This window comes from Sinohyriopsis cumingii, chromosome 13 (genome assembly GCF_028554795.1).
Source record: "Sinohyriopsis cumingii isolate HCF-2022 chromosome 13, ASM2855479v2, whole genome shotgun sequence".
NCBI classification, from domain to species: Eukaryota; Metazoa; Mollusca; class Bivalvia; order Unionida; family Unionidae; genus Sinohyriopsis; species Sinohyriopsis cumingii.
This window is the reverse complement of record NC_142973.1, coordinates 21,293,853-21,520,766: the sequence shown is the minus strand read 5'-3', so window position 1 is coordinate 21,520,766 and position 226,914 is coordinate 21,293,853. Positions and strand designations below refer to the sequence as shown.

General features: G+C 36.5%; 4 protein-coding genes across 6 annotated transcripts; 2 read left to right on the top strand and 2 right to left on the bottom strand.

Annotated features, from left to right (window-relative positions):
- Positions 1-232: 232 nt before the first annotated feature.
- On the bottom strand, positions 233-27,897 carry LOC149785037 (transmembrane emp24 domain-containing protein 1-like). 2 transcript variants are annotated; one of them, XR_016425352.1, is made up of 5 exons: positions 27,710-27,897; positions 17,350-17,447; positions 10,967-11,159; positions 4,447-10,279; positions 233-4,403 (listed from the first exon to the last, which is right to left on the bottom strand). XR_016425352.1 is itself a non-coding variant. In XM_089978743.1 (4 exons), exons 1-4 carry the CDS (start codon positions 27,875-27,877, stop codon positions 10,043-10,045), a joined length of 696 nt encoding a protein of 231 aa, XP_089834869.1. In that variant the 5' UTR covers positions 27,878-27,897; the 3' UTR covers positions 233-10,042. The 2 variants fall into 2 exon arrangements, 1 of the variants encoding a protein (XP_089834869.1); XM_089978743.1 differs by having other exon boundaries at positions 233-10,279.
- Positions 27,898-73,683: 45,786 nt separating this feature from the next.
- Positions 73,684-145,905, top strand: LOC149785036 (uncharacterized). The gene is made up of 15 exons (XM_089978742.1): positions 73,684-74,383; positions 85,164-85,332; positions 91,139-91,203; positions 95,559-95,776; positions 96,394-96,554; positions 99,590-99,698; positions 103,181-103,226; positions 109,031-109,122; positions 112,928-113,137; positions 120,194-120,307; positions 123,850-125,469; positions 126,003-126,119; positions 129,502-129,666; positions 133,280-134,000; positions 136,447-145,905. Exons 1-15 carry the CDS (start codon positions 74,014-74,016, stop codon positions 141,753-141,755), a joined length of 9,486 nt encoding a protein of 3,161 aa, XP_089834868.1. The 5' UTR covers positions 73,684-74,013; the 3' UTR covers positions 141,756-145,905.
- An 11,076-nt stretch (positions 145,906-156,981) lies between these two features.
- On the bottom strand, positions 156,982-186,137 carry LOC149785035 (resistance to inhibitors of cholinesterase protein 3-like). Of its 2 annotated transcripts, none has more exons than XM_089978739.1 (6): positions 185,996-186,137; positions 175,508-175,605; positions 170,701-170,844; positions 166,119-166,308; positions 164,752-164,918; positions 156,982-164,121 (listed from the first exon to the last, which is right to left on the bottom strand). In XM_089978739.1, the coding sequence occupies exons 1-6, from the start codon at positions 186,126-186,128 to the stop codon at positions 163,834-163,836; spliced, it is 1,020 nt and encodes a 339-aa protein (XP_089834865.1). In that variant the 5' UTR covers positions 186,129-186,137; the 3' UTR covers positions 156,982-163,833. The 2 variants fall into 2 exon arrangements, with proteins under 2 accessions (XP_089834865.1, XP_089834867.1); XM_089978741.1 differs by having other exon boundaries at positions 166,236-166,308.
- Positions 186,138-186,865: 728 nt separating this feature from the next.
- On the top strand, positions 186,866-225,695 carry LOC149785034 (CCR4-NOT transcription complex subunit 11-like). Its single transcript, XM_089978738.1, has 12 exons — positions 186,866-186,929; positions 192,008-192,113; positions 193,263-193,397; positions 198,266-198,382; positions 201,225-201,278; positions 205,397-205,512; positions 207,893-208,046; positions 212,666-212,872; positions 215,858-215,937; positions 217,309-217,378; positions 223,671-223,826; positions 225,093-225,695. Exons 1-12 carry the CDS (start codon positions 186,880-186,882, stop codon positions 225,225-225,227), a joined length of 1,380 nt encoding a protein of 459 aa, XP_089834864.1. The 5' UTR covers positions 186,866-186,879; the 3' UTR covers positions 225,228-225,695.
- The last annotated feature ends 1,219 nt before the right edge of the window (positions 225,696-226,914 follow it).

Sequence of the window (226,914 nt, the reverse complement as noted above, 5' to 3'; positions counted from 1 at the left end):
CAACTGGTCTAACTGCCATGTCTATTTACAATATTTGATTACCATAATGTCTGTTTACATTGCCATAATGCCGGTTTAAACTATCTGATCACCATTATGTGCTGCATCAGATGTATTATTTTCCTTAATGTATAAGCTGGCTTTAGTAATTCACAAATATACTCTTTGCAAAAATTCAAATATCCCAACATACACAAGACAATGAACCTAAAAGAAGCACACAAAACGCAAATTTGGTGGCACTGAAATTTATTTTATTAACAAGCAGTCATGATACTCAAGAAATTTCAAATAAATCCCAGGAAATAATTCATAAATATTCTCTAATATAATTAAGTGGTACATAAAATACAATGCATATATTTTTCATTGCTTTATTGTTGAGAGGCAGAATTTTTTTATAACTTGGGATTTGCATAATGCAATAAGTGTTAATTTGCATATTTAATAAACACACCTTTCCAACAACTTTCACTTACATGATTAAACATAAAACTTCTTTCTTTAACTGAAAAGAATTAATGTAACAACCATTTCATATAAACCACTCATACTGACAAGCCACAATAAACATTGTGCTTATTAAGTCACCAACCATTACTTTTCTTTTCAAATATAACAGTTCACATATCTGAATACTGGCATATGGTGCATACAAGTAAACAAAACAACACCAACAACATTTATATCACAAAATTTACTATGAGTTTTGAAGCTGCACCTGTAATTTCAATGGTTGTACTACAATGATTTGTTGGTTATAATGATATATTGCCCTGCTTGCTTGATCACGTAAAATCCATTGGAAGATTTCACATTTTGAAAGTATCATATATACTCACTTGTAAGTTGGATCCAATTGAAAATAAATACAGACCATGATCTGCTGGTGCATTTTGCAACTGCAAAATGCACCAGCAGATCAGGATCTATTGTCGTTGTTCTCCTGATTCGTCTAAACAAACTGCACAGATGCAGATCTGCTGGTACATTATAGGATGGCAAATCTAAGTGTGCAGTTTGCAGTTAGATCTCACCTGTAGGCGAACATATGCGGTATCTTCCAAATAATATTAAATATATCGAATAAATGATTTAAATTGTTCCCAAAATGTATTCATTCTCTGCAATGCTCATCAAAAGATGGTCCTGGGTATCATTTCTGGACCAAATTTCATTGGAGTACTGCAAAAATGCAATGCATAGATTTTATTTATCATCTAGTCTTTTTTTGTTTTAATTTGTTCAGAGCTCACTCTTCATTTGCTTCTGAGACATAATCCAAAGAAGACATGATATAAAAGAATTACAAGCAAATCATATTGTAATGGAGAATAAATATGGCACATCTTTCTGCACTATACAGCTAAATATGGACAATTTCATGTAATAGATTTTGCTGCAAGTTGCTAGAAATTATGATTTTAAAATTCACAGGTATGTCAAGAATATATAGGTACTTAATTCTAGTTCAAGGAAACAACCGAATTTTAAATAAAACATGGTATCATGATCATGCCATCTTATTAAAACGTTTTTAAAATGGCGTTTCTCCCTTACTACTACTATAAACATTACTTATTGATCAGAAATATGACTTTATTTTCCATACCAAGCTGAATACTAGAACAAACTTGAAAACTGTTAGCACCAACTTATGACAAAGCCATCACAAGGCCACTCATTAAAGCAAGAAACTGCATGTTAGTTTTTTTTTAAAATAGCGTTATTTCATTTTGCCTTAAAATATATTTTAAGCATGTGCATCTTCATGACTTTTCTATCAAACATAAATAATGTGACTGCCTTCATCCTGGTTTGTTTATAGTTAGAAACAAAGACTATCATAAAGAAAACAAGCAATAACCTTACCAAGGAAAGATTTGGTAAGAAATTATTCTGAAAGTACTGAATATCTTAAAAGTGATGATAAGAAATACCGCAACAAAAAAGACACCATGGGGGAAAAAAGGGATTCATACTTCTAATGTACTGTTTCTTTAAACCGACAGGAGGAAGAGTTACAATTTATATCAAGCCACAACACAAACAAAACAAATCCATTTTACAATGTAGTATCAACACTAACCTGGCCCTATCACAGCACATGTATTATATTTTTTATTCATCAGTTAATATGACATGTATGAGGTTACATTAGATCGGACATGTGCAACTCCTTAACATCTTGAACATACCCAACTTTTACTGAATATCTGTTGAATGAAACTATCCTCTAATCTTCATGCATATTCCAAACATCTAAACATACACATATGTTCAATGAAATACATTTTTCGAATATGAGAATAATGGAATTTCTTTGGATCATTGGGACATAATAAGGGACATGCCATTTGCATAAATGTATATATTAATGATACATATGAACTATGAAGAAGAAGAAAAAAAACCAATTTCCTGAATAACTCTACCATATCTCGATGTCTATAACAAAAGCATTTAAGAGTGGTATGGACGGTGCATCTGTGAGTAAATGACTATAAATAACTGCATCAGCTTAGCTTGGAGTTGTTGCATGGTGTGTACAGCAACACACTTAGAATGAACTAGAAACATCTTGTTCTCATGCTGTTTTTTTGTTTTAGTTCTTCAATCTACCCTCCATCCCCTGATTAACTCCACTCTTTTTTGCTTTACCACCAGCAGAATGAATTTCACTTCATCAACTATGGTCCACATCTGCAGTTACCCCAACCCTTACATTTCAAGGTATGCTTCAATAAATAAAAGATGTACAAAAAAAGCCACTATAATTGTAACAATGCATGCACATATACACATACAGCTGGAAGAGACCCAGTTTGCATTGAAAAGCTTTGTTATTACATCCCTAGAATCATTTCAATCATATTCAAATACCACATAACAGGTACTTCTCTGAGATCTCTAAATAACTGAAATGATCTCACTGCTTAAAATTCTTACAAAAAGATAACTGTTTATCCAATATATATATATATATATATATATATATATATATATATATATATATATATATATATATATATATATATATATATACACACACACACACACAAACAGGTGATGCTCGATTTATGTCATAGATGTATTCCTGAGGTTGTGGCAGAAATTGAAAGTAAGTTCTTGGGCAAATTAAACTTCCAAGTTTTAAAGTAATGATTATTTAGGCATAATTTTCAAAGAAATTAATATATAAAATACTTCACTGGAAACAATAATAAATCATACAAAAAACTTATAAAAGACTAGATTTGATCTGAAATGTACTTAAGGCTGGCTGAGGTTTGGTAGGCTCTCCACTTGATGTTGAAGGTTCAGATGAGGTGGAGGCTTGAGTGTTGGTAATTCTTTTGCCACATTCAAATCTTGTAAGCACTTCCACTTTAATATCTAAGGAAAGAAACCTTTCAGCCTTCTTTTATTTAGAAATCATTTCAATAAAACACAGAACAATAATTAAAAATCACATAGATGACTTTTTAAACACAATAAAAAAAACATGAGTGATGAGAACGCTGTTACCACAGTAACGACCAAAAGAGCGCACTATGTTCTCTCGGTCAGTGATGTATGTGAACTGCAGCATGTGGTGCCAGCAATGGTGTTAAACCAACACAGTGGCGAAATCTGTTATTTCTTCCTTATAAATGGTGTTAAAATGAATGAATGTAAATCAAGCATAACCTATATGTATGTGTGTGTGTGTGTGTATATATATATATATATATATATATATATATATATATATATATATATATATATATATATATATATATATATATATATATATAAGCATGCACCTGAATAGGATCAACATTCCAAGTGTTTAAGTTAACATATACTTTTCTAATGACTGGCAAAAAAATGTGTAGTTGTTCTCTTTAATTAAAATCAAAGTATTGAAATACATTTATGCTTAGTAATAACTAGTAACTTTGCATTACCAGAAGATGTATTTATACACAACACAGTGAAATATCTACTGTATCAAACAATTTTTAACAAATTTTATCTTTACTTATGTAATACATCCAGCACTATTACCTTCATTTTGAAAGTTGTCATTTTTACATACATAATACAGCCAGTACTTTAACCTTGATTCAAAAGGTTTCATTTTGACATACATACATAATACATCCAGCACAATTACCTTCATTTTTGAAGTTTTCACTGTTATATATATTACCTTGGTTTGAAAGTTTTCATCTTTACATACATAATAAGTCCAGTATTATTACCTTGGTTTGAAAGTTTTCATCTTTACATACATAATAAATCCAGTATTATTACCATGGTTTGAAAGTTTTCATCTTTACATACATAATACATCCAGTATTATTACCTTGGTTTGAAAGTTTTCATCTTTACATACATAATACATCCAGTATTATTACCTTGGTTTCATCTTTACATACATAATACATCCAGTATTATTACCTTGGTTTGATAATAATATAATGATAATAAACATAGATAATACATTTAGTCAAGTCAAACTGCAAACAACAAGGATCCTGATCTGCTATAGCATAATAATCTGCAGACCAGGGTATATGTTGTTTGTTCTACTGATTACTCCTAACAAACTGCACAGACCCACATCTGCCTGCACATTATGTAATGGCAGATCTGGATCTGTACAGTTTTCAGTTGGACTTGTCCATATGCAAATATATATGGTACATACATGCCTCCATCTATCCTGTCCTTTTTTCTTTTGAACCTGTGATAACTTCAAATGTGAATGGGATTGGGGGGAGGGCTTTTTGGCCCATTTTCACAATGATCTCAGAAGAATTCACTTCCAAAGGGGACAAGTCAGTCCTACACATAAATAAAAGATATCTGTACAATGCTATATAAAAGTAATTTCTGCTGGAAACATGATAGAAATACAATATCAGTCATATTTACTGTCAAGCTGTGTCGACTTCATGGCACATGTATCAAGAATTACACAAATTACCCAGCCCATGTGTGGTTCATGGCAACTGTATTGGTTACAAAATGATCCAGCACATGTGTAATTCATTGCAATCGTACTGAGGGTTTAAAAAAATGACCCAGCCCATGTAAATTTCATTGTAACTGTATCAAGGATAACAAAAAATGACTGCCCACATATGGTACAAAGAAAATAAATACTGTCAAGATATAATTCTGTACATTAATCATTTCATATAAGTAATAATCCAATTGACTCTGCTGATGTGTACATAAAGTTTTTAACCAATAACACAAATTACACAAATCTGAGTCAAGCAATACATGTACTCTGTCATGGCAACACAACATACAAATGGTCGATTTTTCAATTCAGTAATTTTTTACTACTTTATGAACCACATAACTGATGCATTTTAAAATTCTGCTACATGAAAAAAAACAAACATTAAAAATCATCTTCACTGAATCAACTGTGAAGCATGTTACACCCTTTTGGTCAAGCACAGCCATTTTTAGCTAGAAAGTAAAAACCATAACACTGAGCTTGATCAAAGATGTGGATAGATGTACAAACATGTAAACAGATGCCGAATTAACTTCTGCCAAGGCAGGCTTGACAAAACTTCTCCTTAGAATGCCATCGTATCCTTAGCTTAGAGTCGCTGCATTTGGCTGAGGAGAAAGAAAGGCATCCATGTCCCTTTTTATTCTAAAAAGTTCTGACAATCAGATGATCTAATATTCACTGATATTCTTAAGTTAGTTAAGATCAAAGTGACTAAAAAAAATGAATGGTCATACAATCTTAGCTCAATCTGTCAGCAAGCAAATGCTTAAGGAATATTTCCACTCTAAAAGTAATGCCATGACATAAACGCATAATGGTGCATCACAAGTCATTTGGTTTATGAAATATTGTCAAACTGCAGCCAAATCTTAACACATTTCTATCACTTCAACCTTGACCCCTAGTTAAAATGGGCAAGGAAGTATGTCATTTAATAACCTGTCAAGCTTCATGATGACTCATGACTAACATGAAAAGAATAAATGAAGGAGTTTACGAACTATACGCATGTTAAAATCTAAAACAAAAACACTGGCAAACTATTGAAAATAATGCTTCCAGATAATGTCGGCCCAACAAAACTGGGGATAACTTCTTTGAATTCAAATCAGACAGACTCTAACTCTTTAAATGCTGATGAGTCTAACTTTTTTTTCCAACTTGTACAGAACATACAGTCTAGTCATTTATACAAGGGCATACAAAGTATAATGACAATATCTCAAAAGGCTCGGGAGAAATTCAGTTTAAAAAAAAACAACTGATGTTCGGATTTACAAGCTGATTGCAGAATAACCCTCCAAACTTCACTTTACTGGTGTATAACAACTTTACACCTGTTCGACAGGACTGTAAATACACATATGATATACTATGATACCATACCAACTACACCAACTGTGTTACTGACCCATATTATATACAATTTAATTATGTTTGCATAGATATATGTAGAACATTGACATGCATTTCTTAATAAATTCTGTGCATGTGGAAAAAAGCATCAACAAATATTTTCAACAACCTGCAACACAAAAAGTGTGCGTGTGTGTGTGTGTGTGTATGAGAGTTGGATTTTTAACGTAGCTTTAACAATTTTTTAGTCATATCGCTATGATGTCTGCAGTGTGGCAGTTTATAGTGTTGCCTAGTACTGGGGCATCATGTCGCAGACATGTAGCATGATGTCCCATCCAGTCACATTATCCTGACACTAGGCTGACCAGTCCTAACACTAACCTCTTAATGCTGAGCGCCAAGTGAGGCAGCTGTTAGTACCATTTTTGTAAGTCTTTGGTATGACTCGGCTGGGGATCGAACCCATGACCTCCCACATCCGAGGCAGACGCTCTAACACAAGGCCACCAGAGTGGTCGAAACACAAAAAGTACCATTCGATATAAAGCATATTCTTATGAATGAAACTTTATTGTCTGAATATCTTGAGTCTGAATATTGGGCAAGTCTGACAAAAGATTTAATTAAATTCAGAAGACTGAATGAAACTCAGATAGAAGAACCAACACAAACTTTTGAATTCCACAAGCCTGAGAAACAAGTTATTGAATCTTACATAAGTGAGCAACACGGCAGTTTTTTTTCTTCAAATCTAGATCACAAGAACATCTTTCAAGTACAGCAAATACATAAATGAAACAAAAACAAATAGAGGTACAAGACTAGAATTAGGTCAATGGCATACACCCATAATTCCATGCTATGCCATTAGGGTTACAGCCTGGCCAATGTTTCAACAATGCATGTGAGTATTGTCTTTTCATGTAAAGATTGTGTAAATATGAATGGGGCGTGGTTGGGGTTTCTAAAGTATAAACAAATGGCAAGTCCTCAGGGCCTGTGTTGGATGCATATGTTTATTATGTTGTCATGACCATGACAGATACAGATGGTTACTAGGTTGAGATATGAACAGTATCAAGATTATGACCTAGGAGCAAGTCCCCTAATCTAGGCACATGCCCCTGGACCTGTATTAGATGAACATCTAAATTTCCGTCTCTTCCTAACATGTATACATGCTTATTTGGTGGGGATCTCAACCGTTTCCAGCTGCAAGTCCCAAACACCAGGGGTACAACCCAAGATCTGTAATGGATGCATGTCTGGTTTCATCTATTCATCTCTTTCAAACCTATATATGGTTATGGAATAAGGATCTCAACTGTTACCAAGTTATGACCCAGAAGCAAGTCCCCTAATTCAGGGTCATGACCGATGGTCTGCATTTTGTTGTATTTCTGATTTTTTCTCCTAATGTTGTTTAAATGTATGTAATTACAGGATATGATCTCAACAGTCTAAATGATAATTGGGGACAGCATTCCCATGTATCTCCTCTGAGACAATACCCATGGGTGTAATAACAAAACCCATGAAATATGTTTTGTCCCTAGCCCCGATGATGACACATGCCAGCTTGACAAGCTCAACCTACACTTCAGAAATTATTAAAGATCTTTACCCCTCCACCCCCCACAGGAATCATCAAAATTCTTAAATCGCTGTGCAGATATACAGAACACCCCTAATTATATCCCAGAGTTTAAAATCTGTATCTTCGGTGGTGTGGTTGTTGCTGTTATAGGGTTTAATGCCATTTTTCAGCAGAAGATAGGCTATACATGGCGGCCAGTATAAATGGTGGAGGAAGAAAACCCGGAAAGAACCACCGGCCCATGAGAAGCTACCAGCAAGCTTTCTCACATTCCCACATTGGCCGAGCCTGAGACTTGAACCCACACAGGCAGAGGTGAGATGGCAGTGATCCATAATGGTGAGACCTTTAGACCACTTGGCCACTTAGGGCCCCCCGGTGGTGTAGTAGGAGGTACACTATATTGCAAACAGACAGAGGTACCGATGGGCATAACAACCATAAACTCACCTTTTATTTTAAAAAGATAGATATTTTTTTTTAAAATTAGATTTCACCTAATAAATCTTTTATACTCTGACCATTAAATTTACAATTCAGACACAAAGTAATATTTGTTACCTTTATAAATGCAGACTTGGTGGTATGGTACACATATTTTTGAACCTTTCTAAACATTTCCTAATTAAGCCATCACAAGCTGTAAAGACTGTATCAAGCTTGGGAAGTCATGACATGTGAAGTAAATCATCATGTCATCATAATGCCATTTCAATTCAAAACAAATTTTGTTTATAAATGAAAAATAATGAAAACAAATGGAAAAGAAGAATCCTCAATAAAACAATACTTGCATTTAAGTTGGATCCAACAAACTGTACAGACCCTAATCTGCCATTGCAAAATGCACCTAAAGATCTGGGTCTATGCAATTTGTTAGAAGTAATCAGTAGAATAAACAACTTACTCCTTGATTTGCAGACACTTTATGTGATGGCAAATCAGGGTGTACACTATATGCAGTTTTACTTGTAAGCGAATATATATGTTACTTTGTAATGTATATTACAAGGATTTAAAAAATCCTGTTATCAACTGGACCTTTAATCTTGGGATGGCTTAATTAAATATGCTCTAAACACATCATCTTGAATGATTAGGTTTATATTATTAATGAAGCCAATACATGTCTTCATATCTGTATAATTGCACTTTTTTTAAAAACAATGTACAGGCAAATTTAATATCAAGAGAAGAAACCAGTGGATATTTAAAGATATAAGCACAATCACATGTTTAACATAGATAGATTTTTTAAAATATTTATTTACATCTTTTTTTCATTTATATAAATTCTTACAATTAAGAATTACTAAGGAGAAAAAAACTGTAAAATAAAAGTAGACTGTAAACAGTACATCAAGAAAAGGGACAGAAAAAGACAGGATAACAACATTTCAGTCACACTGTTGAAAGATTGTTCTGTTTTGTAAATAAATGAAATACTGAGAATAGTGATGGTTTGAAAGGTTGAAATGATACTATTTATATACGATTAAAAAAATAATGTTATTCATGGTCTTTGTTACTATTCTACATATACTGCTCTAAATATGTCATTAGAGAATTCTGATATCGTTTCAAACATTATCTGTGGAGTTATTGTGGTGAACTGCTTTTAAAAGTTTGACTAGTGTTTGAAATCTTACCATCAGTAGAAAGATGTCCATTGTTGCTACTTACTATTCTGTCCAATCATTTACCTAAATTTGAGTTGCTTCCCATCACAAATGCCATATTCCTGAAAGGCCAGTTGATCTATACTTTGTTAGAAACTTTTATACAATCATACAGTTTGTTCCTATTATTAGTAATACAAACTATATTTGGTGTAAGAGAATGGACACTCTGCCACAGGCATGCTGAGATTTCAATTTCTCCAAACCAAACATCAGAGTACATTTATTTACAATATATACCAGGATTAAAAAAGATGTACACTGACATTAATACTGTTGTAAACTTTGGACGAGGTTGCAACTGAGATGATGTTTAGTCTTGTAATAAAATGCATACAACATCATGCATTTGTTCAAATGGCAGGAAATAAAACAGAAACAGAACTATGTTCTGGTTTTCATTGTTTTTGATACATTTGCCTTATCATTAAAAAGTTGTCGAATCAAAATAACTTGTACTAATGCTACAGAGATCATCACAAAAACCTGAATACCAGAAAACCAGTTAACATACTCAAAATTTCCTTCTTGTATATTGCGATCTCTTGCTTCAAACAACTTTAAAGCATTTTGCAACTGCATTGTCTTGTCCAGGTTAGCCTTCATATTGTTTATTATTTTCTGAAAGAGAAAAAGAATTGCTTAAAAGTGAAAGAAATCAAGCCATACAAAAAAAGATAATAAGACTATCTAAATATCCCATAATATTGCTGTCTTCTGATGGAACAATGTATAGAAGAAAAAAAGTAGTAATAATGTACTTTACAAAAGTTTTGATACCATGCTAATTTATGTGGTGGATTGTCCCTTAGACAATAAAAGGGATTCTATATGGGGTTTTTTATATATAGGATATAGGTAAACTTAGGGATTACAAAAGAGTTTTTAAAATTAAAATCCATCTAACTTCAAGACTGCTTCACTGACCCCCTATTTTTAAGTTCAATCACTAACTTCACAAATCTAATATAAAACCCAGATCCAGATTAAACACAGACGAGCTGATTGTCAGAATTTTACTCCAACAATCTTATTTCCATAATTTATGTTTTAATTCTATAAATCTGTATTTTAAGAGTCATTTTCATAAGACTTACGGCAAAATCATAAGAGTTGGCAGGTCTGAAATGGTTTCTGCACAATGATTTTAGTTCTCGACCATGCACCTTCATCAAAATTTGTGGAGGGCTTATTTATTTTGGTAAGAAGGAAGCCTACTGATTTTAGAGTAAAAAAAAGTCAAGGTTAATGAGACAAAGAAGAAAAATGACCATAAAAGCCTAATAAGAAAATTAGTTACTGGCATACCTGAAAATCTTCAACTTTCATGTCCACAAGATCTCCGAGTTCTTCTTTGGCACCAGCCCATTCCCCATCATTATCATCTTCATCCTCGTCATCCTCATCTGTTAAAAGTTCTAGGAACACTAACTTGCTGGAGAAATGGCTGAACGTGTTGTCAAGACATATTTTATAGTCTCCCAATAACTTCACTTGTATTCTACAAAGAACAAGAACAATACAATAAAATTTTGATCCAGAATTTTTGCTAATTTTGTTTAGACTCTGATAAATATGAAGACTGGTGATCACTTATTCAGAACCAATGAATACAAAATGCCTATAATATTAATGGAAAATCATTTTGTCATACATGGCAATGTTGCCCTGACTTTTTGGTTTGGACCTTTTTGATCTCACTTGTGTGTTTCATTTTTGATGGATTTTTATATTAGGCAAGTGTACTCAACATGAAATTTGTGCATAAAAACTGTCCCCTGCACTCTAATATTAAAGAAAGTGTTTAGATAGCTTCATTTAATTCAAGATTCTCATCAAACTTTTAACTGATTTCAGTATTTCCAGCTTCCATCACATTCCAGCCAACTGAAATGTAGGCCAACGGAACTTGAAAACATGTCCATTTGCTTGTGTGAGAATCTGAATTTACTAGAAAAAGATATCAGAGTAAGTAAAGTCTGACATTATGACTTTGATTTGAAGAAAAATGCCAATATGGACTGCCAAGTGTGTTAGATATTCCTGAAATTTTGACTTATCGTTCCACTGTTAATTGACATCGGAACATGCTGCACAGCGTCGTTATATGGGCATTAAGACCTCGACCCGCAAAACATAAATATTAGAGTCAAGGTCTTACACTGCAGAACTAGAGAAATATCATACCTGAAACAACTGTTACACAATTTATAAACTGGTATAGTAAGATCAATCTTAATATGGTAAGAATGTCCAAAGTCACGTGGGTCATGTATACGAATTTACTCATAGTTATGTCAGCTTGAATTCAGTGACAGGTAAGAAAATAATCTTAACAATCTCTGAGTCAACAAGCACAGCACATGTGACAGGCTGTTCCTTTGGTCAGCATAATGAATAGGGATGAACCTACACATCCACAAATCCCAAATACTGACAAATATTATGATTAAAAATGTAAATCAGCATTCATAATCATATTATCATGTCTACATGAGAAAATATGTGTGTGTGTGTTTTTAATTTTTAACATCACTTTAAAACATTTCCAGTCATATCGCTATGAAGTCAGCAGTGTGGCAGTTTAAAGTGATCTCTAGCAATGGGACATCATGTCGCAGACATGTAACACCATGTCCCACCCAGTCACATTATCATGACACCAGGCCGACTAGTCCTAACACTAACCTCTTAATACTAACAGCCAAGTGAGGCAGCTACTAATAACATTTTTTTTATAAGTCTTTGGTATGACTCGGCCGGGGTTCTAAATCAGATCCAATGCAGATGCTTTAACCACTTAAATGGTCCTTAAGAAAATTTGAGACTGACTTAGACTGCAAGATTGAAAGGACAGACCATGACAGAGTATCATGAAATAAAAGACTGACAGATGAATGAAACTGTAGGGATGCATGCAAAAGAAGTATGCAGCAAATGTTAATGCTAAACTGAGGTGCTGATGTATTTACTGTTGTGAGTTTGCAGAGCTATTGTTGCTATGGGTTTAATACCATTTTTTAGCAAATGGTAGGCTATATATGTCGGCATGTATATTGGGTGGAAGAACCTGGGAGAACCCTTGGAAGAACCACTGACCCACAGAAGCTACTGGCAAGCTTTCTCACATGCCTGCATTGGCTAAGCATGAGACTGGAACCCACATGGACACACACACATAATGGCATGTCAGCACAATACAGGTATAGAGCGCTGATTACAAGGTAAGTTCTAAAATGTCAAAACTGTAAAATTTAAGAAACTTCACATATAGCAAGAAAATGGCAGAGAGTTGGGGAGAGCTAAAACTTATTTTATCTATGGGACACAGTTTTACGTGCAAAATAACCTATCCATCTGATATGAATACATCCTCCTACAGCATAAAGAACTGTCAATGAGACAAAGTCCACTCATGCACCTAACACACCCATGCAAGAAAAGTCATGTTTTACAAAATGAAGATTACACCAGGACATCAGACAGGGTGGAAGGAGGACATTCAGCAATAGTGATGGGTAAGTACTGCATAGATACTCTGAAGGGGAGGGTGTAAGGCTATCTAATCCCTGAGAGTTCAGTCCCTCCTTCTGGAGGGGCCTCATGTGTCTCCAAAGATCTTGGTCCTGTAATCTCCTGGGACCTGGGAGTGCTTGTCTGACCTGATGAGGCAATTATCTTGCAGGGAGACAACTGAGTTTCTACAAGACAGAGACCTGAAAAACTGAAGAGTAGAGGGCAGAGATGTTTCCTCTGCATTCAGTATGTGCATCTGAAATCTGCTACATTCCATAATTTACAAAATACACAACTATTATATCTTTGGCACTTTGAACAAGTGAGGCATTCTGAGTGAATGCCCCAAATGCTCTTCTTGTAGCCATATTTCCTCAGAGACAGTCTCAACATTGTTCTCTGAAATATATTCTGAATAGTCTAGCCATCAATATATGTATAATAAGGATTTTTTCTGTCACAGCTAAGTGATTACCATCATATATCCACCATTTTTAACAACCCTCTATATAGACACTAGTAGGGCATGATTGCCTCAGGAGATTATCGACTAATGTTGGTCAACAACCCAGACCTTTGCCAAAGGTACGCAGTCTTCAACTTATTTTCTTCACAGGTTTCTTTAGTACCCAAAGTGCATGCCATCAACAATGTTCAGTTAAAGAAACAAAGCCATTTTCTGAGTCATAACTGCATTTACCCTTTAATGTCTGACCTAAAAATGAATAGGCCTCTTCCTTACCTAAACCCTCCATAAACTTCCGTCAAAGGTATCTGGTCTAGAGGTAAAGCTATTATCCCAAAACTCTATTTCTTCTTTCAGTGACAAGGCCTTGACAAATCAACGTTCTTCAACCTTACTCAGAGTGTAAGCCATCCACAAAGTTTAGTCCTGGCCTGTGATTAAAACTAAAGTTATGATGAAAAATGATTTTGAGTCATTCAGCTGCAGTGACACAAGACTTACATTTTTACCCCAAAATCAATAGGTTGTATCCCATGTAAAAGCCATCCACACAGTCTGGTGCCGGTTTGTATGCAGTACTAATGTTACTGTGCAAAAACCATTTTTCTTTTAGTGAAGTCACGGTAACTCAGTTGGTAGAACATCAGACTCATAATCTGAGGGTTGCAGGAATGATACACACCCAGGCCAGCCTGGGTAAGCTGCCATAGTGAAGGGCACTTAACTCCCATTTCCTTAGCATAATATAGCCAATAATGTGTTAAAAGTGCTATTAAAATCAACAAAACCAAATCAGCTTTCAGTCCCATTGACTTTCACCTTGACCTCAAAATGAATAACCTTCTTCCTTAACCCAAATGTAAGCCATCGACACAGCTCTGACCAGGTCTTCGTGTAGAACTTGTGTTACTGTACAGAAACCATATTTCTTCTTTCAGTGACAGTGATTGTGATCTTTGATCTTTTGACCCAATAACTGAAAGACCTCTTCCTTACCCCAAGCGAATGTAGTGTGATTAAGGGTAAGTCAGCACAATGGTTGCTGTATGGTACAAATAAAAGGTAAAATCTGTAAAATGTCAAAATGAAGAAATGCAAAATACTTCAGGAAGATAAATGCTTGCAAAAAATGTAAACATAAAGTACAATAAGAAATAATATAAGATAAAACACCTAGAGCATGACATAAATTTCTCTTTCAGTGACAACACTGTATTTCTGACCCGTTAGGTGTGATCGGTCTGGCCTGTTGGGTCTTTCTGTTGACTTTGGGGTGAAGTGGGGACCAGTGATATACTAATTAAAGTCATATTGTGATCTACTGTTTATATCCAATATACAAACTAGTTCTGTCCACCTCTCCAAATTCTATACTAATCATCATCTACATTGCTTCTCATTATATTTGTCCACTCAGCATATCTATCTATCTATCACTCCATATGTCTATTAGGTATCCTTTCTCTTAACGGTCCATCTTGTATATCTCTGTCTGGTTCTTATTTACAACTACATCTTATCTCAGCTGTCCCTTTTTCTTTCTCTCTTTCTGCTTTGCATCCTTCTGCCTTCCACTTTCGAGCCCACAATATATCTTGTATCTATCTATATCGTAATCCCACACCCTTTCCCCCCATACAGAATATGATTGGACAAAAATTACCAGATGAATGACAGCTGCCTTCCCCCCAGATCATACCATAACTAAATGGTGCTGAAACATCAGGAATATGACCCAGTTATCCAGATATGTCAAAGCCTTCCTGAAACCCAAAAATCTTACTTGCTATTGATGTGTTCTCATGCCCAACTTAACATTAATTTCTATGATGCTGACCTAGTTACCCAGATTTATCACTGCTTCCCTCACATCTGTCTATGAAATTCCATAATTCACACACCCAGCATATTACTAGTTAGAAACCTGATATTGGTACTGCTATATATTTTACTTTTTCCCACACTAAAATCCCTTTTGTCATATGTACAGTGGAACCCCACTATAATGCGATAATTATGGTCCAAAATATTGGATCGCGTTAATATCGGGGTCATGTTAATGCGGAGTTTTACAGTATTTTACTTTTTTCAGAGAACAACTCATTGGCATATATACGTGTATAGATGTTTAATGTATATCATGAATAGGGTATCAACACTGTTTACTATCGTGTCATTGTGCCATGCAGTTAATCTATAATGGATGTAATTCCATTGAAAAATTGCACACAAATTTACAATATTCAATAATTTTTTCCCAGATCATTGTGTCTGAATTCAATGTCTAATATACAGCATGAACAGAGTATCAACACCGTTTACTTACCGTCTGATATGGTACCATGGGAGCATGCAATTAATCAGTAATATATATAATTCAATTGCAAAAATTGCATACATATTTAAACTATTCAATAATTTTGTCACACATCATTATGTGTCTGAATTCAATGGGAAAAATTAACAGCAAAATTAGGTTAAGAAAGACCTAGCACATGTACGGTTCATTACGTTCCAGGGTCTATGAATGGTGTCTGTACAAATTTAATACTGCTAACATTTTCTCAAATGCGTTTCTGTGTAAATTTATCCATTGCAAATTTCCAATAATTAACGCTTGTATGCCTATTTGTTTGAATGACTACAGAATAATTAACAATCAACACATGCTTTCAGTATGCATATAACTTTTACTTCAGATTCTGTGAATATCAAAAGAAACGTGTGAAAACTACTATACTAATCATTGCGCAAAGTGCAGAGAATGACAAGCATCTGTGAACTTGCTTTTCAATAACAATAAAATATTTTCAAAAAAAATAGGAAACAACGAGTTCATAAAGAAACACCATACCCATGTAAAACCCGAGAACTAAGTGCAGTAGGCCTGCAATGGTCACAAGTCACTTTTATAAATTTGTGTAAGCTGAACGCATGTAAAATTACATACCCGTTCAATATCCAGCTAATAAAGCGGACATTATTTACTGCTCAATTGATTGCATCTAATAACACTGCCAAGCCCAGCAAACATGTTAGCGGCTAACGGTTTTTTATATTTATTAAATTGTGAGAATATCTTATCAACCACTGCATTGTCTGCTGCTTGGTTGTGTATGCAGTTAAAGAAGAAACGTGTCGGCTATTGTTTGAGCAACGATTGTATACTGAATTAAGTGAGGGCAATCACAAGGGCGACTTACTGGCTTTACTCATGGACCAGTAATAAGTAACATTTCCGATAGTGTTTTTTTTTTACATAACACTTCAAGAACCTGGTGATATTATTAAATTTCATAAGCTACGCCATGACTGTATTGCATTAAAATTCATACGCGACCTCTTCCCCAAAATGATAATAAACGTTTTACAGACTATTTCTCGTACTTTAAAAATATATTTTTTCCCCCTACAAGAAAAATGCACATACATGTATTTAAAATTTCAGGAACCATGCCACAATCATATTAAATTCGAATTCATACACGATCTCTTCCCCATAATGATAATAACATTTTTATACACTATTTCATGTAGTTTGATCAAAAAATATTTTTTTTTTAATGTGGGAATGAATATAGGAAATTTCGGGAGCCACACCACGACTGCGTTATATCTGAATTCGCGTTATAGCGAGACACGTTATAGCGGGGGTTGCACTGTACTAAGAATCCCTCTGGTCACATATTCATTCAGATATTTCTATTACCTGTGCACATTATCTGACTTTTTATTCTCGGCAACAAGCATTCTTCCATCAGGTGCCTGAATGTAGAAACTGATGTCTAAGTCACCTCCATCTATGACCTACAACACAAAAAAAGAAAACCAAATTTGAAATAGTTCTGTATCTCAGAGAACAAGTTTTACAATCACATTTTTTATTCTCCGTTTTTAGATTATTCACAAAGTAATGTATGATACAAATAATTTTAATAAAATTGTAATACTGTCAACACAATTTACAAATTTATTAAGTCCAAAGTAATATGAGTTGCAGGTCCTAGAACCAGAAATTATCAATACCAAAAGCCTAATTAAAAGGGCATCTTGCTTTGATGCAGATTTTAGGTTTTAAATTGTGCCGACTGTACAGACCCTTTTTTTAAATTAGTAACTCAATTTATTATAAAATATAGTCTTGAAATGGTGTACAATGGCAAATATATACATTCAAAGACAAATTTTCCTTTAATCATAACGTGATAAGTATTTTACCATACTTATATGAAGTCATTATCGCTATGCATTTTACAAAGTTTTACCAACAATCCTCCTAAACCACCTGTTGGAAATTAACAAATCTCTGCTTATGTGGTCCATATGGTGACCATCTGCAAGACATGTCATACCTGTAGCCCTCATATGGGGTCCTCTTGAGGGGGGTAAAAGGTCAAATTTACAACAATTTAAATTTGGTATGACATTTTCATAAATGTTCTGACTAAATGTCACACATGTACCTACAGCGTGAAGATGAAACATTTATGTGACACATATTGCAATATGGCTCCTGGGTCACACTTGATAAGGTTTGAGTTGGGTGCAAAATGGTGTGAAACGCATGTCAATTTGAAATGGTGAGCCACCGCAGTTGTTCCAGTTAATATCATTATTATTACTTTGTTATTTTCATCATCATCATTATTATTATTATTGGCTGTATGGGAGGATATTTGGTATCTCCTGCCTATCCATGTATTCATCTGTGTGTAAGCCTATCTAGTCCTAAACTCCTGGGTGGAAATCTACCAAACTTAACACAAGTTGCCCATTTGAGAACCGTCTGCAACTTGAAAGAGGGATATAATTTTTGGGTTCCTACCCTCCAATCCTTGGGAGAGGGTCCAGAGTCAAAATGTACAAGAATTGCAACTAAAGTACCAATTTGAATATTTCTTGACCAAATTTTATACATAAATTCGTAGCAGAATGAGGCATTACCCAGATGTTTAATAACTCACACTTTGCTGATTAGGAGCGATTTTCCCAGTCAGTCATGATATCATGCTAAAGCATCATATTCATATATGCATTACTTATCTTATTCAGTCAAAGACAACTATTTTGAGGAAAGAAACAAACATATATGTGGTAGAAAATTTTAAATATCATATTTAAAATAACCAAGATTGCCAATTCACTGAAAACAATTACCATAAAATAACAATGTACGCAATTTTCCCACGTGAAGCATATCTGTTATGGGTACTTTTTCACATTATCAGGCTTTAATGTAAAACCCTTTTCATTTTACCTCTGTCATTGCGCAAGTACTACCATGTACAAAGGAGTCATTGAGCATAACATTTTCATCATTTTAAAGTTTAGTCTTGGATATATCATGCATTTTAGGTCAGTGTCCTTTGCTGTATAGTCATTTTGCAAAACCTTAAAATTTCCATCTACGGGAACAGAATTAGTTCTTTGTACCTAATGGCAACAAATACATGTTCTTTCTCACCAATTTTATTGGCCAATTAAGTTGATTTTGTTTTCAACAAAAAATTATTTTTTTCACTTCTAGCACCAATTTTTCACTTCTAGTACCAATTTTTCAACACACTGTGTTAAAAAAAGTATCTTTAAGGCTATATAATGCAACTGGGAGCAGCTGTCAATAACACTTTTCAAAAAATTCTACTGTCATAAAATGGAATACATAAATGTATGAGTAACACTTTCTGACTTTTGAAAGCTGAATAAATGATTGTAATTATTATAGGTAAGGATAAAAAATGTATAGCATTCAGAATAAAGACAGTTGATCAATAATGCATTTTTCTCTGTATGTCAAACAGGGTACAAATACTTGGAAAAACCTGACTGCTAAAAGAGGTTACACGATCATTATATGTTAGGTTTGGTATCTTGCTTCTGTAACTTTGCCATTATTATTTGACCATCTTTTCTAATTTTTCCCTATATCACCCATTTTTTTCGATTGTTGGCCTGATTTTATTACAAGTGGAAATCACTCTGCCTTAGGTAAAATTATGCAAATGGTTAAGAAAACAGCTTCCTTTTATAACGAACAGCATTTTTATCCCCGAGATTTAAATAATGCCAAAAAAGGACAACTTGGTTTCTCAAAGGTTGTGAAAACTGAAGTGTACATTTGCCAGAGATTCCCTCTTAGGAAGAAAGGCAAATGCTACAAATATTATGTAAGCACATTCAATGTTGTTAATTTGTTGAATTGCACAAATTTCATGAGATTATCTCCCTTTGTTAGAGTCCTGTTGAAATGTGTGTCATAATTCATTTAGTTTAAGCCATACACTATACACACACATAGCAGCCAAAATACTTCTTTTGTAAAAGCTGGTTTTAGTTAATATACAGTCTATTATTTTCAAGGTATTGAACAAGCCTATGTGAAATGAACTATTAAAATCCAAGATTATTTTACAAGGTACAGAACCAGAATATGTGTATGGGAATATTAAATACCATATTAATAAGAATTAAGGTCTTGGAGGCCAAAAACAAATGTGTATTTCTGGCAGGCTGACTGTCCCCATTTTTCATTGCCAATCAAGGCACTATTTTTTTTACCAATGGTGTAAAAACAAAAACATATTTTTAAAAATCATCCCAAAATTGGTTTGCTCATCTAACTGAGCAAGTTTAGAGAAGGACTTCAAGTGCTTAGTACATAATATATACTAATCAGTATAATATGGTTTTTTAAAATTAAAAAAAAATACTTACCAACCCTAATTTTAAAACCAGCGCAATAGGAAACAATATTTTTGGGCCCAACTGGCTCAAAACAGTTACCCAAAAATTTAACATATTTATTTTGCAATAGCGATTAGATTAAAATTTTGCCTTTCGCTAGAGTCATACCAGGCAGTCAAAGACCTCTACATGAGGGTGTTCCTTGAATTGTCTCAGGCAATCAAATGCCTTTTCCTTTCTTATCCATTTATGAGATGCTATGTGGCCTACAACAGCTTTTTTCGAAGCTAATATGGATCAAGTTCAGATGGCTCCTAATGCACCTGCATTTGCAACCACAGATGCCACAGATGCTAACAATGCTGGAATAATTTTATGGTCACTGCAATGTTCTATTTTTTGACTAAGTCAAATCAGTCAATATGTGTTTGGGTCAACCACATGTGGATAACTCCTGTCAACTTTTCAAGAAAAAAGTTTCAATTTCAACCCATAATTGTTCTCATTGTGCTCTTTATTTCTGCAAGCTGCTATGGCCAACTTTGTTGTTGTTGTTGTTGTGGGGTTTAACGCCATTTTTCAGCACAAGATAGGCTATGCATGGCGGCCAGTATTAATGGTAGAGGAAGAACTCAGGAAAACCCCAGGAAGAACCACCGACCCACAAGAAGCTACTGGCAAGCTTTCTCACTTATCCACAATGGCCGAATCCTAGACTCGAACCCATGCAGACAGAGGTGAGATGGCAGTGAACTGTAATGGAGAGCGCTTTATACCACTCTGCCACTCAGGGCCCCATGGCCAACTTTAACTTCATGATAGGACATTATTATTGGAAAATGCAACAGGTTTTAATTACTATGTTACGAGTTTTCTTTATGTCTATCAAGGACCCTCATTTGACCACATACACCCTTTAACAAAAGACACTTACTGGACAAAATCAAAGCAATATATATTTAATTGGGAAAAGTGGGGCAATCAGCCAGATATGTAACACATCTATGAAAGTACATGTCAACCATGTACTATGTAAACTGTTCCCATGAAAAGTAATAAATTGGGTAAAATGTAAGAAAGTAATGATGGGAAATATGCAGGCTGGTGTCAATTACTTGATGATGGATCATGCATGACCCTAGTGTGTAATATTCAAGTGTAACTTGATTGTCATGAAAGTAGAACCTCTTCATTGGGATCCTGATGAATGTTTAACCTGAGAGAAACTTAAGACTGACCTAACTTATCAATTATCAATGCACTATGGGCTTGGTTATCAACCCGGGTTGAAATGCCAAGAACATGTTTTGGTGTGCCAAGACCACACTGTCTTGCTCCAGTCTGAGGTGTGCAAGACAAATGAAAAAAAAAAATCATTCTGTGGTCAGTGAGAGGATTAGTGCAGTAATACATAATGGTAATGCTGAAAACCCTACCAAAAGTTACAACTACATCATGCCAGATTAATACAACATAGTGTTTGGCACTAAAAATAACCTTGCAAATATCTCTGGAAAAAACAAATATATGACTGAGAGAGATTGCACATGAAAACATAAATGAGCCTCCATCAAGTTGTTGTCGTGGCTGTAAAAATCCAATCTTAAAATTGTTTGGGGCCAATTACAGCAATAATTGATCAATCTCCTATTTCCGATATTTGCATTGGTATTGGTATATGGTATAATTGGATGAGTCCTTACAAAACAAGCATGGCCATGTTAACCTTGTTACAATGCAACTCTGTCAACAATGTAATCATTATCATTGTCAACTTGCCCTCAATTTTCAAAAAGACCTCACATGAGAGAATATACAGATGTGTCCTGCAATTGTGATTTTATTTTTTTAATGGCCCAAAGTTCCTAGCTAGATAGTGAAATTCTTAGTGCTGCAATCTGCCCTCAAAGGCACACACATATCTCACATAGTATCAGCTATATCTTAGACTTTTGCTACTGTTCTTTTTATATTACTGGTTTCATCTAACTCCTTTTGCAAGAGAACTATAATCTGCTGCCCATTACCATATTTGGAATCACTAACTCAGATAAATGTTTCTGAGCAGCTTCATTGAGAATTTTATTAATCAGAGTTGGTACTGATGATTCTAATCATCAGAGCTGGTACTGTTGATGCTAATTATCAGAACTGGTACCGTTGATGCTAATTATCAGAACTGGTACTGTTGATGGTAATTATCAGAGCTGGTACTGTTGATGCTAATTATCAGAGCTGGTACTGTTGATGCTAATTATCAGAGCTGGTACTGTTGATGCTAATCATCAGAGCTGGTACTGTTGATGCTAATTATCAGAGCTGGTACTGTTGATGCTAATTATCAGAGCTGGTACTGTTGATTCTAATCATCAGAGCTGGTACTGTTGATGCTAATCATCAGAGTCAATCTCAAATCGACTGCACCACCTGTAATCCCAGAAAATTGAACAAATTCACAGCAATGTCTTTCTTGCTATAAACAACTTGTATTGCAGTTTTTTGCAACCGGTGCAGCCTTCAAGGTCAGGGCCATGAGCATGTCCAAATATGACTGTCATTATATTTAAACATCAGGTTGACCACTTGCACAGTTTTATTAAGGTCTCACTGCCTGTCCTGATCCACATGGGTAAATCTGTCAACCAACCATTATGACATGCAACAGGGTTGGCATCAATATCAGACCACCTGGCTCCACAGTTGGCGAAAAATTAAACAGTATGTTACACTCTTTGGGTCAACTAAGAACTGTCCTCAACAACGAATGTCTAATGTTATCTATATATTGTAAAGATTCAATCAAGATGACATATGAAAATTTTACAATCTTTGCCAGTCATCAAAGAAATCCTTCATCAAGCCTCATCTCTGAATGAGTCCATGTTGTACATACCTGGGTTAAGTTTTTACCATGGCCCAAGTTTAGCCATCATATGGTAAGAACACCAACAAGATATTTGTGTCAAGACCCTGAACTGCCATGATCAGATGTAGTGATGTTAAAGCATCCTCAAGTGTGCAATCATCCCCCATTGTGATTGGCAAAGAAAAGCAACAAAATCTAGTATCAATGATAAGATTGTAATCATCAAGTTGACACTCTGGGTTGTGTTTGCTAAAACACAATGCATCACTGCACTGATTCTGCAAAAACAAAATCAGTGTCTTCAATACATTCATGCAACAGGTGAAATGTCCCCAGGCCCAAGATCAGTAGCTAGGCCTAGTTTTGATATCAATTACGTTGACAAACAAACTCTTGCCCATTCACAATCATTATGTTTTGATAGCTGATTGACCATTAACCCTTTTCCAAGTAAGGTAGCAACTATCAATTTCCTGCATGATATCATTTGATGATGAAACATACAAACATGTGTTTTAAGATCAGAATCAGTGATATGGATATATATTAACTGCCTCTTGTACACTATTTCGTTATAAAAAATTGTTTGAAACTGTAAGTGAATCAGTAGACCTTACAGGAAATAATGGCAGACTTCGCTAAGTCTGGGATGTAACAGTTTATTAGATTGTCTGTTTTCTTAAATCATTGGGCAAATATTTTCAGAAAAATATACAAATCATTGAAAGCAAAGACAAGGTATTATTTTATTAAAGACTTAACTTTAAACTGCAAATTATGTAGGTCAGAAATGTATAGAACAATGCTATGTTGTGGAATTTGCAAGATGCGCTTTAAGGTTTAAGCTATTTTCCCACTTGACACGTATTTGCGAAAATGCGGGGAAAAAAAACAGCAAATCATACACTATTTAACCATGGCCTAAAATTACTACAAGGACATAAACAAATAAATAAGCCACAAATTTGCAATCCTGTCAATGGACTGTTGTAATGAAGATATATTAAAGTGAGTGATTACATTACAAAAACCTCTCCATCTAAAAATAGATGCACTCATGTCTGTGTTGATTCTGTAGGAATGAAGGGACTGCAACTTCTGATGGTGGGACTCCTATTTTTATCAAAATGGAAGTCCTGGACTCCTAGTTCTAAAATCCTAGCAAGACCTCTGCTTAATATACTGCATGGTAAGAATGTCAAAAGTACAATTCACGTGGGTCATGTATGCAAATTTACTCGTTTTGAATTAAATATAAAATGCTTTTTAAAATTTAACACTGATTTTATTGAACCAGAGTCTATTCAATCCTGATTATAGAATGCTCTGCACTTTAAACAAGAAACTTCCAGCTGAAATTTATCTATCGCTATGATCTTTTACAATGGTGGTCATGTACTAAACTTGGGTCAAAATAAGAACTCATCGAGTGGAAGAGTCATAATCGAGGGTTGTACGAATCTGTGTATCAATATGCGTAGTTTTCATTGTGACATCACAGTGCACGACATCCAATACAGATTGTACTGGATCACACCTTTAGGTTCATTATGTCCAAAAATATCCATGTACTTTAACACTGATTTTGCTTTGTGCACCACTAGGGACGTCAAAATAATGTCCTTCCAAAGGAATATGGATGTACATGAATCCAAATGAAGTGAATACTTGCCACTTAAAGATATGTAGGATCAAATTCTAAAAAATGACACACATTACTGAAATAGTCTGTGTTGAATGCCTACATACATGACCAATGTGACTTGTACTATAAATCAGTCTGTAAAATGTCTGAAAAACCTGGTCCAAATCAGCCTGATGTACCCTTCCCTGCCTCAACTTCTCTCTCTCTCATTAACAACCACAGGGTTCATTACAAAGAAAATTAGGAGTAACTGTCCATGAATCAAGGGATGAGGGATGTAACCTGTGTTATATTGTTACAGGTTAATCCCCCCCATCCCTTGATTCATGGATGGATACTCCTAATTTTCTTTCTAACGAAGCCTAGTCCTACATGCAAGACCTCAACGCTGATATTTATGTTTTGGGCATCTGGTTCTGACAGTCTAACTAACGGTGCTGTGCAGCACATTTTGATAACGAAAGTCAAATTTTCAGAAATATCTCACACAACTGGCAACCAATAATGTAGCTTTTCTACAAAGTAGTCATAATGTTTTAGTCAGACTTTACTTACTCTGATGTATTTTCTGTAATAAATTCAAATTCTCACAAAAGAAATGGACCTGATTTCAAGTTTTGTTGGCCTTTATTTCAGTTGGCTGGAAGCGTTAAAAGCCAGGAATGCCGAAATTGGGTTAAGTTGAAATATTATTCCTTAATGAAATGAATAAAAATATATTATGCCTATTGGAACTGTAAGCAGCATTTCGTTTCATTCAGGAAACATACCCCCCACATGAACCTACTTCCGCATACCTTGACTACTGTTGCATTACAACAAATTCAAATGTATGTCAACAGAACATGAAAATGAGTCCATTTGCTAGTGTCAGATTTTGATTCCACCAGGATAAAAACAGTACAGTAAGTATAATAATTACAAATCAATTTGTGGATATGGGTAGTCCTACAACGTAAGACACATCACCCGATATTTTCGTTTTGGGGGGTGTGATGGGTCTTACTGCCTAACTAACAGCTGTGTAGCGTGTTTTGATGCCGACTAACAGTCTAACGAAAGTCAAATTTTCACACACAACTGGCAACCAATAAGCAATGTTTCATTTCGTTCAAGAAATATATCAACCACATGAACCTACTTAAACATACTTCGATTACCATCGCACTGAAACAAATTCAAATATATGTCAATGGAAAATGAAAATGCATCTATTTGCTAGTGTCATATTTTCATTCCGCCAGAATAAAGACAGCACAGTAAGTATACTAATTACGCATTAATTAGTGTTAGTGTCGATATAGGCAAAGGGTTTCGACATGAGCTTGAGAAAAAGAAGAAGAAAAAACAATAATCAGAAAGAAAAAAATCATACAGTGGCGAAAGTACCTTAGATTAAGCCACATGACCCATTCTGACATAGGACCCTCTCTATCATAATATATGAGAGAGAAGGTGCATAACTTCCAAATATTCGTTCCACCTATGCCCCTCGATTTCCTTCTGCTATTTCCGTCTTTAAAGGCACATGACCATACTATATGGCTTGTTTTACTCCTGAGATATTTTGCTATTCATTAAGCCATCATTGACTTTTTTTTGCGTTGTAACAAACTGCAGTTGCGGGCTCCAAAACGTGCGATTTTCGTGAATTTTGTCTCTTGGGATAAGTGTTTGCACATGCAAAAACTGGTGAAAAGAGCTACATGTACCATGTTTGCGGCTCTATGATGCATCCCTTCTTAAATTACAGAACAGTGGTAGATGCAAAAGTAAGTTTTTACTTTCCATTACGTCGATTCAACTTTAGGAATCATGTTCCAAGCAAGAATTAGACATTGTCTTTTTCACTGCAAGTACATCGTATTCATGCGACTCTATTTTCAAAATAGCTAAACTATGTGGCACACACGTCAATGCTGAAATATAATTGGCTCAAAAGGTTATACTTATTATCGCATGAGCTCAGACTTGTTGTTGTTGTTCTAGGGTTAACACCATTTTTCAGCACAAGATAGGCTATACATGGCAGCCAGTATAACTGGTGGAGGAAGAACCCTTGAAAACCCAGGGAAGAACCACCGACGCACGAGAAGCTACTGGCAGGCTTTCCCACATACCCACGCTAGCCGAGCCTTGAACTCGAACCCATGCAGACAGAGGTAAGATGGCAGTGATCCGTAACAGTGAGCGCTTTCGACCACTCGGCCACTTGGGGCCCCACTCAGACTTGTATCAACAGTAAAAATTCGCGAAAATCGCACGCTTTGGAGCCCATAACTTCAGTTTGGTACAACGCAGAAAATTCAATGATGGCTTGATGAATAGAAATATATTTCAGGAGTATAACAAGCCATATAGTATGGTCGTGTGCCTTTAAAGACGGAAATAGCAGAAGGAAATCGAGAGTCATGGGTGGAGCGAAGTATTTAGAAGTTACGTACCTTCTCTCATATATTATGAGGGTCCTATGACATTGTCAGAACGGGTCATGGGGGTAATCTAAGGTATTTTTGTCACTCTGTATGATTGTTTTCCTTCAAATTATTGTTGTTGTTTTTTCAACATCAAGCTCGCGTCGAGCACCTGTGGATATATGCGGCCTAGTGTGTGAGATATTCATGAAACTTTGACACTCATTCCAATGTCAACCGACATCGGAACACGCTATACAAGACCGTTATTTGGTTAGTAAGACGTAGCACTAAAACATAAATAACATGTGATATGTTGTACAATGTAGGACTATAACAAAGCCCTGTGTTAACAACCAAGTCCAAACCTCGGGTCAGATTCTGCTGATTTTCACTCTATTCACTACGGTAGGTACTTGACAAGCAGTAACGGAAAAGGGCGGTGTGTGAGGCATAGTACCTGATATTCCACTTCCAACTCAGTTTCTGACTTAAATGGTTGATAGAAACACTCCTGCTTCCCAGCACCCACATCTACCGTTAAATCTGTCTCCAATGCACTAATGTGCAAAACAAAAAACAGTAAAAACATACAGATTACACTCGAGACCTGCAGTATCCGTCGCATCGTGTAACGTACGGGTAGGAAATGACGTTCAACCGGTGAAGGGAAACGAACCATCTCCATGCAATATATATCCGTCCACTTAATACACAAGTTCAAACAGACAACTAAACTCTCAGGCGCTTGTTCATAATCACACTGAGAAAATAAGTATAACCCCATGAATCTGACATTTTATCAATAAAATACAACGAAATTTGTGACAACACAAAATGACCTTATTATCTATCTATCTATCTATCCGTCGACGCAGTCATGCTTGTCTTTTAAGCAACGGGTGGTGCTTATCAAGATAAAGTAAAGACGGAAGTGATAGGACAGTCAGAAGAGTAGTGATAAGAAAGGCATAAATAAGTAAAAGAGTATCAGTGTACATTTTCGTCCCTTCGTACTCAGACCAATCCGGCTACCATAGCAGTGATGAGATAATGAACCTGAACCAGCATAGCCCTGAGAATCACTAGGTCTGACTTGTAGCTGACTAGTTCGTTAGAATGTCATCTTGGAAAGCTCCTCCCTGAGAGATACCAAGTCAGGAGCTTCTGCAATTATTGATGGTAATTTGTTCCAAGTCTCTATTGTACATGGCAAGAAGCTGAACTTGAAACAATTCGTCTGTCTTTAATTGGAACTTTTTCCTGTGGTTTGCCCTAGTTTGTCCATATGCCAGGATCAGGTATTTGTCCGCTGGTATGTCCACTAAGTTGTTCGCAATCTTGTACAACATGGTCAGGTGGGCCTTGGTTCGCCTGGATTCGACTGATTCCCAGTGGAGATGGTTCAACATTGCACTGACACTGCTAGTGTTACGATATTTATTTGTGGTGAATCTAGCAGCTCTCCTCGGAACCATCTCTATCTTAATTATTAAATCTTTATTATGTGGGTTCCACACAGTCGAGCAGTACTCAAGACTGCTGCGTTTAACATTGTTCTCTTTAACACTTTACAACTTTTAAATTCGGCATTAGCTTACTTTTAATTTGACCGAAAAAGAAATAAGTTTGTATCGTATGAAATTAAATGGCATTCATCTACAATCTTACAAGCTGTACAACGCCTTTCTTCTCTGGCATTTGAAGATATCGTCCCTTCTATATTGATAGGTCGGTCTTGATCACTTCATCGATTTGTTTAATTTCTTCGCAGATAATGGTATTGCATATGTATGACACGCTTTTAATTTATATTTATTGAAATTAAACGGTGTATAACGCACTGTACTTAAATACAAAACATCGTTTTTGCTATTAATCCCCTACATAAATAATTGAAGGTTAGGATGTGTCAGTAACAAACTTTAGTATCGGTAGTAATGCCAACAAAAGCTACAATCGAGGTCCATTGATACGAACATATTAACATTACGGCCGCCATTTTAAAAGAATGACCTCTAGCGACAAGGAAAAGATAATGTGAAAAAACACAGCAACTGATCAACACACCGCCTTGCTAGTCAACACTCAGTTCTGCTGATAAACAGGCAACCAACACCCACACCTGCTGACCCAACTCTCTTCTACTGACAATGACTTTCCTTTACTCATCAACATCCACACTTACTGGCACGCACTCCCATGTAAATTAAATGTTGAGGTGCAAATTAGCATTCTACCGACATTGAACAAAATGGAGAAATGAACAAACGCACACTTAATGAAAGACACTGGCTTACTTTCACAATACAATGTCAGACCAGACAAACATTTCATATGAGACACTATTCCAATTCTGCAATGAGCTGTTTGTGAAAAAGACAGCGAGGCACTGATGTATTATCAAGCAAAGTCAGAATTTATCAGAAAAGATTATTTTCTCAAACGAGAAGATTGTTACAACATAATTTATTCGGCTACTTTGCAGATTTATCGAGAAAGCAGTTGGTGAAAACAGGAAGACATTGCTACACTGTTAAACAAAGCCAGATTTTGCGTAAAATAAGGTTTTTATATTGAAGGTTGTTATATTTTATGATTGTTTTTTTAAAACAGTAACCAACATGCGTTATTCCAACACATTTCTTCACATTAAACAATGCCAGAAAGTAGTATATGGGGTCACCCTAGCGTCAAGTGGACTTACCATGCAAAAACAGTCGATTCACTCTGGCGTCAAGGGGAATTTAACATGGGAAATTTTAACATGGATGGAACTGTAGAGCGTCAAGGGGAATTGAACATGGAAATTGAACAGGACCGGTACTTTAACGTCAATGGGACTTTAACGTTAAAATATGGGGTTTGCACTTTGTCGTAAATGGAAATTGAACATGGGAATGTCACCTGGATGTCAATGGGAATTGAACTTTGGGTGACGTCATGAGGTTCATAGGGTCAAAACATTTTATAGGGATTTTAATGTATTTGTAAGGACAAAGGGTAGATAGGGACAAACATACAAATACACATTTAAACACACAGAAAAGACGACAGAAATGTTCTAAAACAAACCTCACAGAGAGAATAATGGCTCAAAAAAGAAAAGTCTATTGTATGGGTTCAAAACATTTATTCAAGTATATACATGGGCTCTCTGGCCTGTGCTTTGGTCTAAGCACTATCCATTTAATGCATAAACATTTCTACATCAAACAAACCTATTTACTAGTTATTTAGTTCTTGGCTCTAGTAAACCTGTTTACATTTAATGTTCATTTATAAGAAAAAGCTAACACAAAACAAGTAACATGCAATCAAATAGGACAAAGTTCATGTTTCTCTCTCTCTATTCGTCTCACACGTTGTTAAAAATCTGGTCAGCTAGCACTTGTGTCCCAGCGTAGATATTTCCCATCACTTAATCCGTTTCATTCATAAATCGGCTGTTATATCCATCGTGCTAGGTACACTTATCAGTAAGCAGATCAAGTGCAGTCATCGTCTTCTTCCCATGGAGGTACAATGTATACCATATGAATGGTTACTTTTCCTTCGTTGATGTCAAATTTTCCTCTCATCGACTGCACGTCTTCAATAGCCCTAAAAAGTTTGGACGAAGTTATTTCTGCAGGTGTGCTAAATCCGAGACATACAGGTGAGTTCAAACTGTCGCGATACATAGATAGGCTCAAACGACCTCGATCTTTGACTTGGCAATGACATTTGAGTTCCTCTAACAGTGAATCAAGTAGGTCCGTAATGAAACCTGCTACTTCCTCGGCTGAAATGTCAGACGAAGTCTCTAAATTTCACCGTGTAGGTGTAAGTTGTCGTTCTAAATTTTCTTGAGGTCGCTGTCTGAGTCATTTGGATGCTAAAATACTCCTGTAGGTCTACTGAATCATTTCCCTTCTTGGACGCACTTTGCTGTGACGGTATGGTAGTGAAAGAGGTCAGTGATGTTTGTTCCTTCTCTTTTTTCATCTGCGTAGAGTGATTCATCTTTCTCGTTGCTTGTCCTCGCAATGAAGTGTCGTTCTTGGAAGTCGTCCCTTTTTATACTGGGTGATATCAGTATGTCCATAAGGTAAAGTTTTGTGGTCTGGAAGTTTCACTAGCTGCACGTAGTTTGTCATGGCGTTAGTACATAAATAACTAAGATGTGTTACTGCATTGGTGATGTGATAGTGAGGCAAAGAATCACACCCGAGTTTCTCGTTGGACTTGAGTCTTACGCTCTATACTTGCTGTTTGAAGGGATTCATTTTTTCTCAGTTGGTCTTAGTAGTGACAATGAACTGTTGGTCTTGGACGTTGTCCTTTTTTATATGCTGACCAATATTGATGTGACCGTACGGCAAAGTAAAGTGGTTGGGAAGTCGCACTCGCTTCTGGTACACGATTTGATAGACTTTTTCCAAGGGTCGACTGACGATGTGGTGAGTGGGTAAACGTACAATCTTGTTCGGCTGGTAGGTGGTCACTTTAAAGTTTGCATCCTCTCCAGACTGCAATGCTTCTTTCAATACGCCAAAGTTGACCACACGACTGGTACGATAATTCAGAGTCAATCCTTTCACTTTACACTCCGTGTGCACTTCTCCTTGTGGGTCCCGGTATTCGTAGCCGTAATTTTTAGGACCGCCACTCGCGAAACTTAGAATCTTGTCGTCAGGATGTTCGTCTGACCAGGCTCCTAAACGGTCTCCTTCGATGTTAGGGTGTTGCTGACCCGGTCGATCGATGTAGATGCAACTGTCCGTGTCAAAGTACAGGACGCGATCCCCTAACAGTTCTAAAGCTTCGTACAATTTTAAGCGAGCATGAGCTGTCACGTAAGCCGCAATGATGACATTTCCAAAAGGGTCGTCTTGTACAAAGTCCAGATCTTCTTCGTAATTGACCAAGATTAAATCCTCTCGAACGACGTCCACGTGTTTCATGTATTTGGTTTTGTCGTGAATCATCTGGAAGTAGCGGGAAGGTTCTGTCAAATATTCCGTCTTGGGTAAACACGGTCGTTGTGCCATTTTACCCCACAAGCAATTTAACATCACTTTGGCAAACGATCGCCTGCCTTCGTTTTTCTCGATGTGGTCTAAAGTGATGCCTTCTTGTTCCCGGTATTCCTCTTTGAATTGTATTTGGTCTTCGGGAGTGTGACACCAGGAAGGATAGCCGCTGGCTTCTTGCTTCAGTTTCAAAAAGGCATCCACGTAGTCTGCGAAAATGCCTTTCTGAGTAGGGTCACCCTTGTGGTATTGTTGTGTCTTGGGAAAGTGGCAAATTTCGTACACTTCTAACAGTTGGTATCCCATGTCCAGAGCTTTGAACAATTCTACGCTGACCCAGGTTCCCGTCAAGGCCCGTTCTTCCTGGGTGTGCTGACAAGGCTGATCTTGGTTGCACGTTTCGGCACAAGTACGGCACAAGGGAAACATCAGTTTGCCTTGACAATGGTGAGGTAAGACGGGATGGTATAGGTTCGTGGGAGGCAAAACTTTGCACTTGATCAAGCCTTCGTATTGTCGAATGTTGACCAGGTCGATGTGTTCCGTCAGCAATTGCGGGTGCCCTGTAGGAAAGTGACAATATTTGCACACGTAGGGATACAGCGAACACACATCCAAGTATTTGATTTCTTCTCCTTTCTCTTCGTCGGCTTGGTACAGCAAACAGGTGGCATTGGTCCTTCCTCCGTACAAACTATCCCTCGGGTTCAGGGGGTCCATCAGCTTGTAACTTTCCACGACACGTTTAAACTCGGGATCGATTTTCAAACGGTGATCGTATTCGTGTTCCCACATTTCCACCACTTGGTATCCTTGCTGTTCTAACTTCAAGCCTCGCTGACAAGTGTCCTGGTACAGGTCTTCCATGGTCCGTTGTAAAAACTGATTTTTAGTGTCACGGTCAGGGTAGCAGACGGGACATCCGTGAAATAAGCAACCGTTAAACTCATACACGATCTTGGGGTTTTTTAAGTCCCAGCCATCGACCGAATACGTTCCGATGGTCCTTTCGCCTCCTCCGTTGCGGGCATGCTGAATCCATTTGCCTTCCTTTTCGCACAAGTAATGTAACCAGCGTAGGGCTTTGACCGAGTATTGACGCTTGACATAGTTGGTCGTTTGAGGACTGATGACAGCCACGGTCTTTTGAGGCATGAATCGTTGGCGGTACACTAAGGAACACGCTTTGGCAATGGTGCAAGCTTCTTTCAAAGGATCGACCCCTCCGTGTTCCATGAACAGTTCTCGAAATTTTCCACAGCAACGTCGTAAAATGTCCACGTCGGAACGACAATACTTTAACATTTCTTCCTGAAAGTCGAAGGGGTCAGAGGCATGAGCCTGGTACCAAGCGTAGAAATCTTCTCGTTGTTCGGTTCGCATGTTGTCGGGGTCGTAATAGTGAGCCTCAGGCAAATGGGGTAGAACGGCATGTTGATTGGCTTCCGTATTGAAAAAGTGTGGAAAGTACCCTTTAGCCATTTCTGTCATTCCAAACGTTTTAGGCATTCGACTCAAAGGCATGGCCAAGTAACTCATCGAATCTTTAAACTGCACTTGTCCCACTTGCATGAAAATGATTTTGGCTCCGTTCAAAGTGACTTTAGGACGTTCGGTGCCATGTTCCGTATAGTACCTCAAAAGAAACTGTCCATCGTATCCGGAGAAATTGTGAGCCATCACTGTGGCATGGCGATGACAATCTCGGTAACGTTCGATGTCCTCTTGGCTCCATGTCTTGTCGATGGGGTCTAAGACCCATTTGGCAAAATCGTCTAGCGTCTTTGGTCCTCGAAAGATTTTTTCACGCCCTCCAGGAATTTTGCTGCAGTGAGGGCAATAACTGAAGATAGGTTCTTGAATACACTTCTCGCACGCTCGATGAGCCACGCAGAAATTAGGAATGTGAATGCCAGTCTCTTGCATGCATTCGAAATCGAAAAAGATGAAATTGACTTTCTTCTTGTGACCGTCCTCTTTCTCTGGTGGGGGTTGGTATTTTTGCACGTAACATTGGTGTTCCAAGTCCACAATGTGGTGACAAATGTGACATTTTTTCTTTCCTGAACATACGTGTGCCTTGACACTATTGGTACGTATGCCTTGTCCACACGCGGGGCACATTCTCAGCAGTTGACAAGCGCATTTCTTCTGTGAACCTTGCGTCTTCAAATGTTGTTGGTAACAGGTAGGGCTGACAAACGTGCGCAGACAAGTTGAACAAGGCACTGGTTCTTCGCTCAGACAGGGTTGAGAGGCAAAACATCCTGAGCATTTCCATCCACAATGTTTGTGTTGCTCTCGATTATTATAACCACAGTCACATTTCTCACAATAATAAACATATCCCAGGAATCCAGTGATACTGGTAATGGTATCGAAATGTTCATCGTGATGATAAAGGTGAAGGTATTTTCCGTCCTTAAAATGTTGGCCTCGAAACAACAGAGGCCCGCGCATTTCTTGAGGGTGCACTTTCAAGGTGTAGCGTGGAGCTAGGGCATCTTGCAATTTTTGCATCTCAGGAATGCCACAGGGTGTGTCTTTGGACAGTCCGGCTTGTTGTAACAGGAGTTCTGCTTCATTTCGTTGTTTGGCTCGGTCGGATTGTTGAATAGTTTTCCAGGTTCTTTTCCATTCTACCGTGTCGTTCTTGTTGGCATAGGTTCGTCCCACCACGATGGCACGGGCTAAACACATCTGGTCATGAGGGTTGTTAATTCGGACGAGACTTGTTTTGGTGTTGCGAAGGACGTCCACCAATAAGACCTTTTTGCGTCCTGTCCCTTGAGGAAGAGAGACGTGAGCCATTTTCAGTGTGGCTTTACCATCGGTGATGTCAAACTTGTCATTGGATTGTTGCACCTGTTGTATCTTGTCCATGACTTTGGAAGGAGTCAGTTCTGCGGGTCTGCTAAACTCGATCCAAACAGGGGATTTCAAGCTGTCGTGTTGTATGGATAGTGTCAAGCGATCGTCTTCTTTGGGTTGACATTGTCGCTTGAGTGCGGTGAGCAAAGAATCCCACATCTCGGTGATGAACCCTTCTGCTTTCTCCAACGGTACGTCGGACTTGAAATCTTTAAACTTCACCGTGTAGGTGTAAGCCGTGGTTCTAAATTTTCTAGAGGAGCGCTTTTCCGTCTCTCGAATGTGATAGTACTTTTCAGGGTTGACTGGTGAACTTTGGTTTGGAGTAGACTCTCTCTGTCTGGTCGCAGACGTGGAAGGTGTTGGTTCAGGTTCGCTCATGTCTTCTATTTGAGCGAACACTTCTTTTCGTGTGTGAGGCGATACGTCACTTCGCTGCCTCTTACGTTCTTCTTCTCTCTCACTGAAATCGTGCGATCGTTTCATCTCGATTGCTGATTCAGAAATGATTTAACCAAGTTCATTCTTTCCATATATACCCTCTCTACCTCTCGTTGTGACAATGACTTGGTATATTTCACAAGGCAAGTGAAAGCCAAGCATATAGGAACCCAACGACAGCGTTGCGTCTTAAACACCTCATGCATCTTGACGACCCTTCGATTCAAACCCTACCACGAAAGAAAATAGTTGCAAGAAAAATAAAACAGACAGTTGGTGTCTTCAAGAGAGCTAGAGACGGCACTGTGTCGCTGGGACACGTACGTACGTACTCCAGAAAACTACGCTACTCGACAACGTGAGTGTGCTTGTCAAAATGTTTGAATAAGACTAAAAATGCTTGTCAGTTTCAAAACGCGAACCAGTACTGTGGCCGTTTAATATTTGATGTGGCAAGAAGAAATGGTACAATACGCAACAAAGGGTTTGTACGTTTACACTCCAATCTGTCTGTACTGCAATGGTAACAGCGCTCTTGCGTTGGCATTATTTTGCCACACTACCTTTTAAATAAAACAATGCATCACTCATCATAAACGATTTCATTGGCTATACTTATTTTCTTACCGCTTTCGCTTCGAATTGACTTCAGTACCTTTTCGCACAGCGACAAGATCGGACGTGTTTTTTTATTCTGCGTCTGGTCGCTACACTACTTGCCCTGAATTTACAACCAAACAATGTGTTACACATTGTAATTGACTTCATTGGCTAACCGATATTTTACACTTCTGTCTCTGTTGATGTGAGTGTGCTTGTCAAAATGTTTGAGTAAGATTAAAAATGTTTGTTAGTTTCAAAACGCGAACCAGTACTGTGGCCGTTTAATATTTGATGTGGCAAGAAGAAATGGTACAATACGCAACAAAGGGTTTGTATGTTTACACTCCAATCTGTCTGTACTGCAATGGTAACAGCGCTCTTGCGTTGGCATTATTTTGCCACACTACCTTAAAAAAAAAACCCAATGCATCACTCATCATAAACGATTTCATTGGCTAAACTTATTTTCTTACCGCTTTCGCTTCGAATTGACTTCAGTACCTTTTTGCACAGCGACAAGATCGGACGTGTTTTTTTTATTCTGCGGCTGGTCGCTACACTACTGTCAACAAGCCCTGAATTTACAACCAAACAATGTGTTACACATTGTAAGTGACTTCATTGGCTAACCGATATTTTACAATTCTGTCTCTATTGATGTGAGTGTGCTTGTCGAAATGTTTGAGTAAGATTAAAAATGTTTGTCAGTTTCAAAACGCGAACCAGTACTGTGGCCGTTTAATATTTGACGTGGCAAGAAGAAATGGTACAATACGCAACAAAGGGTTTGTACGTTTACACTCCAATCTGTCTGCACTGCAATGGTAATAGCACACTTGCGTTGGTATTATTTTGCCACACTACCTTTAATAAAACCCCAATGCATCACTCATCATAAACGATTTCATTGGCTATACTTATTTTCTTACCGCTTTCGCTTCGAATTGACTTCAGTACCTTTTCGCACAGCGACAAGATCGGACGTGTTTTTTTATTCTGCGGCTGGTCGCTACTCTACTTGCCCTGAATTTACAATCAAACAGTGTGTTACACATTGTAAGTGACTTCATTGGTCAGTCGATATTTTCCACCGCCTTAGCTTCAAATTGGTTTCACATGTTATTCGCACCGTGAGATGATCAGACACGTTTTTCTGTACCTGACCATTAGTCACTTCACAAACAATAAAACTAAAACACAAATGATCACGCCATGAGCGGCTCATGGAAATTATGTTAGTCATGTTACGAAATATAGCACGACTTGTTTGGAAATACTTTTCTGTGGTCACTCTTTAATTACATGCGTCTTCAGTTCACTCTTGTGACATTTTTTGTAAAGGGTGTATTTTTTCTATGGATGTGACTGTGTTATGTTCTATATGTTCTTTTATGTTTTCAGTGATTTTACTTTATATCTGTATTTTAATTTAGATGTATAGACTATGTAGTCTGAAATAAAGAATTCTTATCTTATCTTATGTAAATGGAATTATGTGTTTCTTTGAAACTTTCATAAGGAAAATGTGCCATAAAAACAAACGTACGTGTCGTCATATTTTTAAAGTAGGAATACATGATCTCTCTCTCTCTCTCTCTCATTGTAGTTTTGATTTATACCCTAATGGAATATGTTCCCGTTTGAAGATACCTCTCCAAAATTGTGATCAGTAGTCACCATAATTACGTGAACTGTTCGTCATGTCATTTTTTTCAAAAGTTTACACTCTAAAAAATTGTAGAACGATTTTTTTTCTTCCATCAGTAAATCTTTGTATGAAATAAAAGCTTGAGTTTGCACAATTCTGGTATCTTAACTTTATGCGGTTTTGGAACTGCAATATGTCACGCAATTTTTTTCTTTTAACGTTAGATTTACAGTTTTTCAGAAAAAAGACAATCACACGGCTTTTTTAAGAATGAAACAAATGACATTGCACTGTATAACCCTGCCTATGGTTAACTCTGAATTCTAAAGTCAAAACATGGGTTCAGGAAAAAATGTAACAATGTTCGTCCTATCCTCAGTGTAAACTGAGACTGGCATTCACATTCCTAATTTCTGCGTGGCTCATCGAGCGTGCGAGAAGTGTATTCAAGAACCTATCTTCAGTTATTGCCCTCACTGCAGCAAAATTCCTGGAGGGCGTGAAAAAATCTTTCGTTTGGAATGACAGAAATGGCTAAAGGGTACTTTCCACACTTTTTCAATACGGAAGCCAATCAACATGCCGTTCTACCCCATTTGCCTGAGGCTCACTATTACGACCCCGACAACATGCGAACCGAACAACGAGAAGATTTCTACGCTTGGTACCAGGCTCATGCCTCTGACCCCTTCGACTTTCAGGAAGAAATGTTAAAGTATTGTCGTTCCGACGTGGACATTTTACGACGTTGCTGTGGAAAATTTCGAGAACTGTTCATGGAACACGGAGGGGTCGATCCTTTGAAAGAAGCTTGCACCATTGCCAAAGCGTGTTCCTTAGTGTACCGCCAACGATTCATGCCTCAAAAGACCGTGGCTGTCATCAGTCCTCAAACGACCAACTATGTCAAGCGTCAATACTCGGTCAAAGCCCTACGCTGGTTACATTACTTGTGCGAAAAGGAAGGCAAATGGATTCAGCATGCCCGCAACGGAGGAGGCGAAAGGACCATCGGAACGTATTCGGTCGATGGCTGGGACTTAAAAAACCCCAAGATCGTGTATGAGTTTAACGGTTGCTTATTTCACGGATGTCCCGTCTGCTACCCTGACCGTGACACTAAAAATCAGTTTTTACAACGGACCATGGAAGACCTGTACCAGGACACTTGTCAGCGAGGCTTGAAGTTAGAACAGCAAGGATACCAAGTGGTGGAAATGTGGGAACACGAATACGATCACCGTTTGAAAATCGATCCCGAGTTTAAACGTGTCGTGGAAAGTTACAAGCTGATGGACCCCCTGAACCCGAGGGATAGTTTGTACGGAGGAAGGACCAATGCCACCTGTTTGCTGTACCAAGCCGACGAAGAGAAAGGAGAAGAAATCAAATACTTGGATGTGTGTTCGCTGTATCCCTACGTGTGCAAATATTGTCACTTTCCTACAGGGCACCCGCAATTGCTGACGGAACACATCGACCTGGTCAACATTCGACAATACGAAGGCTTGATCAAGTGCAAAGTTTTGCCTCCCACGAACCTATACCATCCCGTCTTACCTCACCATTGTCAAGGCAAACTGATGTTTCCCTTGTGCCGTACTTGTGCCGAAACGTGCAACCAAGATCAGCCTTGTCAGCACACCCAGGAAGAACGGGCCTTGACGGGAACCTGGGTCAGCGTAGAATTGTTCAAAGCTCTGGACATGGGATACCAACTGTTAGAAGTGTACGAAATTTGCCACTTTCCCAAGACACAACAATACCACAAGGGTGACCCTACTCAGAAAGGCATTTTCGCAGACTACGTGGATGCCTTTTTGAAACTGAAGCAAGAAGCCAGCGGCTATCCTTCCTGGTGTCACACTCCCGAAGACCAAATACAATTCAAAGAGGAATACCGGGAACAAGAAGGCATCACTTTAGACCACATCGAGAAAAACGAAGGCAGGCGATCGTTTGCCAAAGTGATGTTAAATTGCTTGTGGGGTAAAATGGCACAACGACCGTGTTTACCCAAGACGGAATATTTGACAGAACCTTCCCGCTACTTCCAGATGATTCACGACAAAACCAAATACATGAAACACGTGGACGTCGTTCGAGAGGATTTAATCTTGGTCAATTACGAAGAAGATCTGGACTTTGTACAAGACGACCCTTTTGGAAATGTCATCATTGCGGCTTACGTGACAGCTCATGCTCGCTTAAAATTGTACGAAGCTTTAGAACTGTTAGGGGATCGCGTCCTGTACTTTGACACGGACAGTTGCATCTACATCGATCGACCGGGTCAGCAACACCCTAACATCGAAGGAGACCGTTTAGGAGCCTGGTCAGACGAACATCCTGACGACAAGATTCTAAGTTTCGCGAGTGGCGGTCCTAAAAATTACGGCTACGAATACCGGGACCCACAAGGAGAAGTGCACACGGAGTGTAAAGTGAAAGGATTGACTCTGAATTATCGTACCAGTCGTGTGGTCAACTTTGGCGTATTGAAAGAAGCATTGCAGTCTGGAGAGGATGCAAACTTTAAAGTGACCACCTACCAGCCGAACAAGATTGTACGTTTACCCACTCACCACATCGTCAGTCGACCCTTGGAAAAAGTCTATCAAATCGTGTACCAGAAGCGAGTGCGACTTCCCAACCACTTTACTTTGCCGTACGGTCACATCAATATTGGTCAGCATATAAAAAAGGACAACGTCCAAGACCAACAGTTCATTGTCACTACTAAGACCAACTGAGAAAAAATGAATCCCTTCAAACAGCAAGTATAGAGCGTAAGACTCAAGTCCAACGAGAAACTCGGGTGTGATTCTTTGCCTCACTATCACATCACCAATGCAGTAACACATCTTAGTTATTTATGTACTAACGCCATGACAAACTACGTGCAGCTAGTGAAACTTCCAGACCACAAAACTTTACCTTATGGACATACTGATATCACCCAGTATAAAAAGGGACGACTTCCAAGAACGACACTTCATTGCGAGGACAAGCAACGAGAAAGATGAATCACTCTACGCAGATGAAAAAAGAGAAGGAACAAACATCACTGACCTCTTTCACTACCATACCGTCACAGCAAAGTGCGTCCAAGAAGGGAAATGATTCAGTAGACCTACAGGAGTATTTTAGCATCCAAATGACTCAGACAGCGACCTCAAGAAAATTTAGAACGACAACTTACACCTACACGGTGAAATTTAGAGACTTCGTCTGACATTTCAGCCGAGGAAGTAGCAGGTTTCATTACGGACCTACTTGATTCACTGTTAGAGGAACTCAAATGTCATTGCCAAGTCAAAGATCGAGGTCGTTTGAGCCTATCTATGTATCGCGACAGTTTGAACTCACCTGTATGTCTCGGATTTAGCACACCTGCAGAAATAACTTCGTCCAAACTTTTTAGGGCTATTGAAGACGTGCAGTCGATGAGAGGAAAATTTGACATCAACGAAGGAAAAGTAACCATTCATATGGTATACATTGTACCTCCATGGGAAGAAGACGATGACTGCACTTGATCTGCTTACTGATAAGTGTACCTAGCACGATGGATATAACAGCCGATTTATGAATGAAACGGATTAAGTGATGGGAAATATCTACGCTGGGACACAAGTGCTAGCTGACCAGATTTTTAACAACGTGTGAGACGAATAGAGAGAGAGAAACATGAACTTTGTCCTATTTGATTGCATGTTACTTGTTTTGTGTTAGCTTTTTCTTATAAATGAACATTAAATGTAAACAGGTTTACTAGAGCCAAGAACTAAATAACTAGTAAATAGGTTTGTTTGATGTAGAAATGTTTATGCATTAAATGGATAGTGCTTAGACCAAAGCACAGGCCAGAGAGCCCATGTATATACTTGAATAAATGTTTTGAACCCATACAATAGACTTTTCTTTTTTGAGCCATTATTCTCTCTGTGAGGTTTGTTTTAGAACATTTCTGTCGTCTTTTCTGTGTGTTTAAATGTGTATTTGTATGTTTGTCCCTATCTACCCTTTGTCCTTACAAATACATTAAAATCCCTATAAAATGTTTTGACCCTATGAACCTCATGACGTCACCCAAAGTTCAATTCCCATTGACATCCAGGTGACATTCCCATGTTCAATTTCCATTTACGACAAAGTGCAAACCCCATATTTTAACGTTAAAGTCCCATTGACGTTAAAGTACCGGTCCTGTTCAATTTCCATGTTCAATTCCCCTTGACGCTCTACAGTTCCATCCATGTTAAAATTTCCCATGTTAAATTCCCCTTGACGCCAGAGTGAATCGACTGTTTTTGCATGGTAAGTCCACTTGACGCTAGGGTGACCCCATATACTACTCCAGAATATGGTGTAAGATAAGGTTTTCATTCACTTTATAAGAGTTACATTCTCTTGGGGGTGTTGCTGTTGTGTTTTGTGCTTTTTGTTGCAGTTGTTGTGCTTCTTTAAAAGAAATGGAAAATATATTGTTCATTGTTTTGCTACTAGACTTATTTATCGAAAGAAAAAAAAAAAACATTTTGTTTCTTCACTTTGTCATTGCGGAAGAGATTTTGAAGGTCGCACTGTAAGTACCTTATAATTATTGTCACATCTAACCTGCGTGCAAATTAGTTTTGAAAAAAAATACAACGGTTGCACACACTTGTGCTTATATTGTCAGGTTCAAACGTGAAACCTTATTTAAACAAAAAGATTGTAAAAGTGTTTTCAATATTAATTTCTTGAAAGGATGAGCTCTAGGACTAGACGTTATAATCTGCCAAGCATGCAAAAGTGCGTGCTGGCCTGTTCCTCCGCCCCACCCCAACCTTACAAAAAGGTCTAAGAAAAGATCGAATGAAAGAAGCTAAAGAACATTAAATGTATTTCCTTTTTCTTCAAACCCCCTCTCAAAAAGAAACACATAAAAAAGAAGCCTTACTAAATCATTCATGGAGAAGAAAATGAAGATGGAGGATTAGGACAGTCTCTCGCCTTCATGTGCAGCATATTAAGATGACAAATACAAATGCAGAAATATTAAACATGAATGTATTTACAATAGTGACACGATGGGTAATAAGACCTGACTTCCAATTAACTGGGGTAGTTTTAGTTAGCCAATGATGGACACTGCGTTTGAGCTAAAGAAAATAAATCTCATGATGATCGCTGAACAACATTTCTATTTATGTTTTTGTAATCTGAAATTACTGAGTTGAGTGGATAAGGAATTTCTTCCTATAAGTCTATGATACTGTCCTCGATAGGGTGTAAAACATACGAATCAAAATTTTACACACTAATGCCGTTGGGTAAGTAGACTTCCACCCAAGGAGTTCCCGGTCGACGATTGTCGTCCGTGTTGATGACATAACCTCAAACATCTTTAGGTTTTTGTTACGGAAGTTCATCTTGAGTCACAAACCACTGGATTCAATAGAGCTGTATACAAACTGTGGATCAAGATGCAATGAAATTCTCGGGTATTAATTTTCTTTATCACAGGTAGTGATAAGCAATGATTTCACTCTTTAATTTGTTTGTCGAGTAAGTCGAATAATGAAAATGATTGGTACTCTTCTGCAGGAGAGGCTCGATACGTGTTATCTCCAGGTCAATGAAGATTTCGAATTGGCTCTCAATTCTTCATACCACTCTTTCAAATTTTTCTCTCCTTTCATCTTCTTGCGGGATAGTGCAAACTTAAGCTACTCGTTGAGTTGGTCTGATTTTATGTCCCTCTTCACTTCTTTGGTCTGGAGCGAAATCAAATCCACCAAATTCCGTAGTCGTCGTACTAAATACCGTGGGAACTATTCGTCCATAATTGTCATGTACATTAAAACACAGTCAAACAATATCTCAGTTAAATCTTCTGGGCAAAATTAGGTCGAAAAGGTCATCCACAACATTCATCAAATGCTTGCTATGCAAGCACAGGTCCAAATGCAAGCAATCCATCTCATCTAAATTTTCAGTGTTTGATTTCTTTTGCAAGTTGTTAAACATTTCATTATGAGGGTTACCATCCATTGTCAGCTCTGTGTCATTGAATGCAGCCAATATGCATCGTTTACATACCACTTCCAAACTGACGCGGGTCAGAGGACGGATGTGGGGCGCTAAGCTGGCGCCCCTGCCCCACCCCACCTAAAATGAGCGCGAAACAACCAGAATTTAAGTAAATTTTCTTTACAGCCAGATAGATACAAGTCAGCCTCGGACACGCTTAAAATATACGCGCTTCACTTGGTTCCATCCCATAGACCCGTTGCCTACATTATTAAACACAAACACACGCGCGCGCATGTTCTTTAATATGCCCCTGATGCGTACACTTGGTATCGTATCTTTAAATCGTGAGATTCTCTCGGTTAGCTCGGTGAGAGTGTCCATGCTGCCAGTGACAGGTACAAATCCACTTCACCGAACAAAGAATGAATGAAATTACTAACTGGAGTTACTGTAATTCAGACTGATGTAATCTTCGATTTTCCCTTTGATTCCAGACTCATTGTGAGCTGAAGCACAGGTGCTCGACGCGAGCTTGATGTTGACAAGAAAAACAAAACACAGTAATCTAAAGGACAAAATATACAGAGTGACAAAAATACCTTAGATTACCCCCATGACCTGTTCTGACATATGACCCTCTCTATCATAATATATAAGAGAGAAGGTAGTGAACTTCAAATACTTCGTTCCACCCATGACACTCTATTTCCTTCTGCTATTTCCGTTTTTAAAGGCACACGACCATACTATCACGACCATACCATATGGCTTGTTTTACTCCTGAGATATTTTTCTATTCGTCAAGCCATTATTGACTTTTCTGCGTTGTACCAAACTGAAATTACAGGCTCCGAAACATGCGATTTTCGCGAATTTTTACTCTGAGACAAGTGCGTGCACATGTGAAAACCGGTGACAAGAGCTACATGTACCATGTTTACGACTCTACGATGCGTCCCTTCTTGAATCACAGAACAGTGGTAGATGGAAAAGTATGTTTTTAGCTTCCATTAACTCGATTAATCTTTAGGAATCTTGTTCCATGCAAGAATTTTACATTTTATTCTTCACTGCACAGACATCGCATACATGCGACTCTATTTTCAGAATAGGTAAACTATGCGGCATACACGTCAACGCCTTAATATGATTGGCTCAAAAGATTATACTTATTATCACATGAGCTCAGACTTGTCTCAGAGTAAAAATTCGCGAAAGTCGCACGTTTCGAATTTTAGCGGACTTGTATCTTTCATTTTGTCTCTCTTTTCGCCTGTCTTTGAGGTTCATTTTCTTGAACGTTGTTGACATTCTGCAACACAGTATTGTTTCTCTTGACTAATATTAGAGATATACAAAATTTTATCTATATCTGATTAGTCAGACGTCTTGTTGTGGGTGTAGCTGATAAGAAGTGTGATCTGTTGCGACTGTTTCATCTTCATACCTAAATGGATAATCTGTATATGGGAAGAGAGACGTACCCTAGTCAAGTCAAATTTAAATCAATAATTGTCATAAAACGATCACATCTTTCCAAAGAGAAACCAGATCCCAAGCGTCGACGGCGTTCTGTGTTGCCTCATACACTCAGACAAATATCAGCAGAAGTTTTGAAGAGCACGTGAGCGATCCTGATACACTGTCATCTACCTATTCCGTAAGACAGAGGGAGTCAAAATCAGCAAGGAAAGAATCCGTTTTGGATGCCCCCGAAGAATATTTTCACATTGGAGTCACTCACAAAGTGATGACCATAACGTTTAGACAAATGCTTACACTTGCAAGAGTTCAAGTCCTGGCAGAAAAAGTAAACAGCTTCATTACAGACTTTGTCGAGTCGATTTAGAGGAATTTAAGCCGCCTTGAAATCTCCTGTGTAGAGTTTAGATCAACTGCAGAATTAACATCTTCCAAAATCTTGCACAAAATGCAACACGTTCAACCATCGAACTATGAGTTTAACATGACCGATAAAAAAAAGCCACTCTTCGCATGAGGGGCCCCGAGTGGCCGAGTGGTGTAAAGCGCTGTCCGTTACGGATCACTGCAATCTCACCTCTGTCTGCGTGGGTTCGAGTCTCGGATTCGGCCAATGTGGGTATGTGAAAAAGCTTGCCAGTAGCTTCTCGAGGGTCGGTGGTTCTTTCCGGGGTTTTCCCGGGTTCTTCCTCCACCATTAATATTGGCCGCTATGTATAGCCTATCGTGTGCTGAAAAGTGGCATTAAACCCTACAACAACAACAACAACAACAACAACACTTTTCACATCAAAGCTGTTCACCTCGGGCAAACGCAAAACGTTTCATTCGTAATGTTCAGATTGTCAAGGGTCATATCACCAAACTGTAAACGGGCAGAGCGAAATAACGAAGAGACGCAGAAATCCATTTGGAACAAGCAGAAATTTTGAAAGAGACCATGTCTGTAGTGACTGAAATGCATACATTTCAAGACTTCATTATATGTTGAAAGTGTACCCTCAGTTGGGGAGAGAGGTGCAGGTTCGCTGCAAGAAAGACAAGCCGTGAGTTCTGGCGAACGAACATTATTGAAATAATTGATATATAAAATTACATTCTAGATATATAAATACATCTACATAACTTTACATTTTAGATATAAGAAATGCATATGAAATTACAATATACTTTCAAGCTTACCAACTTCATACAATTCTAAAATTTCTGTCGTTTAGAATATAATGTAAATAATTGAATATTGAATAAATTAACGATAGCAAAAGCGTGTAAAAATTAAATATTTCAGGCTAATACAGCAATCAATTTGTAGAAATGTATTTCACTAAATTTTACTGAAAAAAAAAACAAAATATTATGCCTATTACTTAAAAAATATTTTATTTATAAATTAATTACTACTGAGCATGAAGATGGTAGTGAACTCGTCAGTAGTAAGGTGGGATACATTAGCGTCAATGGGAATTAGCATTACAGAGATCCCTGGGACAGATTAGCGTCAAGAGAAATTTAACATGGAGAAAAATCGTGGGTCAGATTAGCGACAAGGGAAATTAACATGGAGAAAAATCGTGGAACGGTTTAGCGTCAAAGGAATTTAAACAGGGTGGGACTTTATAGCGTCAAGGAGAATTGAATATGGGATTATTTTTTTTTAAAATTTTTTTAAAAAGGGGTAGGCAATGGAAAGGCTATCTCTTTTCGAGAAATATGGCTGACCCTGAAAAGGGCCTTTGGGTTTTCTTCTTCTTCTGCTTCTAATTTCTTCTTTTTCTCCACCAAGTTCTTATTTTATCTCCAACACTCTTTCTCTTCTTCTCTTTCTTTTTCTCCTGCTCTTCTTTCTTCTTCTCTTCCTCCTCTTCTTTCTTCCTCTTCTCATTTTCTTCTTCTTTTTCAATCTTTTCGTTCCATTTGCTTATTCTTATTCTTTCCTCTTCATCCTCCTTCTCCTCCTTTATCTCTTTCATGACACCACTAATCTTGTCCTTTACCTTTTTTAAGTTATTAATTTCCATCTTTACACGATGGGGACTATAGGAATAATGGTCTTCAACCAGTCTTATCAACATCTGCTCCATCATTCCTAAGTTGTCTAAAACGTCTTGTAATGTTTGTATTTTGTCCATTTGGTTAGAAGCCATCTTCTTTTTTTATTCTTTGCAGAATGGTTTGAACGACGAATACTGTGGGTTCTTATACTTAAAGCGCGTACGTGAAGGAAAACATCCCCCTAAAACGTAAAATTGATCTTACCTAGATCATGACCAAACAACGCGCGGACGTGAAGGAAAACATCCCCTACTTTTTCATTTCATATAATAAAACCCAAACTATACTTTCTCATTTCATATAATAAAAACCCAAACTATACTCTCCACATACGCTAAGAAACAATAAACAAAATCCATAATCTACTATCCTCACAATCGTACGTGAGCGCTTACAAAACCCAAACTATACTCTCCACATACGCTAAGAAACAATAAACAAATCCATAATCTACTATCCACACAATTGTACGTGAGCGGGTACAAACACAAACACACAAACACATACGCTAAGAACAATAAACAAATCCATAATCTACTATCCACACAATCGTACGTGAGCGCTTACAAAACCCTAACTATACTCTCCACATACGCTAAGAAACAATAAACAAAATCCATAATCTACTATCCACACAATCGTACGTGAGCGCTTACAGAACCCTAACTATACTCTTCACCTACGCTAAGAAACAATAAAGAAACCCATAATCTACTATTCCCACAAACATACCTTAGCTCTTACAAGCACCAACACACAAACACATACCCTCACACTATCTTAAAAAAGAGTTAGTGTTTATATTCACACTACTCTACCTACACATTGGCAAATTGATGGTTATTTCTTTTCTAGAGTATTGGGTAGCCCTGAAAAGGGCTGTTTTTTTTTGTTTGGAACTTCATGGACACCTGGTTAATGGTGGCACCTTCCAGGCCTGGCGCTGCATACACATCTTGTCCCCCAGTTACTTTTTACCTTTTTGGGGGAGAGAGCAGAGGCAGGATATGTCGCTTCAGAATCCCAATTTTCGCTCTCTGGGATTCTGAAATTTTTTCTTGTTCTCTCCTTTTCCTCCTTCTCCTCTTCTTTGTATCTTCTCTCCTCCTCTTTGTATCTTCTTTCCTCTTCTTCTTTATATCTTCTCTCCTCCTCTTCTTTGTTTCTTCTTTCCTCCTCCTCTCTTATCCTTCCCTCCTCCACAATGGCTTCCGCGGCCAGTTCATTTAATATGCGCCTGGCATATTCCAGATGCACATGAAGTTCCAACAGTTTCTCCAGTCTCGTGTTCATTTTTGGTGTTGATCAATCAACAAGGGTAGCTGGACTGCCGAACGAGTTTCAATTTATAGTGAAAGCACGGACGTGATGGAAAACATCCCCCTAAAAACATAAAATTGATCTTACCTAGATCATAACCAAAAAAAACAACAACGCGCGGACCTAAAAGAAACACTCACTCACTTTTTTATGCTACCCATCACTATTTTAAAATTTTTTATAAATCACTTCAATAGACTATCCACATACGCAAAGCAATCCAATCTAACCCCAAATTTACACCTCAAACACCAAAAAAAAAAAAAGACATCATTTTAATCTACTATCCATACCAACTTACTTAACCACTTACAAACACAAACACACAAACACATACCCTCACATTTTTTTTAAAAAAGAGTTAGTGTTTATTTTCACACTACTCTACCTACACACATTGGCAAATCGATTGTTATTTCTTTTCTAGAGTATTGGGTAGCCCTGAAAAGGGCTGTTTTTTTTTTTTCGTTTTGCTATGACATTCTTTTTAGTTTCTAAGAATGCGATGTCCTCTGAGGATAGACTTTCTGGCGATAGGTCTGCTTCTTCGGAAAGAGAAGAAGAACTCTTTGGTGTCGATACGACAATCGACAAAGCCTCTGTCAGCTTCAGGTTGCTGCTGCTGCTCTTGTTGTTGTTGTTGCTGCTGTCTCTGAAGTCTGTACTTCTCTGTCCATTCTTCTTTTTCCCTGTTCTTTTCTTCTCTGAAGAGCTCTTCTATCAGGTCTTCAGTGATTTTTAACATTCTCACATTCTCTATTTCTTCTGGCTTCGGTATCAGACTGTGTCTGACCCTATGCAAATTCACGTAGGCTTCGTTGAGTTTAGCTAGTTTGGAGCACATCTTCTTAGGAGGATGAGTCGACAATGGATGGTTAGACTGGAAACAACCCGGTTCTTAAAGTCAAAGCGCGGACGTGAAGGAAAACATCCCCCACACGGTTTTTGAGTCGCAACGTTTAGTGAGTGTCATGAGAGGGATAGTAAGAGATGAAAGAGCATCAATCCAACATTCTTATAGCTAAACAAAAGACAAAGGCATTTTTTCAAAACACAACAATTTTTATTAAAAAATCATTTAACACTAAACAACAACTCTAACATTTTTTAACAATAATCCAACAATATAACATCAAACAATTTTTTCAAAACACAACATTTTTTATTCAAAAATCACTTAACACTAAACAACAACTCTAACATTTTTTAACAACAATGCAACACTAAAAGTTTCTCCACTAGGTAAAGAGGGATAACAGTCTTCCATGGTTTCTAGTAATCTAGGATGACTTCTCTCAAACTGTTGATTTCTATGGTATTATCGAATTCTGCATACAGGATGACGTTCACCGTTTCATCAGGGTCTCGGTCTTTAAACTGAATTTCCACACGAATCTGGCCGGATTTTATAGGGTGGAAATGTCCCTCGTCGCTGCCTTGGTCTGGAGTGAAATCGAAAGCCCACAAAGCGTAGCCTCCTGCATAATCCTCGTACGTAATACCGTGACTGGTATTGGTTCCTAACTGTCCGGTGGCTTCGTACAGGGACAAGTACGATCTCAAGTAATTCTTCTTGGTAAAGTCAGGTTCGAAAGGTCGGGTACACAAGGTCTTGCCATCGCGACTGACTTCGATTTTGGACACGCCAAAGTGTTGAAAGTAGAAAGGATTTTTTTCGGCAGCTCCGTTGAAGGCTGTATTCTCGACGATACCAACGATCAAACGTTTGGGTAACTGTCCTTGGAACAGATGATCTTCGATCATGGATCGCTGTCCCTTGGGAATGGTGAAGGTTTTCACTTCCACGCGTCGTATGGGATACTTGGCAGTCGTTCTGCTCAACGTCTGACTGATGTCGTTTCCCACTTTAGGTAACACTTCCACACGGCGTACGTAGAGTCTGGCTTCTAGGATTTTGGTTTTGTAACCGTCACTATCAGCCATCAAATGGAAAGCGGCACTGCTACGATTCAGTCTCAGGTGGACATCCACCCCGTTCAGCAAATACTTTTCTTGCAACCACATGTCCAAATGCAAACGATCCATCAGTTCTAAACTTGTGTCGGCTCCCGTGATTCTCTTTCTTCGTTCTACAAATCCATCATTGTTGTCTTTCTTTTCATCAGTTTCCAATATTTCAAACTTGGTAGGTTCGTCAGCTTCCCATACCACACAGGCATTGAGATGAGTGTTCTTGGCATCTATTCCGTACGTCAAGAGATTTTCCAGGTAGGCACGATAAGGGTAAGTATCCATGCTGCTACTGACCAGTTTGTTATTCAAGTACAAGTCCACTCCACTGAACAAGGAATGCATGAAATTGTTGACGGGAGCTACTGCTTCATCGTCTATAGGACCTCCAGTCTTATCTAGAATTTTGACTTTCAGGTACAAGTAACTGCTATTCAGATCGATGTAATCTTCGGGCTCTCCTTTGATTTCAAACTCGATGGGAGCGGAATCGGTCAGTGAGGAGACGGGGTGAAATTCCACCCACTGTGATTCTTGCATCGTCATCATCGTGGGGGGCATGGCAAACAGATCCAGTTCCGTCTTGGAACAAGCGCAAGATTCTCGGTGCATCATTTTTTTGTCTCTTTTTTCTCAATAATCGAAAACGTCTAAGTCTCGAACGGTTCTTCTTTTCTTGGCCTTTCTCGCTTGAAGTCTGGTGAAAGGGTGTTTTCTTCGTCGTCTCTTTCTGCCTTGTCCTTGCTGAGTGCCTGACTCGGTAGCGTGCAGGGCATTTATAGGTGTTTCTCGTTGACCTAAAATGTCTTTGCCCGTTTGCAGCAAGACATTTTTGCCTGCCCTCATGAAGGCTTCTTTAGGGTTTTGTTTGTCGATGATGACATTTTGGAGAAATTCTTTGCCTTGCGTCAGTGCCGCATCTTTCAAGGCGTGCAATCCGCGTGTCACCATCGATTTCAACACCGGGGCCACCGAACGAAAGGCCGATTTTAACATGTCTCCTAAACCGTGTCCTCGCTGTCGAGCAACCCCTTGGTACACTGGATACATGACTTACTTACGAGTCGTGAGAGAACCGTTTTCGAAAATGGAGTTTCACCGTGACTTTTCCTTTGGTGAATGGAATATTTTGTCCCAGATCTCCTTTTATAGCAATGTTGACCGTGTCCAAATACGACTTGCTGACAGGTAAATAGTGAGGATGTACAAATTCGCGGTGGACGTGGTAAGTGTTTCCACCTTCCTCGTCAGCGTCCGTGGCAGAATCCACTTTGAAAGGAATGACACGCAGTAACGGTACGGAGGTGTGTCCCACCACGTTCTACTCCACCACATCGGAATACACAAACATCAAATTCAGTCCTTGGTTCAGTTCTACCGGGGCACGAAATAACTTGCTAAAAGACTCGTTGTCGTAAACGATGGGTAATTCGTTTTTCTTGAGCATGGTCTTTCTCATGTCCATGTCTCCGCCCAACATGTCAAACAATTCAGGACAAAATAAAATGGACAGGATTTTACTTCGTTCAAATTTCATCAAGAAGCGACGAGCTGCTTTGTGGTACTCCATGGTGACACTTTTGTTGACATGCTCCAAAGCTTTCAGAAACACGACATTAAACCTGGAGGTTATGGTGCTGACCAAATGTTGACCACTAAAATAATAGCCTGGGAGAATGAACAAGTCATAGGTGGTGTACTTTTGTGTACGGGTTTTCTTGTCATATTTGACATTGCTATCCATCCACTGTTGCATTTGCTCGTCATGAACTTCCACATCAAAAAAATTTTGATTGGGAAGGACATTGAGGACTTGGGTCGGGTGAATCATTTCTACTAAAGCCACTTCCCAATGGGCTTCGTGATCTAACTGGATGGCTTGAGGTAATTTGGCCGTGTAACAGCACAACGTGTTCTTGGGAAACACCTCCATGGAACTGTCACTGGGTAAAGTTAAGTAAAATTGGTTTTGGTGACTCATAATTCCAGAGTTCTGTGGCTGTCCGAGGGGTTACTGGACGTCAGAGGCGTGTCTCCGTCTAAAATGGGGTTCTGGTTGTGATTGAAGTGGTGACTGGCACTGACACTGGACACAAGGTTCCCGGGGTTCCCGTTCGAGGTGAATTTCAGGGAGGGATTAGGAAGCAGGTAACCGATGCAACTGCTCAATAAAATGGTCCACAATTGTTTGTCTCCTTGTTGCAAACTCAAATTGGCGATGGCTGCCCCGATGACACAATACACCACGAAGATTTGGCAGAAAAAGACGATTTGCGTTTTAGGCACACGTTCTCCACACCACACCCACAAGGGTTGTTTTTGTAAATCTTGCACAGAAGAACTAGGTGAAGGAGGAGTGGTCGACGTAGCTGCGTCTGCTGTGTGAAAGGGCATGATGGTCACTTCTTTTTATAGTCGATGACTTGCGAAGCGTCGATCCAAGAATCAAAACTGGGTGGATATCCTTTCCAACGTACTTTGACTTCTTTGACACGTCGTTTGCCCACTTTACGGGTTCTGCGTTCGAGAATGCTTTCGATGTCGTACACGTCGTCTTCTTTTTTGGTGACACGTTGTAACTCGGGCAAATAAAACGTTCCTTTGAGCACTTCTCCGTTCATGTCTTCCAATTTATAGACGGCAGGATGACGGCCATGCACTCGTCCAGTGACGCGAAACAATTCGGTCGTCCAGTTAGGTAAGTAACCTTTGTCGAAAGTGCGTTTGGTTTTGCCAATGCGCACCCAATCTCCTACGGCCAACTCTCCACTTTTCTTGGGGACAGCCCTCGTCGGGGACGTACCAAACAGACGCTCAAACACCAGCACTTCGTTGTCGGGAGTCACGTCTTGCGGGGCACGTCCGATGCTTCGATGGTAAGATTGGTTGTACGCTTGCACCAGGTACGGTAAGATGTCGATGTACTTCAGAGTGTGGTGATGCGTAAAATATTTCCACATGCGTTCTTTCAAAGTGCGTTGAAAACGTTCCACGATGCTGGCTTTGGTTTCGGGATTCTCGGTGGTAAAAAAATCAATGTCACGTTTCTTTAATTCTTTTTGGAAAGCTTGGTTCAGAAATTCGGTGCCTTTGTCCGTTTGCCATCGAAGAGGGTGACGACCGCTTTGTTTCAACACCCGTTGCAAGGCTCGCACTAACTCGCTGCTCGATTTGGAAGTCAAGGGTACGACCCAAGCAAATTTGGAAAAGACGTCGATGACACAAAACAAATATTTGTAGCCACGATTGTAGCTGGCCAAATGAGAGACATCGGCTAAATCGGCTTGCCATTGATGATCGATGCCTTCCACTCGAGTGCGACTTCTGGCAAACTTGCGTCAAATGGGTTTGTGTAAAGTGTAGGTAGCTTGTTCTTGTAACCATCGTTGCACTTGAGGTAAACGGAGACTTTTCAGTCGAGTTTTGGCAGCACGATACAATTTTTGAACTCCTGCGTAACCTGCAGGATGGGAGAGATCGTAGTAAATGCTGGCTAAGACTTTTTCCATTTTTATTTTTTGTGTTAATAAGACACCCACTCTTGGAGGATGCTACTCTTTTTCTCTTGGGGTATTTTCTTGGATTGCAATGCTTTGCGTGTGCGGCCAGCAATAGGTGTCGAAGAGGAGAAGGATGTCTGAGCGGGGGATATTGGTTCTTGTTTCACTTCTGTCTTCACTTCTGTCTTCACTTTCTTTTTCTCTTGTGAGGAAGAAGGGGTGGCCATCATCTTTTTAATCCATCCAATTCTGGAGGTAGGTGGTGTTGTTAACTTGCGTACTTTTTCTGGTGGAGTTTGAAACCCTTCCTCTTCTTCTCCTTTTTCTGTCTTGGTCACGGGTACTGGTGGTACTGGTACTGGTACTGGTGATGGTGCTGGACTTTTCATCAAGGTCTTAAAATCTTTCAGAGTGGGTAGAGCTGTTTCGTCTAAAGCTTTCTGGTGAAAGAGTTGCAGTCGTTGCAAGAGTTGACCGTACTTTTGCGATTTTTCTGTTTCGGACAAATCTTGGCGATCCATCAAGGACTGCAATTCGTGTTGTAACTGGGACATCTCGCTCAAATGGGGATTGGGAGGTAAATGCGGGGTGTGTTGTTCTTGCCACCGATGGTATTCCATCCATCGTTTGTAAGGCACTAAAGCTAGTTTTCGTCCTTCCATGGGGTTGTCAAGGGTCGATTCTGAGATCTTGGAACTTCCGAGGCCTTTTTATCTTGCTCCCACCAGTCCTCCCAACATGGTTCCCAAGACTCCTTTCAGTATGGGGCCTAACAAGAGAGGTAAAATACCTCCACGTTGCACTAACATCTTCTTTTTTTGACGAATGGAAATTTTCTTTTGAACCATTTGGCGAAGAACGTGACGATGTTTGCCTAAGCATTGTTTCTGGTGTTTGGACAAAGGGATCGTGCCTTTCAAAACGTTCAAACAACATTCGCACACGGTATCGATGACCTCTTTGGAGGCTGTTTGAATGAGTTTTTTTCGTAGGGGTGGAGAAGCTTTGGACAGGACAGATAACATGTCCCCATGTTTGGCTAAACGTGGTGGCAGTCCTTTCCTTTTCTTTCCTTGGGGTTTTCTGGAGGGTGACATCTTTGAGTCTTCAGGAGCACCAAAAAACACTGATACCCGACTTGGTCACAGGCCTTTTTTATACTGGAACGCGTCGCCACTGATTGTCTTTACGTCGTATTAGTTTGAGGACAGGCATGACACGTCGTGCAGGGGTACGTAACGGACTAAATCGAGCCAGTTCTTGCTTGGACAAATCCAGTAAACTTTGTAACATGCCCGATCTTTCTTGAACTTTGATTTTGGGAGAAGGTACTTTGTGAGCAGCAGCCACTGCCACTAAATTGGAAGGTCCTGCCACTGGGGAAGTTCTTTTGGGGGTCATCAACGGAGAAGTTCTTGGTGTGATCAACGTCTCCAAGTACTCTTCAGTTCTGGGTGTCATTAACGGAGAAGTGGACAAACGTGAAGCTGACGGAGACGCAGTCACCGCCGTGGCAGGTCGTGGTTTGCGAGTGTAAGGTTGCGTCCTGGCCGAAGTGCCTCTCTTGCGACTAGTTTTCTGTGGACTTTTCTTTTTCTGGGGGCTTCTTTTCTTTTTCCGGGGTGGTGGTGGTGTCTGGTCAGAGGAGGGTCCTGCCACTGGAGAAGTTCTCCTTGGGGACCTGGTCTTTTTCTTCTTGGGGCTTCGTTGGACTTTTGTCTTGGGTATAACTTTGGGGGCATTAGGATCCCATCTTAAGAGTGAGCGAATGATGACCCCTCCTAGAGTACCGCTCCCTCCAGGTTTCAAAATGATTTGTTTTTTTGTTTGAGTGTCGATGCGGGGATCGGCCAGTTGGACCAAAGCGACTTTGTTTCGATCAAAAAAGCGTTTGGTTTGATGAGGAATCTGAATGATTCCTTGGAGTAATTGACGTGCCGTCACCGTGAACCATCGTAAGACTTCTTTGAGACTAGCTTCTAAGACACGAGCTCGTGTTTGTGGATTTTTTTCTCGACTGATGCCATACAAGGCACGAATCAATTTGACGGGAAGATACGACTGAAGGGACGTCATGTTCGCACTGTGTGAGACAGACGAAAAAGGGTCTGAGGTTTTTATAGATTTTTGTATGGGGAGTGAAATGAAGTCGAGGACGGAGACGTGTACAGGACAGGCCCTCCGTCTTGGCACCAGTGGTGAAACAAGTGGGTACGAAATCGCAAATCCTCGGGAGTCGTAGGTTTCAAATCGACGAGTAAATAGGCGTGTGGCGTTTGATTGGCATCGTCGTACGCCTGAGTCAGCCAAGGCGTTCCTAACTGTTTGGCTAAGACTTGCACTTGCGATTTATCTCGAGGGCTTTTAAACAAGACCACGTAATGCGCATTGAGACTGATGGTGCGATGGGCTTTACTTTGTTGAAACAAATTTTGGGTGATGTAAACGACACTGGCATTACGGTGATGCCCTTTGCGCGTGAACCACAGTTTAATTTCTTCTTCGTCTTCTCCTAACATGTCGTCGAAAATGACCAAATGGGTTTGACGGGAGTCAGAGACGATGCCGTCGTCTTCTTTAGGAATGCCTTCCACAAACACGATGGAATCGCCTTGACTTTCTCGCAAGAGGCTGTACGCCGATTGCCACTCTTTGTAACACCACACGATCCGTTGAGGGGGCCGATCGATCAAATGATGTTTACGTTCGATCAAACGTTTGACGAATTCGGTTTTGCCAGAACCGCTAGGTCCAGTAATGAGCATGTTAAAGGGATGGCGAAGATACAAAGCCTCCCAACTGGCACGATCTAAGTGTTCGTCGATGACTTTGACAGTAGAGGAAGAGGGAGCAGAGACAGTAGAGGTAGCCATGGTGTGAGGAATGTCACTTGTGACACGAAAAAACAAACAAGACAAGAGTTTATATACTTTTTCAGAACACGTTTATTGAATGTTTTTTTCAAACATGAATACGAAAGACAAAAATACATAAAAGCCAAAGGATTAAGTACAAGAATAAAAGGCACATGAACGTGGAATAAAAAACAAGTGTCTGTACAACAACCACATGTTTTGGGTAAAGTTCTAACCAGTTCTATAGTAGGGGGTAAGGTCACACAAGTGTTCTCCCGAAAGGGTCTTTCAGGCCTGTCCACGACAGTCCTGTCCTGGGTGACGGGTTCTTCTGGCACCGTCACTAACACAGGTTGAAAAGTAACTTTTTTCCTTGAATAACTCTCGTGCATACTGGGCCACCTCTTGTGTCCAAGCCACAAAACCCTGGTCTCGGTGATGTCCAACATTTGACTCCTAACCAATCTGGTTTCTTCTTCGTCAACGACATGGTAAGTTACAATGAACTATTGGTCTTGGACGTTGTCCCTTTTTATATGCTGACCAATATCGATGTGACCGTACGGCAACGTAAAGTGATTGGGAAGTCTCACTCGCTTCTGGTACACGATTTGATAGATTTTTTCCAGGGGCCGACTGACGATGTGGTGAGTGGGTAAACGTACAATCTTGTTCGGTTGATAAGTGGTCACTTTAAAGTTTCCATCCTCTCCCGATTGCAAGGCTTCTTTCAATACCCCAAAGTTGACCACTCGACTGGTACGATGATTCAGAGTCAGTCCTTTCACTTTGCACGTTGTGTGCACTTCTCCTTGTTTGTCCCGGTATTCGTAGCCGTAATTTTTTGGACCACCACTGACGAAACTTAGAATCTTGTCGTCGGGATGCTCGTCTGTCCAGGCTCCTAAACGGTCTCCTTCGATGTCAGGGTGCTGTTGACTCGGGTGATGGATGTAAATGCAACTGTCCGTGTCAAAGTACAGGACGCGTTCTTCTAACAGTTCTAAAGCTTCGTACAATTTTAAGCGAGCATGAGCTGTCACGTAAGCCGCAATGATGACATTTCCAAAAGGGTCGTCTTGTACAAAGTCCATATCTTCTTCGCAATTGACCAAGATCAAATCCTCTCGAACGACGTCCACGTGTTTCATGTATTTGGTTTTGTCGTGAATCGTCTGGAAGTAGCGGGAAGGTTCTGTCAAATATTCCGTCTTAGGTAAACACGGTCGTTGTGCCATTTTACCCCACAAGCAATTTAACATCACTTTGGCAAACGATCGCCTGCCTTCGTTTTTATCAATGTGGTCTAAAGAGATGCCTTCTTGTTCGTAGTATTTCTCTTTGAATTGTATTTGGTCTTCGGGAGTGTGACACCAGGAAGGATAGCCGCTGGCTTCTTGTTTCAGTTTCAAAAAGGCATCCACGTAGTCGGCGAAAATGCCTTTCTGAGTAGGGTCACCCTTGTGGTACTGTTGTGTCTTGGGAAAGTGGCAAATTTCGTACACTTCTAACAGTTGGTATCCCATGTCCAGAGCTTTGAACAATTCCACGCTGACCCAGGTTCCCGTCAAGGCACGTTCTTCCTGGCTGTGATGGCAAGGTTGGTCCTGGTTGCACGTTTCGGCACAAGTACGGCTCAAGGGAAACATCAGTTTGCCTTGACAATGGTGAGGTAAGACGGGATGGTATAGGTTCGTGGGAGGCAAAACTTTGCACTTGATCAAGCCTTCGTATTGTCGAATGTTTTTCAGGTCGATGTGTTCCGTCAGCAATTGCGGGTGCCCTACAGGAAAGCGACAATATTTGCACACGTAGGGATACAACGAACACACGTCCAAGTATTTGATTTCTTCTCCTTTCTCTTCGTCGGCTTGGTACAGCAAACAGGTGGCATTGGTCCTTCCTCCGTACAAACTATCCCTCGGGTTCAGCGGGTCCATGAACTGGTAACTTTCCACGAGGTGTTTAAACTCGGGATCGGTTTTCATACGGTGATCGTACTCGTGTTCCCACATTTCCACCACTTGGTATCCTTCCTGTTCTAACTTTAGGCGTCGCTGACAAGTGTCCTGGTACAGGTCTTCCATGGTCCGTTGTAAAAACTGATTTTTAGTGTCACGGTCAGGGTAGCAGACGGGACATCCGTGAAATAAGCAACCGTTAAACTCGTACACGATCTTGGGGTTTTCTAAGTCCCAGCCATCGACCGAATACGTTCCGATGGTCTTTTCGCCTCCTCCGTTGCGGGCATGCTGAATCCATTTGTCTTCCTTGTCGCACAAGTAATGTAACCAGCGTAGGGCTTTGACCGAGTATTGACGTTTGACAAAGTGGGTCGTTTGAGGACTGATGACAGCCACGGTGTTTTCAGGCATGAATCGTTGGCGGTACACTAAGGAACACGCTTTGGCAATGGTGCAAGATTCTTTCAAAGGATCGACCCCTCCGTGTTCCATGAACAGTTCTCGAAATTTTCCACAGCAACGTCGTAAAATGTCCACGTCGGAACGACAATACTTTAACATTTCTTCCTGAAAGTCGAAGGGGTCCGAGGCGTGAGCCTGGTACCAAGCGTAGAAATCTTCTCGTTGTTCGGTACGCATGTTGTCGGGGTCGTAATAGTGAGCCTCAGGCAAATGGGGTAGAACGGCATGTTGATTGGCTTCCGTATTGAAAAAGTGTGGAAAGTACCCTTTAGCCATTTCTGTCATTCCAAACGTTTTAGGCATTCGGCTCAAAGGCATGGCCAAGTAACTCATCGAATCTTTAAACTGTACTTGTCCCACTTGCATGAAAATGATTTTGGCTCCGTTCAAAGTGACTTTAGGACGTTCGGTGCCTTGTTCCGTATAGTATCTGAGAAGAAACTGTCCATCGTATCCGGAGAAATTGTGAGCCATCACCGTGGCATGACGATGACAATCTCCGTAACGTTCGATGTCCTCTTGGCTCCACGTCTTGTCGATGGGGTCTAAGACCCATTGGGCAAAATCGGCTAACGTGTTCGGTCCCCGAAAGATTTTTTCACGTCCTCCAGGAATCTTGCTGCAGTGAGGGCAATGACTGAAGATAGGTTCTTGAATGCACTTCTCGCACGCTCGATGAGCCACGCAGAAATTAGGAATGTGAATGCCGGTCTCTTGCATGCATTCGAAATCGAAAAAGATGAAATTGCCTTTCTTCTTGTGACCGTCCTCTTTCTCTGGTGGGGGTTGGTATTTTTGCACGTAGCATTGGTGTTCCAAGTCCACGATGTGGTGACAAATGTGACATTTTTTCTTTCCTCGACATACGTGTGCCTTGGCATTATTGGTAAGTATGCCTTTTCCACAGGTAGGGCACAATCTCAGGAGTTGACAAGCACATTTCTTCTGTGAACCTTGTGTTTTCAAATGTTGTTGGTAACAGGTAGGACTGACAAACGTGCGCAAACAAGTCGAACAAGGCGCTGGTCCTTCGCTCAGACAGGGTGGAGAGGCCAAACATCCTGGGCATTTCATTCCACAATGCTTGTGTTGCTCTCGATTGTTATAACCATAGTCACATTTCTCACAATAATAACCGTATCCCAGGAATCCAGTGATACTGGTAATGGTATCGAAATGATCATCGTGATGATAGACATGAATGTATTTTCCGTCCTTAAAATCTTGGCCTCGAAACAACAGAGTTCCACGCATTTCTTGAGGGTGCACTTTCAAGGTGTAGCGTGGAGCTAGGGCATCTTGCAATTTTTGCATCTCAGGAATGCCACAGGGTGTGTCTTTGGACAGTCCGGCTTGTTGTAACAGGAGTTCTGCTTCATTTCGTTGTTTGGCTCGGTCGGATTGTTGAATAGTTTTCCAGGTTCTTTTCCATTCTACCGTGTCGTTCTTGTTGGCATAGGTTCGTCCCACCACGATGGCACGGGCTAAACACATTTGGTCTTGAGGGTTGTTAATTCGGACGAGACTCTTTTTGGTGTTGCGAAGGTCGTCCACCAATAACATCTTTTTTCGTCCAGTCCCTTGAGGAGGAGAGACGTGGGCCATTTTCAGTGTGGCTTTACCATCGGTGATGTCAAACTGGTCATTAGATTGTTGCACCTGTTGTATCTTGTCCATGACTTTGGAAGGGGTCAGTTCTGCGGGTCTGCTAAACTCGATCCAAACAGGGGATTTCAAACCGTCGTGATCTATGGATAGTGTCAAGCGATCGTCTTCTTTGGCTTGACATTGTCGCTTGAGTGTGGTGAGCAAAGAATCCCACATCTCGGTGATAAACCCTTCTGCTTTCTCCAAGGGTACGTCGGCCTTGAAATCTTTAAACTTCACCGTGTAGGTGTAAGCCGTGGTTCTAAATTTTCTAGAGGAGCGCTTTTCCGTCTCTCGAATAGAATAGTACTTTTCAGGGTTGACTAAGGGTGGTGAACTTGGTTTAGAGGGTTCGGATTCTGGTTCACTCATGTCCTCTTCAAAATCACTGGCATGAATTTGTGCCAAGATTTCAGCCCTGGTACGAGGCGATAGATCACGTTTCTGCCTCTTACTTTCTTCTTCTTCTTCTTTCTTCTCGAATGAATGGGATCGTTTCATCTTGAGTGCAAAACGTCAAATGACTCAAGTTCAAACACCATAGACTAATTTATAGTCATGGCAAACCAGCGTATATAAAAAGGGTGTGTCTTGTCCTTTCACTATTCATTTCACTCTCAAACCGAGGAGAACGATGGAAGATACTACCCAGATGGAACGTTTCGTCAGAGCTTTGCGAGGGGTCATTAGAAAATTCTCTTCAGACCAGCCGACGGACTACTCTCCTTCCTTTCGAGATAAGAGTCAGGATACTTGCTATATCTGTCAGAAGAAAGGGCATTGGTCTTCAGAGTGTCCAGACCGTCAAAAAAGAAAAAAAAAACAGGGGCTAAAAAAGACAAAAGTCAAGATACCTGTTATTATTGTAAAGAAAAAGGACATTGGTCTCCAGATTGCCCAAAAAAGAAACAAGAGGAGTCAGAAGAAAAGAAGGATTCTTCAGAAGAAGAGAGGGATTCTTCGGAAGAAGAGAGGGATTCTTCGAAAGAAGAGAGGGATTCTTCAGAGGAAGAAAGAAGACAATTCTATTTAAAAGAAGCAAAGAAACAGGAGAAGAAAAGAAGAAGGGAAGAAAATGAGGAAAAAACGGTGAAGAAATTCAAAAAAACAGAGAGACTAAACAAGGAGAAAGAAGAAGTCAATGAACTTTTAATTAAAGTGTTCTGTGGTGAATTGTGAATTGGATTGTAAAAAATGGATAAAAGAATACATGAATGATATAAGGTAAGTGTCTTTGAGTTTTGATTTTAAAATAAGAAGCTACACTCACGCACTCATACACAGACACGTACTATAAGGGTAAAATGGGTGGGGTTTATTTTTGAGTTATTGGCAAATTGAAATTGTATTTCTTTTCGAGAAATGTGGGTGGCCCTGAAAAGGGCCTTTTTATTTTGGTGTAGGGCTGAGTTTAACCAATCAACTTTAACTGCCTTAAGCCTTTGCCACGGCCAAGGCCTACTTCTGATGATTGGGTTGAAATCACTAAGGGTGGTACGACAGGCTTAGTCACAGGGTTGGCGTGTTTAGCTCGGGAAGGTCGTATTCTCTTCGGTCGTGATAAAGAAGTCTGATACATTTGTTTCAGACTTCTTAACTCCGCTAAAATGTCCAACAGTACCGTAGCCGTTTGATTTTCACCCTCTTGTTTCTTTGCTGCTACTTCTTCTTGATGTTGTTGCTGTTGTTTTTTTCTTACCTCTTCTTGTTGCTGTTGCTGTTGCTGTAGGAGAAAAGCTTGTTCCGCTTCCTTTTGTCGTTGCATAAATTTCTCCAATTCTTCTTTCTGTCTCTGTCTAAAATTCTCCACTTGCGGTAATGAAGAAGGTAACTAAGGTTCCGGAACAAATTCTTGCGAGGTAAGAAAATCCACAAAATCCCAATGTACCTCTTCTGAAAGTAAGTCCGGGTTCCCTTGGGCAGTCTCCCCTGCTGGTGCACCCCAATGGATCGTTTTCTGAGTTTCCGTCATGTTGAATCACTGTCGCATAGATTGACTGCACACAAGCGCTAGCGAATCTATATAGACCAACTGACGTCACAGACTACTCTCTTCGGATTGGATGCGGGCTGACTGAATTTTGTAACGCGTGTTTGGATTGGTGAATGAACTCAATCCGTTTCAATCCTGCCTCTACCTATAAATAAGCGCAGTTCAGTGCATTGATTCACTTGTTCTCGTCGCTTCAAGATGTGGACCGATGTGCAATCTTCTACGCTTGTGTCTTCCATGATGTTCCGGACGGACATACCCATGTATGTCCGATCCAAGTGGACCGTTGTCCACAGGACAAACACCAGCCTGTGGGTACGTAGGATCTACGTAGAAAGACAAGGATGCCTGAAAAGAGTGCTGATTTACGGACCAACAGTGAGACGTTGCCTAAGGACAAGAAGAAGACCAATGCGGTACCATTTATGTTAATGAATACATTAACATAAACCCAAAGGCCCTTTTCAGGGCCAGCCATATTTCTCGAAAAGAGATAGCCTTTCCATTGCCTACCCCTTTTTAAAAAAATTTAAAAAAAAAAAAAATCCCGTATTCAATTCCCCTTGACGCTATAAAGTCCGACCCTGTTTAAATTCCTTTGACGCTAAACCGTCCAACGATTTTTCTCCATGTTAATTTCCCTTGTCGCTAATCTGACCCACGATTTTTCTCCATGTTAAATTTCCCTTGACGCTAATCTGTCCCAGGGGTCTCTGTAATGCTAATTCCCATTGACGCTAATGTATCCCACCTTACTACTCTCGTCGTTTACAATAATCAATAACATGATTACAAGTAAATATAAATTCTTAAAACAATTGAACTTTTCAATGCATTATAATAGAGAATAATAAAATAGTATTAAAACAATACAAAAATGTTGCAAACACGTGGATCTCAGATAGAACTGCTACACAAAACATATCACCTTAACATTTTAAAACATAACAAATCCCTATACCCTGGAAAACATCGTACAAATACGGACATTTGCATACAAGCAAGAAAGACGATCCATGAGTTCTGGCGAACGAATTAATTTACGCAAAGCGATTTGGGCGAATACCAAATAAGGACATACGTTTTCCTGACTATACACTTTCTCAGCTTCCACCGGGGAACTCCGGGGTTCTAGACCTTTTCTGATGTCTATTCTTTGGGTTTGTATACGTCATTACATTAAAATCTGCTGAAACAGCTTTTTATGAAACACATGAACTTTTAACTGATACCGAAAGAAGAAAGGAATTTGCTTGCATAACTAACATTGTACTAATGTTACTGAGTCTAAATTTCCTGACTTAGAATATAAGAAGAAATGCATTATACAATGCAAGGGATTTTACAATTCCCACATAAAAGAACAAGCTTTAGTGAAATAATCCATATTTGCATTACAAGAATAAAAACTTGCTTTTAATATAATTTACTTCAAAATTCATTTATGACGGAGATTTGCATCAAGGACCTAATTCTCCAGACGGGAAGTACATTCACATTTATCATCAACCAAATCATTTCGAGGGTATTACGAGTATCACATGATTTCTCAGATATAGTTACTATTGTGACGAATGTGTTCAGATATTTAACACTTAAGAGTCGGGAGTAACATATTCATTGATAAGAGAGAGAGATGGAGGGGGGGGGGGAATCGCGGTGGATTACTGTATAGGCCTTTCATTCCTGAGGGACATAAAAAGTAGTCAGAAAAAGTAGTCAGTACTCTACTTGCAAGCAAATATTTGTCAGTCCGAAATGTTACGAGCGACATTGCATGAAACAATTTCACCAACAGAAAGGCGCTTGCGAATTATTGACAATGTGTTCCACTAGTGTATACCATGTCGTTTTTATGGCGAAGTCGTCGGCTTTGATCATCATTGTTATAATCAAAGATATGGCAACGAACTCAATAAATTACTGAATGACGAAGGGAATAAGAGAAAGTATTTTATCTTTCTTTTTTTAAAACTTTTAATGCTCTCAAGAGAGTGAAATTAACTTTCGTAACCTTCGTTGTGCCTCATCGCTCTTACAATAAATCTATCAAATGACCTTTATTTCATCGTTGTCGTTATTGCCTTATAATTTCCAGGGGATGTGAAACGATATTTCTTCTCCCTCATACTGTTTTTGCTTTTATTGAGTGGCGACCGCACTGACGCCACTTGGGGCGAAGAGGTGTTGCACGGTTTCGAGAACAGTCATAGATATGCAGCAAGATTTCTGGGAATACGACCGACAATTTTCTTTAAACATTACTCAAAGCAATTAACCAGTTTTGAGACAGTGACTATGAATGGAGCCATAATCATTTGAACAAACAATTTAAAGATTCCATGAGTGTTTTGGACTTGCCTTTGGGTAGAATTACTGAAATGTTTGGCATGGCAGTAATTGTTAAAGGCAATTTTTCTTCTTTTTTCGATACCGAATCTATCGAACGCAGTTCTTCCGTAATTATCTGAAGTCGACTACTTTAATCCCCAGCGAACAGCACAATGAGAAACTTCCTACGCATACTAAAGTCCACCACAAAATAGTTCTGCGATAAAACTTGCCAACGACGCCATTCTTTGGAAACTCAAAGACGCCAAGTGAGAACATGACTAGAATCGGGGTTTCAAAGCAGATTCAGAATTTCGACGCAAAGTCTAAGACTTCAGTGTGGTTTACATCGAGCCTTTTAATCCACACGACAGTTTGTTTTTGGAGGACGAACTAATGATATGCGCTTGCTGCACTAAGTCGAAGAATCTCATCGAGGACAAATCAGATAAATTGGTGTCTGTTTGTTGTATCGTTGGGTGTGTAAATATTTCCCCACAGATCGTCCTGAAATTTGACTCGCAATCAGTGTGATGCTGAACAAAGAGACATTGGCGATGCAGCACACCATTGCCGCTCTGACGATTTAATCGTAGCTGAATGTAGTCAAACGCATCTTGTTATCAAATGCGTATTGACTGTTGGATTTAAAACTTCTATCACTCACTATATTTTTTAGATTTCGTACGGATTTGTTTAACGAATGGTGTGAATAATAAACTATTTATCGTTGCCTTCTTTGGTTTCAACTATCTAAAAACAAACTATGCAAACATCATTCACTTCATTTTTCTGGCAGTATTGTGTTGGGATTGAAATACAGAAGCTTGAATAGACAAAACCAAGACCCCAAAAGACAGAAAAACGAACGCGTTACAACAAGTACTCAATCTAAATTATCTCCAGAGAAGAAGAAACGAATGTAAACTAAAAAATAACCATAGAAAGAAAGAGAGGTATTGCTGGTAGAACTCATACATACTAAGGACACCTCGATCAATGACAGTCTCTCCTTCCTTCTCTACTTTGTTTCCATTGTTATTTATGATGCTAGCGAAACCTGTTTTACATTTTGATTTTTAAAAAAAAAACGGAGACATCAAACATCATCTCCACCCACCAACGTATTCTACAGGGTTAGTCGCTGTTGCCACCGAGGATACGCTGGTATCCCCTAAGACAAAAGCACCAAATAGAACGGGTATCTTGCAAAGTTGACTGGATTTATCCAAACAAGAACTGGCACGATTTAGTCCGTTGACAACACTTCGTCGTCCGTTGCAGCCCAAATGTATAATAGTACGACATGCCGACAAGAAGGGGAGACGAATTCCACTATAATAGAAGCGTTGAACATGATTCACTTCAGTTTTTCTCTAAAGAAGGTTGTCTTCCTCTCAAAGTTCACACCATTGTCCAACAAAACCCTTCTATATAAGGAATAAAAGACAGGCTATCCCCTCCAATTTATCTAAACATTGGGATGCCTTGATAGTACTTACAAAGTCAATGCGCAGATGCAAAAACGAAATCATTCAAAAAAGCACCCAAAGAAATGAACGATACAGCAGATTTATGTTGTTTGAACATTTTGAAAAGACGTTTCTTTGACCAAGATACAGAAAAATCAAATTAGGAAGGCATATCCACGTTCTTCGCCAAATAGTGAAAAATAAAATGAGTCAGTCAGGACAAAAATGCTCCCGTTCGTTGATGAGAATCTCAACAAATGCTGATAGAACTGTTGTTAAAAGTCGCTGCGCCAATGTTAAGATCGGTTGCTGGACCTCTTTGAGGAGGAGTGATATGAGGTGAAGATAAAAGAAAAAAATATAACATATGTACACTTGGATCTTATTGAAGGAAACATGTTAACTTGAGTTCCTTACAAACGGTGGATTAAACTCGTTGGTACGAACAATGGATGCTTCACTGATATCGTAAACCTATTATCACCTGGATGTCATACTTAAAACATAGCTATAATCGTAGATGAATCAAACAGAATTGTCACAAGCAGAAACATCGCAACATTATAGACAATTTTTGCAACGTATCCAACCGCTTCTTCGGAAAGATTTAGACGTTACAGCTAAGGTGACGCTCTACAATTTCGTATTTTGCATTATGTTTCATTTTTAAAGAAAATACATTTCCGCTGAGAAATTCAAATATTTATCATGCAGCCGAAACCAAGCTGAAAGGTTTACTTCTGTAAGATGTTCGACAATGGTTCTAAAACTAATCGACGCACACGTTATAGAAACCCATTCGCTGAAACTTTTAAAGAAACAACAAAAAGTAGCATGAATGGCAAGCTGATTGTGTTATTGTTTCTCATTTAGCTTGGTACAATCGAGGTTATAAATATTTGTTTTGTGTCATTTGTTTGTTTTCAAAGTCACCGAAAATCTTAACTATATCTTTCAAAAAGAATGGACAAACGACCATTCATTTTATCACCAATAAATTTTTGAAACTCACACCAGTGACGTGGAACTTTTCACTTTCAAATACTTCGATATATCGACACATCTAGCCAAAGCTTACTGAACCTAGTAACATCACAGCATCGAATGCGCTCCGGAAGAAGTGCCCCCTTGAAAAGAAGCGGCCGTGTTTGATCGATTGTTTGGAACGTCGAAAACCAGATAAAAGAAAGAAGTGTTTGATACTGCAGATTGGTTTTGCGATGGAGAAACAAAACACTTTTGACAAAGGCTTTGTGTCCATCCTATCTCTTTGTTTCTGCCAGATATGTTTGGTGTATTGTTTTCATTTGAGTAGCGATTGGAAATTTGTACGAAGCAGATAAACAGCCGTGGGCTATTTTTGTCAGTAATTACTTTGGCTATCTTCTTTCCAATCCTTTGTTGACGTATATCTAAGTTAACCACGCCAACACCAGTCACGGCTCTTCCATTCACATCAACAGTCTTCTGCAACTTTCCTTGAAAGAAAAACTTTGACATCGAGTGACTTCGAATATAAAAACCATCGAACTACGAATAATCGATTTTCTCTAACATTTACTAGTGACAGTTCTATGGATTTTTTTCCCCAACAGTACATTATGCTGTTTTATGGCCACGTTACCTTTATCCAAATAACTTGATTGCCAAGTGACTTTGGTAGATATCTTTCATTCCCTCAAGTCTGGAATATAACCTGGGAGATACTCACTTTCGAACAAATCCCAGAACAGCTGGACAACAATGATCATGGCCATTACAAAACCAAAAGGAAACACCAGATAATTCCCAACTAAATGATATTATTTTAATGCTTGACATATTGTTGAAAATACTTTAGATTTTCAACGATCAGTTTGTCAGAGAACTAGATAAACGTTACCGACTTGTACTGATCGAGTACCATCCCCGTTCTCGTTGTCTCAGATTGAATATTTCTTACGCCAAACCGCTGTCCAGTATATTTTCTCCCAGTTTGTTTGCTCTTCTGTGTGGAAACACATCTCTCGTTCTTACCAAAACGTCAACAACAACAATCGATCCTTCGAGTAGCTTAGCTACATTATCGAATTGAACAAAATGCTGAATTTGATATTTGTGTACGCTGGTGTCGTCGAGTAACATGTATTGTGAAATACCGGTACTACATTCTAGAGAGTCTTTCCTTTGAAAGACGATTCTGACAAAGCTGTTTACGTTGAAAAGGGGGGTGGGGATTGTGCATCTGAATTAGACTCCTGTCAGTCAATTGTATATTGGCAGTGTAAGTATTAGTGTAAAGAGAGATTGCGAACACAATATTCTATTCCAGATACTTGAGTGACCATTGCCTAAATGCATTGACTTCTTCGAGGACGAGACGCATGGAAGCCAGCTTGGAACAGAGTACCAATACTTTTTCTTCATCAGCTTACTTGTGTTATGTATCTTTACTGTGCCTTGTGTGTTGAATTTTGTCCATGACTTATATAGTATGTATATATTAAATTTGTATTGTTCAATTTACTTTTATCCATCGTTGAGGGTAGGAGTTGGACCTGCCTAATTTTTTTATATAAATTTAATTTATAAACAACATATTAAATAATTAATTATAGTCTCTGATTTTATACAATATTTTAAGATCGCTATTTAATGGAAGTAAGCATGTTTGCAAATGTATAATTCAAGGTATAGCTTTTATTTCAAATATTAAGAATGTTATAGAAGCAGATTGTTTACGAATTTGATTCGACAATGACCATCATTCTGGTTCTGTTATTGTATCTTATATATATATATATATATATATATATATATATATATATATATATATATATATATATATATATATATATATATATATATATATATATATATATATTACTTTAGAATTACTCATTCCATATTTTAACATCAGTCTTAGTGGAATAAAGATAATTTGTGCTTCAGTTAATATTTGAGAGGATTTTCTAATTTAACTATTGAATGAAATTGCAAATGCTCATTACCATTTTGGGACTAAATCACTACATTTGTGATTATTATGAATTCAGTAGGAGACGTTTTGGATTATATCAAGTCTGTCAATACACCAGTTCTGTTCCTGATTATTGGTACTTCAGCACTTCCAAGGTTGGAATTCATTCGGAACACCACTGAAATTCATTGGGAATGCTCAATACTTTTGGACTTTTGACAACGTTTAGGACTATTTGGGATTGAATTCAAATTACTGTAAGTTATTTTAAAAAATTTACTTTGTATTCCAGGAAAATAAATTATTTGCAGAATTTTGCAAACTTGTTGGTTTTCTCTTGTTTCTATTACTAGTTTAAGAACACGGAGGCGTAACACTTGTCAAATCTTTTTAAGGAAAACGTCATGGTGAACTCATTGCTTATCATTATCTGTGAAGAATGAATACCTAGGAACTTCAGTATCTTTCATTCTGTGAGAAGAAATGCTGTATCAGCTGAATAATGTGAGATTACTAGGATCGGATTCTATGTCAGTCTTGGTTTCCTCTTAGAACATAAACTGACTTGTTTTTGGAATGATTTCATTGGAAACTATGAAACAATAGAAAGCTGGTTTTATTAACGTTATGGCAATCATTTTTATGTATCACATAAACGTTGCGTTCATCGATGGTACATTGTACTAGATCGCTGGAAGTCTAGTCTAATTCCACAAAGTTTTGTCGATACGTTAATGTTTAAAATTTGGTTGCACATGAAGAAGAAGAAGAAATAAAAGAAGAAGAAGAAAAAAAAAAAAAACACTAGCCGTAATCATCACTCTTCATTCTTTACTGATGTTCGAGTTAGCTTGGGTTATTAAAAATATTCCTTTCTGAAGAAAATTGAGTTGTCTGTTTTTCAGAAAGATTTTTCTTTTAGATTTGCACTTTCAGTTTCTCTTTGTGGATCTTTGAATTTGTATAAAGAGATGTTTACTTTTATGAGCGAAGTGAGTTCCAGTATTTATGGAAGACTTCTGGAAGCCACCTTCCATTCAAACAAGGTCTAAAATTTCCTGTACCAGGATCAAGATATGGATGTCTTTCTCTAAAGGAGATTGGTAAAAAGAACACTTATACACTACAAGATTGGAAATTAGCTCATACGGATGTGGCAGAAGAGGAAAAAAGCGAGAAGATGGAGTGGGGTGGGGGGAATAGACAAGGCAGAAAGAATGTCGACTATCACAAGAGCGGGAGACGATCCAGGAAGACGGCTGGGACAAGGAAATGGAGATGGAACTGCATCAACACATTTATTGTCGGCAAGAGCAACCCCGTGTCTCTGAAGTGGAGGACTGAGAACGTGAGGTTAACAAGCCTCACTTTGAACTCTCTGTTTCTATAGATCCCTGGCGTAGAAAAAAGTCAGAAAAGAGATGTGCTGCCTTTGGAACCTGACACCGGAGGTACGACCATTAATGGCGGTAATGGCGAGTGCTGCTGAAAAAAGGCAACCCCCAAACAAACAAACAAACAAAGGACCCTTTCTGGTAAAACCAATAAATATACTACTTGATAAAGGCCAAATTGTTTATTTTCGTATGTCTATTCACAACTAATTCTTAAATCTCACCTCCAGCGTGACAGTATATTTATTGCCGAGCAGCAAGTGTGGAGTACTGGATAGTAGATAACCATTGTTTCCAGATAGGTCCATCCGGAATGTTAAATTCCATTGTACCAAGTTCGTTTTCCCACGTTACATATTCTTTGATCGAGAATTCTTTCCATATTGTACAAGTCGTATTTTTTGGTCACTCTAACTCGGACAAGTAAAAGGTTCCTTTTAAGGTTTATCAGTTCATATCGTCCAATTTATAATCGGGCGGGTGGCGCCCACACAACTGTCCTGTGACACGAAACAATTCTATCATCCAGCCAGGAAAACAACCTTTGTCAAAAGTGCCATTCGTTTTACTGATGCGAACCCAGTCACTCTGTCCCTTCTTGAAGGATGTCTCAGACGTCCCAGACAATCCACAAAACACAGCCACTTCGTTTTGACGAATCACTTCTTCTGGGGCACATTCAGTACTGCAATGGTACGATTGTTAGTAAGTTTTTCACCTGTCGAGGTATTGGACAGTATGTTGATATGTAAAGAATTTACACGTACGTTCAAGGTTATCTGACAACGTTCCACGACACTGGCCTGTGTTTAATTATTATCAGTCATGAAAATAATCATTTCATATAGATATAATCTCCAAGTAAGTACCGCAAAGCTCAGTACTAGGACCTCTCATATTTAATGTATTTAGTAACAATGTTTCACTTCACAGAACTACAACTTTGTATAATGACGCTAATGACAACTCCATAGCGTATACGCATCCATCGTCGCTAGCTAAGGTTCTGGTGTGATAACCCTATCTACAGACAGAGTTATTATAACAGAACCTTGGGTAGCGAAGATTATATCCTTCAAGATGAAAATAATTTAGTATTTGTTTTACAAAGTGTGGGCATGATACTGACTAAATGGTTCGCAGCCAAGGTCATACAAGCCGACCCTCAAATATTTTTTTGAAAAGACATGCAAAAAATATCCAGTTTCAACAAGAGAAGATCGTGAAGTACCTTGTGTGGATTGTGTAAAACACCTTCCAGTAGATATTGTATACAAATTTATATCGAAGATCTGCCATAAAAACGGCAAGTGTGTGTTTATATATATATATATATATATATATATATATATATATATATAAAACTTCTATTGTCTTTTAATATGTCATTACTTTTGACAGTGTAGTGGTGTAATGTTTTACACGTAAATATATAGCATGTGTTCTTGTCTGTTAAATTATGAAATATTTTTATTATGTCGTGCCGGTAAAATGTCTCGTCCAGAGCAAGTGTTCGAAGTATTTTACCCAGACAACGAACGTTAAATACAATTTATTGTATCTTGTCTTACTTCAGTTTAACCACATCCATATTAACCTAAATGTTTATGTTTGATATCAATCTCAATGGTTTATTATTATTATTATTATTATTACTTAGCTAAAGAAAATGTCTCTTGCTATTCAAGAGATAAATATAGCACTATAAGCAAAATCTGCAATGCGTCTGGTATGGAGTGCTGCCTCCACTGTTGTTCGTTATAAGTTTTAGTCTTTGGAATCATAGAAATAATATTGACTTTGTAATATAAAGCCTTTATATAAACGACACGGATTACACCAATTGCAATGGGTAGCATTCGGGTCATCGTTATACTTGCAGCTGTTAGAAAGTATCCGTAGGATACTTAGTTCGAGAGATGTTTACGACGTTTACATCGTCTCTTCCAAAGCCTCATTGATCTTTGTCAAGGGACGCATACATCTAAACACAGTTTTTAATAACAAAGCGCATACATAATTAGGTTCAAGATTTAGGTCAATGCTATGATTGTTCATGTACAGTTGATATAACAACATAGAGAATAACTAATTATAAAAGAAAAATATTATTTAAAAAATTCTCAAATTTTACATTTTCTATTTTATGTAGCTTCAATTGCTAACAACATATTTCTGCGGTGCAGTGTTTTAGCTATTGACTGCTATTTTGCATATATTCTTTCGCCAGCAAATTTCATAAAATTAGTTCCACGGTAAAATTTAACAATTTTCGTTATTCATCGTTGTTTTTTAGGTGTTAATTAGCAGCATTTCAGAAAAATTATTTTTAATGGCAAAATCTGATTTTAGTCACAGTAACTTGTCTTCTTGAGATGTATATGCGCATAGATATATTTGACGTGTGGTTCCTGTGATGAGGCCGAACTATATGCCATGAATCCCAAATGACTATTATGCAGGTGTGATGTTGGTATTTTTATTTTTAGTGTTTTCTGAAGTTTCATTGGTACTTCTGTCAGCACTACACGCTAAGTTAAAACTTGAAAATATTCATATTTTACTTTAGCATATAAAATCATAAAATATGCTCGGTTGTTGCACAGAATGTTTGTGAAATGGTACACTTGACCGATAATAGCAGCTTTTTCACTTTTTTCACTTTTTTTTCTTAATTTGGAAATTAATCAAGATGTGATTTAAAACAACAGTGACCGTTTTGATTTGATCATACGGCAGCTTTTCTGTATAATTGGTTAAAGTATGGACGAAGGGTACCGCATTGGTGATTTTGACAATGCGTCCGTCCCTAATCTTCTAAAAGTTGCAGAAGTTGGAGAAGCTGTTGACGAGTTTCCAAAGCAACAGTCAGAAATGGAAACTTCCAGTTATACCGATGCTTCGGCGGAAGCGGCAGATGATAATAGCGACGATAATTCAGATGACGAATCAATATCAAACACGGGAGAACCTTTGAACTATGAATTACAACAAGGCTACAGAATTCTGAAGGAGTTGATGGCAGATTCCAATAAAGCTGTCAACTGGCCCTTCTTGGACCCTGTTGATGGGAAAGCACTTGACAGTAAAGATTACTATGAAAGAATCAAGAATCCCATGTGGCTGAGAAAGAGTAAGTTTATTTTTAATTTTTAAAAAATTTATATATATATTCATTTCTTTTCATTTTTATTTGAAGAGTCAAGAACTTTTGACTTTTTTTTGATTGTATATATATTTGCTAGTTCATTTTATATTTTTAATACAGTAATCAGTTGGATTACCAGAATGTTAATTTCTAAACCATTGTTGAAGTTATACATGTAAATGAGGTCAGCTCCCATCATAACATTTTTTATATATCTCTATCGCGTTTAATAAATATCTAACTTTTGTGTATTTTCCTCCAGTATCTTGGGGTACATTGCCATGCAACTATCCCAAAAGTTTCGCTACAGAAACACAGTGCTCTATATGTATATATAGTATATATTATCCATGTCATGTGCATTTCAATAATATTTGATCATGTGCTTTTAAAGTTTGAAAGTAATACATTGTTACATTTCAAACAAGCACCAATCAAACTTAAGTGTGTAATATGTATTGATCCATAGATATTGAAAGGTATATTGAATAATAGGTCAAATCCCTTATTTCCTTCAGAGTTAGGGATATCATTTCTTGGCTTATTTGTTACTTTTTGTTTTGTTGTTACTTTTCACCTTCTGACTTGTTCCCAACCTAGCTGAGGGGTATTGAAGATTATTTACTTCCAAATACATTATTTTCTTTTTATGCTACCTTCATTGTATTGGCTCAAACTTTAATTATATGTCAATATTTTGGACTGGCCATGTAAACACTGTTCATTTGAGAATCAGATGTATTTTCATAGACATTGACATTAGGATTTAAAAAAAAAAAATGTAAAGCACACTTGGCAAATACTAATTGGAAAATGACAAGTGTAAAACAGAAAGCGTATTTGTCAATTTATTGCATTCTTAAGATTTGTGAGAAGCAGAGTTTTATGGTTTATACATGGATGTACATTTGCCAGATTAACACTAATTTCTAAAAGAGATCAATCAAAATTTTTCCAAATATGCAGAGATTTTGTATCCTTTTTACAAGCCTTAGTTTTGTCATCATTAAATTCTACTGCCTCACACCCAAATGTATTTTGAAAATTTAACTTTTTTTGAATGAAGAAGGTAAGTTTCTCCCATAAAAATGTTCAGTTTTAGATGGACCCTGGAATCGGCTAGGGACTTTAAAACAGTTTGATAAGAGTGACCATTTTTTTCACCTGTATTTGTCTTTGGTACGTGGCTTCCTTACCACTTGGCAAGGCATCGAGGACCATCAGTTTCCAAAGTATATCAAATTATAATAGCAGCAAAAACTTGCAGGTTTGAGGGATTATTATATTTCCAGCATTTGTGATGTCTTCTGTATAATATTTACTTTCCATCCTCACTCTTGCACAGGTAATGATATTTCCCACAAAAAGATTTTTTTTGGATCTAAATGTAAACTGACTGAGTTAATATATGAATGAATAGAGTGATAATAAAAAAGTAAAAATATACAGGTTGACATACTTAACAATCTGATCAGAATCAGACCTCCACTGTCCTACATGAAGATCTGACAGCGACAGCTTAGGGATCATGTTCTTGTGACCTATGTTATTAGCATGATCAGTAATTTTATATGCCAATCAGATGAAGTTTTATATCTTCGTGTTTGGGGGACTGAGTAGTGTGGCTGAAGAACACCAGTGTCTGCCAAACGATTTGATTCACTTTATAATTTTGAAAGCTGCATTTCCAACATGACCCCCAAGTGGTTACTTTCAAATCTTAACACAGGACAGTGGAGATTACATTTTAATCATATTGAACATATTTATAACCATGATTACTAGTGGTGAAACGATACACCACTGCCACATATCAATATGATTCACTAAGGGCTGCCTATGATACGATACATGAGTGTTACACATAACTAAATTGTCTTTTGATCTTTTGAAGGTCTGTCAGTGGTAGTGTGGTGCCATTTTTTTGTGTCGACATATTGGGTATATTTCCACCAGGCAGATTATAGAGAGACAATGACTTGTCATCAGTTCATATGCCATTTTCGTCTTTGACAAGATATAAAAATACTTCCAAATAGACTATCTGTTAACTGTCAGTGGTTTTTATTCAGCCCTTTTGGTCATTTCAGAATTCTGCAGTTGAACAGATATAGGACTCATCCTGGTCACTGTGCTCTTTATTCTGCATTGCATGGTTGTTGTTTTAAAGATCTTATTACTAATTTCATGTCATCACTTAAATTTGGAAGGAATTACAGTGTTATCATCAAAACAGAAGAAGAAATAGTGCAAATTTCTTGTGCAAGGAAAATCTTATCTGGGATATCGGAGATGACTAACAATAAAATCCATCACATTGTACTTCTTGCAATGCAAAACAGCTGCCACAGTGACAGGCTCTTGTTTCTGTAAAATAGGAAATTATTCACAATACCCACTCCCCTTCTACAAAACTGACAAGGTGGCTATAATTCCTGGAGTTTGGGATCTGCCCCCCTGTGCTGATTCTGTGCTGTTTTAATCCTGCTGGCATGTTTAATTGCTGAGTAATTATATCATTGTACAAGGAGACATTCCAAACTTATTCCACATTACAATTTATGTACACTACAGATCATTTAATAGACTCTTCTGTGTGAAGTTTCTAAGTTGCTTTGTATCTGTTTTTGATCGAGTTTGAATGCCTGTACTTCTGGTATGTCATGAAGTGAACAATCTAGTTAATTTTGTTTGGTGGTTATTTTTCTTTGGATTTGAACAAACAATAACCACCAATCAGAATTGCATTTAACATATTTCACTGCATGACATACTATAGTGAAGCCTTTAAATTCAGTGCAAGTAGACAAGATGTGCTGCAACAGATTAACTTCAGATAAAAGTGGTTATTAAATTCAGTGAAGTTTCTAAATCATCCATGGTGAACAAATCCAGCAGGCCTTCTTCTGTTGGTATATTATTGGTGGCTAAACATGCAGATCTATGGGATAAATAATGGTGTGGAATTGGGGGAGGCAAATTTTGAGCCAGTTGAGTTAGTCATCTTGTGTTAATTTATAGAAGGTGAGTGGATATATCAATAGTTGTTATTTTTCACTGACAGAAATGAGCACATGTGTTTTTTTCAGCTTTCTTCAATGAATTCTCAATTTGAAGAAAGAAAAGCAAAGGACTAGTAATTATTCACAGCAGCTGAAGGTTAATGTAACTTGCATAGGGTATTGTTTTGTGTTGATTCTTTACCTCGTGTATCAGTGTTGGTATTAATATGGAAAAGTATCATTATATCAATTAATCCATTAACCCTTGTCATTACCTCAAAGTGTATTGTATGTTGCGCATCTAATACAGATTCCCAAAATAATAATGCATAATAATAATAATGAGGACTTTGTATAGCGCCTAATCTTTAGAAGCTCTAAGCGCTTTACAACATTAGACAACACCTATAAGATAAAAAACATATAATAATATTATTACAAAAACAAACACCATGAAATTAGAAAAACATTAAAAAATAAAAAACATGCTGAGAATATTTCAGGTAGGAAACATTATTAGGTCTTTAAGTTTGTTCTTGCAGTCGAAAAAAGTGAGTTTTGAGAGCCCTCTTGAATGTGATCACTGTGTCTTTGTGTCAAAGTTCAGTGGGCAATTCATTCCACGTTGCTGGGCCCTGGTATGCAAAAGAACGCTGTCCATATGACTTTGTTTTCATAGTGGGAATAATGAGTATACGATTGTCAGAAGAGGAGCATAAGTATCTTGCTGGTGTGTACACATGGGTGAGATCGGATATGTATGTTGGACTAGAGTCTGACAGTGAAACGTAGCACAGAGAACAAATTTTGTGTTTGATTCTGGATTGAATGGATAGCCAGTGTAGGGTACAGAGCAGCGGGGAGGTGTGCTCTGATCGTGGTACTCTAAGCATGATCTGAGCAACTGCTTTTTGAAGTTTCTGGAGTAGATATTGAGATGAACCAGACAGAATTGAGTTACAATGTCCAGTCTTGAAAGTGCTAATGAACACACAAGTGTTTTAGTGGCATCAACTGAAAGATATTTGCGAATTGAGCTGATGTTTCTCAGCTCAAGATATGCAGCCTTGCATATTTTCAAGACATGTTGGTGCAATGTGAGTGTACTGCCCAGAGTAACACCTAGGTTTCGTACTGATTGTGTGAATTTAATGTTGGTGTTGCTGATATTTATTGTTTGAGGTAAAGGATGTAAATGAGAAAGTCTTTGTGTTGTGATCAGAATGGCCTCAGTTTTATCATCATTCATCTGCATGTCATCCATGATTTCACATCAGAAATGCACCTCTCTACACCTTGGATGGTAGCATCAACTTCAGTTGGGTGGCTAGATTTGTATATTTGGGTGTCATCAGCGTACAATTGGTGAGACACTGGATGATGATCTATGACACTTGAGAGCGACTGAGTGTACAGAATGAAGAGAACAGGTCCAAGAACAGACCCCTGTGGAACACCACTACATAGATCAACTGGGCTGGAGTGTATTCCATTTGCAGATACAATTTGTGTCCTGTTGACCAAGTAGGACTTGAACCACAGTAAGGCTGTATCTTGAATGCCAAATACATGCTGGAGACGGTGAAGTAATATATCATGGTCTATTGTGTCAAATGCTGCAGACAAATCAAGGACTGTAATCTTTCTGCTATCCAACGCAGAGAGAATGTCATTAACTACTTTTAGAAGAGTAGTTTCAGTACTGTGGCAAGGGTGATATGCAGATTGTACATTGCTAAAAAGACTGTTTGAATTTAGATGAGATACAAGCTGGGATAGAACAATCTTTTCTAAGATTTTTTATATGAATGGGAGATTAGAATTTGGGCGGTAGTTCTTTAAATAGTTATGGTCTAGTGTTGGTTTCTTCAGCAGAGGCTTTACAATGGCAGTTTTGAAAAATGATGGGAATTCCCCGGATGAGAGAGAGGTATTAATAACATCAGTTAGTGAAGGCAATACTGGATCTAAGCACTCAAGCAGCAGTGATGTTGGAATTGGATCAAGTTCACATGACTTTGTGCACTCTTCATCAGGATTGTGCATACGAAATCCATAGAGACAGGTTCGAATGCTGCTAATGGTTGCCGCTCAAATTCTGTATCGCAACTGTATGGTGACGACGAGTCAGTTGAAATTGTGGTGTCAAGCTTATCTCTAATGGTTTGTACTTTGTCACGGAAGAAATTTGCAAACATGTCCGGAAGGTCGACTGGAGAGAAGGTAGTTGGAAGTGGTGTTGATTTGTTCCTTGACATTGGCTTGTTAGTAATTTCGAAGAGCTCTTTGTAGCTCGAACTTTCCATGATCTTAGTAGTGTAGTGGGCTGATTTTGCTGCATGGACTATATTTGTGACATTCTTCTTAGCGACTTCATAGATTTGCTTATGAATAGTGAGTCTGGTGGAAAGCCAGGGCCTCTCAGCTTTATGGTGGTCTCTTTTAGCAGTGCGAAGCTGGTCCCTAACACTTATACCATGGAGAACACTTTTGAATTGATACTCTGCACTTGGTAGCTGGGGCATGTTTGTCAAGCAATGAACGCAGACATTTGAAAACAAATGTAAACAGAATTTTATTGGTCTTGCATTTGATTTAAGCTTGTGTTATTAAGCTGTGTTATTTTATTAAACTTTACCGACACTATTTGGAGCTAATTTATAAACAATTCTGCCATTTTTAGTTTTTAATATTTAGAATGTAGGCAATTTACTTAACACTTATAGTGCTTGTTGACACGTAAATTGGATGAAATATCTAAAACAATCTTAAAAAGGAAAAGATTGTAATATTAGAGAACTTACCCCCTCCCCAAGTTGCATGCTTTTGCACTGGTTTTAAAAGTAGGGTAGGAAGGTAATTTTTTTAAGAACATTATATATGTTTAATGTGATTTTTTAAAACATGTTTGGAAAAGTGCTTGTTTTGGCAATGAGAAACAGCATCAGTCTGCTAACAATAAACTTTTTTTGGGCCTTACTATTATTATATCAAATTATGTAATACTTTGTATGTATGTTCTAAGGTACAGTTATTAGTATTAATATTATTATACACTGACATCTCGTGTTTAATAACAGACTTGTTATTTGTGACCTTTACGTTCTCATTTAATATTGTCACAGAATTAGGCAAAGAAATAACTTGGTTTTGTCTTAAAACAATTCAACTATTTCTCGTTGTACATGCGTATATGTTTTTCCAGGTAAGCGACTGTATTAACATGTACCTAGCCAACAGAGATTATTTGTGACGAGGTAACATGACTAACATGATATGCACGGGTATTCTACCCTGACTTGTACTCACTTCTATGGGTTTAAGTAAGACCAATTTCTAAAACCACACTGGTCGTTTTTGGATCACGTCAAGGAGTATACACTCTCCATTGTTCTCCAGCCATAGGGGTAAGTGTTAAATTTACATTTTTATTTGATATGCGAAGCTTATTCGGTTTGTAATGTCTTATCACGTAATAATGTATTTATTACAACGCAGATTTAAAGTATTATCATATATCTAGAGATTATACAGAAACTATTATTATGTCCAATTTGGTTTTATTGTAGCTGACTGTGTTTGTAGCTGACTGTGTTTGAAGCTGATTCTGACTGTTATTGTAGCTGACTGTTGTAACTGTCGCTGTGATTGTGTCTATGAAGTGTGATTGTCAATGTGACTGAATATGACTAGAGCGGTCTGAAGCTGTCCGAAGCCATCTAAAGTTGCTTAGAGCTATCTGGAGTTTCCAGAACATCTAATGCTACGTGCTGTTGATACATATGTATGTATGTACGTATGTCTGTGCCACGGACGTAGATGTAGCAAAATTGAAAAAGTGCTGTATGCTGTCTGTACATGTAACGTATGACTGTACTCGTGGATTCATAAAGGGTGCGAGCAGTCGATAAGAGTGTGGACCAACCCAAGGAATTGTGCGACTGTACAAGGGGTCTAGAAGTATAAGTTTTGGATCAATTGTTGTTCCATTGCATTTTTTTATGTCCATAAGATTATTTTGAATCTTCGTTATGTTCGTAAGATTATTTTGAATCTTAGTTGTGTTCTTAAGATTATTTTGAATCTTAATAGAATTCATATTCAAGATTATGTGAATCTTTTATTGTGTAAAATACAGTTTGAAGCGTATGTGCAGTCCATGAGGTTTCTTGGATCTGTACTTCATTTTGATTTAATATTTTTGGTCTATTTTCGATGTATGAATGTTGTGTAGAGTGATTTGAGTAAATCATATGTTGAGAGCGTGAGAGATTCATTGTATTTTTACATCATATATTTATCTTTATTAATTCATTCATAAATTTCCATCTTTCTCACACTGTGTTTGTCTTATTCATTTAGTCCAAAGACCCACTCGGTTTTTATTCTGCAACAAATATGTGTTTGAAATAATATCCTTGTGGGCACTGCCTGAAAAAAAGCTTCAACAAGGCTTGATGCTGAATGTGAACAGAGGAACCTTTTTTAAAAATGAGTTTGTACTATTTTAACTATTAAAATACATATGCCTTAAATTAATTGTTCTTCTTTCTGTGTGATATCTCAATGCAAACAAATGTCAGCTTTGAGAGAAAACATTGGCTAAAATTATATACAATGTTTGTAGTGATGTCTAGCACTGGGGCATCATGCCGCAGACATGTATATGATGTCCCACCCAGTCACATTATCCTGAGACCAGACCGACCAGTCCTAACATTAACCTCTTAATGCTGAGTGCCAAGTGAGGCAGCTGTTATTACCATTTTTGTAAGTCTCTGGTATGACTAACCATTAGGCCACTGGATCGGTTGGTTAGGGTCATGTAAACGTTTGCATTAACGTTATGGTTAAAGGTTGTAATTTACTTCTATTTTCTAAATCTCTGCAAGACACATGGTACTAATTGTACGGAAATATGGGAGCCAGTATGGAAATGGGGACAAGATAAAATATAGTATATATGGGTTTAGCTGGCCAGGATTGGTTGATAATGAAAGATAGATTTTAGTAAAAAGAATCTTTTGAGACCTTTCCTATATGTAGCTGCAAAAATATAGACATATTTTTATAGATGGAATTTCAGTCCTTTAACAGTCTTGAGTTTGGGACACTCATTACTGAAATTAGCACCTGACTTTTTGGTGGGGAATTGAAAGCACATGGTCAAATACATGTATATCCAGAAAATGCTGCAGCTCATATCCTTTTTTCTACACAGAAGCTGTAATCCAGGATGCATCTGTACTGATACTTATAGGTTTGATCATGCGCACTCAGAAATTTAAAGTTACTGAATATGTAATATCGTGGTGTTTGCATAGGTTAACAATAGCAGCTGAATTAGTACCATGAATCCTTCATGGATTATGTTCATGCCATGTTTGAATTATCATTATGGTTGTTGTTGTTGTTGAGTTTAATTATAGTGGCGTGCGCACAATTGTGCATGTGCCACTTTTTTCTGACTGCACCGCAGCCTGCTAGTTGTTCCTGGGGAAGGGGATGGTGCCAAATCCCCTAGGCTTTTATGGATTCAAGGAACCCTGATAGTTTGGCCTCAATCTGTGGGTCCATAAAGGTCCCTTACAGTTGAATGGTTGGCTGTCATTAATGGGAAGGAGAGCTCGGGAACGGTCCTGCTTGCTTTACATCGCTGGTTTCTTGTTGCATTTGCCTGGTGTTTCTTGCGATTTTTTTTGGTTGATTTTTTTTTAATTTTTGTTTTTCTTCTTCAAAATGTTCTATTATGGTAGAATATTCATCCTGCATTACAATTTCTCAGACTTTTGATATTGGGGTCAAGGTCACATGTCTTAAAGCAATGGTTTAATTGTAGGCTTGATATGCAAGTACAAGTCTTCTTGCTTAAATGTAACAGTGGAGTTATACTAGCCCACTTAAAATTGATGAACTGGCCCAGAGCTTTTCATCTGGTACTGTGTTTTTGGGAATGTAATATCGATAACCAGAGTTGAGATTTCCTTGGCAGCTATGTTAAGTATGTGTCTATCCATTACATTTCGGGATTTGTCTAACTCTCATGGCTGTTAATGCCATGGAAAATGTGTTCCATTTGATCTGAGAGCAGAGTTTGGTGCTCAGGGGTAAAAGTTAAGATGTAAATGGGGAAGAGTTTTGATAAATTAAGCCATATACTAAGCAGCCTAGCTAATCCTTTAAATCCTGCAGCATGTGCACCTGAGTATGATTAATGTGATGTAGTTGGCCTAAGTTTTGATCTTGAAGCAAGATTTTCTTTGGTTTGCAGACAGAGTTGTTTTATTTGAATATAAAAGTAAAAGAAGTGAACTTTTTTGGATCTGACTTCACTGCATCTTCATTTGAAACCTACATTTACTCCTAGAACATCATGCAATATATGGTCATCATATGATCTTGATTGTGTTCATGTTACAAGGAAGAGGCCATATTACCCCAAAAATGTGACCTTTGACTTTTTATCTTGCCTCCTCCATGGTTAGCATCTGACCCCTTTGTTATCATCTACACATTCTCCTAAACACACCAAACATGATCACTCTTCCTCAGTCAGTGTAGATAAAGTTCAGGTTACATGTACAAAGAAAACAGTGACAGATGGATGGAATGACCGGTAGATGCACTTAGGATATGAGCTTTTGCAGATATGATAAATGTAATTTCAGCTTCAGAATATACCAATTTTGATGGCTTGTTATGTCCCTGTACCACCAGCACACACAACCCCACACTCTCATGTTGACCAAGTGGACCATGACTGTGTTACATCTCTTGTCTTCCAGCATTTATATGTACTACATATTTAAAATATATGAAAATGTCACTGTAATTAAAATGTTTGTAGGCTTGAGCTTTCACATCACCCCCACACCCAACCACCATCCTCCAGACCTGGGAGAGTGTATCAGAAATAATATTTGTCTTGCATATAGCAATTGTGTAGACAAGATATGTGAATTTTAACTCTGCAGTTTTCATGTATTCACAGACGGTTTGACAAATGGGCAGTTGGAGGAAAAAAAGGACAAATGGGTTACAGTATCCTTGATCCTAAAGCAGGCAGATAATCAGTCTTGAATATTTTTCATTACTGTTATTTTTCATTCATTAATTAATTTCAGACTTCATAGTTTGTTTATATTCAGTTTGTGCCATTACTGAATTAATACTATCGAGGTCCTTGTCCATTACATATTTAATTAATGCAAGTACCTCACAGAATGTTTATAGCTGTTTTCAGTTTAACTGTGTTGCTTTTTTATTTTACCTCATATTATTGAAAGTCATGCTTTTGCTGATGGGAACTTGCCAAAAATAAAATTATAGTGCTTCCCCACCTCCCCAGTTGCTGTAAAAAGACTTTGAATGGACCAATTAATTTGGTACCCTTTCTGTCCGCCAAACTAATTATTGTAAAAATGATATATAAGATATATAAATAATGATCAGATGTGAAATGTTTGTCAGTCAGAATAATTCAGTTAGTAATTTCAGTTATCAACTGCCTATAGTAAAGGTGATTAGTATTAATCTGAACTTGGTTTCTGCTTGTCTAGAAAAATTGTAATCTAAGCTTTTTCTTTGAAATGTGCAGGCATAGTAAAGTTTGCTTGTGCTAGTTGTTCTCTTATTCAAGTTTTATTTCTAGGAAAATAAATTCTATTTAACAATGTTCCAAAAGTCAACAAGTGCATCAGTGAACATGTAATGAAATTTAGACCAATGCCAGTAATACATTTTAATCCTTTCTAATGTTTCAGTGGAGAGTAAATTTCAAAACAGAGAGTATGCTAGTATCACTGAGTTTGTGATAGACTTTCGGCTGATGTTGGAGAACTGTTACAGGTACAATGGCCCTGACCACTACATATCCAGAAGAGGGCAAAAGTTTGAGACTATGCTGGAACAAAAACTGGCCCTTCTTTCTAGGTATGAATTTTCTGACCTTTTCATTGCTCTCTACCAGTATATGCCTGTCTGTCTGTAAATCCTAAATCCATGTTTGCATACTGCTGAGACCAATTGATCCTCCTTGTGCATCTATGTGTGTGTTTGTGCATGTAAGTACATTAAATAAACCAGGGTTAATTGTAATAATTTGTCATTGATTACTGAAAACAGACTGATAATATGCTTTGCTTTGAGTGGTGTGCAAGATATCCATGAAGGTATCTTCTGATAAAACATGAACTTATGTTGATGTACCCTGAAAATTGTTCCATTTTGATGGCTGCAATGAGTCTGAAATGCTGGACCATGTCAGACTTCAGAATGTCTTTAATGTGGAACTAATTGATAGTCAATAAAACAGCAAGTTGCTGATTTCCAGCAACACTTAAATATTGACATTGGACTACATGTACATTACCTCATCAATCACAGCCAGGTTCTTAATCATTATTCATCCCATTTGACCATATTATCTGTTGAAGTGTTTTACCTACCAGAAACATGATCACCACATATCTGTCAGAGGTGTTATGTATATCTGTATTATGTGTATTATCATTCGTGATTATAATTTGTAAGGGTTATTTAGTTAATGACATTTTAAGTACTAATTTCCTTTATGAATGAGTTTGTATTCTTAGGAGATGAGTCATGTATCAAGTGCTCAGATTCATTCATAAGTTCCAGTGTTGAATCCAGGTAAACATCACATGCTATGAATGGAGGTCATGAGTTTTATAAAAAGGATAAACTGACCTAATGCTTGATTAGCTAGTGTAACCCATGTGACCCTTGTTTACCTGTTTGATGTGCAATGTGAATGAGTCATTGGACCATCTTTATGTTTTAGTAATTATGACTTAGCATTTTATATAAGAGAATTATTGCATAGAATTAAACATTCTTTCTGGTGTCACAAGTCACGGAAGAGTTATATTAAGAAGAATTCATTTATCTTATGATCATTCATTGGAATTTTAGTGCTCAAACTATTCAGTTTAATTGAAATAATAGCTGTATGTAATTACTGTGAATTCATTTAAGGACATTATGATTTATAGCATAGCAGAAATGCTGTTAATTCATTGTTATGAATTGAAGGTCATAAACTAAGTAACAGAAATAAGTAAAACCACAAGGTTTGTAAAACTTAACAAACAATTCAATTATGAGTTATAAAATGAAAATATAAGAGTAACTTACAGCATGATGAATTAAGTCCCAAATAATCCTAACAGGCTCTACTAAGTCCAAAAGAATCAAATGTTCTGAATGAATTCCAGATCCTCAAATGTACTGGTCTGCCAACAGTCCTGATTATCAAAATGGTATTGTTGAGAACTCCTTTCTAGTTCAATGAGCACTTTGTAATTCCAGCAAATAATCTAAACAAATGTCTCCTCTCAGATTATATCTAAATACAACAGTACACACATCTGTAGTCTGATTTTGACACAAGAACATTGTGATAAGAATCCAAAATAGGAATGAATTTCTCAGTTCATCATTATATACATCTCCATGAGAATATTACAACTTGCTGTGTCATAATATATCCACATGACAGATCTTACTACTCAATCTGATATTTCACAATACTTATTCATGTGACTTACATTGCAGTTCTCAACCACCTGACTTTAACTAGCCAACCATAATTAACTCCAAAATCATAAATAGGTTTATTATTAGAAACTTAACATCTGTTTATAGATCCTATGCAGATATGTGTGCCAGTCATTTAAAAATATAGGCATACATAACATCATTTAAAAACATTCTGGGATTATAGTGATTCTTCTGTTCTATGGATACATCAATATGTTACTGACCATCATTTGGATTACCTTTGGAACTCATTTGGATTACCTTTGGAACTCATTTGGATTACATGATAAACTATTTAGGACTTTATGATTTTATTCACCATACCATATTGTAGTTTTACTTTTTTCCTTTGTATTTTGGGAAATAAATTATATTTTTCAATTATGCAAAACTGGTTGCTTTTGCTCTTTCTTGGGACTTTTTTGAAGACTGTTGAGTTGTAACAGAGCAAATCAGTCCATCCCAGACGTTGGCAGAAACATAGTTATGGATCATGTTGCACAGGGAAAATCCTGTGTGCGAATTGTCAGTACCACTACTCTTACTCCTTTTTTTATCTAAAGATAACTACAACTTGTAAAAATTGTACTTCACATACATATAATTGTAGAATGTCTCATGGAAGATTGGTCAGTTGACCAGATGAGTTTCTCTTTAAATAAAGTCATTATTATGACAATTACTCCAGAAGCAAGAGAAGGAAATACCAAAGATATAACATGAGAAGGCCAGAATGTTTGTGGAAGGTATAACTCCATTTAACACTACCAACAAATTCACATAAATGTGGCTTGGGTGGAGAAGAAACCTTCCACAAATTCTGTCTATACCCAGACGTATTACCTGGCAACAGGGTATGATCATCCTAAACTCTTAATAGCAGCCATATAACTGTAAAGGAAGCAGATAATGAATGTAACAGTATGATAAATAAGGAACCTAATATTATTCATGGAAAAATGGTTAAGTCAAGTCCACAAAAAGAAGCAAATTACCAATCCATGTGGTAATGCCAGCACAAAACTGAACAAAGAGCAAATTAAAGAATCACTTAGACTTCTTAAAGAATCTAACTATACTGTCAAGCTCTTCAATAAATTTGGAAGTCTAGACAGTACAGAAGCTGTAGAGCTCAAGATAGCACCCCACTGAAACCTTGACACGTTAATTCATTGGAATTTCCAAGATTTAAAGGCAAATGTTTATGATCAAATAGGTCTGCAGCCTAAAAAATATGACCTAATAGATGCCTACTGGATGAGACCTTTTTTAACAAAAAAACAATGGAGTTGCTCTAACAAATTTCCAACTTAAAACAGCTTTGCAAGAAATACTGACAAGTCCATCATCATAAATAATCCTGCAAAGCCAGAATAATTTCAGTACTGCATTACAGTTGGTAGACATTTGTATGTCCAAACATAAAGCTTGTACACTTTGCATAACAAAACATACGGCAACAAAACGTGAGCATCAATTTTCTCCAGCGCATGTCCCTGATACAATTGTGCATAAAGGGAAATACTGATTACAGTATACATACATTTATAGAACTTAACTTTAAATTGGCACTATACAGCCAGAATAGTGCTGACTTGCCATTAATTACTGCATACAAAACACACTTTTATTGTATTGTATTCTAAGGGATGGCACTGACATTAATAAAGTTGTCACCAACAAAATCACCAACCTCAATATTTTGTTGCCATTATCATAATACAGTATTACCCATTTATTTAATCTCGATTACCAAGGTAATATTGTCGACTTAGGCAGATCTTGAGATTATTGTGTAGAGGACTACACAAATGTTCACATAGAGTGAACTTTATAAGAGGTAACCTGTCCTCATTGAGTGGGAGTGACACAGAGTGTGTATTGACAATTTACAACTGTAGAAGAATCCATAATGCGCAAAGTACTGTAATGTGTATGAAAAATCCATCAATTTGAGTATATATCATTCACATCCTGTTAGAAAACACAAATAACTCGTATGTGAAAAAAAAGTTAGTCCTTGTTTGATCAATCTAACATTGTCAACAAACACCTGTCACTAAATATATTCATTTTTGTCAGTAGCACATGGCTTTATAGTTGTTTACATGTTACATGTTCATCATCTTCACTAGCCAATGTTCTGATAACCATATCTACACCTTGGTGGATTGAACAGCTATATTGGTGCTTTGTCCTAGCGACATCTATTGGATTTCATGCGTTGCCTCCCTTAGAATGTAATGCCAACTAACCAATAGCTTGGTGCATTGTACTTCGGCCAAAAACGATGGTGGCAATTGACGTAAAAAGGATATTTTGTAAGTTTAACATTGAAAGTATGACTGTGTACAAGAGCAAAGCCATTACAGATGTATTTGAGTGAAAGGTATTTGTGCAAACATGGACTGGCACTGGAAAATTGTTTATTTATCAGTCCATTCAAGTTGTGTGCTCCCCTTGTCTTGATCACATATGATCAAATTTGAACAACTTAATTTTCATTGGATGCAGTGGCTTGCTGCCGCATCCAATGAAATTCACAGACCCGAAGCATGATATGCCAAGGTGTAGATAGGGTTATCAGAACCTTGGCTAGCAAAGATGCATGTACATGGCCTAGAATTTGGTCAGCTGGAGACAGCTATCATCTTGCTGAGGCTACCAAGGGGATGAAGCTGTTAATAGGGAAATGAAAACACATGAACAAATAAAAATGTTTAACAAACATCTTTGCAACCAGATATATATGGTTGCATAAGATTTGAATTTTAATTTGCTTTGTAAGCACCTTTGGTAATGCTCATATGCAGAAACTTTCATGGCACAATAAAAGTGTTCCAGTCACTTTGGAAAGGGCAACAATCAATTAGATTCCATTGCTTTTATTTAAATTTGTTGCTGACTTCCTTTGATGAAAGGTATTTTCTTCTTATTAAAGATTGTAGTTGCTTGTTTTGATGAAGGTGCATATGTTATTGAAGTCACCGCTAAATGCAAGCTTTTGAGGACCAAACAGATGCCATTTTGTTGTTGTAGCGTTTGACGCTATTTTTCAGCATAAGATATGCTATACATGGCGGCCAGTACATTTTCTAAATGGTGGAGGAAGAACCCGGGAAAACCCCAGAAAGAACCACCGACCCATAAGAAGCTAATAGCAAGCTTTCTCACATACCCACATTGGCCAAACCTGAGACTCGAACACATACATACAGAGGTGAGGATGGCAATGATCCGTAACAATGAGCACTTGGCCACTTGGGGCCCTGCCAGTTTGTTATTGTATCAGTAGTATCAAGCAATTGTAGGACATTGATTGAGACTGATTTTTTTTCTTCTTCTTTCTTATGCTTAGTATTTATACAGAACAATTGCTGCTTCTTTGAAGTTTCAGCAAAACTATATTTTTGGGGTACATTTTTTTAAAAAAAATTAAAAAATAAGGTCATTTGGTTGATTGTAGCTGTTCCTTTTCCTGCCATCAGAGGTTGATTATATTTAATCTGGTAGCATGACTATCTGAGGGTATCACAGCATACACTGCCCAGGCCAGGTGTCTGCATAAGTGGAGTATGATGTTAAAATGCGCTGTTAAGATGCATTTGTCAATATGAACAAAGAATTTGTTTATGTAACAACAGATAGATTCCAGTGCATGTTATATCCAATTTTGTGGCTTCCTTTCATGGTGCCTTTGAATTTTTCCACCCCAAACCCAAGATTGCGTATACAAGTTTAAACAGCCCCAAAAAAAGGTCACCAAAACAATCACCAGATGGCATATTTTGTCACCAATAAATAAAAACAGTTGCAATCTGTGACATATGTGAAGCCTATGTCCATTCCTGGTATACAGAAATGCTTTGAATTTGGGTTCATGGCTGTCATGTTAAGATTTTTCATTACCATTATTCAACGGTTGCTATAATTTTCAGCTAATTGTCACATTTGAATATTGGAATTAATATTTTTACAGAGATAGTGAAACAAGATATCAAATCTCAAGTCACCAGAATGTTTTACGTTGAAGATAGTTTCTGGATTCCATGTGTTTATTTGTTTGGTGATTGTGCAGCAAATTTAGATATTTTTACATTCTTGCTGTGTTTATCAAAGAATATTTACCTTTTAGCTATCACATTTAAATTATTCTTTAACATTTTTTTTTCTTTAGAGAGCTGCGAGCCAAAACAAGTATAGCAGCCACATCTGGTCATATGGAAGAGGATGTGAACATGGGTTTGTTTGAACTACTTTTTCTGTAACTTCTTCATTCATTTCAAATGGAAGAGAATCATTATTTTTGTAAATGGTGTAGAATTCAAAAAGAATTCTTCAGTCAGATTTTTATGTACAAGTTGCATGAAATTATACCATTATAGTTGAGCCTGCCTTGATAGTCATTGTGGTATTAATTGGGCAGACATTAATTTGGTTTTCTTCCTGTCCATATGTGGGGGGGGGGTGTAATGGAAACTTTGCTTTATTGCACAAAAACCATTTGACAGAGACAAATGAAATTTGGTGTACATATTTCTATACATATGCAGATCATCTGACAAGATCTTAACACCAATTGAATGGTTAAGAGATTTTAAAAAGTGTTTCTAACATGGATTTTGACTTTTTGGTGAAACTTTGTAGTACCTTGTGCAGAAACTGTTTGACCTTGGCAGGTGAGGTTCAGTATGCTTATTCATGTAGATATATATACGACTTGATTCAATTTTATGCTGTTTACATGCTTTTTGCAAGCTTTCTTTAGGTACTACATAATGTAGTAAGCAGAACCCTGTAGTAATAACAACTGACCAGTTGCTGTCCAGCAATCCATATCTGTCTATCCATAAACAGTTTGGTTTTTGCAAGATAACTTTGCTGAGAATTATTGAATTTAAACCAAATTTAATATATAGCTTTACACTGATATGACCTTGAAAGAGTTTGATTTTAATCCAGCTTTGTCTTAAGTGGAAGAGTTATGGTCCTTATTGCATGTTCTCCTGACTTTTTCCCCAGTTTCATGTCACCAAAAATTGTTGGATTTGTACCAGATTTAGTACTTAGATATATGTTGATGAGATCATGAAAGGATGTGATTTTCAGGATTTTATATGAGCATTTACATATCACCTAACTTTGCTTTAAGTATCATATCTTTACCAAGGTTTGCTTGATTTCAACCTTATTTGGCATGTAGGTTTTATTGGAATGAGTTTTTCCAGGATTTCATCATATCATTTACAGGAATTATACCCCAATAATGCTGATACTTTTTTGAATTTGCTTTCTTTGGCATAACTTTTTTAAACGAGGGATTGCAACCAAATTAGACAGGTCTTTATGTTGATGAGACTTAGATTGATATTGATTTCCAATATTCCACCACATTAACAGGATTTATGCCTCCTGTTTGCCCAGATTACCATCCTTCTAGCTTTCCTTTTTTGGTGCATAACTTTACCAATGATTCTTGAAATTCATGGTCACTAATTGCTCTTTCTCTTAACTTTGTTTCCCAACACAAATTCATCAGTTTAAGGCAGCATAGCAGGACCTCCCTTTTTCTTTGCACCATGAAATTCACCAAATTAAAAATTTGGAGCCTCTTTTCATCCATAGGAGCCATTTTATGCCATAATGCAGGGACTTTTAAATATGTGCATAATATTATATCGGCCCTATTTTTAATCTATATAAACATGACAATAAAACAGTTTTTACATGTTTTTATTACATTTCACAGCACAAGAATAATTATTAATAAATATAACAGTACCATTTTATGGACATGAAGTTCATTGTATAGCATATGAAGAATAAGAATGTTTATAACTGATAATACAAAATACTGCTTATCCTTTATGAACAATGTCACTGACAATTCATTGTATCATTTATATCTACCTCATTTTTTTCACAGACCATTTCTTAAATGCCCTCCTGAAATCAAAATTCTCAACACTGGGCCCATCATTAGAAATTCTCATTAGATTTTTCAGAGTAGATATACTCTTTGTTTTTCAGAGCTAGATTAGCCATATTCTTTGTGCTTGATACAGACTTGTTTTATAAAGTAAAGTTTTCATTTTTCATGGATATAAGTGATTCTGGCCTTTTACAGTGGACGGCTGACATCCTTGTAACAATATCCTGTGTTGCTCAGTTAAGTTCAGACCACAAAAACATAAAAAGTAAATAATCCCTAAAACACTAACCAGTCCCAAGTGTGTCTCACACTCACTGTTTGCAATAAACATAAATTAACAACACGTGCAAATGACACTGAATCTTTTTGCAAACCTGTTCAGAAATAGGGTATATCACCCGGTCATTCGTTATTTCCTACTTTTCACATTTAATTCTTCTCAGAGCCAAATGACATCTTGCACTTAGCTGCAATCATGTTCGAATAATGTCTTATTCATCATCTACCGACATGATCCACTGACTGTCACAGATAGTGAAAACAGGTATTAAGTGGCCCAAGTTGATTATATCATTGAAAAATAAAAAATTTACTATATAAAAATTTGTCACCAGCAACTTTTTCCAGTCAGTAAAAAAGATAGCGCCAATTACAAAATTCTTTTGCATTTGGCGACAAATCTGAAACCTAGCCGAGGCCCAGCATAGCATATTTTACGGAATGGAGCCCTTAGCAATGCACCCATTGCCGATAGCTCTGGTTTGCAGATTTTTGAAACTTTTCTGTAGTGGAGGAGGTTTGAGGGCACATGTTTCACTGTTGCAAACACAGATCTAGTTTTATATCTGCACCTTGTAAATACTGACATCTATATATAACAAGCACAACCTTGTTGGCTAAGGATTTTTAAGTCCCACCACAACAGTGGTTTGGATATCTGGTTTTACACTAATCCCTCCATCAGTCTATAACATCTTGGTTCAGTTTTATGTTCAGGGGATTTCAGGCACTTTAATTGTGGGGCATCTGTGTTCCATGAACATATTTCTGGGTCAGAAGGGATGGTGAGACTGATTGAACGTTCATGTCTTTTCATGCATATGTTGGTGTATGCCCAGTTTTGACTAGCCGGCTGGCAGCAATAGCTTTGTCCTATATTTTTTCACTGGTAACATCCGCAGCAACAATATTAAGAACCTGTGTTGTAGATTTATGTTAAGGATGTCGGCTTGTGCAAAATCAAAACTTCCTTAAATTAAAATATCATTAATATGATGTCATTTGTTACTTGAGTGGCACTTATTACCACTGGGTGATACCTTGGCCAATGTGGTTGTGTGAGAAAGCATGCCAGTAACTTCCCTTGTGTCAGTGGTTCTTACTGGGGTTTTCCTGGTTTCTTCCTCCAACAGTTATACTGGTTGCCATATATAGCATATCATGCACTGACAAAAATGGCATTAAACCCAAAACAGCAACAACAAAAGGATGAGATTGGATGCAAATTAATATGGTTGTGACTTCTTTTGCCTATTAAATAATGAACAAATAAATAATTATTCAGTATCAGTAATTGTAACAAAGGTCCTTGATAGAAAATGATAAAGTCAGCAAAAACTATGCTACACCAATCTTCATTAATTTTTGACTCTGCGACAGTTAGCCACACATGCTTACTTTTGCAGAAAATGAATGTGATGTCATAAACTATCATAATGAAAATTTGATTAACCAAAATTTACTTTTTTCAGTATTGGTATCTGTTAAGAATAGTCTTTATGGGCAATTATTCACAGGGATTCTTGGCTCCATACTTTTCTATGTAATCACTTTTACATGGGGATAGATATTCTTCTAAGAGAATCACAAGAAAATGCATACCTACCTATTGAATTTTAAGTGATTGTTTGAACCATTGCTTATGTCAGAGTATCACTTTTTCAGAAAGTTAAATACTCTGACATTTCACAATCCATAAAGAGCTTTGTAAGTCAAATGAAGTGAATTTACAATATAGAACAGTCTGCACATAAAAAGTCTCATTCTGTGAAACACTTTGTAAGTCAAATGAAGTGAATTTACAATATAGAACAGTCTGCACATAAAAAGTCTCATTCTGTGAAACACTTTTGCACTATCAAAGAAAGACATAAAATTGGAAGAAATTATAGAAAGTTTGAGATAGTAGAGGCAAAATTTTAGAATTTTGTGTGGTCTCTCCCCTTCCTCAATGTTGGGACTGCATTGCAGTGTTGGAACATGAAATTTTGATAGCTGAGAACTGAGGATACAGTTATTGGTGGAGGTATTCTGTTTTTGAATTGTAGAATTGTCCCTGACTAGAAAATGTCCCAGTACAATGCGTATCTTATCACACTAGTATGGTAGTGAATCTCATTATTTTGTGTGAATTTAATTTAAAAAGTTGCTACTTAATTAATCCAACCTGATTATTGTTTATGAGTGATTTTTTTTTACATTTGTGAAAAATGCACTATTGGTGATTGTGTTATATCTTTCTTAGAACCTACCCTTATTATATGTCGGGCTTGTCTATAATATGGTAAACTTTTATGGCTTCCATAAACATCATTACAGAGGAATCATTGTTCACATAAGGTAAAGTACATGTAGCATCTAAAAAGTTTTCCTTTCTGACTTCCAGGTTTGAGAAGAAGGTCCAGAGCTGTTGTTGCTCATGATTCAACAGCTTTACTCAATATGCTGCGGGAGGAGGAAGCTCAGAGAGAGCGAGAGTCACGTCGTCAGCAGATCCAGGTGCGGAAAGCAGAGAAGGAAGCATATTTGCAGGAGCTACTAGAATGGGAGGAAAAACAACTGTTCCAAGGAAAACTGAAAGAGCAGATGAAAGCAATGTGGGAGGTTGGTTGATGTAAAAAAATTGTGTGAACGATTAAGATTTTAACTGCAGTTTTAATTTTAGCTTGGTTTCAGAAAATAAAAGAGTATTGTCATTTGCCTAATGAAATTTAAAACTGAAAAGAAATATTTCATCATGTTTGAGGGAAATTGTTATGTATTTTTACTATGCCCCCACCATGAATTTTGCAGGGGAATAAAGTGTTAGGCTTTTCCTGTATGCATATTATATAATCTGTATATCCAGCAATTGTTGTGTGTATGCATGCTTCAAAATCTTTCCATCAGATGTCTTGAAACTTGGCAATGACATGGAGTCAGCATATTTATATTATTCTGTCACCATGTTCTGCCATGTTTTTCCACATTTATGTTCCATTTGGTGTTAAAGGTATATACTATACGTATATATGAAAATTCTTGTTTGTGCAGTTAATCTCACAACTTTTGATGAATTGCCCATAAACTTGGCAGACATGTTTTAAATGAAGGCACCATGCAGTTACACAAGATCACAGACAGTCTTAAGCACAACTGTTTTATGTATTGCATGATAAATTGTGTTGATGCATTTTTATGAAAGAGACAAATATGCATTAAAAATGATGGTTCTCTTGCAGATTCCTCAGATAAGTCTTTTCTTGTTTTTGTGCCAAACTCCTCTGAACCTTGGTGAGATTCCTCACTTTGAACTGGAGCGCTGTTTCATGATGCCAAGAGAAAGTTCAACCATGCAGCAGATCATGACTTCCCTACTTAGTACACCATTCCAGAGAACAAGGTACTGCAATCATTTATTTTGTTTTTGTGTCAGGTTGGGAAGTTTGAGCCTGGGTATCACCTGAATAATGGTGTCACTGTCATGGTTAAGATAAGATACAGTTAAGTTTTTGATGTACAGGAATGGTACATTACAGCACAGCCAGACATAATGTTCCAGAAACCCATGTTTTACCAAGCAGATTATTAATGAATTGCTACTACATGTTTCAGAATTATTTTTACTCATTTGCTGAGAAATTCATATGTGAAAAGTTAATTTTCAGTTCAGTTAATTTACAGACAAAAAGGTTGCATAAGTAGAGGGGATAATTGATTTATATGTGTGTCAAAATAGTTCATTAATTTACATGTTGTCATAACATAACACCAGTTATGTAGGATCTCATTAGCACATCTAGTCCCCCAGTTTTGAGTGTATTGCCAGGAAACTTGGTAAATAGTATAGTTGTACCTTGTAGATGTACATAGTTTGTCAGCACATAAAGTCTTAAGAAATTTGGGAAATGGATAGAATTGAAATTGCATTCAATTACAGCTTGTCACTTCTAACTTGGTTTTAAAACTGCCTGTATGGTCACCTTGTCTTAATAACCAATCCATTTTTTACCCTGGCATATTTCTCACATAAAGTTAATTTATATAACAGTAACCTGTATTTTGTTATCAGCAGCTTGGGTTTTCCTAATCAGGTAATGGTTTCTCACTGCTTTTAGCATCACTTTAGCATATAGACAGTGGCCACTCTGTATGCAAATTAAGCTTTCTGATTCATGAGGAAGATATTGTTTAGATAAAATCTTATTATGTGAATCAATGTGTAAATATCTCTTTTCTTGCTTGTGCGTGCCATAATCCAGTCACACTGTCAGTATAACTCAGATGTGTCAATATGTAGAATTTATAGGTGAATTGAAGCAATTCATTTGCTGGATTGTGGAAAAAGTAGTCCTATTGTCATGGCAGAAATATGAGTTGCCTTTTATGGCAATGTGTCCTGTATAATTTTGTTTCATTTGCATTTAATGTAAAGATCTTTCTGATTAGAAAACAATCTTTGATGAGCGATACATTTTGTATCCCTTTTCAAATAGGTCAAGGTTCATTCAATATATACAGTTTTCTCTAATGGCAGGCAAAGTTTCAGTTCATGTATCACTAGCAATAGCCACATTAAGTTTTGCTTCATTTCCTATTCATCACAAAGCTTTAATATAAGCCAACAGCCTTTTGATACAGGCAAGTTTAGCAACTTGTTACTCCATATTTTGATTTTGAAAGTGAGAACAGTTTTTTCTAAGCTTGATTATCCATTAAGCTGGCTACAAGAAAGAGTCAGTCTTTTTCACTGTCATTTGTAAGCTATCATTTAGTAGTGAAATTAGATTTTTTTGTTATGGTGCATGTTGCCATCATATTAATGCTCAACATTTCCCTCCAGTTTATTGTATAAATATTGATTATCATTAAGACAAGAGACATGGGTGTATATGGTAGTTTTAGTTGAAAGGATTTTAAGCAGTCAGATATGGTAATGTTAGAAACAAATACTACCTAGTTCACATTTGATACTGTAAAAGATTCTGACCCATATGGGTTGGAGTCTGTATTTTGTCTTAACTGTTGTTTCTATAAACTATTGCCCTGGTGTAAAGCTACCAATTTGTTCTCTGTAAAGGGCAGTTGTCTTGAGCCCTAGCTTGGGTGAACATTAAAAATTGGCTGGGAATATACTTTGTGTTGGATGCTGTTGTTTGCAACTTTTGTACCCTGTAACATTGTAACAAAAGAAGCTACGGTATGATTTAAATTTATAGGATAGATTAAAGTCAGATTAATGATAGAATTTGATGCATGTTATTTGTTCAGAAATGAAGTTTGAATGGTGAATCAGCATACTGACTTAACTGTGTAGAAAGACCAGATTGGCCATTTCCCATAGGTATCTGCTATTGGCAGTTTTGACTGTACATTAGGAATCATCTCCCAGTATTTTAGCAGAATTTGACCTTAATGTGCACTGTGATATGATATGTACCATTAGGTATGGTTATGGCTTGGGCAATCAGGTATTGTTTTGACATGTATCATTAGGAATGGTTAGGACATGTATCATTAGGTATGGTTGACATGTACTATTAGGTAGGGTTATAACATATATGACATTTAGTTTGATTATGACATGCATCACCGGGTATGGTTGTAACATGTACCATTAGGTATGGTTATGACATGTACCATTAGGTGTGATTTTACATATTTAGCACAAATAGAACTTGATAATTGATTTTCTTTCTTATGGAAGTCTTCAACTTCACAGAGTTGGTGTAATGAATTCAAACCACATTTTATATAGATGCATGATTTCCATCATAAATATCCAGTTGAACTTTTATTTCAAAACCTTTATTATCCAATATATTGGGTGTAAGTCAGTTGACCTAGATCCATGATTCTGAATTACCTTTCTGACCTCCATGACATAGGTTGTATTGTTTTTATCTTAAAGATTAAAGATACTAATGCTTTCTATCCGTATAAGCAAAGTGTGCAACTCTGTCACACCAACTTGAATAGAGACCACTCCAGTGGCCTAGTGGTTAGAGCATTCATCTCGGATGCAGGAGGTTGTGGGTTTGATCCCCTGCCGAGTAATACCAGAGACTTAACAAAAATGGTACTAACAGCTGCCTCGCTTGGCGCTCAGCATTAAGAGGTTGGTGTTAGGACTGGTTGGCTTGGTGTCAGGATAATGTGACTTGGTGGGACATCATGCTACATGTCTGCGGCATGATGCCTCAGTGCTGGACATAACTATAAACTGTCACAGTGCAGACATTGTAGCGATATGACTGAAAAATTGTTAAAAATCCAAATCACACACACACACACTTTCTATTGCTGTAGGTTGGTAAGTTATCCTTGGAATGTTACTTAGGTTGTGAAACATAAAGTTAAAACATGTCAACATTTCATAACAAAACATTGTGGTTCTGGAGCAAATGATTTTCATGCAAAGTTTTTTTTCTTTGTTAGATTGAACTTGAAGAACTTGATGCCCTACTATGTATGGGAAGAAAAATTGAGGACAAAATTGCAGCCATGGTACAAGCTTTTGGAGGACAGCAATGGAAATACACCAGAGGTTTGTAACTTAGATGTGTAATGGAAACTCTACTTAGTCATTGATATCTATGGTCTTAACAGATTTGATTCCAAACAAGCCGTTGGAAAATACAAATAAGCATTGATTAGCCACATGCATTCATAGATGTGGATTTTGTCCAGATGAATAATAAGAATGTGTGGGACAAAATTTGGGACAAGACAACATTCCATTGGTACAAATGAGTAAAATGTCTGGATAACTTGTATACATAAAATTGGCATTTGCTGTACACATAGTTAACATGTAGGCAATACTTAACAGTTGCATAGAAAATAAATAGAAAACTGTATACATGTTCATATGTGCAGATATTGATTCATTCTTCATGATAAGAATTTTTTGCTATATCAGTCATAAATGTCTGTGAAGCTTGTATGATTAATGAGCTGTCTTTTACAGATCACTTAGGGGCCCCGAGTGGCCGAGTGGTCTAAAGCGCTCACTGTTATGGATCACTGCCATCTCACCTCTGCGTCGGTTCGAGTCTCGGATTCGGCTAATGTGGTTATGTGAGAAAGCTTGCCAGTAGCTTCTCGTGGGTCGGTGGTTCTTTCCGGGGGTTTTCCGGGTTCTTCCTCCACCATTAATACTGGCCGGCATGTATAGCCTATCTTGTGCTGAAAAATGGCGTTAAGCCCTACAACAACAACAACAGATCACTTAACCTTTTATGTTTTTATAAAATCACTGTAACAAAGAGCATAACAAAGGGCAAGGTCTAAAAGAAAAACATTTTGCTTAATTTTAGTACTAGACCACATACCTTGACCAAAATAAAAGAAAAACTTTTTGCTTAATTTTAGTACTATACCACATACCTTGACCAAAGTTGGTAATAATACTAATAAGAAAACAATAGTTTCTGACCAAAGAACAAAGTTTTTAAGGGTCATTGGTTAGTTATCTTTAGAGTCACCCATGCCCTGCTGGTGTCATCATAGATTATTAAACATGAGGTGGGCACATAATATGCTCATCATAGTACTGTTACTAATTGTCAGATGACTTCATGTCAGTCATACTGGTTGGCTTACCAGCCTTTGCTGTATATCATGCATCATCCATTAACAAATGCCATTTTAAACTTCTTCTCAAAAACCACTAGACCAGTTTCTACCAGATTTAGTAGAGAGAATCCTGGCATGATTGGGTTTTAAATTTAAGCAAATAATGTTGATCCACCGTCTAATATGGCCACTATTACTAAAACCAGAACAAATCTTTAGACAACTTGAAAATTGCTTGAAAATAATCCTAGTGTGAAGGGCTTTTAGTTGTATATAATAAATAAATGATAGCTGTCAGTACTAAAAATAGAAAAATCATTATATGGTTTATTCACAAAAACTGCTCATCAGAGTTTGAACAAATTTGATTGAAAACATTACGGAATGAAGTGCTTTTCATTTTATACAAAATAATGCCACTTAGCTATCAAATATGCCCATTATTACTCAAAACGGCATTGCTTTTTATTTTGTACAAAATGATGCCACTCTGCTATCAAATATGCCCATTATTATTAAAAACAGCATTGCTTTTCATTTTTGTACAAAATGATGCTATTCAGCTATCAGATATGCCCATTATTACTGAAAGCAACAGAAACTTAAACAACTCCTTTTCAAGAACCACTTTATAGAATTTGCCTTAGTTTGATACAAAGCATCTTTGCATTAAGAACTCTCAGGTTTTTACAGATGACATCATATGGCCACCATTACTAAAAAATAGAAAAATTGTTAAGCAACTTTTTTTTCTTGAAAATTGTTTAACAGGTTTTTACTAAATTTGATAACATCCTGGCATTAAGTGCATTTTTTTACAATTACAAATGTTGTCAGTCTGGCTTCAAATATGCTGTTGTAACTAAAAAATAGCAAAACCTTTTAATAACTTCTTTTCAGAACTAGAATTTGACTAAGGTTGACAGATGATCTTGTCATGAAGGACTTTTAGATTTGCACAAGTAATGCTGATGTGCCATCAACTATGACAGCTGTTCAAAAGTCATTCAAACAGAATTTGACAAATCTGCATCAGGGACTTTCAGGTTTTTACAAATCACCATCAAATATGGCTGCCATTACTAAAAGTATAGGGGCCCCGAGTGGCCGAGTGGTCTAAAGCGCTGTCCGTTACGGATCACTGCCATCTCACCTCTGACTGCGTGGGTTCGAGTCTCGGATTCTGCCAATGTGGGTATGTGAGAAAGCTTGCCAGTAGCTTCTCGTGGGTTGGTGGTTCTTTCCGGGGTTTTCCTGGGTTCTTCCTCCACCATTGATACTGGCCGCCATGTATAGCCTATCGTGTGCTGAAAAATGGCGTTAAACCCTACAACAACAACAACAACAACTAAAAGTATAAAAGCCTCTAAATGACTTCTAAAAGAGTACACAGCAGAAACGGACCAAATGAGACTGAAAGCAGCATGGCATAAAGTACTTTGTACAAGTGATACTGTTCCACTTTTAAATATTGCTGCCATTACTTAAAGTGGAGAAACATACAGTTCACAAAAAATATTCAACAGATTTTTTTCCAGCTTGGACATCATGGTAGTTTGAAGGTCTTTCAGATTTTTACTTTTGATGCTGGTCCTGCATCAGATATATCCAATGTTACTAGAACCAAAAAAATGTTTAAACATCTTTTTCCAAAATCATTGCTCAACATAACTTAACCAAAATCTATTTTAAAAAAATCAGTCTGTGTGTGTCAGATTGAAATATCATAATTATAAGATCTCTGTATCATTTAGATTTGGCATGAATGTAGGTATGTAGGCTATAAGATTATGCCAGAGCTTTCTTGCCCTTTAAATAGAAACTTGCGTAAAATTACAGAAATAGAAAGTTTTGAAATTGAGAATGGGGTCAGGTTTTGTGCTAAGAATATTTCATCACATGGTTGAAATTGAGAATTGGGTCAGGTTTTGTGCTTAGAAAATTTCATCACTATGGGCAGTGGTATAAAGGCCTTTGCCATCAGATAAGGGTGAAGATACCCCAAAAATAGGAAAGTCTTGGATTGATTATTTTGATTACAACATCAGTGAAAGAAATTTGTACAGAAAGCATCTTTCTGACCCAGATTTGTTGGTCAACTGCTCTTGAATTTGGCAATGAGGACAATGTCAGCCATTTGAGCATCTCGTTTTTAACTTTTTTAACATTTGCTTCAAACTACATTTGCAACATTTAAAACTGTGTATGTATACTGATTTTCACAATGTTTTACATCAGAATATGCATGGTGCAGTGACCCAAGTAGGTGATTTAGTGCTGAGGCAGTTGGAATTAAATTTGTTGCACATGCACACACCACAGTAGCTGACTCAAGTTGATCTGATGGTGGTGTTCAAACCTGCTTCCTCTCATTCATGAATTCAGCACACTAACCACTGAGCAACCATTTTGCTTTTTATCTAACAGTTTATGTAATGATTTTAATTGCAGGTTGCCTACAAACTTGGTTTGGATGAAAAGTTCTTTCAAGTTGTTGGTAAGTTTTGAGTAGTGATTCTAATTGTCATAATTGTTACTTGTTTTTCTGAATAAAAATCAGCTCATTCTAGTATGAATTTAGATCCTGCATATATATAGTATGTCTTGCAGCAGTAACACCATTTAGGATGAAAACTTTAGATGCTGATTTATCATATAGTTGGTACCCTTTACTTATAGTATATGCACTTCAGTATTTTTATATATGCCATTATGTTAACTTATAATTTTCTGTGAATCTGATTGGCCCAAATAAGCCCAAATTTATGCAGTTTGTTCATTATTGATTGGCTTTGACCATGGGAATTTTCTTTGCTCCACCTTCTGTAATCTTCTAGCCACTACTGAAACTTGGTGAATACTCTTTTTCATTATTGATTGGCTGTGACCATGGGAATTTTCCTTGGCCCCACCTTCTGAACTCTTGGTAACATTGAAATTTGTTGCATAATTTCCAACTTTTGCTCAATACGGTTTGCAAAAATTGGACACTATTCAACTTTTGTTTCATAAATTTAATATTTGATCATCACCCATTTGAGATTGTGTATTGGGGTTCAATTATAGATCTGCATAACTGTCTAAGAAATTTGATTAATCCTTTGCTTTTGGGCTGTATGGATGGAAGAAAGATATGGAGTCACAAGAAATGTTATTAAAAAGTACATTGATTTTTGTAATACTGACAGTCCTTCATTGATCTATGCATGTATGTAAATATAGATACAGTGCGACCCTGCTATAATGCGCCCCGTGATAACGCAAATTTAGATATAATGTGGTTGTGGTATTGCTTCCAAAATTTCATATTTTCATTCGCACATGAAAAAAAAATATTCTTCAAAGTACATGAAATAGTGTATCAGAAATTATTATCATTTTGGGAAAGAGATCATGTATGAATTTGAATATAATATGATTGTGGCATGGTTCCTGAAATTTTTAATACATGTACGTGTATGTTTCTTGTACCCAGAAAAATATAATGTTTTTAAAGTATGAGAAATACCGCATATACTTGCGTATAAGCCCGTTCACATATAAGCCGACCCCCCAAACTGAATAGGTATAAACATTAAAAAGTGCATGACCCGCATATGAGCCGACTTACAACTCCAAGGCATCTTAAGATGCACGAGGTAAGTTCTAAATGCATTTATTTTATCTCGAGGTTGGTTTGCAGGATTAGAAAAAAGAAATGGTATAATCTTGTTTGAAAAGTAATTTAATTTTCTGTTTTCTTATTGTTTCTGCCTAATTTAGATTTGTGTATAATTTGATTGAATGATGACAAGAATATAGCAATCATGAGTTCTGTAACACTACCTCTCCCTTTTGACTCGATTATTGTTTGTTTATGCCTATTTGCATTGGACATTTTATATCAATGCACTGGTAATTACGTTTTTACTTTGCTTTTAAATTGTAAATACCTAATTAAAATGTACTCCCAGTATGACAACACAACGAACAAACAATATGGTTCGATTCAATGCTCGCAAGTAGGTTACTGAACATATTTACATAATGGCACCACCGCATGTACATTGTAGGTTTGATTATGCGCTGAATTAAGTACATCCTTTGGAGTTGAATCATGGGCACCATTGCGCTCAACTTTTATGATATCTCCAAAATACAATAATAAAGGTTCGGGGTCTCTCCGTGCCTATCTCCGATTTCATAATATCTTCCGATTTTTGCAGAGAACTCCTGATTATTACATTATGTCTTCGATTTTCATTCTTCCAAGCAAGAAAAGTCCTACATGTGCTGTTGGATCACCTGTGAATTATTGTTGTGACAAAATAATTATTATTAGTATAAAGAGTTCGCTTCTTCACTAAATAGAATGTTAAGTTTAAACATTATTCACGTACATTAATTATTTTTTTTACTTCTGCAATAATACAATAATAAAAAAATAAACCAGAACAAAAAATCAACCACAGCAATAAAATCGTCCACAATTAATTTCAATCGCAAGAATGATCACTATGAATGCTGTAACTCCATATGCTATATCGCCATTCCCACGAAAGAAACTTATACGAGTGAACATTTGTCATTTTTGTACTGTATATACCAATCGTAAACTGGTATAGTTACCGGTCAATATTCCCTCTTATCACAAGCCAGTTTCAGGGTTTCAGTAATTAACTGGCTTGTCGCAAAACGAACGACAAATTCACAGGCTATCAACATAGGAGATGCTGAAATATCAAGCTTTCCATTGTGTAGAAAGTTATGTTTGTTCAGCTAAAACACAAAACTAAAATTGATTGATGTTAATCTTAGTTGATCTCTATGAGAATTTTAGCCTTTATTATTTCTACTCTTTGTGAAGATGTAAATTATGATGGTTATGTGCCTTGTACAAATAAACATGCATACATTTTTAAAAAATATTACCTCAATTTGTAGATCGCTTATATCATTGAAAATGAGTAACTCGTGAGCACATGATTCAACGTAAATGAAACAGCTATTAAGGACTAGCTGAAATGTTCTCTGGAAGAGTGCAATTTGGTTGAAACAATGAATAAAGCAAAATCTGCATCTATGTTTGGGAATAAGTAAGGATTTAAGTGATGCTTTGCACTGTGTAAGTACTGTACATTATAGTTCAGCATGAACTCCCTGGTAAACTCAACTGGCACTCAACTGGCCCATTAATTATGAAGTATGTATTTACTTTTATTTAACTTCGTGTTGGAGAAATCAGAAAATATGCACTTGCAAAAATAATAACAAAATCAACCATAGTACTTTATAACAGTTTAATAACAGTTGGGTTACCAAAAGTTTTTTTTTTTACATGCCTAGATTTACAGGTATTACAGTAGTCAACAAAAAGACCTAAAACCTGTCAAGTTTACACATTGGCCTGCAGATAAGCTGAGCCCCCCCCCCCTTCCAGGCCTTTATTTTTTTCCTAAATTATGCGGCTTGTACATGAGTATATATGGTAGTGTGTAAAATGTTTATTATCATTTGTGGGGGAAGAGTTCGCATATGAATTTGAATATAATACGATTGTGGCATGGCTTCTGAAATTTAACAATTTCACCAGGTTCTTGAAGTGTTATGCCAAAATAAACATTATGGAAAATGTTGCTTATTTCTGATCCATGAGTAAAGCCAGTAAGTTGTCTTTGTGATTGTCTTCAACTAATTCTGTATACAGTCATTGCTCAAAGAATAACCAACATGTGTTTCTTTTTTAACTGCATACACAACCAAACAGCAGACAGTGTGGTGGTTGATAAAAGATTCTCACAATTTAATAAACATCAAAAAACGAAAGCCGCCAACTTGTTTGCTGGGCTTGGCGATGTTATTAGACGCAATCAGTTGACCAGTAAATAATGTCCACTTTATTAGTGGGAAATTGAAAGGGTATGAAATTGTATATGCATTCAGCTTAAAAGTCTTTGTAAAAGTAGTTTTCACATGTTTCTTTTGATATTCACAAAATCTGAAGTAAATGTTATATGCATGCTGAAAGCACTTGTTGTTTGTTAATTATTCTGGCTGTAGTCATTCAGATGAATAGGCGCACAAGTGTTAATTATTGGGAATTTACAGTGGATAAAGGTACACGGAAACGCATATGAGAAAATGTTTGCAGTATGAAATTTGTACAGACACCGTACATAAACCTTGGAGTGGAATGAACCATACATGTGCTTCTTCTTTCATAATATAATTTCGCTGTTAATTTTTCCCATTGACTTCAGACATATAATGATCTGTGACAAAATTACTGAATAGTTTAAATATGTATGCAATTTTTACAATGGGATTACATGTATTATGGATTAACTGTATGCCATGACAGTAAAATATCAGACAGGAAGCAAATGGTGTTAATACTCTGTTCATGCTGTATATTAGACATTGACTTCAGGCACAATGATCTGTGTCAAAATTATTGAATATTTTAAATCTGCATGCAACTTTTTTGCATTATGGATGAATTGCATGCCATGATGGCACGATAGTAAATTGTGTTGATACCCTATTCATGGTATACATTAGACATGAATAAACGTATATGTGCCAATGTGTTTTTCTCTGAAAAAAAAGTAAAATACTGTAAAAACCCACATTAACGCTACCCTGCTATTAATGCAATCTAATTTTTGGGACCCCATTTATCGTGTCATAGTGGGGTTCCACTGTATTTGGATAATATTAGCAAGTTTTCATACACAGTCTTAAAACCTTGGAATATGATTGAGGCTAGTTTGTATACATTTATCATGGTCTTTGATGTACAATTTGCCTCTTTATACACCGCTAGTGGTTGAAGTTGGGGTCATATCATAGGAGGGAACAAATGATTTACTAAATCATTGGGGCCAGTTCAACTTTGATGCAGATTGCTAATTAATTATTTGATTTCACAGTATCTTAAAATTGTGTTCTGTTTATGCCCAACCAGTGCTATAGTGTGTTACCCTTCTCTCTCCCACTGTCTATCAACTTAGTTGTTCATTTAGGTTTTGTCAGGCACTGGTGTGAGGCATTCATGTTCCATGAACAAATTTTAAAAAAAATTATGTCAAGCACATATAAGTGGAAAACAAGATATAGGAGACACTTTTCTGATGGCATTATCTACAGTTAACATTTTGGTTTAAGGTTTTTATGTGAGTTTGGACTTGACATGCAGGCATAGGCCTTCTTATTGTAGACTACTCATATATATCAGTTAGGTTGTAAGTAGAAAGTTTTTTTCTTAACCATTATCTACATTCCTGAGCAATAACTTTTTTAAAAAAAATTAAAATTGAAAGAACTTGTGTCATTACTTTTGTCTGATTGCCTGTTTTTCACTTGTTCAGTTATTGGTGAGTGACATTTTTCCAATTTTGTCTCACCTGCATAAACATAGTATGACATGTATCACTTTCCAGGGGGGCCCCGAGTGGCCGAGTGGTCTAAAGCGCTCTCCGTTTCGGATCACTGCCATCTCACCTCTGTCTGTGTGGGTTCGAGTCCAAGGCTAGGCTAGTGTGGGTACGTGGGAAAGCCTGCCAGTAGCTTCTCGTGGGTCGGTGGTTCTTCCCTGGGTTTTTCAGGGTTCTTCCTCCACCATTAATACTGGCCGCCATGTATAGCCTATCGTGTGCTGAAAAATGGCGTTAAACACTACAACAACAACAACAACATCACTTTCCAAGTACTACATCAACATTAATATTTTATGTGAAAGTTTTGTATTAAAAGTTTTTGCAAGACTGGGAAGGGATAAACACTAAGTTTCTTAGTACACTTGCTTGGTATTCCTTATTGTAACCCAAATATGCATCTCACATTGTAATTTTGTATTTTATATACAAGAGGATTAAATGAAGTTCTAAGATGAATAGAGGAGAGGCCTGTTTCATTTGTCATCAATTTTGTTCTTATAATTCTTCTTGAAAGTTGAAATATTTAACAATTTATCAGGAACATTCTTCCCCAGACTCTAAAGATTTTGTCAGTATTCATTTAAGAGTGAAACCATTTCTTATTGCTGTAAGTTATGGATAAGTTGTAAAGAACATGGTTAAGTCTTTTGTTTATGATGTGTTGCACTGTAATTTTTTCAGCTTACATTTTTTGTTCATTAAAATGGTTGCATGGTAAATATGGTGTGTGTGTGTTCCAGTGTAACATTTTGAATGTTTTAAAGATAAATATACAAGAGTTCTAACTTATATTAATAATTAAAATTTATCAAAGTATTTGCAGGTCTGTAAATGATTTATAGAGAAAAAATTTGACTGTCTCTTTTCATTCTGACTAAAACAGGTAACAGAAATCCTCTTGAGAAAAAGAAGTACCATCAGTTGAGTTTTTATCGCAGAGTTTGGATTGTCAAAGGCCTTTGTGACCACATTGTGGTAAGACTTATCTCTGTTTTTGATTAGTTTGAGATTTCTTAAATATTTAATGGAACTGATGTCAGATGAAAGTCAGTTTTTGAATGGAAGGATTTTTTTTAGTTTGAATGCTCAATTAACACCAGCAGCTAATTTTTAGGTCAGCATGCCATAAGGTCAAGTGTGCTTATTGTACTACCCCTTTTCTGTTATACAGCAACATCGGGTTACATCAATTGCCATTTTCAACTTTTTCTCAGAACCTGCTAGACCAATTTCAACCAAACATGGCACAGAGCATCCTGGCACACAGGCCTTTCAGGTTTGTACAGATGTGACCATGACCAACAAACAGAAACACCTTTAAACAACTTTATTTCCAACAATGCTAAGTGGAATTTTATCAGATTTGACAAAATCCTGGTTTAATGACCTTTCAATCTTAAACAAATGATGCTGATCCATTATCAATATGGCCACTGTTACACAAAAAGATTTAATAAAGCATTTAAATTATTTCTTATCCAGAACTGCTGTATAGAATTAGACCAACTTGACAGAAAGAATCCTATCATGAAAACCTTTCATTTTGATACATATGACGGCAATCCACAAACAAAGATGGCCACTCTTACTACACACAGACCAAAAATTCAAACAACTCATCCAGAACTGCTGAATAGAATTTGAGCAAGCTTGACAGAAAGCATCCTGGCTTGATGACTTTCAAGTTTGTACAAATGATGTCAGTCTGTCAAAGAATCGTAGATATAGTAACTGTTACTTAAAACAAAAACCTTTAAATAACTTTTTCTCCAAAACTACTAAACAGAATTTGAGCAAACTTTGCAGAAAGCATTCTGAGTTTTTTTTTATAACTGATTTTGATCTGCCATCAAACATGGCCACAGAGACTAAAACTAGAAAACAATTTAACACAGAAAATATCTTACTGACTTTGTGTCAGCTATCTTGCATTTGGCAATTTAGACAGATGAAAAATTGTTGAGTGATATCAGACCCACTTGGCTCTCTTGTTGATGGACAACACTGCCAAGAATCACTGGACCTGGGCAATGTTGTATTGTGATAGTTGTGTTTGATATAATATGTACATGCAAATAAATGAGTCCATTTATGCAAAACAAGCATTGGTTGTGTCATTGCATGAATCCATTGTACAGTATGCAAATATTCCTGATAAATAAATGAAATCTTGTCATCTTCTTTCTGCCTTTTCAATGTTAATTAAATATTTATCAGAAAAATTAAAGTTATTTAAATTGCCGAACTAGACCTACTGGGCTTGTGTCAAAAAGTGAAGAGAGTACCTTAATTTAAGACCCTATACATCAGTTGTATTTGTTCTCATTGAGTGCACTTTTAGATACATGTACTTTGCAATTCTCACTTGTTGCAGTCCCCTCAAGACAAATATAAAATATTACTCAGGCATAATGAACTAAACAGCATATGCTTTGTCATTTTCCTGCTGAAATGTAAATGTGTATTAAGCAGAACTACCAGGGGCCAGGTCGACATGGTATCTGGTTTGGGGTAAGTCTGAAATGTAAATGTGTATTAAGTAGAATTACCAGGGGCCTGGTCGACATGGTATCTGGGTTGGGGTAAGTCTGAAAGGTAAATGTGTATTAAGTAGAATTACCAGGGGCCTGGTCGACATGGTATCTGGTTTGGGGTAAGTCTGAAATGTAGATGTGTATTAAGTAGAATTACCAGGGGCCTGGTCGACATGGTATCTGGTTTGGGTTAAGTCTGAAATGTAAATGTGTATTAAGTAGAATTACCAGGGGCCAGGTCGACATGGTATCTGGTTTGGGGTAAGTCTGAAATGTAAATGTGTACTGAGTAGAATTACCAGGGGCCTGGTCGACATGGTATCTGGTTTGGGGTAAGTCTGAAATGTAAATGTAAATTAAGTAGAATTACCAGGGGCCAGGTCGACATGGTATCTGGTTTGGGGTAAGTCTGAAATGTAAATGTGTATTAAGTAGAATTACCGGGGGCCAGGTCGACATGGTATCTGGGTTGGGGTAAGTCTGAAATGTAAATGTGTACTGAGTAGAATTACCAAGGATCAAGTCGTCATGGTATCTGGTTTGGGGTAAGTCTGAAATTTAAATGTGTATTAAGTAAAATTACAAGGGGCCAGGTCAGCATGGTATCTGGGTTGGGGTAAGTCTGAAATGTAAATGTGTATTAAGTAGAATTACCAGGGGTCAAGTCGACATGGTATCTTGCTTGGGGTAAGTGTACAGATACAGACAGTATTTTTAACAATTTTATTCTTTTATCTCTCACCTATCCATTTCCATTTTCATTCTGGAGCAAAACTCTTGGTACCAGACATTTTAACTGTGCCAAGGGTGTAGATGACTCCATCTTGTTTACTTTTTTAAACCCAACCCTCCATATCTATATGGGGGATATAGCTGTTATTATGTTTATCTATCTGTAAGTCCATAAACATTTTTATTTTCAGAGAACAACTCAAAGTTATTTTAACCAAACTTAGTACTTTTGTGAAGCTAGTTGTGTAGAAGTATCTTTGTAATGCTTGTAATTTTGGAATTTTCTTCATTAACTATTTCTTTTGTTACTGTGGAAACATAATTGCACTACTAGTATTAAGTAGTATAAAAACTAAAAGTGATGTGCCATAGTTTACTGGTATAAGTAGTTCAGTCCTCTTTTGTCAGGCATGTCATGGGAGATATAAAAGTGACCCATTGTGAGTGAGGAAACTTAAGAACGAGTGATATTCTAGAAAGGTTCTTTCTTAAACATGCAGATGAAGTTATACGATTTGTGATATCATATTTTAATTTGTTTCCATGAACCAAGAATTGAAATAAACAGAATAAATTGCGTAGCAGTGATAAAACTAAATTGGACCTATGATATGGGATCAGTGACCATAATCACCGGTCTGGTAGCTAGTGGTTAGAGTGTCCACCTCGGATGCGTTAGGTTGCAGGTTCGTACCCTTGCTGAGTCATACCAAAGGCATAAAAATGGTACTAAAGGCTGCCTCGATTGGTGATCAGCATTAAGAGGTTAGTGTTAGGACTGGTCAGCCAGGTGTCAGGATAATGTGACTGGGTGGGACATAATGCTTCATGTCTGTGGCTTGACGCCCCAGTGCTAGATATCACTATAAACTGCCACACTGCAGACATCTTAGTGACACGACTGAAAAATTGTTAAAGCTGCATTAGAAATCTAAATCACACACACACACTCAATGACCATAAATACATTACAAGATTAGCATCATCAGTATACTGTGCAGTGTTGTCATGAGGAACCACTATAAAAATTGAGAGTGCTGGTGTATGTGTCACTTTTAGTTTGGAATTTACTTTAGTTGGTGACCATGGAACATATCATCTCAGGATCTTGTTTAAGTCTGATAGAAATAAATGTATCATTTGATGTTTCATTCAAGTGGTTTAGAATCAAGATGTTTGGATACATTGTTCTGATAGACTAATTATTTAGATTGTTGATACTGTTTAAACTATCTTTAAAAATCTGTAAGCAGACGAAAAGAGGAGAGCTCTCCAATTTCTGTACATGTAATGCAGATATTAATTACTCATATCCAAAAATAATCTTTTAGACAAACAATTAATGGCTACATGTCATATGTGGAGTAATGGATTTTAAAATATGAAGAAAATACTTTCACAGAAGCATGATGAACCCTCACAAAGAAGAATATAAATTGTTTACAATGTAAAAGGTAATTAATATTTTAGTGGAGTATTAGTCTAGACTATTTAGTTTCATATTGCTTACACAGGAAACACAGGAGTCTCTGAGGGAAATGATAGAATCTCATGCCTTGGAAGATCAGCGAGATTATCACCTTGGAGTGGATGCTGATGGTTACACATATCATCATTTTCCACAGTTTTGTGGTGCTGATCTCCGAATATATCGACAGGCTCCGATAAAATATCCAAAATATGAAGTCAAGTTGGCGAAAGAGGAAATGCCTAAGAAAAGAAAGGTTTGTCATGTTTTTAAAAATTGCTTATGGCAAACTCGAAAAAGAGGTTATCAGTGCTTATTATGTCACCTTTCTCTATTTTGTACATGAAGTTTAGTCTTGTCTGTTAGGGTCCCAATTGCTATGTAATAGCTTTTTTATTTGCTATTAATTCATTTATTTTCACTGATTTAAATTTTCTTAGTTTTTTTTGTAAAATGACATTTCAGTCATTACTGTAAATACTCGTGTATAAGCCTGTTCGCGTATAAGCCGACCCCCCTCAAACTGAACAGGTATAAACACTAAAAAGTGAATGACCCGCGTATAAGCCGACCCACAACTCCGAGACATCTCAAGATGTACGAGGTAAGTTCTAAATGCATTTATTTAGGCAAACATATTTTAAAAAAATTACATGTATACTTATCTTATTTAATTTTCTGTTTTCTAATTGTTTCTGCCTAATTTAGATTTGTGTATAATCTGATCGAACAATGACAAGAATGTTGCAATTGCAAGTTGCTGTAACACTACCTCTCCCTTTTGACTCGATTATTTTTTGTTTATGCATTATTGCGTTGGACATTTTATATCAGTGCACCGGTACTTACATTTTTACTTTGCTTTGAAATCGCAAATACCTAACTCATTAAAATGTAATTACAGTATGACAACACAATGAACAACAATATGGTTCAATTCAAAGCTCGCAGTTAGGCTACTGAACGTATTTATATAATGGCACCACCGCATGTACATTGTAGGTTTGGTTGTGCGCTGAATTAAGCACATCCCATGGGGTCAAATCATGGGTACCATTGCACTAAACTTTAATGATGTAAGCAACCTTACACCGTATCTGTCAACTTTCACGCCAGGAGGAAAAGAAAAAAATAATCCCGATTATTGGGGTTGCTCCACGCCTACCTCCAGATTTCATATCTTTTGATTTTTGCAGAGAACTCCCGATTATTACATCATGTCTTCGATTTTCATTTCTTCCAAACAAGAAAAGTCCTACATGTTGTATCACCTGTGAATTATTGTTGTGGCAGAATAATTGCTTTACTAGAAAGTATTCACTTCTTCACTAAATAGAATATTAAGTTTAAACATTATTCACGTAAATTAATGATTTTTTAAAATTCAACAACAATACAAAAGAAAAAAAAACCAGAACAAAAAGAATCGCCCACAATTAATTTCAAGCCCAAGAGTGATCACTATCAATGCTGTAACTCCATATGCTATAGTGCCATTCCCACGAAAGAAACTTATACGAGTGAACACGTCATTTTTATACCGTATATACCATTGTTAATTACCATTGTTAAATTAAAAGAAGGAATTAAAATACTTACCACGCAGCAAATTTGTCATTAAAAAACTAATTCAGAATACATGTTTTATAATAAACAATACTAAATGCTTTACGAGTTGATAATAAGGGAACAAGGTCGAATGTTCAAAGAGGGGAAAATAGTTGCCACATGTAAGGTACCATGAAGCTGGCTATTTTGGTACCAGTAGTTCAACAAAATTGGGAATCTTTATTTGCCAATCAATTGCTTGTGCTTGCGTAACACACAATAGTGTTTCTTTGAATTGCGATGGTGGGCCAGTCGTTTTCACAACATAGTTGCATCCATAAGGATTAACTCTTAATTAGTCACGCTAGCTTTCTTGCTTGTTTATTTAAGACTAATCTTTAGCTATTGTGCAGTTTGACCACAGCTGACCAGAATATGAAAATAGGGCACGACCTGGGGTAAAATAGGTTGCGTCACAGGGAGAAATGGCGAGTCTTTTTGTGAATTTCATGCATATTGGACCAGATCAATCACTATTTAGTGAAAACAAGGCTTTAAAAATGCCACGAAAAACCTCCCAATTTTAGGTCCCAATCACTTTTTTTTATTCAGTCTCCCTGCTTGGCTGTTGAAAAGTTCATAGGTATGCCTTACACCCTGTTTTACAAAGTTACGGTAATCGTGCTAATATTATGGAATGAAAGGGAATTACACATCAATGTATTGGTATAGTTGCCGGTCAAAATTCCCTCTTAACACAAGCCAGTTTCAGGGTTTTAATGATTAACTGGCCTGTGCTGATGTCGCAAAATGAAATAAAAATTCGCCGACTATCAACATGGGAGACACTGAAACATCAAGCTTTCCATTGTGTGGAAAGTTATGATGTTTGTTCAGCCAAAGCACAAAACTAAAATTGATTGATGTTGATCTTAGTTGATCTATATGAGAATTTTAGCCTTTATTATTACCACTCTTCCAGAACATGTTGTTGTTGTTGTTGTAGGGTTTAATGCCATTTTTCAGCACACGATAGGCTATACATGGTGGCCAGTATTAATGGCAGAGGAAGAACTCAGGGAAATCCCCAGAAAGAACCACCAACCCACGAGAAGCTACTGGCAGGCTTTCTCACATACCCACATTGGCCAAATCTGAGACTCGAACCCACGCAGACAGAGGTGAGATGGCTGTGATACGTAACGGAGAGTGCTTTAGACCACTTGACCACTCGGGGCCCCTCCTGAACATGTAAATTATGCTGGTTATGTGCCTTGTACAATTAAACGTGCATACTTCTTTTAAAATATTACCTCAATTTGTAGGATCGCTTATATCATTGAAAATGAGTAACTCGTGAGTGCGTGATTCAACGTAAATAAAACAACTATTAAGGACTAGCTGAAATGTTATCTGGAAGAATGCAATTTGGTCGAAACAATGAATCAAGCCAAATATGCATATAATCTGTTTGGGAATAAGTAAGGATTTAAGTGATGCTATGCACGCTTTGTACTTTGTAAGTACTGTACATTATAGTTCAGCCTGGTCTCCCATGTAAACTCAACTGGCCCACTAATTATTAAGTCTGTATTTACCTTTATTTAATTTCGTGTTGGAGAAATCCGAAAATATGCACATGCAAAAATAATAACAAAATCAGTCATAGTACTTTATAACAGTTTAATAAATTTCGGGTTACCGAAAGTTGTTTTTTTTTACATGCCTATGTCTTAGGACATGGATAAATTACTGTTTCATGTCCCAGGGATTTACAGCCATTACAGTAGTCAACAAAAAGATCTAAAAACTGTCAAGTTTAGACATTGGCCTGTGGATAAGCTGACCACCCCCTTCTTCCAGGCCTTAAAGTTTTCCTAAATTATTTGGCTTATACGCGAGTATATATGGTATTAAATGTTTTGGATTTGGGGATGGGATCCTGTTATTTTCACAGGAGGATCATTTTTAACTGAGTCCATGAAAATTGGGTACCCTCAGAAAAGGAAAGAATTCACATTTTCTGTTTGTCCACTTTTACTTTGTATGTTCACATCTCTTTTAACACATTAACCCCTGCCGACGAGTTTACGTGGCAGGAGGTAGTAGCCTACTGCCGAGCTCTGTAGTGTCAAGATCATGTATGATACACTAAAGTGGGTGGTATTATAGAAAGATAGATGTAGCTCTACAATGATACCAAATAATCTGGAAGTTCTAGTTGCACTACAAAATACAAAAGGAAAAACCTCATTTTTTGGACCTGATTTTTTTCCACCCAAAATTTGCCCATGGTCGGAACCAGATTTTGTGTCCAGAGTTTAGACTTTTTGGTCTCAGATCAAAGGCAGACCAGTATGAACTGCAAACAGACAGATGAATCTTTGCAAAAAGTAGCATAAGATGGGCATTTGGAATAAAGAGTGGCCTTGATATAATTGGGTCCATTAAGCAAAAAAAAAAAAAAAACTTTTACCCTTCTGCTCATGCATGAGCCAAATAGCCAATAAAAAATGATGTTTCTAACACAACTAGGCATTAGGTTATTGAAAATCACCAGGAAGTTGATGTTTTCTACTCAAATTTCAGGCGAAAATGACAAAAAAACTCCAGGGGTTAATGTGTTAATGGGTGCATTTTGATGACGTCTCCAAATTTGAATATTCCTTGCGTATTTAATCACTTGTTCATCGACATTGTACATAAATTACAAATTTAGCCATTCCTTGACGATTTGTAAAAGTATCCAAAAATCCTTGTTAACAACCACAATTCTGCAACCCTTGTGCGTAACTGGATGCTAAATCTAGGTTTCATCTTTTCAGGTCAGAGTTATTCCCCCTTTTCTATCATTATTAAGTTTCCACTACACTGAATCTTTGTAACCATCATAGCTTAGGAACCATTCAGCATAGTTTGGTACAATGTTGCATTGTCTCCTAGACTAGTTGTGACTTGGGTAAATTTTGTCTTGTCAGCTCTTTTTGGGATATAGTTGGCCATATAGTTGACAATGAATTTGGTATCTTACCATGGAATATTGCTTGTAATTGGCATAGCTCAGAAAACATTCAAAATATTCTGATGGTTTGGTTTGGTTTGGTTTGAAAACTATAGACATACTTTTATGGGTTTATTGTAATTAGAAGAGTAATGGTGACCTAATTGCTTGTTTTCTTTACTTGAACATCTGCATGAGAACTTCAAATGTTTTTGGATTTTAGAAAAATTTGGCATGTGGCTTCAGATTGATGAGACCTTGAATAAATTTTATTTTCCAGTGTTCTGTTTTATCATTTACAGGAGCTGTGGAACCTACATACTTTGATTTCTGCAGTGCAACTTTACTAAGCTTTAATAAATTTCAGTCAAGTTTGGCATGCACCTTTTTATGGATAACAACTTGAATAAGTTTGATTTCTAGCATTTCAAAAAATTGTTTACAGGACTTGTGTACCATAATCATCCATCCTCCTGCCTTTAGTTTCAGCATCATTACTTAAACAAGCTTTATTGGTTTCAGCTAAATTTGGAATGCAACTTTATTTTGATGAGCCCTTGAATGAGTCTAATTTCAAGTTTTCTACATTATCATTTTTAAGGGTAGCCCATCTCTTAAGTTTGCAATCTGCTGCATAACGTTACTAAGATATGTTGGATTTGAAGATGTTCCTTTCCTTTGATGAGACCTTGAATGAGATTGATAACCAACATTCCACATCATCATTGAGAAGATTTAGAAACCCTCAATGCCCATCTTTTCCAGATTTTGACTTTCTGACAGAAGTTCTTATATTGAAAGCCCTGCCAAGCAAATTTGTTGTGAGTCTGGCTCTGTTTGATGTGCCTATCATCAATAGCTCTAGTATTTTATAAGTTATGCAAATAGTCATGTGAGTGCACATTGTTACCATAATTTAGCTGCATGTCCTGGATTCCATCATTACATCTTTTTATTGTACTCTGCATAACTATTACAAGAATCCAAGCTACACCACTTGTATATATGTTAATTTCAACAATAGACTGTATGTATTACTTTTCATTGAATAGCAACACTTTGGGGACTTGGTTTCTTGGGTTGTGGAATGTCGGACTTTGTGATCAGGCTTTGAAGATATCAGTTGGTATTAACTATTTATGAAAAAGTATATATGAATTTAGCAAACATAAGTGACTTTCCCATGTTAATGCACTAAAATGTTATGAAATAAAGTATCAACAATAGCTTAAGTGGTCCTGAGAGAAAAAATGAACCTTTGTATGGTGCAAACTGAGCTTTTTTTATGACCAAACACTAGTTGTTGAAATTCAGAAATTTTGCCACTAAATGGTAGTTCTATTCCAAGATTTTGAAATTCATGTGATTGTGGGGGATATCTGTGTTCAGCTTTTCTAGTCATCAGACTTTTCTTTACTTGCCAGAAGTATTGCTTGAACTCTGGGATACCTTCATAAAACTTGGCATACATTTACATCATGACTGGACAATGTATCCTGTAAAAAGATCTCTCATCTGCATATTATTCTCTATCTTCATTTATATTACAAATTGTATCTTCTGCCTCTCACACTTTTGTCTGGTTAATATTTCCAGAATCATTTGAGATGTTTTCATGAGTTATCTCTGCATTTTTTAATACAAATTGTATTTACAATTCATATCTTGCTGGGAGTATTCAGAAAGTACATGCTTCTCTGACAGATCAGGTTTAGTCCTGTAAATTATTATCAGACTGCTTTCATAGTGTCATTGATAACTTGAAAAAATATGTTGATGTACATCCAAATTTCAGATTGTTTAAATTTGCTTTAAAAATAGGAAAAATAGGCTTCCATTTCCTTGGAATGATAGAAATAGAAGTATGTTAAAAGTGCCCCCCCCACCGTAGGATTGTGTTAGGGTTTTATATAAAAATATATAAAATTACTGTTTCATGATTAATGTATAAAATTACTGTTTCATGATTAATTTGTATGAGATGCAAATATGTATTTGGTTTGCTAAGTAAGAAAATCAAGATCATTGCATATTTTGAAAGAAGTTGATAGACACTGATTCTTTCTTACATAGTAGTAGATGAAATACAAATTTCTGTGAATACTTTTGGCTTGAAATTTCTGGTCATAGTGGAAGCCATGTACTAATTAGATCATATTTTCACGTTTTTGCAACAGAACACAGGATTTCTTTTTCATATTGCACTGAATGTTGATATTCCAAGAGGTTTTTTAAATACACATCTCTGAGAGTCACTGACTTTCCTCAAGGTATGTGAGAAAGCCTGCCAGTATCTTCTTGTGCGTGGTTCTTCCCTGGGTTTTCCAGGGTTCTTCCTCCACCAGTTATATTGGCCGCCATGTATAGCCAATCATGTGCTGAAAAGTGGCATTAAACCCTAGAACAACAACAACAACTTTCCTCAAGAGTCAAAGATAATATTTGATTATCTGTCACTTATAATATTAATTTTATTCTATTATAATATGCACTTGTGTAGAATAGGTACCTACACGAGAGCTTATAGTTGAGTATGTGTTTCAAAACATAGTCACATTCTAAATTGTGCTAAAATTAAGATATACCCATCTTGTATTTTCCTAATTCATTGAAAAAGTAAGATATTGTACCACATTTGTTTTATATATAATTTAACTTTTGCACTTTTGAAACGATCCCAATTTGACAGGTTTTATTGCAAACCCCACCCCAATGCTGCCTAATGTTATGTTTATGAGCATTTTAATTAAATCTTTTTCTTAGAACCCTGTGCTTTACAATCCAACTGCAAAGAAGCTTAAAAAAAAGAGAAGGGTGATTGAAACACCAGCACCAGTGTTACAGCCAAGCAGACAGAGACCAAGCAGGTTACGACAGGTAAATAGAGGATCTTGCATGAGGATTGTTTAGATAAGAAATGTGTGAGATAAATTGGATAATATTGTGGCTTAGTTAATTGTGTTTCATAAATTTGTTATATCTTATTAAAGTCAGTTTGAGATTCTTCTTTAAATTACAAAAAAATCAGCTACAGGTACTACAGACGTAACCAGACTTATTCTTCTAAAAAAAAGTAAATAAACATAAACAGTTGTAAGAAGAAGCTTTCCTTGCATCATAAACTTACATAACCAATGCACTTTCAGTATACTGTTTAGCAGGTAAACTTTACAATTTATGAACTTACATTTTAAAACAATGATTTTTGTACCTATGATTTTTTTACTATGCCTAGTTTCACTATACATCTCGTAATTTCTTACTCAGATTGAGATTTTGCAATATCGTTTTTATTTCATGGTAGGTTACAATAATAGTTTTCCACTCTACTGGTCATAGACCACGAGAGTTTATAGGATGGACTGTTGTCTGACATCTCTTGTATTTCCATCCATTAGCACAAGTTTCTTACTGCTACTTCTAGCATGAGTACTCTATGTTGTGAGATACCCACTTTTTTTGACATTTCTGGTAGTAGAGATCAACTGGACGAGGAATTATATCATAATCATCTTTCATCTGATTTTTGTCCGCTCGCTAGTAATTGATGTATTTGCATAAACTGGCATTTGTTTTTGGGTGGTAAGTAAAATTCCTCTTCTTTTCACTCAGAATTAAATCCTTCAGAACACTCACATTTTCTGTAGTAATCCCTGTTTTCAGACTAGAACAACTGTGTATCTATCGACCGTCGACCCTTTTTAAATTTCTGATGCATGCATCACTCTGCTACCACAAATGTTCAGTAGGCAGGGAGGTACAGTATCTACAGTCGATCAAATGATGGCCAATTCCTTTTTTACAAGTGTACCTAGATAAAATAGTTTGCTGAAATTTCAAAGAAAACAGATTACCTTTGAAGCACTGTTATGAAAACATACTAAGCAAAGGGAAAAAAATCAGTCCCAATCATGCAGTACAGTTATTTGATGTTGCCGCCACAATAAGAAAGGGTCATCTGTTTGGTTCTCCAAAGCTGTCCTTTAGCAGTGACTTCAATAATGCATGCACCCTTCATCAAAGAAAGCTGACTACAATCTTCAATAAAAACAAAGAACTTTTCTTCAGATGCTGTCAGTACTGAACATAAATAAAAGCAATGAAATCTGATGGATTGTTTAATTTTCCAACATGACAGGAACACGTTTACTATGCCATGAAAGTTTTCTTTTTGCAGGAAACAGTTTATGCTTACGAACGCTACCAATTGTGGCTGAAAAAGCAAACTAACTTTTACCGACTTGGGAAGTACTGAAAAGTAAATGTGCTTCATCACTTGTTACATGATTGTACTATTTTTTTTCTCCCACTGAATTCAGACCTATATGACCTGTGACAAAATTACTGAATATTTAAAATCTTGTGCGTGCATAATTTCTATGGAATTACTTGTAGATTCAATGTATGTGATGAGATTCGTGGGTGAGAACACAGTGTTGATACTCTGTTCATGCTGTACATTAGATATGTACATATAAACAGTATACATGTACATGTACCAATGCGTGGGTCTCTGAATAAATTAAAATATTATACATGCCTTCTCTGTTTTCACTACAGGTGTATTTCTCATTTAATATGCATCAATTTAAGATGGTAACTGTGCCAATGAAGCACGTATTTTTGCATCATCTTCATACATGACACGGTAGGGTTCTATGGCTCCCAGCTAACATGTTATAGTGAGGCCACACTGTACTTACCATACTTTTATCGAAATCTGCAAACTTTGTGTTTGAAGTGAAGTATGTGATTTATAAATGGGGTGCAGATTACATGGGTCACTATAACTAGTGCTCATATACCTTTTGCATATTAATACTGTTTTGCTTATTTATGTGCCGGAAACCATCTAGAACCAGTCTAATGGGTACTGGAACTGTTCCAGTAAATGTTGCAACTGGTGCAGTGGTAGATGGCCGCTCAGTGCAGCTGGGGTTAATGTGATTACACAAGCTGTTAGTTGATTTCTTTATCGATGTAATTTGTATACATATATAGGCCAAAAGCAGGAATTTCTTTATAGGTATAAGTAATAATGGGTTCAAATGTGGTCTTGTTGGTTTTTGAGTTGTTGATTAAAAACTGACCATCCTTTAGCTGAGTTGATAAAAAGGAAAGCCTGGCTAACAATTTCAGTAAGACCAGTTAAGTATTTTTTAATGGTCTTGTTTAAGTGATGTTGCATTGTTCAGGATGTTTCAAGTTAAAAGTTGAATGAAAAATAATTCAGCTGTCCCTTGCTCAAGCTTATGCTAGTGTAATGAAACACTGGTTAAACATACTGCGTGTGTGTGTTTTGGATTTTTAACATAGCTTTAACAATTTTTCAGTCATATCGCTACGATGTCTGCAGTGTGACAGTTTATAGTGATGTCTAGCACTGGGGCATCATGCCGCAGACATGTGGCATGATGTTCCACCAAGTCACATTATCCTGACACCAGGCTGACCCGTCCTAACACTAACCTCTTAATGCTGAACGCCAAGCAAGGCAGCTGTTAGTACCATTTTTGTAAGTCTTTCCTGTGACTTGGCCAGGGATTGAACCCATGAACTTCCTCATACGAGGTGGACACTCTAACCACTAGGCCACCAGAGCGGTAAACATACTAAGTGGCACCTATGAACAACAAAAGCGTAAATAGAAACTGCATTAATCAAGGCATGCTTTAGATACTAATGAACATGAAAACCATTGATCCACTGGTTAAGAAGGACATCGTTAGAGCAATTAGACAATGACTGAAAAAAGACCTAAACATTGCTTTACATGAAATGTTTTTTGAGGTCCAAATAAACACACAAGTCAGTTTAATATGAGTTATTTTTGTCTTTTCATATTTGAAGTGTAGTATCACAGTGTTTTGTGACAAAAAGTACTACAAAAAGGTTTTGGACACGCTGAAATTGGATTCCAGGCATGTGGAATTTAAGACAGGGCTGGTGCATTTTTTTCTTTAGTCACCAGCCTTTGGCCTGTGTCTAAAACCTTTTTTCTTTCTTTGAGCACTGCAACAAAAAGAATAGATGCATAAATTAGTTCTGTGCATTCAGTAGATCACAAATTGATACTGTCACATGCCTTAGCATTTCTCTCTACAAGACTGGAATATGAAATGAATGCTAAGGGAATGGTGAAGGTAGATGTCTTTGATGGAAATGATATAAGCTTTAATTGTGTAGAAAATTCATATCACTCTTAGGAATATATATAGGTGCCCTTTTAAGTTAAAAGTTACAGGTTGTGAGGATTGCATGGGCAATCAAATAGCTAGGATTCAAGAATTATATTTTCATATTGCATGACTTAATTGAATTCTGTATATTCAATTTAAGAGCTGGGTTAGTTTTCTCATTTCCATACAGTTGTGTATGTATTATCAGTAGTAGGAGTTAAATTACTTTATATCTTTTAGACTATCAAAGCAGTAGTACCTCTGCAGCTGAATATTGAACAAGAGGGGGATGATGAAGGGGAGAAAGATGAGGAGGAGGGGCAGTCCTCTAGTAGCAATGAAGAAGTGGATGAAGATACAGAGGAAAGTCGCTTGTCTGGTGCAGAGACTCTAGAAGACCATCTTAGTCACTGCAGTGATAGCACCATTCCATATGGAGATAAGAGTGATACAAACAGTCTTGCAGGCAGTTCACAAAACTGTTCACGTGAATCCAGTCCCCCAAGAAGTAGACAAAGCCTGAATATTTCACCTTATAGTAGCAGAAAACGAGTCAGATTAAAACTTGAATTTCAAAATAATTCCTTGGTAAATAGCAGAGATGAACTGCATGATGAAAGCTTGCATAAACACATGTCAGGGGAAGAGAGTATATTGTCTCAAGAGACCAAGGATGACAGTTACTTGGATAATAATTCCAAATTTAGTGAGAACAGTGAGGGCAAGAAAATCTGTGATAATAGCAGCAACTTTGAAGTTCATTCAAAGGAGGGTGTTTACTTTGATGGAAAGGAATTAAAATGCAAGACCGAACCAGGCTTGGAATTTGAAATAAATTCAAATAATAACTCTGCCTTACAAAATGATAGTGATGCACATAGGGCTTTTGATTGGATGGATTTTAAAGATGTATTTAGTGCTAAAAGAACCATAACTCCAAATGTTGTTAGCTGCAATTTTCAGAATTCTCAGGGAAATCCAGAATTATTTGAGCAGTCTTCAGATTCCATGAATTTTCAAATTGGTAATAATTTATCAGACTCTGGTTTTCTAGATCTTGATAAATCTGTTGATTCTGGCGTGGATAATCATGTAACAGATGAAATAAAGGGGACAAAAGAAATTAGTGATGGAGGGAAATTTGGATTGAATGTCAAAGAACAGGCAAGTGGAACAAAATTTGTCTCTTTAGTTCCTAATAGTATGTGTAAAGTCATTAAATCTGAAAGTACAATGACATTATGCAGAGATGATATCAGTTATAAAAGTACTGTATTGGATGTAAATATTGAGTCAGGGAGGATGATTAAAAATGCAGAGTCAAATGAACATGAAGATCTTGATTCCAGGATCTCAGATGATACTGAAAAATCTCAGGTTTCAAATAACTTTATAAACATTGCTGAAATAAGGGTGAAAGAGGAACCATTGGATTTCCAGACAAATAGTGTAGTTGGACTTGAACATAATTACCAGTTGCCATTAGATAGAGGGAACTCTAGTTTCTTTAAATATACCCATGGGGATGGTGATTCTATTTATAAAAATGCTAATCAGGGCTTGGAAAGCTTCTCCTTGCCTGAAGTAGATTTTTCTCAAAACGGATTAATACTTAGTAGTGACATGGCATCTGTGGAAAGTTCTTTGGGTTGCACAAAGACTGTCACTTTAAAAAAGGAAAATGTGGCAGAAGAGCTTTTAGCACAGAGTCAAATGAAAGACAAGCAGGAGGATGACCTGGAGGAACAGTGCTCAACACAAATAGATACTGACAAGAAGGGGTATAACAGCAATTCAAGGAAAAAATATTTGGTGAAAAAGGAGGTGGAAGAAGAAGAGGAGGAGGAGGAGTCAGAAATGGTAAGTGGAAACCACACTTCTGTATTATGTCACTTTTGAAGAAAAACAATGGAATTAAATTTGGAGGTTTTGTGTGGTTTTAATAGTGTTTCATTTGCATGGTGTGGTCATAATAAACACATGCATTGACTTGGCAATCAGTCACATATGAAAGAAGGATCCATTTGCCTGTGCAATTATTTTATTTGTGCTAGTAGTTTGTGGCATAGTAATTTAGCCCTTGGCGTGCCTCTGTAGATTATGATAAGAATATGCTGTAATTAAAAATTAAAATAAGCATACAAAACAGCTTTTGAGAAAGAGTAAAAAAATACTCGAGTTTAACCAGTAAGTTACCTTTTCGAGGAAACGATGAGAGGTGAGACATAGTCCTCCTTTTCGCATGCTAAATGTACCAGGAGCCATTTTAGTATTTATATCAACATGCTTAGTTTTATATTTAAAATCCATTACACAAAATAGAAACATATTCAAAAGGTAACCATTAATAATTGTGGACACCTCCAAAAGTAATGCTAACTTACCTGCTGCAGGTGCCAGATTTGAGGGAATTTGAGTTGATAGTGGACAGTGTGGAGAGATTGAGAGAACTGACACAGAGATTTGAGGAGCCTGAGCCAATGGTCATAAAGAAGGGTAAAAAAGAACAGGTACTTCACAGTGTATTGTATCATTGTTGTCTTTCTTGTATTTTGCTATTGCCAGACATGTATCAGCAAATGGTAAAGACTTATGCATTACTTTTCTGGTGGCAGGGGCCACGTCATCATTATCATCGTTATTAAGATTCTGTGTTGAAATTTTGTGTTCAAGCTTTTTTACAAGTCAGAATTTCTTAGATGCAAGAAGTGGGAAATGACAACCAGATGCAAACCATATCAGATTTTGAAGAATTATTGGGAAAAATGTTTATGTTGACAAAGGGGTAGGTACTGTAAGAGTCAATTTTTGGCTCATAATTAGATCCAGATGAAACTTGTATACATAAAACATGTTCCCCCCCCCCCTTTCATTAACTATGTATTTGATTTGTATTCAGGACTGCTTTCAACAAAGGAAATTAAACAATTAATTTGCCTTTTGTTTTCTTCTTCATTGTGGTACCTATGTTTGTGGATTATAGATATGTAGGCTAAAAAGCTCTTACCATGTATTAAATGACATGAAATTAAGGATGGTCCATTATAAATATTCTGCTATACACCAAAGCATTCTCTCTTTATGAAGTTTGTATTTCCGTACCCTTGTACTTCAAATATAAAAGGTCATATGGCATAGAATTTCAAATTAAAAGTGGTAACATTTGTCTTCTTGTAGGCATTAAACATAGAACTGAACCTTGAAAGGACAAACACCACTTTTATATTAATGTTAGAATAAACAATTAAACAGAAAAATGGGCAAAATTTCTGGTGTGAAAAATGTGCATTAATATGGAATTCATGCATAAGAAAAATGTATACATTCACACATGCATGTATGCAGCTGAACATGTGCACACACACAGGCATATGCACACACACGTATACCAGGGACATTATAATTTTTTTAAAAAGTTGTTTACTCAAGGATAAGGAGACTTTTCTAACCGGTGGGTCCTCAGTTGAACTGTTCATTTATTATTTGATTTCAAAATCAAGACACATCGAGACTTAGACAAAATGCCATTTTCAAACATTGTACAAGTATTTTGTGGTTAAACAGCAAATTGATGAAGATTGTAATAAAATTCAGAAGAGTGCTGAAGTTGCTAGGTCTGATAATTTGGATTGAACAGTGTAAGAAATTGTGTGGTGTTGGCTTAGTGTTTGGAATACAGCCTTTGCTTGAATTAGCAAAATTCAGTCGCACTCTACTGGATCAACAAGAGTTATATGTCAGTTGTCTAAAGAATTTGAAAAATTAAACTCAATGACAGCTACTGATTATTCTCATCTGGACATTTAGCCATACAGGTATACCCAATATGCTTATGGGGACTGCAACTTTTGCTGGTGGGACTCATATTTTTACCAGAATAGGAGTCCAGGACTTCTACTTTGAAAATTCTATTGGGACTGCTGGATGTCATGAGAAGGAAAGACAGAAAGACAGAAGTAGTGCAAGGGGAAGAAAATTAATTAAAACACGGAAGACAAAAATAGACAAAAACCGGTATAAATAGAAAACATTTAAATCTGTAGGAGGCTGAAACAGCAGATTCATGATTTACTGGTATTTAGAAGTAGTAATGCACTTTACATCGACACCAAGTGGAGTCCTTAAAATCATGACAGATTATTGTATATAGACATTCATACATTTATACATTTATTGTAGCTGAAACGTTTACATGTATTAATAGCTTCAATATTAGCACATAATGGATATTTTATAACCAAATTTGAGTCCTGAGCATGCGCATAAGATGTAAAATAATTTTTTAAAGATCGGTTGTGATTTTAAGTTTATCAAAATGTCGATACATTTTTGGCCATGGTAGTATCGATCAGCATTTCGAAAATGTGTGCATTTTTGGGCCAAAAACAGGCCTTTCAGTACCTACCCCATCCAAACAATTTGGATTTTATGGGATAAAATTGTGAAAACAAGTTTTTGTGTGCACATGGGGATGGAAAAGTGCTAAAATAAACCAATATGATAGATTACTACATAGACTGCATAGTTTTTAATGTAAAATACAGTGCAGTGAACATAAAATTAGTTGATAAGACTAAATTTGTGAAAAATGGCAGCAGAAATGAAGAGGACAAAAAGATGTAATTAAGTTGTAAATGAAACTTTAATTTAAGCTTGTAGTTTTGTAAAAGCTCCCAGATTTGCAGGAATTAATACACTATTTTGTTCATTATGGACTTTTATTACGACTGATGTGCACAAGTATTTATAAACTCGTAGGAAGATGCAGTATAATTTTCTTTTACCGAACATGTCCATTCTGAACAGGCATTGTAGGTTCTGAAAAGTTGATGCTAAGATTCCATGGATTGGTATCTTGGCAAGAATATAATCCTTGTTGTTATTTTAATACTTTACTTTTCAAAATAGGAAATCTTACACCCATCTCTCTGCATAAATGTTGCCAGACTTCATCCACTTTGTGTTAGAGTCATCAGAGCTTGGGGAAAGATATTTTGATGATATTTTGTGTTTGTATGTGCAGTTCTTACATGTCCACCATAAGGCAAAGTATATTATGTTATGAAGTTTTTAGTCCATTGTCAGTTATGAATTTTATTACTTCATTGTAACTCAAGTTGTCCAACATCAACAGTTATCAAACGTTATGGATTCCTTGCGCTTTGAGAAAAAAAGAACAATATTGGACTGAAAAGGTCAAAGGACAACATCACTCTGACAGAAGGAAGAAAAATGGCTTCTTCACAATAACTCAAGTTCTCCTTCATTTTTTGCACTTGGCATAAGAAAGAACCCAGTTGATATTGGATTCAAAGGTCAAGGTCACTGACTGAAAGAAGTAAAATGGTTTACACACTTTAACAAAAAGAAGATAAATGGTTTCTACACAATAACATTAGACTGCTCCGGTGGTCTAAGTGGTTATAGCTTCCACCTAGGATGCGGTAGGTCATGGGTTCCAACCCCAGCCAAGTCAAACCAAAGACATAAAAATGGTACTAGCAGCTGCCTTGATTGGCACTCAGCATTAAGAGGTTAGAATTAAGACTGGTCAGCCTCGTGTGATGATAATGTGACTGGGTGGGACATGATGCTCCATGTCTGTGGCATGATGCCCCAGTACTGGACATCACTATAAACTGCCACACTGCAGACATTGTAGCAATATGACTGAAAAATTTTTAATTCTACTTCCATATTTTCATAGCTGAAGGTGTTCTTATTAAAACTGCTGTCCAGTTCATTCAGTCATTCATTCAAGATAATGTAGATCTTAACTGAATAATGGGCATGTATTTTCAAATGTTTCATTAAATGATATAGATAGTATTTGATATTTTGAGAAAAGACTTTAGATTAAATTATCTAATCCAGGAATACTTTTACCCACAGATTATTAAGCCACCTCCACGAAAGAGGTGTGTAGTGGAGCTTCACAAACGCCTTTCATTCCTGTTGTCTGAACTGGAACCATGGGAGAGTAAATTGGCTAAGGCTACTGAAAAAGCACGAGCTAAGATGCAGAAGGAATATGAAGAATTTCAGGAAGAGCCAGAGGTATGTACAATATGAGCCTGGTGTTAAAGAATACAAGCATCTCAATGGGACACACACACAAGTGTAATCAATATCTGGAAGAAAACACACAATAATAGAGCAAATTACCTGTAATCAGCACACAAAACTTAATAGGGATTCACACATATGATTTAGACATAATAAGATAGATATGGTACAGGAATTCTTGTATATCATTAGTTCTCTTGTCAACTATTATTCTTCAGCCAGAACTCTTTGATGGCCTGAGCAGTTAGAGCATCTGCCTCAGATGCAGGAGGTCATGGGTTTGAACCCCAGCCTAATTGATACATGTTATTTGTCATGTACTCCAAGTATGGCCTTGATTTCACTTTATGAATCTTACTCTGAGAAAGAATTTGTTTAAAAATAAAAAAAGATGTATAGTTCAACTCTAACTGGTTCTGAATCAAGGTCAGGAACTAGGTCAGCATTAGATACAAAGTTTCTATTATTAGTTGTTTACAAAAAAAACAGTCAGGTCAAACAGAACTGAACTAAATTGTTGGACAATGTCGGATCCTGTAAATAAAGTTACAATACAGTAGCATGTAATGGAATAAAAATGTTGTTGAAAAACTAACAAACAAACAATTAAATTAAATCAAACATAAATTAAATAAAATATACATAACGATAATAAGTTAGATCTGGTACAGGAATTCTTGTATATTGTTAGTTCCCTTGTCAACCATTATTCTTCAGCCAGAACTCTCTGATGGCCTGAGCAGTTGAAGCATCTGCCTCAGATGCAGTTGGTCACGGGTTTGAACCCCAACCGAGTCATGCCAAAGACTTATAAAATGGTACTAGCAGCTGCCTTACTTGTTACTCAGCATTAAGAGGTTACTGTTAGGACTGGTTGGCCTGATGTCTGGATAATGTGAATGGGTGGGATATGATGCTACATGTCTGCGGGATGATGCCCCAGTGCTAAACATCACTATAAACTGCCACACTGCAGACATCATAGCGATATGACTGAAAAATTGTTAAAGCTATGTTAAAAATTCTAAACACACACACATTCATTCTGTGGCCTACTTGCTTGCCTCTTTGATCTTGTTGTCACATTCATAGAAAATCTCCATAAGCCTTTTGTTTAAAGTTTCTTTTTTATTTGCTTGTATTTCTTAAAATCTTGTTGGCGTTTCTTCATACTTGGGATGAGTCATTATGAAGCTGAGACATTTCATTCGGTGACAAACTTGCTCACCACTTTGATCATGGGGTCACAGTCACACATTTTAAAACAATGCTTTGATCCTGGGCTCCACATGCAGACTAAGGCTTTCTTGTTATATATATATATATATATATATATATATATATATATATATATATATATATATATATATATATGTTGATGACTTAATTGGATTTTCAGGTCATTAAAGCAGTTTTTATCTCTACAAGTCACAGACCAGAAGAGCTTATGGGATGGTGTGTTGTCCATCATCTGTCACTTGATGTCCATCTGTTAGAATTTGTTTGATATTGTTACTCCTCCTAAACTGCTTTGATGATCGCCATGAAACTTGTGTACTCATTCATCCCAAGATCTAGATGGTTTTAAGGAAAAATAGTGCCAATTTCATTTCCAGTATGGCTGCCATGGCAGCAGTTATGAAAACCTTATTACCGTTACTCATCTGGAGCAGAAATTCATAGCAGTATTTGGTTTTAACCATAAGACTTCTTACAATATTTTGTTGGTCTTAAAGGTAAATGGTTTCACTTGGACATCCAATATGACCACCACAGTGGCCATCTCGAACATCTTGTTATCACTACTCCTACTAACAGAAAGTCACATTGTTATCACTACTCTATTAACAGAATGTCATATTGACATGGAGTTTTCACCTAAGGACTTCTTGTGCTGTTTAACTGATCCTGAATGAAAATGCTGAGCGGACATCCAGTGTGGCACCAAAGAGACTGCCTTGAAAATCTTGTTACTATTCATAGATGGAAAGTCAAATCAAAATTGTGTTTTCAATAGATGATTTATTATGATATCCAGTTTGTACTAAATAAAAATGGTGCCAATCTGACATCCACTATGGCCATCATGGTTGCAGTCTTGAAAATCTAGTTATAGCTACTTCTCCTTAATGGGCATATTTGCAAAATGTTTCACTAGAATCTAAAACAAGTTGGTCCTGAATGAAAATATTGCCAATCTGACCTAAAATATGGCTTCAACTGCAAACATATAAAAAAATCTTGCACTTAATTCTTCTTCATGGATGGTCATATCAATAGTTGGTTTTCACCTTAAGTCTTCTAATAGTGTCTGGTTTATTCTTCATGAAAATGGTACTGATCTTGCATTATAAATTGCTGCTACATTGGCTAATTTGGAGAAAAAAATTGGCAAAGAATATCTTGTTCAAGAATATCGGAAATGGTTTCAGTGCTTAACACATTAACCTCTAGCAACGACTTAACGGGGCAGGAGGTCGTAGCCTACTGCCGAGCTCTGTAGCATCATGGTCATGCATGATACACTAAAGTGGTGGTATTGTAGAAAGGTAGACAGATGTAGCTCTACAATGGTACCAAATAATCTGGAATATCAAGTTGCACTGCAAAGTACAGATAGAAAAACCTCATTTTTTGGACCCGATTTTTTTCTACCCAAAATTCGCCTGTGGTCGGAATCAGATTTTTGTTTGAATTTTAGACTTTTTGGTCTCAGATCTAAAGCAGACTTGTATGAACTGCAAACAGACAGATGAGCCTTTTGCAAAAAGTAGGATGGGCATTTGTAATAAAGAGTGGTCTCGATACAAAAATAATGGCTCCATTTAGCAAAAAAAAATTAAAAAATTTCTGCTCATGCGCAAGTCAAATAGTCAATGAAAAACGATGTTTCTAACACAACTAGGCAGTATGTTATTGAAAGATCACCGGGGATTTGGTGTTTTCAGATCTGTTCAGAAATAGCTTTCAAAATGTGTTTCCTACTCGATTTTCAGGCGAAAATGACAAACACCTCCCTGGGTTAATGTGTTAACAGTAAACAAGAAAAGAAAAATGATCTTGAATTCCCGGAAATTGTTTTTGGACATGAGTCAATTCCTTCAAGGGACTCGCATATTTTATGCACTTTTTGGACTTGGACTTTGCTGAAAAGCATGTTAACTGGACTTGAGAAAAATCACTTGATCTGTAGAAATGAAATTAATCAGGCATGTTTGTAAGCATATGTACATTTCTTGGCTATATTTTAAAGCCACAAAAGCAGTTAAAATTTTTTTTTTAATGATTTTTATGAAAACCATATTATCATCATAAGATTTTATTAAACCTTTATGTAGACAAATGAAATCTGATGGGCATATTTGTGTCCGTATGTTAATTTTCCAATTTTGTTTGCTTCATAATTTCTTATAACTGTCAGATTGACTTTTTTAGTCGCAGTGAAAGCATGCGAGTTTTTGTAAAAGCACAAATCTAGTTTCTTGTTAATGGCTGCTATATTTTTTCTCTGGACAGCTGTTCTATTTCCTTGGCCCTAAGTAGTCTTTAAGGCTCTTCAATTTTATGGCAATTTAGTTCAAGAAAATAATTTCTGCATTTTCAGGAGAAAGGTTGGGACCTTGAGCGAGAGGAAATGGAGGAGGAGAATTCTGGATCCTCCATGGAGAATACAGAGACTGAGGAGGATGAGGAAGAAGAAGATGAAGACGGCTCTCAAGAGGAGGGACTTGTATCAAAGGGAGATGACTCTAACATGGAAACTGACATCAGTTCCAGAGGTCGCATCAGAAAGAGAAGAATTATTCCAAACAATGTGGAGGATCAGATTGCACCAAAGAAAGCAAAGATCATAAGTAAATCTGAACAAAATGCTGAGTCTGTGTATATTCCAGAAATTCTGCAGAGACCTGAAAATTCCCCGACTCCTGGAAAAGTGATATTAAATTGTTCCAATCTACTCCAGACATTAAAAGGAGTTCCCATCACTAACATGGTGGGTGGGCATATTGTACTAACATCTCAAGGTGGACAGACTGTCCTAGCTACAATAAATCCAGAAAATGCTCCTGGTCTGAGGCTGTTACAGACTAGTTCAGTAATGCCCAGTCAGCATATTAAGGTAAAAACTGAATTGTCAACATCTTCTTCAAGTTCCCCTTTAGCAGGATCAAATCAGTTGCAGTCCAACTCAGTTCTCAGCTCCAAACATCCCACTATCCAGATGCTGCTGTCCAAGACATCTCCTGGTCAGGGTATAGTGCATACAATGGAACAGGTATCATCTGCAGCTGCAGCAACCAGACATGGGACCCTCACAGCCAAAAGTAAGTCTGCACAGGTGCAGCGCTGTTATATTTGTTATATGCCTGACAAAAGGCATAGTGTATTATGTTGTGTCCTTGTCCATCCATCCATCTGTTTCCAATTTGGTTTCTGTACAATAACTGAAGTTCTCCTCCATCTGTAGTTACCAAACGTTATGGATGGTTTGCACTTGGGATAAGAAAGAAACTTATCAGTTTTGGGTCAAAGTTCTTAGTCACTTTTTCTGAAAAAGAAATTAGTTTTTGCACAATAACTCAAGATCTCCATATCTATAGTTAGTGAACTTTGTCAACGGCTTGCATTTCATATGGTAAAGAACCTTATCAATTTTGGGATAGAAAGATAAAACGTTGAGGACACTGACTGAAAGAATAAAAGTGGGTTCTGCATAGTAACATCAGTTCTTGATAACATAACCAAACTTTGTGGATGGCTTATACTTGAGGTAAAGTCAAAATGTCACAGGTCATGGCTACTGTGACCGAAAGAAGAAAAATGGTTTCCACACAGTACCATTAGTAATACATCACAGACCTAGACCAAAATTTGTGGATGGCTTACACATATGGTAAGGAATTGATTTTGGGCCCAAAGGTTGATGGCCAAGGTCACTGTATCGAGGACTTTTAAACATGTTGCTGGCATTTAATATACCATTTAGAGTACTCTTTTTATGTTGCCTGATAAGCATAGATGATAGATAACCATTTCTGAAATGTGAAATATCCCTTTTGCAAAGATTCATTTTGAGGACTACTGCATGAGATCAGAAGAATTGTTCATTGTGATCTACTTTTCATGCACAAACTGCATTGCAATTCAGCTATTTTATCAATGATTCTGTGATCATGTTCATGCATTTAGTTCAACTTTTCTTTTTCACACTTTTGGATTTACAGTTACTGTTAAGTGTATTTATTTTGAGGACTGATTCACTGTTGTCAAGGGGGCCCCGAGTGGCCGAGTGGTCTAAAGCGCTCTTCGTTACGGATCACTGCCATCTCACCTCTGTCTGCGGCGGTTCGAGTCTAAGATTCAGCCAATGTGGGCATGTGAGAAAGCCTGCCAGTAGCTTCTCGTGGGTCGGTGGTTCTTTCCGGGGTTTTCCGGGTTCTTCCTCCACCATTAATACTGGCCGCCATGTATAGCCTATCGTGCTGAAAAATGGCGTTAAACCCCACAACAACAACAACTGTTGTCAAGGAGTACCAATTTTCATGGATGTTGCAGTGCTGTAAGCCATAAATTGAAAGACCCAGCAGACAGAAGACAATAGGATTCTTTGAACATTGAACATATTCTATAGCTCAACATTTGGGTCAAGTGAAATTCTTGGTCATGCTAGTGAAATTTTCTGAGGGGCATGGCTTGGACAAGTCAGTTTTTTTATGTGTGAGAAAGCTAGGCAACTACAGTTTGTTAACTCGGATTCATGGCTAGTATGTAAAATAATCTCTCTTAGCTTGAAATCAATTGCTTTTACACAATTGTACATGCCAATGCTTTCCATAGAAGTTATCGGGAGGTCACTCTGCTGCCACCACACTCAAAATATCATGTGTTAACCTATGATACAGTCCATGGAGTCACATGGTGCTGACACCCTGTAGTATATATTTCTTAGTCTTATCTGATGGTAAAGTTCAAAGAGGTCAGAGAGATGCTGGCACCACTCATCTGATGGTGTCATACCTTATAATGACTGCATTGGTGACTGTAAACAACAATCCTGAGTTTTGCATGTAGGAATAAAGGTTAAAATAAGTTAAAATAACGATTGTCTGCACTTGCTCATCCAACTTTTGCTTGATCTTTGTATACAGTTTGACATTGATAGGAGAACATGTTGAATTTACTAATGTGGTGTTACATGAAAGTAATAGTGCAGAAGTGGGAAAGTCCATGTGTTGGGGGGGTGCAATTATGAAAGCAAAGATGGCAACTGTGCATGCATTTGATAGGTCTTTAAACTTCATATGCTTCAAGCTTCTTATTATGAACAATTTTTGGTCCATCTTCATTGAAAATATAGAAATAATTAATTGGAAATTGTGTTGCATTTGGTTCTGTGTTTCCATACACTAATGTATGTTTTACAAGACTCTTGTATAAAAAGGAAAGACTTATGTTTGCACCATCCAAATTAGATCAGGCATTGCAACTAGCAATTCTTCCTCATTTATAATGCATGCATGAGGCAAGATAAAATATCACAGTGTTTTGTATTCAGTATTAGAATTTGATGAACAAATATTTGAAATAGTTATTTGTCAGTGGATTGTCAGTATTCGATCTTGCAGATATGATAAAGAACATGTGGACAAATTGAAGGTTATAGCCCAGAGTCACAGGGAGTGCAAGATTTGAGATTGTGAAACTTTAGATTTCCAATGTGTATTTTGTAGCAAAAACCCACCAGATATTGAATATATAATTTCTTTTTAGGTCTTCTTGGGACTGCTAACCTCCAGATTCGACCAAAGCCACCAGAGACTGTTACATCAACTGCAGGAGTATCATCTCAGACCCCACAAAGTACAGTTCAGAAAACCCATCTTGTTCTTCATTCTCCACCAATGCAGAAGGCAAAGAACAACTTCTACATGGCCAATGTGAACAGTCTGCCACTCAGTGTTCTCAAACAGCTCATGAAAACCAAAGGTGTCAAAGTCCAGTATGGTCCCAATCAGCAGGGTGTAGTGTTCATCCCAACTTCCCTCTTTTCTTCAGCTCATCAGACTGCTGCAAGTACAGTCACGACAAACCAGAGTACAGAACCTCCCACAGTTTCATTGAGTGCTGGAGGTCAAGCAGCTGTTGTCAGTCCTTGCTTTGGTGGTCAGACTTCAGGCAACATTTCAGTTATGTCTCCACAGCCAGCTTCTTCCAGTTGCCCGCTTATGACCAGTACAACAGCTACTCAGCTTTCTGGCAGAACTAGTGCCAGTAGTGTAGGTTTGAATACAGGTTATATTTTGCTCCCAGCTTCATCCTCTGTTACTGTTGTAAATCCTGTTATTAGGGCAGTCTCATCTGAGTCCTCAGGCATGTTGCCAGAAAAGTCCAGTCTTCCAGGAGGTCTCCAAAGTGATATGATATCAGGACCTTCACTGAGTGCAAACCCTTCAGCAATTAGCACCAGCACACAGATTCTTACAACAGCTGCTTTAAATAGTTCAGGCAAACAAGTGCCCAAAGTTATAAGAATTTCATCCCCAGGCACAAATGAAGGCAAATCAAAGGACCCACCAAGTTCTGATGGGACAAGTGTCTCCAGTTCAACTTTAACCAATGCTGAAGGTTCAGCACCAGTTGTTGTAACATTATATGAGAAAGATTTAGTGAAGCAGCCTTGTAAATATGCAACCAATCTTACAGTCAAACATCTTCTACTGAAGAGGAGATCTTTTGATGACAAAGAGAAACCTGGAACACAACAGATATTGACTACATCTGCTACAACCATAACAGGGTCACTTTCTACTCCAACACTGATATCTACAAAGAGGCCACTTCTGTCACCATCCAGTGCCACAACAGTTCAGTCAACTTGTGTTCTGACAACTATTTCTCCAGCTAAGCTCAACACTCTTCTTATGCAAACAAATGCTGCAGGTGCAAAGACCATTCCACCTTTAATAAAACTGCCCAGTAAAGCTGTCTTGGACTCTGCAGTTCAAGCTGTTGTTACCAGTGTGAATACCTCCTTGCCCACAGCAAACATTAAAGTGCCTTCACCTGTAACTTTGCCTTCCATGCAGCCCAGAAGAAATGTGACAAAGACAATACAAAGCATGAAATATCCCATTCCAGTAACTCCTAAAGTAGAGTCCAAGTCTCCCTTAAAGCCTACTGCAGCTGGAATTGAGCAGAGTGTTGGCAGTGGACAAGTATCTCTTCAGACAGGAGGAACATTGACCACCACTCGGACCCTGCTTCCAACCAGTGTTGGGTTGCTCCAGATGGCACAGCAGCCAAAGAACATATCCACACCACAAGTGCAGTATTCTCCACAGGTGCTGATAAATTCCCAAGGGATCCTACAAGGAGTTTTGACCCCTCAGGGACTCATGGTTCCCCAGACTCCCCAGCTCCAGATACAGGGTGTAACCCAACCTGGGGCTGCACATCTGTTAGCTCAGATAGGCATGCAGTCTATGAACACTAGTAGTATTAGTAGTAGCCCCAGTGGAATTTCTTTAAGTTCTGGTGGCAGGTCCGGACAGAGCCCAGTTAGGCTGCTTCCTAATAGCTTGATTCCAAACAGCTCAAACATCCTTCAGCATAGTCAACTGGGAACTTCGAAACCATCAGATGTCAAAACGACTAGTATAATTATCCCACAGGTTGTGAACCCTTCTGTATTCCGGCAGTCAGTGACAGGAGCATCAGTGAAATGTTCTAAGGCTACTACAGTGCCATTATCAGAATCTTCAGTAAAGTTTCCCATATCACAAAGGAATACTTCAGATACATTAATCACAGGAAAAAGCATTGTGAAAAAAGAGAACCAAACTTTTGAAATTATGTCACAGGCAGTTGCAGTTACCAGAGGGACTGGAATTAAAGAGGTCTCTGGACCTGTGACTTCAAAGGCTGTTTGTGTGAAATCCCAAAATTCTGTTGGATCAAATATAGGACACAATGCTTCAGTTGTATATACAAACACAAAGACTATGCCTATTCTTTCCTCCAGTGTGGCAAATCAGCAAACTGTGCTGGCCTTAAAATCTCCTCAGACAAGTGGAGGAAATACAGTGATTATTCCTCAGCAGAATGTAATGCAAGCTTCAGTTTCTCCAATGGTCAACATCCCCCAAGGGTTTATTCTTCAGGGAAGTGCCACAGGAATTCCATTGGCCAGCCAAGTTCTTCAGCCAATTCCATCAGTAAACCTTGCTGCAACAATATTACAGCAGCCTACTGTGAATCTACTGCATTCTCCTGTCAGTCCAGTACCAGTACTAAATCAGCAGATCCTCACAGCAGTTCAGCAGATGCAGCATGTTCTTCATCCAAGTCAGCAAGTTGTGAGTCAAGAAGCTTTGATGAAACCACCCCCAGTGACAAAAGTTCTCATTCCTCCTAACCTGATTTCAGCTGCACAGAAAGATGACCAGCAGGTTACAAGCATAACTTCAGTTGCTCAAAGTAGCATTAAAACTGAACAACAGCTTGCTGGCAAAGCATGTGTAGTTTCTGATTCTAAAACTTTACCAATACCTTCACTACTAGTTCAAGGTCAAAATACAACTCATTCTCCACCTGTGCCAATTCAGACAACAGCCTCAAAGTTAATAAAGCAACTTAGCAATTCTAGCTTGCAAAGTAAACTCAACCAATCTAATATTCCATCACAGTCTTTACCGGAAGTGAAACCAGTGCTTTTATCACAGCAGCTGAATACTGCTACTGTTTCCAGTCCAGCCAAAATTACCCCGTCTAATCTCATAGCACCCAAGTCAGGAAAACTTGGTTCCAAAGCAGGGCAAACATTTGTCCTTTCCTCACCTCAAAAGACCAGTGTGCTTAGGCAAAATTCCCTTGTTACTTCTCCTAGTAAAGGACCTATCTTTCCATTATTTACACCAACAACGGTTACTGTAAATTTTGGTTCTGTGATAAGAAATACCAGTTCCACAGATAAATCTGCCAGCAGTCTTGGCAACATCTCAGCACCAAAACAGATCCTTCTTTTGCCCAAAAACACTGTAGCAAAAGGCACTTCCTCTCCCAGTGTGTCACCTGGAGACTCAGCTGTGTCCTCTTCTATTATGAATGCCCAGGAGTCTGCTAACACCACAGTAAGTTCTATTTCTGTGATAGACGGAACATCAGCAAGCATTAAGACTAATATGAGCATTGATGATCCTAAAGAGAAAGCTCAGAAAATCACCCTGTTTAGCATAGGAGGGCAGTTGGTAACAGGCCAAGGTGTACCTGTCACTTTGGACAATGGAGTTCTTAAATTAATGCCAAAAGCCAAGGTGCAGATCAACAACCAAACCTTAACTCCGAAGCAGATTCAGGACACACTGGCCAAGATAGGCAAAATGACAATACCAAGTTTTGCTGGCCAGAAGGTGAAAGCAAATCAAGGGGAGGGTTCTGAGGTCTCACCTGAAGGGATCACTTTTAGCCCTGGTGTAGGTATGTTCAAGAGTTGTGTGAAAACTGAGACAAACATAGTTGCTCAGGATGCAAATGTTCTGCAAGACATGGAGGAACCAGCAGCCTCGCAAAATTTTAAAATGGTGGATACTGATACCAAACCAGTTTTACAGAGTCCTCTAAAAAAAGAACATTTGGCTCCTCACATCACCAAAGGAAATGTATTTGTGACACAAAATATGCCAAATGCAGCTCAAAAGACAAATTCAGTTGTGCGAAGTAGTGAAGTAAATCCTAAAGGCATAATTAGTGATGTACAAGGGTTAAAACAAGGAGATGGTGCATTTGTTCAAAGTGCTTCAAAGTTGATTGAAGGACCTAGTTATTTTGTCCAAGGAAATGTTCCTCAAGCCCAAAGTTCTGCTACAATTTTAATGCAAGGACCTGGTGCTGGAGATGGAATAGCTCACTTAATTCAGGGAACAGCAAACATTCCGCAACAAACACCAATATTGCTACCAACATACATTGTCTCTGGGAATGCTAAGGTAGGAATGGAAACAATTCAGAAATTTTCAAGCAAAGAGCAAGGAATGAAAAAACTTGGGCAAAATAAAAATCTATTGGTTCCAGGTGGTTCCAAACAATCACAGTATGGTAATATTGTGGCACAAACAACCACAGTGCAAATTCAGCCAACTACTAATTCATCAAAAGAGGAATTGGGTTCAGCACAAACTGTAGAATCTTCAGCAGAAAGAGGATCCCAGCAGGCAGGTAATGTAAGTTCAGGTTCAAATTTACAAATTGACAGTGACCAATCTGTTAAGCATGCTAAACAAGTTCACAGTCAGGTGACACCTGTCCAGCCAAAAGCTAAGTCAGCAGTAATGAAGTTGAAAAGTGGGGTTACTGAAGCAGTAAACTCAAAATCTGATGCCACAACTGTTCAGCCCACTCATCAAGGAACAACAGGTGCAGAAAACATCAAACAGACCACTACCACAAAAAGTTCAGTGGGACATTCTACAGATGCAGCATTTTTTACTGAATTTAAACATTCTGGCAATGTCCACTTTGTTTTAAAGCCCATGAGCTCTTCTTCAGGGTATATTGTCTGCCCAAGAATCAAAAACATTTCTCAGTGCTCCAAGGCTCAGACTAAATCACTTCCAGACAGTTCATCCTCCCTGACAGGAATAGTGCTTGAGAAAAGTACAGAACAAGACAAAACTGTCAACAATTCACATTCAATGAAAACAGGTGAATCAAACACAAATCCTAAACAGACACTTCTTGCACTAAAATTGCCTGCCACTACTTCCATTTCTACAGATTTTGTCCAATCTGCAGACTCAGCAAGCACCCAAGCCTCATCAACAGAAATTCAGCCTCAGACTGTAGACAGAGAAACAGAGGATGTGTTAACTATTGATTTAGGCAAAGGTGATGCAAGCAACATTGAAAAATCCAGGTCTCTCTTGATCCCAGGCATCAGAAGGAAGTCAGAAACTATTGTACAACAGATTCCTATTAAAGAAACATCAGATGCACTGAACATTAACAGTGATGTACAGGAGAAAAATGAACAGGAGGCAGCTTTGAATCTTCTGAGTCTAGCTAACCAGGCCAGTAACAGGTGACATCTCTCCAGTGATAAACTGAGGCAGTTGGTGTGAGTAGGAATATGATTGCCTTGAAATATTTGGAAGAGACGGGGTCAATTTGTCAGCAGATATGAAGTTTTGTGGAATAAAATGTTGCTAAAAATTTGTAAAGTGATAGATGAAATCATCATTCATCATGGATCTGTTATGGGAAAAAACAGAAGTTAACCAAAATTCCATTTTGAAACCATATGTAAGGTACAGGAAGTAAAGTTTTATGTGCAATTATATTGTCACTTATTAAATTAACTGTAAATTTCATGTTTGTACAGATGGTTTTTAAGGTCAGTGTTCTGCACATGCATTGAAATCTCAAGGTTTCTTGCTGTAACTTTTTTAATGTATGAAAGTGATTTTGTGGAACAGAAATCACATAATTTTTATTCTTTTGATAGTCCAAGTTTACATTTTATTTTTGGTTTATTAGTTATAAATTTTGCCATATTGGTTCACTGCAGATTGAATGCTTAAGATTTAAAGTTTACACATTCTGTGAATACTGTATATATTTACATATGAGTCAGATCTGGCTGAAAACTGCATAGACACAGATCTGCTGTCACCTAATATGTTGGGAAATCTGGGTTTATTCAGTTTGTTAGTAATAATCAGTAGAACAAACAGTATAGATCCAGGTTTGCTGGCACATTGTGTGATGGATGATTATTGCCTATGTTGTTTGCAATTAGACAGAACTTGTATTTGAGTATATACAGTGTATGGTTTATTTTATTTATGTGTATGCACTATATACAGGTATACAGCCTCTTGAAATTTGTCCATTGTTTAATAGATAGTACCCAGGTCAGCATGTGACATTCCTGGCTCCGCATACTTGTAACTTTTTACACATGAAATTCAAGCAGAGCAAGTCCCAAAATTTGTATAGTGTATGACTGTAATTAGGATAAAGATAGAATATGATTTCAGAAATCTCATAACTTGTATTCCTCACCAGAGTGCTGATTTTGACAATGTCTGTGCTGCAAGTATCATATTAGAGTTGATTTTTTTTTATAACTTGAGCATGAGAGGTTATGAGATGCAGTGTCTGTTAATGAAACTGGCCAGTAACAATTTACATTTTAGGTCCGTGGCTGGTATTTTGCATTGCTGCAGTAGCAGGTATACTTCCTCCATTTTCATGAAAGAACTTGTGGCATTATCACCCATGTACAATTATCCCATCATAAAACTTTACTCATGGGTCCAAGTAATGAATGATACTCTATACTTGGAACTATTTGCTCTAAATTCAAAGCTGTAACCTTTTCATTGGTCCAAATATTTTCCAGTAAGATTTGGATTTTTAGCAGTGGCTGTCATGCTTGAGAAATAACTGCATGTATGTATATTGCATGCATTTAATTGATGAATTATCTTGCCAGTAGGGGCCCTGAGTGGCTGAGTGGTCTAAAGTGCTCTCTGTTATGGATCACTGCCATCTTACCTCTGTCTGTGTGGGTTCGAGTCTAGGATTCGACCAATGTGGGTATGTGAGAAAGTTTGTCAGTAGCTTCTCGTGGGTCGGTGGTTCTTCCTCCACCATTAATACTGGCCGCCATGCATAGCCAATCATGTGCTGAAAAATGACGTTAAACCCATGAACAACAACAACAACAAAAATCTTGCCAATACCTGGTTTGCAAAATGTGTATTTGACACTGTATGTACCTTCTTGTCTTGGTCTTTGTCTGGATTCTAGTAAATAACTAAATAGCCAGGTCTATCTGGTTGAAGTGGAGTGAAAGCTGTTTCTATGCAAACACAAAAAAATAATGGTACAGAAGCTTGTGCAACCTGTATTTGTGAACCAGGCTGTTTGAAATGACTGTGCAGTTTTAAGTCATTTGTATTCTTATTTCATGTTCCCTATGATAAAAGTTATAGGAACCACAATGATATCACCTGATCATTAAGTACAGAAGGCCAGTCACAAAACACTTCTCCCCTGGCAGGGCTGAGCAAATCCCATAGCCTGACATCCCGGACTAGTCATTTTTGAAGTCGGGCAAGACAGATTTTCCAAGTTGCTAGTCCGAGACAAGTGCTTTTCTTAAAAAGTCGGGCTTTTCCTTATTTTTGTGCTTTAATCACTATATCTACCAATCATACCCTCTGGGTGTACTGAATACTTGTTTCTACCACTCTTCGTGTATACATTTACATCCTGTTACCACTTTACTGAGGGGCCCCGAGTGGCCGAGTTGTCTAAAGCGCTCTTCGTTACGGATCACTGATATCTCACCTCTGTCTGCGGCAGTTCGAGTCTAAGATTCAGCCAATGTGGGCATGTGAGAAAGCTTGCCAGGAGCTTCTCGTGGGTCAGTGGTTTTTTCCGGGGTTTTCTGGGTTCTTCCTCCACCATTAATACTGGTCGCCATGTATAGCCTATTGTGTGCTGAAAAATGGTGTTAAACCCCACAACAACAACAACAACCGCTTTACTGCTTATTGGACTAAGCAACCAAATTATCGGCAAATCAAAACATGTCAAACAAAAGAAAACCAGTATGATCAATTAGCAGTGTTGTAAGCAGTTTTGTTGCAATGAGTTTAGTCAATCTAGATCATAACAAGCGGCTCACTATGATTTTCATCCAGCGAGTCAGTGTAATTAAATTAATGAAAGGTACTTTACCGACATCAGTGTTGGTTTCCTTTATGAACTGATTAAATGACAGTAACGATTCTTTAATTTATAATTGATTATACAGATGATGCACTTCCACATGTGATATTGTGTTTGAAGCGAAACAATTACGCTAATTAATGAGCTGTTTCAGTTCGTATTTAAAAGAGAAAATTGATGTCATGATCACTTTAGAAGTAGTTGTCAAACAAGCTAATAGTTACTCTGTGGATAAAATGAGTTTGCTAAATTATTTTCGCAAGGAAGCTAATAACGGCAATTCGGAGAAGGTAAATTTGTTTGAAAATGGAGGGATGAAACGTACATGGACATATTTTCAAATCCATCTGCTAAAACATATATACATGAACCTGAAGAAGCCAAATGTATAACAACCAGTGTTTTTGAAAAATTAAATTCTTTTAAGAAATAATTATGTTGTATATTATTTTTTTTTCTTCTATGGATTAAGTACATATGTCTCATCATCAAATCTCGGCAAGAGATTACCATTTTGGGACCAGTGAAAAGTAAGGTGGGACTAGTGAAGAGAAAGGTGGAACTAGTGAATTTTCTGAAACCACTTGTCCTGGACTAGTGGTTTTAAAAAAAATTTGCTATGCCCTGTCTGGTCACACTTTCAGTGATATAACAATTATTGCAATTGCTCAAAACCCCAACTGGAGTTCCCAAACCAGGAAAGAAATGGAATCTTACTGGATATGCCACCTTAGAACACTGAAACCAAGCATTTTTAACCAAGAAGACTTGAAAAAGACAACCATGCACACAAAAAATTATCTTTTGTAGCCGACACATTTTCTTTTAAATAATTCTCATAATTTGCTTAATAGCCTATGACTGCTATAACAATGAAATATCCAGAATATAATTTTCGCTTACATAAATTTTCATAAAATAACATGTCATTATGGCTCGTCATTTTCTAGATCAATACAGATATTTTCCAGTATCAGTAACACGCTGAAATAAACTAGTTGAAACATAATAAATTGAAAGGTTTAATTCCTGTACAAACAGCCATGTAAAGTTTCACAAACATAACCTTTTTTCTGTTTTATTTGTCTTGTCTATATTTTGTATTTGCCTTTCAAAAAGACTCATTAAAGAGTCAAAAGCACTCAGGCTAGTTAGATACTAGTTTCACACTGTTTGTTGTCAGTTTATTGCATTTAGCTTAATCAATCCCTGACACACATGATCCCTTGCTGGATCCAGTGCACGTGAAAGGATTGTTATTTGCCATATGATTTGTATTCTTTATACATTGTGCATGTGTGTGTGTGTGCATTTGTGTGTGTGTGTGTAATTCACTGAACAGTTTTAAAGATATGCTTGATTAATTTCATGCACAATTACTGCTTTCAGTGGCAGAGAGCTTACAAATATGATGATACTGTGTGCATCAGCAATTTACTTAAGTAAATGCAGAATTTTCTACATATTTTACCTTTAATAAATTGTTTCATCACAGGCAGTTCATTTTTCTTTTTAAGTTGCAGTTTTGGGATAATTCTTTATATTTGAAGTCGGTGTTCTGACATACATAGATTTCCTGTCTTGCATGCATAGGAAGAAGATGGCTTCATTAAAATGTCATTCACAGATGGGGTATCGTATTATTGTCTTTGCTACAAAGCTGGAATTTGAAGCATGTTTTATAAGGTTGGTGAGAAAAATAGAGAAACCAACTTTGAGGGACTAAGATTCATGCTTGCTACAAGATTCTCAAGTTTGTCAGCTTGGATTGGTTTTCTTATACAAACTGCTAGAGCCAGATCTTCCTTTTCTGAGCTTGTTATTAATCTGGAAGCCATATTTCTGATCTTTTTTTGATGAAACTTGGAATCTGGGCTTACACTGTATGATCAAGATGTGCATGGATTTAATAATGAATAAGAGCCATATTAATGAAGTGATATTTCGTCTGATTGGCAGAACTTGTTACCATTCAAGAGAGACTGTTTCTGATTCAGTTCTGATAAAATTTAGTAAATAAACTTAAATCTTCAAAATCTCAGATGATCATTATTATGCATATTAATGAGATGATTTTGCATCTGATTGGCTGAGCTTTTGAAGACTTTAGTGGCTATTTGTGATCCAGTCTTTTATCAGACTCTGTTAATCATGATATCCAATGAGTTTTATTCTGAGTGAGATCTATGCATGGTAACAAGATGTTCTTGCATCTGGGTGACTTAGCTTCCCACCACTTGAGAAACTATTTCTTGTCAGATTTTGATCAAACTTGGTAAATAGGCTAATATCAGACAGTTGGATGAGTTTGATTATTGGCAAAATCTAGGCATGTTAAAGAGGTAATCTTGTGTCTAATTCATTGAGCTTGATTAGACCAAATTTGTAATAGATTTTCCTCCATCTTTGCAAATATCATTGTCTTTAGTAGGTTCTATAATAAATTATATCTGGATTAATTTGATTATTTTGCATCTGACTGGTGAAATTGTTACCTCTCTAAATCTAGAGACTATATTTTGCATTCAGTTTAGAGAAACCTTGATAAATAGGTTTATGTCATAGTGATCTTGGACGAGTTCACTTGTAAGTCTTTTGTCCTGTATATATTAATTATACCTTTATGTTTGGAAATAATTTTTATCATACTTGAGAATTGTAGGTTTTAAAATCAACATGATACAAAAGTTTGAGAGATATCAATACATAAATCCACTTAGTGTTAAATAAGTGAGGTGAATGATATCCATCTTTGCTAGCCAAGGTTCCAATGTGATATCCCTATCTACATCTTGGCATGTTGAGCAGATATTTCTGTGCTTTGGTTCTGTGAATTTTATTGGATGTGGTGGCAAGTCACCGCATCCAATAAAAATTAAGTCATTCAGATTTGAACACTGTTCCTGCTTGATCAAGAGAAGGGGAGCACACAACTTGAATGGACTGATATAAAAGCAATTTTCCAGTGCCAGTCTGTGTTTCCACAAATACCTTTCACTCAAATACACCTGTAATGGCTTCTCTCTGTTACATAGTCATACATTTGATAGTAAGCCTCCAGGGTATCCTCTTTAGGTCAATTTCCCCTATTATTTTCAGCTGATGTACAATGCACCATGCTATTGGTTAGTTGGAATGTATATACTAAGGGAAGCAACTCATGAAATCCAATAGATGTCGCTAGGACAAAGCACCAATATATCTGTTACAGGTATCTGTTTTAGGCCAATTTCCCCATCTATTTTTGGCCGATGTATAATGCACCATGCTATTGGTTAGTTGGTATTACATACTAAGGGAAGCAACTCATGAAATCCAATAGATGTCACTAGGACAAAGTACCAGTATATCTGTTACATCCTTCAAGGTGTAGATCGGGTTATTGTATCGGAATCTTGGCAAGCGAAAATGAATGATATCATGGGACTCGTGTTCATATAGACAATCATGCCCTCTCACCACTCCACAAATATAAATATCAATGAAAGCTTCAGGAAACAGGAAAACTCACTGTATCTAAATCTTTACCATTGAATTTTATTTCTATCCCAACACCACATATACCCAGACAGTAAAAATATTAACAATCATGGAAGCTCAGCTGTACAAATTACCATGATAAAAAACCATAGAGCTGATATTTTCAGTTGTGCATATCAGAAGTACTGGTACATTATTCTGATAATGTATGTACTTAGTTATATTGATGTACCTTGATTGATGGCAGAGCTATAATAATTTTTTTTATATATATCATGTAGATATACCGATACCTTTGCACATAATGTACAGTTGTGTATATATGGTTTGAAGGAGTTGGAATTAAATTTCCAGTTGAAAAAAATCTGATTTTCTGTTTTTATTTTCAGTATGATTAGTTGGATACAAATAAATAGGTAATGGCAAGTATTATTTTGTATTGTTTACACAAGTTATAAATAGCTTAAGTACAGATAGATGCTAGGACAGATGAGTTATGCAACAATCAAAGAAATTCAATCTGTTTAGCTATACTACTGTACACACTGATGATAAGTACAGGTGAGTGCTATGATGACTGTGAACCCCAATTTTCTAATGAACCAATCAAAATTTGAGTTCATAGGTATGTCAGACTATTGCCTGGTTATGCAGGATTTCTTAATATACCCAGCATAGATTAGACGCCTTAGAAAAGTGGTATTTAAGATAACAGTAACCAGTGAACTTAGTGACCACACATCTTTTTCTATGATTCAGTTATCATTGCTAAAATAGACATTAAGGCCCAACATAGAGTAAAATATGACTAGTACTTATAGAAAAAAATGATTGTATTGTTACTTTGAAGTGAATTTGTATATTTTATCAAGCTTGTCACAAAATCACTTTAAAATATCAAATTTGTAATGAAGCTAACAAACAAAGAAGCAAGCAAGCAAACAGACTTGCAAGTACACACTTTCATCTGCTGCCAGTGGTCATGCCCATAAAAGGATCGTAGGTTTTACATTTTACACAGGCACAATCATGGTTTTAAATCATTTTTTCAAATTTCATTTTTTTATGCATCTGACATAAGCAGAACGTGTAATGATGTCAGCTTGTTACCAATTTTGTTTCTGCACAGTAACTCAAGTTGTCCACAATCAACAGTTACCAAAATTTAGTAGATGACTTGCTCCTTGGGTAAGGAAGACCCTATTTATTTTGAGGTCAAAATGTCAAAGGTCAGTCACCATGACAGAAAGAAGAAAAATGGTTTCTTCATTAAATATGCTACCTAATCATAATACCATAGGGAGCTGCTACTACCTTGCAAATCCAGCCTTCCCAGATAAAACTTTGGCTAAAAAGAACTAAAAGTTATCTGCCTACCATGGTGGTGGTTGGGCAGAGTGATTTCCCCTTGATATAGGGATTGGCAGCAAAACCCAAGAATATTTCAGTTGCTACTTCCACTCGAGGCATGAAGCATGCTCTCACCATGAGAGACCTTGCAGAAGCCAGAATCAACACTGATACAAAATGGAGGATTTCTCACTTCTCAAGGAAAGTATACTTCATCAATATTTCTAACTTTTCTCTCTATCTGCCTCGACAAGATTCTGCCTATACAATTTTATCCACACTTTGTCGTGTTTACACATTGTACTTTTATTATGTTAGCATGCAAGTCCCTGAGACCTGTTGAAAAATAGAATAACTGGCTACATTTTCTCAGCTAATATGTGTAGTGTCTGGATACCATACTTCGTTGCTTTTACCTGTATGAATCATCTTTGAACCTCTCACAGGTAGTGTCGTGAATTATTTTGGTCAAATTCATTTGCTAGTCCAGGTAATGCCAAGGCATAGCTTTGCACCAACTTTCTACTCAATAATAAGAGACACATACAGAGCTACAACAGGTTTATACATTCTGATCTATTTGTCTTACAGATTAGATGATGGGAAAAATGCAGAAATGCACGACTTATGAAGATACTACAAGCCTACATGCTGACATGTCCATAGGGGGTAATTTTTGGCATCTAAGGGAAATAAATCAACAAAGTATCTCCAGTTACAAAAGGCTGGAAATCTCCACAATCACAGATCGCCTCAGTATCTATGTCACCACCACAGGACTACTCATTGCTGTGTATACATTTAGACCTTACCTTCTCAAGGTGCCACTCTACAGCGCTTGATGATAAACAATGAGCAAACAAACAAAACAAAGTACCCTATTACTCCACTGATACATGGACTGGTCATGTGGATCAAGCATCCTGTAACCTTTTCCAACATTATAACAGACAGTTAATGAGACAAGATTAACCCACATATGGCCTCACTGCACTCTCCATTTATGATGCGGAGCTTAGTACCTCAGCCTCTGACAGATGCCACACCTCATTTCTTCAACCCTTGGTCAATAAAAGGAACTCTTTAATTGGTGACCATTTTGAAATCTACATTTCTACATCAGGGCACTCCACGAGTTTTTTCAGCAGCAGAAATCGATACTCTCTGCCAGCTCCATCTTGGGCAACTCAAGAGACATCAACCTCACCTCACACAAGTAAAGACAGTGATGCTTGCTCTCAGGCTCCTTCTTCACTTCCCATTCTCACTATGTTGCATGAAGACTCATCCCCTCCACTGAAGAAGTTTTCCACCTTTTACCTCCAGAGCTGCCCACTTCCTCCTACCTTATCAACCACCTGGACCATTGCTCCAGCATCTGTTGATCTTACCACAAAAAGAATCCAACTTCAAATAACTTTTACAGTCTGGCAGAATCACATTTTGAACTGTTTACATCAACCATTTTTTTTCTCACAAATTGCTTTCACCTAATTTTTGTCAGCAGTTCTATTATTTCTGTACACCAGCTTTGACTTGGATGTCACAGCTTTGGGTATGACTAAATCATACTCTTTATATGGAATGAACATTTTTCAATGACACTCAACAATTGGCCTGCAGTGTGGTAGCTGTGGTCTCTGAGTTGGACTTTGTATCAATGGCTGCCTTCCAACAGGTGGAACAGAGTTAATCTCTTTCTCAGGATTCCATGGTACATGTATTGGAGTTGGTCTCTGGAGTGGGCAGTCATGAACAGCTGCTAAACATACTTTAGTCAATGCTTTCACAGCAGCTGTGAATTTACTATGGCGGAATGAGATGCACTACTCTACATCTTCACCTTTCTTAGGATTACCATATGCCATGCTATGATCACAACCATTATCCTCGAATCTACTTTTTAATGGGTAGATCAATGAAATATACAAAAGAGCCACTAAGAAGACAAATTTACCCACCCCTCAATTGCAACACCAGTACAGGGACATTTTGGGAAACCAAGAAAAGGAACCAAGGGAAACAACTCAAGCACAGACCTCTGACAAGTTGTCCTGTTGTAGTTCCTCATGTTGTAAACCACCTAGGCAGAGATAAGACAGAAGTACCAATCATTTATGCCAAAGTTACTCTCCACAACTGCCTCCATCTCTCAAAAAATTACATCATCTCCACACTGCCTTTCCTTCAGATCATGGTAGGAGGAAAGTTTAGATTTGATCATTGGACCTGATAAGTGATTTTCATGTTTTTATTTTCAAACACCACCTCTTTCCACAGTTCTATCAGCTGCAGCATTTCAACAGACCCATTAAAAGTTGCCACCTTGCATTGAGAAGTAAACAACCTTCTGGAGAAAAGGGTGGTAAGTCATTCAATATATAAATTCTTGGGGATTTTATTGCAGATTTTTCTTGGTCCCAAAGACAAATGGCATTCTACACCCTGTCATTGACCCTAAGTGCCCTCAATCAATTCATTCATGCTCCTTGGTTCTCGATGTAACCACCATGATGCATTTTGGATGCTTTTCAAGATGGAGACTTTGTAATCAGCTTGGACTCGAAGCCACACATCTTCTCATCCCTATTCACAAGGCTTCCATGAAGTTTCTTCATTTACTCAACACCAACATTGCTTATCAATTCTGAGCACTCTCATTCGGACTCAACATAAAGTTACCTGGTCATATTGCAAAAACATCAGGTAAGTTATATATTAGAACATGATATGAGAACCCTTGTCACGCTGCTTGCAGTCTGGGTTTCCTCATCATCAAGGACCAATCCAACCTAGTACAATCTCAACAATTTGTTCATCAAGGTATGGAACTCAACACATTTAAAAAGAATACATCTCCCTCAGGAAAACCATTGAATTCAGGACCATTGTGGCTTCATTACTCTTGAGGGAATCTCTCTCCACATGGTAATTATTTTGCCTTCTAGGTTTGCTCAATACAGCAGTGGATCTCATCATCCTAATGTCACCTTTGTATGTGCCCATTGCAAATGATTCTTTTATCCCAGTGGAGGCTTAAAGTTTGCCCACTGAATCAACCACTCCCTAGATGAACAAATATGTGGTACCATCTGCAGACCTGGATGACCTCACTTGACTCAGCAGTGGGTATATCAGCAAATACAAATGCCAGAGATCACAATCTGCATGGATGTAAGTACAGAAAGCTGGGGGGCACACCTGCTATGGTCTTTTCAGCAAGCCAGTGGATTGTGGTCTAGTCTCCCCAGGATGGGCATCTACATATCAATATCCTTGAGATGAAGGCCATGTTGAAAGCCTTTCACTGGTGGCAGGAATTTTTAACTGGAAGGAGAGTCCTCATTCTGTTCAACAGCTCTATGTTGTTGGTGACTTGTCTCAAACGGCAAGGAGGAACCAAGTCTCCATACCTTTGCATACTACAGTTGTAGTGTGAACGTCTAAAGTGATGTTGTTAACAACAAATCCACAGCCTAGTTCATCATAGTCCTGGACTTCTGCAGACTGATTTTAATATATGAAACAAGAATCAGAAATAGGAATGAATCCAAAATAGGAATTAATCTGATTGCTAAGTTCTCTCCTTATATACACATGCAAGAGTCTGTTATGACTATATGTCACAATATACAAAACACGACCGATCTTACTATTCAATCTAATATTTAAAAGTACCTATACATGTGACCTAACCCATCCAAAGGGAAATACCATAATTCTTCTAAGAAGTCAACTGAACTACCTGTTCAATGGGAACAACCCCAAACTCGTAAACAGGTGTTACAATTGATATTATTATTAATGGTCAAATGGTCGCAAACACTTATGTCAACAACTATTTATAGATCCTATGCAATCGATGCTCTTAAAATCTTAAAATGGAATTTTATACAATGTACAAAATTTTAACTAATATCTTGGCTAAAGATTACAATTTCTAGTCATGAATAAAAAGTACACCATATAGACACAATCATGTATCTAGAGTTACAACAGTATATATATATATATATATATATATATACTTAACAATCACCAAACTCCAAATTGCAATCAAATGAATTAGACAACCTCATTCACAGATGCCTGCCCAGTTTGTTCTTCATGGGGATTTCAATGCCCCAAACATTTTATAGGAATCAAAGTACAAGAATGACGACAGATGCAAGCTGTAGAAGATTTCATTTCCAGACAATCTGTGCATATAACACCAAGTTGCCAACATATTTACATCTGGAAACCAGTGCATGTATGTCTAAAGATTTGACCATTTCTTCTCTTCCTCTGCTTTTGGATTACGATTGTGAGGTCTCTGATGACCTTTACAAAAATGACCACTTCCCAGTCTCTCTAAAGAACATTAACTCTACCACTGATGAACCAATTCCACACTGGAAATTAAAGGCTAACTGGGCCAAGTTTTAAAACTAGACTTAAAAGAGATACCTTTTGAAACATCAATGAGCCTGTTCAACATTTTACATCTATTGCAGAAGAATCTCATCTATCTCTAAAATAACCCCCAAACCATGGTTCACTAAAGACTGCAAAGAAGATATTTGACAAGACTAAGAAACAGAGAAAATTTATCAATCCAACGCCTGAAAATGTAAGTAGGTACAGCATATTCGAACATAAAGATCACTGTGAAATAACAAAATTTAAGACAGCATCTTGGAAAAACTGTTTCTGCCTTAAACGTTTGTACTTCTATAAAGAAAATATGGGACACAATCCACAAAAGAAATGGTATAAATAACATCCAACATAAAAAATTAGAAAAAAAAAACTTAACTCCAAACGTGGCATAGGGAATGTACTTGTTGATAGTTTTTATAAACATTCATCAACATCCAGTTATTCAGCCGATTTTCATAGGCTGAGAAGTCAAAAAGAGAATATACTGTAAAATTCCCATCAAAGAATTCAGAAAGTTATAATCAACTGTTTTCACTTTGGAGACTTGTGGAAGATTTGTACGAAGCCCATGGGCGGGGGTCTACTGATAATGTACGTACGCATAGGAAACTGGGGTGGGTGGGGTGAAACCTCAATAATAATTTGTCTAATACGTAACCTGTTCCATTTGAATTTTAGTGGACACTAGACAAACTGTTTAAATTTATGCAGCTTATTTCTTTGATGCAACCAGACAATGTCGGTGGACTGTTTTGTTGTTGTTGTTGTAGGGTTTAATGCCATTTTTCAGCACATGACAGGCCATACATGGCGGCCAGTATTAATGGTGGAGGAAGAACCCGGGAAAACCCCAGAAAGAACCACCGACCCACAAGAAGCTGCTGGCAAGCTTTCTCACATACCCACATTAGCCGAATCCGAGACTTGAACCTACGCAGACAGAGGTGAGATGGCAATGATCCATAACAGAGAGCGCTTTAGACCACTCAGCCACTTGGGGCCCCATGTGGACTGTTTTTTTTTAAAACATGTTAATATTATTAATCCTTTATAGTTTCTGCATGGATTAAATACAGGCTGTTCTATAGAATTGGAGAGGGTGCATCAAGTGTACGTACACAGGTGGGGTGGTGCAAGAAAGTTTGCATGTGTACAGGGAGAGGGGAGGGGTCAAGCTTTGCCAGAATTTTGCATACATACTAAATGGATGGACCCTTACTAGTGTTTGAAACACCTATCAGAACCCTTGTCAATTGCTCTTTTGAAAATTTTCAATGATTTATGGACTACTGGTAATATACCAAAAACTTGGAAAGAGGCTATATTAATACCTGTTCTCAAACTAGGTAAGGATAACACAAACTCTATCAACTACCTCCCATTACCTTGATAAGCTGTATGTGTAAAATGAATGAATGAATGTTATTGCAAGACTTTAGTATTTGAAGACTAGACTTAGGATTTAATATCTCCTTTCCAAAGTGGCTTCCATTATAGCTGTAGTACCAACAATCATCCAGTTAGATGTAAATCATTTATTTTGATGCTTTTAGCAAGAAATAAAGTTAGTAGTTGCTTTCTTTGATTTAGAAAAGGAATATGATACAGTGTGGAGTGATAGAATGATGAATGACCTTGCCTTTGTCTTACAGGCCATCTACCCACTTTTATATGTAATTTTTTTATATAAAAGGACATTCAAGGTATGAGTGGGCTCCACCCTCTCTAATATGTACAAACAAGAGATGGGTGAGCTGCTGGGAAGTGTTTTATGTTGAACACTATTCAGCATCAAAATTAATATCTTACCATGTGTTTGGCTTTTGGTGTGGACTGCTCTCTATTTATCAGTGATTTCCCAATATGTTATTGATTGAAACATACATACAATTGAAATACAATTGCAACAATATACATAAACATGATTCACAAGTGGGCCATGCATTTCTATCAGCTACAAAGACAACATGATGGTCCTAAACTGACACTGGATGGAACACCTATACCGGTTGTTTGAGGACACAGCTTTTAGGTATTGTTTTCAACATAAACTCAGCTTCATTCCATACATTAAGAAATTGAAAGCTAAATATTTTAAAGCCCTTGATATACTCCAGTAGTAGTGCACACTGACTAGGGTGCTGATAGAAGAGTTCTTAACCTATATAGAACCTTTATTAGATCCCAACTGGACTATGGCTGCTTATGGTTCAGACACAAGTCATATTTAACGATTCTTGACCCAATTCACCATCAAGCAATATGACTGGCTTACGGAGAATTTTGGACATCCGCATTTGAAAGCATATTTTGCTGAAGCGAATAAGCCACTTCTGTCACATTTCGAAGCAACATTTTCTTTCCAATATACCCTAAAATTAAGATCCGACACTTTAAAACCTGCTTTTGCATCCATTTCTTCCAAGTACTTTAACTAACAACTGTACTGTTAATCACTTTAGTTTATCTTATATTATGTAATTACCCTTTATACACACCTTTTACAACCCCATTGATCAGGTCACTTCATCTGTTGTCATCACATCATGTTATGGTTTTATATTTTTATCGCTTGTTGGTAATAAACCTTTGTGATAAATTCTTTTAATGGTATAACATTTTTTCTGGCATCATATAGCCTTACAGTGCTTGTGTGCCATAAAATCCACCTATCAAAATTACTGACTAAAAAACAAAATGTTTTCTGCACAATAATGTTAGATCTACATCACAGATCTGGACTAAACCTACAGTTGTTAGGGTCAAAAAGTCAAGATTCAAGGTCACTGTGCAAGAATAAAAATGGTTTCTGCCAAATGATTTTAGTTTACATATATAGCAGACTATTAAATATAGGCATATAGTATTTCATTCATTGTACTCATTACCATTTTGTATGAAAACTTACACTGACAGAAATACAACGCACCTTTGATTAACTTATGAAACAATGAGATGCTCATCTCTTTTAGCAAAAGTAATCCTGAGAACAATTGATTGGACTAATATTCATTGCAATTTCTCTTTCCTTTCATACCATTTGGGGATTTTACAATTACTGACCACCAGATTGGAAAGTGTTAAACATAAGTGGTTTTTATAGTTAAGCAATATGCAAGGCAATATAGAAGTAATATCAAGGAAGATTGCAGGAGAAATCATTAGTTCATACCAAGTGGGATATAATTTATTAACATGTATGTGCATCTCACTGAATTATATGTGCTTTAAGTCCAATGAAATGAACAATTTTAAATTTGATAATGTCCTTGTAACAATTATCCTTTGTATTTCTGACACAAAGAAAAGTTAAAACAATTCACTTTCTAACTTTATTGTCAAACTCAACTAAATAAAAAGAAACACAGAAATCAGCTTAGAGCACACATTAATATGGAATAATGAACAGATGACAGCCTAAACATCTGTACCGCACATGTATACTGAAAAATTGTATAAATGATCCACATTATTATGAAGTAAACTGTAATTTTTAGTACAAGCGTGACAAATAAAACCCTTATGTTAATAGTCTTATTCGACCAGAGTCTCATCTGACTCCAAAAAATAAAAATCAAACAAAACCAAAAGTCTGGAAAAGACAATACAGCCAAAACAAGACTTACATTCTTGTTTGTATTTTGGATTGTGTGTATAAAACTTGTACAGGCAGAACAGGTTTTTTTTGCTTCAGCACCAGATTCACAAATCAGTATGTAATGAAAAATCTCAGTGTCAACTATACTAGCAATCAGCTGATGTATAAGTTTAATATCCCAAAATAGAAAGAAGAAAACTGCATGCCTATGATAGAGTATGCTACAGTTACTGTTCCCAAATCAAAGTATTTACAAGACTGATGGCATGGTGGGTTTAAGTGGATATTAATTTACTCAAAATCAATGAAAGTACACAACTCCAGAGATACTGATATCCTGGTTCTTTTGATTACTCTAAACATACTGCTCTAAATAATCTTCAGATTTTTTCAAAATTTTCTTTTCTTCATGTTGATAAAGAATTTCTACTAAAATCTCAAACATCATTTGAGAAATTATTTTCTCTTAAAAGCATTTTCTACTGTTGTTTCATGTATTACCATCACTGGAATCATGGCCAAGGTTTAATCCAATTAGAATGTCACAGCCATTTCTGTCAAGTCAAGAAATACTTTGGATGTAATTGTTATAATGTAAATTTGACGAGTTTGATCTCCAACCAGTGGAGTGCACCACATACTGTTACAGAAAAGGCAGACAATGTTCCGATTGGGATGTTGTCTCCTTCTGCCACCATAGTGTGCCATGTGACCAAACATAGTTCCAAATATGGTTCTCAGTGAAAATGAATTAAATCTGAGGTTTCCTTCTTGATTAGACTGAAAAGGTCAAGGAAGTTCTGACTGGGTCTAATCATGTGAAAATTTGAGTTGACTCCCTTGAGCTATTTACCAGAAAGATCAGTGGATATATGCTTTGTTATTAATTTTAGTAAGACCAAAACATTTGTTACTATTATTAGTAATACAAACTGTTGTTTTTGTTTTTCAGCACATGATAGATTTTTACAGGCAGCCATTATATTCAGTGGAGGAAGAACCATACACTCAATGGAAGCTTTCTCACATTTCCAAACTGGTTGGGCCAAAACTCAAACTCACAAGGACAAAGGTGAGGTGTGAGTGATCTGTAAAGGCGAGTGCTTTAGATCACTTGACCATCAGTGGCTCCTTTGTGTTAAATGAAAATGGATATTATACTATAGGCATGGATGAACTGAAGTCTTTTCAAGTAAAAAAAAACAATCACACACTACAAAGACTCCTCAATATAAAAAACGTCAGTATAACACAGTCCCTCATATAAAGCTGGTATGATACTGGATCAACTATTTAAGCTGAATACAGGTATGATTCTTCAGTATAAGGTAACCTTAGTACACTTTTAGTATTAGGGCTCACTGTAGCTGTTTCTTCAGCATGATTTAGCCAGTAAAGTGCAGATAGTACAAAGAATCGCACCTTAGAGTAGACCAAGATCTACCATCACAAAATTACTGGCACTAAACTCACTTACTCAAACAGTGCATATCCTAGATCTGATAGTGTGCTATGCAGTGAGAGATTTGCATATATGCTGTCTGAAGATGGGTCCGCATCACACACAAGAAAATACAATAGGCACTATTACTGTAATAAATACTGCATATATATAACCATTTTAAAAGTAAGATAAATGTTTCTCTCCACTTTCCATAAGTGTGCAGAATTGAGACTAAATCATGTGATAAACCTTGTGTATATATCAAAGAAGGTTCATATTTAAGTGAAAATCTGTAGGATGTAAGTTCTAATTTATCCCCAAAGTATTACTGTCTGCAAAAATGTCCTCATTCTGATTTCACTGACAGAAAATTGGTTCACGAATTGATATTAGACTCTTTCATTCATCTCAGATTTTTTGTCAGATCTACTGCATGGAAAAAAAATGTTGAAGGACTAGAGCCCATCCAAAATCTAAATATGTTGTACAAGTTGCAAAAAGATGAGTATTATGTATCAAATACATTTCTCAAAGATAATTTCAAATTTAAGAACAAAAAATACAAAATGAAAGTATGTTAAAATACTTATGTATCTATTTACATCATCATAAAACTTATTTCCATCACAGCAATAGTAAAGAGATTCAAATCTGAATTTACAGTAAACTCCCAATTTACATGTGTTTGACTTGCCTGCGCTCATGTTTATGTGAATATTAATGCCACAGCAAAGAGTTACAATCCAAGACAGGTGCCATTTATGTATAAATGTATATGAATATGCACCATGGGTTCAAAAGCAGGAAGCACAACTTTTTTATGTGTTCAACTGGGATCAAGATTTGGCTCCCAATAAAGTATCAGGAATTTTTTTAAAAATGTGAGGTTTTGCAGGAACACAATATACATGTACATGTAAATTACAAAAGAACACTGTACTATTAAAGATCACAAGAGTTTCAATTTATTTCCCTGTTGATGTTCATATGGAAATCTCAGTGAGTAAATCTATATATTTTCGTGTGTGTGTGTGTTTGAGATGTTCCCTTAACTGAATGATATAATAAAAAAATGTGTAAAAGAACACTACCAGCATCTGAAGTTATTAATCAGTGCAGATATTTCCCCATTGATGAAAATCAAAGTATGTAAATCTATATATTTCTGCACATGTGTGTCTGTGTGTGTGATGCTTGTTAACTGAATGATATAATAAAAAACATAAAAGAATGCTACGAGTATTTGAAGTTATTATGCATAGAAAATTATATATATATATATCGATCACAACATTAAGATTAAATTGGAACAAAAACCATAAAAGATTATAACCCTGTTTACTTATCTAGATACTACAGTCTTGGTCAGACTAAACCAAATAAATTATATTTATCACTTCTGTCTTACTCCACAAGTCAGTGACCGCATAGTTTAGTATGACACATCAGTCACTAATCTCAATTTCTTCTAGTGAATAAGTTTTTTGAAAGTCCATCCAGATATCTCTCTATATACTTCATCTTACACATGGCACATCTGTGGACAGATTAGGGTTAATCCTGCTGTGAAACAACAACATGGACAAAGCAGAAATTTGCTCTCTGATGTTTTACAATACACAAGCATATCCAAGTCTGTATCATTCACCAACAGTAAAAATATAAAAAAACAGCATCAATCCCATTCTGCTGGCATATTATTTTGTGGATCTGAGTCGATGCTGTTTTGATGTAACAACACTGAAAAAGGAAAAATTATATGAACTCGACCACAAGAGTTGTCATAGCCTAAATTATTGCAAGATCACTGTAATACTATTTTTAGTGTGTATAACAAACACTGATATATAATATACCCACACAATCCCCCCAATTTCCGACTCTAATTAAGAGGAAAAACTTAGTTATTTCGTATAATGCATATGTGTCACAATACTCTTCAAAACTGGTAATTTTACTGTTTTTGTAGTGCAACATTAGTTGGCCATTTTGGATGTGTAATGATCATCAATTATTACATGATGTTTGAACTGTTAATAAACCAGTGCTTGAGAGTTTATTTTGTTTTCCCTGTGACCAGTAATCTTTTCTAAAGATGTCATGAAAGAAAGAATGGAAAAAGTTACTGTATTAAAGGATATCTTTCCAACATTTTGGTTTGCTAGGTTGATGTAGTTCTTTCTATTACATCAAATTCCCACTTTGTTGTTGGCACTCAAGAAAAGTCACCATATGTTTTCTGTCACTCTTATCCACTCTCTAATGAAGATTCTCACTGTGACACTTTTACCATATGCTTGTGCAACAGGCAGTTTAAATTTCAACATTCACATTATTTATTGTCGTATATACTTCAATTAGTTTAAATCCCAAGAATGATCATTCAGAATGCTGTTTGGCTGGGAAATTTGTCTTTGTTTGTCTGTAAAATATGTGCTCTTGATAAAAATATGAAATGGGTAAAACAAGTGTGCTTTATATACACCAAAAATATAGTATAAAGTTTCCACACTGTTGGATACACTTTCACAAATGGCAATTTCATGTTTTAAAAATTCTGATACTAACTCCAACAAACTGAAAGTTGTAGGTTATAATGTAGTAACCAACATAAAATTACATGTATGGAAGCAAGCAGTAATTAAGCAAAATGGCTGAAACTGCTTAATGGTCAAATCTGAAATAAATTAGTTATTAAATCATTTAGAATATTAATAATTACATAAATAATATATTTTCTGCCAAATGCATTCAAATCAAGACATGAATGGAAAAATGATAAATCCATAGTATCCATCAATAATGCAATCAACAGATCTGACTTTATGTACTGCATAGACATTATACAGAGTAATGCAAGTTATATAACCTACTCCATGTTGATACAACCATCTGCTAGGATGAGTGGTGACAAGATTTTCAATATGGCCACCATGGCAGCCATATTAGATGTCCAAATACATGTCTGATAACATGACGGACACACACCATTTTCAGTTAGGACCAATTAAACATTATAAGAAGACTTTTAGTGAAAACCTTGCTGCTCATATAATTAGATTCAGATCTTAAAGTTTGTCTAAAATAAGTTGTAATCTTGAAATTAAAACAAACCTTTTATTAATTTGCAAGTTAAAAAAGTCAAGTATTGGAACTGTACTAATGGTGATGTGAGAAATTACTCATCACATTAGAAAAGAATGGAATAGCAGTCCTGTATTTGAAGATTTGAGAATATTCAGTGTGGATTACTTTCATAATTGAAATATTACTGTTGACGCCTGTAAAACAGGTATTTGTGACAATAAAACCAAACAAAATCAAGAAATATGTGATTGTTATCCACTTCTGACACATTCAGAAACAGTTGTATAGAAATGGGAAACTAGTTGTTCATCGGGACATTTCAAATCATGCCATAATGTGACAATAGTGTCAACACTGCCCACAGTGAAATGTGTATTTTAGAATTTACTTCCTGAAATTACAATAAGATAACCAATGAAATGGCATATTATATTAGCACAGGTTTAACAGCAAAGATTTAAAACAATTGGACACACAAAAACAAATATCACAGAATTACAACTACTTAAAAGCTGAAGAATATAAATAAATAAGACAGAGAAAATAGTAAACAGAAAATAAAAAAATACTCAGCCATAGTTCTATAGCATAAATCAATCACATGACCTCAAGCATTCGCTTTCTTAAATGCAAATGCTACTGACTTAATTTCATATTTAGTATAAAAAATAATAAGCATAATTATAAGACTGATAAAAAGGAAAGCTTGAGCAAACTGCTGGTTACAGGACAACCACTAACAGCATGAATGTATTAATGGAAGTATCTGTGCACAGAATCAGAAAATCAGCATCACAGATTGTACAGATGAAAACTAAACTAAAAATAACGTTTAAACTTTCAGACACAAATATAGCTGTATATACACATAATAATAATAAAAAAGATATTAATGCAATTCACTACATAAAATTAGTATCAATTACAACTGCAAACATAACAGTCATAAAAGCATTATTTCTTATCAGGCTGGTTTATTTCACATTTTTAGAATTAAAATCTATCTAAAGGTTGGCTGTCAGTTTTGCCCACAAATGAAGGCTAGTTTTTTTCAAATGAAACTGGGAATACCAACAGTTTAAAGTGAAATTTATAAAATGTCACTTATCAGGACACCGAATATAAGACACTTGTTTCCCCTACAAAATTTCTTCTTTATCTATACTAAAGGTTGTTGCAAAAAGAATTTGGTATTACATCATGAACTGTCTAATTTGTAATGGACTGATGAAAATGAAATTTCAGATGTAATTCTTTTAGGCGCCCTATGCTGCAGAAGATATGTATTATCACCATGCTAGCATATGTATCCATAATAATCAGTAACACAAACTATCATAAAGATTCTTATATGAAGATATGTTTTTGATAACCTTTAGAACCCTTGAACCAAATGTTGCTTATACAGAATACTTTGATGAATATGCCAAGAATGCTCATTGCCTTGGTTTGGTTAATTATTTCTTTTTACCAGTTACATCCTCCACAAATTCTGCAACTGTAAGGTTGATTTGTTGCAAAAAATAACCATACATTTAGATAAAAACAAATTTGTCCTTATGGCTGTTCCATTTAAACACAGTGTACCCAGTGAGAGTATTTTTTAAAAAAATATATGCCAAGATACTCTGGTTATTCACAATGTTCATGTGAAAATGATTCAAAATTTGAAACTGCATCTATGGGTGACTACTTCACAATGAAAGTGCCTTCCCTGGGACCCAAATGCCATTATCATTTAAAAGTTTTATCTGTACGTATAATTGTTTATATTTAGTCCTGAAACTAATGAATATGATCCTTCCATGTTTTTAATTTGAACAGAATACCTGTCAGGGAATATGTCATACATTTAGTCTTGAATTGCAAAAGATGAGACCAAATACAAAGCAATAGTTCCTGAAAAGCAGAAACATATGCAAGGAAACCAGTGCTTCAAGAAGCATCAAATTTTGTACAATGAAAGGTACTGAATGGGACTCTGTTAACTGAATGGATTTCTTCAGATGAAAATTGAACATGTCTGCAAAAAATACAATATTCAAGAACTGGAGTCTGCTGGTTGATGCTTTCTCCTTCTAACACTTGAATCCTCATGGTCCTCAGAGTCATCTTTCTCCTTTAACAAAACCTCATTCTTCTCAATTTGCCTGTCCTCATCCTTCTCATTTTCCTCTACCATGTTTAAATTCTGATCCAGTTCTTCTGGCTGTATTATCTCCACCTGGGAACTTGATCCCTCACTTCCATTCTCCTTGTCAGGCTTGTTCACCATCTCATAACTTTCTGTACTTGAAGCAGATCCATTTGAATCATCTCCAGTACCAAGCTAGAAGTAAAAGTAATCCATATATGTATAGGAGTCCAAACATGAATCTTCACTTTAACTTCCTCAAAAATAAATAAAAAAGTCAAATGAATCTATTACTCAGAAAATTTTGCATCACTGCTGTTACTGGTGACTGTTGTGACAAATCTGATATTGTCAACTGTAACAAAATTATATGACACGTAAAATTACACGTTTATATGAAATCTTGTTCAGATTTTGTATTAATAAATAGTCAAGGTATTTAATAATACTTTGTATTCATTCACACTGATGTAAACTTTAAATGAATTAAAGCCCCCAAAATGCCTGGTATAATCATTGTGCCAAAATTTCATGAGCTACATTTTTTTTAAAAATCCGATCAAGTACCAGAATTTACATTCCTTACAGAACCAAACTTTACACCCCACTCCAGATGCAATAATTCCACTATAGTTTGGATGGAGTAGTTGTAACTAATCACAAATAGAGTATAAGGATAAACAAAGATACATCTATTTTAGTTAAAATATTTTCCAAAATATCAGGGATATATCAACTGAGAATGTTTATTATATTTGGAACTTGGGTATGGACTATTTTAGAGAGTACCATCAAAAGTTCAAAAGATGCTTGTTCTCAATTTACCTTTGCATCCGTTTTCTCCTTGGTCTCCATTTCCTCACTTGGTTGGCCTTCTGGATCTGCAACCTTTTTGACCTTCTGTTGCACAGCCTGCATGGCCTGTAGAATCTTTGTCATCTGGGCCTCAGTTTCCGCTAGCCGCTCTTGCAGCTGAAGCATTTCGTCATCTTCTAAAAGGAAGAAATGTCCACAAAACACTTTATGAGGAAATTTCCATTGTTTTACATTTTGATGTATATATGATTTTTGGAAAATTCAGCTTGTTTAATTTCTGCCAAATTCCTTTATTCCCTAAATTTCTGTGTATTTAAATTTTAAAAATTTTGTAGCCACAAAAGAGAAAGAAAAAAAATTGCAGAAATTTATATACACAGTACCTATGCTCCACCTATTCACAGATATCAAAATATACAACTGTTTACTGCTACTGTTATCTTCAAACTTGACTCTTTTGTTAAGTTGTCAATACTTTTGTGACATTCACAACATTAAAAAAAATCTATGTAATTAACTGGCAATAAATCTGCTCACAGAATACCTTTGAAAAACAAGACTATTTTGTAAGTTGGAAATCTTTAGTAGAGCAGCATCATTCTGAACACTTTTTATGTTATTCACCTCCTTGATCCTTCCATACTCACTCCTTTCTTTACTACAAGGAGTGGATCCACATACCAAGACCACCAAATCCCAAAATGTTAAGTTTCTATTTAAAAGTTGTTGGAGAAGTTATGGATCTTTACAAATGCATACTTTGACAAATGTATACAAACAGGCAGAATCGCAATGTAACCTTATTTTCCTGAAATAGTAAACAAATTTCAAATATGCTAATGCTCAATTGCTATAAGTTCATAAATATTTTTTTTAAATTTACACCATGAAAGTGCTTCTGAAACATTCATTACAGTATCCCAGCTAGAACTGAACAAGTGGCTCTATGGGCCTGAGATGGCTTTCCTGGCTGACATGTGCTTAACAGGCAAATGCAAAGTCAGTAGGTCAGGTTCTATTTAAATGTATCCAATGATATTTTGTTTGATGTGAGCTAAAGAAAACTCAACAGATACATAGGACTAACATTTACAAGGATAACAGATAAAGGAACAATTTAATGTAAAGACAGTAGTTACTTCACAACATCATATTTTAAGTGGTGAAGATGGAATACAGGCTATTAACACTGAGATATATTAGAACAGATTTAAGTCTACAGAGACTGCTAATAAAGACTATTAACACCAGGATATTTTAGAAAAGAGTTAAGTCTACAGAGACTCTAATGCAGACTATCAACACCAGGATATTTTAGAATTCAGTTAAGTATACAGAGATTATTTTGTTAAAACATGTTAAAGTAGGTCTCTTACTCAAATTACAGTCACCAGCTTTGTTTAGAAACTGATCCAGTCCTTCTTGTGCTCTTTGCAAATCTGAACTAAGTAATGATCCTGTACTCTTGCGTTGCTGACCATTTGATACTCTACCTTCAGTTTCTCGATAACCATGTGTAGGACTATACTGGTCTGATGTCTTGTTGTCCTTCTTTTTACCAAACACCTGAAAATCAATGATGCAGTCATAATTGTCATCAACATCATCATAAACACTATTATCACCACCACCATCATGGCCACCATCATAATGATAATCAACATCCTCTTAAGCATCATCATCTTTATCACCACTACCGCACCATCATCATCAAAATCATAATGCAGGAATATTCCAGATAAGCCATTTTTAAAGTCAGACCCCACTATGTAGACAGCAGATAAAATTAGGTCAGGCCATAGGTTGCATATGCATGCCCTAAAGTGTCATCAAAACTGTCTCTGTTACCATCATAATTGACTAAAATAATATTAGGTTATACCCTTTTAATACCAAATCAAAACAAAATTTCTCAATAATAACATAAAGGCTACTGAAAAGCGTAACTATAAAAATTGAGGGCATGGTTGAAAAAGTGCAGTTTCGCAAGTTAAAAGCTCTGTCTCTTACTATTTTTTATCTATGAGGGCGATTTATTAAAAGAGGTTTAGACCTGCTGTCTTCATTCCTAGCATAATATTTCATTATTCTGACCCATTCAAGCTTGCCTACAGCACCTTTGGTTTTTTGTAATGAGCATTAAATAGTATATGTAGTAGAGAAAATTACTATATTGAATAAAATGATGACAGTGATGAATAATGGTTTCAACTCACTCATCTCTGGGACAAGTTCCTTTAAAATATTCTCCTGAAATCTGATAATACTTTAAAGTTATGATTACATCCCCATACCGTACAAATCCAGCCATCCCAAACTAAGAAAGATATCAATCATGTCTTTTAGCTTGTTTTAGAATACAAATTTACAAGAGCCATCTGCTTGCTAAGACAGAAGCCAAATGAGAGTGGTCTTCCATTGGATAGAGGAATTGATGCAAAATCCATCAACTGACTGAAAATCTTCTCTAACATATATGCTATGGGATGAATGATGTTGGCCAGGGAAAAGTTACACTTATATGCTATGCTGGTGAAGACTCATGAGCCAATATGCATACAAAAATTATCTGGTCTTAGGTTAGTTCCATATAGGCTGAATGGATAACACAACTGATCCTACATCACAGAGCCTATGAGGAAACATTTTCCCATCTTTTTTTAAATGCTAAGAAAATGCTAAAACACCCTCTTCTGATCAGCTCAGTCCACTTTAAGAACTACTTCAAAGTCCTAAATGGGTCCTGCAGCTGCTCTTGAGAATAAAGGTCCAAAGAAGATGGTGGTTTCAAGTCAAAAGTCTAGATTTCCCATGAGCAGGAGCCTGTTCTTGACAATGAAACCAGGGGCTTTCATGAGAAAGACTAAGCTATCATGATGGAATGGCAGACAGATTCAGTTGACTGGCAAGGCATGTATCTCTTTTATTCTGCCTTCTGTAATTAATTTGACTAGTAATCAGGTTTTTTTTCTAAATCTGTGTCATGGTGGCTCTTAATATTGGTTCAATATGTGTTTGGTTCAGCCATATCAGGACCCACTGAAGATTCCATTGTAGGCAAGGGCCAAAGCCTTTAGTTGAAACTGGTCAAAATTGGTAAGAAGGTTAGAGACGTTCTGTTTCTGACTCATGTCCTCCACTCCATGATAATGAAATGTGTCTGAGCTCGAGGAACTGTAGCCCTAGATTGTGATTGGAACAAACTTCTCAAAAAGCCAAAGATGAAGTTATCAAGTTCAGGTACTGATGCCCTTAAATGAGAGATATGTGCCTGCTTGCAATACTGAGAGAAGACTATCCATTTCCCTTTTTAAGCTTTCTTTTCAACAGTCCTTCTTTGATATCAACCAAGCTTAACATGTTTGGGTTTAGACTGAAAACCTATATGTACAGTTGTTTTAGCAGGCAAGAAGGCATGATTTTCCTGGGAATCTTGGCTACTATTGATTCAAGATTTTTCCCACTTGAAAAGAGTAACCAGAATCAGTTTTTGGCACCTGGATTTCCTTGCTTTCTGCAAGCCTTTTGGGATCAGAGGACAAGGAGAAACATGTATCAAGACATTGTCAGAAAGGGCATCAGCAGCTCAGACTTTTTGATATGGGGCTGGAGAGATGCAAGTCAGGAGCTTGGAGTTAGACCTTGTTGCAAAGGGGTCCATAAGATGCTGACTCCATTCAATGTGGATTAACTGATTCCACTGGGACAGTGTATTCACTAGATATTAAACTGACATGGGATGTGGTGGACTTGATGCACAATTGTTAATGATGACACCCTTTCTCCCTTACCTTGAGATGTAATTGATGATAGCTGAACTGAAGGAAGATGTCTGTGTTTGCCTTCAAACTTGCAAGAGGAAGTTGTAAGGAAGTAATGGCTGAGCTAGCAATGCAGATAGATTGTGATGATGAATGTAGACATAGTCCATCGATGCTGGGACATAGTGATCTCCTGTTATTTACTCTGAGTATCATCAAAAGTATCAGTCAGGTACTTGGGTTTAGGGAATAGGAAGTTGTTATACATGGTCCTGGGTTGCAATGGATATGAAAAGGGTGACTGAACACTACTGTGCATGTCTGTGATGCTTCAATATGTCAGGCAAACGATGATGTGCAATTTTATGTGGTTTCACCAAATCCAGTACCAATTACACTAGATGCCTGCAATAGAACCACAGCTACAATTAGTATGACATGGTGCTGGGTACTGTCTCTGTGTTGAGTCTGGGACTGGGCCCTGACTGTGTTAGATGACTGGCTAAGACTGAGTTGCAGCTGGAGTGAACATGGTGGTGATGGCATCTATATTCATGTGCATGTGTTTCTTGGCTCTCTTACTTAGATCAGCTACTTGCCCTAGATGGTGGACAATATTATATAGTGAAATTTAGAAGGAAACAGAGTTAAATTCCTTGCAATGAGAAAACTTTGCAGGAATCACTCAAACTGGTAAAAAGGCATGAAGTGGAATACCTTTGTGAGGCTTCATATAAGAGTATTTTGACCAGGCAAAAATGTTAATAGTAACTCAAGACTGATGGGATTTGGTGCCAATCCCTTATTCACAGGGGGTCTGTTCTTGGAACTGTTCTCTTGATTCTATACACTCAGCCGTTCTCAAGTGTTATTGATCATCCAGTGTCTCACCAATTGTATGCTGACGGCACCCAAATATACAAATCTAGCCACCCAACTGAAGTTGATGCTACGATCAAAGGTGTAGAGAGGTGCATTTCTGATGTGAAATCATGGATGACATGTAACAAGCTGCAGATGAATGATGATAAAACTGAGGCCATTCTGATCACAACAAAAAGACTTTCTCATTCACATCCTTTACATCAAACAACAAATATCAGCAACACCAACATTACATTCACACAGTGAGTATGAAACCTACGTGTTACTCTGGACAGTACTCTCACAATGCACCATTTCATGAACATATGCAAGGCTGCACATCTTGAGCTGAGATGCATCAGCCCCAGTTGCACATATCTTTTAGTTGATGCCACTAAAACACTTGTGTGTTCATTAGTACTTTCAAGACTGGACTATTGTAACTCAATTCTGTCTGGTTCATCTCAATATTTACTCCAGAAACTTCAAAAGACAGCTGCTCAGATCATACTTAGAGTACCACAATCAGAGCACACCTCCCCGCTGCTCTGTACCCTACACTGGCTATCCATCTGATCCAGAATCAAACACAAAATTTGTTCTCTGTGCTACGTTTCACTGTCGGACTCTAGTCCAACATACCTATCCGACCTCACCCATGTGTACACACCAGCAAGATACTTATGCTCCTCTTCTGACAATCGTATACTCATTATTCCCACTATGAAAACGAAGTCATATGGACAACGTTCTTTTGCATACCATGGCCCAGCAATGTGGAATGAATTGCCCACTGAACTTATACACAAAGACACAGTGATCCCATTCAAGAGTGCTCTTAAAACCCACTTATTTGGATTGCAAGAACAAACTTAAAGACCTAGTAATGTTTCCTACCTTAAATATTTTCAGCATGTTTTTTATGTTTTCTAATTTCATGGCATTTGTTTTTTGTAATCATATCATTATATCTGTTTTTTATGTTATAGGTGTTGTCTAATGTTGTAAAGCGCTTAGAGCTTCTAAAGATTAGGTGCTATATGAAGTCCTCATTATTATTATTATTATCCAAAAAGAGAACATTCCTGACTTGAAGCAGATGACATTTCTGCACTTTCGATGCTTAAACCAGACCAAAGATGTGATAAACCTCTTTTTTGGTGGGGGGACATGCGGAATCGCAAAGTAGGATGTACTCGAAACATATTAAGCTTAGGTAAAGTATCAAACAAAATATACAATACAAATCTGTCTGCCATACTTATATGAATAAAAATAAAGTAATCACTGTTTTCACTGTTTACATCTTACACAATAAAAAACTTTTATTTACCTTGAAAAGTGTGTACATCAGGTACAACACTATGCCTACAGCATACATTGGCAAGACGATTCCCATCATCCCACCTCGCCCACTCTTGGCCTGTTTACTCTGCATTTCTGCTGCTGCAGCTCTCAAACCTGGGTGGGGGCCAGGCTAATAACATAATGATTAAATTAGTAAATCATGACCAGAAACTGAAGGGGAAATAAAATGCATAAATTAAATCCTCCTGAAAGCACATATCCTTATATCCAGGCATTTGTAATCATGAGGAACAAACAGACTTGATGAAACAAAAACTATTCCTTCAAGCACAAGAGCTAATTAAACACTATGTATATACACTAAATGCAGTACAGTAGTAACCCATGCTTCAACAATGTCTGAACAAAACCAGTGAATAAACTTAATGTCGATCAGGTCTCCTGGTATACAAAAAGGTTTCTCATGAAAATAATCCCAAGAATCCAGTGTTCTAAGAGCCACATAATTAGGACTTATCTTTCAGACACATTATTTTCAGCTACACTCTGACACATAAAATGTTACTACAGCATGATGATTGCACTGAGTAATTAGCAGTCACATGCTTTGATCACACATCAAATGATGACATTATCCACATAACATGATCATCGAAATGTGCCGATGATGCAACGTTATGCATGGAAGTTTAATTAAAAAGTCATATAAATACTTTTCAAATAACTGCTTGGCTTAGTGTTGGTGGCTGCATTGGTTCCATTTGATTAAGAATACTAGGATGAAAACACAGCATAAGATATTGATCATGACAAATGAATGCATTGGTTCAACAGTATGTGCTTCACTGCTTATTTGTATTTTCACAACAACCTTGACCTTACAGATCTTCTTGAATTCCACAAAACAGCATGGTTATGGTGAGAGAGCATCTCAAAGGTCGTGAACTACTGTCACTCAGTGCATACTTAAAAATCACAGTGTGAAGTCATTTTCACTTTCCTAACTGAAAAAGCAAAGGCAACTAATATCTCCCACTTCACCTGGTAGCATGACCCTTAATACACTGACCTGTATTACAGTCTATTACAATATATAAATTTTGGCAATAGCCACTGATTGATGGTCTCTGCTTCCTACATTCCTGTCTAAAAATTTAATTACTGTACAAGTTTTGCAATTTACTTAAAAGTTTTTCAACCAGTAAATCAAGTTTGAAGTTCAAAATAATACACTGAAGTATCATTTATTTTCGTTGCGATCAATTTTCATGGTTTTGCACAAAAAAGGCATTTTCGTTGGTACTTAAATTCTTGGTTTTGCCTGTCAAAATCTGTATGTTAGTAGGTATTTAATTTCAGGGTTTAACCTCTACAAATACCCAAAATAAAGAATACAAAAAAATAAAACTATGCCGACACAAACAAGTGCTTTAATGTTTAAAACAATAGTACCACCTGTACAAACACAAATCAAAGACCTGGCAAATTCCATACTTGCACCGTGTTTTCGACCAAGTGACTAACACGAGTCGAAGCTGACGCAGCCAGCAACACTAAAACAATACTTCCATCTCTATGAGCACAAATAAAACACCCGTCAAGATTAATCACTTTTGCCATGTTTTCGTTTGAATGCTCAACATCAAAGCTGACGCAGCCAAGAACACTAGGCCACTCAGTTATTAAAGTACAATTGAAAGATCTGTTACTTAAACCACCGTCCATTAAGTTTCACCATCAGTACTTCCTGACAATCATGGCATTAACACAGTGGCATAAGAGTGGAAAATTCAACTTAGACCCCCCCCCCCAGTTCCTGGACTTCCTACCCCGTCAGAAGCTGCGATCACAGCGCAGGCGCTTGCTAAACCAGTCAGCTAAATGTTTGTGCCTGCCTCCTGTACAAGACTGATTTCATCCACTAGACTTGACAGTAAATGAAGAGTACAAAGAAGAATTAAAGTCACAATTCCACGTGTGGTATGCTAAACAGCTCATGGACGTCATTACGGAAAAAGATGTCACTGGTGACAATCAGTGCACAGTGCATGTATTAACAAACCTTGAAACCTCATTAATCAAGCCAGTTCACGCTGAATGGATAATTGCAGCTCACGTGACACTGAGTTAAAGATCGGACCTAATTATCAGTGGTTTTGATAAACTGGACTTTTTTAATTCAGCAATTTGGGGATTATTTTCCTAAGAAGAATTTGTGAGTAACATGAGACTTGACTGACATGATGTTAATACAGTGGCTTTGTCTGTGAAGTGTGAGCTTTAATACTCTGTTGTAATTAGTACATATACATAGTGTTTCATTAATAATAATGTTTCAAGAAACAGTTATAGTATTTTACAGGATTGTTGTTCTTTTGGATTAAAAATGAATGGATAAAATGAAATGTGCTTTCAGAAGGATTTAAATGTTTCAATAACAATTGTACTAAAATGAAGGATCGATCTGAATAAGTATCAAATTTAATTTTCATATATGGTACTGTTATTTTTGAATTATTTTTTCTTTCAATTCCTTCTATTTTCTCTCTATCCTTACATACCTCACATATCGATTTAAGGCAGTGAGTGAAAAATTACAGCTATTGGATACCTTACCGAATGTGTGCACTGAAACAATATAAAATGATTTATAATTCTTGTTTCAAAAGGTTAATATCAAAAATAAAACAAACACATGTAAAAGCTAATATTTAATTACCAGATTACAGTATTCACCTTGATTTATCAAATACGAGTAGCTGTGTTAACCTCTAGGAATGAAACACTGTAAGAAACAGGGGGTGGGGTGGCGGTTGTCATCATCCTACATGGCTCATTTTTAGTTGGGGATGATACTACAGTACTGTGTATACAAAAGAATTAAACTGTTAATCAATATGAATTTCAGTGATAAAATCTCCAACTAAATAGCTAAAATCCAAGAGCTACTCAGTCATTGTATAATATACTCTTGGTTCAGAAAGTTGTTTCCTGGGATATATGATGAATACTCCTTCATTATACAGTAAAACCTGTCTTGAATGACCTCAGTTATGAATTACCTCCTGTCATTTACGACTACAATCATAATGCACAGATTGCTTTTATTATATAAACACACTGTCATGAGTTACCACCTGCTGAAAGCAACTAGTGATATTGGCAAAATACGAATTTTGACACTGCTGTGAACAACCACATCATAAAAACAGAGATGAACACCACTGACCTTTATTTAGTCCTTTCAGACTAGGATTGCTAAGACTGTTCTAAAAAAGAAATGAATGGGTAATGGTTTCTGAAATTTTATCGGCAATGCAAGTAGTATAGATTGTAAACCAGGCTAAAGTACATCCAGCATTATGAACGACCATATTGCGACAACAGAGAAAACACCACTGACCTTTATTTAATCCTTTGGGATCATGACATGCTTGAAAAGTAAAGATTGTTCTGATCAAGAGAAAAGGAGGAAAGGTAAAGGAGTCTGGCTACTGGTTTATAAATTTGGCAGGGTCAAGCATTTAGTGACTTTTATTCTAGGCTGTAAACCTGGCTCAAGGATACATCATGAACTAGCACTGTAGTGCAGAAATCTAGGTAGTAGTTGCATGCATTGTCTTTGGAATTAATTCGTATGGCTTGGGGGTGAATGAGGCGTTTGTCTATTAAATCAGCAAGTGAGGAAAGTTCCCTAGATTTGATTGATACTCAGAAAGAACCATGTTATTTGTTGCTTTTATTTTACACTGATTACATTCCATACACCATGCTGTCATCTGGTCCTTTGTTTTACAGACTTAATCCCTTTATGTTATCTGTGAATGAAAGCATTGGCTTTTGTCTCTGAATAGAATATTCTGTTTGTGGATGAGTTAATTATATCTTTTCATTTCATTCACTGGTATATGTACAATGAACATATGTATATTATTTCCCCAAAGCATATCAAAACTGTCTTTACAGTCATTGTTACCACTGAATACTGAAACATTAACACCTAGCACCTTAACAGCAATGGTAGAACCTCCAACTAAAAAGAGACAAACTCTCAAACTCATGGAAAGAATTAACGTAATTGAAAGAAGTGAAAAAGAAAGTTGCAAAATAGCCGTTTAAATGTTGGTAACACAAACTCAGTTTTTGTTGCAAAGGACAAGGAGTAAATTAGAAATGATTTCATGTGCTAATACATGTACATGTGATCTTGAAATATGAATGAAATTAATGTTTAACAGATGTATATCTTAACTGCTATATAATTTTTTTTCAGATGAATGCATGCAATATTTTCACAAGAACTATGAATAAAGACTAGAATAGTGATTTTGGTTATTTTTTCTTCTTAAATAGTGCTGAAATTCAACCCTGGAAACTGGCCTTTTTGTACAGATCTGTTATGAGACCACCTGTCTTGAGAGACCATTTTTTTTTGTTGGCAGAAGGGGTGGTCTCCCAAGACAGGTTTTACTGCAATGCCATCTATTATTACACTATTCATGTTATACGGCTGGCATGATCATAAAACCCATTTCATTATGTAGTGGTGAAATTATGTGCATAATGTATTCCATTATAAGGCAGTCTCACTATAAGGATATATACTCCATTGTTCCCATGGACAGTGTTGTTTGTTGCAGGTTTAATGCCATTTTCAGTACATGGTAGGCTATATATGGCAGTCAGTTTATCTAGTGGAGGAAGCACCAAGAAAACCATGGAAATAACCACTGACCCATGGGAAGCTACCAACAAGTTTTCTCACATGCACTGTTATAATGAAGGAGACTCAGTACAGTATCTGGAAATGATTTTAGTCACAATGTACATACTTTCATGTGTCGCTTTATATCCTCATGATCTCCGGGATGTGCTGGAGGCTTATCATGTTGTCCACCATGAGGTATAAATGGTCTTCGACCATTTGAAGCTGCAAAATAACAATAAAAGAAAAATACTTAATATCATAAATTGCGAGGCACATGTCAAATCATTCAGTAGAAAACTGAATTTAACATCAAGAAAATATATTATGATGAAATGTAGTGCAGTGATAAACCACAATTTAAACTGCACAATCTTTAAATGGTCTCACAGCAAAAAAGGGATTTTTAAATTACACTTGATTATCACATACTTCTTGAATGACAACACATGAAACAGAGTTTCATTAGCTATCTCTCACTTAAAAATTTCCATTGTCTCCTAACCAAAATCAGTGCTTGAACTTGGATCCCATGGTAGTATTTCGGGATTCCACCCTGGAAGATGTTTTCATTTTAATGACTTTGCTGAATATAGCTAACCTTATCATCAGTTGGATCCTGCTTAGACCAATCCCCTTATCGATATGGCTAAATCAACCTTCTCCACTGTCTCTTTGACTTGTGCAGCAATCTTTAGTTTCTTTACAACGAAAGCATCCTTGTGAACCTAGCCTGTCATTAAGTCACTTATAGCAGGCCTAACAATTCCATACATCCTAAACCTTGCCACATCACCAATAAATTTAGTTTGAAAAGGGATGGAACTGATTGGGTTAATGGAGGTCAAAGGGTAAAATGTATGCATATTCTTTTACACTAGTACATGGAATAAAGTAAATTTGCATTGTCATAAATTATTTAATAATTTCATTACAAATGAATTAAAACATTTTCACTATATATTTTGTTCAGTTAATGCAGTAATTTTTACACTGACTTCACTTGTGTTCTAAGACTTATAATTCACAATAATTAAGGTGCTATGTAAATTTAATTTGTAATTGTTAGTTTTTTTCTACATGATTATAAGTTATAACTGTATTTTGTACTTGACCTTGTCCAAAATCAAGTTCATCTGATACCTAACCAATAACTTCTAATTCTGTAAACAAATAATCAGTATGGGTTAAGTATTATGATCAACGGAAGTAAACATATTTATTAGGGTCTGGATCATGGTTACTGGAATTCCCCCATAAAAATACCTAGTCTACCCGATGTTTACCACATTCTATTTTGTAATATTAGTAACAGATTTTATTTTGTAAACGTCTTGGAATGTTCTAGAATGAAAAATTCCATAAAGTCATAGTATTTTCAGAAAATGCTAATTGTGACCTAAGTCAAGTAGAGGGCTTTATAAGCTTGTTTATCTAGAAATTATTTGTTTGTGCTGTAATATCCTGAAACAGAATCGTTTGTATTATTGTGTTCAGTATTTGAATTGGGCTAGAGTTATTTATTCAAATTATTCACTCGAACTACAAAAAATACAATAACATTCTTGCACAGAGACATTCACTTGGAATTATAGTGAATTTAAACAAATCTATCTTGGATTATATTTTTGTGATCATCAACAGACTGTTACCACATCAACACATTTCAGGTTTGTTTTACTTGAGTACATTTGAATCTACAGGCAAATCTAAACAATCATTGTTTCATCTTCCTTGGAATAGCTCTGGAATTTAATCAGAACTTTATCTATTAGGACTGGTGATATATCTTTTTGGACTACTATAAGATCTTTTTAAATTTTCATTTTGCATTCTAGGGAAATAAATTATTTGTTGAATTTTACAAAACTTGTTGGATTTCATTGTTTTCTATTACTTAGTTATGATCACAGAATTGTAATAAAGATCAATGCACACAATACTGCCACAAGGTATAATGTGTAAGCAAAAGCAAAAAACGCATAATTATCTTATTTTCATGGATAACATCAATGTTAAAGTACTGCTGTTATATATATTTGATTTAATTTGTGTTTGATTTGATGCGATTTGATTGTTTGTGGGTTCTGGAATCTTTTTTTTCTTCTTTACATGTCAGTGTAATGTAATTTTGTTTACTAGGAATTTGATATTTTCCAGAAGATTCAGTTTGACCTGAATCTTTCCACAAATACCTATAAATAGAAACAGTTTTTATTTTTTACTTAGTTCCTGGCCTTGACTGAGGGTCAAGTAAACAACTTTTATTCTCAGAATAAAATTATTGGTTCTTGTCAAGGACATACAGGGCTATGTGATTTTTATTTGCAAAGATGATCACATGATCCTCTATTTTGCAATTAGGCATTTCCAAAATTGCAAAATACTTAGTATTAATAGCGATATTTAGATCTCTCTCTCAGAGTTTTGGGACTTTTAAGCACTTGATGTGAAGTTGTTTTCTTCTGTTGTGACTAGTTTTAAGGTTTTGAGTTTTATTTTAATTTTTCAGATTCTAAAAGATTAATTCATTTCTCTGAAAATATTTTGTGCTCATACAGAATTCTTGAACAAAGACATTTCTTAAAAAATTTATTTGGATTTCCAAAATAGGAGGATTAATTATTATGTTTCTACAAGGAACTGTAGACTTAAACATAAAACAGGTTACAGCATGCATCATCGTCTTCCATCTTGGATTCTTCGTCGGGATTCAAACTTGAATTCATTGGAACATTTTATTAACAAGACTTTGAAAATACTATTCGTGGATTATTCTAGGATTTGATTCTTGAATCCCTAGGTTATTTTTTTCCATTTTTCCAGTATTTTTCCAGGGAAATAAATTATTATATTTTTCAAAGCTTGTTGTTTTCATGCTTTCTTGTGTTACTGTTTATTTGGACCTTAACACGTAACATAAGACTGTTTTGTAGAGAACATCATACATGATGAATGAAAATAAGAAAAATAATTGCACCAATTTTCATATTTGTTATAAGATAGCACTCTACAGTTTTGTATTTGGATAGGGTTAGATTTTTAAAGAAAACGAATTTCCCCAATTTTCCTCACTGGTTATACTGGCTATTTAAAAGAGACCTTGTATAAATTAGGCACTGTTAAAAGAACTTTTCAGTTCCTTTATTTTGGTGTATGATTGATGGGTGTAATTTGGGTTATTGAGCATACATGTTGACATTTACTTTAAATGTTCACCTATAAAAAAACTGCTAGATCCACTTGGTTATTTTCACTTCCTGGACTTCTGAGGTAAATTGTATAAAAAAGCAAATAACTTAAGATAGTATACTTCAGATTACTTTGATTTTTGAGCACATGGGAGCAGTTACTTTGGTTAACTATGCTTTGATAATGTATAATTTCCACAAGTATAATATCCAAATAAATTTCAGCCATAGTACATGAAAGTAACATAGGTATGCCAGCATACTTCCCATTATGCATGTCGCAAATGCAAACAACTTCACTTTACACCTGTCACTCTCAGTATATAAATTTGCATATTTTTTTTTAAGTGGTCAGATGAATGTTAGTAAGATGCTTGAATTCCATCACTGAAATTAAACTACATCTGCCCAAGACTAATGGCAAGGAAAGTAACTAGTATACACAATTTCTTGTGCATTCTATTTTCATTTAGTAGTCTAAGCATGAAAATATGAGGTGTATTTTCTAGGCAATTTGCCTTTGATTTTTTTAAAATACCATAATGGGAAAAATAGTATGTTTTGGCACTGGGAATAGAGCAGAATATTGGCCCCAAATCAGATGTACAAAAATCACCAAATTTTTAAGACTTCTTCCGTTCCCTAGATTCACACCATCTAAAAAGCTTGGTCCTCACTGTGATGCAACTAATGTTTTAACATGGAAACTATTAGTCACCTTTTCTATGACCTTTGACATTTTGACGTAAAAATCAACAAACTTCAACCTTAGCTTAAGCACAAGCTATCATTAATGTCTGGTAAATGCAGATGGTAGAGGACCTATGTTATTATGTGTGTGTGTGTGTGTGTGTGTAATTTGGATTTTTAATGCAGATTTAACAATTTTTCAGTCACATTGCTACGATGTCTGCAGTCTGGCAGTTTATAGTGATGTAGCATGATGTCCCACCCAGTCACATTATCCTGACTCTAGGCCAACCAGTCCTAACACTAACGAATGTCTAGCACTGGGGCATCATGCCGCAGACATGTAGCATGATGTCTCACCCAGTCACATTATCCTGACACCAGGCTGACCAGTACTACACTAACCTCTTAATGCTGAGCGCCAAGCGAGGCAGCTGTTAGTACCATTTTTTTGTAAGTCTTTGGTATTGGCCCGGGGATCAAATGCATGACCTCCTGCATCCAAGGCAGATGCTCTAACCACTAGGCCACCTGAGCAGTCACCTATGTTATTGTGCAAAAACCATTTATCTTCTTTTAGTCATAGTGACATGTGACCCCCAACATCAATATGACTCTTCTTTGACCAAGTTCAAGCCATCGACAGTGTCTGATGACTATGAACTGTGAACAACTTCAGTTACTGTTTGGAAACAAAACTGGTGATAGACAGAGCAATGGACAACCATAATATGATCTGCTTCATGGGAAACACAAAAATATAATTTAAATATCAATCTAAAGAAGGTATTTAACTCCATGTTGAAAACAAAAAGAGTATTAGAAAATGTGAAGTATACATTAAAAAAACAAAAACAAAAACTACTGGTATCAAAGTAAAGATCACACAGAGCTTGTGTAACCTTTTGTTGGTGAGCTAATAAGACACATGTACAAAAGTTTAATCAATACTAAATTTGTGAAGCAGTGGAGTAAAATTCTTAAAAAATGTTGCACAATAAAATAAACTAATTGCTAATTATAAAAACTTGCATAAAAGAAGTCAATTTCTTATTAACAAATAACTTTGCATACAAGATCCAATTTACTGAAAGGCAGCAACATATAAAATGTTTGAGGACTTGATGCAAGTCAAGCCTTGTTTATCTATTTATATTTTCTGATACAGGCTCTAACACAACAATGGTATAGAACACTCCTTGTAAGCTTCCTCCATCCTACACTAGCATGAACCATCAAGGGACACAAGTCCTACTGCACTAAAAAAACCAGCCTCACTTTTAAGTCCATGTTGACTGGCCTCTCAGAGGGGTTCTATTGTCGTTTCTTACATTTATTTTCATTGGCTGTTTAAAATTAACATCCAATATAAACTCTTGGTACATTAAACTCATAGTACACATTAAGTTCCAAAAACCTGCTGGAATCGAGGATTCCAACTGTTTTCAAAATTTCAGAAACTTGGTTTCCATAGTACTAGCTTCTGCTCTGCTTTAATTTTATCATAGCTTTGAAGTGTAATTAATTAACAATACATATCTTCAAGGATTTTATGTGTAATTACCATAAAGTGTTTGAACTTACTTTGATTTCAATTGTGGTGTCATGCGTGTGCAAGCCGGAAGTTGATACTTAATATGCAAGTGAAATCCCACTGAATGGAATACTGTTCGCTCATTTGTTAAAAGAAAATGACATCCTGCATTTGTTTATAACCTTTTTACAGTTGGCCACTGAGAAGTCAGTATTCCATTCAGTGTGTTTTTCTTGCATATTAAGTGTGTGTGATCATGGCCATATCGAGCATTAGCATGGGAAAATGGTCTGGCATTCCTTAAAGGTATGATAGTAAGCCCAACTTCGGATACGCATACAAAGTCGAATGACTGAGCTAAACATCGGTACCAAATTTATTAAGCTACATGAAATGTAGCTTGAAATATAAGCATTTACTCTTAAATAGGTCGTGCAAGAAACGAGAAAAGTGTCCTCCCTTGTTAAAAATTGCTGTAATAATAATACCGTATTTACCGTATGTTTTCGGACACTGTTATTTTGTGGAAAATATAATATTTAAATGCCTTGTAAGTTTTCGGACATTGTTCTGCTATAATTTTTTTCTACAATTTATGTTTTCAGACACAATCTAGGAAGATCTGCTGCTTTGTTTTATTGTAAAATTCACAGCGTGTTTACCGTTAATTTAACTGATACAAAATTCGCTTCATTTGGTAGCCAAATATTTATTGTGATTATGAACTTCCATGAACTAATATAATTTAAATTTTTTAATCGTATGTATGTATGTATGTATGTATATATGTACGTACGTATGTATGTATGTATGTATGTATGCAGATAGATAAACATTGGTATATTAAGCCATACACAATAAGTAGCAATATCAAAGAATGAAAAGAAATATGATTTAATGCTGTAATATATTTAAATATATTATTCAATATCAAGTAACTTGTCCATAGCCTTTTGTAGGTCCCTGGGCAAAAAGCCCTCAAATTCTGTATCACTATCATCATCCATATTGTTTAATTGTTTGTCATTTCTGATCAGCGCGCTTTCATTTCCGCTCTGATTGACACTGATGCTGCACACCTTGAAAGATTTAATTATCATTGTGCGCTTTTCCTTCCATTTGTCCATGGCATTTACAACCCAGACCAATACAGTCTGTTTGCTGGCTGTCTTGATCTGTCCGTTGTTGCTTTCATTAGATGATGTTAATGCATTCGTAGCATCCCTGATGTATTCCATCCAGCTGCGGCGGAGGTAGCTCTTGACAAGTTTATTGATGCTCACATTAAGTGGTTGCAATTTGGATGTGCAGCCTCCAGGTATTATTGCTGGCACAACGTTTCCACGCTGCAACTGTTTCTTCATGTCATCAGTGATGTGAGCCCGGAATGAGTCCATAACTAATAGTGATCGCTCTCTTCTGGTGAATGGCAAATAAATTTCTTCAATCCATCGCAGCATTAGCGTTTCGTCCATCCATGCTTTCTCTTGAACTGATAATCCACCCTTTTGGTGCCTTTAGATCTACCTGTCTCTTTCCCTTGAAAATAATCACTGGAAGTAATATGTTGCCAGAACCTGCAACGGCTAAAACGACAGTAATGTGTCTCTTCTCCACGCCAGTTGTACGAATCAGAATGCAATTTGGTTCCTTCTTTGTCCACCGTTTTCCCTGGCATAAGATCAAAGTACATCGGTGTCTCATCCATGTTAATAATAAACTTAATTGTCAAACTTGTCCTCCTCAAGTCTATCCATCACAAATTTGTGGAACGAAGCAATCTTTTCTTCCAAATCCTTGGGTAAACATTGGGCAAGAGAGGTCCTGCTTCTGAGCACAAAGTCATGTCTTTTCATGAAACTCTCTCCCCATGAACGACTGGCATGGAATTTGCTCTCCAGAAATTCTGTTGAGACAAGCTCCTTGGCATATATACATATTCCCTCAACAATGACTGGAATTTGTAAGTCACGCTGAGTGAGCACCCACTGAGCTATCTTATCATCCATAGCTTGTTCATATGAAATGGGTCGTCCATACTTAGGCAAATATCCATTCAAGTTCAGATTGGCAGAAAAGTCAATTTTCATCCAGGTACTCACTGTGGATTTCGGAATCTTGAATTTTTCTGCTGTAGGTCTAATTCCCAGACATTTTGCATTGTTAACGATATCCTGCTTTTGCTTTAATGTATAATGTTTATAGTGACCAAATACAGAACCAGGTGGAGCACTCTCGGGTTCAAGATAATCAATCGGACTCATCATCTAGAGCAGCTTTCTTCGTAGGCGGTTCTTTTTGTGATGCATCCTCAGAATCATTAATTCAAGGTCGCTTCTGTGGACGGTCTACTGACCTCTTTGGAGACGATTTCGGCAAGGGAGAGTCCCTCCACGAACTAGGCAGTGCCTCCTCATTTGTTGCATAACGTATGATAAACTTATCTATCAAAATTATTACAGTACTAACAATATTATGTTTCACAACGACAGCTATCCAGTATATAAACTTTTGATAGTGGTGGGTATTTTATTTCTACTTTATATTTTAATAGCTTGATTGGCTAAAAAAAATACGATTGGTTGTCAGTGTAGACATTATTACACACGAAACCACTTCAAACAGGTGTGACAGTTATGGCTTTGATTAGAAACCATGACCCCTGCTTTATATCATTAAACAATACATCGGAGAGTCTGTATGGATTAGTAAAATTCATTGGCATTGTGCTACAAAACAAACCCCTTATCCCTGAGGCATTATATACCAAGGTTTAAACATAGTTACTGTTTTATTGGTAGTAAACCTCTTTGTAGACGATAAATATTGATTGTGGGTGCTAAATGTTCGGTACATCATGTGATCTTTTAATGAAATCCAGATGGCTGCATTTTATTTCCGAACACACCTGTCAAAGAAATCCCACAAGTTTTATTATTAACAATTATCACCTAGACACCTTGAAATCTCCGACATACCGGTACATCAAAACAATCTTTGAGCAGTCGATCGTTTTGAGTCAGCGAGCTCTACTCATTTTGAAGCTACCCTCGGCTAGGTGGGGAAAAAAAAAAGAGAGAAACAAACAAATAGATCACCTTTATTTTAAAAAAAATACCAACATATTAATCACGCCGACTCGTATATTGCAACTTGCTTGTTATTTTTACCCTTCCTACGTGTGCATACAACACTCACCCTATATGGAGCCTCTCACCCTTGGTGCTCTAAGATTAGCCATCATACATGTACTGGTATTTCTACTCTCGATACTAAAATGTTTCTGTCATAAATATCTTAAAAATTATAATTCCAAAATCTTTTTATTTAGTTTGCATTACTATCTTAATTACACAGAGATTAACTTGCGCGCATTGGTAATGTAGATTTTAATGGTCACTGATTAGCAGAGGGTTAAACTGTGGATTGCAAGATTATATAGTAATATGGCAGTTCTTTTGGAAAATACGCACACAATCGTGGCTCTAATACATGTATGGCTGTGTTTTCTAGTGGATGGACATGTATCACTCAGACAAAATAGGCAAGTAATGCCTGTTTTTCATTCATTATCCTTTCCGTGGTGCTTGACAAAATACTTGTTTTACTTCATGGCAGCACATCGTCATGTGAGCTAACGGTAACTTCGTTACAGACATTGGGGGGGTTATAAATCTATCTTCAACTGTATGTTTTCGGACACCTAATTAAAGAATTTGATACGTATTCGGACGACAATAAAAGTAATTATTTGTTGCAGTCCGAAAACATACGGTAAATAGGGTATATTAAAAAAGGTAGAAAATCTATTTGTAGTCCATATTTTAAAAAAAAAAGGATTTTATAAACAGCTAAATAATCTTCATGAATGTGCCCAATTTGGTTTTGATATCTTTACAAATAAAAAAACGCTGGGTACGGTACTATTTTAGCAGAAAAATAATTCATTTTTAAACGGGCCACACAATTCACCCAAAACCTGCCCCAAACCACCCCAAACATTATGTAAATCAAATGAAACATAACCAAAACCACAAGAAAACTTTGGAAAGAGTACTATCTTGTTGAAACAGATGGCAAATTATGCCGCACTTAGTATTTACAATGGATGGAAATGACAAAAGGGAGACAAATGTTACTGGATTCATCCCCATTGCTGGTTATCAAGTCAAAGGCGGACCCAGTCAGTACATTCCAAATGTAAACAGCCTCATTGTGAAGTTGTTGTTGTTGTAGGGTTTAATGCCATTTTTCAGCACAAGATAGGTGATACATGGCAGCCAGTATTAAAGATGGAGGAAGAACCTGGGAAAACACTGGGAAGAACCACTGACCCACGAGAAGGTACTGGCAAGCTTTCTCACATACCCACATTAGCCGAATCCGAGACTCGAACACATGCAGACAGAGGTGAGATGGCAGTGATCCATAAAGGAGAGCGCTTTAGACCACTTGGGGCCCCTTCATTGTGAAGTAAATAATGGAGCATCAGTGTGCTATACATATCAATGAGGATGACAACAATAACATATGCTTGATATTATAAATATGCTTACATGTATTTGTTACTGTCTTTATTAACAATTTGTTGTTGTTAAGGCCTATAGCAATATATTATATTTCTTCTTGACATTTTAAATAAAAATAATAAATTTATATTTTTTTATTCCATTCCACGCTAATGTAATGTACTTTTGTTTACTGTATTTTATTTTGTCCAGAATAGATTTCAGTTCTGACTGGTGATGAATATAGTAACATTTGTGTCTCTTGTTTCAATGTTTACTTCCGATCTAAAAAATAAATGCAGCCTATTTTGTCGTCTGTTTCTATAAAATAATACTGTTTCCAATGTTTTCTTGTGGTTTTGAGTATAATTATTTTAATTTGCATCAGGTTTGTAGTGGATTTGGGTGAATCGTGCGGCCGTTAGACCTTGACGAACACAACATAAAGCGTCAGGTCTTACATGTGGGACTAGCTGCAGCACTGTTTCATTTATATAAGCATACACGCGCAGCTAAGAGAGTCCCATAAATGGCTTATATAGTATTGGAAGATGCATTGATACATGGATCAAAATTGATTGCATTCTCATTCTGACGATGAAAACAAGCCTCGTTCCCGTTTCGTGCTCTGAGGTTCAGTCATGACATTGGCAATTTTAACATGCATTTTATGCCCACTAGACTGCAATTACCCTGTTCATTTGGCTGAATACTATAGCCCAGCATACTCAAAACAACTGGATGCAATAACTTGGGGTAGAGATAGGAAAAACATCCAATGACAATTATACCAACAGCAACGATTCGGATATTAGCAATCTCCATTTTGTACACAAAGTGGGAATCTCGTGAAATACCGTTCCAATCACATGCGTTCGCCATTGTGGTGGTACTTGCTAGTTTCGTAATTTGCAAATTTAAAAGAAAAGGAATTTCCAGTGTGTCCTCGCTGGTTAAACTAGCTATTTAGAAAGGATCTTGTATACCTTAGGTATAATTCAAAAAACCTTTAATTCCCTTTATTTTGGTATATGATTTATGGGTGTAATATGGGTTATAGAGTATGCAGCTTGGCCTTACTTCAAATATGCATCTTTCAAAAACTGCTAGCTCCGCTTCGTCGTTTTCACTTCCTGGACTTAAGAAGTAAATTGTGAAGGATAAAAAAGAGCCGACACCTTTTTTTTTTATAACTATTATACATTTTATATATTTGGCAATTCATTCATTGCACTCTCAGAAGATAGCTTTGTCTAGTCTGTCAAAATTAATTTACCTATTTTAATAACTGCTAAAGATTGTGTACTTTAGACTAATTGAGGCTGATTTTTAAGCACAAGGGAGCAGTCATTTTAGTTAGCGGTATGCTTAGATCATTTACAATTTACACAAGTACAATATCCAATGAAAGTTTAGCCATAGTAGATGAAAATAATATAGAGATCTATTAACATTCTCTCCACTGTGCAAATGTAAACAACTTCACCTAACACCCACCACTTTCTCAGAAGTGAATAATATCTGCAGAGCGCCCCCTGTACGTTAAGAAAACATGACGAGATTGTACGAGATAAACATGGGTTCCAATATGGCGCTCTCCTTGAAGGAGTTGGCATCGTTACTTAGGTGAATATTCCTTGATGAAGCCAGGGCATTTATAATTTTGTAGGATGTAATATAAAGAGATGCTACATATGTAGCTACTGGTATATTATACCGAGTAAGAAATGCGGGCTTTTAACCAGAGCAACTGATGTTTCTACTGACGGGGCTCCAAAAATGGGGAAGGGTGCCAATCGTATAGAAGCGGTACCCTTTTGTTAGAAAGTTTTCACTAGTACAGTAAATGGCTATAATGCTGTAGCGGTTAAATTAATATCATAACCTTAAAAAAAAAAAAAAAAATTGACAGAATCTTGGAAGATATATGGTTACTGCATTCAACGTGTGTAACACAGTTGCTCGACGCGAGCTTAATGTTGAGAGAAAAAAATAATAATCTGAAGGGGAAAAAATCATACAGAGTGACAAAAATACCTCAGATTACCTCCATGACCCGTTCGGATATAGGAACATGTGTATCATACTATATAAGAGAGAAGGTAAGTAACTTCCAAATACTTCGTTCCACCCATGACCCTCGATTTCATTCTATTTACGTCTTTAAAGGCACACGACAATACTCTATGGCTTGTTTTACTCCTGTGATATTTTTCTATTCATCAAGCCATCACTGACTTCTCTGCATTGCACCAAACTGAAGTTACAGTCTCTGAAATGTGTGAAGTTACAGGCTGCATAACGTACAAAATATAATTGGCTCAAAAAGGTTATACTTAAATAACATGCATCAGAGAAATAAATATTTTCAGTCATTATCTAACATATTTCTGGAAATTTTAATTTGAAGTATTGCAATCATTATTATTTTAGTGATTGTACATTAGATAATGGAGAAAATATTTTTACTCTGATTTATCATATTTCGCCATTGACATGTGTGCCACATAGTGTACTTGTTTTGAAAATGAGAGTCGCTTGTATGCAATGAGTGGAGTGAAGAAGACAATGTCTAATTCTTCCATGGAACAGGATTCCTGAAGTTTAATCGAGTTAATGGTAAGTAAGAACTTACTTTTGCAACTACCACTGTTCTGTAATTAAAGAAGGGATGTATTGTAGAGTCACAAACATGGTATATGTAGCTCTTTTCAACAGTTTTCACCTTAACATAACGTTTTCCTGGCAGGCAAAATTCTCGAAATTTGCACGTTTCGGAGCCTGTAACTTCAGATTGGTGCAACACAGAAAAGTCAATGACGGCTTGATGAATAGAAAAATATCTCAGGAGTAAAACAAGCCATAGAGTTTTTTCGTGCGCCTTTTAAGACAGAAAATTGAGGGTCATGGTTCAAACAAAGTATTTGGAAGTTACTTACCTTCTCTTTTATATAGTATATAAATATGGCATGATAGACAGGCTTTTATGTCAGAACAGTTGGGGGCCCCGAGTGGCCGAGTGGTCTAAAGCGCTCTTCGTTACGGATCACTGCCATCTCACCTCTGTCTGCGGCGGTTCGAGTCTAAGATTCAGCCAATGTGGGCATGTGAGAAAGCTTGCCAGTAGATTCTCGTGGGTCGGTGGTTCTTTCCGGGGTTTTCCGGGTTCTTCCTCCACCATTAATACTGGCCGCCATGTATAGCCTATCGTGCTGAAAAATGGCGTTAAACCCCACAACAACAACAACAATGTCAGAACAGGTCATCGAGGTAATCTGAGGTGTTTCTGTCACTGTATGATTTTTTCCTTGAGATGATTGGGTTTTTTTCCTCAACATCAAGCTTGAGTCTAGCAACTATGGTCTGACTATCCGTTATTTTCACGTGACGTCACAAAACGTGTACTACCATATCCACCATTTTGATTCCTTTGCCAAGCAAATTGGCAACTAACAACATTGTTCTTCTTACATAATTATGACACATATCCCATTTTGTGCCAAAGGATATATGTCACATTCAGTTATGCATGTCAACTGCAAAAGACCGAATGCCTGACTTTTTCCCTTTTTCCTTCAAGTAAAACCTTGAAATTTCAACCATCTTTGTTATTCTTTCATAAATTAATAGAACTGTCAATATCAAGATGCATATTCAGATGGATCCACAAACCAAGTAGAAACATTTCTGTTGTCACGGGCTGAAATCAGTCATTTGGTTATCATTCAAGTTAAAAAGCCAATCATTAATATATAATTTCATATTTCTAAAAGCATTTTAAGAATAATGAGTTTTGACATTCGGCACAAAGACATGTTTCGTTTTAATACACTGAAGATATAACTTTTTGGGATGGTTATTGCTTTCATTCAGTGCAATCCTACTTCCATCATCTCCACCACAAGTATAATATCTGACTGTACTAATTAAAACTGGTTTGTTAGTTGTCTTTGGCACATGCACTTGTTTTCACAAATCAGTGTGTGATTTGGATTTTTAACATAGCTTTAACAATTTTTCAGTCATATTGCTACGATGTCTGCAGTGTGGCAGTTTATACTAATGTCTAGCAATGGAGCATCATGCCGCAGACATGTAGCATGATGTCCCACCCAGACACATTATCCTGACACAAGGCCGACCAGTCCTAACACTAACCTCTTAATTCTGAGTGCCAAGCAAGGCAGCTGTTAGTACCATTTTTGTGTCTTTGGTATGACTCTGCTGTGGATTGAACCCATGACCTTCCGCTTCCGAGGTGGACATTTTAACCACTAGGCCACTGAAGCAAACTTCGCAAATCAGTATTTGTACATTAAAGTTCAGGCATAATACATATGCTATAACATTTTATTTCCATAACTGATATTGTATCCCGAAGATCATTGTCCATATATACTCATTCAAGATGACACGCTCAGAAACATTAATATATTTTTTAAAATGGCAATATGTCTGTTTGTAAAAATATGACTGCATTTCTGTTTGATAGCAATATGCACGATTACAGTTCAACATACTTTTCTGTCTTTCTATGTAAGCCAGGGAACTTCAAGGTTTTTGTGGGGGTTGTTTGGTGCTATAAGGGCACTAATTTCAAGTATAATCTATATATCATTTTGATTCACTAAATATCCTTATTGACAATTAAATCAGATTATTATCTTGAATATACATGATGACTCATTTTTAAAAGGTTTGTTAGGGACTCAAATGGTATTGCAAGGTGCGCCCATGTTGCATTGTGGGTATCTGCATCCACAATCGTGATGTCTGTGAAAGTAACCCATACCTACCCATTTGTGTGTACCCCCTACCAATTTAATAACGGTAATCTTTAATGTGATAAAAAGTGCACAGAACTTAGTCAGTTCATTCATTGATTTATAATTCCTAACTTGAATATGAACAGAATGACCCTAACACTGGCATTCAATGCACCTTTCATGCTTTACAGACTTTCCAGACTAACATGGCACCATGATTGTCTAGAATAAGTTGGGTTTGCTATTTATTAACTAAAAATTTCACCAAATTTTGATAAAATTTAATCAGTTTCTCTGCCAGTGCTGATTAAATTTCAAAGTTTAAAAACATAAACTTGCCAAATCTTTTGTTTTTTCAATGCAACTGTTTCACCCTTTTTCCTATCTGTAAATATTTTAAGCATTTATGGACCTTGAATTTGTAAATGATCTTCATAAAGTTCCCCTTGGTGACAATGTGAACCGTTTAAGTCCCTTTTAGGGTGCCCACTTGTTATGTGGTGTGTTGTTTGGTTATTGATATCTAGGAAATGATCGTGCAGCAATATTTTTCTTCAAATTTCACTCTGTTACAGTTCCTCTTCATGACAGTGTGAACTTTTTAAGTTCTCTTTAGTGGCAGTATGAACTTTTTAAAATTTATGCAAATGATGTCGATCTGCCATTAGATATGGGTACTGTTACTAAAAGTTGAAAACTTTTTTGTAACATTTTTTAAAAGACTGATTACCAAAATTGGACTACATTTGACAGTAAGTTCTTGTTTGTTTTTGTTAGTGATGCAGATCAGCTTTCAGATATTGTCACCATTGCAAAATAAAATAAAATATTTTGACAACTGTATCGTAGAATACCACTGGACAAAATCAGACAAAGTGTACTTAAAAAACAGGTCTTTTAAATATTGAGCAAATGATGCTTATGTGTCATCAAATATTGATGAAGATCTAAAAGTAGAGAAATCAAAAGATACCTTAGATTCATAAAAAGTTATATAAAATAAGGAATGTATGTGGCCATGCAATTTTTAAGAAATGAATATTGACAGCTTTCACCAATTACATTTAAAATAAAACAACTTGAACTGCATAAATAAGCATTTTTGATTCTTCTGGTACTTGGACAAAAATGCTGTTTTAAAGGCCATCTAGAGTACATAACATTTTATGGTTGAAGTATACTGCTTTTGAAAATGGAAAGATATTTTTTAAAGAATTTTAAAAATGAAACAAAAAGATATGTTTACACATTCTATCAACAAATTACAGAAACCAGCCAGAATCTATCTACTGGAGACTGATCCTGTTCCACCACTGCAACAATTCATGTCAGAATGGATGCTGAGCAGTCAGATTACCACTACATGTGTAAATAAGATGTAAACTGATTACCCATTGTTGTAATTTTGGCATAAACACATGAAGAAGTAATTTGATTTTTTGAGGGGAATATTTAAGGGCAGTTCTTAACTTTTTTTGGGTCAATTTTTGTCAGAATCTGAAACATACACTTTCTCCCAATGCTAAAAAGCCATTGGCTAAGAATTATTGCAACAAGTTTAGCAATTTTTGAAAATCAAGGCAAGTAAGAAAGGTCCTGCATTTGCATTGGTGTTTAATGCACAATGGAATTTAATATGGTATATGGAGGATGAAATTATATTATCAGGCATATACAGACACTATTGCATGGGAGCAGTGATTCCTATGTATCAAACACATCCACATTGAAGGCCATAGGCCTTATTCAAGACAAGATCAGAAATCAAAAGTGGCACTTGCAGAGACTTTGCAAATTTTGTGGCTTGGAGGCAGGAAGGGAGTGGGATCGAATCACTGCTCTCATTAATTGATGGCAATGGCATTCATAAACTGTTTAATGTAGTGGTTTTGTAAACATGTATTAACCAAAATGTAATTAACTAACTAACTATTGCAGTGTGCTGTCTGAGGATGCAACACAGACCCAAACATTCGAATCAATTGCATCAAGTTTTCACCACTACTTTCAAAAGCCAGACCATTTTAAGATTGGCATGGCCCTGGTAAGACTCTCTCTCTCTCTGTCTCTCTCTCTCTCTTTCTCATGCAATATACTGTTTAAAAGTCATTAGACTATGCATTTTTAAAATATTTTGATCAGTTTATAAAAAAATTGAGCAAGTAATTCATCCTTTGTCGGGGCCCCGAGTGGCCGAGTGGTCTAAAGCGCTCACCATTCCAGATCACTGCCATCTCACCTCTGTCTGCGTGGGTTCGAGTCCAAGGCTCGGCTAGCATGGGTATGTGGAAAAGCCTGCCAGTAGCTTCTCGTGGGTCGGTGGTTCTTCCCTGAGTTTTCCAGGGTTCTTCCTCCACCATTTATACTGGCCGCCATGTATAGCCTATCTTGTGCTGAAAAATGGCGTTAAACCCTACAACAACAACATCATCCTTTGTCGTAGTATAAGGAGCTGTCATGGCTCAGTGGTTTGTATGCCAGATTTGCTACAGAAAGGGTGTGGGTTTGAATCCTACAATTGGATCAGCAATGTTCAGATACCATGGCATGCCCTACTTGTTTTACTGTGCCTTATTAAATAGAACCATAACCAGACCTTTTTCATATCTTGTACAAGCTTATTCCATTAAATTTTGAATGATATATAGGCATGGAAAGTTGCTGTGTCATATTAAATATAACCATTACTTGACCTTTTTCATATCTTGTACAAGCTTATTCCATTAAATTTTGAATGATATATAAGCGTGGAAAGTTGCAAAAAAGCCACACATATGCACAAACATACTAGATGGTTGACATGGAAAGTTTGATGAAGTATGCAAAACCTTATTGACATACATGTTTTATATTAAGATTTTAAGAGCAGTGTCATAGAAATTTACTAAGTTTTACTTTGAAGTAAGTTTATCATAAATGTAATAATGATAAAATTTCAGTAGTGAGACAGCCTTGTTCAGATTGTTTTGTCTTAAATATTTTATTGTTGGTATTGAAATTTTATAAAGGACTAATGATTTTGAATGGTCTCAAGAGATTCATTATAGATGGGGTTCACTGTACTTGACAATGGGGAGTAAATTAAGGTCTTCAGGTCCTTAACTGGCATTCCATATCTGCAATATCCTGAACTTGTCTAGGTCAAGGTAATTTTCATAACCATTTCCTCCAAAATTATTATTTTGTTTTACAGGTGATGTTACTCCAAAACAGGGATCTGCTTCCTCATCCAACTCAGAAACTGGCTGCCATTTTTCTGTTGTATGAGATGTATCGACCTGACCCCATTGCTGTAAACCCATTTGCTTCCGTATTTGTTCATCTTCTGGTAATTATCTCATTATCATCATTAACCATCAGTTACATAAAACCTGCACCACCACATAATCTTAACCATATGCTTCATCGTAATTTTTCAACAGCCATATAAAGGAATAACATGTATTATGACATCTGTTCATGCATCTATTTTCTTTTGGCACAATACTTTTTGTTTTACACATTGTACCTTTACCAAATGTGATTGGCTTGAATTTTGGTCAAGAAAGAAGCCTATTGATTTGGTTTTCAAAAGGTCAAAGGTTAAGGTTACTAATACTTAAGGAAATGTGGTTTCTGTATAGTAATATCAGTTCTGCCTGATAGGCTTGCACTTGAAATAAAGAAGAAGCCTATTGATTTTGGAGGCAAAAGATAAAAGGTCAAGATCACAGTGACTTAAAGAAGAAAATCAGTTTCAAATGATATATTTTGTTCTACATATATGTATGTATATATGTAGATAGATATGCATGTATGTAATAGTGTTTTACTGCACATCAACACAGTAGTGGCTATATGTTGCCGACTGAAAGTACAGTTAAAAAAGTCACAATTGAAGACCTGGACTAAATTAATGGATTGCTTGCACTTGGAATAAGGAAGGAAGAAAAGCCAAATGTTTAGAATTTTGTTTTTTCATACTAGCTTTAGTTACAGATCCTGTACCTTGCCAAATGTTTGTGGAGGGTTTACACTTAAGTTATGGAAGAGTCCTATTGATTTTGGGATTGAAAGTTCATAGGTAAAGGTCATTATGTTTGGGGGAAAAAAATGGTTTTCCACTTTCATTCTAGAGTAAGTTTCTTTGACCAAACATTATGGATGGCTTGCACTTGAGGTAAGAAAGAAACCAATAAATTTGGGAGGGGGGGTCTAACAATCAAAGGTCAAGGTAAATTTAATAATAAAAAAATAATGTTTGTTGCGCTTTAAATTAGTTCAGTGCTAGTTGCCTTGATAAGTCAAGGTCACTGAGACTTGTTGGTCAATATTCTCAAGAATTAACCATGTCCTACTAGTGCCTACATTAAACATGAGGTCAGTGTATAATGATTTTGGTGCATTTGTATTGTAATCTTACTTACTGATGATGTTTTCAAGTATGACAATAAAAACATCTATACAACTATAATTCTTGGTTCATTATTATAAGCATCATAATCAAAATTTAGCAATTTAAATCCATTTCTATTGTTATCATGGGTCTGATATTCATCAGTGTTATTCTCATTGTACCACCACCATTACTTTTTTCACCACCAGTAGCATAACTTCAGGCATGAAAATCGGAATGGAATTCCCTAATTTTGAGAATTTTCACTTGTTATATATTGTTATATCTCTATGGTATTATACTAAGTAACAAAAAGATGTTAAACCAACAAGTTATTGAAATCAACAAATGATTTAATACTCTAATTACATTATTGTGGGGGTTATGAGTGGCCAAGTGGTCTGAAGTGCTCTCCTTTACAGATCGCTGCCATCTCACCTCTGTCTACGTGTTCAAGTCTCGGATTCGGCTAATGTGGGTTTGTGAGAAAGCTTGCCAGCAGCTTCTCATGGTTCGGTGGTTCTTTTCTGGGTTTTCCCGGGTTCTTCCTCCACCATTAATACTGGCCGCCATGTATAGCCTATCGTGTGCTGAAAAATGGCATTAAACCCCACAACAACATTATTGTGAATGAAATCCAAAATAAGCCTGAATGTTCTGTCCAAAAAAAGTCCAAAAAAAATAATATAATAGTGTTCCAAATAAATTCCAGGTCTTGAATGAGCTGATGTACCAATAGCCTTCAGTGTGCCAATATACCAACAGCCTTGATGTATCACAATGATGTAAACCTTAATATCTTTGAATGAATTCACTGTAACTACAAAATAAAATAAGATTAAATCAAAATACAACATTAAATACTTCTGCACACTGAAAATAAAATAGGAATAGGAATAAATAATTTTTCACTTCCACCTTATCTTCATCCCCACAATTCTGTCACTGTACATCCCTATTTGATGTCTGTCACAATTCATCCCTACATAAAATTATCCCAAACAGAATCTTCTGAACAAGTTTCTAATCAAGACTTGGTTTAGAACTGAATTCCAAGTAAGCAACCTATTTATAGCTTATAAATGACCATTGTCTTAAAATATAATCTATATACATGGACAAAATTAAGCTTTATAGCAATATGTTAGAAAGGGTTTCTAATTTGTTTGAAAATGATTTGTGTGTTTTGGATTTTTAACATAGCTTTAAAAAAATTCAGTCATATCGCTATAATGTCTGCAGTTTGGCAGTTTAAAGTAATGTCTGACACTGGGGCATCATGCCGCAGACATGTAGCATGATGTCCCATCCAGACAGATTATCCTGACACCAGGCCGACCAGTCCTAATACTGAAAATGATTTAAAATATGCAGTTATCTGTTAGTATACATATGTATGATACTTTTTTGACACCTCAGGATTTTGTTTTTACTTTATCATTCTCATGTCTGTTACTATCTATATAATTACAACAATACACTTCCTCCCCCACAACCCATTCATCTTCATCTTTCCCTTCTTTCACTATTGCTGCTACCACTACAATTTCTCCTGCCACAACCACCTTACTTACCATAATCACTGTTGTTATCTCTATTAACATTTATTCTTTCTGTTCATTTAATATTGTATTAAGAATTGGTTAAAGATTAAACAATTTTGTACCACTGAGTAATTTTGTATTTAGTTCTCAGGATCATAAAAGTTCAGATATGTTTCCAGTGCCCATTTTTGTTATAATAATTACCATATTTATGGTAATTTTTTGGTAATGGTTTGTTTTCAGTGGCAAATATAATATTTAAATGCCTTGTAATTTTCAGATGTTGCTCTGCAATAATTTTTTCTACAACTTATGTTTTCTAAGATCTGCTGTGTCATTTTAAAGTAAAATTCACAGCGTGTTTGTCATTAATTTAATTAACAAAATTATGATTGGTTGTCACTGTAGTCATTACACATGAAACCACTTAAAGCAGGTGTGACAGTTATGGCTTTGATTAGAAACCATGACCCCTGCTCTATATCATTAAACAATACATCATAGAGTTGGTATGGATTAGTAAATTCATTGGCAGCATGCAGCAAAACAAACCCATTATCCCTGAGGCATTATACACCAAGGTTTAAACATAGTTATTGTTCTACAGGTAATAAACTTTTTTGTAGATGATAAATATTGATTGTGGGTGCTACATGTTTGGTGCTTCATGTGCTCTTTTGACGAAATCCAGATGGCTGCCTTTTATTTCTGAACACACCTGTCAAAGAAATCCACACAAGTTATTTATTAACAGTTATCACCTAGACACCTTGAAATCTCAGACATGCATCAAAACAATCTTTGAGCAGTTGATTGTTTTGAGTCTGCAAGCTCTGCTCATTTTGAAGCTACCCTCGGCTAGGTGGGTGGAAAAAAGAAGAGAGAACCACAACAAATAAATCACCTTTATTTTTAAAAAATACCATCACGCTGACTCATATATTGCAACTTGCTTGTTATTTTTACCCTTCCTAGGTGTGCATACAACACTCACCCTATATGGAGCCTCTCGCCCTTGGTACTCTAAGATTAGCCATCATACATGTTCTGGTATTTCTGCACTTGATACTAAAATGTTTCTGTCATAAATATCTTCAGAATTATAATTCCAAAATCTTTTTATTTAGTTTGTATTAATATCTTAATTACACAGAAATAAAGCTTGTGTGCATTTGTAATGTAGATTTTAATGATCACTGATTAGCAGAGGGTTAAACTATGGATTACAAGATTACTAATATGGCAGTTCTTTTGGAAAATACACACACAATCGTGGCTCTAATACATGTATGGCTGTGTTTTCTGGTGGATGGACATGTCTCAAATAGGCAAGTAATGCCTTTTTTCATTCATTATCCTGTCCGTGGTGTTAGGCAAACTACTTGTTTACTTCTCGGCAGCATATCGTCATGTGAGCTAATGGTAATTTTTGTTTCAGATGGGGGAGGGCACAACTTTATCTTCCTATGTTTTCAAACACCTTATTAAAGAATTTAATGTCTTTGGACGACAAAAAAAGTAATTATTTGTTGCCATCTAAAAACATACCATAAATACGGTAACATTGCATATACTGATATGTTTCCAATGCATTTACAGTTATGATAATTAACACTGCATTTACTTATATGTTTCCAATGCCCATTTACAGTTACGGTAATTAACACTGCATTTACATTTACTGATATGTTTCCAATGCCCATTTACAGTTATAATAATTAACACTGCATTTACTTCTATGTTTCCAGTGCCCATTTACAGTTATGATAATTAACACTGCATTTACATTTACTGATATGTTTCCAATGCCCATTTACAGTTATAATAATTAACACTGCATTTACTTCTATGTTTCCAGTGCCCATTTACAGTTATGATAATTAACACTGCATTTACTTATATGTTTCCAATGCCCATTTACAGTTATAATAATTAACACTGCATTTACTTCTATGTTTCCAGTGCCCATTTACAGTTATGATAATTACCACTGCATTTACATTTACTGATATGTTTCCAATGCCCATTTACAGTTATAATAATTAACACTGCATTTACTTCTATGTTTCCAGTGCCCATTTACAGTTATGATAATTAACACTGCATTTACATTTACTGATATGTTTCCAATGCCCATTTACAGTTATAATAATTAACACTGCATTTACTTCTATGTTTCCAGTGCCCATTTACAGTTATGATAATTAACACTGCATTTACTGTCCATTATGTGTATATGTATTGGATATTTTAGTTGATTCCTTTTATCTTTTGTAGAATCCTCAAACAGAGAACCAGGAGGCTGGTCAGTTTGACCTCCACTGGGCAATTCCTGCCATCTCTCCATCAGAGAGATACTTCCTCTCTCAACTCATCTCCAGCCCGTCAAAAGAGGTAGATAAGTTACATAATTTCAATAAGAATAAAAAATTTCAGTTGAATAAATTGCATGCTCACAGTTATGTTAGGAGAATTTAGTATTTGCTGCCTCTTAAATCTTTTGAGAAAGATTAGAGAAAAAAATTAATCTTTATTGTCTATATATAATCATATTGATGCTAAAAATAGTGTCCATGGGAAATACCTCTTCCAGAATATTATTATAATTACCTCCATAGTACATACCTTTCAGATATGGTGAGTGACATTATTTGATGATACATTCGGATTTTGTCCATGCATGAATCAGATCTCTTCAGTTACATCCTAAGTCAAGGGGAAACATGTTTACAGACCTCTGGTGTGGGATCATCTTAGGTGATGTTGTCTCCAAAAGAACCACATTGAAATTGGCCACTTCCAAGGCAGACTGACTGTCCCCAACTCAGAGGCCAGTTGCATTCAGCTGATTTCTACCAAATGGTTCTTGTTCTCATTGGTCTTCAGTCAAATTTGCATCTGTTACTATTGGCCTCTCATAAACCTTTTGTGGCAAAGTAGAATGCATTGCTCTCTTCCATTGTCTCTCTAGACCTAGATCAGAAAGTTTGGGCAGTTGACATTTTTTCCTTGAACTGGAACAGTCTTATAATTGTTTCCTGTCTTCTTTATGGCTCAGGTAGTGCAAAAGGTGAGTGAATTGGAGTGTCTAATCCTGAGTTTGAATCAAAATCATGGATCAGTGGGCCATTGAAATTGGGATCAGAGATTACCAGAGAAATCCTGCTTTCTTTCTGACTGCACAAACAATTGGGAATCAATGCAAGTCTTCTGTAGATATCCAGAGGTGCTGAACCTGCATGATTGACTCGTGTCAAGTAAGCCAGTCAAAGAAACAATTTTCAGAACAAGTGGTTGGCAGGATATTGAATCAGAGATTCCCTGGGAAAATTCTGTAATTTCTCTGCCAGTTGAAACCGTCATGAGCACTCATTTCGATACTTACCCAGAGATGTTGAAACTGCATGCCTAGTTCATATCTAGCAGACCTTTGGCATGCCTAGTTCATATTCAAGCAGGCCCTCAGAATGCCTAGTTCATATTCAAGCAGGCCCTCAGAATGCCTAGTTCATATCAAGCAGCCCTCAGAATGCCTAGTTCATATTCAAGCAGGCCCTCAGAATGCCTAGTTCATATTCAAGCAGGCCCTCAGAATGCCTAGTTCATATCAAGCAGATCCTCAGAAGAAAGCAGCTCTCAGAACAAGTGGCAAGTCTTTTTGTTACCAGTGGTGCACATTTAAACTTGTTCTCTCAAAAGCCTTAGAACTATATTTTTAGCTAATCTACACCTTTCCAAAAAAGAAATTAGGTCCCATCCTTGAAACTTCAGGGGCTACCTTTCCACAATCTTAGATATGCTTTAGCATCATGGAAGTGATGATATAGGATAGGACATACACCTCTCCAACAAATGGCAAAATTTTACTGTCTTGATCGAAGGCTTTGGCCATTTGTCCAAAAATGGACTCTTCCACAGGTTCTAAAATGGTTGGATAAAGCAACCTTTCAAACCAATGCTTAGATATTTCTTACCTGTGGTATAAACCTCCTTCCAGTCATTCTGGCTATAGCAGGGAGTCTCAGGAAGATACTCACCTTGTCAGTCGGTCCAAACTATACACAGTTCAGCCATGATAGCTTAAGTTTTGGCATAATTGTCCTTGCTTTAACTACCAAGAATAGGCTCTGGTTCATCAGGAATGAGTTCTTTGTCTTGAAATTTCTCTTTTATCTGACTGTTTGACCAAAGGGCATCTACAGGACCCCTTAAGGGTGAATTTGTTATTACAAAAATTAAGGGACAATGATTTCGCTCAGGCTCTGTTCAAAATACAATGAATTATTCTTTGTACTGATGAGGAACTAACCCATGACCAGTGTATTCACGTGGGACAGTAGCCTAACATTCAAGTGAGACTGTCTTCTAAATGACATTATCCATGCTGTTATTACTTCAGAGGTCTTTCATCCCAAAGGGCTCAGTTTGACCTAGTGGAACCTATGGCACCAGCACCACGTGGCTAAGTGGTCTAAGGCAATCACCTTTACAGATCAATGTCCATATGGGCTCAAATCTTAGCTCATGCAAAATAGGTATGAGAGAAAGCTTGTAATTAGATTCCCATGGATCAATGGGTCTTCCTGGGTTTTTCCTCCACCAGATATACTGGTTACCATGTATAGCTATCAGGTGCTGAAAAATTGTCATCAAACCCATAACACCAGATCAATCCATTGTACAGGTAGTCACCATGGAGACGGGAAGGTTAGAAAGCTTTCTTGGAAAGTTTTTTTTTTCCTCTCAGTAATATAGTTATAGTCTGTTTTGTTTATAAATGGGAAGTTAATTTTGATATTTTTAGAGCACTGGAATTAGGTGGATGCAGAAGTTAAGATACTGACTTAAATATAATTGTATAAGTATTATTGCAGAAAAATAATTTATGACTAAAAAAATTCATTCAATCATTATCTGGTTATTTACCATTGCTTTCATGTATTTTATTTCAGTATTTGCTTATTTAGGTTTCATATAGGTCAAATTGATGTGATGGTACAAATTCACTTATCTAATTTTGATAATGAAATTTTTATATTCTTGAGCACAAGTTATCTTGTTTATTGCACATTTTCCTAATGCAGAATTTAATTGGATGCACTATATAAACATTTCCAAAGAAATTGTTTTCAGACTCTAATATGCATTTTAAGAAATAATTTTCCTCTTCCTTTTAAGTTTTTATTTTAGTTTGAACTTCCCTATATTTGTATTTGTTATTTTCAATATTTTTCAGATGTTTAAGAAAACACCAACCCATATTTTGCAGATGGATGTGGGGAACATGCAGGTAGGTGAAAATAAGCTGTGTTGATACTAATTCAGTACATTAGTTAATTTTTTTCATCCATTTGTTTTTGAAAGAAAAAAGGAAAATAATATATTTCTTCACATCATTTACTTGCTTCCATTGCAAACATAGGTGTTACAGCATTTTCTTTCATCATTTTAACACCTTTTTCCTTTTATCAAGTTGTTTTGATCATCAAACCCATTGCATTATGAGGTGAAAATGTATATCATTATAAAGTTGTTGTTGTGGGGTTTAACACCATTTTTCAGCACACGATAGGCTATACATGGCAGCCAGTATTAATGGTGGAGGAAGAACCCGGGAAAACACAGGAAAGAACCACCAACCCACAAGAAGCTACTGGCAAGCTTTCTGACATACCAACATTGGCTGAATCCAAGACTCGAACCACCATAGACAGAGGTGAGATGGCAGTGATCCGTAACAAAGAGTGCTTTAGACCACTCGGCCACTCAGGGCCCCTCATTATAAAGGGATCTCTTGTATAGAGGATATGTTTTTTGAGCAGCTATGAGGTAATATTTTATGAGTGAAGTTGAAATATTGTATTGTCATAAGTGGTGAATATTTCCATGGCATTAGGGAATCATTTTCTCATATCTGCTCAAACATGTTGTTTTCTCTTTATTACATTCTTTTAAAGGCAAAAACCTTTGATTTGCACGGATCTATTCTGTGTTGATGCGGTTAGCAGCTGCATTAGTACACTGATAATAAGTCATGAAAGTTTACAATCATTTTAGGACACTGACCTTTTACAAATTTAGATTTCATATAAAATGCTTCATATTGTGTCTATTGTCATATTAATGCATGTTTTCAAATGAAACACATTTCTTCCTTGGATTGATACAGTGAACATTGCTATTGAGGTAGGTTTGACTGCATAGCTAAACAGGTCCAAGAAAAGAGCCACTTTGATGAGTGGGTTAGGGTTCTTGTTATGTTACTGACAAAAAATCAAAGAATTATCATCACATTAGAATCCTATTTATTGCAATACAGTAAACATATTTATTGCTATACAATAAACAGTTTTAAAACAAATTAATAGCTTGCATTTTTCACTATTCCTTAGAGAATTATTATAATTGCAAATATCTTTGCATGGAATGAAATGTTGAATAATACATAATTTAGACATAGGTCTATTACATTGTGTTATTGTGTGTTGCTCCTTGTAGTATATTTTATCAAGACCCATTGCCCTAAATGTGCACACTCTTAATAGGGTAGATGGATGTAGGCACAGCCTAGGTCTCAGACCTATTACCTAAATGTACCACATAACATTCATATGAAAGAAAAATTCTGTATGGTTCGAATTTGGCTTTTTTTGTGCCCAGTTAAAAATTCATGTGAATATTGAACATACCTTAAATGAACGTACAAGAGCAACTATAGACTTATGCACTGTTTGCCATACACTGTTGGATGACTAGATGGATTTTATACTAATTAGATCTGCCATACACAGTTGGATGACTAGATGGATTTAATACTAATTAGATCTGCCATACACAGTTGGATGACTGGATGGATTTTATATTAATTAGATCTGCCATACAGAGTTGGATGACTAGATGGATTTTAGACTAATTAGATCTGCCATACACAGTTGGATTACTAGATGGATTGTATATTAATTAGATCTGCCATACACAGTTGGATGACTAGATGGATTTTATATTAATTAGATCTGCCATACACAGTTGGATGACTAGATGGATTTTAGACTAATTAGATCTGCCATACACAGTTGGATTAATAGATGGATTTTATATTAATTAGATCTGCCATACACAGTTGGATGACTAGATGGATTTTATACTAATTAGATCTGCCTTACACAGTTGGATTACTAGATGGATTTTATATTAATTAGATCTGCCATACACATTTGGATGACTAGATGGATTATATATTAATTAGATCTGCCACACACAGTTGGATGACTAGATGGATTTTATATTAATTAGATCTGTCATACACAGTTGGATGACAAGATGGATTTTAGACTAATTAGATCTGCCATACACAGTTGGATTAATAGATGGATTTTATGTTAATTAGATCTGCCATACACAGTTGGATGACTAGATGGATTTCATACTAATTAGATTTGCTATACACAGTTGGATGACTAGATGGATTTTAGACTAATTAGATCTGCCATACACAGTTGGATGACTAGATGGATTTTATACTAATTAGATTTGCCATACAAAGTTGAATGACTAGAGAGTGTGTATTCTTATCTGCATGTTGTCAATCTACATTAGCCAGTATGTGTTTTTATTTGCATATTGATCCACTGTAACCAGTGTGTATTTTTATTAGCATATTGATCCAAAGTAACCAGTATGTGTTCTCATTTGCATATTGATCAAAGTATGATTCATAATCTGTGTAATTTTACTTTTACCTACCAAACATCTGGTAGCAGCATTATTCCTCAGAAAAGACAGATACTCTGGTTTCACCTTTTTGTGATATACCAATAGCGGATTTTGTGATTGCTCCAAGTTATCAAATACCAACAAAAAAATGAGTCACATTTGATGCATTATCCACCACCACCACCCTTGGCCTTTTTCTTACTCTTACATTACTATCAATCAACAAATCTCGGCTATTGATGATTCATCTTCATTACTGTAATAAAATATTGTCTTTTACATGTATTTGTTTTATTTTAACCAAGTTTGAAGAAGAAGTATTTTAGTTCCAGTCATGTGAGATGGATAAGAATAGAAAGAAAAATGAATGAGTGTTTTTTTTATATAGTTACTAGCATTATAGCAAATTAAAGGATGACGAAATGATCTAGGAGAATTAGATTTAATGCTCATTTACATTGATCCTTCATTCAAGTCAAACTGTATTGAAAATACTTATTTGGAAAAAGTTTTTTTTCAGTTCTCTGTGATTTAAGATTTACCACATTTGTAATTCATTTGAATTAATAATGTACATAAAGCTTATAATAATGCAAGCATTTATAATTATAATTACAGGCATTAAAACAACTTTTGAAAGCACGTCTGATTTTATCCATGCAGTTTTAATCCACTGTAACAGTAAGACTAAGAGATTAAAACTATTGCTTGCAATGCAAGTACTAATTAAATACTTTCAGTAGATATACTAATTGCAGCCATATACTGAAGCCACAGTTTTCTGGAAACCCACTAAATACACATTGTGTCAATCAAGTTTTCTGATTCATGCAAATATTTGTCACATAAATAATCCCAAAATTGCAGAATTAAACAGGTTCTTTATATCAAAGCCACAGATCATTAGGTCCGATCTCAGACAATTTTTCTTAGGGAACCTAACTTGAATTTGACCATTTTCAGCACCATAATCATTGAACATAATTCTGGCTCAACATAATGTACATTGGTTGAAGTAAACGCTCCATTTCACTCTTATGGATTGATTTTGACAGGCATTCAATTTATGCTTATCCTGGCGTTTGTATATTATTAACCATTTAAACAACATACCTCTAATGTCACCATATTTTGTTCTTTTTGTATTCTTTTATTTTGGGTATTTATGTTGGTTAATCGATGAAATAAAAACCTTTAAATTTGCAAACTCTGACAGAGGCAAATCTATGAATTTAAGTACACAGAATTTTAATTTTTTCCAACCCCACAAAAATTGATGCCCACAGAAATAAATGAGACCATGGTATTATTCTGAATGATTCACTAAAGTTGTTATTTCTCAATTGATCTTAGCAGTCCAGTTCTCTTATGAGGAGTTTCTCCATTTTACATTAACATATTAGGAGCATGCAACATCCTGGAAGAGGATTAAGTGAAACCAGATCAGTGCCTTGCTAGGAAAACTTGAAATTGCATCTAATAATTTTCATTTTTTTAAAAAATTAAATGAGAATAGCAAGGTTTCTTGAGTCAGCATTCACCAAAGCCCTTAGGTGTGTTGAAACCCTTGCACTAAAGGTTTTAGCTTCAGTGGGCCCCTTTGAATTCATTAATGATTGATATGAGAACAAACATGCATGAAAGCTATAATAAACAAAAAGGTGTGTACATGAGAACTTTATTTGTTTCTTTAAGAATTTTGATGTGAGTGGCTTGCAGTTAGCTTTGGCAGAGAGACACTCTGAGATGCCAGCACCAAGCAAATCTGCAATGCCATGCATTGTTCCGGACCCAGACAGCAAACCAACAAGGTATGGATTAATACAATATGGGAATCACAGCCAAAGCAAGGAAAAGAGTTAGACCATGTTTTTTTGTGTGGCTCAGCCAGTAATAACAATAATGATGTCTTGATATTTAGAGTATTATTCAGCTAGTTATAAAGAACTACTCAACCTTATGGCTCTCTATTATGTACAGTATTTACAAAAAAAAGATAATATAAATGTCACATTTACACCTTCCAATCGTATGCACACACCTGTTCCCACATGACTTGATAATTTAATAATATGCAAAGAAAAGCATGTCACACAGAAATCTACCAAAGTATAAAGATGAACCAACACTGAAATATAGCTCCATATCCACACCCTTATACGCAAGAAAATAATATAAATATATATTACATGTTCAGATTTTAATGGAAATGTCAGCATTCCAACCACCCTGCCATGTAAGCATCCTTGTTAATATATTGCTTGGCTAAAAACTATAGCAGCACCTGGTAGTGGCAAGGAGAGGTAATGGGCAAGAGTTATTATCCTTTTTTCTTTATGAGATAGACAGAAAAAGATCTTTTTCGCCTTTTATTAACGCTGTATTCGTGAGGTATCAGGCTAATATTCCTAACATAATGTGATTGGGTAAGCATTCTCAAAGAACCATAATTTACTTTTAAAAATTGCTTTCTTAGGGATAGAGAGGTTGTTTAGCTCTGTTTCTCTGAATGTTGTATGCAGTATAATGCTGTACTGATCATCAAAATGGATGCAGCTAGTGTCATATGCCTTTTCACTTCTTGTGTTCAAAATTTACACATTTTATACCTCTTTTCACTAATTGCAAGCCTGGACAGTTGGCAGCTCAGCAAGGCTATGAATGCATTTTTTAAAAATGAGCAACAAGGGATTCCTTTGCATAGATCTGGAGTAGCGTGGGACTAGAGACTTTATTTCAGATATCATTTTGATATAAGCTTATATCATTGCTCATGATCGCTCCAGTGGCCTAGTAGTTAGATCGTCCACCTCGGATGCGGGAGGTCGTGGGTTTGATCCCTGGCCGAGTCATACCAAAGACTTACAAAAATGGTACTAACAGCTGCCTCGCTTGGCGCTCAGCATTAAGATGTTAGTGTTTGGACTGGTCGGCCTGGTGTCAGGATAATGTGACTGGGTGGGACATCATGCTACATGACTGTGGCATGATGTCCTAGTGCTAGACATCACTATAAACTGACACACTGCAGACATCATAGCGATATGACTGAAAAATTGTTAAAGCCATGCTAAAAATCCAAATCACACACACACACACACACACACACATACACATATCAATGCTCATAATAAAACTAAAACACAATCAGCATGATATCAACCCCATTACTACATTTTATCAAAATTAAAATGATAAATGGTCTCTTGAGGTAACAAGCTCAACTAATTAGATGAAAGCATGCCAAATTAATATGCACAGATTTCATTTATTATAGAACCTATGTTCATGATGATATAAACCTATTTATAAAGTTTGATTATGTTATGACATCAGGTCTAGAAATATGTAACAGAAGGAAGTGAAACCAACAGTTTTAGTAAAATTAACAAGCAAAATTTATTTTTCTACAATAGAAAGTGAAAAGTCAAGAGAAACTTACAGTATTGTGAATTAAATCCAAATAATCCTAAATGTCTTATCAAAAATTCAGAAATTAAGAAGTTCTGAATGAATTTTATTAGTCTTAAAGATCCTGATGTAACACAATGATGTAATCCAGAATGTCTTTGAATGAGTTCAAAAAAATCCAAAGTAGTGTGTATAAATCCAAAAGTCATTGAGCTCTTTAGTAATTCCAGTGAATATTTTAAGTAGATAATTACTCTCAAATTATATCTGACAGGCTGATCTAAAATAGGAATGCATGAATTGTTTATCAAATCCCTATTTATATACATTTTCACTTGGCCTAGATGTAAATCATTCCAACAAAAAAATTTAAGTCTAATTGTAAAACAAGACTTTGCCTAGAAGGTTCCGAACTCAAATGCTATGTAAATATTCTATTTTACATCATACTGTCATGGACAAAAGCTAGCTATGTAAACATTCTGCTTACATTATAAGACTGATTACAATCATTGACAAAATTTAAGCACACAATTAAATATACATTACAATTACAATCCAATAAAAAATACAGTCACTAAAATGATTCGAACTTGGTCAGTAAATATGCAAGATCAACTCATTAATATGCATAGATCTTGATTAAAGTTCTTCACATATTAATGATGCCATGAGCTTTACGAAGAAATTTGACACTTTAGTAAAATAGGTGAAATGTATCAGATGTTTCGTAAAATATTAATGTTATTTAAGCAGGTGAGTGATGTCTTTTGTTTTCAGTTTTGAACAGTTTGGAAAGCCAGGGGTGATCAACCCAGATGTACAGAGACAGACAATAGAAGCATTGCTAGCTACAAACAAACCCCCAGTGGAAAACTGTATCCGGCCAGAGTTCATCCGTCTTGCACCTCCTTTGCATGTAGCAGAGGATGAGGTAATGTTTCTACAATAAACAGTGATTAGTCTTTATAATGATCTTCACAGGAACCATACAAGTTGACTTTGTTATAGGTAATACTGCAGTACATTATAAGTATAATCTTGTATGCAAAACAACATCAAGTTTAATGGGAAATCACTTTATAGTAGAGATTGAACAGCCAAGAACTAGATTTAGCTGTAGCAAATTATGTTGTAATTTTGGGGGGGAAAATATCAATATAAGGGATCCATGATCGTAACCCTGTTATATAGGAAATCACAATATACCGAGAGGCTGTATAATGAGAGAACATTGTATCTATATTGGGGTCCATGATATACTGAATGGGCTGTATAATGAGAGAACATTGTATCTCTATTGGGGTCCATGATATACTGAAGGGCTTTATAGTCAGAGAACATTGTATCTGTATTGGGGTCCATGATATACTGAAGGGCTATATAGTGAGAGAACATTGTATCTATATTGGGGTCCATGATATACTGAAGGGCTATATAGTGAGAGAACTTTTTATCCATATTGGGGTCCATGATATACTGAAGGGCTATATAGTGAGAGAACTTTGTATCTATATTGGGGTCCATGATATACTGAAGGGCTATATAGTGAGAGAACTTTGTATCTATATTGGGGTCCATGATATACGAACGGGATGTATAGTAAGAGTATGTTATATCTGTATAGGTAACCATGATATACTGAAGTGCTTTATATAGTTAGGCAACACTGTATCTTTAAAATGGGCAATTTTATACTGAGGAACTGTATAGTGAGGTAACATTGTAACTATTTATGAAGGCTTTATAGTGAGGGACCAATGTGTCTACTTTGCATTACCACCCTCATACCTCATACATGTGTCTTGCAGCCACATTGGGTAAGTGGCAAAAGAGGCTTTCTTGATAGAGGTTCATTACTTGCATGTATATTGAAAATTGTAGTGCTTATGAATGGAACCTTCATATTATTACATAATAGCCATTTAATCTTACATTGATGATTTAGTGTTCGTTATAACTGTAACTTGTTCCATATTTCCAGACTGTACACACAGACAATACTATTATTGTTTTCACAGGCATCCACATATTGCCCTTCTTGAATACACCAAATCAAAGCCTATATCAGTTTGGATTTGTATTAATCTCAACTGCATAATGAAAAATAATTTGGAAGGCATAAAAGAGAAGGTTTGTAACAAGTAGAAAACTGCATTTGTGTGTGTTCTGTGTCGTGTAAAAGAGCTAACTTGATATATCTGAATATGTCTTGGCATAAGAGTTCAGACATATCCTTACACTGTATCAAACTTGTTCTGTGTCGGGTAAAAGTGCTAACTTGATATATCTGAATATGTCTTGGCATAAGGGTTCGAACATATCCTTACACTGTATCAAACTTGTTCTGTGTTGGGTAAAATAGCTAACTTGATATATCTGAATACGTCTTGGCATAAGGGCTTAGACTGTCCTAACACTGTATCAAACTTGTTCTTTCTGCCAACTTCAATCCAAATACAGCACATGTGTCATTTGCATCCACATGTCTCTCCCTTTTCTTAAAGTCCTTGATTGTAATGCAGTTCTGGATATATTGCAATGTCGTCGCTACATACTCATGACCAAAGTTGACCATTGTTCTTGAATTGGTTTATCAGCTGTATGACAATATGGATTGAAAGAAAACAACATGATTCAGTAGTTTGTCTTTATTTCCTTTCTTAAAACATTATTATTTGACGAAATGAAATTGACAAATATATAGTTAAAAATATGCAAGTTACATAAACTAAAGGTATTACTCCTTTTTTGACTCATTTTGTTTACATGTATTTATTGAATTTTTTGTCATTTACATTATAATGTGGTTTTATTTCATGGTGTGATCTATAGCTAAGAATCCAAAGACCCAGTTGTAATGAGGGATAGCTTTGCGTGTGTGTGTGTACATGTGCGTGCATGAGAGAGAGACCTCCAAGCTGAGTCTGAATTGACTGTAATTTGTCAAGCCTGCATTTAGCAGATCAGATGAAGAGACCTATGTGTCACTGTTCTGATCAGCAAACTTGCATCAGCATCCAAAATCAAGATTTTGATTATCAGGTTAGAGGATCTAAGGTTTTGCCTACCCCCCCCTCCCCAGATGATCTTTGTTCCAATGATATATCTATAAATTTATGGGCCAAAAGTGCAAATGATGTTGATTGCCACTCTCTGCTGGGACAAATCCTGGATCAACTATCTTCTCTTTTCTCAATTTAGAAATAGACCTACCAAGGAAGATCCCAGCCAAGTCAGATCTTCTCAAACAGCCTTGGACTCAAATGGTCCATTTTTGCCCAGACTGTCTTCTCCTTCTTGCTTAGCTGTTGTCCAGATTGCCTTGTAGCATAAACAATTTGATCCTTCAAATATGGAAAGAATTGCACAAGCTAGAAGACCCTTCACTTTCCAGGCTTATTAAGAACTGGTGTTAAGTCAGTAATGTCATCACTTCAAGTGCCTCTGTCACGCAACCATTTGACTTTGATATCTGGCTGTTCATAGGACAAAGTTGGCACTGATTACTGTTAACATCTAGCATTCTCTACTACTATAGAGTCATGATCATGGTCATAGCAAGACATCTCTGGCTTGTTGATCAACTTTGACCTGTAGTGGCCTACATCGCATGCACTGTTTCCCAAGTGGAATCTTTCATGGGTTCTGACTTGGCAGAATTCAGACTTTTGGCCAGGAACTTGCAGAAAATCTGATATCATTCACCTCAGCATGCAGTGTCAGTGAATTACATGCCTTCTCTGTTGAACCTGCCTATAGTTTTGACAATATAGCTAGGCAGTCCTTGTGATGAAGCCCAGTTTCATCAAAAGGATTTGGTAGCTGTCAGGTGGCAGTCACAGAGGCATCATAGGACCTCTCGTTATTGACACAACCCAAGAACCTTTCAGACAGGACCCAGCACGTGTGCTTAAACTTTATCTCAAGCAGACAGACTGAGCCAGTTTGTGGAGCTCAAATATGCCTCTTTCTCCCTATTAAAGCGGAAAGGAGGACATAACTCCTCAAGCCCTCTCATCATTGATGAAGTGGGTAATATGCATTGCATACTTTGATATATCACTACAGCAGATTTGCTTCTCATGAAATAAGAGCAATATTTGTGAGCCTTGCTTTGGACCGTCATGTCTCTATCATAATCATTGAGACCTTTGGTTGACATGCAGTCAACCTTCTAGAGTTTTTTCTACAAGACTTAGCCCCACAGCAACACACTCTAGATCTGGTAGGCACGTGCAGCTGCCTGACCCAATTGACATCAGCACAACCTCTAGATAGACACCTTGCACAGTGTTAGCTGGATTCACCCAGAAATTTTTTGTGATAACAAGATCATATTATTTCTTCTTCCCAGACATAATCCTGTTACTTCTGGTTGTGCTGCTTGCAAGTTAGGAGAGTGGGTTAACCTTCATGCAGGGAATCCAATCTTCTTCTCTCAGAGGTTAACCAAGGTATAGGTAGGATGCTCAACATTCCATCTGCCTATTACCTATCTTAACGTTAATTGATCAGGGAATGTATTCGAAGGAGAAAGCAAATTTGTCAGTAAATTATGTTTCTCCTCAAATACTTAATCTTATTACTGTAATGCCATCCTGTCCTCCCCACAGTGTGAGCATTCTGTTACATGATGCTCCTCTCAGCTTGGAACTATAGCCACCTGTTGGTGGAAAGGGGAGGTAATGAGCAAGAGTAGCTGCCCTTTGTCTATATCAAAGACAAATTTGCATCGTTTTAGTAGGGCTAGATTCAGGAGATAGCAGGCTTGTATTCCTAACATTAATGTGATCAGGCAAGTATTCTAGGAGAAACATAATTTACTGAAAAATTTGCTTTCTTTTAGCACCTAATTCCTTGTTGTTGATTTGCTGTCATTGGCTTTCTATTAGCACTAATCCCTAATTGTTAATTTGCTGTCTTTTGTCTTGGTTTAGCAATTATTCCCTAATACATGAGTTAGTCATTGATTTTCTTTCAGCACATAATCCCTAATTGTTGATTTACATTTATTGCCTTTTTTTAGCACCTAATGTCTAATTGTTGAGAGTTCATGTTTTTATAATGGTCTTTAAGATCACTGAAGAAAACTAATCACCATCACAGACAATGTGATTCATCTAATACACACATGCAAAAGGTTGCTGGCATCTTGTTTGATTTAGAACTCATGATTCTTGTAAAGCAATGAATAATTTACCTTATGAACCTAATTACTGCAGTAGGCATTAAGCCTGTTTGTTCTGAAATACTTAAATGTGAATATCTTGTATTTTTTTCTTCTTCTGATATTACAAATTAACAAAATTATGTACTCATGAACATGCATTTTTTTAACTAAACCCCAAAATTTGAAGTGTTTCACAATACTTGGTCTACTGCTAGTGCATTTTTAGGCCAATGTCAGCTAGGTTGGTAACATTAGGTCCAATGTGGCTCCTTGTTGAGGTGGGTGAAACCAGATAATTGAAAAGAATCCCATGCATAGACCACCTCAAATACCAAAGCTTTCACTTGGAAACAACTTATATTTTCCTCTACAATCCACAGTTAGCATGGCTGAATCCAACAGATGTGGAGTACAGCATAGCCTGGGATACCACCATGTGTGTCAGCAGTTCTGCAGGGACTGAAGTGCGAAGACTTATGGCAAGGGCTTTCAAAGGACCATTAATGTTGCCACAGCAACAACAGCTGCTTGGAGAACTGGAGAAGGACCCCAAGCTGGTTTACCACATTGGGCTTACTCCAGTTAAGGTTTGTATTTGTACAGAGTTGGTCTAGGCAGAAGAGAGGTTGATACAGGCAGAATAAAAGAGCAAAGTGCTTGGAATGTGATTGATATAGCTTTACTCTCAAAATGATTTTGTTGATTTTTGGTAGTCGTTATTATTTTCAAAATACAGTGTGATCCCGCTATAGCAAGGCCCATTATAACATGAATTCGGACATAACATGTTTGTGGCATGGCTCCTGAAATTTCATATACATGTATTTTTCTTGTACATGAAAAAAAATCTTTCTTAAAAGTACAAAAAGACGTATAAAAGGTTTATTATCATTATGGGGAAGAGAATAATACAAGACAATCGTGGCTCCTGAAATTGTATATGTATTTTTCTCATACATGAAAAAAATAGTTTTTTGTTCTTAAAAGTACGAAAAAGAATGTATAAAAAGTGCGATTTTTTTTCCTTATCGGTGGCAAAATATACCATATGTTGCTTTTTGTTTTTATTGGCAACATTGTTGGCTGTTTAAACTTGAATATGAACCATTGGTTTGGAGTGGAGAAATTTAGAGGCTCTATGAAAGGAAGCCGCAAACTTGATATAAAATGCACTGAAATTTAGCTATTGTTAAATATACAAATTCTTTGACCATATTGACAAAACATCTTAACAGTGCATGATTACTGTATGTCTTGAGATATGCATTTTATTTTGTTGTTGACACTTCTGGAAGTGGAGATAAACTTAACTAACGCATGCACCCTTCATCAAAGAAAGCTGACTATAATCTTCAATAAAAACAAAGAACCTTTCTTCAGAGGAAGTCAGTACAGATTGTTTCATTTTCCAATATGACTGGAACAGTTTTATTGTGCTGTGAAAGCTTCCTTTTTGCAGGAAGTTTATGCTTACGAATGCTACAAACGGCAGCTTAAAATGCAAACTCACTTTTTACCGACTTGGTAAGTACTTAAAAGTGAATGTGCTTGTGCTATTTTTCCCCCACTTAATTCAGACCTATAATGACCTATTAAAAAATTATCAAATATTTAAAATATGTGTGCATATTTTCAGTGGATTTACTTGTATTGTGGATTCAGTGTATGTGATGCGATTCATTGGTGAGTACATGGTGTTGATACTCCATTCATACTATATATTAGATATGTATATAAAAACAGTATACACGTATATGTACCAATGCGCGATTCTCTGAATAAAGTAAAATATTGTATATGCCATCTCTGTTTTCACTACAGGTGTATTTCACATTTAATATGCATCAATTTAAGATGGTAACTATGCTAATGAAGCACATATTTTTGTGCCTGCATTTATTACCTAAACTCCAACCCCGCAATTTTTTGGGGGTACATGTATCATTTTCTTTAGCTAACTGACCTGGTTACTTATAACATGGTCAGGTTCTATGGCTTCTAACTACTGTGTTATAGCAGGGTCACGATGTATATAGTTTTTATTTTTTTTAGTAGTAAACCAGACATAATCATGTAGATAACTTATTAAAATTATCCACACAAAGATTTTAGACTGTTGACACTTCTTGATCTTTCCTAACATCAAATTGTTAAGCAAACATTAATAGTTTGTTTGCTATAATTTCATGTAACTACTTTTAGACTTTGTAGATAAACACTCTTTAAAGTAGGACATGGATGTCAATATAGTTCTTGAATCCTACTCTCTGTGTGTGTGTGTGTGTGTGTGTGTGTGTACACACATGCTTTTTGTGAGAAGCCAATTTCCTTTAAAGTTGGATTACTATGACCTTTGTTTCTAATTGTATAAAATTAGGCATTGAAGAGTGTTTAAAAGTAATTTAGGCTTGGAGAAAATGCAATAATGTTTGTGTCAAAGAAGAAGGGAGAGTAATATTGAGTGTCTGTTGTTGACATTGAGTATTGGATTAACCTATAGGCTGTGGTATAAAAGTTTACTTTTGTGTTGTACACAATTAGATGGATATATCTATAAGACTTGGTTAATAATTTGAAGGGATCATTTATTTTGTAATTATTAATCATTGGTTTGATACTGTTAGATATTGTGAACAAGGTTTGGTACATATTTATCAATATCAAACCAATAATCTTTTTGTTATGTACCCAAGAAAGATACTAAATCCAAGCAGAACAAAGGTCATAGTCTATAAAATGTATTATTGTCATTAAAAAAAAAAATTCTGCAACAAAAACCTTAAACAATTGGTACTAACAAACTGCATTTGGTAGTGCATTGATATACATTTACACAAATAGCTAAACCCTGCCTTCCTGAATTTAAGTTCAGTGTCCAATTATTTATGTTGGTACCTTAAAATAAGCCAGAATATGTGTTGAGGTTGGCTTTGGCAATTGGCAAGTCCATGGACACATGTTAAATTGTTTTAGCTTTGTATACTTATCTCGCATTTGAGAAGTGATATTCTGGACATTTGTTGTTCCACTAGGGAACCCTGGTGGCCAAGTGGTCTAAACTACTTGCCTTTACACATCACTCATGCATCTGTCTGTGTGTTATAAAATCTTGGCTAGACCATCATGAGTATGAAAAGGCTTGCTTGTAGCTTCCCATTGGTCATGTTCTTTTTGTGGGTCTTCCCAGATTCTTCCCTCATAAAATATACTATCTGCATGCATAGCCGATCTTGTGCTAAAAAACAGCCTTAAAGCCCACATTCATATTCTTATTCCACTTCAGATACTGCTCAGTTGTACATGTTCTGCTATGGAAAGCTTTGAGCCATATGCTGAAATGGGAGTATGATTTATGGTAACTTCCTATAGTGGGCATGGCTTGTGTTCCTTTTACAGAAGGGAAGCATTTAATATTGAAACTGTATGATAATGAAAGTGTTCAATTTAGCAGAATATTGCATATTTTTAATATAAGGAACAAAGAAGGACTGTTTATGGAGTGCATAATAATCTTCATGATTGACATCTGTCAAATAGTTACACTGACATTTATATTCATTTTTTTCTTGCAGCTTCCAGATTTAGTTGAAAATAACCCAATTGTTGCAATAGATGTTCTACTGAAGTTAATGCAATCCAATCAAATCACAGAGTAAGTAAATATTCCTTTTCTATCTTAATTTTAAATGATAAATTAATAGCAAGGTAGTGTGTATGTACGTAATGATGCAGGCCTCATTGATTCTCGAGTTTCATAGAAATTACAGGTTTTACACCATAACAAAATATCCTGGAAGACGAGAAAAAATTAAACTTTTCAGACATAGAAAATTCATGGAAATTGGAAACAAAATTTTGAATGTCATGGAAAAATGGACAAATTTATCTATGTGCAAAATATTTTGCTAACTGTGAATTTTTTTCACCCTGATCTGCCATCTCATAATGCAGAGACATATCAGGGTCTAAACTGTCAGTTTGTAGACCCTGATCTGTGATCTCATAAAGTGCCATCAGAACTGGCTCTATGCTATTCATTTTGTAGAACCTGATCTGCCATCTCATGTGCCATCAAATAAGGGTCTGTGCTGTTAAATTTATAAAAATGGTACTAACAACTGCCTCGCTAGGCACTCAGCATTAAGAGGTTAGTGTTAGGACTGGTCATCCTGGGGTCAGGTTAATGTGACTGGTTGGGGCATGATGCCTCAATGTTAGATGTCACTGTAAACTGCCACACTGCAGACATTGTAGCGATATGACTGAGATATTTTTAAAACTACATTTAAAAAAAATTTTAAAAAAAGAAATCAAAATTGAACATTGCATAATGTTCCATGAGATAAGGATCTATGCTGTTTTGTTAGTAGACCTAAATCTGCCATCTCATAATTCCCAATTAGATGATCCACTAGTACATTTTGTGGTGGCAGATCTGGGTCTGCAGTGTTTTCCAGTGGATGAGAATTGTATACTGTTATAATTTCATACCGATTGCCACTCTAAGGATCTCCATGAGCATTTGTAAGATGATATTTGCAATAGTAATTCAGAGTTGAAAGTCTTCAGCATCATTGCTTTACCATTATTTTAATTCTGTCTGCGCAACATTATCCATAATTTGTGGATGTTTCATGAACTGTGGTCACAAGAAATAATATAGGAATTGCTTTTGTTCTTTAATACTTCAGACGAGTTCACTTGAAACTGTTTTTTTACTAGAGTAGGTCTACACTATCTTCCTGCTTTTAAAATGAACACATCATCCTGCCTTTAATGTCAACCAATCAATCACTTAATGATTAGTTACAAAATTTCACCTGAGACATGTAGGTACTAAATTATCTGTTCTCACTCAGATTGAGCAGTCACCCAATTAGAAACCCTGCTTGGTTGATTGCAATGCTAATCACATGAGTAGAACTTGGGTTTCAAGTGAACTTCCTCTCCTTATTCCAGGATTATGTATTAGAATGTCGTTATTGTCACTTACAGTATGAATCTAGTGTCATTTTATCTTCAGATACTTCTCAGTGCTAGTCAACATGGAAATGTCCCTTCATTCCATGGAGGTTGTCAATCGATTAACAACAGTAAGTATCTTTGAAACATGGTTGAGAATAAATTCAAATTTGGAAGGTCTGCACCAGTTGCCCCATGGAACTGTTTCTGGCATAATTGATGCTTTTTCTTGACTCTGCACTGCACCGGATATTTTTTGATGGGGCAGAGGAAGTAACACATGATGTAAGGTAGTTTTAAAGAAATCCAGTATAAAGTCATGATTAAGCATTGATTGTGTGGTAACTGGTTCCATTTGGCAACTGATGCAGACCTTTTAGAGAAAAATGTATGTACAGGAATATAGTAAAAAACAAGAATTGTAAGGTTTGCATCTTTGCATAACTGATAGTTCCACTGTTTGCTTAATCTCCACCAACACCCATTTCATTAGCATAAAATCATTCTAAATGGACAAAAATGATACAATTTAAAATTTAAATGTTTATTTCTTTATTCTTAAGTTACCATGATTTGAAATTTTCTTGAAATTATTAAATGCTTCTGGAATGTATTGTCAGTATTTTTGTACACCTTTCTCACAAGATGACATATATTATGTAATACTTTGCAGTCATTCATGTTTGGTAGTAGCCCAGCTATGTATTAGGGCTGGATTTGTATGATAATTAAGGGAATCTATGTTGGTGTTTGCACGAAGATAGATTATTTTTCACACTAAAATTTTGTCCAGTTAACTTAAGATAACCCTGCACAGTTAACACATTCAAAACACAATATTTATCAAGTACGATTTTTGCTTGTCACTCTAAATAAAGGTCATCAAGTTTTGTACTCTCGTATGAAAAATATTTAAGTAGAATCTAGTTGTTTATGGCGCTCTTAGAAAAGAAACAAACAAACCAAGACAGAAGTTGTACGGGGCCCCGAGTGGCAGAGTGGTCTAAAGCGCTCTCCGTTACGGATCACTGCCATCTCACCTCTGTCTGTGTAGGTTCGAGTCTCGGATTCGGCCAATGTGGGTATGTGAGAAAGCTTGCTAGTTGCTTCTTGAGGGTCGGTGGTTCTTTCCGGGGATTTTCCGGGTTCTTCCTCCACCATTAATACTGGCCGCCATGTATAGCGTATCATGTGCTGAAAAATGGCGTTAAACCCTACAACAACAACTACAACAACAACAAAAGTTGTAATTGTTATTTGTTGGAAGTATTGCTCAGTGACCATCTTGAGCCACATGCTAATATTTTTCATAATACTGCACATTAATGTCAATATGTCAATGAGGGCAATTGTCATCCCTAAGACATGAGAAAATACAAACAAAACCATTTGATATTAGTACTGTATTATCACATTTAATTGATGGATGTAATATGAAAATAACAAAACCAATCTTTTATTTGGATATATTTTAACTTTCATCAGTTCTAATTTGGAAAAAGTTATATGGTAGGCGACGGTACAGTACAGTACAATACTGGGTACAGTTCCAACTAAATGTGTAGTGATGGAGAAGATTTTCTAACTCATGATATTCTTGGAAATCAATATTTTCTATCTTGGAAATATGGCAAGTGTTGCTATTACTAGTGCAGTGATACACCACATGGAAATCTTGTGGGATGGCATGTGGACTGATGAATGAACCACCCTGATTGGTAAGTGCAGGAATTTTCATTTGTCTATAATGTTTGATTCCACTGGGGCTGGTTGGTGGGTGTTTAACAAAGTTTCTTTTCTTTTTTGTTATAGTCTCCTTACAAACTTCTGTCAATCTGTCCATCACACATTCATTTTCACAGCATTGCTCAAACAGTTCAAGAGATCTATGTGAAACTTGGTACAGATGTGCCTTATGCTGCAGTTTTAGTAGTTTTAATCTTTTTCCTTTTGAACATGCATCCATCCAGCCATTGTTAATATTTTCATTTCTGGGGCAAGATAATCTCAATCAAATTTGGTACACAAATTAGACTAGTGGTGTAGATGTGCTTTATTCAGATAACAGTTATTCATTTTAGTATTTTGAACATTTTCAACTATTTGTTCATCAGTCTATCCATCATTTACATGTGCTGTTCATTTCTGGAGCAAAATTCATAATGCATATTTCTTTTCTTTCTACTTCACAAATACAAACTACCTAGCAATGAAATTTTCGACAGATTCTTATGTCGCCTTGCAAATATTTTGATGGCATGGGGAATACCATGATTTGGTCTTGTACATTCAGCCATCAGTCTGTCTGTTGAGCTGTTTATGCATGCAAGCTTGTTATCAAATTTCACATAAAGCACTCTTCGGTTAGCTTATATGTATTTGTATGTATATGACCCCGTTATATTTTCGTTCTACTGTAGCATTTTTTCAAAAATATTTTTCCAATTTGTTGAACATTTTTAAAAGCCCATTTAGGACCAAAAAACCAAAAACACTTGAGGTAGACAAATGAAATAATAGGTATTTTGGTACTTTTATAATTGCCACATTAGATTAGATGACCCACTTAAATTCTCAGGCTATTTGAGCGAATTTTCAGTTTTGGAATTTTTTATACAAACCATGGTCATTTGTCTGAGCAAGGAACCTTGAGGTAATCCAATGAAATTCAGTACACCATTATGTTTTTTTATATACCACGTTAGACAAATTGATAACATTGTCAGGCTATTACAGAAATTGTTTGATTTTTTACACATTTTAAAATTTATTGGATGCAGACTTTTGAATTTATGAAAACCTTGATAACAGATTAAGTCAAATCCACTTGGGGTAGCAAATTAAATGTTCAGTGTGCATGTTCTGTACATAGATTTTCGTCCAGTTTTGCAATATTTCAGTTTTATCTACATTTTTACACTATTTGGTCATGGAAGGTTTGGCCAGAAGTGGGGCAATACAAATCTAATAGGTGGACAAACTTGCTTGCTGTCATCTTGATTTGTTGCCAAGAAAGAAATACAAACTTGATACAGGTGGGCATTTTATAATTAAATGTGATTAATCTGCGTAAAACTTAGTGAAATTAATCTTATAGGTAAAAGAGTCAGAAACATAAATGTTTTACTCTTAAAGGAGACTAGAAATCAAAATTTTCCTTCTACGTATGTAATTCTCTACAGATTTTAATTCGACTGACATGTTTATAAATTAAATATCGTAAGCGGGTAGTGATTTTATTGCATGGAAGATACCACGATTCCGTAAATTGCCGAGTTTTTCCGAGTTTTAATGAGGCGACAGATCACGTGGTACCGTGACGCAATACTAGCCAGTCCTCGAATACAAACATAAACATTGGCGAGCGAGGCAGACGGAAAGAGACCACATTTGGGTTGCACATTCAAAACTTGAATCTGCAGTCTGATATAATAGTTTATGTACTGTACTGGTCAGTGTTAAAAGAATTTTATTTAGGCACAGGCCCCGGGCAGGTGACTTAAATAAACTCAAGCCCTGACTGAAATTCCACAAGCCCGGACAGTTCATACCTGTCAACTCTCAAGCCGGGAGAAAAACCTCCTGATTTTGGGGGTATTTCCTCATCTACATCTCGATCTCGTAATATCTCTAAATTTTTCGCAGCGAAGTCCCGATAATTACATTATGTCTGTCAATTTTCATTTGTCAGAAGAAGAAAAAACCAACCCCAAACCGTTTATAAATAGATATAACGTATGCAATCCACAGTCTAAGCTGCCACACTGCAGACATCGTTGTGATATGACTGAAAAATTGTTAAAGCTACATTAAAAATTCAAATCACACGCACACACGTCTAAATCCGGCACTGGACGAAATAATTAATATCACACAACATTTTTTTTCTTTTTTTTTTTCTTCTTCAGTAAATAGAACGTGAAAATTAAACATTATTCAAGTAAATTTCAGATGTTTTTAAACAACTACAACAGTACTATAGTATAACAAAATTAAAAGAATACAATTGTCACCAATTAGCTTAAATGAGTGATCACTGTGAAATTTTCTCTGCAAACAAAAATCGCATCTCCATTTCCGCCAAAGAAACTCGGCCAGTTAACACCTGACATTCCTCGACCGTATATGTAAAGTCTAATTACCATAATTAAATTAAAAGGAATAAAACAAAATATACCATGCAGTATATGTGGCCCTAAAGAACTAATTCTGAATAAATATTTTGTTCAGCAAACAGTGTTACATGCATTAAGACTTAAACCTGAAGTCCATGGCATCGTAAGTAACAACAAAATAGGCATCGTTTATTTTGGCAATCAATTGCTGGTGCTTACACACACACACACACACTGTCGAACAGGGTTTCTTTGAAGTATGTCCGAAGGGCAGTCCTTTTCACAAGATCAATGCAAGGATGGAATATGTTCATCAGTCACATCGGCTTTATTGTGATGTGATGTGATTTTGATTTTTAACGTAGCTTTAACAATTTTTCAGTCATATCGCTACGATGTCTGCAATGTGGCAGTTTATAGTGATGTCTAGCACTGGGGCATCATGCCGCAGACATGTAGCATGATGTCCCACCCAGTCACATGTCACATTATCCTGACACCAGGCCGACCAGTCCTAACACTAACCTCTTAATGCTGAACGCCAAGCGAGGCAGCTGTTAGTACCATTTTAAAAGTCTTTCGTATGACTCGGCCGGGGATCGAACCCACGACCTCCCGCATCCGAGGCGGACGCTCTAACCACTAGGCCACCGGAACGGTCACATCGGCTTTATTGTTTGCGTACTTAAATCAAAACTTTAGCTATTTTGCAATTTAGCCAGAGCTGACCAGAATATGCAAAATGGGCTTGTCCTGGGGGAATAATAAGGCGTATCACATGGAGAAAAGGTACGTCCCATGGGCGCTCGCACATTGGGGCAAGGGGTTGGGTCAATAGTCCCCCCCCCCCAGTTTCTATTGTCAGCCATTTAATGTGAAACTTTGACCTCTTTTCTTTTAATCGCTGTTATTTAAACTGCCCAAGGAATAATTTTATATCAGTTCCAATCATTACAGATTACCGTTTATACATACTACATGTATACAATGATTTTTTTTTAAAAAATTGTAATTTTTATAAGATTACTGAAAATTGTGTTTTCTCGAAACACGACAGGTTTAGAATATTATTTTTGGCAAAGCCTCCATTTGATTAAAATCAAATCTAAATTTCACCTTGGACAGTATTGATTTGATTTAGATTGTGCCGTGTTAAGGCATGCATGTCAACATCTTGAAAATACATTTACTAATTTCACCAGCGCGATCAAAGTTTCCTCAGGCAAACAATTTTTGTTTCGACAAGCCTGACGGGCACCTCATTTTGAATACAGGATGGGCCGGAACTAAAACCAGAGGGACCCAGGGTGTCGGGCTATCCGATTTATTTTTAGCACTGCTGGTGTAGATAAAAGATCTGTGAATTGATTGTTGCATTTTGTGGTCACTTACTCGGCCTTCTGCCTATTTTCGTAACTCGCACGTTCAACACTTTTCCCAGGATTTAAAATATTCAACGTTATGTCTGGAACAGAGCCAACTTTTTGTCTAAGCCTAGCATTTGCGTATCCTTGAGCTGCCATTTTTTCAGAATCCCTGTCGTAACAGTTCTTTGAGAAATGTAACGAGCACATAGGGCTGTATGGTGTTGCTTTGAAATCGACTCGTCTGTAATAATGTATCCATTCTTTCAGTATGCCTTTATCTTTCGGAAAAGAAAAAAAAATGTTGTCCACTGGCTTTTCTTAATGTTTTATTACACCCGTAAGCAATGCAAAACGGCATTGTCTTTTACTCTGGCAACTCCCACTTGGGCTGCTGGAGTCGCTACTATGACATCACATCCCGAAAGTAACCGAATAGGCGCGGAAATTTTGCATACGAGGTCACGGAAATTCAGCTCCTAGAAGATAGGCCAATATTTTAATATTGGCATTTCGGTCGCAGATGATACTTCAGAATAAGGTTTACTGCTATAGTACCTTTATTATTATCCAATATTTCCATTGGTTTCTGGTCTCCTTTAATCTAGTTTTTATTATAGATGATATAACCTGGGACAGATTCTTGTTTGATGTATGTGTTGACCTTTGAAGTCTCACCAAAGGATACACATTATTAGATACTTTGATGTTTAGATTTAAATATGAAACTTTTTTTTGCTTACTTATGACACATTTTTTTAGCTACATGTGTTTTCTATTAAATATGTTAAAATAATTAGTGCACCACATTTTTGAGAATTAAGTAACAAAATTTAATAACACAAGATGTGTATTTTCATTAAACAAATTTTAAAAAGTTACAATATTTTGAGCTACAGTACACAGCATTCAGTTCTGATATGTACTTTATTTTCTTTCTCCAGGCTGTGGAATTGCCATCAGAGTTCATCCATTTGTATATATCTAACTGCATCTCAACTTGTGAAACCATCAAGGACCGGTACATGCAGAATCGTCTGGTTCGACTTGTCTGTGTCTTTCTTCAGTCACTCATCAGAAACAAAATCATTGATGTCAAGGTGAGAATCGTAACACTGTATTGAGATTTTACAAACATCTTTGGCCAAAAGTAGACTCAAACCCCAAATGCGATTTGGTTCAGCATTTTAAAATCAATTTTTAAAGACCAGGAAGCATTGATTGTGGCAAATTACCCATTTGAGCTTTGTTATTTCTTTGTCAGTTTTATAAGAGTCACTAAAAGCTGTAGTCAGTATTAGATGAAACTTAAGGTATTAAAATTAGAGAACACAGAAATCCACTTATCTTATTCGAACAACCATTGACTTCTGTAATGCATCAACCTAAATAACCAAACCCAAGACAACAGAGCTGAATTGTGAAAATATTGCTATTGTAATATGAGATTTCCACAGTTATCTCCCAGAATGATGGGCCAAGAGTCCAATCGCAATAAAAAATATTGAAAACATTGATGGGTTGGAAGGTCGAAGTGATACTAATGTACACATAAAGAACACAACTCCAGAGATATTACTTTTCATGGTCTATTTTATTGTCATAGACAGCTCTAAATTATCTTTTCATATTATTCTAAAACTTTTCTAGCTGTATATTTAGATAATTTATATTTACATTTGAAACATTATTTGAGGAATTTTTGTAGTAATTTTCTTTAAAGAGCACTTTCTGCTGTTGTTCAAAATATTACCTTTAGTAGAATATACAGGGGAGATAACTACTATAAAATCTAATTATATACCGAAATTTTAGTTGCCATCGTGACATAAAATTGCTAGTAGAAAATACTTTGTTACTAATTTTAGTAACACTATACAGTTTGTTACTATGATTTGTGATAAAAACTATATTTGGTAAAACAAGAATGGATACTGTGTTATAGACATGGAGGGGTTGAAACACCAAGAAGACAGTAAAATCGGAAAACTCGTCTCTATCTGCTTATATTACAGATTTTTTCTTCATATAAATTGCAGTTTCAAATGCAGATAAAAATTTACCAGTGATACTGTAACAAAAAGCATTTATATCATGAACTGCGTCTAAACCAATCATACATAGGAGAATGCCGTATCATTAAAATTTGGTTGTAGCATGGACTGGTCTAACATTGCACAACAATCTGTATATTTGTTTCATAAAACATGAAAAAAAGTGGGCTTGCTAAAATTTGTTTTGCGTTGTTAGGAGGGAGAGAAACCACTTTTGTTCAGCTTTTAATATAAGCATCATTATTAATTTAGTAATGACTTCAAATTCTGCAACATTTGTCAATTCATTTTCCGGATATTTTGAATTTTCAGGACATATTCATTGAAGTGCAGGCGTTTTGTATAGAATTCAGCCGCATACGTGAGGCAGCAGGACTTTTTCGTCTGCTTAAGTCTCTAGACAGTGAGGACCAAAAATCAACCCAGCAGACTGGCAAAGTTTCCTGATCCATTTTAATCATCACGGCAGACAGGCAAAGTTTTCCAATACATTTTAATCATCCCAGCAGACAGGCGAAGTTTCCTGATTCATTTTAGTTATCTCAGCAGACAGGCAAAGTTTCTCAATACATTTTAATTATTTAAGCAGACAGGCAAACTTTCCTGATACGTTTTAATTGCCTCAGCAGACAGGCAAAGTTTCCTGATACATTTTAATGATCTCAGCAGACAATCAAAGTTTCCCGATACATTTTAATCGTGTCAGCAGACAGGCAAAGTTTCCTGATACATTTTAATTATTTCAGCAGAGAGACAAAGTTTCCTGATCAACAATGTCAAAGGAAATCTGAGATATGTTTTAATCTTACATGTTTTTGAGTCAGCTGAAAGTTGCAGCTCTAGAGTTGAGTTTACAATTAAAATTGTAGAGATATGTTTTAATCTTATGTGTTTTTGATTAAACTGAAAGTTGCAGCTCTAGAGTTGAGTTTACAATTAAAATTGTAGAACATTACACTCAGCTTGAGTCAGAAGGTAAAAAACACACTCTCCTTTTAATTTTGTTGCAAAAGAATGTCACATAACACCACTGCAAGATCTAATGAAAAATTATGTTTCTTAAACTTAAGTCATAGTTTTGTTTTTATCAGAATGCTACAAGATGCCCCCCCCCCCCCCGATCGCATTTACCGAGCAAAAAAAAGAAAATTCAAATGATGACTGTAAGATACAGGGAAACTGCTTTAATATAGTAAATACACTGTTGTTTTAATCCATGTATTTTATATGATTTTGCAGCTTGTGTCTGTTGCCTTGTGGCCGCTGAACTCGAACCTGCTGCAAAATTTTGAAAATAAAACCCCGTATCAGGCCTACTGATGTATCTTGGAGGTTTAACCACTTCAGTTTGTCTCCATATTAGTTTATCAGTTATGGTCTTCATTAGTAATTTATCTCCCAGTTAGATGGTTCCACAGGAAGAGCCAGTCCTTATCTTTTTAAATTCTAATCATTCCACAATTTTGAAATATCAACAGTTCTTTTATTTGCACAGTTTTGGAAGTAGTTGGAAGTTAATTAGTTGCCTTAAGTTATTCAGAGTACAGTTGACTTTTGCCGTCAGCAGTCCTATTTTGTAAGATTTTATTCCCTTTCCTTCTTTTTCAAAACCAAGCTTCCTTCAAATGTTATTTTTATGATGGGACCCCGAGTAATAGTGGAGCACTTTATGCTTATGGATCACTGCCATCTCACCTTTGTGTGGGTTCGAGTCTCAGGCTTGGCCAATGTGGGTACATGAGAAAGCTTGCCAGTAGCTTCTCATGGGTAGGTGGTTCTTTCCGGGGTTTTCCCCAAGTTCTTCCTCCACCATTTTTACAGGCCGCCATGCATAGCCTATCTTGTGCTGAAAAATGGTGTTAAACCGTTTAACATTTTTTTGCATAACATTTACAAAAGAATGTAACCATATTGAAACAAAGGTCTGTGTATTTGAGAAATGGTAACTACTAACTTTAGATCCCTGTGAAAACAAACTCCCCAAAACACCGTAACCAACTCCCTTTTATTTTCATAACTCAAAGCTCACTGAAAATAAATGGGTTGTAATTAAAATGGATTATTTAGCATTTTCATTTATCAATAATAACAGTAAAAATCATCCTCATGAGATTCAATTCATGGCTTAAAGAAT

What these genes read in the sequence shown, in the direction of transcription:
- LOC149785034 (XM_089978738.1), top strand. Translation starts at nt 186,880, where the DNA reads ATGGGTTCCAATATGGCGCTCTCCTTGAAGGAGTTGGCATCGTTACTT. An exon ending in TGGATGTGGGGAACATGCAG is followed by an intron (nt 201,279 to 205,396) that starts GTAGGTGAAAAT and finishes TGTTTCTTTAAG; the next exon opens with AATTTTGATGTGAGTGGCTT. An exon ending in TTGTCAATCGATTAACAACA is followed by an intron (nt 217,379 to 223,670) that starts GTAAGTATCTTT and finishes TTCTTTCTCCAG; the next exon opens with GCTGTGGAATTGCCATCAGA.
- LOC149785037 (XM_089978743.1), bottom strand. Translation starts at nt 27,877, where the DNA reads ATGCGACGGATACTGCAGGTCTCGAGTGTAATCTGTATGTTTTTACTG. An exon ending in AGTTGGAAGTGGAATATCAG is followed by an intron (nt 17,448 to 27,709) that starts GTACTATGCCTC and finishes TTTGTGTTGTAG; the next exon opens with GTCATAGATGGAGGTGACTT. An exon ending in AAGTCAGATAATGTGCACAG is followed by an intron (nt 11,160 to 17,349) that starts GTAATAGAAATA and finishes TGTTCTTTGTAG; the next exon opens with AATACAAGTGAAGTTATTGG.
- LOC149785035 (XM_089978739.1), bottom strand. Translation starts at nt 186,128, where the DNA reads ATGGAGATTGCTAATATCCGAATCGTTGCTGTTGGTATAATTGTCATT. An exon ending in TATTCAGCCAAATGAACAGG is followed by an intron (nt 175,606 to 185,995) that starts GTAATTGCAGTC and finishes GTTATTTTGCAG; the next exon opens with CTTCAAATGGTCGAAGACCA. An exon ending in ATATAAAGCGACACATGAAA is followed by an intron (nt 170,845 to 175,507) that starts GTATGTACATTG and finishes TTATGTTATTAG; the next exon opens with CCTGGCCCCCACCCAGGTTT.
- LOC149785036 (XM_089978742.1), top strand. Translation starts at nt 74,014, where the DNA reads ATGGACGAAGGGTACCGCATTGGTGATTTTGACAATGCGTCCGTCCCT. An exon ending in GGAAGAGGATGTGAACATGG is followed by an intron (nt 91,204 to 95,558) that starts GTTTGTTTGAAC and finishes TCTGACTTCCAG; the next exon opens with GTTTGAGAAGAAGGTCCAGA. An exon ending in AGAAGGGTAAAAAAGAACAG is followed by an intron (nt 126,120 to 129,501) that starts GTACTTCACAGT and finishes TTTTACCCACAG; the next exon opens with ATTATTAAGCCACCTCCACG.